Source organism: Dipodomys spectabilis, unplaced genomic scaffold (genome assembly GCF_019054845.1).
Source record: "Dipodomys spectabilis isolate Male_0828 unplaced genomic scaffold, ASM1905484v1 ptg000284l, whole genome shotgun sequence".
Taxonomy (NCBI): Eukaryota; Metazoa; Chordata; class Mammalia; order Rodentia; family Heteromyidae; genus Dipodomys; species Dipodomys spectabilis.
The window spans coordinates 939,668-1,228,025 of record NW_024870961.1 but is presented as its reverse complement, the minus strand read 5'-3'; positions in this window follow the sequence as shown (position 1 = coordinate 1,228,025).

Below are 288,358 nucleotides of genomic sequence, written 5' to 3'. Positions count from 1 at the left end.
CTATGCTGTGAAAGTCCTGGGTCTCAGCTAGAATGGAATATGCTATATAGGCAACTCTATACGCATGGGAATTGGTTGCCAGCAGTGTCAGGATAGTTATAACTGTTATCACACTTAGTAAAATACATATTGCATCCATGAATAAGACACGAAATCAAGAGAATGAGTGCACTGAACGCAAGATGCCACCGACCCATGTATGGAAATATAGCTCCTTTCTTTAAATTATGATTTCATGAGTATATTGACCCCCGTGGGGCATGAGCTCAGGTCCTGTGAACGGCCTAGCACCTTAGTGGCTCACAGACTGGTGTCCTCACCTTGACCCATTCCCCAATTCTGCCTGCTAAGCTCTGAGTTCAAACCCCAGCATAGCCAAAAGATTCATCCTGATGTGAGAAATCAATGGATCCATATGATTTCCTGTCCTGTGAAGGGCCTGGGCCTCATTGAGGATGGAGAATGCTATATAGGCTAATCTATAGCCATGGGAATAGGTTGTCATCCATGGCAGCACAGATATACCTGTCACCATACTCAATAAAATACACAATACATCCATGAATAAGACTCAAAATTTAAAAAATAACTACATTGAAAGCAAGATGCATACCACACCTGTATGTAAATAGAGATCCTATATTTTAAAAAGGTAAGCTTGTTATTTTGTCCACTGCTGGGGCTTCGAATCAGGCCCTGGACCAGGCCTGACATTCTAGTCTTCAGGGATGATAAGCTTCCCTTTCCCCCACAGTGCAACGGGGTTACCCAGACCTGAGTTCAAATCCCAGGCCTGACAAAAGATTCATCCTGATGTCAGAAGCCAGTCATTGTGCCTGATTTCCTCTAATGTGGAAGTCCTGGGTCTCAGCTAGGATGGAGAATGAATGCATAGGCAACCTTATAACCATGGGAACAGGTCATCATCCATGTCAGTACAGTTATATCTGTCACCATACTCAGTAAAGTTCACAATACCATCATGAATTAGACATAAATTAAGGAGAAGAAATGCACCGAACGCAACATGCTGCCCACACATATATGTCAATACAGATACTATGTTTCAAGTATGAATTTATTCCTATCCTGGCCCTCCCTGGGGCTGATTGTCAGGTCCTGGGAATGGCCTAGCTCCTCAGTTGTTCACATGCTGGTGTCCTCACCTTGACTCTTTCACCAATTGGGCCTGCTAGGATCTCAGTTCAAATCCCAACATTGCCAAAAGCAGAATCCTGATGTGAGAACCCATAGGTCGACCTGTTTGCCTGTCCTGTGAATGTCCTTGGTCTCAGCTAGAATGGAGAAGACATAGGCAACTCCATGGACATGGGAATAGGTTGTCATCCATGTCAGCACAGTTATATCTGTCATCATACTCAATAAAATACAAAATGCATCCCTGGCTAAGACACAGTAAAAAGAATAACTACACTGAAAGCATGATGCATTCCACATATGCATGTAAATAGAGAACATATGTGTAAAATAGTTGGGCATATGATTTTTGGCAGTGCTGGGGCTTCAATTCAGGCCCTGGGACCAGTCCTTACCTTGTAATCTTCAAAGATGGTTAGCTTACCCATCCCCAACAGTGCAATAGAATTACCCAGACCTGAGTTCAAATCTCAGCTCTGTCAGGATAATGGCACGATTTCTGCGCTAGGGTGCTTCCTTCCTTCATATATATACATATATATATATATATATATATATATATATTTTTTTTTTTTTTTTAACCAGACCCGGTGCTCGAACTCAAGTAGTGGCAACTCTGCCTCAGCTGTGATCATCCTATGCTGTGGCCTCTGGGCCTACAGCCCATCCTCGAATCCTAGGACCCCAGGGCTTGCAGGAAAAAGAGAAAGCTGCAAGGGAAAAAAAGCTGTGGGAAGTTCCACCTGGTGCTTTTACGTTCATTTTCCTTTGTACCATGACCATAGTGGGTCTGAACCCAATGACCTACAGAGTGAAGGTTACCTGGAATGGCTGAAGGCCTGCAGCTGTTGGGGAAGCCCCAGGCCATCCAGGCAAAGAGGCCCAGAGGTCGAATCCCAGTCAGCCCCCCTACATTGAAGGATTGGCATGAGATCCTGAGATACTTGTTTCCGGACCTAGGAAGAGTCGTGGAATGTGATCAATCTCATCCTTGAATGAGTAGTTCCTGCAGGATGTGAGTATTAAATGATAGTCAAGATTCCTGGGGTATCGATTATTTTTAATGTAGAATTGATGAAGCGTGACCATAATCATCACAGTCATGAAATGGAGGCATCAGGAAAGATCCAAGAATCAGTAGTCACAAGGTAGATTGGATTCCATCACAGGTCGCCATCTCTCCTACTCTAAACAAATATGCATACTATCTTCAGCTTATGAATGGATGACTATTGTCCTCTCCACCTGCCCTATCCTCAGGGTTCAATCTCAGGTCCTGGGAACAGCCTAGTTCCTTAGATACTCACATCATGGTGTCCTCACCTTGACCCTTTCTCCAATTGGGCCTGCTAGGCTCTGAGTTCAAATCCCAACACTGCCAAAAGAGGAATGCAGGTGTGAGAATCCACCTGTTTCCTGTCCTGTGAAAATTCTGGGTCTCAGCTAGGATGGAGAAGACTTAAGCAACTCTATAGACATGGGAATAGATTGTCATCCATGATAGCAGAGTTATATCTGTCATCATGCTCAATAAACAAAATGCATCCATGACTAAGACACACAATAAAAAGAATAATTGTACTGAATGAATGTATGTGAATAGAGATCCTATGTTTAAAATAGATGGGCATATGATTTTTGCCAGTGCTGGGGGTTCAATTTAGGCCCTGGGAGCAGACCTGGACTTTTAAGGATGGTAAGCTTCCCCTTCCCCCACAGTGCTATAGTGTTACCTAGACCTGAGTTGGAATCTGAGCTGTGGTAGAAAAATGGTGCAAATTCTGAACTAGAGTGCTTTATTAGTTTTTAGGGTTTTTTTTATTTATTTATTTTTTTTTTTTGCTAACCAAAGGATTTGAACTCACTTCATGGCAACCCTGCCTCAGCTTCGATCACTTTAGGCAGGTGGGCTGCCATAGGCCCATAGTAGACCCTGTGATCCTAGGCCCTGAAGCCTTGCAGGAGTAAAAAAAAAAAAAAAAATCCACACAGAAAAACAGCCACAGGATGGATTTTTTACATTTTCTTCCTTTTCATGGTGACCAACCTGGGTCCAAATTACACGGCTACAAAGGGTACCTCACTTTGCATTGGTCGTGGCTAGCAGACTATCGGGTAACCCAGACCTTGAGTACCAATCCTTGGCCTGGCAAAAAAAATGGCTCGAATTGCGAACCAGGGAGCTAAATATTTTTTTTTTAATTGTGGGCTTTTGAGGAATCCATAGTCCCGCATGGCAACATAGGCCTACAGTTCGAATGCTACTCATGCCACTTCTGGATGGTGGAGATCCTAAGAGACTCATTCCCATTCGCAGGAATAACGATGGAATGTTATCAATGTCATGGTTGAATAGGTTGTTCATGAATAATACTTGAATAAAATTAGACTTCATGATTTCAGTCAGCTGATTGATTATATTTAATTATCTTATGAAGCATTAAAAGAATACTATTTCTCACAGGGATGCAACAATTTCAGGACACTGATTTACTTAATAGTTTATTAAGAATGAAAACAATAACATTAATTACATAGAGGCATAATAAATACACAAGAATTGGTAGAAATGTAGTCTACATAACTGAATAATGTGTAGACATGTCTGGCACTCTCTTAAGATATATATTTATTAGCATACTACCTCTGGGTGTCACTCTGTTCTTATTTTGTAAAACCCTGGGGCTCGATCTAAGGTCCTTGGTACTGCCTATCAGCTCAATTTGCCCCAGGATGGCGTGTTGACACTCACCCATTCATGAATTGGGCCTTGTAGGCCGAAGTTCAGATGCCAGCACTTCCAAAAAATGAATCGTGGAGCAAGAAGCTGATGGTGACAAACGTTTTCCTTTTTTGTGAAAGTCCTAGGAGTCAGGTATGAAGTGGAACATATATGCAGATCTATATCTTATGGAATTAATGTTCTATGTGCCATAATAGTCAATAAAATAAATGGCCAATACATGAATAAAACAAAAAATAAAAATGAATACACTGAAAGCTATATGGAGTCAACCTATGTATATAAATATAAATCAAATATTTAAAATGTACATGAATAGGATGTTTTCTAGTGCTGGGGATTGATTTCAGGTCTAAGGAACAGACTTGAATTTCATGACTTCAAGGAGGTGAGCTTCCCCTTTCCACACAGTGCAAAAGAGTTACCCAGATCATGAGTTCCAATCCCAGTCCTGACAGAAAAAATGACAACTGTATTCTATGTGATGTCCAATTCTTAGGTATTTCATTCTGCCTCCATTTAATGAATGTGATTGTTTAAATGCTTCATAAAGTATTAATTAAAATTGATCAGTGTCCTATAATATAATTGTGTATAATTTTATCCTAGAATCATTCAAGAACTGCCCATTCAATCACATATATCACATGCCATTGGTATTTATATGGATAGGATTGAGTTTTTTAGGATCACCTGCCATTTGGAGGTGGCAGGACCAGGATGTGGGCTCCAGCTCTCACCACTTAAACCTGAGGATAAGGAAATCACTGGTCTGTCCAAGAACATCAGCAACATCAATGATTAGGCAGGCACCAATGGCTTTCAGCAGTCCTCCTTGATACTTACAAGGCTGTGATAGGAGGATCATGGTCAAAGTCACCCTAGGCAGGAAAGTCCTTGAGACCCCTGTCCAACTTCAGTGCCAACAAAGCCAGAAGTAGAGCCATGTGGCTTCACTAGTTGAGGGCTAGCCTTGAGCAAAAGCAGCTCAAGGGCTCTGCCCAGATCCTGAGTTCAAGGTCAGGGACTGGCAACAAACAGACATACACAACAATCTGTGCAGCCATCCAGCTAAAGCAGGTCACCCTCTTGTCCTCAACTGGACTGGACAGAGTTTCGCGTGAAACGGGTGCTGTCATCTTGACTCTGCCCATTCTGCCTGCATCACAGGATTCTGTCCACACCCCCATTCTTTCATGTTTCTTTCTGACCAATGGGAAACAAGAATGGTGGACACGCCCACATTCCATGCTGCCCAGTAGCACCTGGATTCCCTCAGTTGGTTGACACCACTACTAGCAGTTGAGGAAGGTAGAGGTGGCTGATTGGTGAACAAGATACTCTAGGCCACATTGGAGTAGATTAGGAAATTGAAGTCCTAGACAGTGAGTGGGTGAATAGAGGATTTCCCAGACCTTGGGAAAGTGGCCAGCCCATCTTTCCCAGTGCTCAGATGTCTGAAACAACAGGATTCCATGAGAGAGCTGCGGGCAAGAAATTGCCACAAGAACACTGGCAGAAGAATCCTCCTAAGAGATCTGCAACATTCAAGAAAACTAAGAACTTGAAAAAGCGAAGGATCCCCAAGACAAACACCACTGGGGAGTGTGACTCAAAGGATATTCCAGCCAAATGTGATGCTGACCATGGGCCTCCCCTGCCTTTGGACACAGCCACAGCCACCAGGGTCCAGAGTGTCAATGGTCCCGATAACACCAAGGATCTGCAGAGGTGTACTGATATGTGGTGCCCACCCTGGATCCCAGCAAAAGAAGAAAAGAGGCGCTCCGTGCCAAGATCCAACCATTGAAGCAGGAAAAGACAGACTTGCAGGATGAACGGGAGTAAGAGAGGAGAAGATAGCCCAACTGCACACAGCAATGAAAAGGGAGCTAGAGATCCACAAGGCACCCATACAGAGGTTGGTTTGAGAAGAAAGTAATTTACAATGTTCACCAGCCCGCGTGCAGCAGGTGACCAATGACAGAGAAAGGGACAATGAAGCTCTCATCAAGTGCCTGCAGACCGCAGAGTAGCACATGGCAGAGCTGGAGATGGCGGCTTCTGAGGTCACTGCTCACAGAATGAGACCGAAATGTTCTTTGAACAGCTGAATGATGTAACCCTTCAGCTCAAGGAAAAGATCAGAAGCTTCAATGACTTGGAGCAAGTGAACACTGAGTTGCAGGAGAAGCTGGAAGCACTCTGGACACAGTGGAGCAACATGAAGAGCAGAATCTGCAAGTTCCAACAAGTGCTGGCTGGGCGTGAGGTACTAAAGAGACTACTGGACAACCTGAGTTGGATAGTGACTGCAGCGAATCTAGAGAGAGACACCTTCACAGAAGACCTGAGCATTGAGAGGTCTGTGCATAAGGAGGAGGCCCGGCGGCTGACCCAGTGGGTGAAACAACTGACAGAGGAGAAGAATCGAGGGGCAAGGCAGGTGTTTGACCTAGAGAAGGAGCTGGGGGAACTGAGAAGGAAGCTGACAGAGACATGGCCCCCTTCGGGACCATTTCCGGTCGAGCAGCAGATGAAAGCCCAGGCCTATTGCACGCAGATGGAGTTGAAAAACCCAGAGGAACAACTGCACATCCAGGTCCAGGAAAACCAAAGGCTCCATTTCCAGAACACGGAGCAGGAGAAGCAACTGTGGAGACTGGAGAAGGCCAAGGATCAACAGGAGATCTGCAAGATCCCACGATGCGCATGTGTGCAATGGACAGATGGAAGAACAGCTGGCCCTGCTGAGGGCCAATCTCCACATGATGAGCAGTGAGAAGGAGAAGCTGGCCAGCATCTTGGACTCAGAGCAGCAGGTGAAGAAACATCTGTGAGAACAGCTGGACAACACAGTGAAGAAGATAGAGGAATGGAAAGAGGTGGCTGAGAGAGAGAGAGCCAAGCAACTTGGGAGCTGCAGGAGTGGCAGGAGCAGTCCCTGGCCCAGATGCAGGAGCTCAGAGCCACCTGTGAGCTGCACATCACCTCCAATGAGCAGCTGAGCTCTGAGAATGAGGCCATGCAGCAGCACCTAGAGAGGCAGACCAGCTGCTGGTGCAGCTGAAGCAAGTGCAGGCCCCACCAACTGTCAGGACCAGGTGGTGCCCCCAAAGTGGCAGGACACCCTCAAGTGCCTGAAAGTGACCAGACCACAAGAGGAGAGCCTGCAGGCCCAGCTGAGCTTCCTGGCTTTCCATGGGGAAGGGAAAGTTGAGAGCCCTGGAGAAGCAAAAGGTGAGGAGGCAACTCCCCCAGACATGACCATCGCAGAGGATGGAGACATCCCCCAAACCGAGAGGGACGTGGATCTGGGGGCGCTCTCCATGGCTGAAATCCACAGGGAGAAACTCCTGCACCAAGAGTGGCAGGCCCACTGCAGGTGCCCAGTCCACTTGGCAGCTCAGTGCCAGAGAAAGCTGGAGCCACTGGCCCCCCACCCTGTGAGCTGGCACCACAGCATATGTGAGGATGGGAAGCAGGATACGTGGGCATCTGAGAAGAAAATCTGCTTTGTCCACGACCTGCCTGTTGATGTGGACTTCTGGAATCCAGTGGATGAGCACCACCATTGATGCACCCAGCTGTTGGCACACATCCACACCATCGAGGACTCCCTCGTGGTGTGTAAAGAGCAGATGTTAATCCTGTGAGCTGTGCCCGGAGAAAGCTGAGCACATGTGCTGGCTGTCCCAGGAGAAGATGAAAAGGAGAGAGCTGTGGGAGCCCCTGTGAAGGGGAAGACATGGACAGCAGGCACCAGATGCCAGCACAGGCTGAGTCCCCCGCCACCACCACCGCTTCAGACACCTCAGACTTCGCGGTGGTCAAAATGAGGGAGGAGCAGAAAGGTTTGGAAGAATTGCCACTTCAAAGCAGTGTGGAAACTGCCAAAGGACAGGTCGGGGTACCCTACCCCATAGAGGACTCCCCGATGGAGCACATCCTGCCGCAGAAGCCACACATGCAGATCACCCACAGCTCACAGGCTCAGGCAAGGAGTATTCCCTCCCTTTATTCTGTAGACTGATGCAGATGATGACTCTCTATGTGACATACTGACTCTTAAAAGCCTCAGCAGCCACCACAAGTAGGTGGCAAGGTGGCCTTCTCTCAGGCCTCCATCTACAGGTGATGGGAAGGGAAACTGAGGGTCAGGTAGGGCAGAGGCTTCTGGGAGGTGGCCCATATTCAAGTGACATCTAATGGACTATTCGTGGCCAGGGAAGAGGCCCATGTTATGCTTATCACAAAGAATGAATAGTTTTCAAAGGGAAAACAAGCCTCCAACAAACATTTGTTCTTCCCGTCCTGGGGCTTGAACTCAGTGCCTGGCCACTGTCCTTGAGATCTTTTTCTCATGGCTAGCACCCCACCACTTGAGCCACAGTGCCACTTCTTGTTTTCTGATGGTTCATCGAGGATAAGAGTCTCACATACTTTCCTGCCCAAGATGGCTTTGAACAGAGGTCCTCTAGATCTCAACTTCCAGAGTAGCTAGGATGACAGGCATGTGCCACCAGTGCCCAGCATGTGATTCCTTTTGAAGGCATCTTGGCTATTCTGTAAAAGGAGCCCCAAAGGGTCTGGATAGACCTTGACCCAGTCAAGGAGCTGGGATAGGGGAAGGCTGATGTTCTAGCAATTCTGTTCCCCAAAATAAAAGATGCCAGCTGGTGTTTGATGCATCAAATACCTAGGTCAACAGCCACCAGGCTTAGTGGGGAAAAGGTAGAGAATACCCAAAGATTGCAGTGTAGAAATCTCTGATTTTGCATGCATGTGGTGTGTGTGTGTGTGTGTGAACTCAGGGCCTAGGGCCTAGGCTCTATTCCTGAGTTTTCTTGCTCAAGGCTAGTGCTCTTCTACTTGAGCCACAGCCCCACTTGTTTTTTGATGGTTAATTGTAGGTAAGACTCTCAAGTACATTCCTGTCCAGGGTGGCTTCGAAGCATGATAGGGGCCCAGGGAAGCAAGAGTAAACACAACTCTCAGGTACAATCCCTATGGTGGGTGACTCCTGCCCCCTTGTAGCCAGATGCGGGACATGTGGCCCCGTGCCATCGTGGGGGACTATCGTCATGTAGAGTTCAATTGGGGGAAGTGACCAGGGCCAAGCTGACTTTTGCCCACCCTGAATGCTGATTCCAGAGCAGATCTGTTCCATCCTATGCCAAGGGAGCTCCAGGAGGCCCGGCTTCCAGGGACACAAAGAAGGGACAGGTCAGCTCCAGGCCAAGCTAAGAGCCTTTGGCCATGGACACCACAACTTGGCCTTCCTGATCACTGTAAGGCCTGTCAAAGAACAACCCCCACCCCCCAAAAAAACAAAATTGGAGCCATGTCTCAGAGTGGTTGAGCTCTAACATTGAACCAAAGAGCTCAGAGACAGGGCCCCACACTGTGAGTTCAAGACCCCCAGCTGACCCTCCCCCATAAAACAGGTTAACTAAAGGTGAACTAGTAGGATTTGTGAAGTGTTTCTGAAGAATGGTGATACAGAAAAAAGCACCCTAATTCTAATGACAGCTGAACTTGTGACATACAGCTATGTGCTGAGTCCTTCACAGAGTGCTATTTTCTGGGTCCTTCCCACATGGGGGTTTTGTGCTGAGTCCTCCAAAAGCATTTGTGTGCTGAGTCATCCCAAAGGGTGCTATATTATGAGTCCTTGAGAAGAGTGGGCCTTGCTGGGTTTTTCAAAGGGTGCTGTGTGCTGAGTCCATTAAAGAATGTACTTTATGCTGAGTCCTTCAAAAGGTGCAGTGTGCTAATTCATCCCAAAGGGTGCTATGTGCTGAGCCCTTGAGAAGGGAGGGACAGGTGAATTTTTCAATGGGTGCTGTGGGCTGAGTCCTTTACACAGAGTACTTTTGCTGAGTCCTTTAAAGGGGGCTGTATGCTGAGTCATCCCAATGGGTGCAATGTGCCTTGAGAAGAGTCGAATGAGGTGAGTTTTTCAAGTGCTATGTGCCGAGTCCTTTATATGGGGTGCTCTGTACTGTCCTTCAAATGGTGCTGTGTGTTGAGCCCTTCCACAGGGTGGTATATGCTGAGTCCTTCAAAACTCTGCTATGTGCTGAATTTTGTAAAGGGTGCTGTGCACTGAATGCTTTACACAGGGTGCTACATACTCAGCCCTTCAAAGAGTGGTGTATGTGGAGCCTTAACACAGGGTGCTATGTGATGAGTCCTGGAAAAGAGTTCTACGTGCTGAGTTTTTCAAAGCATGCCATGAACTGAGTCCTATACACTGCATGCTATGGACTTCCTCCTTCAAAGGGAGCTGTATGTTGAGTTATCCCAAAGGTTACTATATGCTAAGTGCTTCAAAGGGCACACTGTGCTGAGTCCTTTACACAGGGTGCTTTGTGCTGTTTTTTGAAGTGTTCTGTGTGCTGAGTCATCCCAAAGGGTGCTTTGTTCTGAGGTAGTTATCCCCAACAATCTCTCTCTCTCTCTCTCTCTCTCGCTCACACACACACACACACACACACACACACACACACACACAAAGACACCTACATTTACACACACAGGGGTCACCGTGTACCTGCTTGATGTGTGGAGTGGAGAGGAATGGAGGAGAGTCCCCTCCAGTGGTGGGGCTGAGGGGAGATTTGATTCCTTGGGCAAGTGTTAAGGTTGGCGGGGAGTGCTGAGCTGAGGTGAGGCTGCAATTCCCATGGCCTGGAAGCCTTAGGGCCCAGGCGGGGCTGCACTTGTAGGCAAGGGTGGGGGGCGGGGCTGAGGGGAGTTGGGGGGGTTGAGGAGAGGAGGGGTTGGGGGAGAGGGGAGGAGGAGGCAGGGCCCAGAGGGCTCACTGTGGTGGTAGCAGTGGCCAGGGGCTCTCAGTGGCAGGCAGGCATGCGTGGAGGGGTTGAAGTGGCCCACAAGAGGAGTGGAAGCAGAGAGAGAGAGAGAGAGAGAGAGCAGAGAGGAGTAAGTACATGCATGAGAGGAAGTGGCTTCAGTGGCTGGCTGAGGCCTCAATTGAAGTGAAGGTCCTGAGTGGGAGCGCAGAGCATGAGGAACTAGCACAGCAGACACATCACCTCAAGCAGCCCCATGGTGGCGTGGTGGCCATGGGCTGTCCCAAGTCCAAGGTGCCAATTATCATGGTGGTGGCAGTGGCCACAGAGGAGGAGGCCACTGAGGAGGAGGTAGCTAAAGAGGCAGCCTTGGAGGCAGCAGTGGCAGGGGTGATGGCGGCATCGGCGGAAACAGGTCTGGCTGTGGATGAGGCAGGAGCTGAGTTGTCTGCAGCTGAGGGGGAGGAGAGGCCACGCTTGCCGTACCATGAGCCCTCAGATCCCGCCCCTCCCTCCCCGGCCCTCCCCAAGGTGCGGTGTTTCAAAAATGGCACTGCTAGTCTAGATGCGGCTTGCCTCTCTCAGTTTCCCAGCTGAGATAACGTGCCATTGGCTGGCTTGTTTCAGTGACCTGGTCCAGGTCCCTGGTCCTTGGATTCTGGGCCTGCCACACCTGGAGCCACTGCCTACAGCTTCTCCCAGCAGCACACGTGAGTGGCCACCCTGTGGGCCCACACCCTGGGACCCCATTGTCCAGTGAACCCCTCGACCCCTCCTCACAGTCTCCCCCATTCTGTGAACCCGGACCCGACCCGTGCCTCCCGCCTCCCCTCTCCTGTCCCACCTGTGCCTCCCCTGCATCCCATAGTACACCCTGGCTCTGCCGCAAATGCACCCCAGGTGTGGGGGGTGGGGGTGGGTGGCAACCCGAGGATCCCTCTCATGTCCCTAATGGCCAGCGTCCCAGGAAACGGGAAGATGCAGAGTTGGGTGAGGAGGGGGCGACAGAGAGATCCTGGCCTGGAGTAATGGAGCCACACAGCCACCCATCTGCACCCTTCCTCACCTTGGTGGGAACCTGGTGGCTTCAGTCAGAGGTGGGGAGCAGCATCTCCAAACCTGCCTTCTCAGGTCTTTTCCTTTATTTCTGGGGGTGGGGGTGTTGGATGTAGAAGATAGACCCCCTTGCTGTGTGAGCCCTTGTCCTCTATGCTTGGCACCCTTTCACCTGAGGAGGGTCCCAGAAGAGCCCACTAGGGAGGTGAGGACACTAGGGGGTCAGATAGAAGATGAATATCTGGGAGAAACACACCCCCTCTCACCCACCCCCAGCCTATTCTCCCCACCCCAGCTGTCATCAGTTCTCACAGGGTGATCACATTTCCCAGCTCTGCCAGAATCTGCTGGTGCTCCCGGTCCATCTGGTCTCCTCATCCTCCCCCAAAATGCACCAAGTCGCCCAGAAGCATCTAGGCTGGAAGTAGGAAGTCCATCCATGTATGTAACATTTAGGAGCCCATCCATTTCCCCAAAACCGCCCCCATCCCAGGTCAGACACCCCTCTGGGGGAACCATGAACCCCTGCTTGTTATCTGTCCTGGCTCTGAGGAGCCACCTGTCTCAGCACTCCTTTATCCAGCATCCTGGCCTAGGGTTTTGGTTTATGTGGAGTTAAGGTTTGTTGTTCTCAAGAGGAAGATTCTGACCCTGGAGAAAGGGAAAGGCAGGGTGGTTCTTTTTTATTAGAGTGGTTCTCCCCTTTGGTGGGATCCCTTGGTTCTGACAAGGGAACCCCATGCCCCAGCTTGTACATTGTCCCAGATGAGGAAGTGAAAAACTCAGGAGAGGCACTGTTCTGAGTCTGTGTGTGTGTATGTGTGTGTGTGTGTGTGTGTGTGTGTGTGTATGAGAGAGAGAAAGAAAGAGAGAGAGAGAGAAAGGGAGGGAGAGGGGGAGGGAGAGAGATCATCTTTCAACTTGTACAGCATGACTGTGCTCAGGTGAGCGATCAGTTGGCAAATTTCAGGTGCTGCATGGACCAGTCTTCTGTCACAGGTCTGGATTTTGTGTGTGTGTGTGTGTGTGTGTGTGTGTGTGCGTGCGTGCATGTTGGGAGAGCAGGGATATGAGGACAATGGAAACCTATTTAAGTCACCATGTCTAAAAAGAGCAAAAGCATTTTATTTTTGTGCATGTGTATTGCTCTTTTGTCATCAATGCCAAGTATGATCCCAGCCACAATTTTTATTTTCTCCTTCACTGTTACATGAATACTTTGGGGAAGGTTTCAGTAGATGTTCCTTTCCACCTCTTTCCACCTCTCTCTTCCCCTTTCCTGTAGCTCACAGTAGCTTCTGGGTCTGCGTGGGTCTCCACTTGGAGGTCTGTGTGAATCACAAACCAGAGTGGACACCTGTCCTTCTGTCTTCAGGCTGGTGAGGCAAGTGTGACCACAGCCAAACTCATACAGCCAGACAACCTGCTCTGGTGTGTAGAGTTGGAGCTAATTCAAGGGTTGGGAATGTGTCTGCAAAACATAATTAGGGAATGAGATGGGGGGAGTAGGGCAGAAGATGTGAAGCTAGGAGGGTCTGGTGGGTGGCGAATGGTGTGACATAGCAGATGGTTCACCACAAACAAGGATGAGAGGGGAACCTTACCCAGGGCTTTGTCGGTGTCCATGGGAATCTGGGCAGGGGGCTTCAGGCCCCCACTGGTGGCCTGGATTCCCTCCTAGGGCAGTGCACCGGTGGGCAGTCCTCCCTGGAGTCCTGTAGACTCCAATCTGTGTCCTGCCTCAGCTGTTTCCAGCTGGGCAGTGGTAGGCAAGTGCGTTCCCCCTGCTGAAGCCTGCACGGTATCAGGCCATGGCAATTAGCTAGGGCTGGCTGAATGCCACTTTCTGTTACCTGCTGTAGGCTGTCTGGAAGGAAAAGGGGACCACTGACTTTGGAAGCCTATAAGTTTGATTGGGACAACTGAAATGCCAGCTTTTCCAGGATTTTTTCTTTAAGCTGGCAATTACTACTAATGATTGGGATTATGGGTCAAATTAGATGGACCATTTCAGCTGCCAAACAATGATGTACAAGGCGGCATAGGCAGAGTTCCCAAGCCAGATCGTCTCCTGTCAGGAACATCCTGCTTTGACTCTCTTCCTCCAGAAGCTACTGATTCTCCTCTGGTTCTCTCTAGGGTGACCACCACAGACAGTCAAGGACATCATGGGGAGCAGAGATGGTGACCTCGCAATCCCCAGGTTGCCAGCTGTGAGCAGAGACGATTCCCAGCACTGCACTATAATCTTGGAGATTCAGAGAACTGGGAACCCTCAAGGATTCTTTCTCTGCAACATGAAACTTGGGGGCCGGATGTGGTAGACCATCCTGTCTGGCCCCAGGGGGAGGAGAGGAGGCTCCTTGAGCCAGGCTTTCACCTCATGTGCCTCATTCACACCTGAGGGCGGAATTGAGTGCCAAACTGTGAGTTAGCCCCTGGACAAAGATTTTTGAGAAGAGAGGCATCGAAGAGCCCCAGAATCCAGCAAGTACATCGTGGCTCACATCCTCAGAGCCAAAAGAGTTAAGTGCGGTGGCTCCAGGAGGGCAGGAAGTGGGGCGAGGGAGAACTGTGGAAGAGCTACTTCAGGCTTCAACAAATCCCCCACTAACCCCTCCACCACCAGGATGCTTATCTGAGTTGGATGGGAGTTTTCTGTAGTATTGTCATAGAGAGATGCTCATTTATTTACCCAACAAACCGTTAAAGTGTGTGCCAGGTCCAGGAATCATAGACGATGAAATGTTCTAGTGTTGGTTCCACAGCACATGAAGAAATCTTGGTTTGAGCTAGATGCCGGTGCTTCACACCTGTCATACTAGCTACTTAGGAGGCTGAGATGGGAGGACTGAGGCTTAAGTCCCAGGAAGAAAAACCTGTAAAACTCTTATCTCCAACAAACTACCAAAAAGAAAACGCCAGAAGTGGATGAGTGGCTCAAGCTGTAGACTGTTGGCCTTGAGTAAAAAGGCTTAGGGACAGCACTCAGGCTCTGAGTTCAAAGCCCAGGAGTGACACAAAGAAAGGAAAGAGAAAGAGGAGGGAAGGATGGAGGGAGAAAAGGAGGAAAGGAAAGAAGAACGGAATATGTAAGCCTTGGTTTGGAGTCCCTGGATCAAAGGAGCCAACCACTCACAATCTCTGTGGGGACAGTTTCAGAGCCTAAAGTCAGTATGTAGGACGAAGCCACGGACCCCTCAGGAACTTCATGACATCCAGGAGCTGTGTGGTCGCCGACTGCAGAGGGAAACAGCCTTGGGTGGACCCTAGGGCTCAGGGTGTGTCACCAAATTTCAGTCTCCCCTGGCCCACCGAGTTTATTTTCTAGTCAGATAAGAAGAAATTGTCCAAAGTATAGGGAGGTATAGGCTGAGGGAGTGTCAAGAGGAGGGTGGCAAGTGCTAAGCAAGAAGATGAAGAGGGAGGATGATCCCAGGTCAGGTGTGTCAGGCCATTGGAGCCATAACCTCATCTAACAAGTTAGACCATCAGTGATAGAGACTTTGACCCAGCCACATGTCTGTTAAAAGTCTTGGCACTTTGGGTTTACCATTGACCAGCTGGCTGTCATCCACTGCTGGATGCCTGTGTGGTACATCCTTGGGGACTGGGACTTTTGCTGGCTCAATCTGAAGATGACACCCCCAGTGTTCATTCCTCAACCAGAGACAGAGGTAAGCCTGCCACTAGCACAGGACATCCAGAGAATGAGGGGGGAAGTCAGACCCTTGTTGCCCCAAGACTTCCTCTAGGGTACTGTAGAGCCCCGTGACTGCCATTCTCAGAGATAGAGGTGGGTCCCTTTGCTGGCTCAAACTTTAGTCCAGATGGCAGATCTGGGATTCAGAGAGGGCCGACTGAAGATGGGGCAGGGCTGGGTAGGGGGTGGTGGGAAAACCAGAGACACTGAGCTCTGAGCAGGGTTGTTTCATTGAGGATAGTCACAACCCAGGAACATTCCTGGGATGGATAGGCCTTCCCAAGAGAGAGGGACCTACAGCCCTTCAGTCTCATCCCTTGACCAAGAAATCCTTTCAATCCCATATCTTGTGGCTGGATAAATAAACCTCAACTGAATGCCTGCCCAGTGTCGAGGGATCTTGCAGCCTTAATGAGGTCATGGGATCCTCAGTATGAGATTGTACTTGAACGTCCTGACTTGGTGCATGGTCTGTCCCATCTAAGACTGACATAATCTAGGACATAGAATGTAGAGAATCAGAGCAGGATGGGGTCTATTCTGTGAGTCTTGAGGATTACGTGTGAGCTTTGAGCTCCCGTGTGCCTACCTGCTTCCCTTTCTTGGGTAGGTCTATGCTAGAAAAAGTTTATAGCTAGGGCCTGGGTCCCATCCCTTGTGTTATGCTCAAAGCTAGCACACTGCCATTTGAGCCACAGCTCTACTTCCAATTTTTTGGGGTGTTTAATTAGAGATAAGAGTTCTCATGGACTTTGCTGAGAAGGGTGCATCCAACTGCAGTCCTCAGATCTCAGTCTCCTGAAGGGATAGGATGACAGGCTTGGAAAAGTATCTTTGGCCAGGTGCCGGTGTCTCATGGCTATCATCCTAAGTACTCAAGAGCAGAAATCTGAGGATCACGGTTCAACTCAAAGCCAGCTTGGGGGGGTAGGGTGCAGAGGAAAGACCCCAGACCTGACACCTCCCGGGGGACATTTGTTCTTGTGACAGAGCCAAGTCATTGCTGTGGACAAGGAGGAAGCTGCTATCAGACTGACCTGGAACAATGCTCAAAGATAGGTAGGCTGTTGAAGTATCAAATCCACTCATGTCTGCTTCCCACTCCCAACAAGGAGGTGCAGTGTGGGTGGCCCAGCCCTGGGCCTAATGGATTATAAATGGATGGTGGTGGTCAGGAGCTTGTGGCTCCCACCCATCATCCTGGCTATTCAGGAGTCTGAGGGCTGATGGTCGTGACTCAAACCAGCCCGGGCAGAAAAGTCCGTGAGATTCTTATCTCCCATAAACCACCTATCTCCACCAATCCCACACACACAAAAAAGCCAGATGTGGTGGTGTAGCTCAAGTGGTAGAGCCTCAGCCTTCAATAAAAGAAGCTCAGGGATAACACCCAGGCCCTGAATCCAAGCCCTAGGGCTCACACAATCATAATAAAATAAATGAACAGTGTCCACCTTTTATCTGACTACCAAGAAAGATGGATTCAGTCTTCGAGCTGGTTGGTACTTCTAGCCAAAGGTAAGGGGCTTCCCTTTGTTCCCATTAACCTCTTCTTCTCTCCATTATCTGTCCAGGCTTCCATTGCAGGACAGAATTCGGATCTTCCCCCTGGATATGACTTTAAGTACCCTTGCCCATCCACCTTCCTTGGGGTCAGGAACCTTTATGCACTCCCTGCTGGGAGGATGAGGCACCACAGAGATAAGGGTAGATATCCCTGACACTTACACACACACACACACACACACACACACACACACACACACACACACACACAAATACCCCTAGCCAACTCAGACTAGCCTTTTCCAAAGACACTTTATCTCTTTGGATTAACTGACATAGGAGAGGGTTTTGATCCCCAGTAACTGATTATTTTAACTTGGGCTTGCTAGTTGACTGGAGATAAACAAGAGCAAAAAAAAAAAAGCATTTGGTGCCTCTCACCTGGGGCTCAGGCTCATCCCTGTCATACTGGCTACTCAGGAGGCTGAGATCTGAGGATCACTATTTGAACCCAGCCATAAGCTGAAAAGCCCGTGAGACTCTACTCTCCATGGAATCACCAAAAAGCCAGAAGTGGAGCTGTGGCTCAAAAGGTAGAGCACCAGCCTTGAGCAATAAAACTAAGAGAGTCTGCTCCCAGATCTTCAGTTAAAGCCCACACAAAGAAATGGCCCTGTCTTATGACCACAGACTACCTGGGCTTCGAGTGCCCTCTCACGGAGTGTGATAAAACACCTGTCCCTGTGTGGTGTATCAGGGCCTTCAGAAATCCAGCAGTGGAACCCAGGCCTGGCCTCTTGGTGTACTCTCAACCCACACTGGCCAGAAGGCAGAGTGTGACAAAGCCGGCAGCCTGCAGAGCGGAGAGGCTCCAGCTCTGCCAAGGCGATTGAAATGGGCTTCTTGGAGGCAGCACTTGAAAAGGGGGTCCTGCTTAAGAAGGAGGATCTGACAGGAAACACAGAGAGCAAAGGTGCTGCAGATGATGGACAGCATAGCAGAGCATGTTCATTTCCAGCTAGGGCTGCAGGTGAGAAACTCGGTACATTTGTGTGAGTCTTGGTATAGATGTGCGAGATTGTCCCGATACAGTTCTCCAAGGGATCTTAGTGACATGTGGATGTCTATGCCCTGAAGCTCTTAGTAAATCCATCTATGCTTTGTGTCTCCTTCTTTGACAGAGGAGAGCTGGACAATCTTCTGCCTTGAACACCCCTGGACCCAGTTATCAGCAACCCTCCCAACGTCTTCCACCAGGACATGGAGCAGCTGGCCCCAGAAATCCACAGGTCCTGTTGGGTGGTGTGGGGGGATACAGGTCAGGCCCCAGAACTCCTAGTGGGTCTGATCTTCCCTGGACGACCAGTCCATCCAGAGGAGGCAGATGGGAACTTAGAGAGGGCTAGTGATGTGGAGGGGGCCCTTTAAAGCCTATGGCCCTACCCAAATTCTCAGCCTCCCTTTACTGTCCCTGAGGGAGGTAGAGGAGTGTCTAGGTGGTAGCATCTAGAGGAGAACTAATGGAAATTCTGAAGGACGAGACAACATAAGCTGTGCCAGTGGCTCATGCCTGTCATCCCATGCCTATCATCCTGGCCACTCGGGAGGCTGAGATCCAGAGGATCTCATTTCCCAGCCCAGGCAGTAAAGTACCACGAGAGCCTCATCTCCAATCCAACTGGAAATGGAGCTGTGGTTCAAGTGTTAGAGCACTGGCCTTGAGGAATAATAGACATCAGAGACAGTAGCCAAGCATTGAGTTCAAGCCCCTCAACAAGAAAGAAAGAAAGAAAGAAAGAAGGAAAGAAAGAAGGAAAGAAAGAAGGAAAGAAAGAAGGAAAGAAAGAAGGAAAGAAAGAAGGAAAGAAAGAAAGAAAGAGGGAAAGAAAGAAGGAAAGAAAGAAGGAAAGAAAGAAGGAAAGAAAGAAAGAAGGAAAGAAAGAAGGAAAGAAAGAAGGAAAGAAAGAAGGAAAGAAAGAAGGAAAGAAAGAAGGAAAGAAAGAAGGAAAGAAAGAAAGAAAGAAAGAAAGAAAGAAAGAAAGAAAGAAAGAAAGAAAGAAAGAAAGAAAGAAAGAAAGAAAGAAGGAAAGAAAGAAGGAAAGAAAGAAGGAAAGAAAGAAGGAAAGAAAGAAAGAAAGAAAGAAAGAAAGAAAGAAAGAAAGAAAGAAGGAAGGAAAGAAAGAAAGAAGGAAAGAAAGAAAGAAGGAAAGAAAGAAGGAAAGAAATCCACCCCTTCTTTGCTTATAAGAGATGGTGAAGTAGTAGGGGTGCTGTGGTTGGGAGAACAGGTGCTGGCCTCACTGTACAGACATTTCTAAGAACTCCCCAGGTTTGCCCCAGTGTGAAGCCACAGTACAGTGGGCAGTGCCTTACCAAGAACTCCAGAGGTCATGACCAGTGGCAGGCAGGGACTGGATGAATTGTAGAAGGTGTGGGATGGTAGAGGCTGAGATCTGAGGATCGCGGTTCAAAGCCAGCTTGGACAGGAAAATCTCTGAGACTTTATCTCCATTGAACCACCAGAAAGCCAGAAGTGGCACTGTGGCTCCAGTGGTAGAGCACTCACCTTTAGTTGAGGAGCTGAGGGACTGCGCACAGGCCCAGAGTTCAAACCCCATGACCGACAACCAAAAATAAGGTAGCTGAGATTTCTGCATAATGGTGTGTACATTTAGGAAATACCAAGCTATGTTATGAGCCATTCCAGACTTGTGAGAGGCCCTGAGTTTTGTCTACAGTTGGTCTGAGGATAGTAGTGCCATCTTCTTGAGGGTGGGATTGTAAGGGTGCTCAGGGACTGCTGAGGCCTTGGGCTACCTGTGTGCATGTTTGTGTGTGTGTGTGTGTGTGTGTGTGTGTGTGTGTGTGTGTGTGTGTGTGTGTGTGTATTTCCCTCATCTTCCTCTGCCCCCTTCCTGAGCTGCCTCTTTCTGACCTCGGATGGTGCCCCTCCTCCACACTGACCTTGCCCTTTAGCCTCCTATCAGTCAACAGTGAGTCCTAAATTGCCAGAGGCCTGGATTCCAGCTTTGGGGCTCAAATCCAGCCTGTCCAAATATTTGGGTGCCTCCAGGGGATTCTGGGTCAGCAGGGCCGGCTGGCATAAGTTCTCCCCTGCCTCTGGGGGGACCTTAGTCATGTGATGTCCTGTCCTTTTCCTCAGCTGGGTCTCTGGCTCACATCCCTCCCCGCATGCTGGCAGTGGAGTGGGAGAAGGAGGGTTTGTGGTGGCTCTGGCCAACTCGAGCTTGATAGCTGACTGAAGGCTGCCCAAGCAAGGAGGATCCGGTGTTACATGGGATTTGAGGTCAAGGTGGCTTGGAAGTATCCATCGGTGTCTAGGAAATGTCAACGTACCTTGTTGCAGCAAAGTCTATCTTCCCACCCCAGCTTGGCCTCTTATGTCCTTCTAGAAAATTCTGGATGCCCAGAATACAGATGCACACACTTTAAATTCTAGGTCCAGGAAACTGGGAGGATTAGAGACTAGTATGGCCAATACCTCAATGTTCTGGGACATTAGCCTTGACCTGGCTATGCCCCCCTTGTTGTACGTTCACTTCTTAATCCAGTGCTGGCCACACACTGGCCACTTGTGGCAGTGCTGTGAAAGTGGCAGGAATGGAAGTGAGATCCAGGGTGACCAAAATCTGGATTTATGGCCTGATTCGGGGTGGAGTGGGGGCAAAGGGTGTCTTAAAAAATCTTAGAGCTGGAACTCAGGGCCTAGGTGCAGTCTCTGAGCTTCTTTTGCTCAAAGCTGACACACTACCACTTGAACCACAGCCCAACTTTCATCTTTTTAAGTAATTTAATGGAGAGAAGAGTCACGGATTTCACTGCCTGGGATGGCTTCAAGCTGCTATCCTAAGAGCTCAGTTTCTTAAGTAGCTAGAATTTCTGGTATGAGCCATTGGGCCCTGCTAAGGATATTTGTGTGTGTGTGTGTGTTTTGTGTGTGTGTATGTGTGTTTGCGGGTGTGCGTGTGTTTGTGTGTGTGCGTGTGTTTGTGTGAGGTTGCCGGCTTGAACTCGGAGCCTAGGTGGTATCCTTTAGCTGGTTTGCACAATGTTGGCTCTCAACCACTTGAACTACAGTACACATCAGCTCCCTGCAGCCCCTGACTGTGTGGAGAACAAAAAGCTCAAACCTGATTCTATTTCTTTGTCCTCAGGGGAGGGTATAATTCCTGTGAAGCCTGGAGGATTAGGGGTGGGGTAGGAGGGGTAACTGTACATGGGTGCTAGGCAGGGAGAGAGGCACTTCGTCTTTACCAAGAAGGACAGTGTGGCCAGGTGCTAATAGGTCATGCTCTCATATTCCTAGCTACTCAGAAGGCTGAGATCTGAGGATTGCCATTCAGAGGCAGCCCAGCTAGAAAAGTGTGTGAGATTTTTCTCTCCCAATAACTACCCAAAAGCTGAAAGGAAAGCTGTGGCTCAAGTGGTAGAGTGCTAGCCTTGAATGAAAAAAACTGAGGGACAGAGCCCGGGCCCTGAGTTCAAGCCCTAATACCAAGATGCGTGCACACACAGAAAGGTGGTAATGATGAGCTGAGCCAGAATTGGGGGAGTCCTGAGGCAAAGTAGTAGTAAACTCTTAAGCCAGTTCACGTGGTTTCTCCCTAAGTCCTTCTTGGGCTGAAATGTCTGCGCCATGGCAGTAAGTTCAATGGAACTTGCCCCTCCATCCATGAATGGGGCCACAGGACCAAGGGAAAGGACACTAGGGATTCTCCTTTGTAGTAGGCCAACGATTGCAGACCTTCATCTGCCCCCAAGCAGTGGTGAGGAAAGCAGGGCTCTGAGCCCTGGGACTCCTGGGATAGCAACTGCTACAAGCAGCAGCCAGCTGGCTGTGGATTTGTGAGTCCACAGGTCTTTCATGAGCCCAACTCAACACCCTCTCGGGGTGTGCCTGACAGATTTGCACTCTTGTGATACCACATGAGCAGGCGTTACCTGCCATGCAGCTTATGGCCCTCCTTGCCCCAAACCATGGTCTGAGAAATTGATTTACTGCTCAGATCCACACTGCACCCATGACAGATGTCATTCTGATGACCCAGACGATGACCTCCATTCCCCAAGGCTGGACACTTCTCTGATAATGTGGCCCACACTGTAAGCAAAGGCCTCCAAATGGGCTGCTCTCAAGACTTGTAGGACACCTAGACATTGGGAGAAACTCAGGTGCCCACTGGAAAGTACTCTGGCTAGAGCCAAAAAGTGAGTTCCAAGCAGGCCAGGGGAGTTGGTCATGGGACTGGAACTCTGGGCCTGGGCGCTGTCCCCTCAGCTCTTCAGCTTATTGCTTAAGCTAGAGCATCACTTCCAGTTTTCTGGTGCTTCCTTGGAGATCAGAGTCTCCCGGACTTTCCTGTATGGGCTGGCTTTAATCCATGCTCCTCAGATCTCAGCCTCCTGAGGAGCTAGGGGGACAGGTGTGAGCTACCGACGCCCAGCTCATCTGGCCATTCACCACAGTAGACAAGGAGCTCCTGAAAGCGTTTTCTTAATGCAATTACTGGCCTTGAACTCAGGGTCTGGTCTCCAATCACTTAACTTTTCTCTTAAGGCTGGCACTCTACCACTTGAGCCACAGCACCATTTCTGGCTTTTGGAAGTTCACTGGCAAGAAGATTTTCACTAACTTTCCTTCCCTGAGCTGGTTTTGGTCCGCAGTCTCTGATCCCAGTCTCCTGAGTAGCTAGGATTTAAAGGGGTTGAGCCACTGATGGCATTGGGTTAGAAGCTTTTCTTTTCTTTCTTTTCTTTTTTTGAGGGGGTGGGTCCGGTCATGGGCCTGAACTCTGGGCCAGGGCAATGTCCCGCATATCTTCAGCTCAAAACTAGCACTCTAACACCTGAGCCACAACGCCCCTTCCATTTTTATTCTTTTTGCTTATGTGGTGCTGAGGAATCAAACCCAGAGCCTCATGCATGCAAGGCAAGTGCTCTACCACTGAGCTACCTTCCCAGCCCAGAAGCTTTTCTTAAGCAAGTGTTTGTCCCTGCATTTGCCCTGACTCCTCAATGCAAAGGAGAACTAAGGGTCAGGAGCTGTGAAAAATAGGCTTCCAGCCATGGTGAAAAGAAAAGCTAATCTTCCCCCTGGGCCCCATTCTGGGACTCCACCCTCTTTCATACCTGTGACGCAAGTACAAACCTTGACCCAGCCTTGAATGTCCTGCCAGACTTGTCTGAAGCCACAGAACCTTCATTCCACACACACCACCTGTTCTACACCACATCTCAGGACCTTTACCCATTCTGTACCTTCTGCCTGAGGCTCTCTGTCCTGTTCCAAGCCTTAGAACTCCTGTTGAATTTTGGCACTGGTTATATCACCTCCTGGAGCAAATCTTTCCTTCCTTTCTCTTTCTAGAGGTGGAACTTGTGCAGGCTTACTGGTAAATGCACTATCTTGGTGTGTGTGTGTGTGTGTGTGTGTGTGTGTGTGTGTGTGTGTGTGTGTGTGTGAGTGTGTGTCAGTTCTGGGGTTTGAATTCATGGCCTGGACACTATCCGTTAGCTTTTCTGCTCAAGGTTAGCAGTCTACTACTTGAACCACAGCTCTACTTCTGACTTTTTGGGTGTTTAATTGGAGAAAAGTGTCTCATAAAGACTTTCTTGCTTGTAATTGTGATCCTCAGATCTCAGCCTCCTGAATAGCTGAGATTACAGGGGTGAGCCACCAGCAGCTGCCCTCTACCTCTTACCTCTCACCTTGGCCCTCCTGAGTCCCTGAAGAATATGTATCACCAGGCTCACTTTTTTTTTGTCAGTCATCAGGCTTTAACTCAGGGTCTGGGCATGTTCCTTAGCTTCTTTTGCTCAAGGCTAGCCACAGTGCCACTTTTGGCTTTTTCTGTTTCTCTATTACTGAGGAATCGAACCCAGGGCTTCGTGCATGCTAGGTAACCACTCTACCGCTAATCCACATTTGTAGCCCAAGGCTGACTTGTAACAGGAGTTATGATGGTGAGATTTATTGGCTTACCCCTTTCAGCATAGAAATCGCTGACTATTTCATATCTTTGCCGAGATTTTGGACCAGTTTTTGACTCTGCAACGAGGAATGAGGAATGAGTGAGAGCCACCAGGCCCTAGAGGTCTAGGCTCACATACTACATAGGGATAGATAATATGGATCTAGAACCTTCAACCACTCCTACAGCCTAGGAATTCTGAGAGCTTGTCCTAGCTTGCCCAAGTTGAGTGGGCTGAGCATGGGCAACCTGCTGAATGCCCATCATCCATATATCATGCATCCATACACAGAGACATGGAGTGATTGCCTCCTTTTGGGGAGGGGAGCAGTTCCGTGTTTGTACTATGAGGCTAGGCCCTGTCCCTGAGCTCCTTTTGCTCAAGGGTAGCACTCTGCAACTTGAGCCACAATCCCACTCATGGTTTTTTTTTTTTTCTGGCGATCTGTTAGAAATAAGAGTGTCACCGACTTTCCTGCCCTGGCTGAATTCAAAATGTCATTCTCTACATTCTCAGCCTCCTGAGGAGCTAGGATTATAGGTAGGAGCCATTGACACCTGGGTTCTTTTCTTTTTGTTGTTCTTTTTTTAATTGTGATAGTCTGAAATCTACACAGTATCATTCCAATGGTTTGCATTCGAAGTAAACTACCCAGGCTTGGAGTTAGAATGCTAGGACTGCCACCCACAAATGGAGGGAGATCCTGACAAACTCATTCCTATTCATGTGCATGCTAATGGAATGCTATAAAAGTAATCATTAAATTTGCAGTTAATTCATGATTTTATTTTAGAATACCACACAAATATTATTGGATTTATATCTTCCATTTTAGCACCATGGTATGATTCCCCTAATGGATGGATATTAACTAATTTTTAATGAATGCTTTTATAAGTATTCAACCATGATACTTCATTAAATGGTGGCATAATGTAATATATATATATATATACATATATATATATAGACACATACACATATACATATTTATCAATGTATATATTGGGCACTACTGTAGCTTGATCAAAAGTCCTCAGTTTCCTGGAGGCTGGTATGTTAAGACTGTGACCCCATTTATGGATTGGGCATTGTAGGCAGTGAGTTGAAATCACAACATGGCCAAAAATTTATTCGTGGAGTAAGAAGACAATTTTGACACATTTTTTTCCTTCTCTGTGAAAGTCCTGGGTCTCAGTACAATGTATAATCCATATGCAAATATAGTCTAGGTGATATGATGTAATAAATGAAGTGTTATATGTGTAATAATAATACATAAATAAGGGTAATAAACATCATATGCAGTAAACCCATTTATGTAAACATCTCATATATGAATATTATTTTTTCCAGTGCTGAGGCTTGAAATCAGGCCCTGGGAACTGGTCTGAATTTCTTGTCTTCAAAGACTGTGAGCTTCCCCTTCACCCACAATGTCACAGAGTTAACCAGGTCCCAAGTTCAAATCCCAGGCCTGCTAGAAAAATGGTGCAAATTCCAAGCCAGGGCCTTATTATTTATTTTTTTTTTGGCCAAGCACGAGGCTTGAACTTAGGTCTTGGCACCTCTGCCACAATCAACCCTGGGATTCTAGGACCAAAGTTCAAATATCAGGGCGACAAAAAAAAAAAAAAAAAAAACAAAGAGAAGGATAAAACTGAGAAGTTCAAGAAGGTGATATTACTTTTTTTTTCTTTGTATTGTGACCATCTTGGGTCTAAATGACAAGGCCCAGAAAGTGCACATGACCTTGCATTGCTGATGTTTGTCGGGCTATATAGCCAAAACCAGCCTGGAATTCTAATCCCGGGACTTCCACTAATGAATGGTGGGAGGTTCTGAGAAACCCATTCTGATGATATATCCATACAAATGGAATGTTATAAAAGTAACAATTAAATTAGTAGTGTATTGTTTCCATATCATAAAATTTTACACAATTATACTACATTGAATAATTTTCAATTAATACTTTATTATGTATTCAATCATGATAATTAAAAAAGGAAAGAATAATTTAGTTGCCAATAATTAGTAGTAATATGGTATATACAATTTCATAATATAGACATCTCTCTTAGTTTACACATATACATCTATCTATCTATCTACCAATCTACACATTTATCTGTTTATACACTTGTCACTCCTGGGGCTCAGTGGTAGACTCCTCCCCTAATACATACAAAGCCCTGGGTTCAATTCCTCACTACCACATGCACAGAAAAATCCAGAAGTTTTGCTATTGCACAAGCAGTGAGCACTAGCTTTGAGCATAAAAGCTTAGGGACTGGGTCTAGACCTTTACTCAAGACCCAAGACTGGCACCAACAATAAAAAAATAAAGGAATGTTCTGACCTCAACAATATAAGGATAGGACTACAAATATCTCATCACAGAGCAAGCTGAGAATCTGGTGCTGACAGCTGCTATCTAACCTGATTTAGCTAGGCAACCCAGCTCCATGGAATCAGATGCTGCTGGCTCACTCAACCCTATCATCCAAGATAGCCCAGGGATGAGATCTGACACTGGTGGGTTTAATACCCAGCCCTGGCAGGAATCTGCAAAACTCTGAGATGTGGCTCAAAGAGTTAGAGCTCTAGCCTTGAGTTAAAGGTCTTAGGACAGTAGCCCCAAACTTTTAGTGCAATCCCCGTGGCTAACTCCCCCCTAAAACAACCCCATCCCTTTAAACCATTAGATGTGAACTTTGTGCAGTTTGTGAAGTGTTTCTGAAATAATGATGATACTGATGAAAACACCCTAATTCTAATGACAGCTTGTGGGATACAGCTATGTGATGAGTCCTTCATGAGGTGTTGTGTGCTGAGTCCTTCACGGGGTGCATTCTTTCATCTGGTCCTTATAAAAGCTCCACAAGTAAGATGATTGTGCACATGAGAAAGTTGAGGCTCAGATATATCCCCATGTCAGGGCCAAAATTATGTATGTACTGAACTCTAATGAGTTGTCTTCTGCAGACAATTGTTTTGGTTTATTTTTCTTGGTTGTAAATATTGAACTCAGGGCATTGAACTTTCCCTGTTGGGTTCATGGCTAGTGTGTATCATGTGGAGTCAAGGACCCTAGGCTGAGGTCTGTCATCCTGCCTACTCAGGAAGCTGAGATCTGACAATCTGGGTTCAAACTATCCCGGACACAAAAGGTCCCATGAGACTATTATCCCCTACTCACCATTTAGCAATTTGAAATGGAAGCCAGGTGCCACAGACTCATGCGTGTATTCCTAGCTGCTCAGGAGGCAGAGAGCGAGGATCAGGGTCCAAACCAGCCTGGGCAGGAAATTCCTTGAGATGGTTATCTCCAGGGAACCACCAAAAAGCCTGAAGGGGTGCTGTAGCTCAAGTGGTAGAGTGCTAGACTTGAGCTGAAGTGCTCAGAGACAGCACCCAGGCCCAGACTTCAACTGCTCCAACTTACAAGAAAAGAAAGCAAGAAACCTGAAGTGGAGTGTTGAGAATGTGTCTTATGGGTAGAGTGTTTTGCATATATGAAACCCTGGGTTTGAATCCTCAGTACCACATCTCTAGAAAAAAAGCCTGAAATGTCTCTGTGGCTCAAGTGGGAGAGTGCTATCTTCGTACAGGAGAAACTCAGGTATAGTGCACAGGTCCTGAGTTCAATCTCCAGGACTGGAGTATGCATACACACACACACACACACACACACACACACACACACACACACACACACACACACACGAAGATACCAGAAGTGAAACTGTGACACCAAATGGTAAAGCAAAGTTCTTCTGCTCTGAGCTCATGATCAGCACCCTGGTCCTGTGTTCAACCGCAAAACCTAGCCACCCAGGGCCCAACTAGGAGAGGTCAAAGGTTTCAAAACCTGATGAGCTTCACCAGCCATAGATGACCAGAAACATTGTGATATTACACATGTACTTAGATTTAGCAAGCTTCTGGAAACCTAGGGATGCACCTTTGCCAATAATGAATCATTTCATTAGGTACAGCTCCCTAGTTGTCTGCCATAAGGACTCTTGAATTAATTGTAGCAATTTGTTTCAACACTGGGACATAGTTTAACAAAGACAGGATAAGTGCAGGGAACTTGGCCTGCCATGGGAGGTGGCACAAATGAATGCTTCCTGTCAAAACAGAGCACTGGGAGAGAAAGAGCTTGGGTTACAAAGAGGCCTTTTTCTCCTGGACTTGAGAGCTCACACACATTCATCCTCACTAAATGCCCTCGGATGAATTGTTTGTTTCATACCTTTACAGGAGTGAGTCTTTTTGTCTGCCTGTTCCAACAATGAGGCAGACTTCCTCCAGCAGCCTGGGGTATGGAGAAACCCTCGGCTTCACTGGGAACAGTGAGGAAAGCCTCTGAACATACACTGTCTTGAAAGCACTCTCTGTGATATGAAATCATTCTATTCAAAGCAAATTTCCTAGCTGGGTGCCTTTCTTCATAGAGACTCGGGATGTTCACCAATAGAAATACATTCATACATACACATGGGGTTACTGGCTCTATTTTTGTGTGGCAGATCCTGAGGCTTGAACTGTTAGGCTAGACATTGTCCTTGAACTGATTTTGCTCAAGGAAGCATTTTATTGTGTGTTAAACCATGATTACCCTAGGATAGGGTGCAGCTTTTACACCCACAGATGATCCAGGGATCCTAGGGCCTGAGTTCAACTCCCAGCACTGGCAAAAAAACATCAAACCAACACAAATGGAGAAGGAAAAAACCAGGAAGTTTTAGACAACCGCTTTACCTTTGTTCCTTTGCACTTGACCATCCTGGATCTCAGTGACTCAGCTTAAAAATTGAAAATTGAACGTGACCTTGCATGGCTGAAGGCTGGTGGGCTGTCAGTGAAACCTGAGCTCAAACCAGAAACCTAGGCCCTGAGTTGGACCCTGGGACTGGCACCTATACACTGCTGAAGATCCTAGGATACTCATTCCTATGTATAGGAACAGTAATAGAATGTTTGAAATGTACTAATTGAATTACTAATTAGCTAGTCAATCTAGTATAAGATTGTACACAATAAATATAGGTCATTGATTAATTGAATTAATACTTTATTAAGTCTTCTACCGTGATTAATTAATGGAGGCATAATTTTAGACCAAATAATTGGTAGTAATAGGACATATAAAAATAAGATATAGACATCACTCTTTATATAGAGTTATACACTAGAATCTACATAAATACTTATCTGTCTCTGTATACATTTATAGATGCATATACATATGTAAATACACACACACACACTTCATTCTACACATCTATGTGTTTATATATTGGCCACTCCTAGGGCTTGATCTCAGGTCCTCAAATTAGCTCAACAACTTCACTTGCATCAGACTGGTGGGCTAACATTGACCATTCATGAAGTGGGCCTCCTAGGCCCTGAGTTCAAATCATAAAACTGCCAAAAAATCCTGGTGGAAGAAGCCAATTGTCTCACTTATTTTCCTTATTGGTGAAAATCCTGGGCCTCAGAAATGATGTATAATACATAGGCAAATCTATATCCTATGTAATAGGATGTAAAAAATATTATTATATGTGTAATCCTACTAAAATACATAATAAATAAATAAAACACAAAATAAAATGAATAACTATACTAACTGCAATATGCAGTAAACATGTGTATGTAAATATAAACCATGGATTTAAAATGTATATGAATGCTAGAACTTGAATTCAGGCCCTGGGAACAGGCCTGACTTTCTTGTCTTCCAGCATGGTGAGCTTCTCCTTCCCCCACTATGCTGCAGATTTACCCAGACCCTGAGTTCAAATCCCAGTTCTGACAGAAAAAAATGGCATGAATTCCAAGCCAAGAGCCTCAAAAATTTTTAAATATTTTCAACGTATGTATGTATGTATGTATGTATGTATGTATGTATGTATATTTTTTAATTTTTTCAAGGACAGGGCTTGAACTCAGGTGGTGGCAACTCTGCCTCAGCTTCGATCACTCTAGGCTAGGGTGCAGCCACTGGGCCCACAGCCGAACCTGGATCCTGGGCCCCAAAGGCTGACAGGAAAAAAAAAATAAAACGACACAGGAAAAAAAAACCCAGCAACTTGCAGATAGCTGCAGGTTTTACATTTGTTTTCTTTGCAAGGTGACCTTCCTCGGTTTGAATGACATGGCTGAAAAGTGTTGGTAACCTGGCATTGCTGAAGGCTGGTGGGCTCCCAGGGAAGCCACAGGCCAACATGGCAACATAGGCCCTGGGTTTGAAGCCGGGTCCTGATCTCTACCAATGGAGGGAGTTCCTAAGGGTCTCATTCCTATTCATAGGAATACCATTGGAAGGTTGTGAATGTCAAGGTTGAATTAGTCATTACTGAATGATACTACTATAAAATTAGAGTGATTTTAGGATACTGATGGATTTTAATGAATATTTTTTACATATTAAAAGAATACTATTAATTATATGGACACAATAATTCCAGGACAGTGATTGATTTAATTAATAATTCATTAAGGATGAAAACAATATTAATTACATGGAGGCATACTAAATACCTATGATTTGGTAGGAATGTAGCATATATCACTGAATAGTGTATAGAAATCTCTGGCACTCTATAAAGATCTATATTTATTTGTGTACTACCATCTGCATGTCAATCTGTTCTTATTTTGTCAACTCCTGGGGCTCCATCTCAGGTGCTGTGAACTACTTGTCAGCTCAATGTGCACCAGGCTGGCATGGTGACAATCACCCATTCATGCACTGAGCCTTGTAGACTGTGAGTTCAGAAGCCAGCACTCACAAAAATTGAATCGTGGAGTAAGAAGCCGATGGTGACACATTTTCCTTTCTTGTGAAAGTCCTGGGTGTCAGGTGTGAAGTTTCATACATAGGCAAATCTATATCCTTTGTAATAAATGTAATAAATATTCCATGTGTAATAACAGTCAATAAAATCAACGGTAAATAGATGAATAAAACAAAAAAATTAAATGAATAACTACACTAAGCACAATATGGAGTCAGCATATGGGGCTCGATCTCAGGGCCTGGAAACTGCCTAAGAGCTGAATTGGCTAGAGGCTGCTGCACTGAAAATCACCCATTTATGAAATTCTAGGCCCTGAGTTTAGATCCCAGCACTGCCAAAAATGTAATATTGGAGTTAGAAGCCGAGCATGACACATTTTCTTTCTCTTTGAAAGTGCTCGGTGTCAGGTAGGATGTATAATACAGGTGCAAATCTATATGCTATGTAATAGGATGTCAAAAGTGGAATAATTGTCACTACAATAAATGATGAAGGGTTGTATTAGTGTATCATTGTAAATAAATTAGATGCAATAATTATAGGATGTTTATTAAGTTTTATTAATATATTATTAAGAATTCACAGAATAAAAATTGCATGGAGTAATAATTAAATACCTATTATTTGGTTGTGACACATGATGCATAATTTAATTATATATAGACATCTGTCTCATTCTATAAAATATGTAAATATATGTATGTATATATGTACACATATGATAATGACAGGATATTGAGTAATTTTAATTAATGCTTTATTAATTGTTCAACTAGGACACATCATTAAGTGAAGACATAATTTAATATCTAGTAATTGGCAGTAATATCTATAAGTTAATAATATAGGGATATCTCTCTTTTTGTGTACATGATATTTATATACAGCAATCTCCAGCTGTTTATACCTTGTTCACTCCTGGCGCTCAGTGGTTGAGTGCTTCCCTAGTAAGCAGGAAGCCCTGGGTTCAATTCCTCAGTGACACATAAACAGAAAATCCAGAAGTTCTGCTGTCATTCAAACAATTGAGTGCTAGCCTGGAGCACAAATGCTTAGGGATAGTGTCTAAGCCCTTACTCAAGGCCCAGGACTGCTGCCAAAAAAAGGTAGAATGTTCTAACTGCAAGTATAGAAGGCCAGGACTTCAAATACATCACCACAGAGCAAGCTAGGAGTCTGGCGCTGACAGCTGCCGCCTAGACTGACTTAGCCAGATGTAAACCGCTGCAACACAGCTCCAAGAAATCAGACGCTGCTGGTTTACCGCCGTCACCCTGGCTTCTAGGGGGCTTTAAAACCCAGCCCTGACAGGAAGTCTGTGAGACTCCTGGAAATGTGGCTCAAAGTGGTAAATCTCTAACTTTGAACAAATGGTATTAGAACAGTATGCCCATGCATTGAGTTCAAACCCCATTGGTAATCCCCACAAAAAACTACCCCACTAAACCATTAGATTTGAACTTGTATGGTTTATGAAATCTTCCTCAAAGAATGGAGATACTGATGAAAGCACCCTAATTCTAATGACAGGTTGGTTAATAGAGCTATGTGCAGAGTTCTTCATAGGGTGCAGTGTGCTGAATCCTGCATTGGGTGCTGTGTGCTGAGTCTATCACATGATGCTGTGTGCTGAGTCCTTCAAAAAGTGCCATGTGCTGTGTCCTTCACAGGGTGCATTCTTTCATCTGGTCCTTGTAAGAGCTCTACAATTGAGATGATTATGCAGACAAGAATATTGAGACTCAGATATGTTCCCATAGCAGGGACAAAATTTTGTATTACTAAAGAGTGGGTGAGTTCTCTCCTGCAGACAATTGTTTTGTTTTGTTTTTTCTCAGACATGAACCTTGAAATTGCAGCCTCAGCACTGACCCTTACCTCTTGGGCTCATAGATAGCATTCCACCATGTGGAGCCAAGGACCCCCTTGCAGCAGAGTGCCACGGCCTAGGGGTGGATAGCTGAGGTCTGTCATCCTGCCTTCCCAGGAAGCTGAAATCTGAGGATCAGGTTTCCAAACTATTCCAAACACAAAAGGTCCCATGAGATTTTATCTCCAATTCACCACTATGAAAACTGAAGTTGAAGCTGGGTGTTTGTGGCTTATGCCTGTTATCCTAGCTACTCAGGAGGATGAGATCTGAAGATCATGGTTCAAAGCTAGCCTGGGCAAGAAAGTCCTTGAGACATTTAGCTCCAATGAACCACCAGAAAACCTGAAGTGGCCTCTGGCTCAAATGGTAAGGCACCAGACATTAGCTGAAGAACTCAGGGACAGCCCATAGGCCCAGACTTCAATTCTCACAACCAACAACAACAACAACAAAAAGACAAACACAAACTAACAAACCTGAAGTACAGGGCTGGGAATGTGCACTAGGGGTAGAGTGCTTTACATATATGAAACTCTGGGCTATCAGCACCACATTACCAGGAAAAAGCCTGAACTGGCTCTGTGGCTCAAGTGGGAAAGGGCTATCCTTATACAAGAGAAACTAGGTACAGTGCTCAAGTCCTGAGTTCAAGTTCAAGGACTAGTGTATTCACACACACACACATACACACACACACACACACACACACACACACACACAGAAAGCAGAAGTGAAGCTGGGACACAAAATGGTAAAGCACTAGTCTTTGCTCTGATCTCATTGTCAGCCCCCAGGCCCTGTGTTCACAACTAAACCTAGGCATCCACGGCCCAACTAGGAGATGTCAAAGGTTTCAAAAACAGATGAGCTTTGCCAGCCCCATATGACAGGAAGTATTGTGATATATGACATGTGCTTGTATTTCCCAAGCTTCCGGAAACTTAGGAGAGGGATCATAGGCTCATCATCATCTGCAATGAAACATTTCCTTAGCTTCAGTGCCCTAGTTGTGTTCCTGAAGGACTCCTGAATTCCATTTAACACTCTATATGAACACCAGAACATAGCCTCACAAAGGCAGAATAAGTGCAGGGAACTTGGCCTGCCAGGGGAGGTGGCACAGATGAAGGCTTCCTGTCAAATCAGAACACTGGGGAAAGAGAGAGCTTGGGGTACAAAGAGGCCTTTTTCTCCTTACCTTCAGAGCCCACCTACACTCATCCTCACTAATTGGCCCAGATGGAATTGTTTGTTACATAGCTGTACAGGAGTGATGCCTTTAGCCTGCCTGTTCAGACAATGTGAGAGACTTCTTCCAGCAGGCCTGGGGTGCAGAGAAACACTCAAGCTACACTGGGCCCAGTGAGGGGAGCCCCAGAACATACATTGTCATGAAAGCTATCTCTGTGCTATGAAATCATTGTATTGAAAACAAATTTCCTTGGTGCCATTCACAAAAGTTACTCTGGAGATTCCCCTATAGGAATGCATCCATACATACACAAAGACATGGAGGTACAGGCTCTTTTGGTGGGGCAGGTCCTGGGGTTGAACTATGAGCCTAGGGGTTGTCCCTGAGCTCCTTTTGCTCCAGGGTCGCTCATTACCCTTGAATCACAGTCCCACATCTGGGTTTTTCTGTGATTTCTTAGAAATAAGCATGTTAAGGACTTTCCTGCCTGGGCTGGATTCAAACTGATAATCTCTACATCTCCTCCGTCTGAGGAGCTGGGATTATAGTCAGCAGACACTGGCACCTGCCTTTCTTTTCTTCATCATTTTTTAATCTGGACAATCTGACTTCTTCACAGGGTCATTCCAATGGTTTGATTTTATAAGTAAACTACCCAATGTTCTTTATAGCTGCTTTCTCTGAGAAGGATTGGCTATCCTTATCTTCCCCTCTGGTAACAGATTAGAAGCCAAAAGTGAGAAATGAATGCCATAGGATTTGGGAGCTAAAGTCCACAGCTCATGCCAGCTCTGTCACTTAGCTTTGAGCTGCAGTGAATTTACTGTCTCCGGATAATAGGACCAAAAGCTGAAGTGATTCTCACACTGTCTTCGTTGGTCCTTTTGCCTATAAAATGATGTAATAGTTATGAGTGTTATGTGTCTCCAACCTTAAATATCTAGAACACACTAGAAACATCTTCATGTTTCTGTTTTTCTCTAGTACCTCCTGAGATTTAGACTAAGGTTTTGTGTGGAGCGGCTCCTTGGCGAATCCCTGAGGAAAGCTGCTTGAAGCCTCCTCAGGAGATCGCCATCCAAAGCCAGCCCAAGCAGAAAAGTCTGTGAGATTCTTATCACCAATAAACCACGAGAAAACCAGAAGTGGAGCAGTGGCCCAGACAGAAGAGCTCCAGCTTTGAGAGAGCTGAGCAGGAAATACAGGCCCAACCAGGCAAGCCTGGGTGGTCCTTATATCCAATTAATTTCCAGATGGCTGGAAGTGGAGCTGTGGTGGTGGTATAGCCTCAGCCTTGAGCAAAACATCTGAGGAATACATGAGGCTTGACTTTTGGCCCTGGGATGGCCATAAAAATTCAAAAAGAGAAGGTCATGTTATGTATCAGTGCTCTACCTACTAATGTGTGTATATTATCTCCCTGAGGGCAAACAGATCATATGCAATGCTTCTGCTTTTATTTACTGATTAATTTTTCAGATATGCTTCTTGCACATACCACATCATTCTCTTCATTTCACGCCCATCGATTTTCTCTTCTAGGGTTCCAGGCTTGGGTCCTTATATGATGCACTTAAATTCTCAACAGCCTTTATTTATATTTCATTATGAGGCCAAGGCTGGTACAGTCACAAATCAGGTAGGGGAAGAGAAGTTTAGATTTCATAGAAATAACCGGTATTCAGAAAATTGAACTTCGAGATGTAAGATGGTGGCATACTTATGTAAAAACTTCAACTAAGAAAAAGATGAGGGGGCTGGGAATGTGGATTAGTGAGAGAGTGCTTGCCTAGCATGCAAGAAGCCCTGGGTTTGATTCCTCAGTAGCACACACACAAAAAACATGAGAATTCATGCTGTGACTCAAGTAGCAGATTGCTAGAGACAGTGCCCAGGCCTTGAGTAAAACCCAAGAACTGGCAAAGCGACAGCTAGTTAGGTTGGTAGGTATGTAGGTAGAGACATGGATAGATAGATAGATAGATAGATAGATAGATAGATAGATAGATAGATAGATAGATAGATAGATAGATAGATAGATAGATAGATAGATAGATAGATAGATAGATAGATAGATAGATAGATAGATAGATGAATATGGTCTTGGACTTCAGGAGGAAAGAAGGAACAAGTCCCAGTCATGAGGTCTTCTGCAGTGTGCCAGGACTCCAGCAATGCCTTCACACAAACACAGAGCAGGAAGACCGTCTCTGACCCACTTCTCAGGCAGCAGAAGACACCAAAGCCAGGAGGGCAGAACCAGGTTCTAACTCAGGTGCTTGGAGTCAGTAGAGAAAGGGCCCTGCCTCTCCATGGACTGGGCATTTGTATTCATTATGTGGAGAATGAAGAAAGGAGAATGGACTGGCAAAGTAGAAGAAGTGACTTCAAATCTGACAGATAGAGAATCAAAAACCCACTTGCTAAGATCAGAGAGCAGGGTTTTTTTTGTTGTTTTTTTAATTTAATTTAATTTTTTTTTGTGAACATACTGTACAGAGGGGTTACAATTACATGGGCAAGATGAGTACATTTCTTATCAAGCATTGCAGCCTCCTCCTTTGTTTACCCTTCACATCCCTTCCCAGCTTCCCCCTTGCCCCCCCAACCAATCCTCCCAACCCCCCCGAACCAAAGTTGCAAAGTTCGTTTTCGACATGACAACTTGTACTTCTCATTGTTGCAACAGGTCCACCTGTATCCTTAAACGACTTGTTTTTCCCTATCTCCTCCACAAATTATACCGACATCAAATAGAGTGAAAGCAGAGGTTATACTGTGGGGGAGGGACATACAAAGCAAGAAAGAAATAATCTTATAAATGCGTTAGAAACAAATGCATGAGAGAAAAAAACATTAAAATACATACCTAAGGGTTCATTTTCCTCACATCACATTATCTGACCTTTTCTGCTTGACTCATACATATACTAGATATTGCAAAGAAGAGAAACGATGGAACCTATGTTTCTTTGTGCTTGGCTTACTTCACTTAATATAATTTTTCCAAGTCTTTCCAGTTCCTAACAATTGGGGCAATGCCATTCTTTCTGATGGAGGCATAGAATTCCATTGTGTATATATACCACATTTTCTTGATCCATTCATCTACTGAGGGGCATCTGGGTTGGTTCCATATCTTAGCTATGGTAAATAATGCTGCAATAAACATAGTTGTGCTGGTAGCTTTAGTGTGGTCTTGTTTGTAAACATTTGGGTAAATGCCCAAAAGTGGGATTGCTGGGTCATAGAGGAGCTCTATGTAAAGACTTTTGAGCAATCTCCATACTGCTTTCCAAAGTGGTTGAACAAGTTTACATTCCCATCAACAATGAAGTAAGGTTCCCTTCTGTCCACATCCCCTCGAGCATCTGTTGTTGCCAGAGTTCTTGATTATAACCATTCTAACTGGAGTGAGGTGGTATCTCAATGTTGTTTTTATTTGCATTTCTTTTATGGCTAGGGAGGTTTAGCATTTCTTCATGTGTCTATTGACCATCCTTCTTTCTTTTTCAGAGAAGTTTCTCTTTAAGACTTTAGCCTAATTATTTATTGGGCAGTTGTTTCTTTGAGGATTTGTTGTTGGAGGATTTAATTTTTTGTGTTCCAAGTATATTTTACATATGAGACTCTTGTCCCTTATATGGCTAGTGAAGATCTTCTCCCAATCTGTAGGATTTCTATTGATCTTGCTAGCTATGTCCTTTGCCATGCAGAAGCTCTGCAACTTCATGCAATCCCATTTGTCCATTTGTCCAACCTTTCTTTGAATTTTTGCGGTTCCAGGTCTCTATTAAGAAAATTTCGGCCTGTGCCAAGGAGACCTAGGGTTTCTCCTATGCCATCCTGTAATGTTTTCAGAGTGTCTGCTTTGACTCTGAGGTCTTTGATCAATTTGGAGTTGATTCTGGTGGAAGGTTATAGATAAGGATCTAGCTTTAGTTTACTACATGTAGTAAACCAATTTTGACAGCACCCTTTAATGAAGAGGCTGTCTTTCTTTCATTCTATTTTTTTTAGCTCCCTTATCGAAGATTAGATGGCTATAGGTCTGTAGGTTCATTTCTGGGTTTCAATTCTATTCCATTGGTCTTGAGGTCTGTTCTAATGCCAGTACCAAGCTGTTTTGTTTACTATGTCTTTATAGTAGAGTTTGAAATTTGATATTGATATTCCTCCAGCAGTGTTCTTTCCATTGAGGAGCGTTTTTGCTATTCGGGGTCTTTTATTGTTCCATATAAATTTTTGGATTGCCTCTACTATTTCCTTGAAGAATGAGGTTGGAATTTTGATAGGTATCGCATTGAATTTGTAGATAGCCTTGGGAAGTATTGCCATTTTCATGATGTTAATCTTTCCAATCCAGGATCATGGGAGGTTTTGCCATTTCCTTTTTCAAGTTTTTAAAGTTTTCATCAGGAAGTGGCGCTGTAGCTCAAGTGGTAGAGCGCTCGCCTTGAGCTGAAGAGCTGAGGGACAGCGCCCAGGCCCAGAGTTCAAGCCCCACGACCGACAAAAAAAAAAAAAAAGTTTTCATCATAGATGTCGTTCACTTCTTTGGTGAAGTTAATTCCTAGGTATTTTATTTTTTGTGGGGCTATTACAAATGGAGTTGCTTTCCTAATTTCAGCCACACTTTTCTCATTGTTGGCATTCAGAAAAGCCATTGCTTTGGGGGGGGGGCGTTAATTTTATATGCTCCTACTTTGCCAAAATTTTGAGTCAGCTTGAGTAATTTGGGAGTGTAGTCTATGGGATTCTTTAAATACAAGATCATGTCATCTGCAAAGAGGGAGAGTTTTATCTCTTCTGTCACTATTTGGATCCCCTTTATGTTTGCATCTTGTATTATTGCTGTAGGTAGGCATTCTAATACTAGATTGAAGAGAAGTGGAGAGAGTGGACATCCTTGTATTGTTCCTGAGTTAAGAGGAAATGACTTTAGTTTTTCACCGCTAAGTATAATGCTGGCTGTAGGTTGTCATAAATAGCCTTTATTGTATTGAGGAATGTCCCATGGATTCCTAATTTTTCCAAAACCTTCATCATAAAGGGGTGTTGGATCTTGTCGAATGCTTTTTCTGTATCTATTGAGATAACCATGTGGTTCTTATTCTTGCTCCTGTTGATGTGATGCATAATATTAATTGATTTTCATATATTGAACCAGCTTTGCATCCCTGAAATGAACCCTGTTTGATCGTAGTGTATGATTTTTTGGATGAATTGTTGAATTCGATTGGCCATAATTTTGTGGAGAAGTTTTGCATCAATGTTCATCAAATAAATGGGTCTATAGTTTTCTTTCTATGATGAGTCCCTGCCTGGTTTTGCGATGAGGGTTATGATGGCTTCATAGAATGTGTTCGGTAGTGAACTTTCTCTTTCGATTTCATTGAAGAGTTGGAGGAGTATTGGTGTGAGCTCTGCTTTGAAGGCCTTGTAGAATTCCGTGTAAAACCATCTGGTCCTGGACTTTTCTTAGCGTGGAGGTCTCTTATTGCTGTTTCTATTTCAATGCTTGATATCGTCCTGTTAACATGGTTTAACTCATCTTGGTTTAGTTTTGGCATGTCAATATTTGCTAGGAAAAGGTCCATTTCTGTCAAGTTCTTAAACTCATTAGCATAAAGTTTTGAGAAGTATTCCCTTATAATGTTCTGAATCTTGGTTGTTTCCCTGGTGATGTTTCCATTCTCATTTCTGAGTTTATTTATGTGGGTGTGTTCAGAGGGCAGGGTTTTTTTATTCTTTTCCTCCCCTCTCCCCCAATGAATTGGCTCTCTATTGTTAACCTAAAGATAGCCTGAAGCTCCCTTCACCTGAGGGAGGAATGTTAATTAATCATTGTTTGAAGAGGCTGAGAAAAGCCTAACCCTGGTGTAACTCTAACAAATGTTTCAGGTTTCCCCTCATTGCTGGCGTGCCTGGAATGAATGAAGTGCTTTTGCAACTCATTTTCCTGTTGAGTGTGTACAATCTGCCTCCTAATCCTGAGGCCTGGGTCTCTTCTCCCAGCCTGGCTTTCGAAACTGTTTCCTGTCCTTCAAATACAGTGTTACACTGGAATTCTTCCTGCTAACAGGGCTAAGGCTTGGATCCTGAGAATTTCTTTTGACCCCAGGATGGGTAAATAATGTTTTTTTTTTGTTTTTTTTTTAAATTTTTTTATTGTGAAAATAGTGTAGAGAGTGGTTACAAGTATCTGAGCAAGTTAGTGAGTACATTTCTTATCAAGCATTGTAGCCTCCTCCTTTGATTACCCTTCCCATCCCTTCTTCCAGGAAGATGGCAGAGGAGAAGCTGGAGGCTAACCAAGCTCTCAAAATGAAAGCAGTTTTAGAGTTCCAGTGAACAGTCCTAAGCCAGAGAATAATGTTTCTTTCATGCTTCTATAGCTCAAGAATTCTAAGAACATTTAGAGTACAAGTAACATCTCCAAGGAAAACCCAGGACGCTCTTGAACCTCTGACTTTTCAGCAGTGGAATTCATAGTGTCATAGACTTTCCCTCCCTGGTTGACTTCACCCTGTGATTCTCAGACCTCAGCTTCCTGATCTAGGGTGACACTCATGAGCTATTGGTTCTCTGCCAGGTTCAGAAATGTAATTACATTGACAATACAAGTCAAAATGCTTATCACAAAGGGCTTCTGGAGCATATTAAGCCTTTCAACATTGGACCTTTCAGAACCTTGTAGGACACAAGGATATAATGCTAGAGCCTGAAAGTCTGGTCATATGGATGAGCTACACTTGAACCTTGAGCTTTGAATCAAATTCTGGTGTACATCAGGATTCATTTTCCAGAGAATGTTCTCCTAATTATCAGATAGGAAAAGTACTTTGATTAACCCTCACTTTTTCCAGTTGTGTGTCTTGAACTCAAGCCTGCGCACTGTTGCTGAGCCCTTTAGCTCAAGTCGAACACTAGACTTGAGCCACAGCACCACATGAGGTCTTTTGGTGGTTCATTGAAGGTAAGAGGCTAACAGGCTTTCCTTGCCTAGGTTGTGTTTGAACTGTGGTCTTCAGATCTCAGCCTGCTGAGAAGCTAGTGTTCCAGTTGTGAGCCACTGGCATCTGGCTGATAGTTTTTGACAGTTCTGGGACTTTATCTTAGGGCCTTGGTACTGTCTCTGAGCATCTTTTTCTCAAGGGTAGCACTCTACCACTTGAGCCAATCCACAGCTTCTGGCTTTTTCTTTGTATGTGGAACTGAGGATTCAAACCCTGGCATTCATGCATGCTGAGCAAGTTCTCTTCCACTAAGCCACATTTCTAGCCCCACCCTTACAATTTTATGCCTCAACTTGCTTCTGAGTATAAATCATTTAAAGAAATCTCTATAGGAAGGTGTCCAAAGACACAGAAGACAAAGCTCATAATTGGGAGAGACTCTAAACATGTGAAGACCATGACAATGCTTCCATTTAATTATGTATCATGTTTCAACAAAAAAAAGTATTAATGAAAAATGAGTCAATGTCCTATATTATTAAACTTTTGCTGTATAATATTTTTTATTGTGAAAATACTGTGCAGAGGGGTTACAATTGCATGGGCAAAATAATGAGTACATTTCTTATCAAGCATTGTAGCCTCCTCCTTTGTTTCCCCTTCCCATCCTTTCCCATCCTCCCCCCGACCCTCCACCAAATCCTCCTCCCCAAAAGTTGTAAAGTTTGTTTTCAACATAACAACTTGTACATCTCATTGTTGCAGTGGGTCCACCTATATCCTTATTTAAATGATTTGTTTTTTCCTTTCCCCTCCACAAATTACACTGACATCAAATACAGTGAAAGCAGGGGTTATACCACGGGGAGGGACATACAAAGCAACAAAGAAATAATCTTATAAATGTGTTAGAAACAATAGCATGAAAGAAAAAAAACTTTTGAATACATATCTTAGGGTTCATTTCCCTAACATCAACTTATCTGACCTTTTCTGCTTGACTCAGATATATACTAATCATTGCAAATAAGGGAAACCATGGGACCTATGCTTCTTTGGGCCTGGATTACTTCACTTAATATAATTTTTCCAAGTCTTTCTATTTCCTCACAAATGGGGCAATGTCATTCTTTCTGATGGAGGCATAGAATCACATTGTGCATATGTACCACTTTTTATTGATCTATTCATCTACTGAGAGGCATCTGGATTGATTCCGTATCATAGCTATGGTAAATAATGCAGCAATAAACATAGTTGTGCTTGTAGCTTTAGTGTGTTCTTGTTTTGAACATTTGGGTAAATGCCCCAAAGTGGGATTTCTGGGTCATAGGTGAGTTCTATATGTCTTTTGAGGAAACTCCATACTGCTTTCCAAAGTGGTTGAACAAGTTCACAATCCTACCAACAACGCAGTAAGATTCCCTTCTGTCCACATCCCCTCCAGCATCTGTTGTTATTAGAGTTCTTGATTATTGCCATTTTAACTGGGGTAAGGTGGTATCTCAATGTTATTTTGATTTGTATTTCTTTTATGGCTAGGGAGGTTGAGCATTTCTTCATGTGTCTATTGGCCATTCTTCTTTCCTCTTCAGAGAAGTTTCTCTTTATGTCTTTAGCCCACTTATTTATTGGGCAGCTGTTTTTTTCAAGATTTGTTATTGGGGGATTTAATTTTTTGAGTTCCAGGTACATTTTAGATATGAGACCCTTGTCTGTTCTATGGCAAGTGAAGATCTTCTCCCAATCCATGGGATTCCTATTAATCTTGCTTGCTATGTCCTTTGCCATGCAGAAGCTCTGCAATTTCATGCGACCCTATTTGTCCAAACTTTCTTTGATTTGTTGTGTTTCTGGGTCTTTATTAAGAAAATTTAGCCCTGTGCCAAGGAGACCTATGGTTTCTCCTATTCCATCCTGTAATGTTTTCAGAGTGTCTGCTTTGACTCCAAGGTCTTTGATTTATTCGGAGTTGATTCTGGTGCAGGGTGATATATAAGGATCTAGCAATACTTTTCTACAAGTAGTTAACCAATTTTGCCAGCACCATTTACTGTAGAGGATGTCTTTCTTCCATTCTATTTTTTTAGCTTCCTTATCAAAGATTAGATGGCTATAAGTCTGTGCATTCATTTCTGGATTTTCAATTCTATTCTATTGGTCTTGAGGTCTGTTCTTGTGCCAGTACCATGCTGTTTTGATTACTATGTTTTTTTTAGTAGAGTTTGAAATTTGGTATTGATATGCCTCCAGCACTGTTCTTTCTGTTGAGAATTGTTTTTGCCATTCGGGGTCTTCAATTAATCCATATGAATTTTTGGATTGCATCTTCTATTCCCTTGAAGAATTAGGTTGGAATATTGATAGGTATTGCGTTGAATTTGTACATAGCCTTGGGAAGTATTGCCATTTTCACGATGTTTATCTTCCCAATCCAGGAGAATGGGAGTTTTTGCCACTTTGTAAATTCTGTTTTTATTTTCTTTTTCAGGTTTTTAAAATTTTCATCTTCCAGGTCCTTCATTTCTTTGGTTAAGTTAATTCCTAACTATTTTATTTTTTGAGTGGCTATTATAAATGGAGTTGCTTTCCTAATTTCAGCCACACTTTTCTCATTGTTGGCAAACAGAAAAGCCAATGATTTGTGAGGGTTAGTTTTGAATCAGCTTGAGTAATTTAGGAGTGGAGTCTGTGGGATTCTTTAAATACAAAATCATGTCATCTGCTACTAGGTAGAGTTTTACTTCTTCTTTCCCTATTTGGATCCCCTTTATGTTTGCATCTTGTCTTATTGCTGTAGCTAGGCATTCTAATACTACATTGAAGAGAAATGGAGAGAGTGGACATCCTTGTCTTGTTCCTGATTTAAGAGGAAATGGCTTTATTTTTTCACCATTAAGTATAATGCTGGCTGTAGGTTTGTAATAAACAGCCTTTATTGTATTGAGCAATGTTCCATGAATTACTAATTTTTCCAGAACTAATCATAAAGGGGTGATGAATCTTGTCAAATGCTTTTTCTGCATCTATTGAGATAACCATGTGGTTCTTATCCCTGCTCCTTTTGATGTGATGAATCATCCTTATTGATTTCCATATATTGAACCAGCTTTTCATCCATGAAATGAATCCTGTTTGATTGTGGTGTATGATTTTTTTTTGGATAAATTGTTGAAGATGATTGGTGAAAATTTTGTTAAGAAGTTTTTCATAAATGTTCATCCAAGAAATGGGTCTATACTTCTCTTTCTTTGATGAGCCCCTGCCTGGTTTTGGATGAAGGTTATGATAGCTTCATTGAATCAGTTCCGTAGTGAACTTTCTCTTTAAATTTCATTGAAGAGATGGAGGAGTATGGGTGTGACCTCTGCTTTGAAGGCGTTGTAGAATTCTGCTGTTAATCCATCTGGGCCTGGGCTTTTCTTAGGAGGGAGGTCTCTTATTTCTGTTTCTATTTCAATGCTTGATATGGGCCTGTTAAAATGGCTTAACTCATCTTGGTTTAGTTTCAGCATGTCAGTATTTGCTAGGAAAAGGTCCATTTCTGCCAAGTTATCAAACTTATTAGCATAAAGTTTGAGAAGTATTTGAGAAGTTTTGAGAAGTATTATAATGTTTTGAATATTGGTTGTCCTGTGATGATGTTTCCATTCTCATCTCTGAGTTTATTTATTTGGGTGTGTTCTCTTCTTTTTCTGATAAGAGTTGCTAAGGGTCTGTCATTTTTGTTAATTTTTTCCAAGAACCAACTCGGTTTTTTTGATTCCTTCTATGGTTTATTTGGATTCTAATTCATTGAGTTCTGATTTAATTTTAATTATTTCTTTCCATCAACTGGATTGTAGTTTTTCTTGCTGCTCTTTTTCAAGAAGGCTCAGATATCTCATTAAGTTGTTGGTTTCAGGCCTCTCCAATTTGTTGATGTAGGAACTCAGAGCTATAAACTTGCCTCTGGGTACTGCCTTTGCTGTGTCCCAGAGGAGCTGGTAATTTGTTTGTTCATTTTTGTTGAATATCATGAAATTTTGCATTTCCTTTCTAAACTCTTCCATGACCCACTCGTGACTCAGCAGTGTGTTTTCAACCTCCATGTGTTACAGGACTTTCTTTGGTGGCTTTTGCTGTTGAGTTCTAATTTTATTCCCTTGTGGTCAGAGAGAATGCAAGGTATAACTTCAATGTTTCTGAATTTGGACAAGTTTGCTTTGTGGCCTAAAATGTGGTCTATTTTGGAAAATGTTCCATATGCTGCTGAGAAAAACGTGTATTCTGATGCTGCTGGGTGAAATATTCGGTAGATGTCTATTAAATCTACTTGATCTATACAGGTGTTTAGATCTGCGGTTTCTCTGTTGAGTTTTTGCCAAGTTGATCTATCTAGTGTGGATAGTGGTGTGTTAAAGTCCCCAACAATTAATGTCTTTGGATCTATGTGGGATTTGAGGGAAAGTAGTGTTTCTTGGATAAATTTTTATGCTCAGTTATTTGGCAAATTGATATTTAGAATTGTAATATCCTCCTGAAGGAGAGATCCCTTAATAAGTATATAGCGACCTTCTTTATCTCTCCTCACTAATTTTACTTTGAAGTCTATTTTATCTGATATTAGGATTGGAAGTCCTGCCTTTTTATGGGGGCCGTTTGTTTGGTAGATTTTGTTCCAGCCTTTCACATTGAAAATGTGTTTGTTTTTTGGGGCAAATTGTGACTCCTGAAGGAAGGAGATAGAAGGATCTTGGTTTTTCATCGAACTAGGCAGTCTATGTCGCTTATTTGGAGAGTTAAATCCATTAATGTTGAGAGATAGAACTGAGAAGTATTTGGGATTTCCTGCTATTTTATCCACCTTCTTGGGAGCTGTGGCAACTGGGTTCTTTCTATGGTTCTTGGATTCTCAGTTTGGCTGCGGTATCTTTGCCTTTTTGTGGTCTTGTTGGTTTTCTATGTGTAGGACATCTTTGAGAATCATTTGTAGGGCTGGTTTGGTGGAGATAAATTGTTTCAATTTTTCCTTGATATGGAAAATTTTTATTTGACCTTCGGTTATGAAGGAGAGTTTATCTGGGTACAATATACATGGTTGATACTTGTTTGTCTTTATGGCATGGCATACATGATTCCAGGCTCTCCCTGCTTTAATCGTCTCTGCTGAGAAATCTGAGGTGATTCTAATTGGTTTCCCTTTATAAGTGATTGATCCTTTCTCCTTGACATCTTTAAGGGTGTTTTCCTTGGTCTGAATTGATCCTGGGAGGATTACAATGTGATGCTGGGTTGTCCTGTTCTGGTCTGGTCTATTTGGAGTTCTAAAAGCTTCTTGTATCTGACTAGGCTTATCTTTTTGCATGTTTGGGAAGTTCTCTGCTACGATCCTATTAAATTTCCCAGACCGTTAACTTGTGTCTCTACGTGCTCCTCTATACCCATTATCCTCAGATTAGGCCTTCTGATGGTGTCTTCCAAGTGTTGAATAGATCTATCCTATTTCTTGGATTTGTCTTAGATGGTTGTATGTTCTTTCTCTATAATATCTAGGCTGTCTTCAATCTCTGAAATTCGTTCTTCTGCATGGTCTAACCTACTATCAAGACTTTCTACTTTGTTTTTTATTTTTTTTTCCTTCCAGTAGGTTGGTTTTGATTGCTTCAAATTCTTTGTTGAAGCTTTGTTTTAGATCTTGTATGAACTTCTTTACTTCCTTAATTTGGTGTTCAGTGTTTATTCTCAAATCACTTAGTTGATTGCTTATGGTTTCCTTAGACTCCCATTCCTTCTGTTGGTTTCCATTCAGCATTCCCTTTGTGGTCTCCCTGACTTCTTTCAACTTTATGTTTATGGATTCCATGAATGCCTTTAGTGATCTTTGTGTATTCTCTTCCAGCTCTCTCAATTCCTGTATTACTCTTTGATTAGCTTCTTCATGCCCACGCAATTCCTGTAATTCTCTTTGAGTGTTCTCAGCCTTGCCCATTTGTGATGAAATTAATACCAGTTTTGTGCTAGAACACTATCTTAAGGGAAGCATCAACCAAACTCTGTAGTTGCACAGTCAAAAGTCTGCATATACAATCTAGTTCAACAGATATATCTATTCAACATCCAACAACTATGTATTAATGGGTTACGAACTACAAAGAAGAATTTGGCAAACCAGAAATTATTAGGTTTAGGGAGAGATGTGGGTAAAAATAGGAATAGAGGGATGTGGACAGGCTGAAAAGGTTCACTTAACTAAGTCCTAATCTCAAAGCAGGAAATAAGTTGGATAAAATATTAGTAGAGAGAGAAAAAAAAAGAAAGAGAAAGAGAAAAAAGAGACAAGAAAATAGAAAAAATTTAAAAGTTAAAAAGTGAAACACTTATAAAAAATTATGCAAATTTAAAAACATAATATTTAGAGAAGAACATGGATAGGATAAGAGAAGGGTAGGGATAGAAAGGAGACGTGAAAAACTTAAAAATAAAAATGCTTAAAATATATAAGTATAAAGATATAGTACTGCTATTAAGGAATTTAAGTCTAAGAGGTTTTGAATTGAGTAATAAATTTCTGGATTAAATGTGTACACAATGAGGGATAAGGTCTAATAATCGACTACGAGTATATCTCAGGATGAGCAGAACATCAATTAAGTCACGGAAAGAAGAATGAAAGAGAAGAAAAGGTGAAAAGAATGAGAAGGAAAGAACAAAAAAGGATCAAAAGGTCAATAAAGCTAAACAAAAAAATTTTAAAAAAAGAAAAAAAAGCACACACACATATACCCCTAAAATAAAAATTATAAGAGGAAGAAAAAAGTTAAAAGAAAACAAAATTTTTTAAGTTAATAATTAAAAATTAAAAACAGTTTTAGAAAAAAATTCTTTATAAACGGTACAAAAAAAAGAGTTCTTTGAGTTTTTTGGGTGGAATGGGAAGATCCTGTATCTCCCTTGTGTCTGTAACCAGTCTCTAGTTGGAGTCTCTTGTCTGCTTGTGGTGTTTGATTTTCCTGTGGCTTGGTTGGTTTCTTAAGTCAGTTTGTTCGAGCAAGCAGAAAAATGCTCTGCTTTACCCAGGATTTTGTGATCCTCCTCCCAGGCTAGTTCAATGGGAGGGAAATCTGCTTTGAGTATCACAGAAGAGGAAGATGGCTGTTTTCTCTAGTTTGGAGATGCTGTGATTAGGCTAGGTTCTGGGTAAAGTTGATGCCTTCCAGCAAACATTAGCTTTTCCCTGAGGGGCTAGCTTCTGAGATACTCACAGAGCCCTGCCTGGAGCCATTCTCAGGGTTTATGTTTAATGAATTTCAACTGATTGTCAAGGCTACTGTAGAGAGGGGAAGCCTCTGTCTCTGTTTACCCAGTGAAGAAAGACACTCCTGGGCTGGCGGCCCAGGCTTGGTGACTTTTCCCTAGGTTGAGCTGAGCCTGGCAGGTCAGGTTAGGTTCCTGTGACCTGCTTAATGACTCTTTTGTTTTCTTCCAAGGACTGAGTTGGAGCTAGCTGCTCAGCCTGGAGATCTCCCATAGTGGGGGGGAGGGGTGGCCTTCCCTCCTCTGCTCCCTGAGAGGATGTCAGGCTTCTACTCGAGCCAGAGTCTTGGTTCCTGGGTCGTCTCTGGTCTGTGAACTGCAGGATGATGATGTGTGCTCCTTGTAGGTGCTTGCTGGTGCTGAGTAGAATGCACTCACTTTATGCATCTGGCAAAATTTGTCCTGGACTCTCTGTGTTGCAGGTATGGGGTCTATGGCCACCGCCAATGCTGCTGCCACTGCCACTGCCGCTGCCACCGCAGCCACGGCTGTTGGCAAGTGCTCAGATCTGTCTCTTTGCCTGGATTTTCCCCTCTAGCCTAACACTCTTTACTGTGATGGCAAACTTTGTGATTCTCTGGCTTAGGACTGTTCATTGGAGCACTAAAACTGCTTTCTATGGGAGAGTTGTTTAGCCCCCAGCTTCTCCTCCACCATCTTCCCAGAACTCAGCCCTATATTATTGTGTATAATTTTATAATAGTTGTACAACATATATTAAATATTATGTGTGTAATAATACTAAATAGGGACTGGGAAGGTGGCTCACTGGTAGAGAGTTTGCCTTGCATGCATGAGGTCCTGGGTTCAATTCCTCACCACCACATAAGCAGAAAAAAAAGCCAGAAGCGGCACTGTGGGCTCAAGTGGAAGAGCGCTAGCCTTGAGCTGAAGATCTGAGGGACAGCGCCCAGGCCCAGAGTTTAGGTGCACGACTGGACTCCCCCACCAAAAATACTAAATACAATAGACAATAAGTAAATGAATCAAGTAAAAACTAAAATAAATGAATCAAGTAAAAAGTAAAATAAATACAAAATCAATAATAAAAATCATAATATGTTATAAACATACATAAGAAAATATATATAATATATTACACACATATAGAAATATTTTTCCATTGCAGGTCCTTCATTCAGACCCTGGTAACTCTAACCTGGATTTCTTTTACTCAGGGACAATAAGCTTTGCTTTCACCCAAGGTGCAAAAGAGTTATCTGGATGGTGAGATCAAATCCAAGCACTGAAGGAAATACTGGCACCATTTCCAAGACAGTGACTTAATTCTTTTTAATGGAAGCAGCTATGATTATTCAGTTCCATACTGAACATTAAAATAAAATCAGTGTGGAATTTTGTAAATCTATTCAAACCTCTTTCCCTTACCCCCAAACTGCTTCTCTGAGCACTACTTTTTTTTTCATTTTTTATTGTAAAAATTTTGTACAGAGAAGTAACAGTTAAATGAGCAAGGTAATGATTATATTTCCTATTGAGGATTGTAGCCTCCTCCTTTGTGTTCCACCTCCCATCCCCCCTCTCCCATCTCCACATCTACTCCCCCTGCCGAGCTCAGTGACTTAATTTTTATTTTTGGCTTTGCACCAGGCTTGAATTCAAGAAGTGGCAACTCTTCACTTTCGTGCACACTGCTACAGAGTTACTGAGACCTGAGTTCAAATCCTAGGCTAGGAAAAAAAACTGGCAGAAATTCAAAATCAGGGAGCTTTCTTTCTTTTTTAATTTAGTTAAATAATTAATTTTTAATTTATTCTTTATTTTGCCAACAGGGGGCATGAACTCAGGTCGTGGCAACTCTGCCTCAGCTTCGATCGCCCAAGGCTGGAGTGTAGCCTCTGGACCCATAGCCGATCCTGGGATCCTAGGCCCACAGGGCTTGCAGGACGAAAAAAAAAGTAGCATAGAAAAAAAGTGGTGAGCTGCAGAGGGCTGGGGATTTTACATTTTTTTTCTTTGCACAGTGACTATCCTGGGTCTGAAGGAAACGGTTGCAAAGTGGACCTGACCTCCCATTGCTGAAGGCTAGTGGGGTATCAGGGAAGACATAGGTCCCGGGTTCAAATCCCGGTCCTGACACCTACCAATGGCAGGAGATCACAAGAGACTCGTTCCTATGCATAGGAATACCAATTGAAAGAGCAGTTCATGCTTCGGTCTAGTCTAAAATTGGATGCAATAATCCTAGGAAGCTAATTGATACTAATTAATAGTTTATTAAGCATGAAAAGAATAATATTCCTTCAATGGTGGTATAATACATGCCTAAGAGTTGGTAGGAATGTAGTAGGTGTCATTCAATCGTAGATAGACAGCTCTGGTGCTCTTTACCAATATGTATTCATTTGTATAGCACCATCTGCCTATCCATGTATCACTGTTTTGGCCAAACCTGGGGCTGGATCTCAGCACCTGGGAACCACTTGCCAGCTTCCTTGGCTAGAGGCTGCCATGCTCACACTCATCCATTCATGAATTGGGCCTGCTAGGCCCTGAGTTCAGATCTTAGCACTGCCAAATATTTAATTTTGGAGTAAGAAGCCGAGTGTAACACATGATTTCCTTTTCTGGGAAAGTCTTGGGTGTCAGATATGATACAGAACATATGTACAAATCTAGATGCTATGTGATAGGATGTAAACAATGTAATAAATGGTAGAGGTGTCATCCGAGTCAATAAAATAATTGGTAAATAAATGAATAAAACAAGACATAAAATGAATAACCACACCAAACACAATATGGACTGAATATCTGTATGAAAATATAAATTCTATCTTTACTTTGAAGGCCTTGTAAAATTCCGCTGTAAAACCATCTGGTCCTGGACTTTTCTTAGCTGGGAGGTCTCTTATTGCTGTTTCTATTTCAATGCTTGATATGGGCCTGTTAAGATAGTTTAACTCATCTTGGTTTAGTTTTGGCATGTCAATATTTGCTAGGAAGAGGTCCATTTCTGTCAAGTTCTCAAACTTATTAGCATAAAGTTTTGAGAAGTATTCCCTTATAATGTTCTGAATCTTGCTTGTTTCCGTGGTGATGTTTCCATTCTCATCTCTGAGTTTATTAATTTGGGTGTGTTCTCTTCTTTTTCTGATAAGATTTGCTAAGGGTCTGTCAATTTTGTTAAGTTTTTCGAAGAACCAACTCTTTGTTTTGTTGATTCTTTCTATAGTTTTTTTGGATTCTAATTCATTTAATTCTGATTTAATTTTGATTATTTCTTTCCGTCTACTGGATTGGGGTTTATCTTGCTGCTCTTTTTCAAGGAGGTTTAGATGTGTCATTAAATTGTTAGTTTCAGATCTCTCCAATTTGTTGATGTAGGAGCTCAGAGCTATAAACTTGCCTCTGAGTACTGCCTTTGCTGTGTCCCAGAGGAGCTGGTATTTTGTGTGTTCATTTTTGTTGAATAGCATGAACATTTGAATTTCCTTTCTAATCTCTTCCATGACCCACTCATGATTCAGCAGTGTGTTGTTCAGCCTCCATGTGATACCGGACTTTCTTTGGTGGCTTTTGGTGTTGAGTTCTAACTTTATTCCCTTGTGGTCAGAGAGAATGCAAGGTATAACTTCAATGTTTCTGAATTTAGACAAGTTAGCTTTGTGGCCTAAAATGTGGTCTATTTTAGAAAACGTTCCATGTGCTGCTGAGAAAAACGTGTATTCTGATGCTGCTGGGTAAATTCTATCTTTAAAATGGTTATAAGGAGTATGTTTTCCAGGCCTGAGGCTTGAATTCAGGCCTAGGGAACAGGACTGACTTTCTTGTCTTCAAGCATGGTCAGATTCCCATCCCTCACAGTGCTGCATATTTACCCAGACCTTGAGTACAAATCCTTGGCCTGGCAGAAAAAATGGCACGAATTGCGAACCAGGGAGCTAAATTTTTTTTTTTAATTGTGGGCTTTTGAGGAAGCCATAGTTCCCGTATAGCAACATAGGCCTACAGTGCGAATCCCAGTCATGCCACTTCTGGATGGTGGGAGATCCTGAGAGATGCATTCCCATTCACAGGAATAACGCTTGAATGTTATCAATGTCACGGATGAATAGGTTGTTCATGAATGATACTTGAATAAAATTAGACTTCATGATTTCAGTCAGCTGATTGATTTTATTTAATTATCTTATGAAGCATTAAAAGAATACTATTTCTCACAGGGATGCAATAATTTCAGGACACTGATTTACTTAATAGTTTATTAAGGATGAAAATAATAACATTAATTACATGGAGGCATAATAAATATACAAGAATTGATAGGAATGTAGTCTTTATATCTGAATTATGAATAGACATCTCTGACACTCTATAAAGACATATATTTATTAGCATACTACCATCTGGGTGTCACTCTGTTCTTATTTTTTCAAAACCTGTGGCTTGTGTTAAGATCCTAGGAAATGCCTGTCAATACAATTTGCCACAGGATGGTGTGTTGACACTCACCCATTTATGAATTGGGCCTTGTAGGCCGTGAGTTCAGATGCCAGCCCTCCCACAAAATGAATCATGGAGTAAGAAGCTGATGGTGACACATGTTTTCCTTTCCTGTGAATGTCCTGGGTGTCAGGTATAAGTGTAATACGTATGCAGACCTATATCCTATGTAATAAATGTAATCAATGTTCTATGTGCCATAATAATCAATAAAATAAACAGTCACTACATAAATGAAACAAAACATAAAATGAATAACTGCACTGAAAGCAATATGGAGTCAACATATGTATGTAAATATAAATCACATATTTAAAATGTACATAAATAGGATGTTTTCTAGTGCTGGGGATCGATTTCAGACCTGAAGTGTACACATGAATTTCTTGACTTCAAGGAGGCCAGCTTCCCCATTCTACACTGTGCAACAGAGTTACCCAGACTAAGAGTTCCAATCTCAGTCCTGGCAGAAAAAAATGACACCTTTATACTATGTGAGGCCCAATTCTTAGGTATTTCATTATGCCTCCATTTAATGAATGTGATTGTTTAAATGCTTCATAAAGTATTGAATAAAATTCAGTCTTCTATAATAAAATTGTGTATAATTTTATCGTAGAATCATTCAAGAACTGCCCATTCAGTCATAACATACATCACATTCCATTGATATTCGTATAGATAGGAATGAATTTCTAAGGCTCTCCTGCCATTTGGAGGTGGCAGGACCAGGATTCAAACTGTGAGCTCCAGCTCCCACCACTTAAACCCAAGGATAGGGAACTCACTGGTCTGTCCAAGAACAGCAAGATCAATGATTCAGCAGGAACCAGTGGCTCTCAGCAGTCCTCCTTGATATTTACAAGGCTGTGATAGGAAGATCATGGTCAAATTCACCCTAGGCAGGAAGGTCCTTGAAACCCACGTCCAACATCAGTGTCAACAAAGCCAGAAGTAGAGCTGTGTGGCTCCAGTGGTAGAGTGGTAGTGCTTTTGCCTTCAGCAAAAACAGCTCATGGAATGTGCCCAGATCCTGTGTTCAAGGTCCAGGACTGGCAACAAACAGACATACACAACAATCTGTGCAACCATCCGGCTAAAGCAGGTCACCCTCTTGTACCCAACTGAATTGGACAGAGTTCCCTGGGAAAGGGGCTGGGGGCACCACTGTCATCTTGACTCCGCCCATGCTGCCTGCATCACAGAATTCTGGCCACACCCCCATTTTTTCATGGTTCTTTCTGACCAATGCGATACAAGAATTGTAGCCATGCCCACATTCCATGCTGCCCAGCACCAAGATTCCCTCAGTTGGTTGACACTACCACCAGCAGTTGAGGAAGGTAGAGGTTGCTGAGTGGTGAGCAGGAGACTCAAGGAGGAGACTTTGGAGTAGAATAGGAAATTGACGACCTAGTCAGTGAGTGGGAGAATAGAGGATTTCCCAGAGCCTGGTAATGTGGCCAGCCTATCTTTCCCATCCCAGTGCTCAGATGTCTGAAACAACAAGACTCCATGAGAGAGCTGCAGACAAGAAACTACTGCCAGAACACCGGCAGAAGAATCCTCCCATCAGACCTGCATCATTCAAAAAAACAAAGAACACAAAAAAGGGAGGGATCCCCAAGACAAACACCACTGAAGAGCGTGATTCAAGGGAGCACCTGGCCAAAGCTGATGCTGATTGCGGGCCTCCCTTGCCTTTGGACACAGTCACAGTCACCAGGGTCAGAGTGTCAATGTTCCCAATACTACCAAGGATCTGCAGAGGTGCTGGCCACATGTGATGCTCACCAGGATTGCAACAAAAGAAAGCAGGCGCTCTATGCCAAGGTACAACCACTGAAGCAGGAAAAGACAGACCTGAGGGACTGACTGGAGAAAGAGAGGGAGAAGATAGCTCAGGTGCAGGAAGCACCAAAAACAAAGCTAGAGATCCACAAGCCACCCATACAGAGGTTGGTTTCAGCAGAAAGCGATTTACAGTCTGCACCGGCCCAAGTCAAGCAGGCAGCCAATGGCAGAAAAATAGAGCAATGAGTTCTCACCAGCCACCTGTAGGTCAAAAGCGGTGCATGGCAGAGCTGGAGATGGCAGCTTCTGTGGTCACTACTGCACAGAAGGAGATAGAAATATTCTTCAAACTGCTGAAAGATGTGACACTTCAGCTCGAGGAAAAGACCAGTAGTTTTGATGACCTGGAGCAAGTGAACACAGAATTTCAGGAGAAGCTGGAAGTGCTCTGGACACAGAAGAGTAGCAGGAAGAACAGAATCTGCAAGTTCCAACAAGTGCAGGCGGGGCGTGGGTACTGAAGAGACTATTGGACAACCTGAGCTGGATGGTGAACTCAGCAAATCTGGAGAGAGACTCCTTCACAGAGGACCTGAGCATTGACAGGTCTGCATGGAAGGAGGAGGTTCCTTGGCTCACCAACCAGGTGAACCAACTGACAGAAGAGAAGGAGCAAAGGATGAGGCAGGTTCTGGACCTAGAGAATGAGCTGGGGGAACTGAGGAGGAAGCTGGCAGAACCATCTCAGGCTGAGCGGCAGTTGCAGGCCCAGGAATACCATAGACAGATGGAGTTGAAAAACCTGGAGAAACAACTTCACATCCAGGTCAAGGAAAACCAACGGCTCTGTCTCCAGAATGCTGAGCAGCAGGAGCAATTATAGAGCCTGGAGGAGAAGTCCAAGGATTGGCAGGAGATCCCCGAGACCCCAAGATGCACATGTGTGTGCAACCCATAGCAAGAGGAACAGCTGGCTCTGTTGTGGGATGCTCTCCACAGGGTAAGTGGTGAGAAGGAGGAGCTCATCAGCATCCTGGACTCAGAGCAGCAGGTGAAGAAACATCTGTGGGAACAGCTAGTCCACTCAGAGGATAAGATAGACAAATGTAAAGAGGTGGCTGAGGGAGAGAGAGAGCCAAGCATCTTGGGAGCTGCAAGAGTGGCAGGAGCAGTCCCAGGCCCATCTGCAGGAGCTCAGAGCCACCTGTGAGCAGCACATTGCCTCCAATGAGTGGCTGAACTCTGAGGAGGCCCTACAATAGATCCTGCAGAGGCAGACCCAGCTGCTGGAGCAGCTGAAGCAAGTGCATGGCCCAACCAACAGGGTGGACCAGGTGGTGCCCCCAAAGTGGCAGGACACTTTTAAGTGCCTGGAAGTGACCAGACTACAGGAGGAGAGGCTGCAGGCCCTGCTGAGCTTCCTGGCTTTTCTTGGGGAGGGGAAGCTGTGAGCCCTGGAGAAGCAAAAGGTGAGGAGGTGACTTCTCCCAATGTGACCATCGCAGAAGACGGAGACATGCCCCAGACCTAGAGTGACATGGCTCTACGAGCACTCTCAGAGGCTGAGTTCCACAGGGGGAAACTCCTGCAGGAGAGGCAGCCCTATCGCAGGCACCCTCCCAACACAGCAACTCAGTGCAAGGTAGAGCTGGAGCCACAAACACCCCGCCCCATGAGCTGCTACCACAGCAGGCATGAGGATGGGAAGTGGGACACGTGGGCATCCGAGAAGAAAATCTGCTTCGTCCATGACCTGCATGATGAGGTGGACTTCCATAGTCCAGCAGATTAACTCCACCATTGATGCAGCTAGCTGTCGGCAGACATTTGCAGCATAGAGGAGTCCCTAGTGGCGTGTAAAGAGCAGCTGTTCGTCCTGCATGAGCTGTGTTTAGAGAAAGCCAAGCATGTGTGCCAGCTCTCCCAGAAGATGGAGAAAGAAGAGAGAGCTGTAAGAGCTGCTGTTGGTCCTCGCAGGGGAAGGGGCTGACAGAATGCTCCAGAATGCAGGCAGCACAGGCTGAGCCCCCTGCCACCACGCTCCTTCAGACGCCTCACGCTCCGGAGTGGGTGAAATGAGGCTGGAGCAGAAAGGTTTTGAAGAATTGCAACTTCAAGACAGCTTGGAAACTGCCAAAGGAGAGGTCGGGGTTCCCGACCACATAGAGGACTCCCCCACGGAGCACGTCTTGCGGCAGATGCCCCACAACCAGAGCAGCCTACAGCTGTAGGCTGCTGGAGGGCTTGGGCAAGGAGCACTCCCTCCTTTTCTTCTGTAGATTCATGAGGATGATAACTCTCTATGTGACATAATGACTCTCAAAATCCTCAGCAGTCACCAGAAGTAGGTTGCCAGTTTGCCTTCTCTCAGGCCTCAATCTGCTGGGTCATGGGAAGGGTAAACTGCGGGTCGGGTAGGGCAGAGGCAGCCAGGAGGTGGCCCAAATTCAAGGGACATCTAATGGACCATTGGTGGCCAGGGAAGAGGCCCATATTATGGTTATCACAAAGAATAATTTGTTTTCAAAGGGTAAAAAGCTTCCAACAAAGATTTGTTCTTCCAGTCCTGGGGCTTGAACTCAGTGCCTGGCCACTGTCCCTGAGCTCTTTTTGATCAAGGCTGTTGCTCTACCAGTTGAGCGCCACCTCTCCTTCTGGCTTTTTCTGTGTGGAACCAAACCCAGGGCTTCAGGCATGCTAGGCACACACTCTACAGCTAAGACACATTCTCAGCTAGGATGATACCCTGTCCTCCCAAACCCATATGGCCATTCCTCAGATAAATAGGAAGTAGGGCTAGGATGACTATGAAGCACAAGTCTGGTTCACACAGAAATATTCCTCCGCCCTCGCTTCCTACACTCTTAGTTGAAGTTTCTCTTCTACCATTGAGGGATGAGAGAGGGAGAGGGGAGTCCTGAGAGAGGAGTACCAACAACAGTGCCCCCCTGAGCCCCACATCTTTCCCCAAACAAATGGTTCTCCAGATTCCGATCTTACCTGACTCTATGTGTAGTCTACACTGACTCCCCACCCCTGCAAGGCTCAGGATGAAATAAAGGTCAGTCCTGGCCTCAGCCCATACTTAGGGTGGAAGGTCTTAGTCCCAGACCCACTTCCACCTCTGACTGCCTGTGTTAGCATGGACCACCACCACTCACCACTATGTTGGTGGTGATGACCTCACAGATGGATTCCAGGAAGAAGGTCTACGGCAAAGAGCAGAAACAGCAGGGTGAGCAGGGCAGAAGGAGGCGGGGAGATTGTTCTGGGATCTTCCTCCTTGAAGTACTCCTGTCCAGCCAGGACCAAGCTGACCCAAAGCATGGCCAAGGTCAGGGGGTGAGATGAGATGGAGGAGTACTAAAGGAGGTACTGCTTTTTCTTGGGGCACTTGAAAATTCCAATTACATTTGGCCCATGCTAATCCCAAAGCCAACATGCAATACCTCTCCTTGTTGTTGGCTGTGAGAATTGTCCCTGAGCTCTTTTTCTCGAGGCTGGCACTCATCACGAGCCACAGGGCCACTTCTTGTTTTCTGAAGGTTCAGCGAGGATAAGAGTCTCACACACTTTCTTGCCCATGCTGGCTTGAAACCATAATGCTACATAACTCAGCTTCCTGAGTAGCTCGGATGACAGGAGTGAGCTACCAGTGTCCAGCATGTGATACCATTTCAAGGCTTCTTGGCATGTCTGTAAAAGGAGCCCCAAAGGGCCTGGAAAAACCTTGACACAACCAAGGAGCTGGGATGGGGGAAGTCTGACTTTCTATCCATTCTGTTCCCTAAAATCAAAGATGCCAGGTGGTGTTGTATGCATCAAACTCTTAGGCCAACAACCACCAGGCTTAGTGGGGAAAAGGTAGAGAATACCCAAAGATTGCAGTGTAGAAATCCTTGATTTTGCATGCATGTGGTGTGTGTGTGTGTGTGTGTGTGTGTGTGTGTGTGTGAACTCTGGACCTAAGCTCTACCCCTGAGTTTTCTTGGTCAAGCCTAGTGCTCTGCCACTTGAGTCACAGCCCCACTTGCTTTTCTATGGTTAAATGTAGGTAAGAGCCTCAAGGACTTTCCTGTCCAGGGTGGCTTTGAGGCATGATGGGGGCCCCAGGGAAGCAAGAGTAAACACAACACAGGTACAATCCCTATGGTGGGAGACTCCTGCTCCCTGGTGGCCAGACACGGGACATCGCCCCCCCACTCCCGCCATAGTCCTCTACAGTTCAATTTGGGAAAGTGACCAGGTCCAAGCTGATTTTTGATCACCATGAGTGCTGATGCCAGAGCAGGTCTGTTCCACCCTAGGCCAAGAGAGCTCCAGGAGACCCGGCTCCGAGGGGCACAAGGAAGGGAGATGTCAGCTCCAGGCCAAGCTAAGAGCCTTTGCCCACGGACACCCCTACTTAGCCTTTCTGATCACTGTAAGGCCTGTCAAGGAACATCCCCCACCCCCCAAAAAATCAAAATTGGAGCTGTGTCTAAAAATGGTAGAGCTTTAGCATTGAACCAAATAGCTCAGAGACAAGGCTCCCAAGCTTTGACTTCAAGACCCCCAGCTGACCCTCCTCCATAAAATACAGGTTAGCTAAATGTGAACTAGTAGGATTTATGAAGTATTTCTGAAGAATGGTGATACTGAAGAAAGCACACTAATTCTAATGACAGCTGAACTTGTGACATTACAGCTATGTGCTGATTCCTTCACAGGGTGCTGTTTGCTGGGTCCTTCCCCCATGGGGGTTTTGTGCTGAGTCCTCAAAAAGGTGCTGTTTGCTGAGTCATCACAAAAGGTGCTATGTGCTGAGTCCCTAAGAGGGTTGGGCTGTTCTGGTTTTTCCAAAGGTACTGTGTGCAGAGTCCATTACACAATGTACTGTATGCTGAGTCCTTCAAACAGTGTGGTGTGCTAATTCATTCCATTCAGCACATAGCAGCACCATTGGGAAGAGAGGGATGAGGTGAGTTTTTTGAGTGCTGTGTGCTGAGTCCTTTACACAGGGTGTTCTGTACTGTCCTTCAAATGGTGCTGTGTGCTAAGACCTTCCACAATTTGATTGTGCTGAGTCCTTAAAAATTGTGCTATGTGATGAGTTTTTCAAAGGGTGCTGTGCACTGAGTGTTTTACATAGTGTTCTACGTACTCAGCCCTTAGAGGGTGCTGTGTTTGGAGTCTTAACCCAGGGTGCTATGTAATGAGTACCTGGGAAAGAGTGCTACATGCTTAGTTTTTCAAAACATGTCATGCACTGAGTCCTTTACACTGTGGGCTATGGTCTCCCTCCTTCAAAAAGTGCTGTGTGCTGAGTACTCTACAAAGGATACTATCTGCTGAGTCCTTCAAAGTTAACTGTGTGCTGAATCCTTTACACAGGGTGCTTTGTGCTGTTTTTGGAATTGTGCTGTGTACTGAGTCATTCCAAAGGTTGCGATGTTCTGAGTTCTTGAGTGTTAGTTATCCCCAACAATCACACACACACAAACACAATCACAAACACATATACACACACGAGGGTCACCATGCACCTGCTTGGTGTGTAGAGTGGGCAGGCATGGAAGAGAGTCTCCTCAAGCCATGGGGCTGAGGGGAGATTAGTTCCCCCCAGGCAGGTACTGGGGTTGGTGGGGAGTGCTATGCTGAGGCTGCAATTGCCATGGCCAGGAAGCTTCCTTGGCCTGGAAGGTTCAGAGCCCAGTCAGAGCTGCGATTGCAGTCAGGGGTGAGGGGGAGAACCCAGGGGAAGGGGTCCCAGGGGCACAGTGCAGTGGCAGCCAAGGCCAGGGACCCGAGGGGGTGGGCGCAAATGCACGGGCGGGGGTGGGGCAGCCGAGGAGAGGAGTGGAGGGCAGAGAGTGAAGTCAGAGAGAAGAGCAATCACATGCAGGAGGGGAAGCGGCTTCAGCAGCTGGTGGCCACTTGGATCATAGTGCAGATCCTGGCCAGGAGCAGACAGCACGTGGAGCCAGCACGACAGGAACATTGCCGAGCAGCCCCATAGAGAAGAAGCGACCATGGCGCCCCTGAGTCTGAGATCCTGGCGGGGGGGAGCAAGGTGGTAGTGGCTGAGGAGCAGCAATGGAGATGGTGGCTGCTTAAGCTGTGGCGGTGGTGGAAGTACTGTCTCCTGGGGAGGAGGCCGCTGAGGTGGTGGCAGAGTCTGCTGAGGAACAGGCAGCAGCAGCATCTGAGCAGGAGGAGCAGAGGAAGCTCACAGCCTTGCCAGGCACCCTCACACGCCCCCGCCTCCTCCCAGCAGTGCCGCATTTCACACATGGTGCTGCCAGCTCGGATCCTTGGTGCCTCTCTCAGTTGCCTGGCAGAAATGGCCCGGCCCTAGCCTGCTTGCAGCCCCGACCTCAGACTCCAGGGCCCTCAAGCACCAGATGCCGCCACCTACAGCTTCTCCCCAGTAGCATACATAAGTGGCTGCCCCTTGGGGCCACACCCCGTGACCCCTGTACCTCATGACTCCCTGTCACCCCCCCCCCCCAGCGGATCCAGACCTGCGTCTCCTGCCTCCCCTCTCCTGTCCCACCCGCACCTGCCTCGTGTCCCACAGTCCACCCTGGCACTGCCACAAATGAGACCTTGTTGCTGGGGTGGGGTGTCGACCCTGGGATCCCACTCCCATCCCTAGCGGCCAGTGTCCCCAGGAAAAGGGGAGATGAAGAAATGGGTGAGGAGGAGACACCACAGAGCCCCTGGCCTGGAGCAGTGTGCACCCTTCTTCTCCCTGGTGGGAACCTGATGGCTTAAGTCAGAGGTGGTTAGCAGCACCTCTCGGGTCTTTTCCTTTTTTTCTGGGGGTGGAGGGTGTTGGATGCAGATGATAAGCCCCCTTATTGCTGTGGGAGCCCTTGTCTGTCTTCTGTGCTCAGTCACATCTTCATCTGAGGAGGTTCCAGAAGAGCCCAGAAGGGAGGTGAGAGCACTGGGGGTCAGATAGGAGGTGAATATTTGGGAGGCGTGTTCCTCCAACACACATACACCTGTCCTGCCCCCCCCCACCTCAGGTGTTAACAGTTTTCCCAGGGTGATCACATTTCCCAGCTCTGCCAGCTCTGCTAGTGCTCCTGGTTCATCTGGTCTCCTCGTCCTCCTCAAGAATCCACCAAGTCACCCAGAAGCATCTAGTCTGGAAATAGGGAGGTCCATCCATGTATATAGCCCTTAGGAACCCATCAAATTCCCCAACAATGCCCCCACCCCAGGTCAGACACCCCTCTGGAGGCGCCATGACCCCTTCTTTGTTTTCTCTCCTGGTTCTGAGGAGCCATCAGTCTCAGCATGCCTTCACCCAGAGTCTTAGCATAGGGTTTTAAGGAATGGGGACTCAATGCTGGTTGTTCTCAATGGGAAGGGTCTGTCTCTGGAGAAAGGGAGAGGCAGGGTGTTTCTGTGTTTTTAGAGCAATGTTCCCCTTGGTGGGATCCCCTGGTTCTGACCAGGGACCCCCATGCTAGAGCTTGTACATTTCCCATATGAGGAACCAACTAACTCGGGAGAGACAATGCTCTGAGTCTGTGTGTGTGAGAAAGAGAGAGAGAGAGAGAGAGAGAGAGAGAGAATCTTTCTCCTTGTACAGACTGAATGTGCTCAGGTGAATGATCAGGTGGTAAATTGCAAGTGCTGCATGGATTAGTCTTCTGTCACCGGTTTGGATTTGTGTGTGTGTGTGTGTGTGTGTGTGTGTGTGTGTGTGTTGGGAGAGTAAGGAGATGAGAACAATGAAAATATATTTAAGCCACCATATCTAAAAAGAGCAAAATCATTTTATTTGTGTGTATGTGTGTATTTGTTGTTCTTTTATCATGAATGCCCAGTACAAGCCCAGCCACAAATTCTGTTTTCTCCTTCATCATTTTGGAGAAGGTTTCAGTAGATTTCCTTTCCACTTCTTTCCACCTCCCTTTTCCCCTTTCCTGTAGCCAACTGTAGCTGCTGGGCCTGTGTAGGTCTCCACTAGGAGACCTGTGGGAAACGCAGACCAGAGTGGACACCTGTCCTTCTGTCTTCAGCCAGAAGGCTCATGAGTGTGACCACAGCCGCACTCTTCCATCCAGACACTCTGCTCTCGTGTGTATAGTTGGAGCTAATTCAAGGCTTGGGAATGTGTCTGCCAAACATAATTAGGGAATGAGATGTGGGGGAGGAGAGCAGGGGCTGTGAAGCTAGGAGGGCCTGGGAAGTGGTGAATGGTGTGATATGGCAGATGGCTCACCACGACAAAGGATGAGAGGGGAACCGTACCCAGGCCATTGATGGTGTCTGTGGGCATCTGGGCAGGGGGCTCCAGGCCCCCACTGGTGGTGTGGATTCCCTTCTGGGTCAGTGCACTGTTGTGCAGTCCTCCCTGGAGTCCTGCAGACTCCAGTCTGTGTCCTGCCTGAGCCATTTCCAGCTGAGCAGTGGTAGGCAAGTGTGTTCTCTCTGCTGGAGCCTGCTCAGTATCAGGACATGGCAGTTACCTAGGGCTCTCTGATTGCCAGTTTCTGTAACCTGCTGTAGGCTGTCTGGAAGGAAAAGGGTCCACTGACTTTAGAACCCTTTAAGTTTGATTGGGACAAGTGAAATGTCATCTTTTCCAAAGTTTTTTCTTGAATTTGGCAATTTCCACTAACACCTGGGATTATGGGTCAAATTAGACGGACCATTTCAGCTGCCAAACAATGATGTTCAAAGCAGCACAGGTAGAGTTCCCTAGCCAGATGGTCTCCTGCTATGAACGTCGTGCCCTGACTGCCTTTCTCCAGCAGTTACTGATTAGCTCCGGCACTCTCTAGGGTGGACACCACAGTCTAGGATGTTGTGGGGAGCAGAGATTGTGACCTCGCCATCCCCAGCCTGCCAGCTGTGAGCAGAGATGATTCCTAGCACCTGTACTGGACTCTGGGAGATTCAGAGACCTGGGATGTCTCAAGGATCCTTTCTCTGCAACATGAAACTTGGGGGCTGGATATGGTAGACCATCCTGTCTGGCCCCAGGTGGTGGAGAGTATGCCCCTTGAGCCAGGCGTTTAGCTCACGGGAACCTTGTTCACACCTGAGTGGGGAATTGAGTGCCACAAAGCTGGTTAGCAGCTGGACAGAGATCTTTGAGAAGCTAGGCATCCCAGAGGCCCCAGAATCCAGCGAGTACATCGTGGCTCACGTCTTCAGAGCCAAAAGAGTTAAATGCTTTGCACGAGAAGGACAGGAAGAGGGAGTAGGGAGAACTGTGGGAGAGCTACATCATATTTTGCCCACCCAAGATGCTTACCAGAATCAGATGGGACTTTTCTGTAGTATTGTCATAGACAGATGCTTATTTACTTATCCAACACAGAGTTAGAGTGTGCGCCAGGCTCTGGGGGGGGTGGGGTGGTTATAGATGATGAAAATTTCCAGTGCTGGTTCCACAACACATAAAGAAACCTTTGTTTGAGCTGGATGCCTGAGCTTCATGCCTGTCATCCTAGCTACTTAGGAGGCTGAGATGGGAAGATCGAGGCTTAAGTTCTGGGCAGGAAAGCCTGTAAGACTTTATGTCCAATTAACTACCAAAAAGAAAATGCCAGAAGTGGATGTGTGGGTCAAGCCTTAGTCCATTGGCCTTGAGTACAAAGACTCAGGGGCAGCACCCAGGCTCTGAGTTCAAGGCCCAGGAGTCAGAGAAAGGAAGGAAAGAGAGAGGAGGATGGTGGGAGAAAAAGAAGAAAGAAAGGGAAGAAGGGAGAATGTGAGCCTTGGTTTGGAGTCCCTGCATCAAGGCAGCCAACCATTCACAATCTCTGTGGGGACAGTTTCAGAGCTTAAAGACAGTATGTAGGGCCAAGCCAATGACCCCTCAGCTACTTTATGACATCCAGGAGCTTTGTGGTCACCGACTGCAAAGGGAAGCAGCCTCAGGTAGACCGTAGGGCTCAGGGTGTGTCACCAGGTTTCAAACATCCCCAGCCCCAACAAGTTTATTTTCTGGTCCAAGATCTAGGGAGGTTTTGGGGTGAGGGAGTGTCAAGGCGGGGGAGGTGGAACAAGGAGGATGAAGAGGGACGACGATCCCAGGTCAGGTGTGTCAGGACATTGGAGCCATGACCTCGCCTGACAACCTCAACCGTCAGTGATAGAGCCTTCGACCCAGCCACATGGCTATTAAAAGTCCTGGCACCTTGGGTTCACCACTGACCACCTGGCTGTCATCTGCCACAGGATGCCTGTGCAGTACATCCTTGGGGACTTGGACATTCCCGGGCTCAATCTGAAGATGATACTGAGAAGACTGAGGCCTGGGTGACTCCATCTTGAGCTAGTGAGCATCTTCTGAGGTATGAGTTATGCAGCTGACAATGAACCCGACCTGGGAATGAACATAAGAAGCAATTCCCAGGGGACTAGGAACATAAACAATCTTGGGAAAACCGCAGGCAGGCAGGTGCTGGAGTGCTTGGTGACCCTGCAGTCAGGCCACAGGTGGTGTTTGTTTGAAAATGGAACTCTGCAGTTTAGCATGTATCCTCTTGAGACTCTCCTGTGGTGCATGCCAACCAGTTTAAAGAACGTCGGCCCCCTTGATCTAACCAACAACTTGTTTCTGGTCCTTTCCCACTTTTTAGCGTGCCAATCATACTATAGAGTTATTTGGTGATTTTCCTGGGGTTTGTAGTGATTTTTTACAAGAAATTATGATGTACACAAAGCCCTACCTTCCCGAAAAAGTGTATGAAAAGTGTTGTAACTATGGGCTCGGGGCCTCTCAACATCATGGGCTGCTGCCATGGACACTGGGGGGACCAAGCTCAAGCTTCCAATAAAGACTCCTTTGCTTTTACATTGGTGATAGTCTCTGGTGGTCTTTTGGGTAAGGATTTCGGATTTAGGCTTTACAACACCCCCGGTGTTCATTCCTCCACCAGAGACAGAGGTAAGTGTGCCACTGGCACAGAACAGACAGGGAATGAGGATGGGAGTAGGGACCCATGTAGCCCGGAGACTTCCTCTAGGGGGCACTAGGACCTCTTGACTGCCATTCTCAGAGGCAGAGGTAGATTTCTCTTCTGGCTCAGCCTTTAGTCTAGATGGCAGATCTGGGATTCAGAGAGGGCCAGCTGAAGGTGGTGCAGGCTTGGGTAGAGGCTGGTGGGAAAACCAGAGGCCCTGCGCTCTGAGCAGTGTTGTTTTTGAGTATACTCACAACCCAGGAACATTACTGGGATGGATCAGGCCTTTTCTCCTTCCTGAGAGAGAGGGACATAGAGCCCTCCTGTCTGCTTCCCTTGGCTGTGAAATCCTTTTGTTGCCACATCCTGTGGTTGGATAACTAGACCTCACCTCACTGCCCAGTGTCAATGCAGGACAGTGAGAGATCCTGAGTCTCTTATAAGGTCAGGAATCCTCAGTATGAGATTGTACTTGAATGTCCTAACTTGGTGCATGGTCTGTTCCATCTAAGATTGCCATGATGTAAGAGATAGAATCTAGAGAATCAGACCAGGATTGGGTCTGTTCTGGGAGTCTTGAGTATTATGTGTGAGCTTTGAGCTCCAGTGTGCCCATCTGCTTCCTTTTCTTGGGTGGGTCTTTGCTAGAAAAAGCTTGAAACTAGATACTGTGTCCTATCCCTTGTCTTTGATGCTTAAAGCTAGCACTCTACCATTTGAGCCACAGCTCCACTTCCAACTTTTTTGGGTGTTTAATTGGAGATAAAGAGTTCTCATGTACTTTGCTGAGAAGGATGCATCCAAATGCAGTCCTCAGATCTCAGTCTCCTGAGGAGATAGGATGAACGGCATGGAAAAGTATCTTTGGCCGGCTGCCAGTAACTCATGGGTGTCATCCTAGTTGTTCAGGAACTGAGAACTGAGGATCACGGTTTAAAGCCAGCTTGGGCAGAAAAGTTCTGTGAGACTTGATGTCCGGTGGACCACCAGAGAATAGGAAGAGGCGCTGTGGCTCAAGTGGGAGAGTGCTCACCTTCAGCTGAAGAACTGAAGGACAGTGCCCTGGCCCAGAGTTCAAACCCCATGACCAACAACAACAAAAAAAAGAAGTGACTAAGTTTTCCACATAGCAGTGTGTACAGTAGGAAATGCCATGCTGGGCTATGAGACATTCCAGGTATGTGAGAAGCTCAATGTTTTGTCTACAGTGGGTCTGAAGTCGGGAGTGCCATCTTCTCGGGGGTGGGATGTGATCTTAATGGAGGGAGTTCATGGTTCTCTTCTCAGAGACTGCTGAAGCCTTGGGCTGTCCATCTGTGTGTGTGTGTGTGTGTGTGTGTGTGTGTGTGTGTGTGTCTGTGTCTGTGTGTGTCTGTGTGTGTGACTGTGTTTGTGTGTGTTTGGAGGTAGAAGAACTGGGCCTTGAACTCAGGGCCTAGGTGCTGTTCCTGAGCTATTGTGCTCAAAGCTAGTGCTCTGACACTTGAGCCACAGCTCCACCTCTGGCTATTTGGTGGTTCACTGTAGATAGGAGCCTCACAGACCTTCCTGCATAGACAGGCTTTGAATCGTGATCCTCAGGTGTCAGCCTCCTGCGTAGCTAGGATGACAGACATGAGCCACCCGTGCCGGCTTTGTGTGTATGTGTGTGTGTGTCTGTGTGTAGAAGTGGGCTGTAACACGGAGCACTGGACCCTTTGGTAACTTATAACTGCTATTTTTGGGGGATGCATGGGTTTTTTGGCAGAGGTTTAGGGGCCTGGAATGGTGGAACACTTGAAGGGGACTCAGCACCATTAAATTATAAGACCAAAGGATCTGTGTGCCCTGGAGATGTCTACTCCCTTAGGCCTGGTTGGTGGCAGAGAGAGTTCAGGAGGACCTTGGGGTGGGGCTCGCAGGGAGTGACTCCCCAGGGGGACAGACAGCATAGCCAGCCCTTAGTAAGGATGTGAGCCCTGTTAGTATGGAGTGCACTGGTATGGGTCAGAGACCGGTTCTTCTCATAATGACGTCTCATGTGTGAGGCCAACCCTATTTTAAATCTTGACCTGTGATCTTCAGATTTCAGTATCCTGAGTAGCTAGAATTACATGCTTGAGCCTCTGGCACAAAACCTCTGATTCTTTTTGGTATATTAGGTTTTGTACTCAAAGCCTTAGGCTTGCCAATCAGGTCTTCTACCATGTGAGCTAAGCCTTTCTGTCTTGGGCATCTCCGAAATAGATAATATATGCTCAGGCTGGGCTGGATCACAGGCCTCCTATCTGTGACAAGCATGCACCAGCAAGCCTGGTCTTCTTTAGTTGGAATGCTAGACATGTAGTGCCATGCTCAGTCATTGGTTTAGATGGATTGTCCCAAACTCTTAGTCCATGGCAGCCGATTCCTGACCTAAGGTGAAGCTCTGCGTTGGGCCTCGACCATTGGTCCTCAGTCTCCTCCGGCGACAGTTGTGAGGAAACAAGGAATCAATACAGGGGGATCTCTGGGGCAGAGCCAGGCATAGAGGGAGAGGCTGTCAGATATGGTTCTTGGAAATTCTATGAGCATATGACAGGAAGATACCCAGAAAGCCCTCAGATGGGGCCTGTTATTTATCGTGCAACAGGTACGGGATTATGAAACAAAACATGGCTCTCTTTCATCCTTACCCTATCCCCATGAGGAAAAGGATCTTTCACTGTGCTCAGTTTTGTAGCTGGGGAAAACGAGGCATGGAGATGCTAGGTGACCTACTCATGATCCCCAGCTGATAGCAAGCTCAGCCTGACTTATTTGCCATGTTCCCTAGGACAGTGAATGTTATTCAGTCCCCTTCTTGTGGTGGCAAGTCCACTTCTTGTCAGTTGTGAGGCTTGAACTCTGGACGTGGGCACTGTCCCCGAGCTCCTCAGATCAAGGCTAGCACTCTACCACTTGAGCCACAGCATCACATCCAATTTTCTGGTGGTTCTTTGGAGAACCAGCTTGGGCTGGCTATGAACCATGATCCTCATATCTCAGCCTCCTGTGTAGTTAGCATTATAGTCCTGTGCCACCGACACCCGGCTAAAGTGTAATTCAGATTTTCTTTCTTTCTTTCTTCCTTCCTTCCTTTCTTTCTTCCTTCCTTTCTTTCTTTCTTTCTTCCTTCCTTCCTTCCTTCCTTCCTTCCTTCCTTCCTTCCTTCCTTCCTTCCTTCCTTCCTTCCTTCCTTTCTTTCTTCCTTCCTTTCTTTCTTTCTTTCTTTCTTTCTTTCTTTCTTTCTTTCTTTCTTTCTTTCTTTCTTTCTTTCTTTCTTTCTTTCTTTCTTTCTTTCTTTCTCTCTCTCTCTCTCACATTCTCTGTCTCTCTCTGTCTCTGTCTCTCTCCCTACCTATCTCTCTCACACAGGAACTGGTTGAATGGGTGCTGGAGGAGGTGGCCCAGGGTCCCCATGTGGCTGGGAGTCAAGGTGGCCCTCCCATTCTGGAGGTGGACTGTGGGTCAGGAGCTGTCGCGCTCAGCCTATTGAACTAGCTCCCTGAGGTAAGCCCCTCTGTGCCTGGGTTAGACTGTGTCGGATATTCATCGTCTGTCCCTCCCGCGAGTCCTTCCCCACTACCTTCTGCTAAGACAGTTAAAGGAAAGTGGATATAAGGAGGTGTCACGTTGTCTTCCCACCCAGCACGATCCTGGGCCTCTGATCCTCACCACCACTTATCTCGCCAGACCCTGGTTATAAGAAAATGAATCCACTCTATTTCTACTTTGCTTTGCTGGAGTGTGTTGTTTCGGGGTGGATGGGCAGTATGTAGAGGAAAGACCCTAGGCCTGATACCTCTTGGGGAACATTTGTTCTTGTGACAGAGCCAAGTCACTGCTGTCAATAAGGAGGAAGCTGCCATCAGACTGATCCGGAACAATGCTCACAGGCTGTTGATGTATAAAACCCACCCATGTCGGCTTCCCACTCACCACAAGGGGGTGCAGTGTGGGTAGCCCAGAACTGGCCCTAGGAGATTATAAATGGAAGGTGGCAGTCAGGTGCTGGTGGCTCCTGCCTGTCATCATGGTTATTTGGGAGGCAGAGGTCTGAGGGTTGTGACTCAGAACCAACCCAGGCAGGAGAGTCTGTGAGATTCTTATCTCCCATAAACAACCTTTCCCCATACACAAAAAAGCCAGATGTGGTGGTGTGGCTCAAATGGTAGAGCCTTAGCCTTGAGAAAAAGAAGCTCAGGGATGACACCCGGGCCCTGAATCCGAGACCTAGGACTCACAAAAAATAAAATAAAATAAATGTTATCTTACCTGTTATCTTACTACCGAAAAGGATGAATTCAGTCTTCTCTCTGGTACTTGTAGCCAAAGATAAGGGGCTTCCTTTGATGTTCCTCTAAACCTCTCCTTCTCTTCATTATCTCTCCAGGCTTCAGTTGCAGGATAGAATTCAGATCATTCCACTCGATGTGACCTTACATACCCTCCCTACCCACCTTCCTTTGGGTGGGGATCCAGGATGGACTCACCACTGAGAGGATGAGGCACCACAGAGATGGGTGTAGGTATCCCTGAAACTCATTCTCTCTCTCTCTCTGTCTCTGTCTCTGTCTCTGTCTCTGTCTCTGTCTCTCTCTCTCTCTCTCTCTCTCTCTCTCTCCCCCAGCAAAGATGCTGTAGATAAAGGACAACATAGCTGGGCATGATCATTTCCAGCCATGGCTGCTGCTGAGAAACTTGGTACAGATGTGCAAGACTGTCCCGAGACAGGCCCAAGGAGTCACAGAAAAACAGCTATCCAAGGTTGGGATTGTGTCTTAGCAGTATTGGGCTCGCTAGCACACAGGAAACCCTTGATTCAATTCCTAGGTACCACATACACAGAAAAATTAGGAAGTGGCACCTTGGCTCTGGTGGAAGAGCACTCGCCTCCAGCAAAAGAAGCTCCTACACAGTGCTCAGGCCCCGAGGTCAAGCCCTAGGACTGTCAACATAAAATAGCACTCCAAGGGTCCTTGGTGACGGGTGGATGGCTATGCCCTGTAGTTTTTAGTAGATCCATCCATGCTTTGTGTCTCCTTCTTTGACAGTGGGGAACTGGACACTCCTTCTGCCCTGAAAACCTGGACCCGGTTATCAGCAACCCTCCCAACATCTTCCACCAGGACATGAAGCAGCTGGCCCTAGAAATACTCAGGTACCTGTTGGGTGGGGCAGGGGGATACAGGCAGGCCCCAGAAGTCCTAGTGGGTCTGATCTGCTCCGGATGACCAGACCATCCACAGGAGGCAGATGGGAACTTAGAGAGGGGTAGAGATGTGGAGGGGACCCTTTAATGCCCATGGCCCTACCCAGATTCCAAGCCTCCCTTTGCTGTCCCTGAGGGCGGTAGAGGAGTATCTAGTTGGTAGTGTCTAGAGGAGGACTAGGAGGAAATTCTAAAGAATGAGACACCATAAGCCCTGGGCTGGTGTCCAACACCTGTCATCCTGGCTACTTGGGAGGCTGAGATCCAGAGGATCCCGTTTCCCAGCTCAGGCAGGAAACTTCTCATCTCCAATCTTCAACTGGTTGTGGTTCCATGGCACAAATGGTAGAGCACTGGCCTTGAGCAAAAATAATCATCGGAGACAGTACCCAATCCCTGAGTTAAAGCCCCTCAACCAAAAAAAAAAAAAAAAACCCAACGGAAAGACACCCCTTGCCTGCAAGAGATAGTGAAGGAGTGGGGGTGCTGTGGTTGGGAGACCAGGTGCTGGCCTCAATGCATAGAAATTTCTAAGATATCCCCCGGTTTGCCCGAGTATGAAATCACAGCAGGGTGGGTGTTGCCTTACCAAGAACTCCAGAGGATGTTTCCTGTCTTAGGCAGGGAGTGGGGTGAATGTGAGCAGGGGTGGGAGGGTAGTATCAATTTTATTCTCTCCATCCATGGAAGTATGGTTTTGGACGCTGGTTCAAAGTCCGAAGCAAAGGACTGCATGTGATTTATAGCCTGACAAGTTGGGTTTCCCTGGGTATAAGAAGGTAACTGAAGCCGGGTGCTGCCAGTGGCTCACAACTGTAATCCTAGCTACTTAGGAGACTGAGATCTTAGGATCGCAGATCAAAGCTAACTTAGGCTGGCTTTGAACCACCAGATAACCGGAAGTGGTGCTATGGCTCCAGTGGTAGAGCGCGCACCTTCAGCTGAAGAGCTAAAGGACTGTGTGATGGCCCAAAGTTCAAACCCCATGACCAACAACCAAAAATAAGGTAGCTGAATTTTCTGCATAGGAGTGTATAAAGTAGGAAATGCCATGCTGTGTTATGAGCCATTCCAGACTTGTGAGATGCTCTGTGTTTTTTCTACAGTTGGTCTGAGGATGATAGTGCTACCTTCTCGGGGGTTGGGATGTTCAGGTGCTCAGGGACTGCTGAGGCCTTGGGCTACTCCTCTGTGTGTGTGTGTGTGTGTGTGTGTGTGTGTGTGTGTGTGTGTGTGTGTGTGTGTGTGTGTATTTTTCCCTCATCTTTCTCTGTCCCCTTCTTGGGCACCTGTCTGCCTCTTCCTGACTTCAGAGGGAGCCCCTCCTCCATGGCACCCTGCCTATAGCCCCCTATCTAGGTCTACAATGAGTCCTAAATTGCCAGAGACCTGTATATTTTAGCTTTTTGTTGGGGCTCAAGTCTGGCTGTCCATAACTTTGGCCACCTCCAGAGGCTTCTAGGTCAGCAGGGCCAGCTGACATAGGTTCTCCCCTGCCCATGGAGGAGAGGGGCTCCGTCATGCATGTCCTTTCCTTTTCCTCAGCTGGGCCTCTGGATGCATGTCCATCCTAGCAGGCTGGCAATGGAGTGGGGGAAGGGTGGTTGCCAAAGCCTCTGGCCAACATCAGCCTGATAGCTGACTGAAGGCCGCCCAAAAAAGAGGACCTGGGTCTACATGGAAGGTGAGGCCAAGTTGTCTTCGAAGTACCCATTGGTGTCTAGGAAACGTAAAAGTACCTTATCGCAGGAAAGTCTATCTCCCCTTCCCTCCCCCCCGCACCCAGCTGAGCCTCTCAGGTCCTTCTAAACAATTCCAGATACCCATAATACAGAGCACAGACTAGATTCCAGGGTCAGGGTAGAGGGGGTGAGAGACTGGTATGGCCAGCACCTCAATGTTCTGGGGCATGAGCCTTGACCTGGTTATGTCCCCCTTGTGTAAGTTCAATTCTTAACCCAGAGCTAGCCACACACAGGCTACTTGTGACAGTGCTGTGGAAGTAGCAGGAACGGAAGTGAGATCTAGGATGACCAAAATCTGGATTTATGGCCTGTGGGGTTGGGGATGGCAAAGGGTATTTATTTTTTAAAAAATCTCAGAGGGCTTGGAAGGTAGCTCAGTGGTAGAGCGCTTGCCTTGCATGCCTGAGGCCCTGGGTTTGATTCCTCAGCACCACATAAGCAAAAAGGAAAAAGTCGGAAGTGGCGCTGTGGTTCAAGTGGTAGAGTGCTAGCCTTGAGCTGAAGAGCTGAGGGACAGCGTCCAGACCCAGAGGTCAGGCCCCATGACCGGACCTCCCCCCACAAAAAAAATCTCAGAACTGGAACTCAGGGCCTAGGCACTGTCCCTGAGCTAACACTCTACCACTTGAATCACAGCTCACCTTTCATCTTTTTTAGTAGTTTAGTGGAGAGAAGAGTCTCATGGATTTACTTGCCTGGGCTGGCTTCAAGCTGCCATTCTAAGAGTTCAGCCTATTGAGTACTAGATAGCTGGTATGAGACATTGGCATCTGCTAAAGATGTTTGTGTGTGTGTTAACCGGGACTTGAACTCAGAGCCTAGGTGCTGTCCTTTAGCTTGTTTGCACAAGGTTGGTGCTGTACCGTGTGAACTAGTGTAACTTTCCTTCCCAGCTTTTTGATGATTCATTGGAGATAAGAGTCTACCCAGGCTAGCTTTGAATCTTGATTGATTCTCAGGTGTCAGCCATGAGTAGCTAGGATTGCAGGCATAAGCCAATGGCACCCAGCTGCAAGGATGTCTTTTCATACGCTCTTCTGTTCTACAGCTGTCTACTTGCCCTGGCCTAGACTTCTGATCTCTACATCAGCTCCTAGCAGCCCCTGACTGTGTGGAGAACATAAAGCTCAAACCTGATCCCATTTCTTTGACCTCAGTGGAGGGTATGTTTTGTCTGAAGCCTGGGTTGGAGAAGTAGCTGAACATGGGTGCTCGGCTGGGACAGAGAGGTACTCTGTTTTATCCAAGAAGGAAAGTGTGGCCAGTTAGATACTAATAGCTCATTCTTTCATATTCCTATCTCTTCAGAGGCTGAGATCTGCAGATTGCCATTCAGTGGCAGCCCAGCTAGAAAAGCCAGTGAGACTCTCTTTTGCAAATAACCACAGAAAGCTGGAAGAAAAGCTCTGGCCCAAGTGGTAAAGTACTAGCCCTCAATGAAAAAACTCAGGGACAGAGCCTGAGTCCTGAGTTCAAACCCCTGTACAAATATGTCCACGCACACATGCATGCACACACATGCACACACACACACACACACACACACACACACACACACACACACACACACACACACAGAGGTGTTAATGATGAGCTGAGGTAGAACTGTGGGCAGTCCTGAGGCATAATCATAGTAAACTCTCAAGGCAGATCAAGTTGTTTCTCCCTAAGTCCTTCTTGAGCTGAGGGGTCTGGGTCATGGCAGTAAGTTCCATGGAACCTGCCCCTCCATTCATGCACGGGGCCACAGGACCAAGAGAAGGACACTATGGATGCTCTTTGTAGTTGGCCCACGATTTCAGACCTTCATCTGCCCCTGAGCACTGGTGAGGAAAGCAAGGCTCCAAACCCTGGGACTCCAGGAGTAGTGACTGCTACAAGCAGCAACCAGCCACCCGTGGATTCCTAAGCCTACAAGACTTTCATGAGCCCAACTCAACACCCGTCAAAGGTGTGACTGACAGATTCACACTTTTGTGATACTTGTGTGAGTGGGCATTACCTGTTGTGTCATCTTGCAGCTCCTGCCCCTCCTGGCCCAGAACCCTGGTATGAGACGTAGATTTACTCCTCAGATCCATAATGCACCCATGGTAGATGCCATTCTGATGACTTGACTGATGACCTCCGTGCCCCAAGGTTTGACCCTTCTCTGATACTGTGGCCTACTCTGTAGGGAAAGATATCCAAAGAGGCTGCTCTGAAGACTGGTGGGACACCTAGACATTGCAAGTCCATCAGGGGCCCATTGGAAAATATTCTGCCACAGAGTGAGGTTCAAGCAGGCCAGTTGTTGGTCATGGGGCTTGAACTCTGGGCCTAGTTGCCGTTCCCCAGCTCTTCAGCTTACCACTTGAGCCACAGAGCCACTTCCAGTTTTCTGGAGGTTCTCTGGAGTTCAGAGTCTCCGAGACTTTCTGGCCTGGGCTGGCTTTGAACCGTGATCCTCAGGTCTCAGCCTCCTGGAGCTAGGAAGACAGGTGTGAGCTACCGGTGCCGGGCTGATCTGGAGTTTCACTACAGTGGACTAGGAGCTCCTGAAAGCTTTTTTTAAATTTTTTTAGGTGCCAGTACTGGGGCTAGAGCCACAGCTCCATTTCTGGCTTTTGGTAGTTCATCGATAAGAAGAGTCTCAGTAATTTCATCCCTCTGATCTCAGTTTCCTGAGTAGCTAGGATTTACAGGGGTTGAGCCACTGGTGGCATTAGGCTAGAAGCTTTTCTTTTTTTTGGGGGGGGGGGTGTCCAGTCCTGGGGGTTGAACTCTGGGCCTGGGCGCTGTCCCTCAGCTCTTCAGCTCAAGGCGAGTGCTTTACCAATTGATCCACAGCACCACTTCCAGCTTTTTTCTTTTTTGCTTATGTGGTCCTGAGGAATCGAACCTAGGGCCTCAGGCATGCAAGGCAAGCGCTCTACCACTGAGCCACCTTCCCAGCCCCTAGAAGCTTTTCTTAAGCAAGATTTCATCCCTGCATTTGCCCTGACTCCTCCATGCAAAGGAGGTCTGAGGGTCAGGAGCTGTGAAAAATAGGCTTCCAGCCACAGGAAATGGCTGGGGTCCATGGTGAAAAGACAAGATAATCTTCCCCCTGGGCTCCATTCTGGGACCCTAACCACTGCCCTACCTGTGACTCAAGTAGAAACCTTGACACAGCCTTGAATGTCCTGCCAGACTTGTTTGAAGCCACAGAACCTTCATTCCACCCACACCACTTGCTCTAAACCACACCTCAGGACCGTTGCCCATGCTGGACCTTCTGCCTGAGGCTCTCTGTCCTCGTTCACATCTTAGAACTCCTGTTGAATTTTGGCACTGGTTATATCACCTCATGGAGCAAGTCTTTCCTTCCAATCTCCCTCTATTTTTTTTAGTATTAAGTTTCTAGAGATGGAACTTGTGCAGGCTGAGTGGCAAATGCTCTATCTTGATGTGTGTGTGTGTGTGTGTGTGTGTGTGTGTGTGTGTGTGTATATGTGTGTGAGGTTGTGTGTGTGTATGTGTGTGTGTGTGTGTGTGTGTGTGTGTGTGTGTGTGTGTGTGTGCATGTGTGTGCCATTCCTGGGGTTTGAATTCATGGCCTGGATGCTATTCTATCCCTGAGCCTTTGTGCTCAAGGATAGCGCTCTACTACTTGAACCACAGCTCTACTTCTGGCTTTTTGGGTGTTTAACTGGAGAAAAGTGTCTCCTAAAGACTTTCCTGCTTGCAATTGTCATCCTCAGATCTCAGCCACCTAAGTAACTAAGATTACAGGGGTGAGCTACCAGCACCTGCCCTCTACCCTACCTCTAACCTATAACCTCGACACTCCTCTGAGTCCCAGAACAATATATCTCACCAGGCTAACTTTTTTTGCCAGTCTTGGGGCTTGAACTCAGGGTCTGGTCATGGTCCTGAGCTCCTTTTGCTCAAGGCTAGCACTCTACTACTTATGCCCCAGTGCCACTTTTGGCTTTTTCTGTTTCTGTGGTACTGAGGAATAGAACCAAAGGCTTCGTGCATGCATGCTATCTAAGCACTCTACCACTAAGCCACATACACAACACAAGGCTCACTTCTAATGGGAGTTATGAAGGTGGGGTTTATTAGCTTACTCCTTTTGTTGTAGAAATCACTGACTATTTCATATCTTTGCCAATATTTGGGACTAGCCTGTGACTTGGAAATGAGGAATGAGCCCCGGAGGTCTAGGCTCACATCATACAGAGGGATAGAGAATATGAAGCCAGAACCTTCGACAACTCCTATAGCCTAGAACTGTGGTCTCCCTGGAGGTAGTGTCTGGCTTCTAGGTGTCCCAATGGGACACCTCGGCCAGAACATAATGCTTCAGTTCTTTAAATGGCAGAGAAGGATGCTTTGTTCAAGTTGCCAGCTCAGACTTAGTACTCTCTGAGGGCTTGTCCCAGCTTGCCCAGATTGGGTGTCTGGGCATGGGCAACCTGCTGAATGTTCATCATCCATACAATGATACAAGGAGTTATTGCCTCCTCTTTTTTTTTGGCAGGTCTGTGGTTGTACTATGAGTTTAGGCTCTGTCCCTGAGCTCCTTTTGCTCAAGTGTAGCACTCTGCCCTTGAGCCATAGACCCATTCATGGTTTTTCTTCTTCATGTGACCTCTTAGAAAGAAGGGTATCATGGACTTTCCCACCCCGACTGAATTCAAATTGGCATTCTTTACATGTCAGGCTCCTAAGGAGCTAGGATTACAGGCAGGAGCCACTGACACCTTACTTTCTTTTCTTCTTGTTCTTTTTTTAAATCATAACAATCTGAAATCTTCATGGTGTCCTTCCAATGGTTTGCATTCAAGTTAAATTACACAGGCTTGGAGTTTGAATGCTATGTCTGCCACCCACAAATGGAGGGACATCCTGACAAACTCATTCTTGTTCATGTGAATGCTAATGGAATTCTATAAAAGTAATAATTAAATGTGCAGTTGCTTCATGATTCTATTTTAGAATGCCACAAAATAATTATTGGATTTATATCTTCCATTCTAGCATCATGGTATGATTGAGGATATTGAATTAATGCCTTCATAAGTATTCAACCAGGATACTTCATTAAATGGAAGCACAAATAACTAATAGTTGGAAATAATATATATAATTTAATATCCTCACAGTCCCTCTCTCTCTCTCTCTCTATATATATATATATGTATTATATTTATATATACATATATATATCTCAATCTACACATCTATCAACATATATGTATATTTGTATATAATATACATAAATCATGATTCCTATGATCAAGCCACACTAGTCCCTTATATATATATACTAGTCTCATTAAAAAAAAATATATATATATGTACTAGTCCCATATATATGGGACAAATGTGGCTTGATCATAGGTCCTCAGAACTTCCTGGCATCTCAGTTTGCCAGAGTCCGATCTGCTAAGACTGTGACCCCATTTATGGATTGGGCATTGTAGTCCATGAGTTGAAATCCCAGGATGGCTAAAAATTTATTCCTTGTAATAAGAAGCCAATTTTGACACATTGTTTTCCTTCTCTGCGAAAGTCCTTGGTCTCAGTATGATGTATAAAATATATCCTATGTGATATGATATAATAAAAAGAATGTTATATGTGTAATAATACTAAATAAATAAGGGTAATAAATGTCAACGCAGTAAACCCATGTATGTAAATAGATCTCATATATGAACATTATTTTTTCCAGTGCTGGGGCTTCAATTCAGGCCCTAGGAATTGGTCTGAATTTCTTGTCTTCAAGGACAGTGAGCCATTCCCCTTTACCCACAATGTCACAGAGTTACCCAGACCCTAAGTTCAAATCCCGTGCCTGCCAGAAAAATTGTGCAAATTCAAGCCAGGGTATTATTATTATTATTATTATTTTTATTGCCAAGTACGGGACTTGAAGTCAAGTCTTGGCATCTCTGCCACTGCCAGCACTGGGATCCTAGGACCTGAGTTCAAATCTCGGGACAGGCAAAACCTATAAAAAATAAAAAGGAGAATCATAATACTGAGATGTTCAAGAAGGTAGTTTTACATTTTTATTTCCTTTGTATTGTAACCATCCTGGGTCTAAATGCCAAAGCCCAGAAAGTGTACATGACCTTGCATTGCTGATGTTTGGCAGCTATTAAGGAAGCCATAGCTGAAACAGGCAAATTAGGTCTGGAGGTCAAATCCCAGGACTGCCACTAATGAATGGCGGGAGATTCTAAGAAACCCTTTCCTATATGCATCCATAGGAATGGAATGTTATAAAAGTAACAATTAAATTAGTAGTTAGTGTATGATTATATTATAAAATTATACACAACAATTATACTACATTGACTATTTTTCAATTAATATTTTATTATGTATTCAATCATGATACTTTAAAAAGGAAGGAATTTAATTGCCAATAATCAGTAGTAATATTCTATATGCAGTTACATAGTATACAGACATCTCTCTCTTGTTGTATACATATACATCCATTTATGTGTCAACCAATCTATACATTTATCTGTTCATACTCTTGTCACTACTGGGGCTCAGTGGTAGGGTGCTTGCCTAGTACGTACAAAGCCCTGGGTTTGATTCCTCACTACCGCGTGCACAGAAAAATCTGGAAGTCATGCTGTCCATCAAGCAGTCGAGCACTAGCTTTGAGCATAAAAGCTTAGGGACTGTGTCTAGACCCTTACTCAAGACCCAGGACTGGCACCCCAAAAAAGAAAATAGAATGTTCTAACTGCAACGATATAAGGATAGGACTGCAAATACCTCATCACAGAGCAAACAGGGAATCTGGTGCTGAAAGCTGACATCTAACTTGACTTAGCCAGAAGTAAACCACTGCAACCCAGCCCCATGGAGCCAGATGCTGCTGGCTCACTCAGCCCTGTCATCCAAGATACTCAGGGGCTGAAATCTGATACTGGTGGGTTTAAAACCCAGCCCTTGAAGGAATTCTGCAAAACTCTGAGCTGTGGCTCACAGTGGTAAAGCTCTAGCCTTGAGCAAATGATCTTACAACAGTACCCCCAACCTTCCAGTGCATTCCCTGTGGCTGACTCCCAGCCCTCCCAAAAAGACCCATCCCTCTAAATCATTAGATGTGAATTTTGTGTGGTTTGTGACGTGTTTCTGAAAGCATGGTGATACCGATGAAAGCACCCAACTTCTGATGACTGCGTGTGGGATACAGCTATGTGATGAGTCCTTCATGAGGTGTGTGCTGAGTCCTTCATGGGGTTCATTCTTTCATCTGATCCTTGTAAGAGCTCCACAAGTAAGATGATGGTGCAGATGAGAAACTTGAGGCTCACCAAAATTATGTATGTATTGAAATCTAGTGAGTTGTCTCCTGCAGACAATTATTTATTTTTCTCAGTCGTGAAACTTGAACTCAGGGCCTAGGCACTAACCCTTCCCTGTGGCTCATGGCTAACGCCCTACCATGTGCAGCCAAGGACCCTCTTGCAACAGAGAGTTAGATCTAGGCATCTGTAGCTGAGGTCTGTCACCCTGTCACTCAAGAAGCTGAGATCTGAGGATCTGGGTTCCAAACTATCCCAGACACAAAGCGTCCCATGAGAATATTATCTCCTATTCATCACTTAGACACTTGAAGTGGAAGCTGGGCACCACTAACACACGCCTGTCATCTTAGCTACTCAGGAGCCTGAGAGCTGAGGATTAGGGTCCAAAGCCAGCCTGGGCAGGAAATTCTTGAGATGGATGCTACTCTCCAGTGACCCAACAAAAACCTGAAGAAATGCTATAGCTCAAGTGGTAGCGCACTTGGCTTTAGCTGAAGAATCAAGGACAGCACCCAGGCCTAGACCTTCAACTCCTCCAACATACAAGAAGAGAAAGAAAGAAACCTGAAGAGGAAGCGTTAGACTGCTTTGCATGTATGAATCTTTGGGTTTTGATTCCTCAGTACCACATCTCTAAAACAAAAGCCTGAAGTGGCCCTGTGGCTCAAGTGGTAGAGTTCTATCCTTGTACAGGATAAACTCAGGTACAGTGCTCAGGTCCTCAAGTTCCAGGACAAGTGTATGCACACACACACACACACACACACACACACACACACACACACACACACAGATATCAGAAGTGAAGCTGTTACACCAAATTGTGGTAAAGCACTGAGCTTCGGTTCTGAGCTCATGGTTAGCACCTAGGCCCTGTGTTCAACTCCAAAAACTAGCCATCCAGGGCTCAACTAGGAGGGGTCAAAGGTTTCAAAACCTGATGAGCTTCACCAGCCCTAGCTGACAGGAAGCATTGTGATATTACCCATGTTCTTAGATTCAGTGAGCTTCTGGAAAACTAAGGAGGCAACTTTGCCAATTAGGAATCTTTTAATTCGGTTCAGCTCTCTAGTTGTCTGCCAGAAGGACCCTTGAATTAATTGTAGCAGTTTGTTTCAACACTGGGACATAGTCTAACAAAGACAGGATAAGTACAAGGAACTTGGCCTGCCAGAGGAGGTGGCACAAATGAAGGTTTCTTGTCCAAAAAGAGCACTGGGGAAAGAGATAGTTTTGGATACAAAGAGGTTTTTTTCTCCTGGCCTTCAGAGCCCGCCCACACTCATCCTCACTAATTGGCCTAGATGGAGTTGTTTATTACACAGCTGTACAGGAGTGAGGCCTTTTGTCTGCCTGTTTCAACAATGAGGCAGACTTCCTCCAGCAGCCTGAGGTTTGCAGAAACCCTCAGGTTACACTGGGGACAGTGAGGGGAGCCCCAGAATATGCACTGTCTTGAAAGCGCTCTCTGTGCTATGAAAAAATTTTATTCAAAGCAAATTTCCTAGCTGAGTGCCTTTCAACATAGGGACTCTGGATCTTCACCGATAGAAATACATGCATACATACATGGGTAGACATGGAGTTACTGTTTTTGGTTTTTGGCAAGTCTGAGGGTTATACGATGAGCCTAGGCACTGTCCCTGAGCTCCTTTTGCTCAAAGGTAGTGCTATGCCCTTGAGCCACAGCCCCACTCATGTTTATTTTTTGATTCCTGTGATTCCTTAGAAATAAGATTGTCCTGGGCTTTCCTGTCCCGACTGAATTTAAATTGTCATTCTCTACCTCTCAGACTCCTGCAGAGCTAGAATTACAGGCAGGATCCACTGACACTTGGCTTTCTTTTCTTCTTATTCTATTTTTCTCATGACAATCTGAAATCTTCACATTGTCATTCTAATGGTTTGCATTTCTGAGTAAACTACTCAGGCCTGGAGTTGAAATGCCAGGTCTGCCACCTACAAATGGTGGGAGATCTTGAGAAAATCATTCCTATCCATGGGAATGCTTAATGGAATTTATAAAAGTTACAAATAAATTGAGAGTTAATGATTCTCTTATAGAATACCACACAAAAATTATTGGATTATGTCTTCCATTCTAACACCCTGGTTTGGTTCTCCTAATTAAAGAATACTGACTTCTTTTACATTAATACTTTAGTAAGTATTCAACCATGAGACTGCATTAAATAGAGACCTAATTTAATAACTAATAATTTTTAATATATATAATTTAATATCTTCACATTGTCTCTCTCATATATATAGCAAACTACACATCTATCTATCTGTCTATCTACTGTCTTTCTATCTATCTATCTATCTATCTATCTATCTATCTATCTATCTATCTATCTATCTGTCTGTCTGTCTGTCTGTCTGTCTGTCTGTCTGTCTGTCTGTCTATCTATCTATCTATCTACTGTCTTTCTATCTATCTATCTATCTATCTATCTATCTATCTATCTATCTATATCTATCTATCTATCTTTCTATGTCTATATCTATGTCTATATCTAACAATGTATCTATTTATATATATATAGAGCCCACTACTATGGCTTAATCTCAGGTCCTCAGAACTGGCTGGCAGCTCAGTTTGCCAATGGCTTTTGTTCTACAACTGACCCATTCATAAATTATGCATTGTGGCCTGTGAGTTCAAATCCCAGCATTGCCAAAAGTTTATATGTGCAGTAAGAAGTCAATTTTGACACATTTTTTCCTTCTCTGTAAAAGTCCTGTGTCTCAGTATGATGTATAATCCATATGCAAATATATCCATGTGATAAGATATAATAAATGAAAAAAATTATATATGTAATAATGCTAAATAAAATAAGCAATGAATAAAGAGGGGTAATAAATGTCATATGGAGTAAACCCATGTATGTAAAAAGATCTCATATATGAGTATTATTTTTCCAATGATGTTGCTTGAATTCAGGCCCTTGAAACTGGTCTGAAATTTTTGTCTTCAAAGATGGTGAGCTTCCCCTCCCCAACAGTGCCACAGAGTTCCCCAGACCCTGAGTTGAAATCCCAGGCCTCCAGAAAAATGGTGCCAATTCCAAGCCAGGGCCTTAATTTTTTTGGCCAGGCCCGGGCCTTGAACTCAGCTTGTGGCAACTCTGCCTCAGCCTTGATCACTCTAGGCTGGAGTGCAGCCTCTAGACCCACAGCCCATCCTGAGATCCTAGGACCTGAGTTCAAATCTTTGGAGTGGCAAAAAAGGTGAAGTGTTGGGAAGGTGGCTCAGTAGTAGAGTGCTTGCCTTGCATGCATAAGGTCCTGAGTTCAATTCCTCAGCAACACATAATCAGAAAAAAGCCGGAAGTGTTGCTATGGCTCAAGTGGTAAAATGATAGCCTTGAGCTGAAGAGTTGAGGGACAGTGTACAGCCTCAGACTTCTGCCTGACAACTGACAAAAAAAGAGGGTGAAGGAAGGAGAAGGATAAAACTTGGAAGTTCCAGAAGGTGGTTTTACATAGTTTTTTTCCTTTGAATTGTGACCATCTTGGGTCTAAATAACAGGGCCCGGAAAGTGTACGTGATCTTGCACTGCTGAAGTTTGATGGGCTATCAGGGAAGCCATAGCCCAAACCAGCAAACTAGGTCCGGGGTTCAAATCCCCGCCACCTACAAATGTCAGGAGATCCTAAAAAATGCATTCCAATAGACAGCCATATGAATGGAATGTTGTAAAAGTAACAATTACATTAGTACTTAGTGTATGTTTATATTATAAAATTATACACAATAATCATAGTGCATTGCCTAATTTTCAATTAATACTTTATGAATTCAAACATGATACCTCAATAAAGGAAGAAATAATTTAATTATTGATAATTGGTAGTAATATAGTATATATAACTTAATAATATACAGACATCTCTCTCTTGTTTTATATATATATACATATATATGTATATATGTATATATATATATATATATATATAAAACAAACCATATCTATTTCTACACTTGTCACTACTGGGGCTCAGTGGTAGAGTGTTTGCCTAGGATGTATGAAGCTCTGGGTTCATTTCCACACTATCACATGCAAAGAAAAAGCCAGAAGTTGTGCGCTCACTGAAGCACCAAAAACAAGTTAGAATGTTATGACTGCAACTATAGAATGACAGGGCTTCAAATACCTCATGACAGAGCAAGCAAGGAGTCTGAAGCTGATGGCTGACGTCTAACCTGACTTAGCCAGAGGTCAACAGCTACAAACCAACTCCATGGAACCAGATGCTGCTGGCTCACCCTTAACTGCTCGGGGATGAGTTCTGAAACTGGTGGTTTGCATACTCAGCCCTGGCAGGAAGTCTGTGAGACTTTGAGCTGAGGCTCAAAGTGGTAGAGTCCTAGCCTTGAGGAAAAGGTCTTAGGCGAGCACCCTCAACCTATGAGTGCAATCCCCAAGGCTGAGGACCCTCCCCTCCATTAACCACATCTTTAAACCATTAGATGTGAACTTTTGTGGTTTGTGACGTTTTTCTGAAAGAATGGTGATACTGATGAAAGCACCCGAATTCTAATGACAGCTTGTGGGTTAGAGCTATGTGATGAGTCCCTCCTGGTGCGCAGGCTGCTGAGGTGTTATGTGCTGAGTTCTTCATGGGGTGTATTCTTTCATCTGGTCCTTGTTAGAGCTCCACAAGTAAGATGTTTGTGCAGATGAGAAAGTTGAGGCTCAGATATGTCCCCAAGGCAGGGCCAAATTTATGTATGTACTGAACTCTAGTGACTTGTCTCCTGCTGACAATTGGTTTGGTTTCGTTTTCTCCATCATGAACCTTCAACCTAGAGCCTAGGCGCTTGACTTTCCTCTTGGGCTCATGGCTTGCACTCTACCATGCAGAACCAAAGACCCCCTTGTAGAAAGTGTCACCGCTTAGTTGTTTTTAGCTGAGGTCTATCATCCTGCCTGCTAAGGAAGCTGGGATTTGGGTTCCAAACTATCCCAGAAACAAAAGGTCCCATGAGACTATTATCTCATATTCACCACTTAGAAACTTAAAGTGGAAGCTGGCACCAGTGAATCGCACCTCTCACCCTAGCTATTCAGGAGCCTGAGAGCTGAGTATCATGGTCCAAAGCCAGCGTCAGCAGGAGATTCCTTGAGATGGTTATCTCCAAAGAAACACCAGAAAGCATGGAGGAGCACTGTAGCTCACGTGGTAGAGTGCTAGACTTGAGCTGAATTGCTTAGAGACAGCACCCAGGCCCAGGCTTCAACTCCTCCAACTTACAAGAAAAGAAATCAAGAAACCTGAAGTGGAGTGATGGGAATGTGCCTTAGGGGTAGAATGCTTTGCATGTATGAAACCCTGGGTTTGAATCCTCAGTACCACATCCCTAGAAAAAAAGCCTGTGTGGCTCAAGTGGTAGAGTGCTGTCCTTGTACAGGAGAAACTAAGGTACAGTGGTCAGGTCCTGAATAAAAGCTCCAGGGCTGGTGTATGCACACGCACACACGCATGCACACACGCACGCACGCACACACGCACACACGCACACACACACACACACACACACACACACACACACACACAAAGATACAAGAAATGAATCAGTGACACCAAATGGTAAAGCAAAGAGCTTCTCCTCTGAGCTCAAGGTCAGCACCCTGTCCCTGTGTTTAACCCAAAATCTACCTACCCAGGGCCCAACTCCGAGAGGGGAAAGGTTTCAATACATGATGAGCTTCACCAGCCCTAGATGACAGGAAGCGTTATGATTTTGCACAAGTGCTTAGATTTAACAAGCTCCCAGAAACCTAGAGAGGCACCTTTGCCAATTAGGAATCTTATTAGGTTCAGCTCCCTAGTTGTCTGCCAGAAGGACTCTTGAATTAATTGTAGTAGTAGTAGTTCTTTTTCAACACCGGAACATAGTCTAACAAAGACAGGATGAGTGCAGGAAACTTGGCCTGCCATGGGAGATGGCACAAATGAAGGCTTCCAGTCAAAATGGAGCATTGGGAGAGGAAGAGCTTGGGGTGCAAAGAGACCTTTTTCTCCTGGCCTTCAGAGCCTGCCCACACTCATCCTCACTAATTGGCCCACATGAATTGTTTGTTACACAGCTGTACAGGAGTGAGGCTTTTTTTCCTGCCTGTTCTAACAATGAGGCAGATTTCCTCCAACAGTCTGGAGTGTGCAGAAAGCTTCAGGCTACACTGGAAACAGTGAAGGGATCCCAGGAACACGCACTGTCTTGAAAGCACTCTCTGTGCTATGAAATCATTCTATTCAAAGCAAATTTCCTAGCTGGGTGCCTTTCTTCATAGCGACTCTGGATGTTAACTGATAGAAATACATGCATACATACACAAACACACAGACTTAATGGCTCATTTTTTGTTTGACCGCTCCTGAAGCTTGAACTGTGAGCCTAAACATTGTCTCTGAGGTCCTTTTGCTGAAGGAAGCACTTTATTGTGTCTTAAACCATGAATACCCTAGGCAGGGGTGCAGCATTTACACCCACAGATGATCCAGGGATCCTAGGACCGGAGTTCAACTCCTAGCACTGGCAAAATTCCATCAAAGCCACAAAAATGGAGGAGGAAAAATCAAGGAAGTTTTATACAACCATTTTACCTTTGTTTCCTGTGGCCATCCTGGGTCTCAATGACTCAGCTTGAAAATTGTACATGACCTTGCTTGGCCGAAGGCTGGGGGCTTTCAGTGAAGCTTGAGCACAACCCAGACACCTAGGCCCTGAGTTTGATCCTGGGACTGCCAACTACACATGGCTGAAGATGCTAGGAAACTCATTCCTATCTATTCCTATCTATAGGAAGACAAATAGAATGTTTGGCATGTACTAATTGAATTACTAATTAGCTAGTCAATCTAGTATAAGATTGTACACAATAAATATAGGTCATTGATTAATTGAATTAATACTTTATTAAGTCTGTTTATATATTGCCACTCCTAGGGCTTGATCTCTGGTCCTCAAATTTGCGCGCCAACTTCACTTGCATCAGACTGGTGTGCTAACATTGAACCATTTATGAAGTGGGTCTTGTAGCCCCAGAGTTCAAATCACAGAACTGCCAAAAATCCTGGTGAAAGAAGCTAATTGTCCCACTTGTTTTCATTATCGGCAAGTCCTGGGTCTCAGGAATGATGGATAATACATAGGCAAATCTGTGTTCTATATAATAGGATGTAAAAAATATTATATGTGTAATCATACTCACTAAAATACACAAGAAATAAGTAAAACACAAAATAAAATCAATAACTATCTGAACCACAATATGCAGTAAACCTGTAAATATAAATCATGTATTTAAAATTTATACAAATATTATTGTTTTCAAGTGCTAGGACTTGAATTCAGGCCCTGGGAACAGGCTTGACTTTCTTGTCTTCCAGCATGGTAAGCTTCCCCTTCCCCCACAATGCTGCAGATTTCCCAGACCCTGAGTTCAAATCCCAGGCCTGGCAGAAAAAATGGCGTCAATTCCAAGCCACGGCGCCTCATAATTTTTTAAATATTTTAATGTATTTATTTATTTATTTTTATTTTGTCAAGCACAGGGCTTGAACTCAGATAATGGCAACTCTGCCTCAGCTTCGATCAATCCAGGCTGGGTTGAAGCCACTGGACTCACAGCCGAACCTGGGTTCCTGTGCTCCAAAGACTGACAGGAATAAAAATAAATAAAACGACACAGATAAAGTTTGCCTTATTTGCAATAACTCGTATATGTCTGAGTCAAGCAGAAAAGGTCAGATAAGTTGATGTTAGGGAAATGAACCCAAAGATAAGTATTCAAAAGGTTTTTTTTTTATTTCATTCAATTGTGTCTAACATATTTATAAGATGATTTCTATGTTGCTTTGTATGTCCCTTCCCCACAGTATAACCCGTGCTTTCACTGTATTTGATGGTGGTATAATTTGTGGAGGGGAAGGGAAAAAACAAATCGTTTAAATAGGGATACAGGTGGACCTATTACAACAATGATATGTACAAGTCATTATGTCGAAAAACGAACTTTTCAACATTGGTGGGGGGGAGGATCTGGTGGGGAGGCAGGGAGGGTATATGAAGGGATGGGAAGGGTAACGTAGGAGGAGGCAACAATGTTTGAAAAGAAATGTACTCATTATCTTGCCCATGTAATTGTAACCCCTTTGTACGGTATTTTTACAGAAAAATAAAAATAAAAACAAAAAACAAATCGGCAACTTTCAGATGGCTTCCGGTTTTACATTTGTTTTCTTTGCAAGGTGACCATACTGGGTCTGAATGACATGGCTGAAAAGTGTTTCTAACCTGGCATTGGTGCAAGCTGGCAGGCTACCAAGGAAGCCATAGGCCAACACGGCCACATAGGCCCTGTGTTCGAAGCCCGGTCTTAACCCCTACTAATGCAGGGAGATCCTAAGAGTCTGGTTCCTATATATAGGAATACCGATGGAAGGATATGAATGTCAAGGTTGAATTAGTTGTTCCTGAATGATACTACTATAAAATTAAACAGAGTGATTTTAGGAAGCGATGGATTTTAATGGATATTTTTTGACACATTAAAAGAATACTATTAATTATATGGATGCAATTGTTTCAAGGCAGTAGTTGATTTAATTAATATTTCATTAAGGATGAAAACGAAAATATTAATTACATGGAGGCATAATAAATACCCAAGACTTGCTAGGAATGTAGTTTATATAACTGAAGAATGTATAAACATCTCTGGCACTCTTTAAAGATCTATATTTATTTGTGTAGTACCACCTGCACGTCAATCTGTTCTTATTTTGTCAACCCCTGGGGCTCGATCTCAGGTGCTGGGAACTTCTTGTAAGCTCTATATGCCCCAGGCTGGTGTGCTGCAACTCACCCATTCATGAATTGGGCCTTGCAGGCTATCAGTTCAGATGCCAGCACTCACAAAATTGAATGGTGGAGTAAGAAGCCTAAGGTGACACGTTTTCCTTTTCTGTGAAAGGCCTGGGTGTCAGGTGTGAAGTTTCATACATAGGCAAAGCTATATCCTATGTAATACATGTAGTAAATGTTTCATGTGTAATAAGAGTCAATAAAATAAATGGTAAATAAATGAATAAAACAAAAAAATAAAATGAATAACTACACTAAGTGCAATATGGAATCAACATACAGGGCTCGATCTTAGGGCCTGGGAACTGCCTAGCAACTGAATTGGCTAGAGGCTGCTGTGCTGGCAGTCACCCATTCATGAACTGAGCCTCTAGGCCCTGAGTTTAGATCCCAGCACTGCCAAAAATGTAATCATGGAGTGAGAAGCCGAGTGTTACATGTTTTCCTCTTCTTTGAAAGTGTTCAGTGACAGGTAGGATGTATAAATTTTATTCAAATCTATATGCTATGCAATAGGATGTCATAAATGTAAGAAACGAAATAGGTGGAAGAAAAACAGATTGAATTAGTAGTGAATCATTCTGGGATAAAATTAGACGCAATAATTATAGGACTTGGATTAAGTTTAATTAATATTTTATTGAGCATTAAGAGAATAAAAATTATATGGAGACATAATTAAATACCTAATAATTAGTAGTAACACACGATACATAAGTTAATTTGTCTCATTTATGAAATATGTAATTATATGTATGGATGTATGCACATATATGATAAATAATAACAGGATATTGAGTAATTATTCATTAATGCTTTATTAATTGTTCAACTGGGACACATCATTAAATGGAGACATAATTTAAAACCAATAATTGGTAGTAATATTATCTATAATTCAATAATATACAGACATCTCTCATTTTGTGTATATAATACTTATATACAGGAAGCTCTATCTATTTATACCTCACTTACTCCTGCTGCTCAGTGGTTGAGTGCTCGCCTAGTAAGCAAGAAGCCCTGGGTTGGATTTATCAGTGCTACATAAACAGAAAATCCAGAAGTTCTGCTGTTTCTCAATCAATTGAATGCTAGCCTGGAGCACCAACACTTAGGAACATTTTCTAAGCCCTTACTCAAGCCCCAGGGCTGCCGCCAAAAACAAGGTAGAATGTTCTACCTGCAATGATATAAGGACAGGACTTCAAATACATCATCACAGAGCAAGCTAGGAGTCTGGCGCTGACAGCTGCCACCTAACCTGACTTAGACATATGTATACCGTTGGAACCCAGCTGCACAGAACCAAAAGCTGATGGCTGGCTTAGCCCCATCATCCTAGCTGTTTGGGGGCTTTAAAATCCAGCTGTGGCAGGAAGTCTGTGAGACTCTTTAAAATGTGGCTCCTAGTGGCAGAGCTCTAGCCTTGAGCAAATGTTATTAGAACAGTATGCACATGCTTTGAGTTCAAGCCCCATGGGTAACCCCCCTCACAAAAAACACCCCTCTAAACCATTAGATGTGATCTTTTGTGGTTTGTGAAATGTTCCTCAAAGAAGGGTGATACTGATGAAACCACCATAATTCTAATGACAATTTGTGGAATAGAGCTATGTGCTGAGCCCTTCATAGGGTGCTCTGTGCTGAGTCTTGCACAGGGTGCTATGTGCTGAGTCCTTTACAGGGTGCAGTGTGCTGAGTTCTTTACAGGGTGCTGTGTGCTGAGTCATGCAAAGAGTGTCACGTGCTGTCTCCTTCACAGGGTGCATTCATTCATCTGGTCCTTGTAAGAGCTCCACAACAGATGATTTTGCAGACAAAAAATGTGATATATATGTGTATATATACGTATATATATATAATTCCATATTATATATATATGTATATATATATACATATATATAAAATATGGAATTCTATGCCTCCATAAGAAAAAATGACATTGCCACATTTGTTAGTAAATGGAAAGACTTGGAAAATATTATATTAAGTGAAGTAAGACAGGCTCAAAGAAACATAGGTCCCATGGTTTTCCTTATTTGCAATAACTAGTATATGCCTGAGACAAGCAGAAAATGTCAGATATGTTGTTCTTAGGTGAAATGAAACACACCGTAAGGATTCAAATGATTTTTCTTTCATGCGGTTGTTTCTAACATATTTGTAAGATGATTTATTTGTTGCTTTGTAGGTCTCTCCCCCACAGCATAACCCCTGTTTTCACTGAATTTGATGTTGGTATAATTTGTGGAGGGGAAGAGAAAAAGAAAATCGTTTAAATAGAGATACAGGTGGACCCATTGTCAATATGAGATGTAGAATTCATTACGTCTAAAAACGAACTTTACAACTTTGGTGGGGGGGAGTGAGGGGGAAGGGATAGGAAGGGGAAACAAAGGAGGAGGCAACAATGCTTACTAAGAAATGTGTTCAATACTTTGCCAATGTAATTGTAACCCCTCTGTATGGTATTTTCACAATAAAGAAAAAAAAAGCCGGGCGCTGGTGGCTCACGCCTGTAATCCTAGCTACTCAGGAGGCTGAGATCTGAGGTTCGCGGTTCAAAGCCAGCCCGGGTAGGAAAGACTGTGAGACTCCTATCTCCAATAAACCACCAGAAAACCGGAAGTGACACTGTAGCTCAAGTGGTAGAGTGCTCGCTTTGAGCTGAAGAGCTGAGGGACAGCACCCAGGCCCAGAGTTCAAGCCCCACAACCGACCAAAAAAAAAAAAAAAGAAGTCTGATTAAAAAAAAATATTGTGCCTCAGATGTGTCCCCATGGCATGGACAAAATTATGTATTACTGAAGGCTAGTGAGTTGTCTCATGCAGACAATTGTTTTGTTCTTGTTTTTCTCAGTCATGAACCTTGAACTTGCGGCTTAGGCACTGACCCTTACCACTGGGCTCAGGGATAGCCCTCCACCATGTGGAGCCAAGGACCCCCTTGCAACAGAGTGCCACAGCCTAGGGGTCTATAGCTGAGGTCTGTCATCCTGCCATCTCAGGAAGCTGAGATCTGAGGATCTGGGTTCCAAACTATCTCAGATACAAAAGGCCCATGAGACTATTATCTGCAATTGATCACTAAGAAACCTGAAGTGGAAGTTTGGTGCTTGTGGCTCATGCCTGTCACACTAGCTACACAGGAGGATGAGATCTGAGGATCATGGTTCAAAGCTAGTCTGGGGCAGGAAAGTCCTTGAGACACTTAACTCCAATGAACCACAAGGAAACCTGAAGTGGTGCTGTGGCTCAAGTGGTAGAGCACAAGACTTGAGCTGAAGAACTCAAGGACAGCACCCAGGTCCATACTTTAACTGCTACAACAGAAAACAACAACAAGAAAAAGACAGAAACAAACTAACAAACCTGAAGTAGGGGGCTGGGAATGTGCCTTAGGGGTAGAGTGCTTTACATATATGAAACCCTGGGCATGATTTCTCAGGACCACATCACTAGAAAAAAGCCTGAAGTGTCTCTGTGGCTCAAGTGGGAGAGAGATATCCTTGTACAAGAGAAACTAGGTACACTGCTTTGATCCTATGTTCAATCTCCAGGACTGGTGTATGCATGCATGCACATGGACACACACACACACACACACACACACACACACACACAGAGACCAGAAGTGAAGCTGTGACACCAAATGGTAGAGCACTGGGCTTCTGCACTGAGCTCATGTTCAGCACCCAGGCCCTGTGTTCAACCGCAAAACCTAGCCACCCAGGGCCCAACTAAGAGAGGTCAAATGTTTCAAAACATGATGAGCTTCACCAACCCTAGATGACAGGAAGCTTTGTGATATCCGACATGTGCTTGCATTTCCCAAGGTTCCAGAAACCTAGGAGAGGCATCATAGGCCCATCATCGACTGAAATTAAACATTTCATTAGGTTCAGTGCCCTAGTTCTCTGCCAGAAGGACTCCTGAATTATATTGAACATGGTATCTGAACACTGGAATATAGTCTCACAAAGGCAAGATAAGTGCAGGGAACTTGGCCTGCCAAGGCTGGTGGCATAAATGAAGGCTTCCTGTCAAAACAGAGCACTGGTGAGAGAGATAGCTTGGGGTACAAAGAGGCCTTTTTCTCCTGACCTTCAGATCCTACCCACACTCATCCTCACTAATTGGCCCAGATGGAGTTGTTTGTTTCACCGCTGTACAGGAGTGAGGCCTTTTGTCTGCCTGTCCAGACAATGAGAGACTTCTTCCAACAGGCCTGGAATGCAGAGAAACCCTCAGGGTACACTGGGAACAGTGAGGGGAGCCCTGGAACATGCAATGTCTTGAAAGCCCTCTCTGTGCCATGAAATCATTGTATTGCAAACAAATTTCCTAGTTCAGTGTCATTCATCATAGCTACTCTGGAGATTCACCTATAGGAATACATCCATCCATGTACAATACATGGAGCTACACGGTATTTTTTTTGGTGGGGGGCAGGTCCTGGGGTTGGACATTAATCCCAGCTGTTGTCCCTGAACTCCTTTTGCTCAGAGGTAGCACATTAAAATTGAGTCACAGCCCCATTTCTGGGTTTTTCTCTGATCTCATAGATATAATATTGTCAACTTTCCTACACTGGCTGGATTCAAACTAAGGTTCTCTACATCTTAGCCTTCTGAGTAGCTGGGACAGTCAGCAGCCACTGGCACCTGCCTTTCTTTTCTTCTTCATTTTTTACTCTGGACATCTTACTTCTTAACAGGGTCATTCCAATGGTTTGAATTTATAAGTAAACTACCCAATGTTCTTTATAGGTGCAATCTCTGAGAAGGATTTTCTCTCCTCATCTTCCCCTCTGGCCACAGGTTTGAAGCCAAAAATGAGAAATGAGTGTCCCAGGATTTGGGAGCAAATGTCTACAGGACATGCCAGTTCGTTCACTTAGCATTGAGCTGCAGTGAATTTACTATCTCAGGACGAGAGGACTGAAACCTTGAGCTATTTTCAGACTGTCTGCATTGCTCCTTTTGTCTATAAAATAACCTAATAATTATGAATGTTTTTGTCTACACCCTTAAGTATCCAGAACACACTAGAAGCATCTTCCTGTTTCTGTTTTTCTCTAGTTCCTCTCGAGATTTAGACTACAGGTTTTGTGTAGTGGCATCTCAGCGAATCCCCAAGGAAAGGTGCTTAAATACTCCTCAGGAGATAACCATTCAAAGCCAGCCTGAGCAGGAAAGTATGTGAGCCTCTTATCTCTAATAAACTACCAGTAAACCAGAAGTGGAGCAATGGCCCAGAGGGTAGAGCTCCAGATTTGAGAGAGAAAGCCAAGCAGGAGATACTTTACAGAGCAGGCAGGAAAGCCTGGGAGGCGCTTATATCCGATTATCGACCAGATGGCTGGACGTGGAACTCTGGCGGTGGTAGAGCCTCAGCCTTGAGCAAAACAGCTCATTGCATTGGGCCCTGTGTTTAAGCCCTGGGATGCCCACAAAAAATTCAAAGAGAGAAGGCCAAGTTATGTATCAGTGTCCTACTTACTTACGTGTGTATATTACTTCCCTGAGTGCAAACAGATCATAGGCAATGCTTCTGCTTTTACTTACTGATTTATTTTTCAGATATGCTCGTTGCGCATACTGCACCATTCTCTTCATTTCAAGCCCATCGCTTTTCTCTTCCAGGGCTCCACACCTGCATCCTTATATGATGCACACTTAAGCTCTCAGCAGCCTTTATTTACATTTTATTATGAGGCCAACGCAGGAACAGTCACAAATCAGGCAGGGGAAGAGAAGATCAGGATTCATATTTATAACAGGTATTCAGAAAAATTAACTTGGGGATGAAAAATGGTAGGGTACTTATGTAAAAACTACCATTAAGAAAAAGATGAGGGGGCTGGGAATGTGGATTAGTGAGAGAGTGTTTGCCTAGCATGCAAGAAGCCCTGGGTTTGATTCCTCAATAGCACATACACAGAAAAAGCCAGAATTGGTGCTGTGACTCAAGTAGCAGAGTGCTAGAGACAGTGCCAAGGCCTTGAGTTCAGCCCAAGAACTGCCAAAGAGATACCAGGTAAGTAGACAGACAGACAGACAGACAGACAGACAGACAGACAGACAGACAGACAGACAGACAGACAGACAGACAGACAGACAGATAGATAGATAGATAGATAGATAGATAGATAGATAGATAGATAGATAGATAGATAGATAGATAGATAGATAGATAGATAGATAGATAGATAGATAGATAGAAATATGATAGGTGAATCTGGTCTTGGATCTCAGTAGGAAAGAAGGGAACACTTCCCAACCATGAGGTCTTCTGCAGTGTGCCAGGACACCAGCATCGCCTTCACATAACCACAGAACAGGAAGACTGTCTCTCTCCCACTTCTAAGGCAGTGGAGGGCCCCAGAGTCAAGAGGGCAGAGCCAGGTTCTAACTCAGGTGCTTGGAGGCAGAAGAGAAAGGGCCCTGCCTCTCCTTGGACTGGGGATTTACATTAATGATGTGAGGTAGAAGAAGGGCCTTCAAATCTGACAGATGGAGAGTCAAGAACCCACTCCCTAAGACCAAAAAGCAGGATTTTTCTACTTTGTTCCTCCCCTCTCCCCCAATAAACTGGCTCTCTATTGGTAACCTAAAGATAGCCTGAGGCTCCCTTAACCTGAGGGAGGAAGGATAATTAGTCATTGTTTGAAGAGGCTGAGAAAAGCCTGACCCTTGTGTGACTCTAACAAATTTTTCAGGTTTCTGACTCTAACAAATTTTTCAGGTTTCCCCCCATTGCTGGCGGTGCCTGGAATGAATGAAGTGGTTTTGCAGCTCACTTCCCTGTTGAGTGTGTACATTCTGCCTACTAATCTACAGATCTCTGCACCTAGTCCGTTTTTTTGAAACTGTTTCCTGTCCTTCAAATACAGTGTTACATTGGAGTTCTTCCTGCTAACAGGGCTAGGTCTTAGATCCTGAGAACTTCATTTATACCCAGCATGGGTCAATGATGTTTCTTTCATGCTTCTATAGCTTGAGAACTCTAAGAACATTTAGAGTGCAAGTAACTTCTCATCACAAAGGGAAATCCAGGAATTCTTGAACATGTGACCTTTCAGAAGACCACTAGAGGACACAAGATGATTACAATCTTCACATGAGTGGCTGGGCAGATGGATCTGCTACACTTGAACCTTGAACTCAGCCTGCTCTCCCAGTCCATGTCCTTCTTTGTTGCTTGTCCTGTTAGCTCCTCAGGAGCTTCCAAGATAGAAATAGATTGATCAAACCCAAAGGGAGTTGCTGTCTTTTTCCTTCTTTTTCTGTCCTTTGCTTTAAATGTTTTCAGGTCTTTGGGCTTGAATTGTGGATCTAGGCTCTTTCCCTGGGCTCCTTTGGCTCAAGGCTATCGCTCTGCCATATGAGTCCCTTTCTGCTTTGTCTGTGGTGAAGTGAAAGTCAGAGCCTCATAGACATTCCTGCCCTGGCTGTCCTCACCCTGTGATCCTCAGACCTCAGACTCCTAAGAAAGGGTGACAAGCATGAGCTTCTCTTGCTCTGTTAAGTTCAGAACTATTATGACATTGAAAATACAAGTAAACTGCTCATCATAAAGGGCTTGGGGAGTATATTAACCCTTTCAACATTGGACCTTTCAGAACCATGTCACACAAGGTTATACTCCTAGAGACAGAGAGCCTGATCATTTAGATCTTCTATAATTGAACATTCAGCTCTGACTCCAATTCTGGTGTACACCAGCATTCATTTTCCAGAAAATGTTCTCATAATTAACAAATAGGAAAAGTACTTTGATTAACTCTCATTTTTTTTCCAGGTATGTATCTCGAACTCAAGCCTGGGCACTATCCCTAAGCCCTTCAGCTCAAGGTGAACACTCTACCACTTGAGTCACAGCTCCACGTGGGGTCTTTTGGTGGTTCATTGGAGGTAAGAGTCTAACAGGCTTTCCTTGCCTAGGCTGTCTTGGAACTGTGGTCTTGAGGTCTCAGCTTCATGATTAGCTAGGGTTGTAGGTGTGAGCCACCGGCATCTGACCTATTATTTTGCCAGTTCTGGGGCATGAACGTAGGTCCGGGGTTCTGTCTCTGAGTTTCTTTTTCTCAAGGCTAGGATTCTACCACTTGAGCCATTCCACAGCTTCTGGCTTTTTCTGAGTATGTGGCACTGAGGATTTAAACCCTGGCATTCATGCATGCTGAGCAAGCTTTCTACCTATAAGCCACATTCCCAGCTTCACTCTTACTATTTTATCCCTCAACTTGCCTATCCTCAAGAAAAAGCCTCTGAGTATAAATCATTTAAAGAAATCCCTGTGAGAAGTTGTCCAAAGATGAATAAGACAAAGCTCATACTTGGGACAGACTCTAAACATGTGATGACTGTGACAAATGCCTCCATTTAATTATGTATCATGTTTCAATACTTAACAAGGTATTAATGAAAAATGACTCAATGTCCTAAATTATTGTGTATCATTTTATAATAAATTTATAAAATGTAATAAATATGTATGTAATAATACTAAATACATTAAACAATGAATAAATAAATCAAATAAAAATAAAATAAATAAAGATACAGGTGGACCTGTTGCAACAATGAGAAGTACAAGTTGTCATGTCGAAAACAAACTTTACAACTTGGGGGGGAGGATTGGGTAGGGGGGAGGGAGGATGGGAAAGGTAAACAAAGGAGGAGGCTACAATGCTTGATAAGAAATGTACTCACTATCTTGCCCATGTAATTGCAACCCCTCTGTACAGTATTTTCACACTAAAAAATAAAAATTAAAATTAAAAAAATGAATAAAAAACAATGACAATAATCATAATATGTAATAAACACACATATGTAAGTATATATCATAAGTATTTTTCCATTGCAAGGCCATACTGCAGGCCTTGGGAACACTAGCCTGAATCTGTTTTCCTCAAGGACAGTAAACTTTGCCTTTACCCATGGTGCAAAAGAGTTACCTGGAATGTGAGATCAAATCCCAGCAATAGCAGCAATACTGGCCCCATTTCCAAGACAGAGACAATATTTTTGATGAAAGCAGTTATGTTTATTCAGTTCCATACTGAACATTTCAAAAAAAAAAGCAGTGTAGAATTTTGTATAGCTATTCAGACATCTTTCCTTTACCCCCAAAGTGCTTCTCTTAGCACTACATTGTTTATTTTTTGTATGATGTTTATTGTAAAAATGATGTACAGGGGGTTACAGTTATATGAACAAAATAATGAGTACATTTCCTGTTGAGCATTGTTGCCTCTTCCTTTGTTTTCCCCTTACAATCCCTTCCCTCCCATCTCCACAACTACCTCCCCCTGCCAAGATCAGTGACTTAATTTTTTAATTTTGGCTTGGCATGGGGTTTGAACTAAAGTAGTGGCTACTCTGCACCTTCCCTCACATTGGTTTGGATTTACCAAGACCCTGAGTTCAAATCCCAGGATAGGAAATAAAACTAGCAGAAATTCCAAATCAGGGAGCTTTATTTTTTTAATTTAGTTAAATAAATAAATAATTTATTTATTTATTTGTTTGTTTGTTCTTTTTTTGCCAACCACAGGTCTTGAACTCAGATCATGGCAACACTGCCTAAGCTTTGATATCCCTAGGCTGGGCTGCAGCCTCTGGACCCATAGCCAATCCTGGGATCCCAAGCCAAGAGGGCTTTAAGGAAGAAAAAAAAAGTGAAACAGCACCAAAAGTAGTGAGCCGCAGAGGGTTGGGAGTGGTTATAATTTTTTTCTTTGCAGGGTGATCCTACTGGTTCTGAATGACACAGCTGCAAAGTGGACCTGACCTGCCATTGCTGAAGGCTGGCGGGCTATCAGGGAAACCATAGGCCCACCTGTCAACCTAGGCCCCAGGTTCAAATCCCTGTCCTGACAACTACCAGTGGTGGAGATCCCAAGAGACTTGTTCCTATGCATAGGATACTGATTGAAAGAGTAGTTCGTGTATTGTTAGTCTAAAATTGGATGCAAGAATCCCAGGATGCTGATTGGAATCCCAGGATGCTGATTGATCTTAATTAATAGTTTGTTAAGCATGAAAAGAATAATATTCCTTCAATGGAAGTATAATAAATACTTAAGAGTTGGTAGGAAAGTAGTTGATGTCGTTTAATAATACATAGTCGGCTCTGGCACTTTTTCCATGTATCACTGTTTTGGCCAAACCTGGGGCTCAATCTCAGCACCTGGGAACCACCTGACAGCTTCATTGGCCAGAGGCTGCCAGGCTCACACTCACCCATTCATAAATTGGGCCTGCTAAGCCCTGAGTTCATATCCTAGCACTGTGAAAATTTAATCTTGAATTAAGAAGCCGAGTGTGACACATGTTTCCCTTTCTTGGGAGAGCTCTGCATTTCAGGCATGATGAGAACACATCTAAAAATCTAGATGCTATGTGATAGGATATAAACAATATAATAAATGGTATAGGTGTCATCAGAGTCAATAAAATAAATGGTAAATAAATGAATAAAACAAGAAATAAAATGAATAATCACACAAAACACGGTATGGACTGAACATCTATATGGAAGTATAAACCCTATCACACTAAACACGATATGGACTGAACATCTGTATGGAAGTATAAGTGCTATTTTTAAAATGTATATAAGGAGTATGTTTTACAGGCCTGAGGCTTGAATTCAGCCACCATACTAAGATGGTATGGAGGGAGATCCCAAGATATTAGTTTATGGACCTAGGAAGAGTTATGGAATGCGATTGATTTCATCTTTGAATCAGTAGTTCATGTGTGATGGGAGTAGGAAATGATAGGCAAGAATCATGGGGTATTGCTTATTTGCAATGAAGATTTGATGAAGCATGACAATAATCATCAGTTGTGAAATGGAGGCATCAGGAAAGATCCAAGAATCGGTAGTCACATAGTAGATTCAATTCCATCACAGGTGGCCATCTCTCCTACTCTCTCTCTATATGTACTTATTTGCATACTACCTTCAGCTTATGAATGGATAACTGCTGTGCACCCTCCCCCTACCCCCACCTGGGGGCTCAATCTCAGGTCCTGAGAACGGCCGCTCCTTAGTGGCTCACAGGCTGTTGTGTTCACGTGGACCCATTCACCTCTTGGGCCTGCTAGGCTCTGAGTTCAGAACCCAGCACTGCCAAAAGAATCATCCTGATGTCAGAAGCCAATCATTGCGCCTGTTTTCCTTTCCTGTGCAAGTTCTGGGTCTCAGCTAGGATGGAGAATGCATGGGTTACCCTGTGGCCATGGGAATTGGTAGTCATCCATGTCAGCGCAGTTATACCTGTCATCATGTACTCAAGAAAATACACACTACATACATGAATAGCATACAAAATAGAGAATAACTACACTAAATGATCAATGCAGTCCACACACAGATGTGAATATACATCCCATGTTTCAATGATGCATTGATGTCTATTGTGGCCTCCCTGGGGCTTGATCTCAGTTCCTGGGAACGGCCCAGCTCCTTCATGGCTCACAGGCTGGAGTGTGCACGTGGACCCATTGGCCAGTTGGGCCTCCGAGGCCCCAAGTTCAAATCCCAGCACTGCCAAAAATTCACCCGGATGTGAGAAGCCAGTATTTGCACCTTTTTTTTTTTCTTTCCTGTGCTGTGCATGTTCTAGGTCTCAGCTAGGATGGAGAATGCATAGGCAACTCTCGACTTATGTGAATAGATTGTCATCCAGGTCAACACAGTTATATTTGTCATTCTATACTCAAGAAAATACACACCACATCAATGAATAAGGCAAAATAATGAGAATGACTACACAGAATGCAAGGTACTGCCCACCCATGTATGGAAATAGAGGTCCTCTGTTTAAATTGGGAATTTATGACTATATTGGCCCCCACCCTGGGGAGATCAATCTCAGGTCCTGGGAACGGCCCAGCTCTTTAGTGGTTCACAGGGTGGTGTGCTCACCATGTCCCATTCACCAATTGGGCCTGCTAAGCTTTGAGTTCAAATCCCAGCACTGCCAAAAGCTTCACCCTGATGTGAGAAGCCAATTGATCCATCTGCTTTCCTGTCCTGTTAAAGTCCTGGCTTTCAGCGCAGATTGAGAATACTATATAGGCAACTCTATAACCATGGGAATATGTTTACATCCATGTCAGCACAGTTATATCTGTCATCGTACTCAATTAAACATACAATACATCCATGAATAAGACACAAAATAAAAAGAATAACTACACTGAATGCAAGTTGCATAACATACCTGTAGGTAAAGAGAGATCCTATGTTTAAAAAAGGTGGGCTTGCTATTTTGTCCAGTGCTGGGGCTTCAAATCAGGCCCTGGACCTGGCCTGACATTCTAGTCTTCAAGGATGGTGAGCTTCCCCTTCCATCACAGTTCAACAGAGCTACCCAGACCTGAATTCACTTCCCAGCACTGACAAAATTTTCATCCTGATGTCAGAAGCCAGTCGTTGCAAATGTTTTCCTCTCCTGTGAAAGTTCTGGGTCTCATCTAGGATGGAGAATGAAAGCATATGCAACCCTATAACCATGGGAACAGGTTGTCATCCATGTCAGCACAGTTACTACCTGTCACCAATAAAATACACAATACCAGCATGAATTAGGAACAAAATAAGGAGAAGAAGTACACTGAATGCAAGATGCTGCCCACACATGTATGTAAATATAGATCCTATGTTTAAATTATGAATTTATGACTATCTGGCCCTCCCTGGCACTCGATGTCAGGTCCTGGGAATGGCCTATCTCCTTCATTGCTCACAGGCCTGTGTCCTCACCTTGACCCTCTCCTGAATTGGGCCTGCTAGGCTCTGAGTTGAAATCCCAACACAGCAAAAATATGAATCCTGATGTGAGAAGCCAATCGATTCACCTATTTTCCTGTGTTGCGAATGTCCTGTGTCTCAACTAGGATGGAGAAAGTATAAGAAACCCTATAGACATGACAATAGGTTGTCATCCATGTAAACACTGTTATATCTGTTACTACTCAGTAAAATACATAATACCTCCATGGATAAGTCACAAAATAAGAAGTACACCGAACACAAGATGCTATCCACACATATATGTACATATAGATCCTATGTTTAAACAATGAATTTATAACTATTGTGGCCCACCGTGGGGATCAATGTCATATCGGGGGAATGGGCTTCCTCCTTAGTTGCTCACAAGATGGTGTGTTCATATTGACCTATTTGCCACTTAGTCCTGCTAGGCCCTGAGTTCAGATTCCAGCACTACCAACAATTGGATCATGGAGTAAGAAGCTGAGTGTGAAACGTGTTTTCCTTTTCTCTGGGAGTCCTGGGTGTCAGGAATGATGGAAAACACTTCTACAAATCTAGATGCTATGTGATAGGATGTCATTAATGTAATAAATGGAATGGTTGTCATCATAGACAGTAAAATCAATGGTAAATAAATGAATACAACAATAAATACAAGGAACAACCACGCCAAACTTGTATGGACTGAACATCTATAGGTAAGTGCAAAGCCTATCTTTATATAAATAGTATGTTTTCAAAGGCTGGGGCTTGAATTCAGGCCTAGTGAACAGGCCTGAAATTCTTATCTTCAAGTGCGGTGAGCTTCCCCTTCATCCACTGCAGATTTACCTAGATCCTGAGTTCAAATCCAAAACCTGGCAGAATAAATGTTGGGAATTGCAAGCCAGGGAGCTAAATTTATTTTATTTTATTTTTTCCCAGAGCAGGGCTTGAACTCGGGTCGTGGCAACTCTGCTTCAGCTTCAATCACCCTAGGCTGAGGTGCAGCCACTGGACCCACAGCTGATCCTGGGATCCTAGATCCCTAGGCCTTGAAGGGAAAAAAAAATCACAGGAAAATATGGAGATGGCCTTTTTATGTTTTCTTCCTTTGTGAGGTGACCCTCCTGGATCCAAATGACACTGTTGCAAAGGGTATTTTACCTTGCACTGCTGAAGTCTGGTGGACTATCGGGGAAACCATAGGACCATGTGGCAACATAGGCCCTGATTTCAAATCCCAATCCTGACACCTACCAATGGCATGAGATACTAAGAGACTCGTTCCCATCCATAGGAATGTTATCAATGTCAGGTTGAATGAGTTGATCGTGAATGATTCTCCTATAAAATTAGACAAGATGATTTGAAGAAGCTGATTGATTTTATTTAATATTTATGAAGCATTAAAAGAATACTATTACTTACAGGAATGCAATAATTTCAGGACACTGATTTAATTAATAGTTTATTAAGGATGAAACAGTAACATTAATTACATGGAGGCATAATAAATACCACAGAATTTGTAGGAATGTATTCTATATAACTGAATAATGTATAGACATCTCTGGCACTATATAAACATATATATTTATTATTGTACTGTCATCTGCAAGTCAATCTGTTCATATTTTGTCAACCCCTGGGGCTTGATCTCAGTTCCTGGGAACTGCCTGTCAGCTCAATTTGCCCCAGGATGGCGTGTTGACACACACCCATTCATGAATTTGGCCTTGTAGGCCATGCGTTCAGATGCCAGGACTCCCAAACAATTAATCGTGGAGTAAGAAGCTGATGGTGAAACATTTTTTTTTCCTTTTCTGTGAAAGTCCTGGGTGTCTAGTATAAAGTGGAATACATATGCAGACTTATAATCCTACGTAATCAATGTAATCAATGTTCTATGTGTCATAATAGTCAATAAAATAAACGCTCAATACAAGAAAAAGACAAAAAAAATAACTATACTGAGTGTAATATGGAGTGAACATATGTACATGAATATAAATCATATATTTAAAATGTACATGAATAGGATGTTTTTTAGTGCTGGGGATCCAATTCAGGCCTAAGGAACAGACTTGAATTTCCTGATTTCAAGGAGGCAAGCTTCCCCTTAACACACAGTGCAACAGAGTTACCCAGACAATAAGTTCAAATCCCAATCCTGGCAGAAAAAATTGCACCTTTATACTATGTGAGGTCGAATTCTTAGGTATTTCATTCTGCCTCCATTTAATGTATGTGATTGTTTAAATACTTAATGAAGTATTAACTAAAATCGATCAGTGTCCTAGGATATGATTGTGTATAATTTGATCCTAGAATCATTCAAGAACTACTCATTCAATCTTGACATTGATCACATTCCATTGGTAATCTTATGGATAAGAATGAGTTTCTTAGGTTCTCCTGCCATTTGGAGGTGGCAGGACCAGGATTCCTACTGTGGGCTCCAGCTCCCACAACTTCAACCCGATGATAGGCAACTCACAGGTCTGTGCCACAACATAAGCAAGACCAATGATCAGGCAGGCACCAGTGGCTCTCAGCAGTCGCCTTGATACTTACAAGGCTATGATAAGAGGATCATGGTCAAACTCACCCTAGGCAGGAAAGTCCTTGAGACCCCTGTCCAACTTCAATGCCAACAAAGTCAGAAGTAGAGCTGTGTGGCTCCAGTGGTAGAGGGCTAGTCTTGAGCAAAAGCAGCTTACAGACTGCCCAGATACTGAGTTTAAGGTCCTGGACTGGCAACAAACAGACATACACAACAATCTAAAGCCGGTCACCCTCTTGTCCCCAACTGAATTGGACTGAGTTCCCTGGGAAAGGGGCTGGGGGAGCCACTGTCATCTTCACTCTGCCCATTCTGTCTGCATCACAGGATTCCGGCCACACTCCCATTCTTTCATGGTTCTTTCTGACCAATGGGATATAAGAATGGTGGTCACACCCACATTCTATGCTGCCTGATAGCACTGGGATTCCTCTGTTGGTTGACACCACTACCAACAGTTGAAGAAGGTAGAGATGGCTGAGTGGTGATCAAGAGACTCAAGCCGTAGGAGGAGAGGTCTTGCTCAGCCCTGCCACGCACATGCCCACGCCCTGGTCCCCTTCAGCATTCCATGTGTCACTGCATTTCAAACCAATCACTGCTTGCTTGGACCCATGGCACCTCTTGGAGTCCTCAAGTGATGGCACTCCACAGGCAGGCTTGTGGCCCCGACCTGGTCCAGGTCCCCCTGTCTCTGCTCCAGGCATGAGTATTTGCCCTGCTACTGCCTTCGCTGCTCGAATCCACCCGGAGCTGCCTCCAACAGCTTCTCCCAGTAGCACATGTGAGTGGCCTCCTACTGGGCCCATACCCTGTGACCCCCACACCATGAGATCCCCCCCCCGACTGGACCTCCAGCTCCCCCATACCCTACAGTCTGGCCTGGGCTCTGCCACAAATGTGCCCCAGGGGTGGGAGTGGGTGGTGACCAGAGTATCCCACCCCCATCCCTAGTTGCCAGTGTCCCAAGAAACAGGGAGATGCAGGGATGGGTGAGGAGGGGGCACCACAGAGCCCCTGGCCTGGAGCAGTGGGAGCCACACAGCCACTCATCTGCACCTTTCATCTTCCTGGTGGGAACCTGGTGGCTTCAGTCAGACGTGGGGAGCAGCACCTCCACACTTGCCTTCTTGGGTCTTTTCCTTTTTTCTGGGGTTTGGGGCATTGGATGCAGAAGATAGGTCTCTCTTGCTGTGTGAGCCCTTGTCCTCTGTGCTTGGTCACCCTTTCACTTGAAGAGAGGGTCCCAGAAGAGCCCATTAGGGAAGTGAGAGTGCTGGGGGTCAGAGCAGAATGTGAATATCTGGGAGGAACACCCCCCTAAACACACATACACATACACCCAGCCTGTCCCCTCCCCCAACTGTCAACAGTTCTCACAGAGTGATCACATTTCCCAGCTCTGCTAGTTTCTGCTGGTGTTCCCAGTCCATGTGATCCTGGATTCCCAAGAATCTGCCATGTGGCCCAGAAGCATGTAGGCTGGAAATAAGTCCAAGTATGTAGCCTTTAGGACCCCATCCATTTCCCCAATACCACCGGCACCTCAGGTCAGACACACCTCTGGGGTCACCATGACCCCCTGCTTGTCTCGGGACTCCTTTACCCAGCGTCCTGGCCTAGAGTTTTGGTGATTGGGGAGTCAAGGGACTGGCCCTGGAGAAAGGGATAGGCACGGTATGCTGCATCATTAGAGTGGTGCTCCCCTTGGGTGGGAGCTCCTGATTCCTCCAAGGGAACCCCCGTGCTCTAGCTTGTACATTGTCCAACAAACTCTGGAGAGGCACTGCTCGGAATCTGTGTGTGTGTGTGTGTGTGTGTGTGTGTGTGTGTGTGTGTGTGTGTGTGTGTGTGTGGTGCTGCATCATTAGAGTGGTGCTCCACTTGGGTGGGAACCCCTGATTCTTCTAAAGGAACTCCTGTGCTCCAGCTTGTACATTGTCTCAGATGAGGAACCAAAAAACTCCGGAGAGGCACTGCTCTGAGATTGTGTGTGTGTGTGTGTGTGTGTGTGTGTGTCTGTGTGTGTGTGTGTCTGTGTGTGTGCATGAGAGAGAGAGAGAAGGAGAGAGACAGATATATCATCTTCCTCCTTGTATAACCTGACTGTACTCAGGTGAGTGATCATTTGGAAAATTGCAGGTGCTGCATGGGCGAGTCTTCTGTCACTGGTCTGGATTTGTGCGTGTGTGTGTGTGTGTAGAAGTGGATTGTAATATGGAGGCTGGGTCCTTTGGTAACTTCTGCCTGCTACCTTTGGGGGATGCATGGGCTTTGTGGCTGAGGTCTTGGGGCCTGGAAGTGTGAGACGCTTGAAGGGGACTCAGCAACCTTAAATTATAAGACCAAGGGACATGTGTGCCTTGGAGCTTTCTACTCCTTTGGGCCTGGTTGGTGGCAGCTGGAGCTTGGGAGGACCTGAGTATGGGGCCCACAGGGGTTGGCTTCCCAGGGGGACAGAGAGCATGGCCAGCACTTAGTAAGGATGTGAGCCCTGCCGGTATGGAGTGCACCAGTATAAGTCAGACTCCGGGTTTTCTCATCATGACTTCTGATGGGTGAGGCCAAACCTATTTTAAATCTTTTGCTGTGATCTTCATATCTCAGCCTCCTGAGTAGCTAGGATTATACACATGAGCCTCTGCCACTGGGACTCTCGTTCTTTTTGGTATATTAGGGTTTGAACTCAAAGCCTTAGGCTTGCCAGTCAGGTCTTCTACCACGGTATCCAAGCCTTTCTGTCTTGGGCATTTCCGAGATAGAGACTCACTCAAAATGTGCTCAGGCTGGGCTGGATTGTGGTCCTCCTATCTGTGACAGGTGTGCGCCACGAGGCCCGGTCCTCCTTAGTTGGGATGGTAGACATATAGTGTCATGCTCAGTCATCAGTTTAGATGATTATCCCAAACTTAGTTTACAGCAGCCATAAAGCTCTGGGTTGGGCCTCCACCATTGTACCTCAGTCTCCTCCTTGGACAGATGTGAGGAAACAAGGGATCAATACAGGGGGATCTCTAGAGCAGGGCCAGGCACAGAAGGAGCGGCTGTCAGATACAGTTCTTGGCAATTCTGTGAGCATACGACAGTAAGATAACTGGGAAAGGGCTCAGATGGGGCCTGTTATTAGTCATGTGACACGTACGGGTTTATGAAACAAAACATGGTTCTCTTTCAGCCTTATCCTATTCCCATGAGGAAGGAGATCCTTCACTGTGTTCAGTTTTGTAGCTGGGGAAAATGAGTCACGGAGAAGGCGGGTGACCATCTCATGACCTCCAGTTGACAGAAAGCTCAGCCTGACTTCTCTGCCATGGTCCCTAGGAGAATGCGTGGTATTCAGCACACTTCTTGTGGTGGGAAGTCCACTTCTTGTCAGTCGTGGGGCTTGAACTCTGGGCCTGGGTGCTGTTATCGAGCTCCTCAGCTCAAGACTAGCACTCTACCACTTGAGCCACAGTGCCACTTCCAGTTTTCTGGTGGTTCTTTGGAGATAAGTGTCTCATGGACATTCCCGGCTGGGCTGGCTATGAACCATGTTCATCATATCTCATAGGACTTTAGTCCTGAACCACCAGCACCCAGCTTAATTGTAATTCTGACTTTCTTTCTCTCTCTCTCTTTCTCTCACAGGAAGTGGTTGTATGGGTGCTGAAGAAGTGGCCCAGTGTCCCCATGTGGCTGGAACCCAAGGTGGCCCTCTCATTCTGGAGGTGGGCTGTGGGTCAGGAACTGTCTCACTCAGCCTGTTGAACCAGCCCTATGAGGTAAGCCCCTCTGTGCCCTGGCTAGACCGTGACAGTTATTCATTGTCCATCCAGCCTTATTGGACTTAATATTGTTTTCTACGTCCTTTTCTAGCAACTGGCCAAAATTATGATGCATAGTTATGGAAAGAAAATATAATACCATCTTAAGAAAGTCATTTAGAGCTCTGGGAATGTGGCTTCATGGTACGGTGCTTGCCTAGCATGCATGAAAACTTGAGTTCAATTCCTCAGTACCACATAAACAGAAAAAGAAACACTGGAAGTGGTGCTGTGCCTCAAGTGGTAGAGTGCTAGCCATGAGAGAAAGGAAAAGCTCAGGAATAATTCCCTAGCCCTGAGTTTAAGTTCCAGGACTATAGGACTGGCAAAAAAAAAAAAAAGAAAACATAAAAACATTAGTCAGTAAATGCAAAATAAATAATCCATACTTGGAATATATATTGTTCCTCCCATACTAATACCTGACAATACTCCCTAATTCATGTACTTTACCTATATTAGGATACTGTGTTGAAAAAAAAGTTTTGTTCATTAGGTCCCAACAATTAATGCTAGGAATGTGCTTAGATGTCAGGTGAAGGTTAATTCTGGAAATTCAAAGATTCCAGGCTTTTGAGAGGTCACTGCTAATCACAATGAGAAGGATAGTCTAAGTGAGATTTGGAAATCTTTTTGGTCAGTCATGGAACCAAAAAGGCAGAGGCAAATTATCAGTTGGGACAAGAGAAGGAATAACTTTAGAAGGAAGGAACAAATGATAGTAACTAACGCATACCAGAAATCATTCTGGGGAACCATTCTTGGTTATTGAAGAACTAGTTATCAACCAGGTTTATTCTTCATTGCGTTTAGCATTTTAAATCTCTTAGGCTAGTTCTTAATCTCTGTGTGATAAATGTATCTTCTCTTATGTTGTTTTTCCAGACCTGATCCCTTTTGGTTTCTAAAAATCTAAGTCTCTCCTGATACTAAATACACCTACACAGATGGCAAGGGGTTGCTAATGTAAGGGTTGCATAGCTCAGGAGTCATTAATGTAACAAAACGGAATAGGAGGACTATTTATTGCTACCTCAATTTTTTCTGAAAAGCTGCCATGTCATCATTTGATTCAAATTTACATTCTTTGTCCACATAGTGTCATTAAGTGCAGTAAATGGAAATATGAGCTATGTGCTGTTGGCTTAAGCCTGTAATCCTAGCTAATCAGGAGGTTGAGACCACAGGATTGCGGTTCAAAGACAGCCTGCTCTGGAAAGTCAATGAGAACCATATCTTCAATTAACCACCAGAACCCCAGAAGTGGTGCCATAACTAAAGTGGTAGAACAGTGAACTTGAGATGAATAGCTGAAGGACAGCACCCAGGATCAGAATTCAAGCCCCACTACCAACAAAAAGTGCAAATATGACTTTAAGTTTTCCCCCAAAGGAAGGACAAGGTCAATAGTAATCTTCCAAAGCAGAAAAAAATAATACCAAAATGATTCAGTGCACTTACTTTTGCTGTTATTTAAGTTATGGCTTCTTTGCTGGACATATTCTCTTCTTTTAAAAATTGTCAAATATTAGCTTTATAATAAACATCATTTAGTATTTCTTGGTTCAAAAAATAAGTCTTGATACAGTTGATGTCACTTGGCGTTTTTTTGGCAGTCATGGTGCCTGAACTCTAGGCCTGGGCACTGTCCCTAAGCTCTTCAGCTCAGGGCTAGTGCTCTACCACTTGAGACACAGTACCACATCCAGCTTTTTCTGCTCTTGTGGTGCTGAGAAATCGAACCCAGGGCCTCATGCATTCAAGGCAAGCACTCTACTCCTCAGCCACCTTCTCAGCCCATCACTTGACTTTCTTACTATTTCAGTTCAAAACAAACCCAGGCAGGAGATTCTGTCAATCTCTTATCGCTAATTAACCACCAAAAAGTCCAGAAGTGAGGATTTTGCTCAAGCAGTAAAGTATTAGCTTTGGGGACAGGTGGGCAGGAAAAGCATCGATTCAGTGACATGTTCCAGCCTCCGAGAGCAAGCCTCAGAACCAGCACAAACTGAACAAACAAGCAAACAAAAAAAAAAACCCAGGTATTTCTTTGGGACCCTCCTTAAAGGAGTACTGGTATGAGAAGAGACTGCTTTTGCTGATTATACTCACTGGATCCTGCCTTTTTGGAATCCTTATTCCTATGGAGAACTCAGGACCAGAATAAAGGGATGGATAACTAAATCCTGCAACAAGCGAATCATCTCAGAAGTGAAATATCCATCCATAAAGCATTTTAAAATCTCCATGTCTTTTTTTATTTGCAGTAGAACACTTTTAAAACAACGTTATTTCCTTTTGTTCTATGCTGGCCCTCAAATGGCACATTATTTCCTTTTGTAATACTCTCAACCAGAAGTTTATAAGCCAGTTTTATATGAGTAAAAAGCACACTCGAAAAGTCAGGGACAGAGTTTCCCTCAAGCCTTGGATCCTTTTCTTGTACAGTAAAAAGGAAAGCACAAATTAACTTGAACTTTGTCATATCTCTATGTTCAATTCCTCCCCTGGGATCAGTTTCCGCCTCCAGTAATAGTTACTTCTAGCAACAATTTATGGTGCTGCTTGAGGTATAATGAATGTTTGCTGGCTTCATTGAAAACGCACAAGGACACCTTTGGACAGCATGTAGCAGTGTTTCAGAGACAACTTAGTAAAGATAAAATATGAAATTTATATTGCTTATAAATGCATTATCCATGAGTACATTGAGTTCAAACTTCATAAGTGCTCTGTAAATTAAGGTGAATTTTAAATGGGAAGAGGGTTCTCAGATCATTTTTTTGTGAGTGTATGTGCTGTGCATTATTTTCCAAGTGTACAAGAGTTAACAGTAAGAGAAACAATAGCAATAATAGGAGAAAGAGAAGTTGTGTGTTTTAGGGTTCAATACAATATAGAAGGATCTACAAATAAGACAACATTGAAACAATGAAGCCAAGTTCAGTATGTAGATTTACAGAAGTGATATAGAAAAAGCATTTCTCCTAAGTGGAAAATGAAGTATGAGGCCACTCCCTTTCTAAATCACACTTCCAATCGTGCAAATTTGTAAAAAGTAGAATAGAAGTATGATTCTGATTCCATGCAATTCAGATATAAGAGAATGGACTTAACTGGAAAAATGTCCATCTTGAAAGAGCAGGGATTATACTAGCAATGAACCTGGAGGCAAAGATCATATTTCTTTATATATATATATATATATATATATATATATATATATATATATATATATATATATACATTGTTGTTGTTGGTGGTGGTCGTGGCACTTGAACCCTGGGCGCTGTCCCTCTGCTATTCAGCTCCAGGCTAATGCTCTACCACTTGAGACACAGTGCCACTTCCAGTTTTCTTGTAGTTAGAGAAAAGAGTCTCTGGGACTTTCCTATGCGGGGTGGCTTTGAACCTCAATCCTCAGATCTCACCGCCACCCAGCTTAAGATCACATTTCTAACAGTGTACTTTCAGCATATGTAATGCGTATGTTCATCTATCTTTATATGAATTCTTGAGTTAAAAATCTGGGCTACAGGTTAGACAACACTCACAAAAATGTTTGTAGTTTAAAAGTTGATACTCCTGGAAAAAAAAAACTTAAGAATGTAAAGGAGTCTGGAAAATTCAGTTTGCATCCAGCCTGGGCAGAACAGTCTTTAGACACTATCTATAATTAACCAGCCAAAGCTGCATTGGAAGAACAGTTCAAGTGATGAAATACCACTCATGAGCAAGATTGTTGAATAAGAGCTTGAGGTTTAACATACATACATACAAACATATGCATACACACAGAGGCACTTATATGTGCACCCACGAATACACAAATGAAACAACTCTCAGAATATGTAGAAAAGCTAGAAAGCAATAGAAAATATGTTCTGAGTAAAACTATAATCAAGTGATAAATTTTAATATTAAAAAGTCCTCTAGTGAACTTTCTTCAAACAAGTTTGAGACTATTACATAGGTAGGGACCAGAGATAGTAAGAAAGGCAAGTAATCATTATTAAAGGGATCAGATCCATGGAGGAATGAATCAGAGACTCCTGCATGTGCATCTGAAAATGTTCATATACTGTGTCAAATGTTAGAACATCTTTCAAAACTGTACATAAACAATCTGAGCAGTCAATGGATAAGATCATCAGAGAAGTTCAGAATTGCTAGTGTGTTTCTAGATTAAATAAACCAACAAACTATGGCAGGGCAATCTGATACAAGCCTGGAATTCTAGCACTCAGACTAAGAAAGGAGATTAGAGAGTGGAATTACATAGTGATACCTTCAATGGACCAGGTAGTATAATTTTTGTCTCAATAAAACAAACCAAATTACAAGAAAGGAATTCACAGTTGGAAGTTTGGGCTAATTTTGTCATTATGATTTGAGAAGTCAAATTTCCTATTCAAATGCAACTGATATATAATCCTCAGTTGTGTTTTAATCTCTCTTCATTACAGAACATTCTTAGATGCAAAATAGCTCATGATTCCCATCCAAAATTTGAAAAAGTAAGTAAGCATCATTCTGTTGGATGCCAAAGAAATGATGAAGGTTTACAAAATTTAAGCCCGGAGAAATAGCACAGTTCGTCTAATGTAGGACTTTGTGGACCTTGCAAAATTAGAATTTAGATTCAAAATAAATAGTTTTTTTTGTAATTCCATATTCCATTGGATACTATAAAATTCTTTTTAAGTAGAGATTTTAACTGACAAATTCACAAATGATTCTGGCATTCTCTTTGCCTAGAATATTCTTTCAAGAGAGTAATAATCAGAACTTAGTTAATAGATCATTCCAACAGTTCATGTATAAAATGATAATGTGAATAATTTAGACAGAGTTGCCAACAAATGGATGATATTAATTTATAAATTTAGAAAAAGCATTTTTGAGGGTTTGGTATAACATGGTATGAAGAGAATAATTGTGTGACATCTTCTTTCTTTTACTTATATGTTACACAGGAAGAAATTTCCTTAGTTATGTGCCTCTGTATACAATGAGAAAAAATGCTAGGTTTGGGTTCATTTTTATTTTATTTTTTTGGGGGGGAGTCAGGTCGTGAGGCCTGAACTCTGGGCCTCGGTGCTGTCCCTCATCCCTCCAGCTCAAGGCTAGCGCTCTACCACTTGAGCCACAGCGCATCTTCCGGCTTTATTTCTTTTTGCTTATGTGGTGCTGAGGAATCGAACCCAGGGCCTCATGCATGCAAGGCAAGCGCTCTACCACTGAGCCAACTTCCCAGCCCAATTTTTGTTTTTGTTTTATTGGTTTGACCTAGGGCTTGAACTCTGGGCCTTGACACTGTCTCTGAGCTCAAGGCTCCTTCTCTTCCACTTCAACCTCAGTGCCACTTGTGTCTGGCTTTTTCTGAGACGTTTATTGGAGATAAGATTCTAAGGGATCTTCCTGCCTGGATGGGCTTTGAACCATAATCTTCTTAACTTAGTATCCTCAATATTTATGATAGTTAAAAAATATAAATATAAATAATATTTGCAAGAGTTCTGATGTCAAGAATACCACAGGGGGAAAATTGATTCAACTGAGTTTATTGTGGTGTTCTTTGCAGAACAAGGAGGGCATCACAATACCAGAGGTGCAGTATTTTTTCACAGTAAAGATAAGCTATTCATGATGTGAAATAACGGAATTTTAAGGTGCAACTTACAAGTTGGAAACTGTTGGGCTAGGATGACTTTATGGCATAAAGCTGGGGAATGCTTACCCTTGAAGAATTATTACAGATGCTCCATAGTTTTATCTTCTATAAGAATGTGGCTATTTTTCTGTTGACTTCTCAATCTCTAATACTCCATTGGAAACTGCATCTATTGCAGAATTATATAACATGAAAACAAGTACCGTTTTGAATCTCTCAGGTATGGAAAGTTCAGAATTTGAAAATGAGTAGTTATTAGTCATAGGAATTTTGAACAACACATATATTCTGTCCTAACAACTTATTTAATTTTAATAGTTATGGGTTTCCATAGAATTAAATTGTTTTCGGTTTTATGTGTGTGAAAGTGCTAAATTTATTTTTTCCAAAATATACAAGTATATTGTGAAAATATTGTCTAGTTGGATAACATTCAAGTTGACGACCTTCTGATAAAGAAAGGGTAATTAAATCAAATTAGATGCCAAATAGTATTGATTTTTAAAATTTTACTATATAAAGAATAATATTAACTAAACCAATATAGTGAAATTTTATTTTATGCAGCTTATTTTTTAAATTTAATTTTATTGTCAAAGTGATGTACAGTCGGGTTACAGTAATTGTAAGGTAGTGAATACATAACTTTTCCAACTTGTTACCCCCTCCCTCACTTTTCTCACAGTTTTCCTTCACCTATGTGCCCCTCACAAGTTGTAATGTATATTTCCAACGTATTGTCTTGTGAGTATTGCTAATGCATTGGTTTGGCCTTTGTCATTTGTGTCACCATTGTGATGTTCCTCTTCCCTTCCCTAATGAAGGTAAATATATACACAATACACAGGGTACCAAAATCAAATACAGCAAGGGATAAATCAAAGGGGAAAAATCAAAGAAAATAGAAATCACATAATACATAAAAACCAACAACCGCAAATAAAAATCTCTGATTCCATATCTTGGAGTTCATTTTGTTCAACATCAGCTTATGTGGTCATATATATGCATAACAAAGCCACTGGAAAATAATAGTTGCATGGACACTATATCGTGAAAACAACGTGTTAACTGTTTTTGATGGTAAAGGTGGAATTAGGATTGGTGAATTCACGGTTTTGATATAGGAATTTCAAAAGAGTTTTAAAAATATGACACGTAAATTTTAATTGTTCAAACTTTTAAACAACATAGCCTATTAAGAAAATTTAAAATTGCCTAGGAAATAGGCTTTCATGCAAAAAATCCATGGATAATTAGTGGAGAGGGAGCAATGTGAGTGAAGATGGCTCATTTTCACACTAAACAAACAAACCTCAGAAACCTTGCTGTAAATCCTGTAGCTTCCCTTGAAAACTGTCCTTACCCAGGAAATATTCTCTCACTGTGTGAAACAAGGTTATAGTGCAATTTAATTCAAATTTCTTTAAAAAGAGACATCAAAATTTGTGAATTGACCTTTAATTACCAAACAGTAATTCTCTGAAAAAGATAATTTGGGTCAAAATATTTAGGGAGAAAGTGCCCTCCACAATGAAAAAAGGTATTGGGTTTACACTTTTTGTTTGTAATACTTTCCACAATGTCTTTGCACTGAAGCACTGAAACACAGAAAAAAAATCTGATTGGATACTTCAAACCAGTGATTTCACATTTCTAAGTGGCTCACAAATATAAATCCTTATTAAAATGAGATAGTGAAGACATCTCTTATTACATAAGCCAAAAAGTTTTGGGTTCAGAAAAGAACTGAGCACATGGAAAAAGTAAGAAAACAGTGTTCTTAGAAGCCCTAGCTGAGCAAATTGGCTTCAGCAGAGGAGGGAGGCCAAAACTTTTTGATATAGATTGTAATATTTTTGCTACCTAAAGTGATTTTACAGAGCCGATTTGGCTCACTACAATGCAGAACTGATTTAATGAAGACATGAAAATAAATCCCACATCCAAAGAGGAAACTTAAAAGAGTTTTAAAGGAGAAACCATGAAGATGTAGCAGTGGGGGAGGCCTTAGAGTCCTTCAGCTTCACTACACTTGGAGCCAAGAAGCTGTGATTAATTGGAAATCAGGCAAGAGCTAAGAGGAGGACATAGAAGTAGGACATAGAAGCATTGTCCTTTGTAATAGACATTGTCTTCCAAAGTATGGGTGATTTAACTTTATTCTCTTCCATACATCTTATTGAGCAAATGCAAGATTAAGAGAAAAATAATCTATTGAAATAATTTTGCAAAGAATAACTTCACTGTTCCTGATGTGGTATCTAAGGAGAGTCTTAAGAAAGAAGATAAAAGTGGAGTATTATGCAGTTTCCTCTAAGCGTCTTGTTAGCAAAATATATCTTTGAGGTTAGAAGTGATTGAACCAAAAAATGGTGGAGTACTTATGTTTGTGGGCACTTTAGACACAAGAAGACTTTCTTTCTTTCTTTCTTTCTTTCTTTCTTTCTTTCTTTCTTTCTTTCTTTCTTTCTTTCTTTCTTTCTTTCTTTCTTTCTTTCTTTCTTTCTTTCTTTCTTTCTTCCTTTCTTCCTTTCTTCCTTTCTTCCTTTCTTTCTTTCTTCGTTTCTTTTTTTTTTTCGGGTCTGGTCGTGGGACCTGAACTCTGGGCTTGGGCGCTGTCCCTCAGCTCTTCAACTCAAGGCTAGCGCTCTACCACTTGAGCCACAATGCCACTTCCGGTTTTTTTCTTTTTGCTTATGTGGTGCTGAGGAATCGAACTCAGGGCCTCAAGCATGCAAGGCAAGCGCTCCACCACTGAGCCACTTCCCAGCCCGACACAAGAAGACTTTCAAGGTAAAAGAAAAAAGAAATACGGATATCCAAATATTTGTGATCACAGTTTCTTGGACTGGTTTTTTTGTAGACAAAGTTTTACATTACAGTTTGTCCTGATTAACATCAATGTTGGGTTTTTATGGCAACCAAATGCAGGGGTGAAGTTTAATGGACTCCCTTGAACAAGTAAACTGCATGATAAAAAAAAAATGGCAAATACTATTTAGTGAATTACTTTCACCAATTACTTTTCCAGAACAAAGAAGGAAATATATAACTCAAAATCAATTGACTTAAAAGTATGAAGAAAGAGTAGTGAAGAGAGATGAAAGAAAACATAGAAAATTGTTTTCTCTCCAGCCGAGTAATGGGTTCTTGATCTTTTCTCTTGCATTCTATCTTCACAAGCTATCAAGTGTGGCTCAGGACTGGAGTATTCAGTTCAGACAGAGGGAACTCGCAGAAGGAACATAACATTTGCAGCATATTTAGGTGATTTATAACCTGAGACAATCTATTTAAATCTGTTCAAATTTCTCCCCTACCCCAAACTGCCCTCTTTGAATAGTTTTGTTTGCTTTTCCCAAGACAGCCCTTCATTAACTGCTTAAAATTTTGAGAGGTTATATTCATACTCTCTAGAGATTGCTGTTTGGTTGTAATTTTTGTGTGTTTTTTCACTGAATTTCAAAAGGTTGTGCAAGTGTGTTAAAATTAAATATGTCCATCTAATTGTCCAATGCTCCTGGATCAGTTTCACTCCTTCTATCATTGTCAACCAACTCCCTCTCCAAGATATATTTCATTTTTACCACTTCCTTTATCACATGTGTATATTGAAATTCTAGCTGTATTTGCCCCTTGTTCCATTTTTCATTCATTCTATGTATTTACTATTATTCCTCTCTGGCTTCAACTTCCTGATAGTCATTCTGTTAAACTGTCTGTTAATAGTTTGAAAGGTTTATATACATTCCATGGAGTTTCAATCCTGCATATACTTGAACTTATGTCAGCTTATATTTCCATAGTTCATTCATCTGCAATAATAATTTGCAAGACTGGAGGCGTGAAGCACCTAGACATGATGTAATTCTCATCCATTTGGAAGATTAATCTTTAGTCAACAAGAAAGTTTAAAAATGGTTTAGAATGTATTCCAAATTACCAATTTTTACAAATGGCTTTGTACAATGGTGTGTGATTATTTTATTTTACATGGGATAATATTTTCTACTACATTTAAGTTTCGGAAAAAAAAGAAAATTAAAATTTATTATTATAGAGGAATATGATAGAAATAGAAGACAGATTTTATGTTTTTCACATCTCTGACGAGTACCCATATTCAAGACTTACTATGTTAGACAGATAGGGAAAACATAAAATAACATATGATAAGGCAACTATTTGTGACTTTTTAAAATGTACCTTATTAAATGATGAAATTTACTTTATTAGCTAACGTTTGGGTTTGAAATATGGGAGGCTGATATATTTAACTAATTTTGAAAGGCACCTAATGAATAACACAAATGATGGGTGGTACTATTTCTACAGTTTAATGAATGGTTGAACCTGTTTGGCATTAGTGCTGGGTAAGCAAATCAATTCTATTGTAACTCTACTGCCACTAAGTATCATCTATTTGTCAAATGTTATTTTGGCGAATGTGATTTTTTTTTGGGTAGGTCGTGGGGCTTTAATTCTGGGCTTGGGCACTGTCCCTGTGCTCTTCAGCTCAAGCCGAGCACTCTACCACTTGAGCCACAGTGCCACTTCTGATATTCGAGTGGTTTATTGCAGATAAGAGTCTAACGGACTTTCCTGCCCGGGCTGGCTTTGAACCGTGATCCTCAGATCTCAGCCTCCTGAGTATTTAGGATTACATGCTTGAGCCACTAGCGCCTGGTTTGCGAATTTGATTTTTCAAAGATTACTTGAAAAAGAATACACTTTCAGGAGATTAAATATTTTGAGAATGACATTTTTATACCACAGAACCAAGTTTTACTGAAGTACCTGTGTATTTTTTTATTGTGAAAATACTGTACAGAGGGGTTACAATTACATGGGCAAGATAGGGGTTACAATTACATGGGCAAGATAATGAGTACATTTCATATCAAGCATTGTAGCTTCCTCCTTTGTTTCCCCTTCCCATTCCTTTGCATCCTCCCCCTGCCCCCTACCCCGATCCTCCCCCCCCCCCCCGCACCAAAGTTGTAAACTTTGTTTTTGACATGGCAACTTGTATATCTCATAGTGTTATTAAGCACTAAGGATCTTCTCAATTAATGTTTTTTTTTAATTACATTTGACCTCTAAGTCAAGTTTTCCTGGCCTTTATAGACAAATTGTGGATCTATCCTTCCAGGAGCTATTTTTCTGGCCCATTTATGCTGGACTGAAATCGTTCATTAATCATTAGGGGAGGGGTATTAAAAATAATCTTGTAACACTTTGTGATCTTGTTCACTCATATGGGCTGCTCATCTGTAAATTGAAAGTTTGATTTGCAGTACTTTCTCTTAGATTTTGTGATCTGGTCCTTCATTTTAAGTTGACTTGCATTAGCTATTGCTTACTGCTAATTCCTGCTTCTTAAGGAATTCATTAATATATATATATATATATATATTATAAAACAATGTTGAATTCAAATATATCTAGGAAAGAATGAAATAGATTATGGATATTATGCAAACACAGAATATAGAATATTTTAAAATATACTTTTTTCAGACAAGAACCAGAAATATCTTTAGTTTCTATAACACTCATTTCAACAGATAAGATCAAATTATTTCTGATTAAAAAATCACAAAATCTGCAGAAATCATTATAGATGTACACAAACAACTCAAATACTTTTTGACATCAAAGTCAGGCAATTCACTTGTAAAAATTCCACGGAATTTTTACAGTAAGATATTGCTGTTATTTGGATTGTGAAAATATTTTATATGGACACAAAGAATGGACTGGCATTTTGATGTTTAAGAAACATAACTGATATCTTAGCTATGCTAAATAATGCTGCAATAAACATAGTTGTTCTGGTAGCTTTAGTATGGTCTTGTTTGATGCCCCTAAGTAGATGAATGGATTAAGAAAATAGAAGTCTATGGAATGGAATTTTATGCCTCCCTCAGAAAGAATGACATTGCCCCATTTGTTAGAAAATGGAAAGACTTGGAAAACAATATATTAAGTGAAGCGAGGCCCAAAGAAACATAGATCCCATGGTTTCCCATATTTGCAATAACTACTATATGTCTGAGACAAGCAGAAATGGTCAGATGAGTTTATGTTAGGCGAAATGAACCCCAAGATAAGGATTCAATTTTTTTTTCTTTCTTGCAATTGTTTCTAAGATATTTATAAGATGATTTCTTTGTTGCTTTGTATGTCCCTCCACCACCGTATAACCCCTGCTTTATTTGTATTTGATGTTGGTATGATTTGTGGAGGGGAAGGGAAAAAACAAATTATTTAAATAGGGATACAGTTTGACCCATTGCAACAATGAGATGTACAAGACGTCATGTAGAAAACCGAACTTTACAACTTTGGCTGGGGAGAAGGGGTAGGGAGGGTGGAGGGGAGTGGGGGGGATATGAGAAGGTATGGGAAGGGGAAATAAAGGAGGAGGCAACAATGCTTGATAAGAAATGTACTCATTACCTTGCCCATGTAATTTTAACCCCTCTGTATGATGTTTTCACAGTAAAATAATAAAATTCAACAAAAAAAAGATAAAAGAAAAGAAACTTAACCTAAACATTACAACTTAATAGAACAATTTGTACAGCCTTCCACAACTTCAAAGAGGTAGTGATACATACTTATCCTTTTGGTAATATCAAAGGCAGTTTCTTGCAAGATGTTCTTCAGACCTGGTTTGATATAATGGTTCAACAGAAGGAGATCCACTGTATCTTTGCTATCTATATTCCCAGCATCAAGATGCAAGGGAGTCAAGGGGCATTTAGTTTGGGCATTTGTATCTGCATCATGATGAAGTAAGATAGACGCCACACTGGTATTATTCCACGAGTAAGCACTGCGCAGGGGTGTTCAGCCATTAACAATTATTGCATGAATATCTGCTGCTTGAGCCACCAACTCATGGACAATGTCTAAGTGTCCACTGTAGGCTTCCCGATGAAGAGGGGTATATTCATTGTCATCCCAAGTATTCACATGAGTAGCTTTTATGGAAAGTAGTCACCACACTCTAGTAAGCCGATTATTTTCAGCAGCCCAAAGAAGAAATTTTCTTGGATCCTACTCCATTTTTTTTCTTGCAATTGATACGATTTCTCACTTTTTCATTTTGTTACTCATCTTCATCAGAATTGCCTAACTAGGGACTTTCAGTGCCAGTGGGAATAAGGTGTCCATGTATTTCCCCAATAGTTCATATTGGGAAAAATACAATGAATTTTCTGCATCTGTTTTTTTTTCATGATGATTTATTTTCTCTTTTTACATTTTTATTATTCTAAGTCATTCTAACTAGAAAGTAGGGAATTGATGGAGAGCAGAGGAAAGATGTTCCTCCTTATTCAAAGGTACAGACTGAAAATAAGGATCAGTGTTGTCTTCATGTGCAGCTTCTTCCAGGAATGAGAAAATAGAAGGTGGCTCAGTGGTAGAGTGCTTGCCTTGCATGTCTGAGCAACGGCAGGTCATGTCCACTTTGTAGCCTTGTCATGCAGACCCATGGTACAAAGAAAAAGACGTAATACCCCAGCCCTCTGAAGTTCGCCACTTTTTGTGGTATCCTACTTTTTTCTTCCTGCAAATCCTCAGGGCCTAGGATCCCAGGATCAGCTTTGGGTCCAGAGACTGCACCACAGTCTAGGGTGATGGAAGCTGAGTCAGAGTTGCCACAACCTAAGTTCAAGCCCCGTGGTTGGCAAAATAAAGAATAAATAAAACAATTAATTAATTATTTAACTAAATTAAAAAGAAATAAAGCTCTTTCATTTGGAATTTCTGCCAGTTTCCTTCCTAAGCCTGGGATTTGAACTCAGGGTCTTGGTAAATCTGTAGCAATGTGAGGGAAGGTGCAGAGTTACCACTACTTGAGTTCAAACCCCGTGCCAAGCCAAAAATTAAAAAAAAAAGTCACTGAACTCGGCAGGGGGAGTAGTTGTGGAGATGGGAGGGAAGGGATGGTAGGGGGAAAACAAAAAAAAGAGGAGGCAACAATGCTCAATAGGAAATGAACTCATTACCTTGCTCATGTAACTGTGAGCCCTCTGTACAACATTTTTGCAATAAAAATGTACAAAAAAAGAAACAATGTAGTGCTCAGAGAAGCACTTTGGGGGTAAGGTAAGGATGTCTGAAAAGCTGTACAAAATTCTACACTGCTTTTTTTTAAATGCTCTGTATGGAACTGAATGAACATAACTGCTTTCATTAAAAAAGTTAAGCCACTGTCTTGGAACTGGGGCCAGTATTTCTGTAATTGCTGTGATTTGATCTCACCCTCCAGGTAACTCTTTTGCACCATAGGTGAAGGCGAAGCTTACTGTCTTTGAGGAAAACAAATTCAGGCTAGAGTTCTGAGGGCCCAAATGAACACCTTGCAATGGAAAAAAATATTTCTATACATGTGTAATATATGATATATACTTACATATGTATGTTTATTACATATTATTTTTTATTATTTATTTTGTATTTTATTTTTTATTTTATTCATTTATTTATTGTTTATTGTATTTAGTATTATTATACACATAATATTTAGTACATGTTTTACATCTATTATAAAATGATTCACAATAATTTAGGACATTGACTCATTTTCATTTATACTTTATTAAGTGTTGAAACATGATACATAATTAAATGGAAGCATTTGTTACAGTCTTCACATGTTTAGAGTCTCTCCCACAGATGAGCTTTGTCTTCTTCATCTTTGGACACCTTCCTATAGGGATTTTTTAGATGATTTATAATCAGAGGCCTTTTCTTGAGAATAGGCAAGTTGAGGGATAAAACTGTAAGGGTGGGGCTAGAAATGTGACAGTGGTAAGGAGCTCGCTCAGCATGCATGAATGCCATGGTTTGAATCCTCAGTGCCACATATTCAGAAAAACCCAGAAGCTGTGGAGTGGCTCAAGTGGTAGAGCTCTAGTCTTGAGAAAAAGAAGCTCAGAGAGAGTGCTCAGGTCCTAAGATCAAGCCCCAGGACTTTCAAAAATAATAGGCCAGATTCTGGTGGCTCACATCTGGAAAACTAGCTTCTCAGGAGACTGGGAGCTGAAGACCACAGTTCAAAGAAAGGCTAAGCAAGGAAAGCCTGTTAGACCCTTATCTCCAATGAACCGCCAAAAGACACTGTGGCTCATGTGGTACTGTTTGCCTTCAGCTGAAGGGCTCAGGGACATTACCCTGGCTTGAGTTCGAGACACACAACTGGAAAAAACTGAGGGTTAATCAAAGTACTTTTCCTATTTGCCAATTAAGAGACCATTCTCTGGAAAATGAATGCTGATGTATACCAGAATTGGAGTCAGAGCTCAAGGTTCAAGTTTAGTAGATCTATATACCCAGCCTCTGAGACTCTAGCCTTATAACCTTGTGTGCTACAGGGTTCTGAATGGTCCAATGTTGAAAGGGTTAATATGCTCCCCAAACCCTTTGTGATAAGCAGTTGACTTGTACTGAAAATGTCATTACAGTTGTGAACCTAGCAGAGAATAAGTAGCTCACGCCCATCACCCTATCTTAGGAGGCTGAGGTCTCAGGATCACAGGGTAAAGTCAGCCAGAGTAGGAAAGTCTATGGCACTCTGACTTCCACTTCTGAAAGGTGAGATGTTCAAGAGCTTCCTGGGTTTCCCTTGGTGATGAGAAGTTACTTGCACTCTAAATGTTCTTAGAATTCTCAAGCTGTAGAAGCAGGAAAGAAACAATATTGACCCATCCTGGGTTCAAATGAAGTTCTCAGGGTCCAAGCCCTAGCCCTGTTAGCAGGAAGAACTCCATTGTATCACTGTATATGAAGGACAGAAAATAGTTGCAAAAGCCAGGCTAGGTGAAGAGACCAAGGCCTGCAGGATTAGGAGGCAGAATGTACACACTCAACAGGAAAGTGGGCTGCAAAACCACTTCATTCATTCCAGGCACAACCAGCAACGGGCAGGGGGGGGGAACTTCAAACATTTGTTAGAGTTACACCAGGGTCAGGCTTTTCTCAACCTCTTCAAACAATGACTGATTAACCTTCCTCCCTCAGGTTAAGGCAGCCTCAGGCTATCTTTAGGTTACCAATAGAGAGACAGTTTAGTGGGGGAGAGGGGAGGAACAGAGTAGAAAAATCTTGCTTTTTGGTCTTAGGAAGTGGGTTCTGACTCTCCATCTGTCAGATTTGAAGGCCCTTCTTCTACCTCGGTGAATCCATTCTCCTTCCTTTATTCTGCAAATCATTAATGCCAATCCCCAGTCCAAGGAGAAGCAGGGCCGTTTCTCTTCTCTCTCCAAGCCCCTGGCTCTCCCCTCTTGGCTCTGGGGCCCTCAGCTGCCTGAGAAGTGGGAGAGAGACAGTCTTCCTGCTCTGTGGTTATGTGAATGCGATACTGGTATACTGGCACACTGCCGAAGGCCTCATGACTGCTAATTGTTCCCTTCTTCCCTCTTGACGTCCAAGACCAGATTCATCTATCATCTTTGTATCTATCTATCTATCTATCTATCTATCTATCTATCTATCTATCTATCTATCTATCTACCCACTCACCTACCTACCTACCTAACTATGCCAGTTCTCGGTTGAACTCAAGGCCTGGGCACTATCTGTAGCACTCTATTACTTGAGCCACAGCACCAATTCTGTCTTTTTCTGTGTATGTGCTACTGAGGAATCGAACCCAGGGCTTCTTGCATGCTAGGCAAACAGTCTCTCACTAATCCACATTCCCAGCCCCCTCATCTTTTTATTAATGGTATTTTGTACATATGTAGGCTGCCATTTTTCATCCCCAAGTTAATTTTTGTGAATACCAGTTACTTCTAAGAAACCTGATCTTGTCTTCCCTTGCCTGATTTGTGATTGTTCCTGTGCTGGCCTCATAGTAAAATGTAAATAAACCCTGCTGAGAGCCTAAGTGTGCATCATATAAGGACACAGGCCTGGTACCCTGGAAGAGAAAAGCGATGGGCCTGAAATGAAGATTATGATGCAGTTTGTGCAACAGGCATCTCTGAAAAATAAATCAGTAAATAAAAGCAGAAGCATTGCATATGGTCTGTTTGCACTCAGGGAGGTAATACAAACATAAGTAGGTAAGGCACGGATACATAACTTGGCCTTCTCTCTTTGAATTTTTTGTGGTCATCCCAGGGCTTAAACGCAGGGCCTTATGCAATCCTGAGTTGTGTTACTCAATGCTGAGGCTCTACCACTGCCACAGCTCCACTTCCAGCCATCTGGTCGATAAAAATTGGACATAAGCACCTGTCAGGCTTTCCTGCCTGCTCTGGCCAGTATCTCCTGCTTAGCTTTCTCTCTCAAAGCTGGAGCTCTACCCTCTGGGCCACTGCTCCACTTCTGGTTTTCTGGTGGTTTATTGGAGAAAGAGGCTCACAACTTCCTGCTCAGGCTGGCTTTGGATGGCGATCTCCTGAGGAGGATACAAGCAACTTTCCTCAGGGATTCGCTGAGGAACCGCTCCTCACAAACCGTTAGTCTAAATCTCGAGAGGTACTAGAGAAAAACAGAAACAGGAAGATGTTTCTAGTGTGTTCTAGATACTTAAGTTCGGAAACACTCATAATTATTAGGTCATTTTATAGGCAAAAGGAGCAGTGCAGACTGCATGAGGATCGTTCCAGCTTTCGATCCACTCATCCTGAGACAGTAAATTTACTGCAGCTCAATACTAAGTGACTGAACTGGCATGTCCTGTGGACATTTGCTCCCAAATCCTGTAACACTCATTTCTCACTTTTGACTGCAAACCTGTGACCAAAGGAGAAGATGATGAGGGAAAATCGTTTTCAGAGAAAGCAGCTATAAAGAACTTGGGTAGTTTACTTATAAATTCAAACCAATGGAATGACCCTGTTAAGAAGTCAGCTTGTCCAGAGTAAAACATGAAGAAGGAAAGAAAGGGAAGTGCCAGTGGCTGCTGACGCTAATCTCAGCTCTGAGGTGGCTGAGATGTAGAGAACCTTAGTTTGAATCCAGCCAGTATTAGAAAGTCCATGACACTGATATTTCTAAGAGATCCGAGAAAAGCCCAGATGTGTGGCTGTGACTGAAGGTTAATGCATTACCTGAGCAAAAGCAGCTCAGGGACAATGCCTAGGCTCATAATCCAACCCCAGACCTGCCCCCCCGCACAAAGGGCCTGTACCTCCATGTCTTTGCGTGTGTATGGATGTTCCTTTAGGTGTAGTTCCAGAGTAGTTATAATGAACAGCACAAAACTAGGAAATTTGTTTTAATACAATGATTTCATAGCATAGAGAGTGCTTTTGAAACAGTGCATGTTCAGGGACTCCCCTTACTGTTCCCAGTGTAGCCTGAGGGTTTCTCCCCACCCCATGCTGTGGTAAGAAGTCTCAGTCATTGTCTGAACAGGCAAACAAAAAAGGCCTTACCCCTGTACAGCGGTGAAACAACTCTATCTGGGCCAATTAGTGAGGATGAGTGTGGGTAGGCTCTGAAGGCCAGGAGAAAAAGGCCTCTTTGTACCCCAAGCTATCTCTCTCCCTAGTTCTCTGTTTTGACAGGATGCCTTCAATTGTGTAACCTCCCTTGGCAGGCCAAGTTCCCTGCACTTATCCTGCCATTGTGAGACTATATTCCGGTGTTCAGATACAGTGCTCAATATAATTCAGGAGTTCTTCTGGCCAAAAACTAGTATATTGAACCTAATGAAATGTTTAATTGCAGGCGATGATGGGCCTATGATACCTTTCCTAGGTTTCTGGAAGCTTGGGATATCCAAGCACATATCGCATATCAGAAAGATTCGTGTCATCTAGGGCTGGTGAAGCTCATCATGTTTTGAAACATTTGACCTCTCCTTGTTGGGCCCTAGGTGGCTAGGTTTTGGGTTCAACACAGGGCCTGGGTGCTGAACATGAGCTCAATGCAGAAGCCCAGTGCTTTACCATTCTGTGTCTCAGTTTCACTTCTGGTCTCTGTGTGTGTGTGTGTGTGTGTGTGTGTGTGTGTGTGTGTGTGTGTGTGTGTTTGTCCCTGTGTGTGCGTGCATACACCAGTCCTGGATCTTGAACTCAGCACTGTACCTTGTTTTTCTTGAACAAGGATAACTCTCTCCCACTTGAACCACAGAGCTATTTCAGGCTTTTTTCTGGTGATGTGGTCCTGAGAAATCAAGCCCAAGGTTTCATATATGCAAAGCACTCTACCCCAAGGCACATTCCCAGTCCTCTACTTCAGATTTGTTAGTTTGTTTCTGCTCTTTTGTTGTTGTTGGTTGTAGGAGATGATGTATGGGCCTGCGTGCTGTCCCTGAGTTCTTCAGCTCAAGTCTGATGCTCTACCACTTGAGCCACAGAGCCACTTCAGTTTTTCTGGTGGCCCATTGGAGCTAAGTGTCTCAAGGACTTTCTTGCCCCAGACTAGCTTTGATCCATGATCCTCAGATCTCATCCTCCTGAGTAGCTAGTATGACAGGCATGAGCCAAAAGTACCAAGCTTCCACTTCAGGTTTCTTAGTGGTCAATTGGAAATAATAGTCTCATAGGACTTTTTGTGTCTGGGATAGTTTGGAACCCAGATCCTCAGATCTCAGCTTCCTGAGAAGGCAGCTATCGACCCCCTAGGTCATGGCACTCTGCTGTAAGGGGGTCTGTGGTTCCACATGTTGGAGTGGTAGCCATGTGCCCAAGAGGTAATGGTCAGAGCCTAGGCCCTGAGTTCAAGGTCTTCAGGAGACAAGTCTCTAGTCTTCAGTAATACATAATTTTGTCCCTGCCATGGAGACATATCTGAGCTCAAATCTCTTGTCTGCATAATCATCATCTCAGTATGTAGCTCTTACAAGGACCCAATGAAAGAATGCATCCTGAGAAGGACACAGCACATGGCACTTTTTGCATGGCTCAGCACACAGCATCCTGTGAAAGACTCAGAACACAGCACCCAATGCAGGACTCGGCATACTGCACCCTGTGAAAGACTCTGCACATAGCTCCCTGTGCAAGACTCAGCACAGCAACCTATGAAGGACTCAGTACTTAGCTCTATTCCACAAGCTGTCATTAGAATTAGGGAAATATTTGAAATGTACTGTGACATTATGAATATTGTGACATCACATTGTTAGATGTAATGACTGTTGTGTCACATTGTCACATCACAAATCTGTTCTGACTTCATCACATTTGTGCCAACAAATGCCTTTGGAATCCTCACAATCACATTCTAAAATGATATACTCATTGTGAGTTAATGACAATTGAGGTCTGGCATGCCATTGTCACATCAGCAATCTACTGCGACATCACAAAGGTATTTTGAACTCATCACTATTATGGCATCACCAACTAATTGTCACATAACACTCTTATGACATAAATTTGACATCATATTGCAATTGTGATATTATTGTACCATCATACTTTTACAAATTTATTATGCCCTCATCACATCTTAGAAAATGCATGGCCTTTGGGATATCAAGATCTTTCTATGAACGTGTTTCATTGTGAACTTGTAGCAATTGAAATTTGAAATAAGATGTGACATTACAAACTAGTTTTGACATCACTAACCCATTTTTATATCATTAACATTTTGAAAACTCAAACCTGTTAGGAATTTTAGCACTTTTAACAAAAACACATGGCCTTTGTGTCATCACAGTTCATTTGTGTATGTATTATGATTTCATTCTCATATCCTCACTATAAACTAATGACAATTAAGATCTGACATGCCATTTTGACATCACAAACCCTTTGTGACATCAACACCAATTTGACATCAGACTGTCGTTATGACACCATCAGCTCATGGTGACATCACCAAGCTACAGTGACATCATAGCATTGCCATTTTGCTGTCATAGACACATTGTGAAAGTATATCCTGTGGTTTCATAATATTTCAAATGTGGCATATCAGTTGATATCAGAAACACATTGTGACCTCATAGCCATTGTAACATTATAAACCCTGTGTGACATCAGAACCAGTGTCACATCACATTGTTATTATGACATCTTTAGCTTATGGTGACATCACAAAATGACAATGACATTATAGCATTTGCCATTATGTCATTGTGATATCATAGTCACATTATGAATGCCTGACCTGTGATTTCATTGTATTTGAAATGGGCATCTGGGTTGATATCAGAAACTCATTGTGATGTCATAACCATTGTCACATCAAAATCCCTTTGTGACATCAATTTGGCAATGTGACATAACAAAGGCAATGTGATGCTACTAAGGCACCCTGATATCACAATGGTCATGAACTCACAATTGGTTTCTGATATCAACCAACATGCCACATTAGAAATAGAATCAAATAACATAATAGGCAAACACAACGTGTATATGACATCAGAATGACAATGTGATGTTAAAATGCTATGATGTCATTGTAGTTTTACATGTCAAAATGAGCTGATGGTGTCATAATGGCAACTTGATGTCACAATTATGATGATGTCAGAAAAGATTTGTTATGTTTCAATGGTATGTCTGATGTCAGTTGTCATTAGTTCCCCATGAGGATATGGATACAAAAAAAGTTCTGTGATGTCACAGAGGTCACGTGTGTTTTCAAAGGTGGTAAGAGGTCATAATAGGTTTGTGATGGCACAATATGATCCATAATGTCACAATGGAAATGAGATGTCACAATGGAAATGAGATGTCTTATTGGGTTTTTGATGTCACAGTGGTGATGAGGTCACAATGGTTTTGTGATGTCAGTTTATTTGTAATATCAGAATGATATATCCAATTTCAATTACTCATAATTCAATGTGAGGATACAAGGTGATAAAAGAAGCTTCATAGTATGAGGTCATAGCATGTGAACACCCAATAGGACAGTGATTTTACAATGACAATGTGATGTCTCAACATCATGTTATAATAATGTTTTGAGGTCACAATTGGTGACGCCATACTGATGAGGCGTCACAATAGATTTGAGATGTCCCAAGGGGTTGGTGATATCACAATGGCCTGTAGGATCTCAATTGTCATTAACTCATCATGCGTATATGAGTTTGGGAAGATATTCTGATGTCACCAAAGTATATGTAGTCACAAAGGTGAAGAACTAACAGATCTGAGATGTCCAAAGTGACACAATGGTTATGATGTCCAGTGGTGTGATATCATGATGTTACACTGGATTTTAGATATCTCATGTCATATCTGAAATATGAGGTCGAACACAGTATTTCAACTCACAAAGGGCCTAAGATATCACAATGGCATGTCACAAAAATTATGAGGACAGGAGAGGAATTTGATGTCACAGTGGGTTAGTGATATAACAAAGGCAATGTGCTGTGACAAAGAGATTTGATGTCACAAAGGTTATGGGTTCACAATGGTTTCCTGATATCAACTCACATGGCACATTTGAAATTGAATGAAATCAAAGAATAGGCATTCACAATGGGTCGATGACATCCAAATGACAATATGATGTCAAGGCAGCAATGTTTGATAGGATATGTACTCATTACCTTGCTAATGTAACTGCAATCTCTTTGTACACTATAATTACAATAAATAACACACAGAAGAAAAAAAAGAAAAAATGGTATGGTGTCATTGTGGTTTGGTGATGTCACAATGAGATGATGATGTCATGATGACAATGTGATTTCACAGTCATAATTATTGCTCAAAGTATTTGCGATGATACAATGCTATGTGTGATCACAATTTCCATTAGTTCACTATGAGTATATGGATACACAAAGGGTCTGTGATGCCACAGAGGTCGTGTTTTTTTTAAAGGTGCTAAGATTTCACAATAGCTTTGTGATGTCACAATGTGATTGCGAAGGCCCAACAGCAATGTGATGTCACAATGGGTTTGTGTTGTCACAGTGGTGATGAGGCCAAATGAGTTTGTGATGTCACTATGAGTTTGTAGTATCAAAATGACATGTGTAATTTCAATTTCTACTAGTTCACAATGAGGATACAATTTCGAAGAAAGAAATTTAAGCTCCAAAGACCTTGAGTTTTTAATCATAACTTGTGTGATATGCTGCCTTTAGTAAGCTTATAATGTTTTCAAACTCATAATAATTCTGGTATGACATACCATATTCAAAATTGACTCTGACATCATGAACATTGTGACATCACATTGATAGATATCAAGACCATGGTATCATATTGTGAACTCACAAATCTGTTAGGACTTCATCACAGCCAATACATGACTTTGGAGACAACACAGTCCCTATTTGAACTCATATCTTCATTGTGAATTAATGACATTTGAGATCCGGTATGGCATGGTGACATTTCCAACCAATTGTGACAACATAAACCTATTATAGTAGAAACACATTGTGTTCTAATAGCCATTGGGGTAGCACAATACCTTTGTGATCCCACGTTTCCATTGTGATATCACTAGCCCACTGTGAAATTGCAATCCTCTCACACCCAATCCAGGAATGAAATGTGATATCTGAATTCAGTTGACATCTAGATCATGGTGACACTGATAGATGTTATGAGTATTTTGTCACATTCTGACAACACACACCTGTTAGGACTGCATCACTTTTGAGACAATGCATGCCTTTGGAGACATCACAGTCCCTTTGTGAGCTCATATACTCATTGAGAGTGAATGACAATTGAGATCACATGTATCATTTTGATAGCACCAACCTATTGTGACCTCACACACCTCCTGTAAATTCATCACCAATGTGTCCTTACCAATTGTGATATCAAAACATTATTAAGTCATCATATTGCAACATCCATTACCATTGTGATATCACTGTTCCATTGTTTTTTCAAAAGTCTAGTATGTCTTCATAGCATTTTAGAAAATTCATGGCCTTTTATATTTCATTCTTCTTCTGTGAACTCATATCCTCATTGTGAAATAGTTGCAACTGAAATTGGACATGTGATTATGAGATGTGACTTCACAAAACTATTTGATTTCATCACCAATGTGACATCACAAACCCATTGTGAGCTTTCATTGTCATTTGACATCACTATCACATTGTGACATCCCAAACCTATTAGGATCTCTTAGCACCTTTGAAAAAACACCTGGCCTTTGTGACATCACAATCCCTTTTTGTAACTATACCCTCATTATGAACTGACAATTGATATCAGACATGCCATTGTAACACAACAAACCCTTTGTGACATCACCAATGTGACATAACATTCTCATTGTGACAGCATCAACTACTTTTGACATCACAAAACTATAGTGATAAGATAGCACTATGAGGACATAATTTCATTGTGAGGTTATAGACAGATTGTGAATGTCTGTTTTTAATTTTTTTTTTGCGTGTGGGGGTCGTGGGTCGTGGAGCTTGAAATCTGAGCTTGGGTGCTCTCCCTGCTCTTCAGCTTTAGGCGAGCACTCTACCAGTTGAGCCACAGCGCCACTTCTGGTTTTCTAGTGGTTTTTATTGGATATAAGAGTCTCTTGGACTTCCCTGCCTGAGCTTGCTTTGAACTGTTATCCTCAGATCACAGCCTCCTGAGTAGCTAGGATTACAGGTGTGAGCCACCGGGGCCCAACTTTTTCATTGTATTTCAAATTTGACATGTGTGTTGATATCAGAAACATAATGTGACCTAATAACCATTGTAGCATCATAAATCAGCAATGACATCAAATTGTTATTATCACACCATCAACTCACTGTGACATCACCAAACGATAATGGCATCATAGCATTATAAATCACAGTGACATTGTTACAACATAGATGTAACAGTGTGAAGGCCTAATCTAGGAATTCATTCTATTTCTGAATCCCATTTTGACCATATAATCATTATGATATCACAATCCTTTGTGACATCGCATTGCCATTGTGATATCATTAACCTGCTGTGTCATCACAAACCAGTCCTGTCCTTATAAGTTTTGTGACATGTTGCCATTGTCATATATTAAGCCCTTTGTGAGCTCACAATCTGTTTTCAATCTCATGTTTCTGGTATGACATGTGATATCAGAAATCCCCTGTGACATCATACTGCCAGAGGTCATGACCATTGTGTCACATTGTGATATCACAAAACTGTTAGAATGGCATCACATTTGTGACAACACATGCTTTTGGGGACATTACAGTCCCTTTTTGAACTCATATATTCATTCCCAATTAATGACAATTGAGATCTGCCATGCCCCTCTGACATCATGAACCCCTTGTGACATCACAAACTTATTGTAACCTCATCATGAGAATGGCATCAACAACTAATTGTGGTCTTAAAGCATTGACATGACATTGTGGTATTGCCAGTGTGATATCACTGTCCCATTGTGTTTTACAAACCTATTATGGCCACATCACATCTTAGAATATTCATGGTCTTTGAGACTTCCATCTCTTTCTGTGAACTCCTGTACTTATGACCTCTAAGGCAAGGAGAAAAACCATCGAGTCACATTTAATATAATAAACCAATTTACACTAGAAAGGGGACTGTGATTACCTTATCCTGGACTTTATACCCAGGTCCAAGAGCAGCCTTAACCACAAAACCTCAGACCTCCAATGGGCACCCTTTCGTAATTGGTCTGCAAACCAACATCCAAAAAATTATCATCTCCAAAACTCCAAACTTCAATGGGCAAGGCATTTTACTTTTCCATTCCTCCCTCCTTCGCCACAGACCTGTCCTTTCTTCCTGGTCTTTCCCTTTTTCCCTTCCACCACTTTCTTCTTCTCTTCAGGCCACTCCACTCTCCACAGGCCTGCCCTACTCTGTGCCAGTGACCACTTGCCAACCTTCTGCTCTCCTTCAACTTCCTCTCTTCTCAGATTTTTTCCTTCCTGCTGTCCTACCACTTTCTTCCATCCGGGTAGTTCCCATTTTTATCTCCCCTTCCAGTGCTCTGAAAATGCAACCTAGATATAGGTTGTAACCCTCCTCACTCCAACGGGTCTCCTGCCTAACAGTTTTCAACCATCACTTCCCAAACTGCCCAATTTTCAATCAATTTTTGACAGCTCACCATGTGAGGTTTGACACCTCCACCTTTGGCAGCATTCCTCACACTCTCTGGGGGGCCAGGCCAAGAATTTAAAATGATAATCAGCTCCCACAGATAATTCTGTTCCCACTGGTTATTACAGTATCCTCATAGTGAATTAGAAGAAATTGAAGTTGTATATGTCACTGTTATATTACAATCTTGATGAGACATCACTATCACATTGTGACCTCATCACAACGGTGACATCACAAACTCATTGTGATATCACATTGCCATTGTGCCACCATGATCACATTGTGACTTTCCAAACTTATTGTGATCTTAAAAGCATTGAAAAAATCATGGCCTTTGTGACATCACAGGCCTTTATGTACCCATATCATTTTGAGCTAATGAAAATTGAGTTCAGACATGCCATTTTAACATCTCAAAAGCTTTGTGACATCATCACCAGTTCAACATCACATTGTCATTATTACAACATCAGCCCATCGTGACATCATAAAACAACAATGACATCGTAGCATTATGACATTACAATGTCATTGTGATGTCACAGATACCTTGGAATGCCTATTCTGTGATTTCATTCTATATCAAATGTGGCAGGTGAGTTGATATCAGAAATCCATTGTGACCACATAACCATTTTGACATTACAATACCTTGATGACACCATATTGGCATTATGATATCACTAACCCACTGTGACATCATAAAACTGTCCTATCCTCATAAATTTTTTGACATGCTGCCAGTGTGTTATCTTTGGCCTCTCTGAGTTCATAAATTGTTTAACTCATAATACTTCAGGTATGACATGTGATATCAGAAATCCACTGTGACATCATGACCACTGTGATATCACACAGCCATATGTCATGACCATTGAGTCACATTTTGACATCACAAACCTGTTATGACTCATTAAACTTGTGCCAATATATTCCTTTGGAGACATCATTAACCCTTGTGAACTTATATATTCATTGTCAATTAGAGATCTGGCATGAGACTGTGACATCACCCACCATCCCATTGTGAAATCACAAACCTATGTGACCTCCTCACCTGTATGGCATCACCAACTGTTTGTGACTTCAAAAAAATACTATCTCATGTAATGGTAATATCACATTTTCAATGGGATTTTCACCATTGCATTTTCACCAATCTATTATTTCCTCGTATTTTACAAAATTCATGGCTTTTCTGATTTCTAGCTCCTTATGTGAACTCGTATTTAATTGTGATCTAGTAGAATGAAATTGGACATGTAATGGTGATATTACAAATTCATTGTGACATCACTATCCATGTGTGACCTTATCACCACAGTGATATCACAAACCCATTGTGACATCACATTACCACAGTGATATCATGACCATCTTGTGACTTCCCAAACCTGTTGTGACCTCTTAGCACCTTTGAAAAAGCACATGGTGTTTGTGACATCACAGTCCCTTTGTGTAACCACGTCTTCATTGTGAACAAAGGACAACTGACATCAGGCATGCCATTGTACCATTACAAATGCTTTGTGACATCATCTCGAGTGAGATCACGTTATGATACCAACTGCCCATTGTGACATCCCCAAATGACAATTACATCATAGCATTATGACATCACATTTTCATTGTGAGATCATAGAGACAATGTGATTGCCTATTCTGTGATTTCATTCTATTTCAAATGCGGCATAAGTTGATTTCAGAAACTTATTGTGACCACATCACCATTGTGATGTTACAATCCCTTTGTGAACTCATATTGACCATGTGATATTATTAATGCAATGTAACATCACAAACCTGTCTTGATCTTACAAATTTTGTAATAAGCGACTACCTTGACCTGGGCTGGATGCCCAGAGCTAAATGCAGCCTCAACCATGAATCCTCACACCTCCCAAGATCAACCCAGGCATTTGTTAACTGGTCTGCAAACAACCAGCCCCCAACATAATGAACAACAAGCTCTACACTTCAAAGGACAAGGCTTTATCCTTTCTCTTCATCCTCCTTCTCTCCAGACCTGTCCTATCTTTCAGGTCTTTCCATTTTTTCCTTCAACCATTCCCTTCTTTTCTTCAGGCTGCTCTATTCTTGACAGACCTGCCCTGCCCTGTCCAGGTGGCCAGTTGCCGTCCTTCACCACCTGCTCTCCCTCAATTTCCTTTCCTCCCAGGTCTTTACCCTCCTGCAGTCTCACCACTTCTTTCCTTCCAGGACTTTCCCCCTTTTCTCTCCCCTTTTGTTGCTCTGAACATGCATCCTATATATAGGCTGTACCCTTCCCCCACTGGAATATATTTCCTGCATAAGAGTTTTCAAACATAACTTCCCAAATGTCCATGCCAAATCACTTCTTGGCAGCTCACCATGTGGGGCTTGATATCCTATCTCCTTCAGCAGCATGTCCTTCCCCCACCAGTGGCATGCACTCCCCTCTCCGGTGGTCTAGACCAGGAGGCCATGATGACTATCTGTTCCCGTGGATTATATGGGCACTGATAGTTATTACAATGTCCTCATGGTGAACTAGGAGCAATTGAAATTGGGCAAATAATTGTGATATTACAAACTCGTGACATAACTAACCAATTGTGACCTCATCACCACTGTGACATCACAAAACCACTGTGAAATCACATTGCTGTTTTGACACCAGGATCACATTGTGACATCCCAAATCTATTATGACCTCTTATAACCTTTGAAAAATACATAGCTCTGTGACTTCACAGTCCCTTTGTATACCCAAATCCCCACTGTGAAATATTAACAATTGAGAATCATACATGACATTTTAACATCAAAAACAATTTGTGAGATCATCACAATTGTGACATCACATTGAAGTTTTGACACCATCTGCTTATTGTGAAATCACAAAACAAAAATGATGTGATAGAATTAGAACTTCACATTGTCATTGTGACATCATAGACACAGTATGAATGCCTTTTCTGATTTTATTCTATTTCAAATGTGCCTGTAGGTTGATATCATAAGCAAATCGTGAACTCATAACCATTGTGACATCACAATCCCTTTGTACATCACGTTGCCATTGTGATATCACTAACCCACCATGACAACCCAAACCTATCCTGTCATCATAACTTTTGTGCGCTGCAATTCTGATACCTTAGGCCTTTTTGTCCTCATAATCTGTTGACCTCGTTAGATTTCACATATGACATTTGATATCACAAATTCCCCGTGACATCATGACCATGGTGAGATCACAATGCCAGATGTCATAACCATTGTGCCAAATTCTGACATCACAAACCTTTTAGGATTTCAATATATTTGTGACAACACATACTTTTGGAGAAGCTGCAGTACCTTTGTGAATTCATATACTCATTGTAAGTTAAAGACAATTGAGAACCATCATGTAATTGTGACATGCCCGACACATTGTGACATCACCAATCTTTTGTGCCTTCATCACCAATGTGGTATCATCAACTAATTGTGACACCAAAAGAATATTTTGACATGATGTAGTGAGTTGATATTGCCATGGTGATATCACTGTCCCATTGTATATTCACAAACCTAATATGACCTCATAACATTTTTAAAAATTCATGTCCATTAGGACTTCAAGCTCCTTCTGTGAAATTTATGCACATTGTGAAATACTAGCCATTGAAATGGGACATGTGTTTGAGATATTACAAAATCATCATGATATCAAAAACCCATGGTGACCTCATCACAACTGTATCATAAAGCTATCATGACCCCTAAGAACCTTTGAAAACACACATGGCATTTGTGACATCACAGTCCATATGTGTACCCATATCCTCATTGTGAACACATGACGATTGAATTCATATATGCCATTGTAACATCACAAAACCTTTGTGACCCCATTACCACATATTCATTATGACACCATTACTTCCTTGCAACATCACCAATTTACATTGACCTCATAGCATTATGACATTATATTGTCATTGTGATGTTACAGACACATTGTAAATGCCTATTCTCTTATTTCATTCTATTTGAAATGTGGCATGTGGGTTGATATCAGAAAACCACTATGATCTCATAAATTTATGGCATCATAATCACTTTGTGACATCATAGTGCCATGGTGATATCACTAACACACCGTGGCATCACAAATCTGCCCTGTCCTCATGTCTTGAGATGTGCTGCAATTGTGATGTCTTAGGCCCTTTATAAGCTTGTAATCTGCTTTCAACCTTATAATATTTCAGTTATGATATGTGACATCAGAAATCCACTGTGACATCATGATCATTATGACATCATACTGACAGACATCATGAACATTGTGTCACACTGTGACATCACAAGCCTTTTAGGACTTCATCACATTTGTGACATCACCTGCCTTTGGAGACACCAGTCTGTTTGTGAACTCTTATTCTCTGTGATTTCATGACAAATGGGATCCTTTATACCATTTTGATATCACCAACCAATTATGACATCATAGACCTACGATTACCCCTTATCTGTATGGCATCAGAAACTAACTGTGACAACAAAACTTTTTGTGAGGTCACAATATGACATGATGATCATGACATCTGTCAGTGTGATATCACAATGGTCATGATGTCACAGTGGATTTCTGCTATCTCATGTCATACATGAAATATGAGGTTGAAAACAAATTATGAGGGCAAAAGTTCTAAGATATCACAATGTCAGCATGTCACAAAAGTTATGAGGACAAGAGAAGTTTGTAATGTCACATTGTGTTAGTGATAGCACAATGGCACTGTGATGTCACAAAGTGATAATGATGTCAAAATGGTTATGTAGACACAAAAGTGAGTTTCTCATATCAACTCTCATACCACAGAATCACAGAATAGGCATTCACAATATGTCTATGATGTTAGAATGAGAATTGTTGTCATAATGCAATATGTCATTGAGTTTGATGATGTCACAATGAATTGAGTTTGATGATGTCACAATGAGGTGGTGTTTCCATAATGAAAAACTGATGTGACACTGTTGAGGATGTCACAAACACTTTTTGATGTTATAGTGGCATGTCTGATCTCAATTGTCATTACTTAACAACAAGGATATAGGTACACAAATGGACTGTGATGTTGAAAAGGGGATGTGATTTTTCAAAGGAGCTAAGAGGTCATAATAGATTTGAGATGTCACAATGGAATCATGATGTAACAATGACAATGTTGTCACAATGGCTTCGTGATGTCGTGGTGGTGATTGTGTCAAAATGGGTTTGTGATGTCACAACGACTTTGTAATATCACAATCAAATTTCCAATTTCAATTGCTACCAGTTCACAAGGAAGAGACTGTAATAATCAGCAGGGTTCCAGTAATATATAGGGTCCAATAATCAGTGTGGCCCCATCTCCTGGCAAGCTGGAGCGGACAAAATATGCCACCAAAGAAGGTGGGACATTCGGTGGGATGGGCTGGTGCATTAATCTCCACGTGTTGAGCTGTTAAGAATTTACTGGGCTGTGGGCAGTTTGGGATGTGACAGTTGAAAAATGTTAGGCAGTTGGAGTGGAGAAAGGGTACAGACTTCAATAGAAGGGAAAAGTCCTGGAAGGAAAAAAGTGGTATGATAGCATAAGGGGAAAACCTCGGAGGAGAGGATGTTGAGGGAGAGCAGGAGGTGAAGAATGGCAACTGACGACCCAGGCAAAGGAGTTCAGGCCTGTGGAGAGTGGAGAGGCCTGAAGAGAAGAAAGAACTGGTAGAAGAGAAAAAGGGAAAGACCTCGAAAGAAGTATAGGACTCTGAAGGAAAGACAAAGGAAGGGGAGAAAAAGGCTTGGCCTTTGATGTTTGGAGCTTTCGATATCATAATTTTGGGGGTTGATGGTTTGGAGAACATTTATTATATTAACTGTGTCTCGATGGATTCTCTTCAACTATAGAGGTCCTAATTTTTAGAGACCCCATTGACATAATCCATTTGGATTGCATCAGGCCTTGGACCCAGAGAAAAATCCCCATAGGAGAGAGTGTCAGCACTCAGGGTTGAGAGTCTACCTCGAGTGTTTGTCTGCAAAGAACCAACATGGACAAAAGTCATTTAGGTACCACTAAGGACAAGTCTGGGCAAGCTTGCCAGCCTGTTTTGAGGACCCCCTCTAGAGGGAACTCTTTGAGAGGCCGTGTAGGGTTTCCAAAGGAAGCCATCTGGAACCTCATCAAGAGTACATCTGCGATTTCCTTAAGAAGCCATCTGAGACCTACTCTGGAGTTCATCTGGGGCCTTCTCCAGGGGCCATCTTGGACTTTCTCCAGAGGTCATCTGGGGCTTCTTCAGGAGGCCACCTGAGACCTCTTCAAAAGTAGTCATTGGGGGCTCGTTATGAGGCAATCTAGGACCACCACCTGAGGTCATCTGGAGCTTCTTTGGGTGGTCATCTCGGGTTACCTTGATGAGAAATGTATGACTATCTTCGGACATCATCTAGGACTTCCTTGAGAAGCCATATAGGACCTTCTCTGGATGTAATCTGTGGCTTTCTCAAGAAGGTTATCTGGAACCTCCTCTGAAGTTCATATGTGGCCTTTGTGAGTGGCCATCTGGGAGCTACTCGAGAGGTAATCTCAGCCACATTGAGAGGACATCTGGGACATCCCTTGGAGGTCATCTAACACTTCCTTGGGAAGCCATTTGAAACCTCCATGAGAGGTCTTTTAGGGCCTCCTAGGAATGACATATGTGACATCCTCCAAAGATCATCTGTGGCCTCCTCAAGAGACAATCTGGGACATTCTCTCTGTCATCTGGGACCTCCTGTAGAGGTCAACATTGAGAGGTATGGGACATGTGGGTTGTCTGTGGCTATTGGTCTGTGTGTGTATGCTGATAGTTCTGTGTCCTGTATGCACCTCTGTTTACTCCTTTTCTCAGGATGGGAGAACAAGGCCTAAAGGTGTCATATCCAAAACATATTCTCCTCCAGGTTTACAGAATTCCTCAGAGGAAGATGCACTGATGTTCTCTCTCTCCTTTTCTTTACCATCAGCACCTCTAATGTTAAGTCCTCCCATACCAAAAGTGGTTACTTGTACCAGTCTGAGGTGCTACAATGTGGTATGTTACCCTTATTACCTTTGAGATAGGAACATGGAGGAGATGGTGGGCAAGCCCCATTTCTAATATATGTTCCCTTTACAACTAGTGACCTGTATAACTGGAAACAGCAAAATCCATCCTTTTCAGCAAAAAGGGGCTCATTACTTCATTAGAGACAGTAATTTTCAAACACAAGCACATCTGGGATGAGTGTCAGCAAATTTTACAGGCACTTTTCACCTGGTAGAAAAGGGAATGAATCCTGCTTGGTGATTTGAAGGTGGTCCTTCGACCAGAGAGTAGCCCCACTATTGAAATAGCAAGTCTTTGCGCATACTTACCCAAGCTGAGACTAACAACAATTGAGGTATGGAGCTGCTTACCTATTATTGCCAGGTTCTGTTAGCAGGGATACCGCAGTGGCTAAAAAGCCAAATCATCAATCTAAGGTGGGTGAGATTTTACAGTTCCCCAGTGAGTACCCTAATGCTTTTATGAAACTTCTCCCAGAAGCCTATAGGATATATAGGCCTATAGATCTTGAAGCCCTGGAGAAGGAAAGAGTCCTCCTAAATATGGCATTTGTTACCCAGACAGCCCCAAATATTAGAAGAAAGCTTCAAAAGTTAGAAGGTTTTGAGGGAAAAGTTTATTCTAATTTGGAATTAGTCACACAGAGGGTGTTTGTTAACAGAGATACCCGGGAAAAAGAGTCTAAGAAGAGGGTTTGAGTTTTGGTAGGAGCACCAGAATAGGGATCAAGAAACCCTTGGCAAAGACAGTACAATTCATTTGCAAATGGCAATAGGGAACCTCTAGGACTACATCAGTGTGCTTATTGCAAACAAAATAGACATTGGGAAAAGGAATGCCCAAGGAGGAGAAAGATAGAAAAGGACAGGTTAATTAATCACATTAACCACCTGGAAAATGTGTTCATATCTCTGGAGAAACATACAAAGGAGCTTGGGGCTCTGAATTCCAACTATGTTCAATTTAAAAAGCAGCCCTCTGAACTTAAGAAATGTGGCAAAGAAAAAATTCCACCCTTCTATCTCAAAACATAGTCTAATAAAAGACTGAGTCTCCAATATGTACCAGTCAAAACCCACCAAGAGATTAAAAGCACATAGAAGAGCACATTGGAGAAAACAGAGAAAATTATTTGACGTGAAGAAAAGATTTGAAGATATAAATTAGGAACATATGTGAGTCAAAAATGAGAAGAAAATCCTCAAAAGGAACCTCGAAAACACTCAAAATCAAATGAAATTCAAGTACATTAGCCTGGGTGAGCATGAGGCAAATTAGGGGACCACCGGTCAGAGGCAAACAAGCACAGGACAGCAATGCTGCCATCCTTGCTAACCACAAGTGAGGCCAAGAAGAGATCCTAATGCTGCATTAAGAAATCATCGCCATGACAAAGGAGCTGGACCTGATAAAAGAATGTATTAGGCTGAAGTACATGTTGATTATAAGCTTTGAAGAGTGTCACCAGAAATTCAAAGCAACAGAGAAAGAAGGAAAGAGTAATTAGCAGAGAAGACGGGGAAGTGCTGTGTCATAGAAGAGGAGGCCAGGAAAAGTGAACTGGAAAATATCAGGCTCAAGAAAGAGATTGGTACTATTCAGAAAGAGTTAAAGGACCACATGCTCTGACAGAGAGTGCCGGGGAAAGGAAAAGAACATTAGGAACAAAAACAGAAGAGCTAAACAAACAGTTGGAAGATCTGTCACAAAAATACACTAAAATGGAAAACTAGAAAGAGAGACTACTAGAAAAAAAAGCCAAAAAGACTGCTGAGATCTTCACCATAAATGTAATGCAGAAACTTCATGTCCCAATGGAACAGGTGGAGGTGGGAAAAATTACCTCTCAATAGCACCTTTGTGAACTTAAGGGAGGAGCTGAAGAGCAAGCAAAGGTGTTGTGAGAAGGAGCAGCAGTTGGATAGTCAAAGGAACTCTCCTGTGACCCTGCCAAAACACTTGCAGGTTAAGGAGCACATTGAGAACTAGAGTGGGATCACGAAAGCAAGTTTGAGAGAAAAGGAGGAGAATAAAATGGAAGAAGACTCCAAGGTTCAGAGTACAATACAGGAAGTAAAGAAACTAGAGACACTAAGATACAGGGAAACATCTGAGCTGATCACATAGCTTGGGAGACCACTCCAAAACCAGTTGGTTCTCTAAAACTACTAGTCGTTAAGATTAAAAGAAGAAGCAAACACAGTATTAATAAGTGTGCAAATGTTGATACTGAACTTGTGAAAATAACATACAGGTTCAATCTTTCTGTCAGTTTACATATAGATATTTGCACCCAAGTAAATTGAATGAGGCCACTGCCTAAAACTTCTGAAAACCAGTGGGCCCTCAGCCTGACAATTCTTTGTAATGTGTGTAGGTAATTTCCATCAGGTAAATGCTGAAAAGCTGGAACCTATGGAAAGAATTCATATATGAGGAACCTCAGATCATGAATTTGGGAAAGTGGACTGCACAGATGTAAAGCCTGGAAAGTACAGCTATTGGTATCTGTTAGTAATAGTGGACAATTTTTCAGGCTGAGCTGAGGTGTGTAATAATTCCTTGATTTGGCTTACCCTTAGCTTTGGGGTCCAGAGATGGCCCTGCATTCATGGTCCAAGTTCTTAATTATTAACTAACATCCTAGGAATAAATTGGAAGTTACAATCCATTTATAGACCTTAGAGTCCAAGACACTAGAAAGAATGAATATGACCTTAAAGGAAACTAACTAAATTAAATACAGATACTGGCCATGGCTATGTAAGCCTCCTCCACTTTGCTCTCCTTTGAGCAAGATGTAGCTTCTATGTTAAAGGATTTAATCCCTTTGAAATACTTTAGTGTAGACCACCCCCTTTGGTTCCTAAACTTGGGAAGGTTATATTAACAGAAATGTCTAACTACAGACTGCAGGCATTAAAACATATTCTTTTATGTACCTATCCTTTGGTAATCAAGGCCCACTGGCCACCTAAGAAAAACTCCACCTGAAAGGGAGGGGCCAAGATGGTGATGGAACAGCAGGGAAACACCTCAGCTCTCTCCAACCAAATAAAGAGTTTGGATTTCAATGCTCTGTTTCTCCAAATGACCCACAAAAAAGGCAATTACTCAGAGAGATACAGGAAGTGAAAAAAGAAAAGGGAAAACCCTACACAGACAGTAAAGTGGGAAGACCCTTCCCCCACCCGTAGTTGGTGATGGGGCTCCACTCTAAGCAGCTTAATTGGTGGGGTTTCATGCCAGGCTCCATAAGTGGCCAGGCACTGGACTGTCTGTGGACCTCACAAGCATCCCAAGGCTCTCAGAAGACTGCCAAGAGGTGGTGCCAACCTAGAGAATACAAGCAGAAATCTCAGAAGGCAGAGCCAGCACGAAAACTCGCCTCACCCTCCCTGGCATAGCTCTTCCTGACTGGTACAAGCAGCCCATTCCAATCAGGAGCAGCAGCAGCTGTCAGCAGTGGCGAATGACCCAAGACTGGCAGCGTGGCACCTCTGTCCTGGTGGTTTAAACAGCCTAGCCTAACCTGGAGAAGCAACGGCAGCTGGCAGTGGTGGCAAACAACCCAGACCCCGGGCACAATGCCTCTTGACACTAGCCCACAGGAAGAGCCCAGACCAGCCCGGGGCAGCAGCAGTGAATGGGGTGGGGACAGCTGCAGTGAACAACTCCACATCCGTGACGGTTTGTGCCTCTCCATACTGGTCCACATAAGGAGCCCAGCCTAACCTGAGGCAGCAGCAGTGGTTAACACCTGACTGGTGGTGGGGTGCCTGGCTTGCATAAGTGGCCCAGCTGATCCTGGGGCAGTGGCAGCAGCTGAGGCAGTGGCAAAAGCTGTGGCAGCAGCAGCGGCATCAACAGCAGCAGCGAACATCTCCGGACCCATAGTGGGGTGCAGCGCTCCTCCATACTGGTTTTCATAAGCAGCCCAGCCAGGCCAATGGTGGCAAAGGGGGTGAACAACCCCAGACTAGAGGCAGGGTGTGGTGCTGAACAACCCCAGAAAAGTCTCGTGAACTTTCCTGCCTGGACTGGCTTTGAACCTGAATACACATATCTGAGCCGCCTGAATAGTTAGAATTACAGGCATTCACACCAGCAAGGTCTTATTCTTGCCAACCCCCTATTTTTTTCTGAAATAGATCATTTCTTAGTTCATACTGGAATCAAACTAGTTCTCAATAATACGGCATGAAGTAGAAAAAACTTAAACACATGGAAATTAAACAGAACTCAGTTGACCAATACATGGGTCACAGAAGAAATTGAAGAAGAAATTAAAAACTTCCTACAATTCAATGAAAATGAAGAAACATCACAACGAAATCTATGGGACACAGCAAAAGCAGTCCTGAGGAGCAAATTTATTGCTCTCAGTGGACACATCAAGAAAACAAAGACCGGATTGGGAAAGTGGCTCAGTGGTAGAATACTTGCCTTGCATGCATGAGGCCCTGTGTTCAATTCCTCAGCACCACATAAGCAAAAAGAAAAAAAGCCAGAAGTAGCACTGTGGTTCAAGTGGTAGAGTGGTAGCCTTGAGCTGAAGAGCTGAGGGACAGCGCCCAGGCCCAGAGTTCAGGCCCCATGACCAGACCCCACCCTCCAAAAAAAGAAAAAAGAAAAAAAGAAAACAAAGATCAAGTAAACAATCTTATGATGCAACTAAAACTGCTAGAGAAACAATAAAAATTTGAACCTAAATTTGCTAGACAGAAAGAGATAACTGAAATAAGAGCTGAAATTAATGAGGTAGAGACTAAGAAAATTATAAATAAAATTAATAAAATGAAGTTTTTTTTTAAAGTCAATAAAACTGAGGGACCACTGGCAAAAGTAACTAACAAAATAAGAGAGGAGACCCAAATCAATAATACCAGAGATATCCCAGGAAAATTACAACAGACATCCAAGATATCCAAACAATCGTAAAGAAGTAATTCCAGACTCTAATCACAAAGGAAGGAAAAACTAGCAGAGAGGGATAAATTTCTACAGAAATTCAAATTTCTATTCCGCCCTTTCCTTTTCAGCCATGCTTCTCTACCATGTATTGTGGGGGCAGCAGTTCGGTAAACAAACATCTTTTCCTGCCTGAATAGCATGTGGTGTTCTCTTCATTGGCTCCCTAATGAAACCTACCTATTTCATATACCTTACATATGGTGTCATGATTCGGATGTGGTTTTTGAGTCAGAAATGTTAGAATTTCCTAACCACCACTTTTCTGTGAACCAAACTGCCTTGAGACTTTTAACCAATACCATTGTTGGCCTTCACATGCACATTCGCATTACATGTCCAGTCTGGTGAGTGAAACTACTCTCTATGGCTCTCTGTTGGTCAATCTCTCTGCAGATGTGGCACCATGACAGATAGCTCGTATGGTCTTTAGACGAAAGGCTGGTCACCTATGAAGCTGAGGATGCTAGGTTTGTGGGGCTTGGCCATTTCTCTTTAGAGGTCTCTGTGGAAAGTCGAGATGCTGCTTCTGCCTGGTCAGCTCTTCTTCATTCACCAGACTGAGTCTCCTACACATTTACTGGGTGCTGTGAGTCATGCCCGAGCCGTGAAACCCCTTTGATATGCCCCCTGTGCTCTCTGGATAGCTAGAGCACCTAATGTTTTAATGCTATTCTCAGATTTAGACAATTATTGCCTCTGCAATGGTACATGGTCAGAAGTCTGTTTACTTTCAGGTTCTCTATGCTCTCTGCTATTCATGTCCAACTTCTATATCACTGTCTTTCTTTTCTACAACTTTTTGGATTGTGTCCTGAAGAATGGAATATGGGCTGGGTTCCAGGGACCCCCTCTGGGCTCCCTCTCAAAGGCTTGCCAAACTAAGCTTGATTTTTTGTTTAGGCTTTCTTTGCTTTTTTTCCGAAATTCGCCATCTTGAGTTCACCATCTTGGCCACATGGTGGATTAAGGGTTTGGCCCCATCCAACACTTACCGCTCCACCAAGCTTACTACTCCTCCAACCACCTATTCTAATGTGCCTTGCTATCAAGTTGCTCTTTTCACAGACTCTGGTAACTGAGGCCCAACCATCTGATGTGCTTTGTTAGCAAAGATGTCTAAAAAATTCTGTCAATAAATTTAGGTTTAGCATTTTGCCTTTTTTGTTTTGTGTTGTGTTCTAGTACTGACAACATGATTCTAAAATATTGGGCATATGTGTCCTAAGATTCTCTCATCTAATGAGTTTTTTCATTGCAGAATATTTGGTCAATTCTTGATAAGGACCAGGTAAGCTCTACTTATTCTATTTGATATCCTTATTACTTTAGTTGGAAATAACAAAGGGTTTTTGTGGCAAAGATTGCAGTTTAAAGCCAGGCCGGGCTGAAAAGTCCCTCAGACTCCATTTCCCAAATAACCTACAATCAGCCAGGCAGGAAGCATTTGCTCAAACCTCTTATCTCTAACCAGCAAACACTGCAAGTGGTACTATAACTCAATGTGGTAGGAGCTAGCCTTGAGCAGAAGTGCTCAGGGACAGTGCCAGGTCTTGAGTTCAAACCTCCTTGAACACCAACTTGGACAAACCATCCCAGTAACAAGCACCTAGATTCAGCCAGTCTGGGGAACAAGGAAAAATGGAAAGGAGTAAGAGGAGATATTATCACATCATTCATTTTGTGCCTGCCCTTTGAAAATTAACCAGAGCCGGGAGATCAATAGAAGAAAGAAGACTGCCCATCTAATGTCAATACCTGTCTAACTTTCAACTGGAAAGGAATTTATATTCTTGTCTTTGTTACTTGACTTATCCTCTACCTAGTCACCAGATGTCAGAAATAGCTAGCGACATTTGTACCAACATTTTCAGCCCCAAGTCCTTCCTCTTGTTATTTATTTGCTCTATAGTATTTTTTCAGTCCCTCAATGCCTGAGTCTTCTCCAGACTTCATCCAAGAGACTTGCTTCCTCTCGACTTCATCTAAGCACTCACTGTCCAAGTGACAGCTTTTTCCTGTTGCCTTCTCCTAGAGGGGACCATATCTCAGCCTTTTACGCTTACTGTTGACACCCGTGAAAACAGGAAGTAGCCAGAGAGAATCTTCACCCTTTTTTCATAATTATCAAAAGGCTGGAATATAAGGTCGGAACAGGGACACCTTCCTCCCTCGTGGCTAAGTTTCAGCCCAGTATCTGTTACATAGGTAACTGGCAGACCTGGAAGCAGTCACTTTCCCCTCTTGCTAAGTCACATCCTGGGCCACCTGTGGTCACATGCCTCCCATCTGATCTTAAGAGGGTAGCAGACCCTGAGGTCACATCTGGATCCGGTGTGGCCACACATTTCCCCCACCTGGCCACACCTTCTCCTGTCCGTGGCCTAGATAAGTCCTGGTCCAAAGGTGGGTCACCCCTTCCTTTTCAGCCATGCTTTTAACCATGCATTGTGGGGGCAGCAGTTCGGTAAATAAATTCTTTTCCTGCCTGAAAAGAAATTGCCCAAACAGAACAAGAAGAAATAAATCAATTAATCATGTCAATAACCTACAAAGAGATAATAGAAGTAATCAGAAGTCTTCCAACTGTAAAAGCCCAGGACCTGATGGATTCACTACAGAATTCTATATGGCCTTTAAAGAGGAACTAATTCCCATACTCCTCAAGCTCTTCAGAGAAATAGAAACAGAGGGAGTAATCCCAAACTCATTCTATGAAACCAATATCACCTTCATACCCAAACCAGGCAAAGACTCAACAAAAAAAGAACTATACACCAATCTCTTTTATTAAGACAGATGCAAAGCTCCTCAATAAAATTGCAGACAACAGAATCCAGAAACCTCACAAAAAAAATCATACATTATAACCAAGTAGGCTCCATCCCAGAGATGCAGGGATGGTTTAACATATGTAAGTCAATAAATGTAATCCATTACATCAACAGATCCAAGGTCAAGAACCACATGAATATCAACATTGATGCAGAAAGGTTTTTGATGAAATTCAGCACTGATTCATGCTAAAAGTTCTGGAAAAAAATAGTAATATATGGAACATTTGAAAAGACCATAAAAGCCTTACACGGCAGATGAAAGGCCAATATTATAATGAGGAAAAACTACAACCAATTCCTCTAAAAACAGGAAAAAGGCAAGGATGCCCAATATCTCCACTCTTCTTCAATGTAATTCTGGAATTCTTAGCCAGAGCAATAAGGCAAGAAGAAGACATTAAAGGGATCCACACAGGAGAGGAAGAAGACAAACTATCTATTTTTTTTCAGATGGCATTATTTTATAAATTAATGATCCCTAAAGCTCAGCCCCAAACTCTTAGAGCTTATAAACCAATTTGGCAAAGTAGCAGGATACAAAATTAACCCACAAAAATCAGTCGTCTTTCTGCACACCAACAATATACAAGCAGAAATGGAAATCAAGGAAACAAACCTATTCACAATAAAAAAGTATCTAGGAATTAAACTCACCAAAGATGTAAAGGGTCTATTTCATGGAAAGTGTAAAAGCCTTAAAAAAATGAATCATAGAGTTTGAAGACTCAGTGTCTATGTTGAGGGGGCAGAATGATACAGGCTCCAGTCTCAGGATTATCTGAGGACTGTGTTTGGGATTAGGAAAGCTCTTGGCACGCCGGGCTAGAGAGGGAAATTGTTCTCTCTCCCTATCTCAAAACACATGTCACAGACTCCTGGGAGCGGAGGAAGTAGCTCTTCTGCTTTCTTAAGCATAGATGAACAGCTGGTCAAACATTTTCCTGAGATTGGTGAAGTGGTTTAAGCTTGCTCTAAAATAGTTTAGATAATATATACCAAGACATTTTCTCATAGGTCAAGTAAAAATGTATCTGTTGAAATTTTTGTGTGAATGTCTTCTGACCAAATCTTGGCAAAGATCATGCTTGCTTGTCTTTAAATACCTACTAACAATAAAGCACAGCATGCAGTGGCAATTGCTGTTTTCACTCTGCATCCCCTATGTCCTGGTGATTTCCTGACCCTTACCAAGGGACCCCAGTGAACTAGACGTTGACAATTGGCGCCCAAACAGGGACCATGCATTGTTGAATTCAGGAAGGGATATTCAGGTAAGTACTTTTAATTGCAGGGTGATTGGACAAGTTAAATCTACTCTGTACTTACATATGCTTAAACATTTACTTGCGGCCTATGGCTTAAATATTTCTTCTTTTGACATAGAAATGTATATTAATGTACTTAGGGAATGGAATCCTTGGTTCCCCGATAAAGGAACATTACATGTTGATAATTGGAAAGAGTGAAGAATAATGTAGAAAGAGCTGTTCGAGAAGGGGAAGAGATTAGATTTTGGTCCATTTGGGCTATTTTACATACACTTTTTAAAGCTTTGATTGAGGAAACATTAATAGCAGACTTAAAGAAAGAGGCCACCCCTTCTATTGTAGATTTACAATTGGACTCTGAGGTTAAGGACTCAATAGATAAGGATGCATTGCAATTAACAGAGAAAAAACTAGAGGTAAAAATGGGCTGAATGGGAACAAACTGAAAGTGTAAATAAAATGTCTGGGCAAATGGAATTGATTTTATCAAAATTACAACATATGGAGTTGGAAGTTAGCAGAGTGAAAGAAGAACCTGATAAAGTGAAAGTAAAGCAGCCTTCGGCTCCTCCACTGGCTGATACAATTTTTACAGCGTCACTCCCTCACAAAACAGAGGACACAGACAGTGAGTTTGATGATGAAATGCCTATTTTTTCTTATGCTGTAATTCAACCACCCACTATGAATGGTATAGCTCAACCAGCCAGATATGAAGGTGTTGCTGTTTATGATATTGGTGAACTTAAAAAGGCAGTGATTTGTATAGACCTCAGTATCATTATGTTAAGAAATTGCTTAATGGGCTTGCTCGACATTACAATAATTTTGCTCCCGAGGATTGGAAGATGCTTTGTAGAGCCTTGCTTAAGAAACCTAAATACCTACAATGGCAAATGTGGTTTACTTAGTTATGTACAGAAAGGTCTAGACAAAATGCGCAGAGCAGTAATCCACGCCTACAGGTCATAACCTTTGCCATGTTGAGTGTAACAGAACAAGTGTGGATGCTTGTATGCAAGTGAACTCTCCGAAAGAGATCCATGAGCAGTTACAAGACATAGCATGGGAAAGGATTCGGGCAGTAGAAGAGCATTATGGCTCTTGGCCTAAAGTAATTAAAAAAACTAATAAACCCTGTGTTAAATTTTTATCACAAATAAAATAGCACCTAAAAAATACAAAAAGATACAGTGGTTAAATATTTAGGATATGTTATTTCCAGACAAAATGTGACACCTCAAAAATATCTTTATGACATGATCAATTACATACGTTAAATGATATTCAAAAGCTATTAGGAGATATTAATTGGATGCGACCAGCCTTAGAAATTCCTAATTATCAATTACATAGTTTGTTTTAATTGTTACAAGGGGAGCCTGATTTACATAGCAAAAAACTTTAACTAAGGAGGCTAAAAATAAATTGCAATTTGTACAGCAAAAAATAAAAAAGAAATGTTTTTACATCGAGTAACACTGAATCAACCCATAAATTTATATATTTTGGATACATGGAAATACCCAACAGGAATTATAGGACAAAATGAGCTACGATTAGAATGGATTTATACACGGCATAGATTTACAAAGAATATTATGCCTTATGAACAACAGTTGACAATTATTATTCAACAGGCCAGGCAACGGGTATTTACCCTATCGGGGTATGATTTATTTAAAATTATTTTTCCTTTGCCAAAAGACCAAGTAAAATATTTGTTAAACATGTCTGAAATGCTACAAATAGCATTAGTAAAGTTTAGTGGGCAATTTTCCTATCATTTTCCCAAAGGTAGATTGTGGGATTGCTTGCATAAACAACAATTTGTCATTAATGATATAAGTACCAAGGCCCCTATTCCCACTGCTCTTACCGGTTTTACAGATGGCTCCAAAATAAAAAGTGCTTATTGTGCAACAAATAAATATTGGGTACAAACAACTACTTTAGCATCAGTTCAACAAAATGAACTTTTGCTATTATTAAGGTGTTGCAAGATTTTGTGGGACATATTAATATTGTTACTGATTCTGCCTATGCTGTAGTAGATGTGACTAATATAGTCACTGCTATTACATATTCATCTAAACCCCAGATAAATCAGTTATTTAAACAATTACAAGCATTACTGAGACAATGTAAAGCCAAAGTGTTTGTAACTCACATTAAGGGTCATTCTTCGTTACCTGGGTACCTTGTGTATGGCAATAATCAGGTTGATAAATTAGTTTTGCTTCTGCTGAACAGGATCATGCTCATTTACATACAAATGCTGGCCATTCACATATGCATCATAAAATACCTTATTCTCAAGCTAAACAAATTATTAAAAGGTGTCCTATCTGCAGACCAATGCATTTGAGAGTTGTACCTGCTAGAGTAAATACTCGAGGATTACCACCTAACAAGCTCTGACAAATGGATATAACCCATGTACAAGCCTTTGACCGTTTTTTGTTTGTACATGTTACAATAGATACTTATTCCAAATTTGTTTGGGCTTCTGCCCTTATTGGAGAAACTGTTAACCATGTAATAGAATACTTCTTGGAAGCTTTTGACATTATGGGATTGCTTGCCAAAATAAAGACTGATAATGGACCAGCCTAAAAATATCAAATTTAAAAGATTTTGAGAACTTTATGATGTGGTACATATTACAGGAATAGAGTATAACCCCCAAGGACAAACTATTATTAAACGAGTTCATGGCACACTAAAACAACAAATTAAAAAATTAAAAAGGAAGAAAAGGTTGGATGAAGGTATGAATAACTTGTGGTTTTCCATGCAAAAACCTAAAATAATTTTACATCAAGCTCTTTTTGTTCTTAACTTTTAAACTTACCACAAGGAGATATTTTAACTAGAGCTGAGTGCCATTTTGAACAAATATCAAAAAAACATTATTTAAATGCTCCCACATGGATTAAGATTACATTGAAAGCAGAATGGCAACTAGGAAAATTATTACATAACGGGCGAGGATAGAGTTTTGTGTCTTCACGGGATGGCAAACAATACTGGCTTCCTGCATGATGGAGACAGACGCAGCCCAGTGAGGACAGCCCCATATCCTGCAAGGAATCGGCCACCAGTTGAGGAAGAATAAATCGCCACTGCCCACCTGGGGGCAGGTTTAAAAGTTGACTGGAGAAGGACAAAAGATGTTACAACACACTGGTAAACCTGTCACAGCTGAGAACTTGTTCTGGCCATGTGTGCCCTGCTTACTGTAAATTCTGTCCATGATAATGCTAATGTAAGTTATTGGGCCTTTATTCCTAACCCTCCTTTATTGGAACCTGTTGTTTGGGGAGACATGGATATAACCGTCTATACTGTTCCTGCTGTTTTATCTCCTCCTTGGAATAATTTGACACTGTACAATAAGGATAATGATAGTTTTTAAATTTTACTTACTATACTCATTCCTTGCCTGTTTTTCTGGAGCCTCCTCCAAGTTTACTTATGAATTGGCAACATTGAGTTTTACCTGGGAAACACACTTCCAATTCTAAAACACAGCTGCACCGATTAACTACTTAGTCCATTAATAGTAGCTGGGAAAGCGAGTTATCCTTACCAATGTGCCCTGATTTTACTTATATTGATTTAAAATATTAGCCTTTTGTGTGGCAAGAGTGTAGAGGAACATTTGGAAAAATGTTCAATAATTGTATTAATTGGGCAACTTTTGGACAATTTATTAACACATGTTCAGAATGGAATATTACCAGATGTGATTTATCAAACGTTACTAGGATGCCGGATGCCATTAATGGATCGCTTACTGGAGCTCAATTGATGGCCTGGGGAGATGGGGGCATTATAGTTGCTCGATGGGCTTTCATGTCTATCCACTGCTGATCAAACTCATCTTTGGAAGGTCGCAGCTGCTCTGAAACCCGTGATGCTACCAAATGGATTGTTTTCGGGGATGGCGAACTCTGCATCCACTTATAATTTTACTTTGTACAAATCTTAAAATGTAACTGCTTGTGTACCTCTGCCTTATGTATTTTTAGTGGGAAATTTTACATGTTATCCTACTATTTTTTGTTTTAATTGTCGCCTATATTCTTGCATTAATTCCTCTCTTAATTTTAATGACAGTGGTAGTATTATGATTCTCCACAAAGAACTCATATTTGGCTACCTGTTAAATTAGGAAGAGAATGGTCCCAAAATCCTTTGGATAGTGTTGTTAATGAATTTTTTACCAAACTACTAAAACGTACAAAGCATATGATTGGTGCCATTATAGCTGTGATTTTAAGCCAAATTGCTATTACCACTGTTGCTGTGGTGTCTGGAATTGACCTACACACTTCCTTACAAACTAAACACTTTGTGAAAGAATGGCACCGGGATTCACATAAATTGTGGGTCTTACAGGCAAAAATTGATGCTCAATTACAAACACAGATTAATATTCTTAAACAGACAGTGGGATGGTTAGGAAAAAGTTATTGGTTTTGGAAAAATAGTTATTGTTAAAATGTGATTGGAATTCTACTACCTTTTGCATTACTAATGTAAAATATAATAAATCTATACATGATTGAAATGGACTACAGCAGTATTTATCTGGAAATTCTACTGCTGCTCAATTGATTGCTCAGTTACAATTTAATGTACATGATATTTTTGGAAAATAATTTGCCAATGATGATGCTTCTAATATTGCTGATACATTTATTAAACAGTTGGAAGGATTGGATCTGAAAGGAAAGCTACAAACCAAGTCACATACTGCTAGTAGTATGGGAATTATGATTGTGATTATTCTGTTTGCACTTGTGCTGTTATATTTGATTTTTATGAACCCAGTGCAAGTTTCTATGATAACCCTGTGGAAAGCTTTACTTTTAAAACAAAAGAAAAAAGAAGGAAGTTGTGAAGACTCAGGGTCTATGTTGAGGGGGCAGAATGATACAGGCCCCAGCCTCAGGATTATCTGAGGACTGTGTTTGGGATTAGGAAAGCTCTTGGCACGCCAGGCTAGAGAGGGAAAATTTTCTCTCTCCCTATCTCAAAACACATGTCACAGACTCCTGGAAGCTGAGGAAGTAGCTTTTCTGCTTGCTTAAGCATAGATAAACAGCTGGTCAAGCATTTTCCTGAGATTGGAGAAGTGGTTTGAGCTTGCTCTAAAATCGTTTAGATAATAATATACCAAGACATTGTCTCATATGTCAAGTAAAAATATATCTGTTGAAATTTTTGTGTGAAAGTTTTCTGACCAAATCTTGGCAAAGATCATGCTTGCTTGTCTTTAAATACCCAGTAACAATAAAGCACAGCATGCAGTGGCAATTGCTGTTTTCACTCTGCTTCCCCTGTGTCCTGGTGATCTCCTGACCCTTACCCAGGGATCCCAACACACTAGACCTTGACAATAGAGGATACCAGGAATCGAAAGATTTCCCGTATTCCTGGATAGGCAGAATTAATATGGTGAAAATGGCCATACTGCCAAAATTAATAAACACATTCAATGCTATTTCCAGGAAAATTCCAGTGACCTACTTTTCTGAAATAGAGAAAATAGTCCAAAAATTCATATGGAACAACAAAAGACCTAACAAAGCCAAAACAATTTTAGGCAAAAGAAAGAATGCAGGAGAGATCATGATACAGGACTTCAAGCTATACAATAGAGCCATATTAACAAAGACAGCTTGGTACTGGCACAAAAAGAGACCCAAAAATAAATGAGACAGGTAAGAGGAACCAGAAATATAGCCACATATGGACAGTCAGTTGATATTTGACAAAGGAGCCAAAGACATACAGTGGAAGAAGCACAATCTCTTCAACTACTGGTGTTGGGAAAACTGGCCACATGCAGAAAACTAAAAGTGGATCCTAGCTTATCACAATGCACTAACATCAACTCAAAATGAATTAAAGATCTTAACATCAAGCCTGAAACTCTGAAACTACTTCAGGACTGAGTATGAGAGACACTTGAGCTTATAGGCATAGGCAGGAACTTCCAGAACAGATTTCCAGGGTCACTACAAATTTGAGAATGACTTGATGGTACTACCTTGAAATAAATAGTTTCTGCACAGATAAAAAATATCAACCAAACTAGAAAGAAAGCCAAATAATTGGGGAAAAATATTTACCAGCAACTATCTTGCCCATGTAATTGTAACCCCTCTGTACAGTTTTTTTACAATAAAAATAAAATAAAATAAATATTTGCCAGGAATATATTAGACAAGGGTCTAATAGCCATTATATATGATGAACTTAAGAAATCAACTCTTCATAAATCTAACAAACCAATCTTAAAATGGTCAAGGGAGCTAAACAGATACTCCTCAGAAGAAGAGATAAAAAACAGCAAAGAAACACATGAGGAAATGTTCATAATCCCTGGTTGTAAAAGAAATGCAAATAAAAACAAATCTGAGATGCCACCTTACTCCATTCAGAATGACCCATATCCTAAATTTAGCCAATGACAAATGCTGGAAGGGATGCAAAGAAAGAGAAACATTACTGCATTGCTGGTGGTAATGTATATTAATACAACCACATTGGAAAGCAGTCTGGAGGTACCTCAGAAAGCTAAATATCGACCTTTCCTATGAACTGGTCATACCACTCCTAGGCATCTACTATGAACAACAGGAACCAGTATGCAAAGACACACACCTCATTGATTATTGCAGCACTGTTCACAATAGCCAAGATTTGGAAACAACCCAGATGAGCCACTACTGATAAGTGTTTCCAAAAATTGTGGTACCTATATACAATGGAATACTATACAGCCTTTAAAAAGGACAAAATGATGGCATTTGCAGGGAAATGAATGGAACTAGACCAAATTATTTGAGTGAGGTAAACCAAGAACAACAAGACAAACGGCACAGGGTCTACCTGATATGTAGATGCTAAAGCCAAAATGCAAGAAGGTATGACAAAGTAAACAGGACTCGAGAAACAAAGGACAGCCACTCATTTTGTTGTATCGCCATTAATGACTCCATGTTCTTGACCATGTAGATGGTAGAAACATGGACACAATGGAGGGAAGCCAGGAGGAGGAACACAATAAGTGGAAAATGGAACAACATACAACAAAGTGGCCCATCAGCTGCACTGGACATAGAAGAAAAATAACTAACCAACCCAAACACAGTGATGGGAAGGGAGGAATGAGTGGGAAAGAGGGAAAGAGGGAATAGCCTACACTAAGCAAAAGGAAAAAATGTAAACATCATCTGAGGTGGGAAAAATAATTTGGATTGTCAAAGCTCATAGAATTAACAAACTTTAGACCATGATAACAATAATTTGCCTTGTCAAGATTAAAAAGTGTTTGTGACTTTACTAAGTATCACAATTCCACAATACTGTGAAACATGTGAAATATATGTAATCACCTATCTCAATTTTCCAAAACGTGTGAGAAGCGAAGGGTTATGAGGGATGAGTGACAATGTTGTCAGACACCTTGTATTCATGTACTGTTTTGTAGGATGGGAACTTCTTTGTAAAACTAGTTAAAGATAATAATAATGAAAACTGTTTAAAATAAATAAACATTAGGATGACTATAAAAAAGTTCAAATATAAAATAAGAAATTAAATCCAGTTGGAAGGAAAATTTCTTTGGGGAGAGTAATGTAGTGTATTCTATAACAAGTCTCACTTCAGCATTAAATTCAAACGCTAGACCTCAAGTAAATGAAATAAACTAAGAAATTGAGTTGAAAAAAGAAAAGAAAGAAACTCCACCCACTCTTCCTTGCCTGGACAGTTGGTGTGTGTAAAACTGCATCATACTCCTGAATTGGAACCGAAGTAGCAAGGACCTTACTTGGTCGTGCTAACTTCACTGTTGCCTATTATATTAGCACGAAAAACAGCATTAGATCCATCAGTCTCTAGTGAAATAGGCAGTGGACCCATATACAGAGAAGGCTACAAGATGGACTGTGCAGACACTCAGAGGATCCCTTAAGGATAAGACTTACTAAGTGTTAATTAGTAATAACTAGTGTGGTTTCTATAATTTACTTGTTTACAATTAAATTTACATTTTAAGGCTGTTCATTGGGTGGAGAGATGGGAATTTTTAGGATTTGGTAAGAAGGAATCAAGGATTTGATTTGACATGAAAACCAGTAGAGGATGTATAAAGCAGCAAAGCCCTAATAATCAGCATGACCCACTAATCAATGTGGCCCCATGTCCTGGCCCACAGGAGTGCATGGGTCATGCCACAAACGGGGACAGGGCATGCTGCTGGAGGAGGTAGGATGTCATCCTCAAATGAGCTGTGAAGAAGTTATTGAGGAATGTGCAGTTCATGAAGTGATGGTTGAAAACTGTTAGGCAAGAGACCCACTGGGTCTGGGAGGGGTTCAACCTATATATAGGCTGCATGGTCAGCGCAATGGAATTGGAGAAAATCAAGTGAAGACCTTGAAGGAAGGAAGTGGTGAGATAGCAGGAGGGGAAAGACTTGGGAGAAGAGGAATTTGAGGGAGTGCAGGAGGAGAAGGATGCCAATTGGCCACCAGGCCAGAGAAGTATAGGCCTGTGGATAGTGGAGAGGCCTAAAGAGAAGAAGTAAGTGATGGAAGGGAAAAGGGAAATGAAGGACATGTCTATAAAGAAGGAGGGAGTAAGAGAAAAGGAAAAAGCTTTACCTATTGAAGTGTGGAGTTTCGAGATGATAATTTGGGGGGTTGGTGGTTTGCACACTAATTAACTATGTGCAGGGCTGCCCATTGGAGGTCTGAGATGTGGTGTTTGGGGCTGGCTTGTCAATGACTGTACAGCGCAGGACAAGGTAAATGCAGGCCCATTACTAGCGTAAATAAAGTTATCCTCAATGTGCCTTATTAGATTGTCTTGTGTTTTATGCAACGTAAGTATACGAGTTTACAAGTTAATAGTGTCAAAGGCCACGAATTTAGTAAAATGTTATGAGGTCATAATAGGTTTGCAAAACCCAACGGGACAATATTATCACAATGGCAATGATGTCACAATATCAAGTCATAATAATATTTTGATATCATAATTAGTTGGTGATGCCATAATGGTGGTGAGGTCACAATAGGTTTATGATGTCACAATGGATTGATGATGTCACAATGGCATGCTAGACTTCAATTTTCCTTAACTTCAAATGAGAATATGAATCCAGATAGGGATTGTGAGATCTACAAAGTTATGCATTAGCCCAAACGTTATGAACTCCCAACAAGTATGTAATGTCACAATGGATTACAATGTGCATGATATCTGACGAAGTGATGACATAATTTTCATGATATCAGAGTGCATTTCTAATATCACATGTCATACCTGAAATAAGTAAAAAAACAGATTATCAGATTAAAAAGGGTTTATGTATCACAAGGGCATCATGTCAAAGTTATGAGGAGAGGACTGGTTAATGATGTCACACTGGTGATTCTGCTTCGAAGGGTTTGTAGTATTACAATGGTATAACTGATCTCAATTGTTAGACCACAATGAATACATGGGTAAACAACTGAATTTTTTTGTCACAAAGGCCATATGCTGTTTCAGAGATGCTAAGAGGTCATAACTGATTAAAACGTCACAATGTGATGATGATGTCACAATGGCAATGTGATGATGCAATAGGTCTGGGATATCACTGTGGTCATGAGGTCACCCATGGAATAGTGATGTCATTATGAGTTTGTAATATTACAATCACATGTCTGATTTCAATTGCTACTAGTTTACAATGAGGGAAAGAATTCAAGGAAGGAGATAGAAGTCCTAAAACCCATGAGTTTTCTAACATGTGATGTCATAATAGGTGTGTGAAAACAGAATGGTAGAGTAATATCACAATGTCAATATCATGTCACAATATCATGTCATAATAAAGTGTTAAGGAAATTCTGAAGAAGATGGTGGAGGAGAAGCTGGAAGCTAAACAAGCTTTCTCATAGATAGCAGTTTTAGTGTTCCAGTGAACAGTCCTAGGGTAGAGAATCACACCAAATGTGCCATCACAGTACAGAGAGTGTGTCCAGAAAGGAAAAATCGAATCAAGGAGACAGATCTGAGCACTTGCTATCTGCTGTGTCTTCAGCAGCAGCAGCGGCGGCCATAGCCATCATCTCTACAACAGAGAGATCCCAGGACAAAGGTGCCAGACACAGGGGACAGGGGATTTTACTCAACACCAGCAAGAACTGAGAAGGAGCAGATACCTTCATCCTACAGATTGCAGACCAGAGAGTGCCCAGGAACTAAGATACTGACAGGAGTAGAACCCTGAAATCCTCACTCCTTCTCAGGGAGCAGAGGTGGGAATGCCAGCCCTCTCCCCTTCCAGCACTGGAAATCTCCATCTTTGATACTGACAAAGGCCCCACTGAGCAGGTAGCTCCAACTCAGGCCTTGGAAGAAAACAAAAGAGTCATTTTGCAAGTCACAGGAACTAGAAGGGACCTGCCAGGCTCAGTTCCACCCAGGGGAAAGTCACCCCGCCCAGGCAGCGAGAGCTCGGCCCTCAGAGAAGTGACTTTCTTCACCATGTAAACAGAGCCAGAGTCTGTCCCTCCCTACAGAAGCCTAGACAAACAATTGAAATTCAGTAAACATAAATCCTGAGAATGGCTCAAAGCTGGACTCTGTGTCTCAGGAGCTAGCCTCTCAGGGAAAAGCTACTGTTTGCTGAAAGGCCTCAAATCTACCCAGAACCTAGCCTCATCACAGCTTCTCCAAACTAGAGGAAATTGCCATTTCCCTCTTTTGGGATATTCAAAGCAGATCTCCCTCCCATTGAACTAGCCTGGGAGGAGGATCACAAAATCCTGCCTAACACAGAGCATTTTCTGCCCAAACAAACTGACTTAAGAAACCAATCAAGCTATAGGAAAACCAAACACCACAAACAGACCAGAGACTCGATGAAGAGACTGGTTATGGACACAGGGGAGATACAGGTTCTTGCCATTCCCCACCCCCCTAAAAAAACTCAAAAAACCAAAGAACTCTTTTATGATTTTTTTAAATTTGAATTTTTAAAGTGTTTTCTGTAAATATTTTTCTCATAATTTTTTTTGGTGTATGTGTGTATGTGTGTTTAATATCTTTTGACCTTTTGGTCCTTTTTAATATTTTCATATTTTCTCTTTCTTTTTGCATGGCTTAATTGCTGTTCTGCTCATCCCCAGATATATACCTGTTGTCAATTATTACACCTTATCCCCCATTTTGTACATAATTAATACAGAAATTTATTACTCAATTCACAACCTCTTAGGCTTAAATTCTTTACGAGCAGTCTTATCTCTTTATACCTACATAATTTTCTAGTAACTAATATAAAAAATTATTTTTTAATTTTTCATGTCTCCTTTCTCTCCTCCCCTCTTCTTGTCCTATTCTTTTGTTCTCTTAATATCATTTCTTTAAACTTACATAAATTGTGTTTCACTTCTTAAACTTGAATTTTTGTTTTCCCATTTTTTCTTTAAAATATCTCTCCTATAATTCTGCCCAATCCATTTCCCTCTCAGAGATTAGGACTTGGTTAAATTTACTCTCCTTTAATTTATCCACATCCCTCTAGTCTTATTTTTCCCCACATTTCTACCTAAAGCTAATAATTTCTGGTTTGCCAAATCCTTCTTTGCTGTTTGTAACCCATTAATCCATGGTTGTTTGATGTTGAATAGATTGTATCTGTTGAACTATACTGTATTTGAAGCCATTTTGATTGTGCGACTACAGGACTCTGGTTGATGCTTACCTTAAAATAGTATTCTAGCACAAAATTGGTGTTACTTTCATACCAAATTGGCAGAATATGCTGGAAGAACACAAGAAAAATGGCAAGTCCAGGTGTCTGAACTCCCACTCATGATAATCAGGTGACAGAACAGTTAATGAATAATTCAGAGGAGAGTTATCAAAAGCTCTACAAACACTGCTGGTAAACATGGTGAATGAAATAATTGAAAACTTGCAAAGGACTCAGTGTGAGCGAGAGGAGGCAAACAAAAATTAATACAAGAATCTTGTGAGCATTAGGGAGCTACTTAAAGATTAAAACAAGAATTGCATAAGCCGGTTGAGAACGGTTAAAGAGAAATACAGGGATAACATGAGAAGGCTAAAAACAGTCATAGAGAATTACAGGAATTGTGTGAATGTGAGGAAACTTATCAAAGTGTAATACAGGAATTGAGAGGGCAGGATGAGTATAGACGAAGATCAATACAGGTATTCATGGAATCCATAAACAGACAGCTGAAACAATTCAGAGAGACCACAAAAGGAATGATGAATGGAGCCCAACATAAGGAATGGGAGTCCAAGGAAACCATAACCAATCAACTAAGTGATTTGAGAATAAACACTGAACACCAAATTAAGCAAGTAAAGTTGAAACAATATCTAAAACAAATCTCCAACAAAGAATTTGAAGCCATCAAAGTAAACCAATTAGAAGGAAAAGAAATAAAAAACAAAGTAGATAGACTTGACAGTAAGTTAGAACATGCAGAATATCGAATCTCGGGGATTGAAGACAGTCTGGATATTATAGAGAAAGAACATACAATTATCCAAGACAAATCCTAGAAATATGATCTATTCAACACTTGGAAGACACCATTAGAAGGCGAATGTGAGGATACTGGGTGTAGAGGAGCACCTAGAGACAGAAGTTTATGGTCTAGGAAATTTATTTAAGAGAATCCTAGCAGAGAGCTTCCCAAACATGCAAAAATATAGGCCTATTCAGATACAAGAAGCTTTTAGAACCCCATGTAGACCAGCCCAGAACAGAACATCCCACCCTCACATTGTAATCTGCACAGGATCAATTCATACCAAGGAAAGGATCCTTAAAGCTGTCAAGGAGAACAGATCAGTCTCCTCTAAAAGGAAAACAATTAGAATAACCTCAGATTTCTCAGCAGAGATGAATAAAGCAAAAGCCTGGCATGATGTATGCCATGCCTAAAGATAAGTAAGTATCAGTCAAGAATACTGTTCCCAGCTAAACCCTCCTTCATAACCGAAGGTCAAATAAAAAGAGTCCATTGCAAAGAAAAATTGAAACAATAAATCTCTACCAAACCAGCTGTACAAAAGATACTTAAAGATGTCCTACACATAGAAAATGAACAAGACCACAGTAAAGGGTGAGAAACTGCATTCAAGTGAATAAAATTAGAACTCAACACCAAAAGCCACAAATGAAATCCTGTAACACATGGAGGTTGAACAACACTGTTGAATCACAAATGGGTCATGGAAGAAATTAGAAAGGAAATACAAATGTTCATGATAATCAACAAAAATAAACACACAAATTACCAGCTCCTCTGGGACACAGCAAAGGCAGTACAGAGATTCAAGTTTATAGCTGTGATTTCCTACATCAATAAATTAGAGAGATCTGAAACCAACAATTTAATAAGACATCTGAACCTCCTTAAAAAAGAGCAGCAAAGATAAACCCCAATCCAAGAAATGGAAAGAAATAATTAAAATTAAATCAGAATTAAATGAATTAGAATCCAAAAACACTATATAAAGAATCAACAAAGCAAAGAATTGGTTCTTCAAAAAATTTAACAAAATTGATAGACCCTTAGCAATTCTTACCAAAGAAGACAAAACACCCAAATAAGCTCAAAGATGAGAATGGAAACATCACCACAGAAACAACCAAGATTCAGAACATTATAAGGGAATACTTCTCAAACCATTATGCTAATAAGTTTGAGAATCTGGCAGAAATGGACATTTTCCTAGCTAATATAGACTTGCAGAAACTCAACCAAGATGAGATAAATCAAGCAACATGACCATAGCAAGCATAGAAATAGAAAGAGCAATAAGAAACCTCCCATCTAAGGAAAGCCCAGGACCAGATGGATTTAAAAAGGAATATTACAAGGCCTTCAAACCAGAGCTCACACGAATACACCAAAAACTCTTCAATGAAATTGACAGAGAAAGTTCGCTACAGAAATCTTTCTATTAAGCCATCATAATCCTCATCCCAAAGCGAGGCAGGGACTCATCAAAGAAAGAGAACTATAAACCCATTTCTTTGATGAACATTGATGTAAAACACCTCAACAAAATTTTGGCCAATCGACATCAACATTTCATCCAAAACTCACACACAACGATCAATCAGTATTTATTTCAGTGATGAAAAGCTGTTTCAATATATGCAAATCAATTAATGTAACTCATCACATCAACAAGAGCAAGGGTGAGAACCACATTGTTATCTCAATAGATGCAGTGAAAGCATTTGACAAGCTCCAACACCCCTTTATAATGAAGGCTCTGGGAAAACTATAAATCCAGGGAACATTCCTCAATACAATAATGGCTGTATATGACAAACTTACAGCCAGCATTATACTTAATGGTGAAAAACTAAAGCCATTTTCTCTTAACATAGGAAGGAGACAAGGATGTCCACTCCGTCTGCTTCTCTTAAATCTAGTATTAGAATGACTATCTACAGCAATAAGAAAAGATACAAATAAAAAAGGGATCCAAATAGGGAAAGATGAAGTAAAATTCTCCCTCTTTGAGATGACATGATCTTGTATTTAAAGAATCCCATGGACCCACTCAGAAATTACTCATGATGATTCAAAACTTTGGCAAAGTAGCAGGGTATAAAATTAACTCAGAAATCAATGACTTTTCTGTATGCCAACAATGAGAAAAGCGTGGCTGAAATTAGGAAAGCAACTCCATTCATAATACCCCACAAAAAATAAAATACCTAGGAATTAACTTAATCAAAGAAGTGAAGGATCTTTATGATGAAAACTTTAAAAGGAAATCAAATCAGAACTTAGAAAGTGGTTAAAAAAAAAAAAAAAACTCCCATGCTCCTGGATTACTGGATTAGAAAGATCAACCTCATGAAAATGGTAATACTTCCCAAGGCTATCTACAAATTCAATGGGATACCTATCAGTCTTCCAAACTCATTCTTCAAAGAAATAGAAGAAGCAATCCAAAAATTCATATGGAACAATAAAAGACCCCGAATAGCAAAAACAATCCTCCACAGAAACAACAGTGCTGAAGGAATATCAATACCAAATTTCAATCTGTACTACAAAACCATAGTAATCAAAACAGCTTGGTACCTGCACAAAAAAAGACCTCAGGATCAATGGAATAGAATTGAACACCCAGAAAATGAACACACAGAACTATAGCCACCTAATCTTGGAAAAAGGAGCTAAAAAATTGAATGGAAGAAAGACAGCCTCTTTAGTAAGTTGTGTTGGCAAAGTTGGTTAATCACTTGTAGAAAACTAAAGCTACATCCTTATATATCACCCCGCACCAGAATCAATTCCAAATGGATCAAAGACCTCGGAGTCAAAGCAAACACCCTAAAAACATTACAAGACAAAATAGGAGATACTCTAGATATCCTTGGAACAGGACTAAATTTTCTTAATAGATACCCATAAATACAACAAATCAAAGAAAGGTTGGACAAATGGGATTGCATGAAATTGCAGAGCTTCTGCATGGCAAAGGACAAATCTGGCAAAATCAATAGAAAGCCCATGGATTAGGAGAAGATCTTCACTAGCCATAAAAGGGTCAAGGGTCTCATATCTAAAATATACCTGAAACTCAAAAAATTAAATCCCACAACAACAAATACTCAAAGAAACCACTGCCCAATAAATAAGTTGGCTAAAGACTTACAGAGACTCTTCTCCGAAGAGGAAAGTAGGATCGCCAATAGACACATGAAGAAATGCTCAGCCTCCCTAGCCATAAAAGAAATGCAAATCTAAACAACACTGAAATACAACATCACTCTGGTTAGAATGGCTATAATCAAGAACTCTAATAATAACAGATCCTGGACGGGATGTTGGTGAGATTGTAAACTTGTTCAACCACTTTGGAAAGTAGTATGGAGGTTCCTCAAAAGACTCTACATAGAGCTCCTTGATGACCCAGCAATCCCACTTTTGACATTTACCCAAGTGATCACAAACAAGAACATACTAAAACTACCAGCAAACTATGTTCATTGCAGCATTATTTACCATAGCTAAGATATGAAACCAACCCAGATGCCCCTCAGTAGATGTGGTATATATACACAATGAAATTCTAAGCCTCCATCAGAAAGAATGACATTTCCCCATTTGTTAGGAAATGGAAAGACTTGGAAAAAATTAAGTGAAGTAAACCAGACCCAAAGAAATATAGGTCCCATGGTTTCACTTATTTGCAATAACTAATTTATGTCTGAGACAAGCAGAAATGGTCACATATGTTGATGTTAGGCGAAATGAACCCCTTGGTAAGGACTCAAATTGTTTTTCTTTTCTTTTTACTAGTGTATTTATAAGATGATTTCTCTGTTGCTTTGCTTGTTCCTACTCCACGGTTTAACCCCTGTTTTCAGTATATTTGATATTGGTATAATTTTGGGAGGGGAAGGGAAAAACAAATAGGGATACAGGGTGACCCATTGCAACAATGATATGTACAAGATATTATGTCGAAAAGCAAACTTTATAACTTTGGCGTGGGGTGGGGAGGTGCAGAGGGGGAGATGGGAAGGGATGTTAAGGGGAAACAAAGGAGGAGGCAACAATGATTGATAAGAAATATACTCATTACCTTATTCATGTAATTGTAAACCCTCTGTGTGTATTTTTACAATAAAAATCATGAAATTATAAAGTAAAAATCCATGTCACTTTTTATTTTGTCGGTCATGGGGCTTGAAATCTGAGCCTTGGCACTGTCCCTCAGCTCTTCAGTTCAAGGATACCACTATACCACTTGAGCCACGGAACCATTTCTAGTTTTCAAGAGTTATGTTGGAGATAAGAGTCTCACAGACTTTCTGCCCAGGCTGGCTTTGAACCACTATCCTCAGATCTCAGACTTTTGTGTAGCTAGGATTACAGGCATGAGTCAACAAAGCGCAGATCCAAGACAATTTTAAAAAAGCAAGCTTATTGAAACTTCTGGCTTTTTTCAAGAAACAATCTTACTTTATCAGCATTAGTTTATAACTATGAGTTACTTTTAGATGTAACTGTGAGTTTTTCAATAGAATCAAATATAAGTTTTATTATTACTAAGTATCTCACAAAAATCCACTGTAATTGATTTCCCCCAAAGTCAATTATTACATACTATATTACTCACTATTATTGTTAGAGTCTATATTACATATAGTGTGAAGTGAACCATTTCATATAAATTAGTAGATGCTATTTTAGCATTATAAATTCACATCTGTGATTTTAAAGAAGGAAAGAAAATTTTTCAAGTTAAAATGAAATATGAATGTCTAGTGTGTCCCAACTGAACCTAAAATTCTGAGTTCATACAGACAAAATTATTTTCTTTCCAATAAAGACTTTGAAGTAACACTATTAGAAATAGTGAGGCAAGAGGAGGAAGAATTAAAATCATGGCAAACAACGTCTCCGTTATTCTGCTAACCCCTCCTCTTTGATGACCTGCCAATTCCCAGTTGTCACAAAGCTTCAAGTGTCTCTCTTAGAATTCTATTTGGAAAAGTTCTCAATCACTGATTCTTCTTGTAACTTTCTGTTATATGAAACAAAATATAGACACAAAACAATTTATATATAATGCACACATATGTTGAAGTCACCACAACTGAAAAAACAACCAACAAAGTAGAACTCCCCCAGGAACAAAAACATGTTGTGTCCAGTTTTTTTTTGAAAGTACAAATAACTCAAATACATGTTAACTTGGAGTACAGCCATAAAGATAACTATGTCTCAAAAATACGGTTGTGTTAATTTGTAATTAAATTCATCTAGATGAACCTAATATAGCAAATCCCTTGAATGGATAAAATTGTTTAAAACAAATGTGACTGTATGAGAATTGAGATCGGCACAAAATTAAAAGAATAAAATAACAAAATCATGACATATTTAAAAAATTCAGAAATGCAATGAATAAGTCCAATAATATCCATATTGAAAACTGATTCCTACTGATTTAACAAGAAAAAAATATGCAACTATACAATCTGAGCAGTGTACATGAGTCTACATAAACTACTCCAAATTACACTTTGTAGAAGACTGAATGTGGGTTATCTAAAGGAAAACTTCAACACATGATATAAATGAAATAAAAATCTCATGAAAAGAGAGAAGTAGTTACTGGAAAATACTAGTTTAATAAATGGTGGTCAAAATCTTTCTAGTACTGAAAAAATTGCACTCCTATTTAGTTAGATCCTGAAAAAGACCCAAGTTACTCGAGCTGATTTGAAACTTTGGCAAAGTTGCAGGATACATCTGTAACATTTCTATGGATGTTGACTATGGCAAGGAATTCATTTCCTCTTTGATCTGACAAATAAATATATGAAAGAACATAACTTCTACAACTAAATATCAAGACCTAACTAAACATATAACCAGAAAAGTCATCATGTAAGCTGTATTGCAACTGGGGTAAAATTGAGATACCACTTCACCCCAATTAGAATGGCTATAATCAAAAACTCTAGTAAAAACAGATGCTGGACGGGATGTGGACACAAGGGAAACTTACTACATTGTTGGTGGGAGTGTAAACTTGTTCAACCACTTTGGAAAGCAGTATGGAGGGTCCTCAAAAGACTCCACATAGAGCTCCCCTATAACCCAGCAATTCCACTTTTGGGCATTTACCCAAATGTTCACAAACAAGACCACACTAAAGCTACCAGCAAAACTATGTTCATTGCAGCCTTATTTACCATAGCTAGGATATGGAACCAACCAAGATGTCCCTCAGTAGATGAATGGATCAAGGAAATGTGGTATATATACACAATGGAATTTTATGCCTCCATCAGAAAGAATGACATTGCCCCATTTGTTAGGAAATGGGAAAACTTGGAAAAAATGATAGCAAGTGAAGTAAGTCAGGTCCAAAGAAACATATGTCCTATAGTTTCCCTTATTTTTGATAACTAGTATATGTCTGAGTCAAGCAGAAAAGGTCAGATAAGTTGATGTTAGGGAAATGAACCCTAAGATATATATTCAAATATTTTTTTTTCTTTCATGCGATTGTTTTTTTAACACATTTATAAGATGATTTCTCTTGTTGCGTTTTATGTCCCTCCCCACTGTATAACCCCTGCTTTCACAGTATTTGATGTCGGTATAATTTTTTGAGGGGAAGGGAAAAAACAAATCGTTTAAATAGGTAAATAGGTGGACCCATTTCAACAGTCAGATGTAAAAGTCGTTATGTCGAAAATGAACTTTACAAATTTGGTGGGGGGAGGATGATCGGGGTGCGGGAGGAGGATGGGAAGGGATGGGAAGGGAAAACCTAGGAGGAGGCTACAATGTTTGATAAGAAATGCACTCATTATTTGCCCATGTAATTGTAACCACTCTGTATAGTATTTTCACAATAAAAAAGATAAATCAGTCATACTGATTCTGTATTTATTGTAAATGTTGATTTTTTCATTAATTATTTCCTTTAGTTTGCTATTTTTAAAACATTGTGTTAAATGATGTATAACTTGGTAACTAATTTTGGATGCCTCCTTAAATTTTGTTCTGAGTGTAATGTCTCACTTCAGTTCCTACCCCAGGAAATGATGTTGATTACAAAAAAAATTCTAATAGCCACTGTTTATAATACACAAAATCTCATAAGCATGACACCAAAAGCATTGGTTAACATTTGGATATCAGGGTCTCATGACTGATGAGGCCTATTTGCATGAGTATCAATCATTGTACCTAGATTCCTCAGCCTAAATTTAGCCACTGTTTAAAAATGTTTATATTTTTGTCACCCATCAGAGATTAAGTCTGAATATAAAGCCCAAGGAAAATGATAAAGTAAGAATTTAGCTTTTCTGGATATAAAATAACAATATGCATCATAGAGCAACTCACTGGTTTAAAGTCAACCTATTTCTGCAAAACATTCTAAGTATTTCCTTAAAATGTGTATTATTCTCTTGAAAGGAATGGGGAATGTGAGAAGAGGACTAACCAAGCATTGCCTTCAAATATACGTAATTTGGATGTACCTCTACAATTCGCTTTAAGCATTACTGATAAAAAAAAGTTTAAATAATTGATTTTCTGGTCAGATATAATATATACTAGTTTTATATACTAAACTACGTTCAGAAAATGGTACATACCGATTAACTAAAGAAATTGCAAACTCATTCTTCAAGGAAATAGAAGAGGCAATCCAAAAATTCATATGGAACAATAAAAGACCCCGAATAGCAAAAAACGCTCCTCAATGGAAAGAACACTGCTGGAGGAATATCAATACCAAATTTCTAACTCTACTATAAAGCAATAGTAATCAAAACAGCTTGGTGTTGGCATAAGAACAGACCTTAGGACCAATGGAATAGAATTGAAAACCCAGAAATGAACTTACAGACCTATAGCCATCTAATCGTCGATAAGGGAGCTAAAACAATAGAATGGAAGAAAGACAGCCTCTTCAGTAAATGGTGCTGGCAAAATTGGTTAACTACATGTAGAAAACTAAAGCTAGATCCTTATAATTCACCCTGCACCAGAATCAACTCCAAATGGATCAAAGAATTTGAAGTCAAAGCAGACACTCTGAAAACATTACAGGATGGAATAGGAGAAACCCTAGGTCTCCTTGGCTCAGGCCGAAATTTTCTGAATAGAGACCCAGAAACACAACAAATCAAAGAAAGGTTGGACAAAAGGGATTGCATAAAGTAGCAGAGCTTCTGCAGTGCAAATGACATAGCTAGCAAGATCAATAGAAAGCCCACGGATTGGGAGAAGATCTTTACTAGCCATACAACGGACAAGGGTCTCATATCTAAAATATACTTGGAACTCAAAAAATTAAACCCCCCAACAACAAATCCTCAAAGAAACAACTGCCCAATAAATAAGTGGGCGAAAGAATTAAAGAGAAATTTCTCTGAAGAAGAAAGAAGGATGGCCAATAGACACATGAAGAAATGTTCAACATCCCTAGCCATAAAAGAAATGCAAATCAAAACAACATTGAGGTATCACCTCACTCCAGTTAGAACGGCAAAAATCAAGAACTCTAACAACAACAGATGCTGGAGGGGATGTGGACAGAAAGGAACCGTACTTAATTGTTGGTGGGAATGTAAACTTGTTCAACCACTTTGGAAAGCAGTATGGAGGTTCCTCAAAAGACTTCACATAGAACTCCCCTATGACCCAGCAATCCCACTTTTGGGCATTTACCCAAATGTTTACAAACAAGACCACACTAAAGCTACCAGCACAACTATGTTTATTGCAGCATTATTTACCATAGCTAAGATATGGAACCAACCTAGATGCCCCTCAGTAGATGAATGCATCAAGAAAATGTGGTATATATACACAATGGAATTCTATGTCTCCATCAGAAAGAATGACATTGCCCCATTTGTTAGGAAATGGAAAAACTTGGAAAAAATTATATTAAGTGAAGTAAGCCGGGCCCAAAGAAACATAGGTCCCATGGTTTCACTTATTTGCAATATCTAGTATATGTACGAGTCAAGTGGAAAAGGTCAGATAATGTGATGTCAGGAAAATGAACCCTTAGATATGTATCTTAATGTTTTTTTTCTTTCATGCATGTGTTTCTAATGCATTTATAAGATTATTTCTTTGTTGCTTTGCATGTCCCTCCCCCACAGTATAACCCCTGCTTTCACTATATTTGCTGTCAGTATAACTTGTGGAGGAGATGGGGAAAAACCAGTTGTTTAAGGATACAGGTGGACCTGTTGCAACAATGAGAAATACAAGTTGTCATGTCCAAAACGAGCTTTACAATATCGGTGCGGGGGGGGGGGGGGAGGGGGGAGGAAGGGAGGGGCAAGGGAAGGATTGGGATTGGGGGGGGGGGAAGGGGGAAGCTGTGATGGGATGTGAAGGGTAAACAAAGGAGGAGGCCGCAATGCTTGGTAAGAAATGCACGCATTATCCTGCCCATGTAATTGTAACCCCTCTGTACAGTATGTTCTCAAATAAAATAAAATTAAACTAACAAAAAAAAAAAAAAAAAGAAAGTCCTGGAAGAAAAAATGGCATCTCTATACTATGTGATGCCCAATTTTTAGGTATTTCATCCTGCCTCCATTTAATGAATGTGATTGTTTAAATCCTTCATAATTTATTAATTGAAATCAATCAGTGTCCTATAATATAATTGTGTTTGATTTTATCCTAGAATGATTCAAGGAGTGCTCATTCAATTAGGACAAACATCACATTCCATTGGTATTCATATGGATAGGAATGAGTTTCTTAGGCTCTCCTGCCATTTGAATGTGGCAGGATCTGGATTGGAACTGTGGGCTCCAGCTCCCACCACTTAAACTTGAGGATAGGGAACTCAACTGTCTGTGCAAGAACATCAACAAGACCAGTGATAAGGCAGGCACAAGTGTCTCTCAGCATTCCTCCTTGATACTTATAAGGCTGTGATAGGAGGATCATGGTCAATGTCACCCTAAGCAGAAAAGTCCTGGAGCTCCCTTTCCTACTTCAGTGCCAACAAACCAGAAGTCAGGCCATATGGCTCCAGTTGTAGAAGGCTAGCCTTAAGCAAAAGCAGCTCATCGACTGTGCCCAGATCCTTAGTTCAATATCTGGAACTGGCAACAAACAGACATACAGAACAATCTGTGCAGCCATCCATCTAAAGCAGGTCACCCGCAGCAGCCTTTATTTACATTTTATACTGAGGCCAATGCAGGAACAAGCACAAACCAGGCAGGGAAAGAGAAGATGAGGTTTCTTAGAAGTAATCAGTATTCAGAAAATTAAACTTGGGAACATAAAATGGTAGCATACTTACGTAAAAACTACCATTAAAAAAAGATGAAGGGGATGGGAATGTGGATTACTGAGAGTCATTTCCTACCATGCAAGAAGACCTGGGTTCGATTCCTCAGTAGCACATACACAGGAAAAGCCAGAATTAATTCTGTGGCTCAAGTAGTAGAGAGCTACAGAGAGTGCCAAGGCCTTGTGTTTAACCCAAGAACTGGCAAAGAGATAGCTAGGTAGATAGGTACGTAGGTAGGTAAGTAGATACATAGATACATAGAAACATAGATACATAGATAGATACATAGAAAGATGATAGATGAATCTGGTTTGGATGTCAGGAGGAAAGAAGGGCTTTCGTAACTGTTTTCTACCTTCAAATACAATGTTACCCTGGAGTTCTTCCTGCTAACAAGGCTAGGGCTCAGATCCTGACAACTTCATTTGAACCCAGGATGGGTCAATAATGTTTCTTTCATGCTTCTATTGCTGGAGAACTCTAAGAACATTTAGAGTGCAAGTACTTATCACCAACGGAAACACAGGAAACTCTTGAACTTTTGACATTTCAACAGTGGAAGTCTGAGTGTCTTAGACTTTCCTGCCCTGGCTGGCTTCACCCTGTGATCCTGAGACCTCAGCTAGGATGACAGGTGTGAGGTACTGGTGCTCTGCTAGGTTCAGAACTGTAATGACATTGACAATACAAGTCAAGGCTCATCACAAAGGGTTTGGGGAGCATATTAAACCTTTCAACAATGGACCTTTCAGAACCCTGTAGGACACAATGTTGTAATTCTAGAGTCTGAGAGGCTGGGCATATGGATGTGCTACACTTGAACCTGGAGCTCTGACTCCAATTCTGGTGTACATCAGCGTTCATTTCCAGAGAATGTTCTCCTAATCAGCAAATAAGAAAAGTAATTTGATTGACCCTCACTTTTTTCCAGTTGTCTGTCTGGAACTCAAACCTGGGCACTGTCCCTGAGCCCTTCAGTTCAAGGTGAACACTCTACCACTTGAGTCATAGTGCCACATGTGGTCTTTTTGTGGTTCATTGGAGATAAGAGTCTAACAGGTTTTCCTTGCCTAGGCTGTATTTGAACTGTGGTCTTCAGATCTCAGCCTCCTGAGAAGCTAGGTATAAAGTTGTGAGCCACTGGCATCTGGCCTATTGTTTCTCACAGTCCTGGGGCTTGACCTTAGGGTATGGGCACTGTCTCTGAGCTTCTTTTTCTCAAGGCTAGCGCTCTACCACTTGAACCACTCCACAGCTTCTAGGTTTTTCTGAGTATGTGGCACTGAGGATTCAAACCCTGGCATTCATGGATGCTGAGCAAGCTCTATACCAATAAGCCACATTCCCAGCCCCACCCTTAAAATTTTATCCCGCAACTTGCCTATCCTCAAGAAAAGGCTTCTGAGTGTAAATCATCTAAAGAAATCCCTTAGGAAGTTGTCAAAAGATAAATAAGAAAAAGCTCACACTTGGGAGAGACTCTAAACGTGATGACTGTGACTAATGCCTCCATTTAATTATGTATCATGTTTCAACACTTAATAAAGTATTAATGAAAAACGAGTCAATGACCTAATTTATTTTGTATAATTTTGTAATAGATGTACAAAACATAATAAATATTATGTGTATAAATAATACTAAATACAATAAACTATAAAATGTATAAAATAAAATAAATACAAAATCAATTAAAATCATAATATGTAATAAACATACACATGTAAATATATAATATATTACACATATATAGAAATATTTTTTCTATTGCAGGTCCTTCATTCAGAACTCTAGTCTGAATTTCTTTTCCTCCAGGACAGTGAGTTTTTCATTCACCCATGGTGCAAAAGAGTTACCTGGAATGTGAGATCAAATCCCAGCAATGATGGAAATACTGCCCCCAGTTCCAAGACAGTGACTAAATTTTTTAAAATCAAGCAGTTATGCTTATTCAGTTCCATACTGAACATTAAGAAAAAGCAGTGTAGAATTTTGTACATCTATTCAGACATTTTTCCCCTACCCCCAAAAGGCTTCTCTGAGCATGACTTTTTTCATTTTTTTATTGTAAAAATATCATACAGATGGGTTACAGTTAAATGAGCAAGGCACATTTCCTATTGAACATTGTTGCCTCCTCCTTTGTTTTCCCCATACCATCCCTTCCCTCCCATCTCCATATCTACTCCCCCTGCCGATCTCAGTGACTTAACTTATTATTTTTGGCTTTGCACAGGGTTTGATCTCAAGTAGTGGCAACTCTGAACTTCCCCTCACATTGCGACACATTTACCAAGACCTTGAGTTCAAATTCCAGGCTAGGAAAGAAAAATGGCAGAAATTCCAAACCAGGGAGCTTTATTTTTTATTTAGTTAAATGATTGATTAATTTTTTAATTTAATCTTTATTTTGCCAACACAGGGGTTGAACTCAGGTCGTACAACACTGCCTCAGCTTCAATCGCCCTAGGCTGGAGTACAACCTCTGGACCCATAGCCGATCTTGGGATCCTAGGCCCAGAGGGCATGCACGAAGAAAAAAAAGTAGGATACCACAAAAAGTGCCGAGCTGCAGAGGGCTGGGGATTTACATTTTTTATCTTTACACGGTGACCATCTTGGTTCTGAATGAAACAGCTGCAATTGGACCTGACCAGCCATTGCTGAAGGCTGGTGGGCTATCAGGGAAACCATAGGCCTACCTGTCAACCATAGGCCCTGGGTTCAAATCCCGATCCTGACACCTACCAATGGCAGGAGATCACAAGAGACTAATTCCTGTGCATAGGAATACCTATTGAAAGAGAACTTCATGCTTCAGTGTAGTCTAAAATTGGAAGCAATAATACTATCATACGGATTGATCTTAATTAATAGTTTATTGAACATAAAAAGAATAATATTCCTTCAGTGGCAGTATAATAAATGCCTAAAAGTTGGTAGGAACATAGTAGGTTTCATTCAATCATAGACAAACAGATCTGGAGCTCCTTTCCAATATGTATTTATTTGTATACCACCATCTGCCTATCCATGTATCACTGTTTTGGCTAAAACTGGGGCTGGATCTCAGCACTTGGGAACCACCTGAGAGCTTCATTGGCTAGAGGCTGCTGTGCTCACACTCATCCATTCATGAATTGGGACTGCTAGGCCCTGACTTCAGATCCAAGCACTGCCAAAAATATAATCTTGCAGTAAGAAGCCGAGTATGACTCATGTTTTCCTTTTCTGGGAGAGTCCTGAGTGTCAGGCATGATGGATATAATATCTACAAATCTGGATGCTGTGATAGGATGTAAACAATGTAATAAATGGTAGCGGTGTCATCAGAGTCAATAAAATAATTGCTAAATAAATTAATAAAACCAGAAATACAATGAATAACTACACCAAACACAATATGTACTGAATATTTGTATAGAATTATAAATCCTATGTTTAAAATGGATATAAAGAGTATGTTTTCCCAGCCTGAAGCTTGAATTCAGACCTAGGGAACAGGCTTGACTTCCTTGTCTTCAAGCATGGTCAGATTCCCTGCTCTCACAGTGCTGCATATTTACCCAGACCTTGAGTTCAAATACCAGGCCTGGCAGAAAAAATGGCACGAATTGCAAACCAGGGGGGTAATTTTTTTAATGGCGGGTTATTGTGGAAGCCATTGTCCTGCATGACAACATAGGTTGTGAGCCCTGGAGAAGCAAAAGTTGAGGAGGTGACACCTCCACAAATTGAGCATCGCAGAGGATGGAGACATGCCCCAGACCTAGAGGGATGTGGCTCTGCGAGCACTCTCAGAGGCTGAAATCCACAGGGGGAAACTCCCACTGCAGGAGTGGTGACCCCTTTGCAGGGAGCACCACACAGCAGCTCAGTGGCAGACAGAGCTGGAACCACAGGCCTCCTGCCCCATGACCTGCCACCAGAGCAGGCGTGGGGATGGGAAGTGGGACAGGGGGCATCCGAGAACAAAATCTGCTTCATCCATGACCTACATGATGACGTGGACTTCCATAGTCCAGCGGATGAGCACCACCATTGATGCAGCCAGCTGTTGGCACACATCTGCACTGTCTTGGAGTCCCTCATGGCGTGTAAAGAGCAGATGTTCATCCTGGATGAACTGTGTCTGGAGAAAGCCAAGCGTGTGTGCTGGCTCTCCCAGGAGAAGATGGAGAAAAGAGAGCTGGGGGAGCTGCTGTTCCTTCTTGCAGGGGAAAGAGCGGATAGAAGGCTCCAGATGCCGGCACAGGATGAGCCCCCACCACTGCAGCTGCTTCAGATGCCTCAGGCTCTGGGGTGGGCAAAATGAGGGAGGAGCAGAAAGGTTTTGAAGAATTGCAACTTCAAGACAGCTTGGAAACTGCCAGAGGAGAGGTCTGGGTTCCCGACCCTGTAGATGACTCCCCTGTGGAGCACATCCTGCAGCAGATGCCCCACATCCAGAGCCACCTACAGCTGGTAGGCTTGGTCAAGGAGCGCTCCCTTTCTTTCTTCTGTAGACTGATGTGGATGATGACTTTCTATGTGACATACTGATTCTCAAAAGCCACGTCAGCCACCAGAAATAAGTGGCCAGTCAGCCTTCTCTCAGGCCTCCATCAGCAGTGTGATGGGAAGGGTAAACTGAAGGTCAGGTAGGGCAGAGGCTGCTGGGAAGGGGCCCGAATTCAAAGGACATCTAATAGCCCATTGGTGGCCAAGGAAGAGACTCATGTTATGCTTATCTCAAACAATAAATTGTTTTCAAAGGAAAGAAAAGCCTCCAACAAAGATTTGTTCTTCAAGTCCTCTGGCTTGAACTCAGGGCCTGGCCCCTGTCCCTGAGTTCTTATTGGTTAAGGCTGGCACTCTACCAGTTGAGTGTTTTCTGATAGTTCATCAAAGATAAGAGTCTCACACACTTTCCTGCCCAAGCTGGCTTGGCACCATGATCCTCCAGATCGCAGCTTCCTGAGTATCTAGGATGACAGGTATGAGCCCCCAGTGCCCAGCTTGTGATGACTTTTGAAGGCATTTTGTCAAGTCTGTAAAAGAAGTCTCAAATGGCCTGGATAGACCATGACCCAATCAAGGAGCTGGGATGGGGGAAGGCTCACCTTCTAGCCATTCTGTTCTCCAAAATTAAAGATGCCAGTTGGTGTTGTAGGCATCAAATACCTAGGCCAACAGCCATCAGGCTTAGTGGGGAATAGGTAGAGAATACCCAAAGATTGCAGTGTAGAAATCTCTGATTTTGCAAGCATGTGGTGTGTGTGTGTGTGTGTGTGTGTGTGTGTGTGTGTGTGTGTGTGTGAACTCAGGGCCTAGGCTCTATCCCTGAGTTTTCTTGATCAAGCCTAGTACTCTGCCACTTGAGCCACAGTTCCACTTGCTTTATGATGGTTAATTGTAGGTAGGAATCTCAAGCACTTTCCTGTCCAAGGTGGCTTGGATCAAGAGTAAACACAACTCAGAAAGAATGACATTGCCCCATTTGTTAGGAAATGGAAAAACTTGGAAAAAATTATATTAAGTGAAGTAAGCCAGGCCCACAGAAACATAGGTCCCATGGTTTCCCTTATTTGCAATATCTAGTATATGTATGAGTCAAGCGGAAAAGGTCAGATAATGTGATGTCAGGAAAATGAACCCTTAGATATGTATTTTAATGTTTTTTTCTTTCATGCATGTGTTTCTAACGCATTTATAAGATTATCTCTTTGTTGCTTTGCATGTCCCTCCCCCACAGTATAACCCCTGCTTTCACTATATTTGCTGTCAGTATAACTTATGGAGGAGATGGGGAAAAACCAGTTGTTTAAGGATACAGGTGGACCTGCTGCAACAATGAGAAGTAAAAGTTGTCATGTCCATAACGAGCTTTACAATGTCGGTGCGGGGGGGGGGGGGGGGGGGGACGGGAGGGGGGAAGGAGAAAGATTGGGATTGGGGGGGAGGGGGGAGGCTGGGAAGAGAGGTGAAGGGTAAACAAAGGAGGAGGCTGCAATGCTTGGTATGAAATGTACGCATTATCCTGCCCATGTAATTGTAACCTCTCTGTACAGTATGTTCACAAATAAAAAAAAAAATAAAAAAAAGAGTAAACACAACTCACAGGTACAATCCCCATGGTGGGCAACTCCTGCCCCCTGCTGGCCAGACGTGGAACATGAGAGGCCATGCCATTGTCCTCTAGATTTCAATTGGGGGAAGTGACCAGGGACAAACGGACTTTTGCTCACCATGGGTGCTGTTGCCAGAGCAGATCTGTTCCACCCTAGGCCAAGAGAGCGCCAGGAGTCCCAGATCCCAGGGGCACAAGGAAGGGAGAGGTCAGCTCCAGGCCGAGCTAAGAGGCTTTGACCACAGACACCCCAACATGGCCTTCCTGATCACCATAAGATCTGACAAAGAACAACCCCCCAAAAAACCAAAATTGGAGCTGTGGGTCAAAGTGCTACAGCTCTAGCATTGAACCAAAGAGATCTAGGACAGAGCCCCCAAGATTTGAGTTCAAGACCCCCAGCTGACCCTGCCCCATAAAACACAGGTTGGCTAAAGTAAACTTGTAGGATTTGTAAAGTGTTTCTGAAGAATGGTGATACTAAAGAAAGCACCCTAATTCTAATGACAGCTATGTGCTGAGTCCTTCACAGGGTGCTGTTTGCTGGGGCCTTCCCACATGGAGTTTTGTGCTGAGTCCTCAAAAAAGTGCTGTTTTATGAGTCATCCCAAAGGGTGCTATGTGCTGAGTCCCTGAGAAGAGTGGGCCATGCTGAGTTTTTTAAAGGGTGCTGTGTCCCTTACACAACGTACTATATGCTGAGTCCTTCAAAAGGTGCCGTGTGCTAATTCACCCCAAAGGGTGCTGCTATGTGCTGAACCTTTGAGAAGTGAGGGAGGAGGTGAATTTTTCAAGTGCTTTGTGCCAAGACCTTAAAATAGGGTGCTCTGTACTGTCCTGCAAATGGTGCTCTGGGCTGAGCCCTTTGACAGTGTGGTATGTACTGAGTCCTTCCACACTGTGGTATATTCTGAGTCTTTCAAAATTGTGCTATCTGCTCAGTTTTTTGAAGGGTGCTATGCACTGAGTGCTTTACACAGAGTGCAATGTACTCAGTCCTTCAAAGGGGGCTGTGTGTCTCTTAACACAGGATGCTATGTACTGAGTCCCTGGGAAACAGTGCTGTACGCTTGAGTTTTTCAAAGCATGCCATGTGCTGAGTCCTTTACACTGTGGGCTATGGACTCCCTCTTTCAAAGGATGCTGTGTGCTGAGTACTCTACACAGTGTACTATATACTGAGTCATTCAAAGGGAGCTGTGTACTGAGTCCTTTACACAGGGTGCTTTGGGCATTTTTTGAAGTGTGCTGTGTGCTGAGTCATCTCAAAGGGTGCTATGTTCTGAGTCCTTGACAGGCAGTTATCCCCAACAAGCACCCACACACAAACACACACAAACACACACACACACACACACACACACACACACACACACACACACACACAAGGGTCACTGTACACCTGCTTGGTGTGTAGAGTAGAGGGGGAAGGAGGAGAGTCTCCTCCCGTGGTGAGGCTGAGGGGAGATTCGATCCCCCGGGCAGGTACTGGGGTTAGGGGGGTGTGATGAGCTGAGGTGAGGCTACAATTGCGTGGGCTGGAAGACTTAGGGCCCAGTCAGGGCTGGGCTTTCAGCAGGGGTGGGGGTGGGGGCAAAGGAGAAGGGAGCATGGCAAGGGAAGGAGGGGTAGGACCCAGGGCACACTGTGTTTGCAGTGCGGGGCCGGTGAACTCCATGGGGGCAAGGCAGCCCAGGAGAGAAGTGAGGGCAGAGAGAGAGAGAGAGCAGATCGAAGAGTGAGCACACACACAAAGGCAAGCAGCTTTATAGGCTGGCAACCTCCAAAATCTTAGTGCAGATCCTGGCTAGGAGCACAGAGCATGTGTAGCCTGTGCAGCAGGACATTGCCACAGGCAGCTACTCGGAGGTGTGGTGGCCATGGCAGGCCTGAGTCTGAGGTCCCTGCCCAGGGAGTATGGCAGTGAAGGTGGCTAAGGCAGGGGCAGTGTTGGCTGATGAGGAGGAGCAGAGGCCATGTGCAGCCCCTACATGCCCCGCAGACGCCAGCCTGCCCACTTCCTGCAGCATCGCGTTTCAAATATGGTGTTTTTGGCTCAGACCCATGGTGCCTCTCGAAGTTGCCCAGCAGAGATGGCACGCCCCTGGCTTGCTTGCAGCCCCTAGCAGGTCTCGGATCCCTGTCCTCGTACTCTGGGCCTGCATGCCTCTGGAGCCTCTGCCTACAGCTTCTCCCAGTAGCACACATGAGTGGCTGCCCCATGGGCCTGCACCCTGGGAACCCTCCTGCCAAAAGACCCTCTCCTGCTGACATGGACCCGCCCCTCCTGCCTCCCCTCTCCTGTCCTGCTATTGTGTGTCCCATGCCCCACTGCCTGTCATGTCCCTGCCACAAATGTACCCCAGGGTTGGAGAGTGGGAGTGGATGTTGACCCCGGGATCCCACCCCCACACTAGTAACCGGTGTACCAGGAAATGGAGTGATGCAGGAATGGGTTAGGAGGGGTCGCCACAGAGCTTGTGGCCTGGAACAGTGGGAGCCACACAGCTGCTCATCTGCACCCTTCCTCTTCCTGTTGGGAACCTGGTGGCTTTAGTCAGAGGTGGGGAGCAGCACCTCCACACCTGCCTTCTTGGGTCTTTTGCTTTTTGCTGGGAGTGGTGGGTGTTGGATGCAAAAGATAGGCCCTCCTTGCTGTGTGAGCCGTTGTCTTCTGTGCTCGGTCACCCTTTCACCTGAGGAGGGTCCCAGAAAAGCCCACTAGTTATGGGAGGGCACTTGGAGTCAGGTAGAAGGTGAATACCTGGGAAGAACACACCCCATCCGACACACATATACCTGACCTGTGCCCACCACGTCAGCTGTCCACAGTTCTCACAGGGTGATCACATTTCCTAGCTCTCCCAGCATCTGCTGGCTCACAGTCCATCTGCTCTCCTAGTCCTTCACAAGAATCCCCGAAGTCACCCAGAAGCATCTAGGCTGGAAATAGGGAGTCTGTCCATGTATGTAGCCTTTAGGACCCCATGCATTTCCCAACACTGCCCCCACCCCAGGTCAGACACCCCTCTGGGACACTGTGACCCCCCTGCTTGTTTTTAGTCCTGGCTCTGAGGATCCACCTATCTCAGGACACCTTCACACAGAATCCTGGCCTGGGATTTTGTTGAATGGTGAGTAAATGTTGGTTGTTCCCAAGGGAAAGTGTCTGGCCCTTGAGAAAGGGAGAGGCAGAGTGGTTCTGCGTTATTAGAGCGGTGCTCCTTTGGGTGGGAGCCACTAGTTTGACAAGGGAATCCCTGTGCTCCAGCTTGTACCTTGTCCCAGAGGAGGAACCAACAAACTCAGGAGAGACACTGCTGGGTCTATTTGTGTGTGAGTCTCTCTGTGTGTGTGTGTGTGTATGCAAGAGAGAGAGAGAGAGGGAAGGAGGGAGAGAGACAGAGAGAGAGAGAGAGGGAGAGAGAGAGGAGAGAGAGAGGAAGAGAGACAGAGAGGGAGAGAGAGAAGGAGAGAGAGATCATCTTTCTCCTTATACTTGCCTGTATGTGCTCAGGTGAGTGATCAGTTGGCAAATTGCAGGTGCTGCATGGAGGAGTCTTCTGTCACAGGTCTGGATTTACGTGTGTATGCGTGTGTGTGTGTGTGTGTGTGTGTGTGTGTGTGTGTGTGTGTGTGTGTGTGTGTTCGGAGAACAGGGAGAACAATGAAAACATTTAAGTCATTGTGTCTAAAAATAGCAAAAACATTTTATATGTATGTGTGTGTGTGTGTATTCTTTTTTCATCAATGCCAAGTATGAGTCCAGCCATAATTTTTATTTTCTCCTTGAACGTTTCATGGCTCCTTTGGAGAAATTTTCAGTAGACCTACCTCTTCCCTATTTCCTCTAGCCCACAGTAGCTGCTGGGCCTGTGTGGGTCTCCGCTAGGAGGCCTGTGTGAATTGCAGACCAGTGTGGACACCTGTCCTTCTGTCTTCAGCCAGAAGGATCATGAGGCAAGTGTGAATGCAGCCGTACTCTTCTAGCCAGACAGTCTGCTCTCATGTGTATAGTTGGAGCTAATTCAAGGGTTGGGAATGTGTCTGCCAAACATAATCAAGGAATTAAATGCGGGGGGGGGGGGGGTGAGGAGGGCAGGGGATGTGATGCTAGGAGGGTCTGGAGAGTGGTGAACGGTGTGACATGGCACATGGTTCACCACGACCAAGGATGAGAAGGCAAACTTACCCAGGGCATTGACTGTGTCCGTGGGAATCTGGGCAGGGAGCTCTGGACCCCCACTGATGACATGGATTCCCTCCCGCAGCATTGTACCAGTGGTCAATCATCTCTGGGGTTCTGCAAACTCCAATCTGTGTCCCGCCTGGGCAGTTTCCAGCTGGGCAGTGGTAGGCACGTGCATTCCCCCTGCGGAGCCCGCCCGGTATCAGGCCGTGGCAGTTAGCAAGGGCTCTCTGAATGCCAGTTCCTTTTTTTAAAATTTTAATTGTTATTTTTTGTGAACATACTGAACAGAGGGGTTACAATTACATAGGCAAGATAATGAGTACATTTCTTACCAAGCATTGCAGCCTCCTCCTTTGTTTACCCTTCACATCCCTTCCCAATCTCCCGCCCCTCCACCCAACCCCCTCCACCCCTCCCGCACCAAAGTTGTAAAGTTCGTTTTTAACATGACAACTTCTACTTCTCAAAGTTGCAACGGGTCCACCTGTATCCTTAAACGACTTGTTTTTCCCCATCTCCTCCACAAATTACACCGACATCAAATATAGTGAAAGCAGGGGTTATACTCTGGAGGAGGGACACACAAAGCAACAAAGAAATAATCTTATAAATGAGTTAGAAACAAATGCATGAAAAAGAACATTGAAATACATATCTAAGGGTTCATTTTCCTAACATCACATTATCTGACCTTTTCTGCTTGACTCATACATGTAGTAGATATTGCAAATAAGGGAAACCATTAGACCTATGTTTCTTTGGGCTTGGCTTACTTCACTTAATACAATTTTTCCAAGCCTTTCCATTTCCTAAAAAATGGGGAAATGTCATTCTTTCTGATGGAGACATAGAATTCCATTTTGAATATATATACCACATTTTCTTGATCCATTAATCTACTGAGGGGCATCTGGGTTGGTTCCATATCTTAGCTATGGTAAATAATGCTGCAATAAACATAGTTGTGCTGATAGCTTTAGTGTGGTCTTGTTTGTAAACATTTGGGTAAATGCCCAAAAGTGGGATTGCTGGGTCATAGGGGAGCTCTATGTGGAGTCTTTTGAGGAACCTCCATACTGCTTTCCAAAGTGGTTGAACAAGTTTATACTCACACCAACAATGAAGTAAGGTTCCCTTCTGTCCACATCCCCTCCAGCATCTGTTGTTGTTAGAGTTCTTGATTCACCCCATTCTAACTGGGGTGAGGTGATATTTCAATGTTGTTTTGATTTGCATTTCATTTATGGCTAGGGTTGTTGAGCATTTCTTCATGTGTCTATTGGCCATCCTTCTTTCTTCTTCAGAGAAGTTTCTCTTCAAGTCTTTAGCCCACTTATTTATTGGGCAGTTGTTTCTTTGAGGATTTGTTGTTGGGGGATTTAATTTTTTGGGTTCCAAGTATATTTTAGAAATGAGACCCTTCTCCGTCGTATGGCTACTGAAGATCTTCTTCCAATCTGTGGGCTTTCTATTGATCTTGCAAGATATGTCCTTTGCCATGCAGAAGCTCTGCAAATTCATGCAATCCCATTTGTCAAACCTTTCTTTGATTTGTTGTGTGTCCGGGTCTCTAATAAGAAAATTTCACCCTGAGCCAAGGAGACCTAGGGTTTCTCCTATTCCATCCTATAACGTTTTCAGAGTGTCTGCTATGACTCCGAGGTCTTTGATCCATTTGAAGTTGATTTTGGTGCAGGGGTGATATATAAGGGTCTAGCTTTAGTTTTCTACAAGTAGTTAACCAATTTTGCCAGCATCATTTACTGAAGAGGCTGTCTTTGTTCTATTCTATTATTTTAGCTCCCTTATCGAAGATTAGATGCCTATAGGTCTGTAGGTTCATTTCTGGGTTTTGAATTCTATTCCATTGGTCCTGAGGTCTGTTCTTATGCCAGTACCAAGCTGTTTTGATTACTATGGCTTTATAGTAGAGTTTGAAATTTAGTATTGATATTCGACCAGCAGTGTTCTTTGCCTTGAGGAGCGTTTTTGCTATTCTGGGTCTTTTATTATTCCAAATGAATTTTTGGATTGCCTCTTCTATTTCCTTAAAGAATGAGTTTGGAATTTTGATAGGTATCTCATTGATTTGTAGATAGCCTTGGGAAGTACTGCCATTTTCACGATGTTAATCTTTCCAATCCAGGAGCATGGGAGGTTTTGCCATTTTCTAAGTTCTGTTTTGATTTCCTTGTTCAAGATTGTAAAGTTTTCATCATAGACGTCGTTCTCTTCTTTGGTTAAGTTAACTCCTAAGTATTTTATTTTTTGACGGGCTATTACAAATGGAGTTACTTTCCTAATTGCAGCCACACTTTTCTCATTGTTGGCATACAGAAAAGCCATTGATTTTGGGGGGTTAATTTTATACCCTGCTAATTTGCCAAAGTTTTGAATCAGCTTGAGTAATTTGGGATTGGAGTCTATGGGGTTCTTTAAATACAAGATCATATCACCTGCAAAAAAGGGAGAGTTTTTTTTTCTTCCTTCTCTCTTTGGATCCCTTTTATGTTTGCATCTTGTCTTATTGCTGTAGCTAGGCATTCTAATACTAGATTGAAGACGAGAAGTGGAGAGAGTGGTCATCCTTGTATTGTTCCTGAGTTAAAAGGAAATGGCTTTATTTTTTCACCATTAAGTATAATGCTGGCTGTAGGTTTGTCATATACAGCCTTTATTGTATTGAGGATTGTTCCATGGATTCCTAATTTTTCCAAAACCTTCATCATAAAGGGGCGTTGGATCTTGTCAAATGTATTTTCTGCATCTATTGAGATAACCATGTGGTTCTTATCCTTGCTCCTGTTGATGTGCTGAATAATATTAAGTGTTTTGCGTATATTGAACCAGCTGTGCATCCCTGAAATGAATCCTGTTTGATCATGGTGTACGATTTTTTGGATGAATTGTTCGAGTCGTTTGGCCAAAACTTTGTTGAGAAGTTTTGCATCAATGTTCATCAAAGAAATGGGTCTATCGTTCTCTTTCTTTGATGAGTCCCTGCCTGGTTTTTGGATGAGGGTTATGATGGCTTCATAGAATGTGTTCGGTAGTGAACTTTCTCTTTCAATTTCATTGAAGAGTTGGAGGGGTACTGGTGTGAGCTCTGCTTTGAAGGCCTTGTAGAAATCCGCTGTAAAACCATCTGGTCCTGGAATTTTCTTACCTGGGAGGTCTCTTATTGCTGTTTCTATTTCAATGCTTGATATGGGCCTGTTAAGATGGTTTAACTCATCTTGGTTTAGTTTTGGCATGTCATATTTGCTAGGAAAAGGTCCATTTCTGTCAAGTTCTCAAACTTATTAGCATAAAGTTTTGAGAAGTATTCCCTTATGATGTTCTGAATCTTGGTTGTTTCCGTGGTGATGTTTCCATTCTCGTCTCTGAGTTTATTTATTTGAGTGTGTTCTCTTCTTTTTCTGATAAGATTTGCTAAGAGTCTGTCAATTTTGTTAATTTTTTCGAAGAACCAACTCTTTGTTTTGTTGATTTTTTTCTGTAGTTTTTGTGGATTCTAATTCATTTAATTCTGATTTAATTTTGATTATTTCTTTCCATCTACTGGATTGGAGTTTATCTTGCTGCTCTTTTCCAAGGAGTTTCAGATGTGTCATTAAATTGTTGGTTTCAGATCTCTCCAATATGTTGATATAGGAGCTCAGAGCTATAAAATTGCCTCTGAGTACTTCCTTTGCTGTGTCCCAGAGGAGCTGGTAATTTGTGTGCTCATTTTTGTTGAATAGCATGAACATTTGAATTTCCTTTCTAATCTCTACCATGACCCACTCGTGATTCAGCAGTGTGTTGTTCAGCCTCCATGTGTTACCGGACTTTGTTTGGTGGCTTTTGCTGTTGAGTTCTAATTTTATTTCCTTGTAGTCAGAGAGAATGCAAGGTCTAACTTTAATGTTTCTGAATTTGGACAAGTTTGCTTTGTGGCCTAAAATGCGGTCTATTTTTGAAAATGTTCCATGTGATGCTGAGAAAAACATGTGTTATGATGTTACTGTGTGAAATATTCCGTAGATGTCTGTTAAATATAGTTGATTTTGCAGGTGTTTAAATCTGCGGTTTCTCTGTTGAGTTTTTGCCAAGTTGATCTATCTAGTGGGGAGAGCGGTGTGTTAAAATCCCCAACAATTGATGTCTTTGGATCTATGTGGGATTTGAGGGAAAGTAGTGTTTCTTGGATAAATTTTGGTGCTCCATTGTTTGGTGAATAGATATTTAGAATTGTAATATCCTCCTGAAGGAGAGATCCCTTAATTAGTATGTAGCGACCTTATTTATCTATTCTCACGAATTTTAATTTGAAGTCTATTTTATCTGATATTAGGATTGCAACTCCTGCCTGTTTATGGGGGCTGTTTGCTTGGTAGATTTTTCTCCAGTCTTTAAAATTGAAATTGTGTTTGTTTTTATGGGCAACATAAAAACTCCTGAAAGCAGCAGATAGATGGATCTTGTTTTTAATCAAACTAGACAGTCTATGTCGCTTAATTGGAGAGTTAAGTCTGTTAATGTTAAGAGATAGGACTGAGAGGTATTTGGGAGTTCCTGCCATGTTATCCACCTTCTTGGGCGTTGCAAAACCTGGGTTCTTCCTATGGTTCTTGGATTCTCATTTTGGGTGCAGTTTCTTGGCCTTTAATTTGGTCTTGTTGGTTTTCTATATGTAGGACATCTTTAAGAATCTTTTGTAGGGCTGGTTTGGTGGAGATATATTGTTTCAATTATTCTTTGCTATGGAAGGCTTTTATTTGGCCTTAGATTATGAAGGAGAGTTTGAATGGGTACAGTATTCTTGGTTGATAGTTGTTTGTTTTTAGGGCGTGGCATACATCATTCCAGGCTCTTCTTGCTTTGATTGTCTGCTGAGAAATCTGAGGTGATTCTAATTGGTTTCCCTTTATAGGTGATTAATCTTTTCTCCTTCCCAACTTTAAGGATCTTTTCCTTGGTCTGAGTTGATCCTGTGGGGATTATAATGTGACAGTGGATGTCCTATTCTGATCTGGTCTATTTGGAGTTCTAAAAGCTTCTTGTATCTGAATAGGCCTATCTTTTTGCATGTTTGGGAAGTTCTCTGCTAAGATCCTGTTAAACAAATTTCCTAGACCATTAACTTCTGTTTCTAGGTGCTCCTCTACACCCATTATCCTTAGATTAGGCCTTCTGATGGTGTCTTCCAAATGTTGGATAAATCTATCATATTTCTTGGACTTGTCTTGGATGGATGGATGTTCTTCCTCTATAATATCTAGGCTGTCTTCAATCCCTGAGATTCAATCTTCTGCATGCTCTAACCTGCTCTCAAGACTTTCTACTTTGTTTTTTATTTCTTTTCCTTCAAATTGGTCAGCTTTGATGGCTTCAAATTCTTTGTTGAAGCTTTGTTTTACATCTTGTATGAACTTCTTTACTTCCTTAATTTGGTGTTTAGTGTTTATTCTCAAATCACTTAGTTGATTGGTTATGGTTTCCTTGGACTCCCATTCCTTCTGTTGGGTTCCATTCAGCATTCCCTTTGTGGCCTCCCTGACTTCCTTCAGCTCTTTGTTAATGGATCCCATGAATGCCTTTAGTGATCTTTGTGTATTCTCATACTGCTCTCTCAATTCCTGTATTCCTCTTTGCTTAGCTTCCTCCCATTCATGCCATTCCTGTAGTTCTTTTTGAATGTTGTCAGCCTGTTCACGCCATTCCTGCCTTTCTCTTTGAGTATTCTCAAGCTGCTCACGCAAATCCTGTATCAGTTTTTGAGTAGCTTCCTCACGCTCATGATATTCCTGTATAAACCTTTGGATTGCCTCCTCTCTCTCCCTTTCACTCTCATACAGAGTCCTTTGCAGGATTTCAATCTTTTCCTGCATTGACCTATTGATTGCCTCCTCTCTCTCCCCATCACGCTCATACAGAGTCTTTTGTAGATTTTCAATCTTTTCCTGCATTGACCTTTTATTTGCCTCCTCTCTCTCCCTATCACGCTCATACAGGGTTCTTTGTATGTTTTCAATGTTTTCATTTATCATGTTTGTCAGCAGTGTTTGTAGAGCTATTTGGGAACTCTCCTCTGGATTATTCATTATCTGTTCTGTCCCCTGATTATAATGCCATTTTTCTTGTGGTTTTCCGGCTTACTCTGCCCATTTGCGATGAAAATAACACCAGTTTTGTGCTAGAACAGTAACTTAAGGCAAGCATCAACCACAGTCTGAATTTGCACAGTCAATAGTCTGCAGATACAATGTAGTTCAACTGATACCTCTATTCAACATAAAACATCTATATATTAATGGGCAATGAACCGCAACTAAGAATTTGATAAACCAGAAATTATTAGGGTTAGGGAGAGTTGTGGGTAAAAAATAGGAATAGTGTGATGTGGGAAGGTACAGGGAGAGTTAACTTAACTAAGTCCTAGACTCAAAGCAGGAAATAGGTTGGATAGGATGAAAGTAGAGAGATAGAAAGCAAGAAGAAAGAGAAAGGAATAAAAAAAGAGACCAGGAAAAAAATAGAAAAATAAAAATTAATAATATGCAGAAACGAGAACAAACTATTCAAAGAACGTGAATATAATGAGAGAAAAGGAGGGATATAAAGGAGATGTGAAAAACTTAAAAATAAAAATACTTAAAATATTATATAGTTATAAAGAGGTAGTACTGCTATTAAGGAATTTAAGTCTCAGAGGTTTTGAATTGAGTAATAAATTTGTGGCTTAAGTGTGTACACAATGGGGGATAGGGTTTTAGAGTCAACTACGGGTTTATGTGAGGATATACAGAACAACAATTAAGTCCCATAAAGAAGAACAAAAGAGAGAAAAAGGTCAGAAAGATAAGGAAGAAAGAAAAAAAGATCAGAAGTTCAGTCAAGCTAAGCAAAAAACAAAAAGAAAAAAAATTTTAAAGGGAAATAAAAAGAAAGAAAAACGCACACACACATGTATCACTAAAATAAAGATTATAAGGGGGAAAAAAGTTTCTAGAAAACAATTTTTTTCAAAAAGTTAAAAATTAAAATAAAGTTTGAGAAAAGAAAAAAAATGTTGTAAAACGTATAAAGAAGAAGAAGAAAAAAAAAACGTTCTTCGATTTTTTTTGGGAGGGTTGGGAAAAATCCTGTATCTCCCTTGTGTCTGTAATCAGCCTCTGGTTGCAGTCTATGGTCTGCTTGTGGTCCTGTGGCTTTGTTGATTTCTTAAGTCAGTTTGTTTGGACAGGCAGAAAAATGCTCTGCTTTACCCAGGATTTTGCGATCCTCCTCCCAAGTTAGTTCAATGGGAGGGGGGTCTTCTTCTATTATCACAAAAGAGGGAGATGGCTTTTTCCTCAAGTTTGGAGATGCTGTGATGAGGCTAGGTTCTGGGTAGAGTTGAGGCCTTTCAGCAAACAGTAGCTTTTCCCAGGGGCTAGTTTGTGAGAAACTCACAGAGCCCAGCCTGCAGACACTCTCCGGGTTTCTGTTTACTGATGTAGAGGCTGCTAAAGGTAGGGGAAGCCTCTGGTTCTGATTTCCCAGTGAAGAAAACCACCCCTAGGGCTGGCACCCGAACTGGGTGACTTTTCCCGGGGTGGAACTGAGTCTGGCAGTTCACGCCGTTAAGTTCTTGTGACCTGATAAGTGTCTCCTTTTATTCCAAGGCCTGAGTTGGAGCTAGCAGCTCCGCCAAGCTTTGTTGGTAGCCAAGATGGAGATCTCCGGTACTGGGGGGGGAGGGGTGGCCTTCCCTCCTCTGCTCCCTGCGAAGGAGTGAGGACGTCAGGCTTCTATTCACGCCGAGTCTTGGTTCCTGGGTCTTCTCTGGTCTGCGAACTGCAGGATGAAGATGGCTGCTCCTTGTCGGTTCTTGCTGGTGTTGAGTGGAATCTGCTCGCCGGCCACGTTTGGCTCTTTTGTCCCAGACTCTCTCTCTTTCAGCTATGGTGGTAAGGCCACCGCTGCAGCGGAAGCGGCGGCCGCTGCTGGCAAGAGCTCAGATCTGTCTCCTTGCCTGGATTTTCCCTCTCTGGCCTAACTCTCTGTCCTGTGATGGCACACTTGGTGTGATTCTCTGGCTTAGGACTGTTCACTGGAACTCTAAAACTGCTTTCTATGCGAGAGCTTGTTGAGCCTCGAGCTTCTCCTCCGCCATCTTCCAGGAACTCCTCTGAATGCCAGTTTCTGTAACCTGCTGTAGGCTGTCTAGAAGGAAAAGGGGACAGCTGACTTTGGAATCCTTTGATTGGGACAAATTAAATACCATGTTTTCCAGGGTTTTATCATGAAGCTGGCAATTTCCACTAACACCTGGGATTATGGGCCAAATTAGACCTACCATTTCAGCCACCAAACAATGACATTCAAAGCACCACAGGCAGAGTTCCCTAGCCAGATGGTCTCCTGCTATGAACATCATGCCTTGACTGCCTTTCTCTGCAGCTGTTGATTCTATTCCTGCTCTCTCTAGGGTGACCACCACAATCGAGGACATCGAGGGGGGGCAGAGATTGTGACCACACCATCCCCAGCTTGCCCGCTGTGAGCAGAGATGATTCCCAGCATCTGCACTGGACTCTTGGAGATTCAAAAACCCGGGATCCTTCGAGGATCCTTTCTCTGAAACATGAATCTTGGGGGCCGGATATGGTAGACCATCCTGGCTAGCCCCAGGGAGAGAAGAGGAGGCCCCTTCAGCCAGGCCTTCAGCTCAAGGCAACCTCGTTCACACCTGTATGGGGAATTGAGTGCCACAGAGATGGTCAGCCACTGGACAGAGATCTTTGAGAAGATAGGCATCCCAGAGGCCCCGGAATCCAGCGAGTACATCGTGGCTCACTTCCTTGGAGCCAAAACAGTTAAGTGCAGTGGCACCAGGAGGGCGGGAAGTGGGAGGACAGAGAACTGTGGGAGAGCTACATCAGGCTTCCCCCCCACCAGGATGCTTAGCTGTATCAGATGGGACTTTTCTGTAGTATTTTCGTAGGAAGATGCTCATTTATTTATCCAAAAAACAGTTAGAGTGTGAGCCAGGCTCTGGGGGGTCCATAGACAATGAAAGGTTCCAGTGCTGGTTCCACAGTACATGAAGAATCCTTGGTTTGAGCTGGATGCCGATGCTTCACACCTGTCATCCTAGCTACTAAGAGGCTGAGATGGGAGGATAGAGGCTTAAGGCCGGGGCAGGAAAGCCTGTAAGACTGTTATGTCCAACTAACTAACAAAAAGAAAACAACAGAAGTGGATGTGTGGCTGAAGCTGTAGTCTGTTGGCCTTGAGTAAAAAGGCTCAGTCACATAACCCAGGTTCTGAGTTCAAGGCCCAGGAGTGAGAGAAAGAAAGGAAAGAGAAAGAGGAGGGAATTACAGAGAGAGAAAAGGAAGAAAGGAAGGAAGAAGGAAGAACATGCAAGCCTTGGTTTGGAGTCCCTGGATCAAGGAGCCAACCATTCACATCTCTGTGGGGACAGTTTCAGATCATAAAGGCAGTATGTAGGACCAAGCCACAGACCCCTCAGCAACTTCATGACATCCAGAAGCCTGGTGGTCACCGACTGCAGAGGGAAGCAGCCTCGATTAGACCCTTGGGCTCAGGGTGGGTCACCAGGTTTCAATCATCTCCGGCCCCAAGGAGTTTATTTTCTGGTCAGATAAGAAGGAAATGTCTAAGGGCTAGGGAGGTGTTGGGGTGATGGAGTGTCAAGAGGGGGGAGCAAGGGATAAAAAGGAAGATGAAGAGGGAGGATGATCCCAGTTCAGGTGTGTCAGGACCTCGCCTGTCAACCTAGACCATCACTGATAGAGCTTTTGACCCAGCCACATTGCAATTAAATGTCTTGGTGCCCGTTGACCACCTGGCTATCATCCACCTCAGGATGCCTGTGCAGTATGACTTTGGGGACTGGGATTTCCAGGCTCAATCTGAAGGTCACATCCACGGTGTTCATTTCTCGACCAGAGAAAGAGGTAAGCATGCCACTGGCACAGGACAGACAGGGAATGAGGGCGGGAGTCGGGTTCAGTGGTGCCCCAAGTCTTCCTCGAGTGGGCGTTAAGACCCTGTGATTGCCATTCTCAGAGGCAGAGGTGGGTGTCTTTGCTGGCTCAGCCTTTAGTCTAGATGGCAGATCTGGGACTCAGAGAGGGCCAACTGAAGGTGGGGAAAGGTTGGGTAGAGGCTGGTGGGAAAACTAGAGGCACTGGGCTCTGAGCATTGTTGTTTCTTTGAGGATACTCACCACCTAGGAACATTCCTGGGATGGATGAGCCCTTTTCTCCTTTCCAAGAGAGAGGGACCATTGGCCCAGAAATCCTTTCGTTCCCACATCTTGTGGTTGGATAACTAGAACTCATCTCACTGCTCAGTATTGAGGCAGTACAGTGAGAGATCCTGAGTCTTTGATAAGGTCAGGGGATCCTCAGTACGAGATTGTACTTGAATGTCCTAACTAGGTGCATGGTCAGTCCCATCTAAGACTGTCATGATGTAGGACATAGAATCTAAAGAATCAGGGCATGATGGGGCCTGTTCTGGGGGTTTTGAATATTATATGTTAACTTTGAGCTCTCATGTGCCCAACTGCTTCTCTTTCTTGGGTGGGTCTCTGCTAGAAAAAGCATGAAACTAGGAACTGGGTCCTATCCCTTGGCTTTGATGCTGAAAGCTAGCACACTACCATTTGAGCCACAGCTCCACGTCCAACTTTTTTGGGGTGTTTAATTGAAGATAATGAGTTCTCATGGACTTTGCTGCCAAGGGTGGCATGCAACTACAGTCCTCAGATCTCAGTCTCCTGAGGGGATAGGATGACAAGCATGGAAAATATCTTTCACTGGATGCCAGTAGCTCATGGCTGTCGTCCTAGGTACTCAGGAGCTGAGATCTGAGGACCATATGTCAAAGCCAGCCGGGTCTGGATAGACCCTGAGACTCTTGTCAAAAGGAACTGACAGAAAACCGGAAGTGGTGCTGTGGCTCTAGTAGTTGAGTGCTTGCTTTGAGCTGAAGAGATGAGGGACAGCACCCAGACCCAGAGTTCAAGCCCCCACAACAGAAAAAAAGGAAGAAAGTAAGACATCTTTGCCTGTAAAGGGTGGGGGAAGTGGGGGGGCAGGCAGGCGGATGCTGTGTTTGGGAGACTAGGTGATGGCATCACTGTACAGACATTTCTATGAACTCCCCAATTTTGCCCCAGTTTGAAGCCACAGCTTCAGGAGGACGTGGCCTGTAGCAGGCAGGGATTGGGTGAATGGGTGCAGGGGTGGGATTGTTGTGTCTGTATTCTCTCCATTGAAGGTTGGATTTGGATGCTGGGTGTCAGAGTCTGAAGTGACGGTTTGCAAGAAGTTTGTGTCCTGACAAATTGGGTTTCCTCTGGGTATATAAAGGTGGCTGAAGCCGGGCGCCGCCGGTGCTCACAACTGTCATCCTAGCTACTCATAAAGCTGTAAAGATCATGGTTCAAAGCCAGCTTGGGCAGGAAAGTCTGTGAGATTCGATGGCCAATGGACCACCAGAGAACAGGAAGTAGTGCTGTGGTTCAATTGGAGAGTGCTCATCTTCAGCTAAAGAGCTGAGGGACACTACCCTGGCCTGGAGTTCAAACCCCATGACCAACAACAAAATAAGAGGTGACTAAGTTTTCTGTATAGCTGTGTGTATAGTAGGAAATTCTATGCTGGTTTGTGAGATATTTCAGATATGTGAGAGGCTCATTGTTTTGTCTACAGTGGGTCTGAAGTTGAGAGTGCCAGCTTCTTGGGGATGGGATGTGACCCTAATGGAGGGAGTTCATGGTTTCGTTCTCAAGTACTGCTGAAGCCTTGGGCTATACGTGTGTGTGTGTGTGTGTGTGTGTGTGTGTGTGTGTGTGTGTGTATCTGTGTCTGTGTCTGTGTCTATGTCTGTGTGTGTGTGTCCGTCTCTCTGTGTCTGCGTCTGTGTGTGTTTGGAGGTAGAAAATGTGGCCTTGAATTCAGGGCCTAGGTGCTGTGCCTGAGTTTTGTGCTCAAAGCTAGTGCTCTGACTCTTGAGCCACAGCTCCACCTCTGGCTATTTGGTGGTTCACTGTAGATAAGAACCTCACAGACTTTCCTGCATGAGCTGGCTTTGAACAGTGATCCTCAGATGTCAGCCTCCTAAGTAACTAGGATGACAGACAGGAGCCACTTGAGCTGGCTTTGTGTGTGTGTGTGTGTGTGTGTGTGTGTGTGTGTGTGTAGAAGTGGGTTGTAACAAGGAGCAACTGAATCTTAGATAACTTCTAACCACTGTCTTTGGGGGGGGGGGGGTGAATGGGCTTTATGGCTGAGGTCTGGGGGCCTAGAAGGGTGAGACTTGAAGGGGACTCAGGACCGCTAAATTATAAGATGAAGGGATTTTTGTGCCCTGGAACTGTTCACTCCCTTGGGCCTGGTTGGTGACAGAGGGAGATTGGGAGGACCTGGGGGTGGGGCCCACAGGGGGTGGCTCCCCAGGGCAACAGGGAACCTGGCCAGCACTTAGTATGGATGTGAGCCCTGTTAGTATGGAGCATATTTGCATGGGTCAGACTCTGGGTCTTCTCATCATGACGTCTGATGGGAGAGGCCAACCCTATTTTAAATATTGACCTGTGATCTTCAGATCTCAGCCTCCTAAGTATCTAGCATTATAGGCATGAGCCTCTGGCAGCGGGCCTCTGATTATTTTCGGTATATTAGGGTTTGAACTCAAGGCCTTAGGCTTTCCAGTCAGGTCTTCTACCACAGGCGCCAAGCCTTTCTGTCTTGGTCATTTCTGAGATAGAGACTCAATATATGCTCAGGCTGGGCTGGATTGCGGTCCTCCTGTGACAGGAATTGGTCACCATGCCTGGTCCTTCTCTAGTTGGGATGCTAGACATATAACGCCATGCTCAGTCATCGGTTGGTTAGATGGATTGTCCCAAACTCTTAATCCATGGCAGCTGATTCTTGACCACAGTTGAAGCTCTGCATTGGGCCTCAACCCTCTGACCTCAGTCTCCTCACAGGACAGTTGTGAGGAAAGAAGGGATCAATACAGGGGGATCTGTGGGGCAGAACCAGGCATTGAGGGAGTGGTCATCAGATATGGTTCTTGGCAATTATGTGAGCATATGACAGGAAGATACCTGGAAAGAGCTCAGATGGGGCCTATTATTTATCGTGATGCAGGTAAGGGATTATGAAACAAAACATGGCTCTCTTTCATCCTTACCCTATCCCCATGAGGAAAAGGATCTTTCACTGTGTTCAGTTTTGCAGCTGGGGAAAACGAGGCACGGAGAAGCTGGATGGCCTACTCATTTCCCCCAGCTTACAGGAAGCTCGGCCTGACTTCTCTGCCATGCTCCCTAGGACAATGAGTGCTATTCAGTCCACTTCTTGTGGTGGGAAGTCCACTTATTTTCAGTTGTGGGGCTTGAACTCTGGGCGTGGACGCTGTCTCCAAGCTCCTCAGATAAAGGCTAGCACTCTACCACTTGAGCCACAGCACCACTTCCGGTTTCCTGGTGGTTCTTTGGAGATAAGAGTCTCACAGACATTCCTGCCTGGGCTGCTATGAACCATGATCCTCATATCTCAGCCTCCTGTGTAGTTACCATTATAGGCCTGTGCCACAGACACGCGGCTAAAGTGTATTTCTGACTCTCTCTCTCTCTCACTCTCTCACAGGAACTGGTTGAATGGGTGTTGAAGGAGGTGGCCCAGGGTCTCCATGTGGCTGTGCCTCACGGTGTCCCTCTCATTCTGGAGGTGGGCTGTGGTTTAGGAGCTGTCTCGCTCAGCCTGTTGAACTAGCTCCTTGAGGTAAGCTCCTCAAGGAGGAGCCCGGGATAGACTGTGATGGTTATTTCTTGTCAGTCCATCTGGTGAGACCTTCCCCAATACCCTCTGCTAAGACATTTAAAGGAAAGTGGATGAGGAAGTGTTCCATTGTCCAACTGCACAGCACGATCCCAGGCCTCTGATCTTCACCGCCACCTATCTGGCCAGACCCTGATTATAAGAAAATGAATTCACTCTATGTCTACTTCGCTTTGCTGGGGTGTGTTGTTTCGGGGAGGGGGCGGTGTGCAGCGGAAAGACCTGAGAACTAATATCTCCTGGGGAACATTTGTTCTTGTGACAGAGCCAAGTCATTGCTGTGGATAAGGAAGAAGCAGCCATCAGACTGACCCAGAACAATGCTCAAAGGTAGGTAGGCTGTTGAAGTATCAAACCCATCCATGTCTGCTTCCCACTCACAACAAGGGGGGTGCAGTGAGAGTGGCCCGGCACTGGCCCTAGGGGATTATACATGGATGGTGGCGGTCAGGTGCCAGTGGCTCTCACCCGTCATCCTGGCTATTCGGAAGGCTGAGGACTGATGGTTATGACTAAGAGCCAGCCCAGGCAGGAGAGTCTGAGGGATTCTAATCTCCCATAAACCACCTCTTCCCCCACAAAAAGGCAGATGTGGTGCTGTCGCTCAAGGGTTAGAGCCTCAGCCTTGAATTAAAGAAGCTCAGGGCATGAATCCAAGACCTAGGACTCACAAAAAAAAAAAAATGAATAATGGGCACCTGTTATCTTACAACCAAAAAGGATGGATTCAGTCTTCTCGCCGGTACTTGTAGCCAAAGGTAAGGGGCTTCCCTTGATGTTCCACTAAACCTCTCCTTCTCTCTATTATCTCTCCCGGCTTCAGTTCTGGGATAGAATTCAGATCATCATACTTGGTGTGACCTTATGTACCCTATCCTACCCACCTTCCTTGGGGTGGAGATCCTGGATATATTCACCACTGGGAGAATGAAGCACCAGAGTGATGTGGGTAGGTATCCCCGAAACTCAAACACATACACACACTTACCTAGCCAACTCAGACTAACCTTTTCCAAAGGCACTTTATCTCCTTGGATTAACTGACCTAGGAGAGGAACTTGATCCCCTGTAAATGATTATTTTAACTAGGGCTTGCTAGTTGACATGAGATAAACAAAATCTCAAAAGAAAGGCCCTGGTGCCTGTCACCTCTGGCTCAGGATCACACCTAACAACCTGGCTACTCAAGAGGCAGAGATCTGAGGATCAAAAATTGAAGCCAGCCATAAGCTGCAAAGTCAGTGAGACTCTACTCTCCATGGAACCACCAAAAAGCCAGAAGTGGAGCTGTGGCTCAAGTGATAGAGTACCAGCCTTGAGCACAAAAACTCAGAGAGACAACTTCCAGACCCTCAGTTCAAGCCCACACAAAGAAATGGCCCCATTTGTTGCCCCCAGATTGCCTGGGCCTCGAGTGCCTTGTCACAGAGTTAAATACAGCACCGGTCCTTGGGTAGTATATCAGAGCCTTCAGAAAGAAATTGGATGGTGGAAGCCAGGCCTTCCCCTTTGTGTGCTCTCAACCCACATCAACTGGAAGGCAGAGCATGACAATACTGGCAGCTTGCAGAGTGGAAAAGATCCTCCTCTGCCAGGGTTTTTGGAGTGGGCTTCATAGAGACAGCACTTGAAATGGGGTATTGCTTAACAAGGAGGATCTGTCAAGAAGCACAGAGAGCAAAGATGCTGTAAATAAAGGACAACATAGCAGAGTGTGTTCATTTCCAGCCAGGGCTGCTGTTGAGAAACTCGGTAAATATGTGCAAGTCTGTGCTGAGACAAGTCCAAGGGGTCACAGAAGAACAGCTTTCCAAGGTTGGGATTGTGTCTTAGCAGTAGTGGGCTTGCATGGCACACAGGAAACCCTAGTTTTGATTACTAGGTTCCGCATACACAGAAAAAGCCAGAAGTCGCACCTTGGCTCAGGTGGAAGAGTGCTGGCCTCGAGCAAAAGCAACTCGGGGACAGTGCCTGGGCCACGAGGTCAAGCCCCAGGACTGTCAATATAAAACAGCATTCCACGGGACCTGGGTGACAGGTGGATGGCTATGCCCTGTAGCTCTTAGTAGATCAATCCATGCATTGTGTCTCCTTCTTTGACAGCGGGGATCTGGACACTCCTTCTGTCCTGAGCACTCCTGGACCCACGTATCAGCAACCTTCCCAACATTTTCCACTGGGACATGGAGCAGCTGGCCCCAGAAATTCTCAGGTACTGGTGGGGTTCGGCAGGGGGATACAGGGCAGGCTGCTGAACACCTAGTGGTCTGATCTGCCCCGGAAGACCAGGCCATCCAGAGGAGGCGGATGAGATGTTAGAGAGGGGTAGTGATGTGAAGGGGGCCCTTTAATACCCATGGCCCTACCCCAATTCTGAGCCTCCATTTGCCATGCCTGAGGGAGGTAGAGGAGTGTCTAGGTGGTAGTGTTTAGAGGAGAATGAGTTGGAAATTCTAAGGAATGAGAAACCATAAGTCCCGCTCTGGTGGCTCACACCTGTCATCCTGGTTACTTGGGAGGCTGAGATCCAGAAGATCTTGTTTCCCAGCCCAGGCAGGAAAGTCCCATGAGAGTCTCATCTCCAATCTCCAACCAAAAGTGGCGCCATGGCTCAAGTGGTAGAGCACTGTCCTTGAGCAAAAATCATCATTGGGGACAGTACCCAAGCCATGATTTCAATCCCCTCAACCAAAAAACAAAAAACAAAAAAGAATGCACCCCTTGCAAGAGATGGTGAAGGAGTGCGGTTGCTGTGGTTGGAAGAACAGGTGCTGGCCTCACTGTACAGACATTTCTAAGAACTCCCCAGGCTTGCCCCAGTGCGAAGTCACAGCAGGGTGTGCATTGCCTTACCAAGAACTCAAGAGGTTGTGTCCTATCTTACCTAAGGAGTGGACGAATGAGAACAGGGGTGGGAGGGTAGTGTCAATTTTATTCTCTCTATCCAAGGAAGAATGGTTTTGGATGCTGGTGCTAAAGTCTGAAGTGAAGGGTTGCATGTGCTTTGTGGCCTGACAAGTTGGGTTTCCCCTGGGTCTAAGAAGGTGGTTGAAGCCAGGCGCCGCTGGTGGCTCACAAATGACATCCTAGCTACTCAGGAGGCTGAGATCTGAGGATGACAGTTCAAAGCCAGGTTGGGCAGGAAAGTCTGAGAGACTTTATCTCCAGTGAACCACCAGAAAATCGGAAGTGATGCTATGGCTCCAGTGGTAGAGCGCACACCTTCAGCTGAAGAGCTGAGGGACTACACACAGGCCCAAAGTTCAAACCCCATGACCGACAACCAAAAATAAGGTGGCTGACTTTTCTTCATAGCAGTGAGTACAGTAGGAAGTGCCGTGCTGAGTTATGAGCCATTCCAGATGTGTGAGAGACTCTGAGTTTTGTCTACATTTGATATGAGGACTGTAGAGCCATCTTTCTGGGGGTTAGGATGTTCAGGTGATCAGGGACTGCTGAGGCCTTGCCTTACTCGTGTGTGTGTGTGTGTGTGTGTGTGTGTGTGTGTGTGTGTGTGTGTGTGTTTCCCTCATCTCTGTCCACTTCCAGGGTGCCTGTCTGCCTCTTCCTGAACTCGGATGGTGCCCCTCCTCCCTAGCAACCTTGCATTCAGCCCCCTATCAGAGTCTACAATGAGTCCTAAATTGCCAGAGACCTGCATATACCAGCTTTTCTTTGGGGCCCAAGTCCGGCTGTCCATATCTTTGGCTGCCTCCAGGGGATTCTGAATCAGCAGGGTCAGCTGGCATGTGTTCTCCCCTGCCTCTGGGGTGGCAGGGTCAGTCATGTGTTGTTCAGTCATTTTCCTCTGGCTCCATATCCCACTCCCAGCAGGCTGGCAGTGGAGTGGGGGAAGGGTGGTTTCCAGTGGCTCTGGCCAGATCGACCTTGATAGCTTACTGAAGGCTGCCCAAGCAAGGATGATCTGGGGCTACATGGGAGGTGAAGCCAAGGTTGCTTGGAAGTGTTAGTCAGTATCAAAGAAAAGTCAAGGTACCTTATCACAGGCAAGTCTATCTTCTGGGCCCAGCTGGGCCTCTCAGGTCCTTCTAGACAATTCCGGATGCCCAGAATACAGAGGCACAGACTTTAGATTCCAGGACCAGGTAACTGTGGGATAAGGGACTGGTATGTACCAGTACCTCAATGTACTGGGGCATTAGCCTTGACCTGGCTATGCCCCACTTGTGTAAGTTCACTTCTTAGCCCATGGCCACACACCAGCTACTTCTGCTGTGGAAGTGGCAGGATCAGAAATGAGATCTAAGATGACCAAAATCTGGATTTATGGCCGGAGTCGGGTGGGGGGGGGTGTCTTTAAAAAATCTTAGAGCTGGAACTCAGAGCTTAGCACTGTCCCTGAGCTTCCTTTGCTCAAAGCTAACACTCTAACACTTGAAACACAACTTACCTTTTATCTTTTTTAGTAGTTTAGTAGACAGAAGTTTCTCACATATTTTCCTACCTGGGATGGCTTTATGTTGCCACCCTAAGAGTTCAGCCCCTTGAGTAGCTAGGATTGCTGGTATGAGCCACGGGCACCTGCTAAGGTTGTGTGTGTGTGAGTGTGTGTGTGTGTGTGTGTGTGTGTGTGTGTGTGTGTGTGTGTTTCCCGGGGCTTAAACTCAGAGCCTAGGTGCTATCCTTTAGCTTGTTTGCACAAGGTTGGTGCTGTGCCACATGAACTACAGTAGCTCACTTCCCATCTTTTTGGTGATTTATTGGAGATAAGAATCTGCCCAGGCTAGCTTTTAATCTTGATTGATCCTCTGGTTTCAGCCTTGAGTAGCCAGGATTATAGCCACTGGCATCCAGCTGCAAGGGTATCTTTTCATACTCTCTTCTATTGTAACAGCTGTCTACTTGCCCTGGCCAAGATCTCTGACCTCCATAACAGCTCCCACCAGCCCCTGATTGTGTGGAAACCACAAAGGTCAAACTGATCCCATTTCTTTGTCCTCAGGGGAGAAGGTTATGTTTCGTCTGAAGCCTGGGATAGGAGTGGTGGCTGTAGACTGGTGCTTAGCTGGGAAAGAGGTAGTCTGATTTAGCCAAGAAGGTAAGTGTGGCCAAATGCTAATAGCTCATGTCTCATATTCCTAGCTCCTCAGGAGTCTGAAATCTGAGGATTGCTATTCAGAGGAAGCGCAGCAAGAAATGTCTGTGAGACTCTCCTCTCCCAAGAACCACCTGAAAGCTGGAAGAAAAGATGTGGCTCAAGTGGTAGAGAGCTAGCCCTGAATGAAAAAAGTGAGGGACAGAGCCTGGGCCCTGAGTTCAAGCCTTAGTACCAAGATGCATACTTGCTCATTCACACAAAAACACACACCACACACACACAAACACACACACATACACATACAGAGGAAGGTAGTAATGATGAGCTGAGCTAGAACTGGGGGCAGTCCTGAGGCATAGTCAAAGTAAACTCTCAAGCCAAATCAAGTGGTTTCTCCCTAAGTCTTTCTTGGGCTGAGGGGTCTCGGCCATGGCTGTAAGTTCCATAGAACCTACTCCTCCATCTGTGCATGGGGCCATAGGACCAAGGGAAGGACACTAGGGATGCTCGTTTGTAGTTGGCCCACGATTGCAGATCTTAATCTGCACCCAAGCACTGGTGAGGAAAGCAGGACTCCGAGCCCTGGGATTCCTGGGATAGTGACTGCTACAAGCAGCAGCCAGTTGGCTGTGGATTCCTGAGCCTACAAGGCTTTCATGAGCCCAACTCAACACCTGCCCAAGGTGTGCCTGACAAATTCACGCATTTGTGATACCCGAATGAGTGGACATTACTTGGTGTGACATCTTGCACCTCCTGCCCCTCCTGGCCCAGAATCCTGGTCTGAGATGGCGATTTACTGCTCAGATCCACATTGCACCCATGACAGATGCAATTCTGATGATCTCCATGCCCCAAGGCTCGATCTTTCTCTGTTACTGTGGCCCGCTCTGTAGGCAATGGCCTCCAAACAGGCTCCACTCAAGACTTGTAGAACACCTACACATTGGGAGAACCTCAGGGGGCCAACAGGAAACTACTTTGCCTAGAGCCACACAGTGAGGTCCAAGCAGACCAGGTGTTGGTCACAGGGCTCGAACTCTGGACCTGGGCTCTGTCCCAGCTCTTAAGCTTACCACTTGAGCTACAGAACTACGTCTGGTCCTCTGGAGGTTCCTTGAATATCAGAGTCTCCCGGACTATCCTGCCTGGGCTGGAATTGAACTGCGATCCTCAGATCTCAGTCTCCTGAGGAGGTAGGAGGACAGGTATGAGCCACAGGTGCCCAGCTGATCTGGCCTTTCACCAGAGTGGACTAGGAGCTCCTGAAAGCTATTCTTTATTTTTCTGTGCCAGTACTGGGCTTGAACTCAGGGTCTGGTCTCTGGTCTCTTAACTTTTTCCCTCAAGGTTAGCACTCTCCCACTTGAGCCTCAGCTCCATTTCTGGTTTTTGGTAGTTCATTTGCAAGAAGAGTCTCACTAACTTTCCTCTCCTGATCTGGCTTGACCGTCGATCTCTATCTCAGTCTCCTGAGTAACTAGGATTTACAGGGTTTGAGCCACTGGTGGCATTGGGCTAGAAGCTTTTCTTAAGCAAGAGTTCTTCCCTGCGTTTGCCCTGACTCCTCCATGCAATGGATGCCTGAGGGTTAGGAGCTGTGAAAAATAGGCTTCCAGCCACAGGAAATGGCTGGGGTCTCTGGTGTAAAGCCAAGCTAATCTTCCCCCTGGGCCCCATTCTAGGACCCCACCCTCTGCCCTGTGACTCAAGTACAAACCTTGACCCAGCCTTGAATGTCCTAACAGACTTTTCTGAAGCCACAGAGCTTTCATTCCAACAACACCACCTGCTCTACAGCACACCTTAGGACCTTTGTCCATGCTGTACCTACTGCCTGAGGCTCTCTTTCCTGTATCCACATCTTAGAACTCCTGTAGAATTTTGGCACTGGATATATCACCTCCTGGAACAAGTCTTTGCTTCCCTTCTACCTCTTTTGTTATATTGAGTTGGTAGAGATGGAATTTTTGCAGGCTGACTGGCAAATGCTCTATTTTGGTGTGTGTGTGTGTGTGTGTGTGTGTGTGTGTGTGTGTGTGTGTGTGTGTGTGTGTGTGTGTGTGTGTGGTGTGTGTGTGTGTGTGTGTGTGTGTGTGTGTGTGTGTGTGTGTGTGTGTGTGTGTGTGTGTGTGCCTCTCCTGGGTTTGAATTAATGGCCTGGATGCTATCCTATCCCTAAGCTTTTGTGTTCAAGGCTAGCACTTTACTACTTGAACTACAGTTCTATTTCCGACTTTGGGGGTGTTTAATTGGAGAAAAGGTTCTCATATAGACTTTCTGGCCTGCAATTCGGATCCTTAGATCTCAGCTTCCTGAGTAACTTCCAAGGGTGAGCCACCAGCACCTGCCTTCTACCCTACCTCTTACATATAACCTTGGCCTTCCTCTGAGTCCCAGAAAAAATATGTCTCACCAGGTTCACATCTTTCTGTGCCAGTCTTGTAGCTTGAAATCAGGGTCTGGGCAAGTTCCTGAGCTTCTTTTGCTAAAGGGTATCACTTAAGCCACAATGCGACTTTTGGCTTTTGCTGTTTCTGTGGTACTGAGGAATCGAACCGAGGATTTAGTGCATGCTAGGCAAGCACTCTACAACTAAGCCACATTCGCAGCCCAAGGCTCACTTCTAACGGGAGTTATGAGGGTGGGATTTATTGACATACCTCTTTCGGCATAGAAATCGCTGACTATTTCATATCTTTACCAAGGTTTGGGAGCTGCCTGTGACTAGGCAATGAGGAATGATAAGTGAGTGATAGTGACCAGGCACCAGAGGTCTAGGCTCACAGCCTACAGAGGGATAGAGAATATGGAGCCAGAAACTTTGACAACTCCTACAGTCTAGGAACTGTGTTCTCCCTGGAGGCAGTGGCCAGCTTCTAATTATCCCAATGGGACACCTCAGCCAGAACATCAAGCTTCAGTTATTAAATGGCATACAAGGATGCTTTGTTCAAGCTGCCGGCTCACACTTAGTACTCTTCAGGGCTTGTCTCAGCTTGCCCAGGTTGGGGGTCTGGGCATTGGCAACTTGCTGAATGCCCATCATCCATGCATCATCCATCCATACACAGAGACATGGAGTTATTGCCTCCTTTTGGGGGGGCAGTTCCGTGTTGTACTATCAGCCTAGGCCCTGTCCCTGAGCTCCTTTTGCTCAAGGGTATTGCCACTGCCCCATTCATTTTTTTTTTTTTTCTGTAATCTCTTAGAAATAAGAGGGTCGCGGACTTTCCTGCCCCGGTTGAATTCAAATTGGCATTCTCTACATCTCAGCCTCCTGAGGAGCTAGGATTACAGGCAGGAGCCCCTGGGTCCTAGTTTTCTTTTCTTCTTCTTCTTTTTGTAATCATAACAATCTGAAATCTTCACGGTGTTATTCCAATGGTTTGCATTCGAAGAAAACTACCCAGGCTTGGAGTTTGAATGCCAGGACTGCCACCCACAAATGGAAGGAGATCCTGACAAACTCATTCCTATTCATGTGAATGCTAATGGAATGTTATAAAAGTAATAATTAAATTTGCAGTTAATTCATGATTCTATTTTAGAATGCCATGCAAAAATTATTAGATTTATATCTGCCATTGTAGCACCATGGTGTGATTTCCCCTAATGGAAGGATATTGAATACTTTTTAATTAATGCTTCTATAAGTATAAAACCAGGATACTTTATTAAATGAAGGCATAATTTCATAACTAATAATCGGTAATAATGTATATAATTTAATATCCTCACATTCCCTCTCTCTTTATGCATATATATATATATATATATATATACACATCTATCTATGTATCTATCTATGTATCTCTCTATCTACCTATCTATCTATCTATCTACCAATCTACACAATTGATCTGTTTATACTTTTGTCACTACTGGCACTACTGGGGCTCAGTGGTATAGTGCTTGCCTAGTACATACAAAGCCTTGGGTTCAATCCTCACTACAATGTGCATAGAAAAATCCAGAAGTTGTGCTGTCACTCAAGCAACGGAGCACTAGCTTTGAGCATAAAAGCTTAGGAACTGTGTCTAGACTCTTACTCAACACCCAGGAATGGCACCAAAAAAAGATAGAATGTTCTGACTGCAACTATATAACGATTGCACTGCAAATACCTCATCACAGAGCAAGCCAGAAGTCTGATGCTGACAACTGCCATCTAACCTGACTTAGCCAGAGGTAAAGGGCTGAAACACAGCTCCACAGAACCAAATGGTGCTGGCTCCATCACCTTTGTCATGCAAGATATTCGGGGGCTGAGATCTGACACTGGTGGGTTTAAAACCCAGCCCTGATAGGAAGTCGGTGAAATTCTGAGCTGTGGCACACAGTGGTAGAGTTCTAGCCTTGAGCAAAAGATCATAGGACAGTACTCCCAAACTTTCAGTGAAATTCCCGTGGCTGACTCCACCTCCCCCCAAAAACCCATCCCTCTTAATCATTAGATGTGAACTTTATGTGGTTTGTTATGTGTTTCTGAAAGAATGGTGGTACTGAGGAAAGCACCCTAACACTGACAGCTTGTGGGATACAGCTATGTGATGAGTCCTTCATGAGGTGTTGTGTGCTGAGTCCTTCACGGGGTAAATTCTTTCACTTGGTCCTTGTAAGTGCTCCAGAAGTCAGATGATTGTGCAGATGAGAATCTTGAGGCTCAAATATGTCCCAATGTCAGTGCAAATTGTGTATGTACCTAACTCTACTGAGTTGTCTCCTGCAGAAAATTGTTTTGGTTTATTTTTCTTGGTCATGAACCTTGAACTCAGAACCTAGCCACTGAACCATGTGGAGCCAAGAACCCCCATGCAACAGAGTGTTACAGTCTAGGCATCTGTACCTGAGGTCTGTCATCCTACCTACTCAGGAAGCTGGTATTTGACAACCTCGGTTCCAAACTATCCCAGACACAAATGGTCCCATGAGACTATTATCTCCTATTCACCACTTAGAAACTTGAGGTGGCAGCTGGGTGCCAATAACTCACACCGTCATCCTAGCTACTCAGGAGCCTGAGATCTGAGGATCACTTTCCAAAGCCAGCCTGGGCATGGAATTCCTTGAGAGGCTTCTCTCCAGTGAATTAACAAAAACCTGCAGGGGTGCTGTAGCTCAAGTGGTAGAGCACTTGTATTTAGCTGAAGAGGGCAAGGACAGCACCCAGGCCTAGACTTCAATTCTTCTGACTTACAAGAAAATAAAGAAAGAAACCTGAAGTCCATTGCTGGGAATGTGTCTTAGGGTAGAGTGCTTTCATTGTATGAATACCTGGGCTTGATTATTTAGTACCACATCACTAGAATAAAGCCTGAAGTGGCTCTGTGGCTAAAGTGGTAGAGTGCTATCTTTGTACAGGAGAAACTCAGGTACAGTGTTCAGGTCCTGAGTTCAAGCTCCAGGACAAGTGTATGCACACACATTCGTGCACACACACACACACACACACACACACACACACACACAGATACCAGAAGTGATGTTGTGACACCAAATGGTAAAGCACTGAGCTTCTGTTCTGAGCTCATGGTCAGCACCCAGGCCCTGTGTTCAACCCCAAAACCTAGCCACCCAGGGCCCAACTAGGAGAGGTCAAAGGTTTTAAAACTTGATGAGCTTCACCAGCTCTAGATGACAGGAAGTATTGTGATATTACACATGTGCTTAGATTTAGCAAGCTTCCAGAAAATAGGAAGGCACCGTTGCCAATCATGAATCATTTTATAAGGTTCAGCTTCCTTGTTGTCTGCCAGAAAGACCCTTGAATTTATTGTAGCAAGTTATTTCAACACTGGAACATAGACTAACAAAGACAGGATAAGTGCAGGGAACTTGGCCTTCCACAGGAGGTGGCACAAATGGAGGCTTCCTGTCAAAATAGCACTGAGGAGAGAGATAGCTTGAGTTTCAAAGGGGCATTTTTTCTCCTAGGTTTCAGAGCCCACCCACACTCCTGCTCACTAATTGGCCTAGATGGAGTTGTTTGTTACACAGCTGTACAGGTGTGATGATTTTGTCTGCCTGTTCCAACAATGAGGCAGACTTCCTCCAGCAGTCCCTGGTGTCGAGAAAACCTCAGGCTACACTGGTATCGGGGAGCCCCGGAACATGCACTGTCTTGAAAGCACTGTCTGTGCTACCAAATCATTTTATTCAAAGCAATTTTCCTAGCTTGGTGCCTTTCATCATAGGGATTCTGGACCTTCACCGATAGAAATACATGCATACATATATGGGGAGACAAGGAGTTACTTTTCTTTTGGCAGGTTCAGGGGTTGTATTATGAGCCTAGGCACATTTCCTGAGCTCCTTTTGCTCAAAGGTATCGCTCTGTCCTTGAGCTACAGCCACACTCATGGCAATTTTTTTTTTATTTCTGGGATCCCACAGAAATAACAGTGCTGTGGACTTTCTTGTCCTGGCTGAATTCAAACTGGCATTCTCTACCTCTCAGACTTATGAAGAGCTAGGATTACAGGCAGGCACAAATGACACCTGGCTTTCTTTTCTTCTTGTTCTTTCTTCATTGTGACAAACTGAAATCTTCACAGTGTCATTATAATGGTTTGCATTTTGAAGTAAACTACCCAGGCCCTGGAGTTCGAATGCCAGGACTGCCTCCTACAAATGGAGGGAGATCTTGAGAAAATCTTCACTATTCATGTGAATGTTTAATGGAGTGTTATAAAAGTAATAATTATATTTGCAGTTAATTCATGATTCTCTTATACAATGCCACACAAAAAGTATTGGATTATGTCTTCCATTCTAGCACCACGGTGTGATAGTCCCAATTAAGGAATACTGACTACATTTACATTAATGCTTCAATAAGTATTCAACCATGATACTTCATTAAATGGAGGTATAATTTAATAATAATTCATAATATATATAATTTAATATCCGCACATAGTCTCTCTCTCATATATAGCCAACTACACATCTATCTATCTATCTCTATATCAATCTCAATCTCTATATCTATATCTATATCTATCAACCACTACTATGGCTTGTTCTCAGGTCCTCAGAACTGGCTGGCAGCTCAGTTTGCAAAGGGCTTTTTCTCTACACTGACCTTTTCATGAAAAAATAAAGGTAATAAATGTCATAGGGAATAAACCCATGTATGTAAATAGATCTCATATATGAATATTATTTATCAGTGCTGGGGCTTGAATTCAGGCCCTGGAGACTGGGCTGAAATTGTTGTATTCAATGATAGTGAGCTTCTTCTGCCCCACAGTGACACAGAATTGCCCAGGCCCTGAGTTCAAATTCCAGGTCTTCCAGAAAAATGGTGCAAATTCCAAGCCAGGGCCTTAATTTTTTTTGACCAGGCCTGGAGCTTGAACTCAGCTCGTGGCAACTCTGTCTCAACTTCTATCATCCTAGGCTGGGGTGCAGCCTCTGGACCCACAGCCCATCCTAAGACCCTATGACCCGAGTTCAAATCTTGGGACTCGGAAAAAAAAAAAAAAGGAGAAGTGCTGGGAAGGTGGGTCAGTAATAGAGTGATTAGCTTGCATGCACAAGGCCCTGGGTTTGATTCCTCAGCACCACATAAGCAGAAAAAAGGTGGAGGTAGTGCTATGGCTCAAGTGGTAGAGCGATAGTCTTGAGCTGAATAGTTGATGGACAGCACCCAGATTCAGAATTCTGGGCCCAATACTGAAAAAAAACGAAGAACAAAGAGTGGGGGTGAAAAAGGAGAAGGGTACAACTGAGAAGTTCCAGAAGGCGGTTTTACATAGTTTATTCCTTTGCATTGCAACCATCCTGCTTCTAAATGACAGGGCCCAGAAAGTGTACATGACCTTGTACTGCTGAAGTTTGGAAGTATGGAAGCCATAGCCAAAACCAGCAACCTAGGCCCGGGGTGCGAATCTCTGGACTGCCACCTACGAATGGTGGGAGATCCTAAGAAATACATTCCGATATACATCCATACGAATGGAATGTTGTAAAGTAACATTTACATTAGTAGTGTATGATTCTATTATAAAATTATGCACAATAATTATAATTTTCAATTAATACTTTGTTATGTATTCAACCACCATTCTTAAATAAAGGAAGGAATAATTTATCGATAAGTGGTAGTAATATAGTATATAAAATCAAATAATATACAGATATCCTTGTCTTGTTTTATACATACATGCATATATATATATATATATATATATATATATATCTGTTTCTACATTTGTCATTCCTGGGGCTCAGTGGTAGAGTGCTTGCCTAGTACATACAAAGCCCTGGGTTTTATTCCTCTCTACTGTGTGCACAGAAACATCCAGAAGTCATGCTGTTACTCAAACAGCCGAGCACTAGCTTAGCATAAAAGCTTAGGGACTGTGTCTAGACTCTTACTCAAGACCCAGGAATGGCATAAAAAAAAGATAGACTGTTCTGACTGCAACTATATAAGGATAACACTGCAAATACCTCATCACAGAGCAAGCTGGGAGTCTGAAGCTGATGGTTGGCATCTAACCTGACTTAGCCAGAGGTTAACAGCTGCAACCCAGCACCATGGAACCAGACACTGCTGGCTCACCCTTAGCTGCTCGGGGGATGAGATCAGACACTGGTAGGTTGAAAACTCAGCCCTGGCAGGAAGTCTGCCAGACTATAAGCTGTGCCTCAAAGTGGTAGAGATGTAGGCTTGAGGAAAAGATCTCAGGACAGTACCTCCAAACTATGAGTGCAATCCCCGAGGCTGATGACCCTATCCACAAAAAAGACCTTTCTAAACCGTTAGATGTGAACTTGTGTGGTTTGTGACATGTATCTGAAAGAATGGTGATACTGATGAAAGCACCCTAATTCTAATGACAGTTTGTGGGATACAGCTATGTGATGAGTCCTTCCAGGGGTGCTAGGTCGTTCATGGGGTACTGTGTGCTGAATCCTTCACAGGGTCCTATATACTGAGTCCTTCATGAGTTTTATTGGTTCATCTGGTCCTTATAAGAGCTACAGAAGTAAGATAATTGTGCAGAGGCTCATATATGTCCCCAAGGCAGGGCCTAATTTATGTGTACACCGAGCTCTAGTGACTTGTCTCCTGCAGACAATTGTTTTGGTTTAGTTTTCTCCATCATGAACCTTGAACTCAGAGCCTAGTTGCTGACTTTCTTCTTGGGCTCATGGCTAACGTTCTACCATGTGGAGCCTAGGACATCTTTGCAGGAAAGTGGCAAGGCTTAGGTGTCTTTAGCTGAGGTCTATCATCCTACCTGTTCAGGATGCTGAAGATCTTGGTTCAAAATTATCCCAGATCATGGTCCAAAGCCAGCCTGGGCAGGCAATTCCTTGAGATGGTTATTTCCAATAAACTACCAGAAAGCCTAAAGGGGTGCTGTAGCTCAAGTGGTAGAGCACTACACATGAGCTGAAGAGGTCAGAGGCAGCACCCAGGCCGAGACTTCAACTCCTCCAACTTACAAGAAAAGAAAGAAAGAAACCAGAAGTGGAGTACTGGGAAAAAATCTTAGAGGTAGACTGCTTTGCATGTGTTTCACCCTGGGTTTCACCCAGGGTTAAATTCACAGTACCACATCCCAAGGGGAAAAAAAGACTGAAGTGGCTGTGTGGCTCAATTGGTAGAGTGCTGTCCTTGTACAGGAGAAAAACTCAAGGTGGTTAGGAACTGAGTTCAAGCACCATGACTGGTGTATGCACACACACACACACACACACACACACACACACACACACACACACACACACGGAGGCACCGTTGCCAATAATGAAGGACTCTTGAATTAGTGGTAGCAGTTTGTTTCAACACAGAAACATAGGCTTACAAAGACAGGATGAGTGCAGAGAACATTGCCTGCCATGGGAGATGGCACAAATGAAGATTTCCTGTCAAAACAGAGCACTGGGAGGAAAGATAGCTTGTGGTGTAGAGCACATGGACAGCAAAGATGACGCTGAGAGGGGGTTGAGTGGACAGAGCCTAATTTACTGTAGAGCACATGGGCAGCAAAGATGGCACTGGGAAAGAGTAGAGTGAGCAGAGCCAAATTTACTGTAGAGCACGTGGGCAGCCAAGATGGCGCTGAGAGAGAGTAGATTGGGCAGAGCCCAATTGATCTTCCGATCAGTGCCTAACCAGCCCGTGAAGGCTCAGGTTAATGATAGGGGGTGACCTTGACAGTGATTGGTTCGTCTTCCACCCTTGCCATGCCACCCGCCCTTTTTGGCTTTAAAAAGGGCTGCTCTCTGTTAATAAAAGAGTTTTTTCTTTTTTGTTTAATTTAATTTAATTTTTTTGTGAACATACTGTACAGAGGGGTTACAATTACATCGGCAGCATAATGCGTACATTTCTTATCAAGCATTGCAGCCACCTCTTTGTTTACCCTTCACATCCCTTCCTAGCCTCCGCCCCAATTTCCCCCCTCCCCCCCCCCCACACCAACGTTATAAAGCTCGTTTTCGACATGACAACTTGTACTTCTCATTGTTGCAACAGGTCCACCTGTAACCTTAAACGACTTGTTTTTCCCCATCTCCTCCACAAGTTATACTGACATCAAATATAATGAAAACAGGGGTTATACTGTGGGGGAGGGACATACAAAGCAACAAAGAGATAATCTTATAAATGCATTAGAAACAAATGCATGAAAGAAAAAAAAACATTAAAATACATATCTAAAGGTTCATTTTTCTAACATCATATTATCTGACTTTTTCTGCTTGACTCATACATATACTAGATATTGCAAATAAGGGAAACCATGGGACCTATGTTTCTTTGGGCCTGGCTTACTTCACTTAATATAATTTTTTCCAAGCCTTTCCATTTCCTAACAAATGGGGAAATGTCATTCTTTCTGATGGAGGCATAGAATTCCATTGTGTATATATACCACATTTTCTTGATCCATTCATCTACTGAGGGGCATCTGGGTTGGTTCCATATCTTAGCTATGGTAAATAATGCTGCAATAAACATAGTTGTGCTGGTAGCTTTAGTGTGGTCTTGTTTGTAAACATTTGGGTAAATGCCCAAAAGTGGGATTGCTGGGTCATATGGGAGCTCTATATGAAGTCTTTTGAGGAACCTCCATACTGCTTTCCAAAGTGGTTGAACAAGTTTACATTCCCACCAACAATGAAGTAAGGTTCCCTTCTGTCCACATCCCCTCCAGCATCTGTTGTTGTTAGAGTTCTTGATTTTTCCCATTCTAACTGGAGTGAGGTTGTATCTCTATGTTGTTTTGACTTGCATTTCTTTTATGGCTACGGATGTTGAGCATTTCTTCATGTGTCTATTGGCCATCCTTCTTTCTTCTTCAGAGAAGTTTCTCTTCAAGTCTTTATCCCACTTATTTATTGGGCAGTTGTTTCTTTGAAGATTTGATGTTGGGGGATTTAATTTTTTGAGTTCCAAGTTTATTTTAGGTATGAGACCTTTTTCTGTTGTATGGCTAGTGAAGATCTTCTCCCAATCCGTGGGCTTTCTGTTGATCTTGCTAGCTATGTCCTTTGCCATGCAGAAGCTCTGCAACTTCATGCAATCCCATTTGTCCAAACTTTCTTTGATTTGTTGTGTTTCCGGTCTCTATTCAGAAAACCCTCTTTGCAGATGACATGATCTTGTATTTAAAGAATCCCATAGACTCCACTCCCAAATTACTCAAGCTGATTCAAAACTTTGGCAAAGTAGCAGGTTATAAAATTAACCGCCCAAAATCAATGGCTTTTCTGTATGTCAACAATTAGAAAAGTGTGGCTGAAATTAGGAAAGCAACTCCATTTGTAATAGCCCCACAAAAAATAAAATACCTAGGAATTAACTTAACCAAAAAGTGAAGGACCTCTATGATGAAAACTTTAAAATCTTGAAAAAGAACTTAGAAAATAGCCAAATCCTCCCATGCTCCTGGATTGGAAAGATTAACATCGTGAAAATGGCAATACTTCCCAAGGCTATCTACAAATTCATCGCAATACCTCTCAAAATTCCAACCTCATTCTTCAAGGAAATAGAAGAGGCAATCCAAAAATTTATATGGAACATAAAACACCCCAAATAGCAAAAACGCTCCTCAACAGAAAGAACACTCCTGGAGGAATATCAATACCAAATTTCTAACTCTACTATAAAGCCATAGTAATCAAAACAGCTTGGTACTGGCATAAGAACAGATATCAGGACCAATGGAATAGAATTGAAACCCATAAATGAACCTACAGACCTATAGCCAACTAATCTTCGATAAGGGAGCTAAAACAATAGAATGGAAGAAAGACAGCCTCTTCAGTAAATGGTGCTGGCAAAATTGGTTAACTACTTGTAGAAAACTAAAGCTAGATCCTTATATATCACCCTGCACCAGAATCAACTCCAAATGGATCAAAGACCTTGAACTCAAAGCAGACACTCTGAAAACATTACAGGATGGAATAAAAGAGTTTTTCTACCTGCTTGATTTGGCTCCCCGCTGTGTCTGATTGTCTCCTGGTCTGAGGGAGGCTGGGGAATGGGCAAGCGCCACTCTTACCTTTCCTAGGACCCCTTCCGTCTTTTGTGGGACGGACGAAGACCCAACATTGGGGTAATAAGAGGCCTTTTTCTCCTGACCTTCAGAGCCTGCCCATACATATCCTCACTAATTGCCCCACATGAATTGTTTGTTACAGAGCTGTACAGGAGTGTGGCTTTTTCTCTGCCTGTTCCAACAATGAGGCAGACTTTCTCCAGCAGCCTGGGGTATGAAGAACCCCTCAGGCTACACTGGGAACATTGAGGGGTGCCAAGGAACATGCACCATCTTGAAAGTACTCTCTGTGCTATGAAATCTTTCTATTCAAAGCAAATTTCTTATCTGGGTGCCTTTCTTCATAAAGAATCTGGATGTTCACCGATACAAATACAAGGATACATTCACAGACACATGGAGCTACTGGCTCTTTTTTTGTGGCAATTCCTGAGGCTTGAACTGTGAGCCTAGATATTTTCCCTGAGCATCTTTTGCTCAAGGAAGCATTTTATTGTGTCTTAAACCATGATTACCCTAGGCTGGGTGCAGCTTTTACACCCACAGATGATTCAGGTATCCTAGGACCCAAGTTCAACTCCCAGTTCTTGCAAAAAAACAAAAACAAAAAAAACCCCAAAAACCCCATCAAACCAACAAAAACGGAGGAGGAAAAGACCAGGAAGTTTTATACAACAGTTTTACCTTTGATTCCTTAGTACTGTGACCCTCCTGGGTCTCAATTACTTGTCTTGAAAATTGTACATGACCTTGCATGGTCGCAGGCTGGAGGCTGTCAGTGAAGCCTGAGTCCAACCCAGACACCTAGGCCCTGAGTTCAATCCCGGGACTGCACACGGCTGAAGGTCTAGGAAACTTGTTCCTATCTATAGGAATACAAATACAATGTTTGAAATGTACTAATTAAATTACAAATTAGCTAGTCATTCCAGTATATGATTGTAAGCAATAAATATAGGTCATTGATTAATTAATACTTTATTAAGTCTCCTACTGTGATTAATTAATGGAGGTATAATTTTATACCAAATAATTGGTAATAATATAATATATAAAAATAAGATACAGACATCACTCAATAACTGGCCCGTACTGCGACCACGTGAGGCAGGACAGACTTGCCGAGTGGTACTAATTGGATGAAGGACCCACTAAGTTCCCCATAGCAGGAGTGAGACAAAACCTGAGTGAGCTTCTACCTGATATTATAGACCGAGTCCAACAGAGTGTTCACCGCAAGTCACCAGCAGGGGACCTCCGAGATCAGTTTGTAAAGCTACTGGTTTCGGAAGGGATGAATGCAGACCACCACACAGCCTGCATGGGATTGAGAGAGTGTTCCCTGAGCACATGGGTGGTGGCCTCCCAGGATGTGGAACACAACAGCCTCAGGCCCAATCACTATCTTTACCTTTACAGGCTCAGACATCTGCAGGCTTTTACCCAGGCTCTGGCATCCCAGGGCCAAGGAACCCCAAGGCCATCAGTGAGAGGGACTTGTTTTAAATGCCGACAGGAGGTCTCCTTTAAGCGGGACTGTTCAAAACAATCCCCCCTGCCCTCCACCCATTGCCAACCAGCCCGGGGGGTCCAAACCACTCCCTACACCCTGCCAAAGGTGCAGGAAGGGATACCATTAGAAAAAGGATTGTTGATCCAAATTTGTTTTAGATAGGAAGCCTTTAAGCTAGGCGAGGGGCATCCTCCAGCCCCGTTAGCTCAAGGAGGATCCCCCTCTGCTGTAAGGCCCAGGCAGCCTCATGGCAGGACGACCCAGGCCCATTGGACCATCCCCCTGAGGGAAGGACTCCACCCTAAAATGAGTATTTTCATAGGTGTAAAGCAGTTTCACTGCCTAATTGACGTGAGGGCATATTGAACCATACTCAGGGAGGAGGAAGTTCCCTAGGACTGGAAGCTTGCACACGGGCCCCCGATATTGGGTGTAGGGGGCAAATCCCAGTCCAAAGAGTCGGTCACCCTTATGAAATGGACTAGCTTAGATGGAGAGCAGGGAAAGATATGCCCTTTAGTGACAAAAAACCTCACCGCCAATTTACTAGGGCAAGACATGCTAAGACAAATGGATGCTGTGGTCACTACAGACCATCGAGCATCCTATGATGATATCCTGGATGGAGTAAAATCACAAAGACTTAAACAGGATCTAGAGGGAGTTAAGAAAAAGAATTTTTTAAATTTCATAAGTACAGAGAAGAACATAAGGAACCCACTTGGGTGCACCCCCAATCCTAAAGGCAATTGTCCCCCAAGTACCTCCCATTAGGTGGAAACCTAGAAGCCCTATTTGGGTGAAGCAGTGGCCATTGACCTAACCTAAACTTGTAGCATGCCACTTTTTGGTGGAGGAACAGATAAAACTTGGGCACATACTTCCTTCTGTGAGTCCTTGGAACGCACCTGTATATTTGTTATTCGAAAAGCATCCGGGCTTAGTTCATGCTCCAAGATCTACATAAGGTAACTGAAAGGATAGAGCTAGTAGGAATTCCCTAAGAGGAATGCCCTGGATTCCCGCTTCAGAATATACCTTGGTTGTAATTGATATTAAAGATAGTTTTTTTTTTTTTTGATCCCCTTGCATCTGGATGACTGCAAGAAACTTGCCTTCTCCATCCCTTCTCTTAATTTTTTCCCATCCTGATCGGGGGTTTGAATGGACGTTGCTGCCACAGGGAATGGCCAATAGCGTGGCCTTTTGCTAACAATACTTGGCCACACTTTTAGGGCCTGTGCTGGATTCAGACACCTCCCTTGCTTATGCCTACATGGATGACATAATTCTGGGGCACCAATACCTGGGCCGCCTGGAGGGCCTTCTAGCCCAGGTTCTCACCATATTAAAAAAGGGAGTTTTTACCATAGCCCTAAATAAAATTCAAATGGTACCTCCTTTTAAGGTGTTCGGATCCCACCTTACCTTCACTCAGGCCTGCCCCCTTAAGCCTTTGCTGGATATTCCAGCATCTCTGTCCCTAACCCAACTTCAAAGTCTTTTAGGGGAAATAAATTGGTTGTTTCCATGGGTTCCCATCCCTAAAATAGTCTTGTGCCCTTATTCACCCGACTAAAAGACAGGACACCCCAAGAAGTTATTATAATTACAAGCAGCCATAGGGCAATATTTTTACAGTTCCAAAGAGCCCTAGATGAACTTTCCCTGAAAAGGTATTCTATTCTTAAGCCCATTTCCCTCTCGTTGTTTGCAGGTGTTACATTGATTTCTGCAGTTTTAAGTCAAAGGGGGGGCCATTAGAGTGGGTTCACACTCCCCTTGGGGACACACCTCAGGTGTACTCTCAGGCAGACCAACTTGCCGATGCTATTGTCAAGGGAAGGACCCAATCCCAAAGGCATTATGGCCTTGACCCTCACTCCATTGTTTTTCCTTTTCGGATGGCAGACGTTGAGTGTTCACTTGAGCCAATGCTCAACTTGCTCTCTCCCTGGAAGGGTTTCTAGGTCAAATTGACTGCCATTATGGGTCATCTAAATGGACCGTCATGTTATGGTGACTTCCCCTCATAATGCCTTCTCTATTTTCTCCTACACCTATTCCTGGCGCTTTCCATGTTTTTACTGATGGAGGTAAAACAGGCTCTGCGTATGCAGCCTTTGAGGAGGAGCAAAAGACCCCAAGCCAACAAAGATTTCAACCTTGTCAAGTGTCAGCACAATAAAAAGAAATGTTTGCTGTAATTATGGTCCTTCGGGACATTAAAAAACCCCTTGATTTGTATTCTGATAGTTTATATGATTAACTTGCTCCCTCATATTCCCCAGGCACATATTAAGCTGGATGGAAACCCTGTTTTCCCATTTTGGACACCCTTAATTGCCTATTAGATGGACGGGGAGCCCCTATTCATATTCAACATTTAAGAGGGCATTCAAAACTTCCTGGGTTTTTATCCATGGGCAATAATTGGACAGACCAGTTAGCTACTGGCCCACAAGCTTTAATGTTACAAGAGGCCACCCGTTTACATGATTTAACCCACAATAATTGGAGAGGTTTTCAACATAGATTTCCTCAGATTCCTGTAAAGGACCTCAAAAGGATAGTACATACCCGTAAAACATGCCAGCCCTTCTTAAAAGAACCCCCGCTACAACCACCAGGGGTAAATCCCAGAGGCCTCAAACCCAATGTCCTCTGGCAAACTGATGTGACTCATTTTCCAGCCTTTGGTAAGCTTAAATATATATTTGTTTCTATAGATACCTATTCAGGAGCATGTTGGGCTACAGCACATACAGGAGAAAGAACTAAACATTCAGAAGCACATTTTCTTCAATGCTTTGCTACCTTGGGTCTACTAGCACAAGTTAAAACTATAATGGACATTGTTTTGTTAGTAAAGCAATGTCATAGTTCTTTGACAGATGGCCTATTACTCATACAGAAATCCCTATAATCTCCAAGGCCAAGTAATTATAGAAATAAGTGGGAGTTAACCCCCATATATAGTTACAGATAGCTTTCTTTACCATTAACATTTTAAATTTTTCAAAAGGGGCAATTGAATCCAGGTTTTAGAAGCACTGGGGACAACTAAATCCTAAGCCCCAAGTGAAAGTCAGGTGGAAGGACCCCCTGACACAACAATGGAGCAGACCTGACCCCCTAGTTACCATGGGCAGGGGATTCAGATATGTTTTTCCCATAGGAGAGACAGCCCCCATTTGGATCCTAGCCAGGAACTTTAAGTTTTACCCATTTCTTCTGTACAGGAAGAAGCCCAAGGATAATCTAACCAACAAGGAAAGTAAAATGGCTATGCTGGTCGAGGCTTGTGTTTAAAAGAGGGAAAGCTAAAAAGATAATTACTGACCATCTCCAAGGGCAATCAGCCCTTGAGAAGCTCTTGCGTTCTTTAACAATTGCAGATGGTGATACTCCAGCTATTGGCTGTCCTGACTCTCCTAGTCCTGGCAATGGCGCTACGGAATCCACATCAACCTCAATGACTGACCTGGGCAGTGATCAAATGGAGAAATCATCAACAGCACCAATAGAGAAGCTGTCCCTTCGACCTGGTGGCCTGGGCTTCATTTTGACATCTTTGACCTGGCTAGAGGATCCTGGGATGTTGGAGATTGAGACCCCCTTTCCCAAGGATGGCCTGAGTGTGGGGGCCCACGAGGATGCACTGTGCCTCATGTGTGGTAACCCCAATATCCATGCTGCTCCCATGCTTTAAAGAGGTCAACCTTATAAGATAGTGACTTTATATATGTCCCAGAAGTAATCGAACTGCTTCGGACATTTCTAACTGTGGTGGGGCTGACGTTTATTAACTTTACTGAGGAGGGAAAAAGGATAACTAACTGGGAAATGAGCAGGATGTGGGGGTTGCGGTTATATCGAAAAGGGTGGAACCCAAGAGATCCAACGCATGGCTCTCCGTGTCTATTATGATAAGCTCAGTGCTGAAGATTACTCCATATTTTAGGTGAACCACGGAAAGAGGAGGTGCCAATTGGGCAAACCTCATAAGAGGTGCCCTGACCTGAACCTCAGCAAAGAGGTGGGTTTGCCATTATAAAAGGGGGAATCTGTAGGGCACATGGACAGCAAAGGTGGCAATGAGAGGCAGTTGAGTGGGCAGAGTCGGAGTTGTTTATGTTAAAATCTGACTGTGTACCACAACCAGGCAAAGTGACGTCTGTAGTTGAATAGCTAGAAAGACAGCAGAGAAAGTCGAGAAAGCTTAGGTGCATGATAGGGTGACCTCTACAGTGATTGGTTGGTTCCTTTTCTTCCCTTTCCATGCCACGCGGTTTTTTGCTTTAAAAATTGCTTGCTGCATGGTGATAAACGAGTTCCTGCTTGACTTGACTCCCTGCTGCATCTGACTGTGTCCGGGGATATGGGAGGCTGGCGAATGGGCTAGCAGCACACTTACCTTTCCATGGACCCCATTCATTTTCCGCGGGACAGATGAAGATCAAACAGGTAGGAGGAGAACAAAGGAGGAAGCAACAATGCTCAATAGGAAATGTACTCATTACTTTGTTAATGTAACTGTAACCCCTCTGTACAACATTTTTATAATAAAAAACATACATAAATAATGTAGTGCTCAAAGAAGCACTTTGGGGGTAAGGGAAGGATATCTGAATAACTGTACAAAATTCTACATTGCTTTTTTTTAATGTTCAGTATGGAACTGAATAAACATAAGTGCTTCCATTAAAAATTTTAAGTCATTGTCTTGGAATTGGAGCCAGTATTTCTGCCATTGAAGGGATTTGAGCTCATTTCCAGGTAACTCTTTTACTCTATTGGTGAAGGGGAAGCTCACTGTCCTTGAGGAAAAGAAATTCAAGCTAGAGTTCCCAGGGCCTGCATTGAGGCCCTGCAATGTAAAAAATATTTCTATACATGTGTAATATATGATATATATGTACATGTGCATGCATATTATATATTGATTATTATAATTATTGATTTTGTATTTATTTTATTTTATTCATTTTATAGTTTATTGTATTTAGTATTATTATACACATAATATTTATTATGTTTTGTACATCTAGTATAAAATTATACACAATAAATCAGATCATTGACTTGTTATTCATTAATACTATATTAAATGTTGAAACATTTAATGATACATAATTAAATGGAGGCATTAGTCACAGTCATCACATGTTTAGAGTCTCTCCCAAGTATGAGCTTTGTCTTAGTTATCTTTTGACAACTTACTATAGGGATTCCTTTAGATGATTTATACTCAGAAGCCTTTTCTTGAGGATAGGCAAGTTGCGGGATAAAATTTTAAGAGTGGGGCTGGAAATGTGGCTTAGTGGTATAGAGCTTGCTCAGCATGCATGAATGCCAGGGTTTGAATCCTCAGTGCCACATACTCAGAAAAACCCAGAAGCTGTGGAGTGGCTCAAGTGATAGAGTGATAGCCTTGAGAAAAAGAAGCTCAGAGACAGTACCCAGGCCCTTAGATCAAGCCCCAGGACTGGCAAAAACAATAGGCCAGTTGCTGGTGGGGAATTCTTGGAACCCTAGCTTCTCAGGAGACTGAGATCTGAAGACCACAGTTCCAAGACAGCCTACACAAGGAAAGCCTGTTAGACTCTTATCTCCAATGAATCACCAAAAGACCTCACATGGCACTGTGGCTCAAGTAGTAGAGTGTTCGCCTTGAGCTGAAGGGTGGAGGGAGAGCACCCAGGCTTCAGTATAAGAAAAACAACTGGAAAAAGAGTGAGGGATAATCAAAGTACTTTTCCTATTTGCTAATTATGAGAACATTTTCTGGAAAATGAACATTGATATACACCAGAGTTGGAGTCAGGGCTCAAGGTTCAAGTATAGCAGATCCATATGCCCAGCATCTCAGACTCTAACATTATAACCTTGTGTCCTACAGAGATCTGAAAGGTCCAATGTTGAAAGGCATAATATGCTCCCCAAGCCCTTTGTGATAAGCACTTGACTTATATTGTCAATGTCATTACAGTTCTGAACCTAGCACAGCACCAGTAGCTCAGGCCCATAACTCTAGCTCAGGAGACTGAGGTCTCAGGATCACAGGGTGAAGCCAGCCAAGGTAGGAAAGTCTACGACACTCTGACTTCCACTTCTGAAAGGTCAGAAGTTCAAGAGCTTCCTGTGTGTTTCCTTTGGTGATGAGAGGTTACTTGCACTCTAAATGTTCTTAGAGTTCTCAAGCTATAGAAACAGGAAAGAAACATTGTTGACCCATCCTGGGTTCAAATGAAGTTCTCAGGATCCAAGCCTTAGCCCTGTTAGCAGGAAGAACTCCAGTGTAACACTGAATTTGAAGGACAGAAAACAGTTTCAAAAGCCTGGCTAGGTGAAGAGACCTAGGCCTGCAGGATTAGGAGGCAGAATGTACACACTCAACAGGGAAGTGAGCTGTAAAACCACTTTACTCATTCCAGGCATAGCCTGCAAAGAGGAAACCTCAAACATTTGTTAGAGTTACACCAGGGTCAGGCTTTTCTCAGCCTCTTCAAACAATGACTAATTAAAATTTTTCCCTCAAGTGAAGGGAGCCTCAGTGTATCTTTAAGTTAATAATAGAGAGCCAGTTTCATGGGGGAGAGGGGAGGAACAGAGTAGAAAAACCCTTCTCTCTGATCTTAGGGAGTAGGTTTTTGACTCTGTCAGATTTGAAGGCCCTTCTTCTACCTCTTCCAGTCCATTCTCCTTCCTTCATTCTCCACATCATTAATGCAAATCCCCAGTCCAAGGAGAGGCAGGGCCCTTTCTCTACTATCTCCAAGCACCTGAGTTAGAACCTGGCTCTGCCCTCTTGGCTCTTCTGCTGCCTGAGAAGTGGGATAGGGACAGTCTTCCTGCTCTGTGGTGTGTGATGGCGATGTTGGTGGCCTAGAGCACTGCAGAAGGTCTCATGACTGGGAATTGTTTCCTTCTTTCCTCCTGATGTCTAAGACCAGATTCGCCTATTTATCTATCTATCTATCTATCTATCTATCTATCTATCTATCTATCTATCTATCTATCTATCTATCTATCTATCTATCTATCTATCTATCTATCTATCTATCTATCTATCTATCTATCTATCTATCTATCTATCTATCTATCTATCTATCTATCTATCTATCTATCTATCTATTTTATCTATCTATCTATCTATCATCTACCTACCTTCCTACCTACCTACCTAGTGAGCTAGCTATCTAATACTAAATCAATTCTTACTTTTATAACATTCCATTTGTACGGATGTAACATCGGAATGCATTTCTTAAACCATCCCGCCATTCATTAATGGCAGTCCCAGGATTCGACCTCCAGGTCTAAGTTGCCAGTTTCGGCTATGGCTTCCCTAATAGCCCACCAAACATCAGCAATGCAAGGTCATGTGTACTTTCTGGGCCTTGTCATTTAGACCCAGGATGGTCACAATTCAAAGGAAAAAAAAAAGTAATACCACCTTCTTGAACTTCTCAATTTTATCCTTTTCCTTATTATTTTTACCAGCCCCGAGATTTGAACTCGGGTCCTAGGAAACCAGGATTGGCTGTGGCAGAGGTGCCAAGACCTAAGATCAAGCCCCGTGCTTGGCAAATAAGTAAATAAGTAAATAAATAAATAATAAGGCTCTGGCGTGCAATTTGCATCATTGATCTGGCAGGCCTGGGATTGAACTTAGGGTCTGGGTAACTCTGTAGCATTGTGGGTGAAGGCGAAGCTCACTGACCTTAAATACAAGAAATTCAGACCAGTTCCCAGGGTCTGAATTAAAGCCTTAGCATAATATTCATATATGAGATCTATTTACATACATGGGTTTAATGCGTATAAGGTTTATTCCCCTTATTTATTTAGTATTATACATATAACACTTCATTTATTACATCATTTCATCTAGATTATATTTGCATATGGATTATATATCGTACTGATACCCAGGACTTTCACAGAAAAGACAAAAATTTGTCAAATTGGTTTCTTACTTCATGAATAAATTTTTGGCCTTGCTGGATTTTAACTCACAGCCTAGAATGCCCAATTCATAAATGGGGTCTCAGTCTTAGCACACCAGCCTCTAGCAAACTGAGCTGCCAGGAAATTCTGAGGACCTTAGATCAAGCCAGAGTAGTGCCCAATATACACATTGATAGATATGTATGTGTGTGTGTGTATATATACATACATAAATATATATATATGTGTGTGTGTGTAATATAGAGAAAAAGAGGGAATGTGAGGATATTCAATTATGTATATTATTACCAATAATTAGTTATTACATTATGCCACTATTTAATGAAGTATCATGGTAGAATACTTATAAAAGCATTAATTAAAAATTAGTCAATATCCTTCCATTTCGGGAATCATACTATGGTGCTAGAATGGAAGACATAAATCCAATGATATTTGTGTGGCATTCTAAAATAGAATCATGCATTAACTGCAAATTTAATTATTTCTTTTATAACATTCCATTAGCATTCACAAAAATAGGAATGAGTTTGTCAGGATCTCCCTCCATTTGTGGGTAGCAGTCCTAGCATTTGAACTCCAGGACTCGGTAGTTTACTTCGAATGCAAACCCTTGGAATGACACCGTGAAGATTTCAAATTGTCACGATTAAAAAAGAACAACAGGAAGAAAAGAAACCCAGGTGTCAGCGGTTTCTGCCTGTAATCCTAGCTCCTCAGGATGCTGAGATGTAGCGAATGCCAATTTGAATTGAGCCAGGGCAAGAAAGTCGGCAACAGTCTTATTTCTAAGAGATCACAGGAAAAAAAAATAACACCATGAGTGAGGCTGTAGCTCAAGTTGCAGAGTGCTTCCCCTGAGCAAAAGTAGCTAAGGGACAAGGCCTAGGCTCATAGTTAAACCCCACACCTGCACCCCCCCCCAAAAAAAGGGAGCAGTAACTCCATGTCTCTGTGTATGGATGGATGATGTATGGATGATGGGCATTCAGCAGGTTGCCCATGCCCAGCCGCCCCTGGGCCGGCTGGGACAAGCCCTCAGAGAATATTAAGCATGAGCCGGCAGCTTGAACAAAGCATCCCTCTGCCATTTAATAACTGAAGCCCCGAAGGCTTTGCCTGGGCTAGTGTGTGCAATGGATGCATTATGTTCTAGCTGAGGTGTCCCATTGGGACACCTAGCAGCCAGCCACTGCCTCCAGGAGTAGTCGAAGTTTCTGGATCTATATTCTCTATCCCTCTGTAGGATGTGAGCCTAGGCCTGTGGGGCCTGGTGGCTCTCACTCATTCATCATTCCTCATTGCCGAGTCATTGACTGGTCCCAAATCTTGGCAAAGTTATGAAATAGTCAGCGATTTCTATGCCAAAGGGTAAGCCAATAAATCCCACCCTCATAACTCCTGTTACAAGTCAGCCTTGGGCTTCAAATATGGCTTAGCGGTAGAGTGCTTACCTAATAGGCAGGAAGCCCTGGTTTCAATTCCTCAGTACCACAGAAACAGAAAAAGCCAAATGTGGCACTGTGACTAGCCTTGAGCAAAAGAAGCTAAGGAACATGCCCAGACCCTGAGTTCATGCCCCAACACTGGCAAAAAAATAAAAGGGAGCCTGGTGAGACATATTCTTCTGGGACTCAGGAGGGCTGAGGTTAGAGGAAAGAGGTAGAGGGGCAGGTGCTTGTGGTTCACCCCAGTAATCTCAAGCTACTCAGGAGGCTGAGTTCTGAGGATGACAATTACAAGCACAAAGTCTATATGAACAATTTTGTCCAATTAAACACCCAAAAAGCCAGAAGAAGAGTTGGGATTCAAGGAGTAGAGTGCTAGCTTTGAGCACAAACACTCAGGGATAGTGTCCAGGCCATGAATTCAAACCCCAGGACTGGCACAGACACACAGACACACACACACACACACACACACACACACACACACACACACACACACACACACACACACACCAAGATAGAGCATTTGCCAGTTAGCCTGCACAATTTCCATATCTCGAGGGAAAAAGGAAGGGAAGACTTGCTCCAGCAGGTGATATAACCAGTACCAAAATTCCACAGAAGTTTTAAGGCGTGAAACAGGATAGAGAGCCTAATGCAGAAGGTACAACATGGGCAAAGGTCCTGAGGTGTGGTGTAGAGCAGGTGGTGTGGGTGGAATGGAGGTTCTGTGGCTTCAGACAAATCTGGCAGGACATGCGAGTCTGGGTCAAGGTTTGTACTTGAGTCACTGGTAGGGAAGAGGATGGGGTCCCAGAATGAGGCCCAGGGGGAAGTTTAGCTTGACTTTTCTCCATGGACCTCAGCCATTTCTTGTGGCTGGAAGCCTATTTTTCACAGCTCCTGACACTCAGGCATCCTTTGCATTGAGGAGTCAAGGCAAACGCAGGGAAGAACTCTTGCTTAAGAAAAGCTTCTAGCCCAATGTTAACAGTGGTTCAACTCCTGTAAATCCTAGCTAATCAGGAGACTGGGTTCAGAGATCGTGGGTCAAAGCCAGCTCAGAGGAGGAAACTTAGTGAGACTCTTCTTGCCAGTGAACTACCCAAAGCCAGAAATTGCGCTATGGCTCAAGTGCCAACCTCAAGGGAAAAAGTTAGGAGACCAGAGCCTAGCCCTGAGTTCAAGGCCAGTTCTGGCAAAAAAATAAAGAAAAGCTTTCAGGAGCTCCTAGTCCACTGTTGTGAAAGGCCAGATCAGCCAGGCACTGGTGGCTCATGCCTATCCGCCTAGCTCCTCAGGAGGCTGAGATGTGAGGGTCGCGGTTCAAAGCCAGCCCAGGCAGGAAAGTCCGGGGACTCTGAAACTCCAGAAACCTGGAAGTGGCCCTCTGGCTCAAGTGGTAAGCTGAAGCTAGGTGACAGCAACCCATGACCAACACTTGGCCTGCTTGGATCTCACTTTGTGGCTCTAAGCAGAGTATTTTCCAGTGGGCCCCTGAGTTTCTCCCAATGTCTAGGTATCCTACAAGTCTTGAAAGCAGCCCATTTGGAGGCTTTTGCCTACAGATTGAGCCACATTATCAGAGAAGTGTCCAGCCTTGGGGCATGGAGGTCATTGTCTGGCTCATCAGAATGAAATCTGTCATGGGTGCAGTGTGGGTCTGAGCAGTAAATCAATGTCTCAGACCACAGTTCTGGGCCAGGAGGGGCAGAAGAAGGTGGCATGGCAGGTAAAGCCTACTCATGTAGATATCACAAGAGTGCAAATCTGTCAGGCACACCTCTGGTGGATGTTGAGTTGGGCTCATGAAAGAGTTGTGGATTCAGGAATCCACAGCCGGCTGGCTGGTGCTTGTAGCATTCGCTATCCCTGGAGTTCCAGGGCTCACCAGTGCATGAGGTCCAATGAAGGTCTTCAGTCGTGGGCCGACTACAAAAGAGCATCCATAGTGACATTTCCCTTGGTCCTGTGGCCCTGTGCACGGATGGAGGGGCAGGTCCCATGGAACTTACTGCCATGGCCCAGACACAGTCAGGGGCTGCTGGGAGCTGATGTGTACTGTAGTTCAAGTGGTAGAGCACCAACCTTGTGCAAACAAGCTAAAGGATACCACATAGACTCTGAGTTCAAGCCTCGGTAGACACACGAACACACACATACACACACACACACACGCAAATACACACACACACACACACACACACACACACACTCATGCACAAAAAAGCACACACAACAACATCCTTAGCAGGTCCCAATGGTTCATACCAGCAATCGTACCTACTTACGATGTTGAGCTCTTAGGATGGCAGCTTGAAGCCAGCCCAGGCAGGAAAGTATGTGAGACTCTTCTCTCCAGTAAACTACTAAAAAAGATGAAAGGTGAGCTGTGGTTCAAGTGACACAGTTTTAGCTTTGAACAAAGGAAGCTCAGGGAAAGTGCCTAGGCCCTGAGTTCCAGCTCTAAGATTTTTTTTACAGACACCCTTTGCCTCTACCTCACACCCAATCAGGCCATAAATCCAGATTTCGGTCACCCTTGATCTCACTTCCACTCCTGCCACTTTCATAGCACTACCACAAGTGGCCGGTGTGTGGCCAGCACTGGATTAAGAGAACTTTTAACAAGAGGGGCATAGCCAGGTCAAGGCTAATGCCCCAGAACATTGAGGTATTGGCCATACCAGTTTCTCATGCCCCAGTTCCCTGTACGTAGAATCTAAAGTCTGTGCCTCTGTATTCTGGGCATACAGAATTGTCTAGAACGACCTGAGAGGCCAAGCTGGGGCAGGAAGTTAGACTTTCCTGCGACAAGTTACTTTGACATTTCCTAGACACCAACGGAAACTTCCAAGCCACTTTGGCCTCACCTCCCATGTATCCCCGGACCCTCCTTGCATGGGCAGCCTTCATTCAGCTATCAAGCTCAAGTTGGCCAGAGCCACCAGAAACCCCCTTTCCTCCACTTCACTGCCAGCCTAAAAAGAGGGACATGCAGCCAGAGACCCAGCTGAGAAAAAGAACAGGACATCGCATGTCTAAGGACCCCAGAGGCAGGGGAGACACTATGCCAGCAGGCCCTGCTGGCCCAGAATCCCCTGGAGGTGCCCAAAGATTTGGACAGGCCAGACTTGGGTCTCAAAATAAAGCTGAAATGCAGGCCTCCAGCAATTTAGGACTCATTGTTGACCTTGATAGAGTGCTAAAGGACAAGGTCGTCATGGAGGAGGGGCACCATCTGAGGCAGAAAGAGTCAAACAGGCACCCAGGAAGTGGTCAGAGAAAGAAGAGGGAAAAATACACACACACACACACACACACACACACACACACACACACACACACACACAAAAGTAGCCCAAGGCCTCAGAAGTCCCTGAGCAATCTGAACATCCCACCCCCAAGAAGATGGTACTACTATCCTCAGACCACTGTAGACAAAACTCATGGCCTCTCACATATCTGGAATGGCTCATAACACAGCCTGGAATTTCCTAAATGTACACACGACTATGCAGAAATCTCAGCTACCTTATTTTTGGTTGTCTGTCATGGGGTTTGAACTCTGGGCCTGTGCACAATCCCTCAGCTCTTCAGCTGTAGGTGGGCCCTCTACCACTGGAGCCACAGTGCCACTTCTGGCTTTCTGGTGGTTCACTGGAGATAAAGTCTCACAGATTTTCCTTCCCAAGCTGGGTTTTAACCACGATCATCAATCAGATCTCAGCCTCTTGAGTATCTAGGATGACACAGTGTGAGACACCAGCGGCGCCTGGCTTCAGCCACCTTCTTAGACCCAGGGAAAACCCATCTGGTCAGGCCACAAACCACATGCAACCCTTCAGTTCAGACTTTGACACCAGCATCCAAAACCATTCTTCCATGGATGGAGAGCATATAATTGACCCTAATATCCCACCCCTGCTCCCATTCACCCACTCCCTGCCTGCGACAGGCCACGACCTATGGAGTTCTTGGTAAGGCACCACCCATCCTACTGTGGTTTCACACTGGGGCAAACCTGGGGAGTTCTTAGAAATGTCTGTACAGTGAGGCCAGCACCTGGTCTCCCAACCACAGCAACCTCACTACTTCAACATCTTTTGCAAGCAAGGAAGGGGTGTCTTTCTTCCTTCCTTTCCTTGATTTTTGGTTGCAGGGTTTGAACTCAGGGCTTCGGTACTATCCCTGAATTCTAATTTTCCTTAAGGCCAGTGCTCTACCACTTGAGCCATAGTACCACTGCCAGTTGCAGATTGGAGATGAGGCTCTCATGGGACTTTCCTGCCTGGGCTGGGAAATGAGATCCTCTGGATCTCAGCCTCCCGAGTGGCCAGCATGACAGGCGTGATATGACAGGTGTGAGCCACCTGCACACGGCTTAAGGTGTCTTGTCCTTCAGAATTTCCAGCTAGTCCTCCTCTAGATGCTACCACCTAGACACCCCTCTACCTCCCTCAGGGACAGCAAAGGGAGGCTCAGAATCTGGGTGGGGCCATGGGCATTAAAGGGCCCCCTCCACATCACTAGCCCTGTCTAAGCTACCATTTGCCTCCTATCTATGGCCTGGTCGTCCAGGACAGATCAGACCCACTAGGAGTTCTGGTGCCTTCCCTGTATCCCCCTGCCCCAATCAACCAGTACCTGAGAATTTCTGGGGCCAGCTGTTGCATGTCCCAGTGGAAGATGTGGGGAGGGTTGCTGATAATGTGTCCCGGGGTGTCCAGGGCAGAAGGAGTGTCTAGCTCACTTCTGTCAAAGAAGGAAACACAAAGCATGCATGATCTATTAAGAGCTACAGGGCATAGCCATCCACCGGTCACCAATGTCCCTTGCAGAGCTGTTTTATGTTGACAGCCCTTGGGCTTAGCCTTGGGGCCTGGGTGGTATCCTCAAGTTTCTTTGGCTCCAGCACTTCCACCTGAGCCACGATGCCACTTCTGAGATTTTCTTTGTATGCAGGACCTAGGAATCGAACCCGGGGTTTCCTGCATGCTAGGCAAGCCCTCTACCTCTAAGACACAATCCCAGCCCTGCATAGCTATTCTTCTGTGATCCATCAGGCCTGTCTCCAGACAGTCTTGCACATCTCTACCGTGTTTCTCACCAACAGTCCTGGCTGGAAATGAACACGCTCTGCTATGTTGTCCATGATCTGCTGCAATTTTGCTCTCTGTGCTTCCTGTCAGCTCCTCCTTGTTAAGCAAGACCCCCTTTTCAAGTGATGCCTCTAAGAAGCCCATTCTGATCACCTTGGCAGAGCTGGAACCTCTCTGCTCTGCAGGCTTCTGGCCTTATCATACCCTGCCTTCTGTCCAGTGTGGGTTGAGAATGCACAAAGGGGAAGGGCTGGCTTCCACCACCGGATTTCTGAAGGCACTGATACACCACCCAAGGACAGGTGTTGTACCACACTCCGAGATAGGGCCCTCGAAGCTCAGGCAGTCTGTGGGCAACAAGACGGGGCCAATTCTTTGTGTGGGGCTGAACTCAGGATCTGGGAGCTGTCTCTGAATTTCCATGCTCAAGGTTGGGGCTCTACCACTTGAGCCACAGTTCCACTTCAGGCTTTTTGGTGGTTCCATGGAAAGTAGAGTCTCACAGGCTTTCTAGCTTATGGTTGGCTTCAAACTGTGATCCTCAGATCTCAGCCTCCCGAGTAGCTAGGATGACAGTGTGAGCCTTAGCCCCGGGTGACGGGCACCAAAGGCTTTTTTTTTTTGCTCCCGTTTCAACTAGCAAGCCCAAGTTAAAATAATCAGTTTCAGGGGATCAAGATCCTCTCCCAGGTCAGTTAATCCAAGGAGATAAAGTGTCTTTGGAAAAGGCTAGTCTGAGTAGGCCTAGTGGTGTGTGTGGGTGTGTGGGTGTGGGTGTGTGGGAGTGTGTCAGGGATACCTACCCCTATCTCTCTGGTACCTCATCTTTCCAGCAGGGAGTGCATCCAGAATAGTCACCCCAAGGAAGACGAATGGGGGAGGGTACCTAAGGTCACATCCAGGGGGATGATCCGAATTATGCACTGCAACCGAACCTGGACAGATAAAGGAGAGAAAGAGAAGTTTTGGGGAACATCAAGGGAAGCCCCTTATCTTTGGCTAAAGGTACCAGCGAGAAGACTGAATCCATCTGTCTTGGTCGTCAGATAAGAGGTATACACATTTCATTTATTTTATTATTATTTTGTGAGTCCTAGGGCTTGGATTCAGGTTATCTTTGAGCTTCTTTTGTTCAAGGCTGAGGCTCTACCACTTGAGCCACAACACCAAATCTGGCTTTTTTGTGTGTGGGTTTTGAGGGGGAGGTTGTTCTTGGGAGATAAGAATCTCATGGACTCCCCTGCCCGGGCTGGCTCTGAGTCACGACCATCAGACCTCAGCTTCCCAAATAGCCAGGATCATGGGCAGGAGCCACCAGCTCCTGACCGCCACCATCCATTTATAATCCCTTAGGCCCAGGGCTGAGCCACCCACAGTGCACCCCATTGTTGGGAGTGGGAAGCAGACATGAGTGGGTTTGATACTTTAACAGCCTTCCTATCTTTGAGCATTGTTCTGGGTCAGTCTGATGGTGGCTTCCTCCTTATCCACAGCAATGACTTGGCTCTGTCACAAGAACAAACGTCTCCCGGGAGGTTTCAGGTCTAGGGTTTTTTTTTCTGCACTCCGCCCCCCTAACCGAAATGACACACCCTAGCAAAGGATAGTAGACACTGAGTGTTTTCATTGTCTTATAACCAGGGTCTGACTAGATAGGTGCGGGTGAGGGTCAGAGGCCCAGGATAGTGCTGGGTAGGGGGACAATGCCTCCTCATCCAATTTCCTTCAATGGTCTAGCAGAGGGATTTGGGGAAGCACTCATGGGATGGACAACGCATAACCATCATGGTCCAGCCAGTGCACAGAGGGGCTTACCTCATGAAGCTGGTTCAACAGGGTGACCGACACAGCTCCTGACCCACAGCCCACATCCAGAATGAGAGGTCCACTTTGGGTTCCAGCCAGATAGGGATGCTGGGCCACCTGCTCCAACACCCATGCAACCAGTTCCTGTGTGAGAGAGAGACAGAGAGAGAAATAAGGCCAAAATTACACTTATGCCCGGTGCCAGTTGCTCAGGCCTATAATCCTAACTACACAGGAGGCTGAGATCTGAAGATCATGGTTCAGAGCTGCCCCAGGCAGGAATGTCTGTGAGACTCTTATCCTCAAAGAACCACCAGAAAACCGGAAGTGATTCTGTGGCTCATGTGGCAGAGCACTAGCCTTGATCAGAGGAGCTTGGGTACAGTGCCCTGGCCCAGAGTTCAAGCCCCACGACTGACAAGCAGTGGACTTCCCACCATAAGAAGTGGACTGCATAGCACCTACTGTCCTAGGGAGCATGGCAGAGAAGTCAGGCCAAGCTTCCTGTGCACTGGGGGTCATGAGTAGATCACCTGGCTTCTCCATGCCTCATTTTCCCCAGCTGCAAAACTGAATAGAGTGAAGGATTTCCTTCATCATGGAAATTGGGTAATGATGAAAGAGAACCATCTTCTGTTTCATTATCCCACACCTATTGCATGATTAAGAGCAGACCCGATCTGCCACATTACCTCCCGCTGAATCTCCCTGAGAGATCATGCCAGGCAAAGCATAAGCTTCATGGAAGCATGCCTGCAAAAGGGGGTGTTGGTTCAAGGCTTCCTATACACTTGGCTGCACCTTTATTGCCTCTACCTTTATTCTTACTGTATTCTTCTTGGCTGTGCATTTGCTGCCTTTATTCTGGTTTTGGCTATTTTTCTATTGATCCGCGAACAGAGCATGTTGTTTCTTTCCAGTCCAATAGAGACGGCTTCTCTAAATAACAAAGACTAGGACCAAAGATTAGATGTGGACAATTCCCCATTCAATATATCATCTGATGGGACGCTGCCTCCAGAAACTCCTGCAACTTCAAAAGCAGTTTTGCGGCTCCCTCATAGTAAATATAGAAATATAAAATTTCCAGATATGTTACAATAGGCAGAATTAATGAATTAAACTAAACCAGAAGGACTTATCCCAAAAGCACAGAGAGTTATAGAAAAAGGGACCTCTGATAATAAAAGGAAAAGAAAGATTGCCACAACAGTTATGACTAAGTTTGGTCCAGCTTACGTTATTGGGAATAGATGGTGGTTTCCCACCTCTTTCATTTGGAAATATGATGGCTGACTTATTAACTAGAGAAACCATCATGCTTTATTTGTAATTAATCACCTTAATACTAATGAACAAAAACTTACACTTATGCAAAAATATTGGAGCGAAATTGGATTTAAAGTTCAGCCAAAAGTTAAAAGGAAAGATTTGCTCACAGGCACCTGGAAAGGGCCTGATGTATTAATCACCTCGGGAAGAGGGTATACATGTGTGTTTCCACAGGATGCCGAGTCACCCATCTGGAATCTCAACCGACTCGTGTACCCCTACAAAGATAAGAGAAACCCAGCAAAAAAAAAACAGAAGATGCAAATGAAGAAAACGATGCAGAAGCTCAAAAGTCTTCACTTTTCTCCTCAACAGGCAAAGACAACAAAAGAAGCTCAACCACCAACCTGGGAACAAATTAAGAAGCTCACCCATTCTGCGGAGGAGATTGTGGTTTCTACGGGAAAGACTATCACTGTTGAAAATATGTTTCTTCCTATGCTTGCCATTATTGCTATGCAGTCAGTGTCTGTTTCCGGAGAACAATTCTAGGCATATGTTCCTAATCCTCCTCTTCTATATCCCGTGGGATGGGAGGGACGAAGATATAATATAAGTAATGACAAATAATAGTGACCTGCTAGGGAGTTTGGAGGACTATTCTAATTCTCATATGACTTCTCAAACAATTAATTATGAAGGAATGACAGATACCACTCCAATTTGTATGACGCTATCAGGAGAAAATCTCCCTGGGTGTTTGCCTATAAACTATAGAACTTTTTTGACTGATGCCCTTGATCAATCCAATGATAAAAAGTTCAAAAAAAGATTGATGTGGGAAATTGGCATGATGACATTAGACTTTCATAATTATAATGAATCCTTTTTCATTCCCAAGAGGAATATACATTTAGGTAACTGCCTACAAAAATATCATGACAAGGATCAGTTTGGGGATGCATTAATTACCTCACCAAAATGGTCGGAATGTGGATTTCAAAAGGCTTCTTTTTTATAACCCTATTGGGCACCAGATAGTATTTTTGATTTTTCCATTGCTAACCCTGATTATGATTATGCCTCCTACTTAAAACATAATTCATCAAAGTTTAGTGGCTATGCTCCTGATATGCACGGGGAACCCCTGAAAAGATGGCTCACTCCAGGGTGGGTGGCTTCCATTTTGGTGAGTCACTCTCCCTTTCACAATAAAACGGGCATTCAGCTGGATTTGTTCAGACTTTTTGCAGCAAAAAACATGATTTTACTGAAAAAGTCCAAGGAAACTAAGAGTACTGCAATTGGGGTAAGAGCATGTGTGGGTTATCCTATGGGAATTTTAGCTGGAAAACTAGATAATTTAAAAATTATTAATCAAGGAAAATCTTATTATATTAGCTGTAAGGATTTTATTTTTACTAATTGTTTTACTTCTTCTCTGGGTAAAACATATTCTGTAATTTTTATTTTAAAAAGACCTTCGTATGTAATGTTACATGTAGATCTATAAAATGACCCTTGGTTTAAAAATTCTGCTTTACAAATGTTGAAAACTCTGGATATTATGTTGCAGCCAAAACTCTTTGTTGAGGCCTTGATTTTAGGAATAAGTGCTTTAATAACAATAATTAGCTCTTTAGCGATTTCTACAGCAGCCTTAGTAAATGAAGTAAACACTGCTCATTTTGTTACTGATTTAAGCAAAAATGTTTCATTAGCCCTAGTAAAACAATAAATTATAGATAAAAAGTTAGAAATGAAAATAAAAGCTCTGGAGGAAGTGGTTCTGTCTATAGGTCAGGAAGTTCAAAATTTAAAAACACAACTCTCAGTTAAATGTCAGGCTAGTTTTAAATATATCTGTGTTACGGCTCTAAAATATAACTTTTCTTTTAATTGGAATGCCACCAAAAATCATTTGTTAGAGTTTGGATAGATAAAGATATCTCTAATGTTATGGAGGATTTACAGGACAAAATTACAGCAGTTAGTAAAGCTCATTCAGATGTAAAAATTTTACAATCTTTGGCAGCGTTAAGCATAACGTGGAGGCCCTCAATCCTCTGGATTGGATTCATGTAATAATTATAATTGCCATTGTCAGATCAATTCACCCAATTCTTATTCTTATATTTCCAGTCATTTTCCGAATGATCTTTAGATTTGTCTCATCTGTGCACCAAGACATTCATGAGCTTCAATTAAAAAATAAAAAAGAAAGAAATTCCATGACACCTCCTGCTGAATCTACGTGAGAGATCACGCCAGACAAAGCATAAGCTTCATGGAAGCATGCCTGCAGGAAGGGGGTGTTGGTTCAAGGCTTCCTATACACTTGGCTGCACCTTTATTGCCTCTACCTTTATTCTAACTATATTCTTCTTGGCTGTACATTTGTTGCCTTTTTCTCGTTTTGGCTATTTTTCTATTGATCCACGAACAGAGCTTGTGAAGCCACTTCCCCTCGTGCCTGTCCTCGCTACTCTCTGCTCTCTCTCTCTACCTCCACTTCTCTCGCAGGCTGCCTCAAACCCTTTGTACATGAGCACCTGCCCCTGCGAGACCCTGGCCACGGCTGCCTCCACAGTGAGGCCCCTGAGCCCTGCCTCCTCCTCCCCTTGGCCCAGTCCCCTCTTCCCCTTGGCTCCGCCCCTTACCCTTGCCCACAAGAGCAGCCCTGACTGGGCCCTAAGGCTTCCAGGCCATGGGAATTACAGCCTCACCTCAGCTCAGCACTCCCCACCTACCCTAGCACTTGCTCAGGGGATCGAGTCTCCCCTCAGCCCCACGAGAAGAGGAGACTCTCCTCAAAGCCTCTCCACTCCACATATCAAGCACATGCACAGTGACCCAGTGAGAGAGAGAGAGAGAGACAGAGACAGAGACAGAGAGAGACTGAGAGACTGAGAGACTGAGAGAGATTGTTGGGGAAAACTACCTCTCAAGGAATCAGAACATAGCACCCTTTTGGATGACTCAGCACACAGCATACTTCAAAAAACATCACAAAGTACCCTGAGTAAAAGACAGCACAATGTGCCCTTTGAAGGACTTAGCCTTTGGGATGACTCAGCACACAACACCCTTTGAAGGAGGGAATCCATAGCATGCAGTGTATAGGACTCAGTGCATGGCACACTTTGAAAAACTCAGCACGTAGCACTCTTTCCCAGGACTCAGCATATAGCATCCTGTGTTAAGTCTCCATACACACCACCCTTTGAAGGGCTGAGTATGTAGCACCCTGTGTAAAACACTCAGTGCAGAGCACCCTTTGAAAAACTCAGCACATAGCACAGTTTTGAAGGACTCAGCACATACCACCTTGTGGAAGAACTCAACATACACCGCTATTTGAAAGACAGTACAGATCACTGTCTACAGGACTCGGCACAGCACTCACCTCATCCTCTCTTCTCAAGGATGCAGCACATTACACCCATTGAGATAACTCAGCACACAACCCTCTTTGAAGCACTCAGCAAAAGTACCCTGTGTAAAGGACTGGGCCCACAGCACCCATTGAAAAATTCACCTGTCCCTCCCTTCTCAAGGGGTCAGCACATAGCACCATTTGGGATGAATTAGCATACCACACTTTTGAAGGACTCAGAATAAAGTACATTGTGTAATGGACTCAGCACACGGCACCCTTTGAAAAATCCAGCACAGCCTACTCTTCTCAAGGACTCAGAACATAACATCCTTTGGGATGACTCAACACACAGAATGGTATTTGAAGACTCAGAAAAAACACCCTATGTGGGAAGGACTCAGAAAACAGCACCCTGTGAAGGACTCAGCACATACCTGTATGTCACAAGTTCAGCTGTCATTAGAATTAGGGTGCTTTCTGCAGTATCATCATTCTTCAGAAACACTTCACAAATCCTACTAGTTCACATGTGTGTTTTATATGGAGGAAGGTCAGCTGGGGGTCTTGAACTCAAAGCTTGGGGCCTCTGTCCCTGAGCTCTTTGGTTCAATGCTAGAGCTCTACCACTTTGATTCACAGATCGAATTTTGGTTTGGTTTTTTGCGGGGGTTGTTCTTTGACAGGCCTTATAGTAATCAGGAAGGCCAAGTTGGGGTTTCCATGGGCAAAGGCTCTTAGCTGGGTCTGGAGCTGACTTCTCACTTCCTTGTGCCCCTGGGAGCAGGGCCTCTTGGAGCTCTCTTGGCCTAGGGTGGAACAGATCTGCTCTGGAATCATCACTCAGGGTGAGCGAAAGTCAGGTTGGCCCTGGTCACTTCCCCAAATTGAACTCTAGAGGACGATAGTCCTCCATGATGGCAGAGGGACGCATGTTCCACCTCTAGCCACCAGGAGGCAGGATTTGTCCACCATAAGGATTGTATCAGTTGTATTTACTCTTGTTTCCCTGGGGCTCCCATCATGCTTTGAAGCCACCCTGGACAGGAAAGTCCTTGAGACTTACCTACAATTAACCATCGAAAAGCAAGTGGGGCTGCAGCACAAGTGGCAGAACACTAGCCTTGAGCAAGAAAACTCAGGGATAGAGCCTTGGCCCTGAGTTCACACACACACACACACACACACACCCACACCCACACACACACGCGCGCGCGCACGCGCACACACCACATGCATGCAAAATCAAAGATTTCTACACTGAAATCTTTGGGTATTCTCTACCTTTTCCCCACTGAGTCTGGTGGCTATTGGCCTAGGTGTTTGATGCATCCAACACCACCTGGCATCTTTAATTTTGGGGAAGAGAATGGCTAGAAGGTCAGCCTTCCCCCACCCAGCTCCTTGACTGGGTCAAGGTCTATCCAGGCCCTTTAGGTCTCCTTTTACAGACTCGCCAAGATGCCCTCAAAAGGTATCAAATGCTGGGCACTGGTGGCTCATGCCTGTCATCCTAGCTAATCTGGAAGCTGAGATCTGGAGGATCACGGTTCAAAGCCAGCCTGGGCAGGAAAGTGTGTGAGACTCTTATCATCGATGAACCATCAGAAAACAAGAAGTGGCCCTGTGTCTCAAGTGGTAGAATGCTAGCCATGAGAGAAAGAGCTCAGGGACAGTGACCAGGACCTGAGTTCAAGCTCCAGGACTGGAAAAACAAATCTTTATTGGAGGCTTGTTTTCCCTTTGAAAACAATTCCTTCTTTGTGATAAGCATAGAATGGGCCTCTTCCCTGGCCACCAATAGATGTCCCTTCAATATGGGCCACCTCCCAGCAGCCTTTGCCCTACCCAACCCACAGTTTACCCTTTCCATGACCCAGCAGATGGAGGCCTGAGAGAAGGCCACCTGGCCACCTACTTATGGTGGCTGCTGAGGCTTTGGAGAATCACCATGTCACATAGTAATCATCTACATCAGTCTACAGAAGAAAGGGAGGGACCGTTCCTCACCTGAGCCCATGAGCTGTGGGTGGCTCTGGATGTGGGGCAGCTGCGCCAGGATGTGCTTTGTGGGGGAGTCCTCTATGGGGTTGGGAATCTTGATCTCCCTTCTGCTAGTTTCCACACTGTGTTGAAGTGGCAATTCTTTAAAACCTTTCTGCTCCTCCCTCTTTTCACCAGCCCTGGAGCCTGGAGTCATCCAAAGCGGCGGCAGTGACAGGAGGCTCAGTCTGTGCTGGCATCTGGAGCCTGTTGTCCATGTCTTCCCCTGTGAGAAGTGACAACGGCTCCCACAGCTCTCTCCATTTCTCCATCTTCTCCTAGGACAGCTGGTACACACGCTCAGGTTTCTTCTGACACAGCTCAGCCACAATGAACATCTGCTCTTTACATGCCACGAGGGATTCCTCAACAGTGCGATGTGTGCCGACAGCTGGCTGCATCTATGTTGAAGATCACCCGTTGGACTATGAAAGTCCATCTTATCAGGCAGGTCGTGGACAAAGTATATTTTCTTCTTGGACTCCCACGCATCCTGTTTCCCATCCCCACACAGCTGTGGTGCCAGCACATGGATGGAGTGCCTGTGGCTCGATCTTTCTCTGGCACTGAGCTGCCAGGTGAACCTGGTGCCTGCAGCAGGCCTGCCACTCCTGCTGCAGGAGTTTCCCCCTGTGGATTTCAGCCACTAAGAGTGCTCACAAATCCATGTCCCTCTTGGTTTGGGGAATGTCTCCATCCTCTGCAATGGTCATGTGGGGGGGAGTCGACTCCTCACCTTTTGCTTCTCCAGGGTTTTAGACTTCCCCTTCCCCAGGGAACGCCAGGAAGCTCAGCTGGGCCTGCAGCCGCTCCTCCTGTGGTCTGATTACTTTCAGGCACTTGAGAGTGTCTTGCCACTTTGAGGGCACCACCTGGTCTCCCCAGTTGGTCGGGCTGTGCACTTTCTTCAGCTGCTCCAGGAGTTGGGTCTGCCTCTCTATGTGCTGCTGCATTGCCTCCTTCTCGGAGCTAAGCCACTAATTGGTGGTGATGTACTGCTCATAGATGGCTCTGAGCTCCTGCAGCGGGGCCAGGGACTGCTCCTGCTGGTCCTGAGATGCTTGGCTTTCTTTCTCTCTCAGCCACTTCTTTCCATTCCTCTCTCTTCTCCTCTGTGTGGACCAGCTGTTCCCGCAGGTGTTTCTTCACCCGCTGCTCTGTGTCCAGGATGCTGGCGAGCTCCTCCTCCTCACCACTCACCCTGTGGAGAGCCTCCCACAGCAGGGCCAGCTGTTCCTCCAGCTGTCTGTCACACACATATGCACATCATGGGGTCTCGGGGATCTCCTGCCAATCCTTGACCTTCTCCAGTCTGCACAATTGCTCCTGCTGCTCTGCGTTCTGGAGATGGAGCCTCTGGTTTTCCTGGATCTGGATGTGAAGTTATTCCTCCAGGTTTTTCAACTCCATCTGGGTGCAGTAGGCCTGGGCCTGCAACTGCCACTCAGCCTGAGATGGGCCATGGTTCTTCCAGTATTCTCTAGGCCGAACACCTGCCTCGACCCTCGCTCCTTCTCCTTGGTCAGTTGGTTCACCTGCTGGGTCAGCTGCCAGGCCTCCTCCTTCCACGTGGTCCTCTCAATGCTCAGGTCTTCTGTGAAGTTGTCTAGCTCTAGATTCGCTGTGCTCACCAGGCAGCTCACGTTGTCTAGTAGTCTCTTCAGTTCCTCATGCCCCACAAGTGCTTGTTGGAACTTGCAGATTCCTTTCTCCCTGTTGTCCAGAGCACGTCCAGCTTCTCCTGTAACTTTGAGTTCACTTGCTCCAGGTCATTGAAGCTTCTCGCCTTCCTTGAGCAGAAGGGTCACCTCATGCAGCTCTTCAAAGAACATTTCAGTCTCATTCTGTGATCAGTAAACACAGAAGCCGACATCTCCAGCTCTGCCACGCACTGCTCTGTGGCCTGCAGGCAGCTGGTGAGAGCTTCGTGCTCCCTTTCTGTGTCATTGGCCACCTGCTGCATGCAGGTGGATGCACATTGTAAATTGCTTTCTGAGGAAATCAACCTCTGTATGGGTGCCTTGTGGATCTCTAGCTCCATTTTAGGTGCTGCATGCACCTGGGCTATCTTCTCCCTCTCTTTCTTCCATTGATCCTGCAGGTCTGACTTTTCCTGCTTCAGTGGTTGGATCTTGGCATAGAGTGCCTGTTTTCTTCTTTTGCTGGGGTCCAGGGTGGGCACCACGTGTCGGTAGCACCTCTGCAGATCCTTGGTGGTATCAGGACCATTGACACTCTGGAACCTCGTGGCTGTGACTGTGTCCAAAGGCACGGGAGGCACGTGGTGGGCATCACCTTTGGCCGGACCCTTCCCTTTTTCATGTTCTTTGTTTTCTTGAATGTTGCAGGTCTGTCAGGGGGATTCTTCTACCGGTGTTCTGGTGGCAGTTTCATCCCCACAGCTTTCTCATGGAGTCTTGTTGTTTCAGACATCTGAGCGCTGGGATGGGAAAGATGGCCTGGCCACCATCCCAGGCTCTGGGAAATCCTCTCTTCTCCCACTCACGGATAAAGATGTCAATTTCGTACTGTACTCCAAAGTCGCCTGGAGTCTCTTGTTCACCACTTAGCCATCTCTACCTTCCTCACTGCTGGTAGTGGTGTCAACCAACAGAGGGAATCCTGGTGCTTCCGGGCAGCATGGAATTTGGGTGTGGCCACCATTCTTGTATCCCATTGTTCAGAAAGAACCATGAAAGAATGGGGGTGTGACCAGAATACTGTGATGCAGGCAGAATGGGCGGAGTCAAGCAGCTGCTTTCCAAGGAAACTCTGTCCAATCCTGCTGGGGACACAAAGGTGACCTGCTTTAGCTGGATGGCTGCACAGATTGTTCTGTATGTCTGTTTGTTGCCAGTCCTGGACCTTTAACTCTGGATCTGGGCACAGTCTGTGAGCTGCTTTTGCTCAAGGCTAGCCCTCAACCTCTGTAGCCACACGACTCTACTTCTGACTTTGTTGGCATTGAAGTTGGACAGGGGTGACTTTGACCATGATCCTCCTATCACAGACTTGTAAGTATTAAGGAGAACTACTGAGAGCCATGGGTGCCTGCCTAATCATTGGTATTGCTGATGTCCTTGGACAGACTTGTGAGTTCCCTATCCTGAGGATTAAATGGTAGAAGCTGGAGCCCACAGTTTGAATCCTGTTCCTGCCACCTGCAAATGGCAGGAGATCCTAAGAAACTCATTCCTATCCATATGAATACCAATGGAATGTGATATATGTCATGATTGAATGGGCAGTTCTTGAACGATTCTAGGATAAAATAATACACAATTATATCCTAGAACTCTGATCAATTTTAAACTAACACTTTATGAAGCATTTAAACAATCATATTCATTAAATGGAGGCATAATGAAATATCTAAGAATTGGGTGTCACATTGTATGAATGTGCCATTTTTTTTGCCAGGACTGGGATTGCAACTCATGGTCTGGGTAACTCTGTTGCACTGTGTGGGAAGGGGAAGCTCACCTCTGTGAAGTCAAGAAATTCAAGTCTGTTTCTTAGACCTGAAATCGATCCCCAGCACTAGAAAACATCTTTTTCATGTATATTTTACATACATTATTTATGTTTACATACATATGTTGACTCTTTATTGCATTCAGTGTAGTTATTCATTTTATTTTTTGTTTTATTCATGTATTGGCCATTTATTTTATTGAGTATTATGGCACATAGAACATTGATTACATTGATTACATAGGATATAGGTCTGCATATGTATTCCACTTCATACCTGACACCCAGGGAATTTCACAGAAAAAGAAAATGTGTCACCATCAGCTTCTTACTCCATGATTCATTGTTTGGGAGTATTGGTGTCTGAACACAAAGCCTATAAGGCCAAATTCCTTAATGGGTGCATGTCAGCACGCCATCCTAGGGCAAATTGAGCTGACAGGCAGTTCCCAGGGTATGAGATCAAGCCCCTAGGGTTGACAAAATAAGAACAGATTGACATGTAGATGGTATTATGCTAATAAATATATATCTTTATAGAGTGCCAGAGATGTCTACACATTATTCAGTTATATAGACTACATTTCTACCAATTCTTGGCTATTTATTATGCCTCTATGTAATTAATGGTATTGTTTTCATCCTTAATAAACTATTAAGTAAATCAAGGTCCTGAAATTATTATATCCCTGTAAGAAATTATATTCTTTTAATGCTTCATATTAAATAAAATCAGTCTACTGAAATTATGATGTCTAATTTTATATGAGTAGCATTCACAATTAGCTCATTCAACTGTGACACTGATAACATTCCATCGTTATTCCTATGGATGGGAATGAGTCTCTTAAGATCTTCCACTATTTGGAAGTGGCATGACTGGGATTTGAACTCTAGACCTATGTTCCTGTGCGGGACTATGGCTTCCTCAATAGCCTGCTAGCCTTCAGCAATGCAAGATGAAGTACCCTTTGGAGCCCTGTCATTCAGATCCAGATCGTCATGGTGCAAAAGAAGAAAATGTAAAAATGCAATCATGCAACATTTTTTTCTTTGATCGGTCATAGGGCTTGAACTCGGCCTGGGTACTGTCCCTGTGCTCTTCAGCTCAAGGCGAACACTCTACCGCTTGAGTCACTGTGTTACTTCCGGGTTTCTAGTGGTTTATTGGAGATAAGATTCTCACGGACTTTCTTTCCCAGGCTGGCTTTGAACTCTGATACTCAGATCTCAGCCTCCTGTGTAGCTTGGATTTCAGTTGTGAGCCACCGGCGCCCGGCTCTGCCACTTTTTTTCTGTGCATATTTTTTCCACTTGCAAGGCTTGGAGATCTAGGATCCCAGGATTGGCTGTGGCTCCAGTGGCTGCACCCCAGCTTAGGATGATGGAAGCTGAGGCAGAGTTGCCATGACCTGAGTTCAAGACCTTGCTTCGCAAAAAAAAAAAAAAAAAAAAAAAAAAATTAGCTCCTTGGCTTGCAATTCACGCTGTTTTTTCTACCAGGCTTTGGATTTGAACTCAGAGTCTGGGTAACTGTGTAGCACTGTGGACGAAGGGGAAGCTCACCATGCTTGAAGACAATAAAGTTGGGCCTGGTGCCTAGGCCTGAATTCAAGCCTCAGCCCTGGAAAACATACTATTTATATTTATTGTAAAGATAGTATTTGTATTTACTATAGATGTTCAGTCCATATCCTGTTAGTTGTGGTTATTGATTGTATTTTTGTTTTATTCAATTATTTACCATTTATTGACTGTGATGATATGCTATCCATTTATTATACTGATGGCATCCCATCACATAGTATCTAAATTTGTAGACGTGTTCTCCATCATGTCTGACACCCAGGACTCTCAGAGAAAAGGAAAATAGGTGTCACACTTGACTTCTTATTCCACAATTCAATTGTTTGAGGTGCTGGGATCTGAACTCAGGGCCTAGCAGACCTAATTCAACACGGCAACCTCTAGCCAAGGAAGCTGACAGACAGTTCCCAGGCCCTGAGATTGAGCCACAAGGGTGGACAAAATAGCCATACATGGATAGGCAGGTGGCAGTATACCAATAAATATATATTTGTATAGAATTCCAGAGACATCTACTTAGGATTCAATGACATCAACTACATTCCTACCAACTCTTATGTATTATTATGCTGCCATTGAAGGAGTAGTATTGTTTTCATGCTTAATAAACCATTCATTAAGATCAATCAGCATCCTAGGATCATTGCATCCCATTTTAGAATAGACCGATGCCCGCAGAAACTTATACATTCATGAGTTTGCAAACATTCCATCGTTATTCCCGTGCATAGGAACAAGTCTCTTGGGAAATCTCCCCACTGGTAGGTGTCAGGACCAGGATTCAATATCAGGGACTTCGATGACATATGGGCCTGTGGCTTCCGCAATAGCCCACTAGCCTTGGCCAATGCAAAGTGAAGTAAACTTGTAGCTTTGTCATTCAGACCCAGGTTGGTCACCATGCAAAGGAATAAAATGTAAAAAATCCATCCCGCAGCTATTTTCCAGTGCGGTTTTTTTTTCTTTCTCCTGCAAGGCTTCCAGGCCTAGGATCACAGGATCGGCTATGCGCTATGGCAGCCCACCAGCCTAAAGTGATCGAAGCTGAGGCAGAGTTGCTCTGAACTGAGTTCAAATTGCTTGGTTGGCAAAAAATAAAATAAAATAAAAATAATAAATAATAAACCACCCTAGCTCAGAATTAGCACCATTTTTTCTGCCATAGCTGGGATTCCAACTCAGATCTGGGTAACACTATAGCACAGTGGGTGAAGGGGAAGCTCACCATCCTTGAAGACTACAAGGTCAGGTCTGCTCCCAGGGCCTGAATTGAAGCCCAGGTCACCTTCACTCTGCAGACCCCCGAGTTCAGACCCAGCATGGTCAACATGCAAAGGAAAATGAACATAAAAGCGCCAGGTGGAACTTCCTGCCACTTTTTTTTCCCCTTCGTGGCTTTTTTTCTCTGCAAGCCCTGGGATCCTAGGATGCGATGATGAGTTGTAGGTCCAGAGGCTGCAGCCCAGGATGATTGGAACTGAAGCAGAGTTGCCACGACTTGTGTTTAAGCTCTGAGTCTGTTAAAAAATTTTGAAGGAAGCACCCTAGCTCCAAATTCGCCCCATTTTACTGCCAGAGCTGGGATTTGAACTCAGGCCTGGGTAACTGTTACACCATCAAGTTCAGGCCTGCTCTCAGTGCCTGAATTGAAGCCCCAACACTGGCAAAAATCATATGTCCACCTATTTTACACATAGGATCTATTTACATACATGTGTGAAATGCATCATGCTTTCAGTGTAGTTATTTATTTTATTGTGTGTCTTAGAGATGCATTTTGTATTTTATTGTGTATGATGACAGATATAAATGTGCTGACATGCATGACAACCTATTCCCTTGTCTATAGAGTTGCCTATGCCTTGTCCATCCTAGATGAGACCCAGGACTTTCACAGGGCCGGAAAGCAGGTGAACTGATGTACTGCTCACATCAGGATTCATGTTTTGACAGTGTTGTGATTTGAACTCAGAACCTAGCAGGCCCATTTGGCGAAAGGGTCAAGGTGAGGACACTGGCCTGTGAGCAACTGAGGAGCTAGACCGTTTCCAGAACCTGACATTGAGCACCAGGGAGGCCCCGGATAGGCATAAATTCATAATTTAAACATAGGACCTCTATTTATATACATGTTTGGACAGCATCTTGCGTTCAGTGCACTTCTCCTTAATTTGTGTCTAATTCATGGAGGTAATGTGTATTTTACTGAGTATGGTGACAGTTATAACTGTGCTAACATGGATGTCAACCTGTTCACATGGCTATAGAGTTGCCTATATAGCATGCTCCATTCCTAGCTGAGAAGCAGGACTTTCACAGCATAGGAAAAGAGGAGGATCACTTGGCTTCTCACATCAGTATTCATCTTTTGACAGTGCTGGGATTTGAACTCAAGGCCTAGAAAACCCAAGCGGTGAATGGGTCATGGTGAGTACACCAGCCTCTGAGCCAATAGAGGGTTAGGTCCATCCCGGGACCTGAGGTTGAGCCCTGGTGGGGGCCATTATTGTTATAAATTCATAATTTACAGAGATGATCTCTATTTACTTACATGTGTGGAATGCATCACGCATTCAGTGTAGTTATTCTCTTTATTTTGTGTCTTAATCAGGGATGCATTTTGTATTTTATTGCATATGATGACAGATATAACTGTGCTGATAAGGATGGCAACCTATTCCAATGTGTATAGAGTTGCCTATATAGCATACTGTGTCCTAGCTGAGACCCAGGACTTCACAGCACAGGAAAACAGGTGCAACAATGGGCTTCTGAAAGAAGCATTCATGTTTTGGCAGAGTTGGGATTTGAACTCAAAGCCTAGCAGCCCCAATTGGTAAAAGGGTCAAGGGGAGGACACTGGCCTGTGAGCAACTGAGGAGTTAGGCTGTTCCCAGGACCTGACATCGAGCCCCAGAGAGAGCCAGGATAGGAATAAATTCATAATAGAAACAGGATCTGTATTAACATATTGGTATAGACAGCATCTTGGTTCGGTGCACTTCTCCTTAACTTGTGTCTAATTCATGGAGGTATTGTGTATTTTACTGAGTATGGTGACAGATATAACTGTGCTGACATTGATGGCAACCTGTTCCCATGTTTATAGAGTTGCCTATGCATTCATTCTCCATCCTAGCTGAGACCAAGGACTTCCACATGAGAGAAAAACAGGTGCAAAGACTGGCTTCTGACATCAGGATGAAACTTTGTCAGTGCTGCTATTTGAACTCAAATCTGGGTAACCCCATTGCACTGTGGGGAAAGGGGAAGCTCACCATCCTTGAAGACTAGGATGTCAGGCCTGGTCCAGGGCCTGATTTGAAGCCCCAGCACTGGACAAAATAATAAGCCCACCTCTTTTAAACATAGGATCTCTACTTCCATACTGGGGTGGTATGCATCTTGCCTTCAAGGTAGTTTTTTTTTTTAAAATTTTGAGTCTTATTCATAGATGTATTCTGTATTTTATTGAGTATGGTGACAGGTATATCTGTGCTGCCCTGGATGACAACTGATTCCCATGAGTAGAGAGTTGCCTATGCATTCTCCATCGTAGCTGAGACCCAGAACTTGCACAGCACAGAAGAACAGGTGCAACAACTGGTTTCTCACATCAGGGTGAATTTTTGGCAGGGCTGGGATTCAAACTTGGGGCCTAGGAGGCCCAACTGACCAATAGATCCATGTGAGCACACCAGCCTGTGAACCACTAAGGAGCTGGGCCTTTCCCAGGAACTGAGATCTAGTCCTAGGGAGCCCACAATAATCCTCAATGCATCATTGAAACATGGGATGTCTATTCACATCCATGTGTGGACTTCCTCCTGCATTGAGGTTAGTTATCCTCTCCATTTTGTGTGTTATTCATGGATGTACTGTGTATGTTCTTGAGTATATGATGACAGGTATAACTGGGCTGGCATGGATGACAACCTATTCCTATGGCCACAGGGTGGCCCATGCATTCTCCATCTTAGAGGAGACCCAGGACTCGCACAGGAAAGGAAAACAGGTGCAATGATTGGCTTCAGACATCAGGATGAATCTTTTGGCACTGCTGGAATCTGAACTTGGCGCCTAGCAGGCCCAATAGGCGAATGGGTCCACGTGAGCACACCAGCCTGTGAGCCACTAAGGATCTAGGCCATTCCCAGGACCTGAGATCGAGGCCCGGAGTGAGGTGGAGCACAATCGTTGTCCATTTATAAGCTGAAGGTAGTATGCAAATAAGTACACATTTGAATAAAGTAGGAGACATGGCGATCTGTGATGGAATCCAATTTACCCTGTGACTACCAATTCTCAGATCTTCCCCAATGCCTCCATTTCTTGACTGTGATGATTATTGTCACACTTCATCAACCCTTCATAAAAAATAATGGATACCCCATGAGTCTTGCTTATCATTTCCTACTTGCATCCTGCAGGAACTACTCATTCAAGGATGAGATGATCATATTCCACACTTCCTAGGTCCGGAAACAAGTACTTCAGGATCTTCCACCATTCCCACAATGTAGGGGGGCTGACCTGGATTCCAACCCATGGCCTCCGTTGCACGGTTGGCTGTAACTTCCCCGATAGCCAGCAGGCCTTCAGCCATGCCAGGTCACCTTCACTCTGTAGGCCACCGGGTTCAGACCAACATGGTCACTATGCAAAGGAAAATAAACGTACAAGCACGAGGTGGAAATTCCTGCTGCTTTTTTCCCCTTCTGGCCGTTTTTTGTTTTTTGTTTTTTGTTTTCCTGCAAGCCCCGGGCTCCTAGGGTCCGAGGATGGGCTGTGGGTCCGGGGGCTACAGCCTAGGATGATTGCAGCCAAGGCAGTGTTACCTCGACTTGAGTTCAAGGCCTGGGTTTGGCGAAAAAAAACATAAATAAATAAAAAATTATGAATGAAGCACCCTCGCTCAGAATTCACGCCATTTTATTGCCAGAGCTGGGATTTAAATTCAGGTCTGGGTAACTTTGTTGCGCTGTGGGGGAAGGGGAAGATCACCATCCTTGAAGACTACACGGTCAGGCCTGCTCCCAGGGCCTGAACTGAAGCCCCAACACTGGCAAAAATCATATGCCCACTTATTTTACACATGGGATCTCTATTTACATATATGTGTGGAATGCTTCATGCTTTCAGCGTGTGTCTTAGTCAAGACTGCATTTTGTATTTTATTGAGTATGATGACAGATATAACTATACTGACATGGATGGCAACCGATTCCCATGTCCATGGAGTTGCCTATGCTTTCTCCATCTTAGCTGAGACCTAGGACTTTCACAGGACAGGAAAGCAGGTGGATCTATGGGCTTCTAATATCAGGATTCATGTTTCGGTACTGTTGTGATTTGAACTCAGCAGGCCAATTGGCGAAAGGGTCAAGGAGAGGACACTGGCCTGTGAGCAACTGAGGAGCTAGGCTGTTCCCAGGACCTGACATCGAGCCCCAGGGAGGGCCAGGATAGGCATAGATTCATGCTTGAAACATAGGATCTATATTGACATATATGTGTGAACAGCACCTTGCATTCAGTGCACTCCTTTTCCTTATTTTGGGTCTTATTTATGGAGGTATTGTGCATTTTGCTGAGTATGGTGTCAGATATAACTGTGCTGACATGGATGATGACCTGTTCCCATGGTTATAGGGTTGCCTATGCATTCATTCTCTATCCTAGCTGAGACCCAGGACTTCCACATGAGAGGAAAACAGGTGCAATGACTGGCTTCTGACATCAGGATGAAACTTTTGTCAGTGCTGTCATTTGAACTCAGGTCTGGTTAACTCCATTACACTTTGGGGGAAGGGGAGCTCACCATCCTTGAAGACTAGAATGTCAGGCCTGGTCCAGGGCTTGATTTGAAGCCCCAGCACTGGACAAAATATAAAGCTCATCTCTTTTAAACATAAGATCTCTATTTACATACAGTTGTGGTATGCATCTTCCATTCAATGTAGTTTTTTTTATTTTCAGTCTTATTCATGGATGTATTGTGTATTTTATTGAGTATGGTGACAGGTATATCTGTGCTGCCATGGATGCCAACCTATTCCCATGGTTATAGAATTGCCTATATAGCATTCTCCATCCTTGCGTAGGTGCAGGACTTTCACAGGTCAGGAAAACTGGTAGATTGATGGACTTCTCACATCAGGATGTATCCTTTGTCAGTACTGGTATTTGAACTCAGGGCCTAGCAGGCAAAATTGGTGAATGGGTCAAGGTGAGCACATCAGCCTGTGAGCCACTAAGGTGCTAGGGCGTTCCCATAACTTGAACTTGAGCCCCAGGGTGGGGCTGGTGCACCATATTCATCCATTTTTATGCTGAAACTTGTGTGCTAATAAATACCTATTTGTATACAGTAGGAGATGTGGCGAACTGTGTTGGAATCCTATCTACCATGTGAGTACTGATTCTTGGATCTTTCCCAATGCCTTGATTTCCTGAACGTAAGTATTATTGTCACACTTCATGAAGTCTTAATTTAAAATAATCATTGTGCCAAAGGTCTTGTCTATCATTTCCTATGTGAATCATGCATTAACTTCTCAACTCTTCCCTAGACGTGAATTCAAGCACCAGCCCGAAAAACGTAACATTTATAGACATCTTAAATATATGATTTATACTTACATCTATATATTCAGTCTATATCGTGTTTGTTGGAGTGATTCATTATATTTTATTATTGATAGATTGATTTAGCATTTATTTTATGGGCTGTGAGTGCACCTATAACATTTATTACATTTATTCCAATCTATTCCATAGCATGTAGCTTTGCAGATATATTATGTACATAATACCTGACACCCAGTACTTGTACAGAAAAGGAAAACAGGTGTCACACATGGAATCTTACACCAGGAAGAAACTTTTGGCAATGATGAAAACTAGACTAAGGGACAAGGAGGACCAATTCATGAATGGGTGAGTGTCATCATGGCAGCCGCTAGCCCATTCAACTGCCAAGTGGATCCCAGTGTCTGGGATCAAGTCCCAGGTTTGGCCAAAATAGCAATAACTCTCTATGCAGATGATGGTATATAAATACATATAAATTTAGATATTTAGATACTGTTAGAAATGTCTATCTGGTATTCAATGATATATACTACATTCCGATGGATTCTCAGGTCTTCAGTGAGGATTCCATTTAATCAATGGTATTCTTTTAATGCAAAATAAACTATGAATTTTAATCAATCTGTGTCCTGTGATTATTGGGTCTAATTTTATGCTAGACTGATTCATGAACTACTCATCCAACCATGACATTGATCACATTCCTTTGGTGCTCCTAGGGACAGGCAATAATTTTGTAGGCTCTCCAGCCCTTTGTAAGTGTCATAATCGGGATTCAAACTCAGGGCCTAGGTGTCCAGGTTGGCCTATGGCTTCGCTGACAGCCCGACAGCCTTCAGCAATGCCAGGTGAACTACAGGTTGCAGCCGTGTCACTTGGACACGGGAATGGTCACCATGAAAGGAAGGGAAACCCGAGAAACTACTGACCATCCGCAGTTCACAGCTTTTTTTCAATGCCATTTTCATTTTGATTTCGTCAGCCCCCAAGGCCTAGGATCGTAGGATGGGCTGTGGGTCCAGAGGTTGCACCATCCCAGCCTAGGGTGATGTTAGCTGAGGCAGAGTTTCCACGACCTGAGTTCAAGCCCTGTGATTGGCAAATAAATAAATAAATAAATAAAACCTAAAAATATTAAAAGGACTAATGAAGCTCCCTGGCTTGGAATTTGTGCCTTTTTTTTTCCCTGCTAGTCTTGAGGTTTGAACTCGGAGTCTGAGTTAATCTGGTGCACTGTGGGGAAAAGGGGAAGTTTACCTTCCTCGAAGATAAGAAATTCAGGACAGTTCCGTAGGCCTGAATTCTAGCCCCAATCCTGGAGAACATAACATTTATAGTAATTTTTAGTATATGATTTATACTAACATCCATATGTTCAGTCCATATCGTGTTTGCTGGAGTGTTGCATTATATTTTAGTATTTATTTATTTACCAATTATTTTATTGATCCTGAGTACACCTATAATATTTATTACATTTATTCCAATCTATTCCATAGCACGTAGCTTTGCAGACATACTAATACTATATACATCATACCTGACACCCAGCATTTGCACAGAAAAGGAAAACAGGTGTCACACTTGGAATCTTACTGCAAGATGAAATTTTTGGCAATGCTGGGACCTGAACTGAGGGCCAAAGAGGCTCAATTCATGAATGGCTGAGTGTCAGCATGGCAGCCTCTAGCCCATTCAGCTGCCAAGTGAATCCCAGGACCTGGGATGGAGCCACAGGTTTGGCCAAAAGAGCAATGCCTTTCTATGCAGACAGTGGTATACAGATAAATATATATTTAGGTATTTACATACTGCCAGTGGTGTCTAACTTGTATTAAATGACATATACTGTGTTCCTACGGATTCTCAGGTCTTTAGTGAGGACTCCATTTAATGAATAGTATTCTTTTAATGCATAATAAACTATGAATTAAAATCAATTTGTGTCCTGTGATTATTAGGTCTAATTTTATGCTAGACTGATTTATGAACTATTCAACCAATCATCCAAACATAACATTGATCACATTCCTCTGGTGTTCCTAGGGACAGACAAGAGTTTCTTAGGCTCTCCAGCCCTTTATACTGGCATGACCGGGATTCAAACTCAGGGCCTATGTGTCCAGGTTGGCCTATGACTTCGTTAACAGCCTGCCAGCCTTCAGCAATGCTAGGTGACATACAGGTTGCAGCCTTGTCATTTGGACCCAGGATGGTCACCATGCAAGTAAGGAAAACCAAGAAACCGCCATCCATCCACAGTTTGTGACTTTTTTTCACTGCCGTTTTCATTTTGTTTTCCTGTCAGCCCCCGAGGCCTGGGATCCCAAGATGGGCTATGGGTCCAGATATTGCACCATCCCAGCCTAGGGTGATATTAGTTGAGGCAGAGTTGCCACGACCTGAGTTCAATCCCTGTGCTTGGCAATAAATAATGAATGAATGAATGAGTGAATGAATAAATAAATGAAATAATTTTAAAATATTAAAAATAGTCGGGCACCAAAGGCTCACGCCTATAATCTTAGCTACTCAGGAGGCTGAGATCTGAAAATCGCGGTTCAAAGCCAACCCGAGCACGAAAGTCCTTGAGGCTCTTATCTCCATTAAACCACTATAAAACCCGAAGTAGCGAAGTAGCGCTGTAGTTCAAGTGGTAGAGTGCTCGCCTTGAGCTGAAGAGCCCAAGGACATCTTCCAAGGCCAGAGTTCAAGTCCCATGTTATATATATATATATATATATATATATATATATATATATATATATATATATATATATATATATTACTAATGAAGCTCCCTGGCTTGGAGTTCATGTCTTTTTTTTCTGCCAGTCCTGGGAATTGAACTCGGAGACTGGGTAACTCTAATGCACTGTTGGGGACAGAGAAACTTACCCGCTTTGAACACAAGCAATTCAAGCCTGTTCCCTAGGCCTGAATTCAATCCCCAGCCCTGTAAAAGTAATATTCATCCACATTTGAAATAATGATTAATATCTACATACTTATGCTTATTGCATATTGCTTTGAGTATATTTATTTTGCTTTTTGTATTATTCATTCCTTCATTATTTTTGTTGACTATTATTATACTTATATGTTAAATTGATTACCTCTTCTGAGAACTATACAGATTTACATATGCATTATATATCTTACTTCAGACCCAGGACATTCACAGAAATTCTATAGTAGATTATCCCATGCATAGAAAAACAGAATGAATACATCAACCAAAGTCTAATTTATCCATAGGTACCCCAGTGGCTCACATCTGTAATCCCAGCTACTCAGAGGTGAGAAGTGGAAGACTAAGTTTCAAAGCCAATCCAAGCAGAAAAGGCTAAGAGATGTCATCTCCAATTAACTGGCCAAAAACCAGGCAACAGGGATGGCTGAATTGGTAGAAAATCAGCTATGAAAAACAAAGCCAAGAAAGAGCAAGCTGAGTTCAAGTGCAGGGAGAGGGGGTTTGGGGCATAAAGGGGAGAGAACTCCTCCAAAAACAGAGAACAAACAACAGTACACAAATCCCACCTAATTTAGGGTACCAAACAAAGGGAAAAAAAGATCAAGCTTGTGCAGTTGTATAACTTTACATGATCACATATGTTCTTAGGTACATTTCAAAGCTATGTTTCTACTAATATATATGTATATGTTAATAATGTATATGTTGTGTATATATATTAATAATGTATATATATGTGAATAAACTAAGAAACCAGCCAATGAATAAATACTTCTGAATTAGTGCCTTAACCATGGCATTATAAATTATTTGTACTAAAAGTATATTCCAAGTTTCTTTCTTCAGAATCAATCTTTAAGACGTTTGTTCATGTGCCAGGCACATGAGGCCCATGCCTATGATCCTAGTTACTCAGGAGGCAGAGATCTGAGGATGGTGGTTCAAGGCCTGCTCTGGCAGGAAAGGCCATGAAACACTTATCTCCATTAAACCACTAGAAAACTGGAAGTGGTGCTGTAGCTCAAGCAGTAGATTGCACGCCTTTGGTCTGAAGAGCACAGGGATAAAGCCCAAGCCAAGAGTTCAAGCCCCACCACCGAAGAAAGAAGTTTGTTCATAAAAAATTCTAACGTTCTAAGCTTTAGGAAACTTTTCTTCCAGGGTCTTATGCTCTTTAGGCAACTACTCCACTGCTGGGCTACATCCCAGTCCCAATGTTTTTGTTTTTAATTTTACAATCCAGTTTATTCCCAAAATGCTTAAAAGTTCCTACTCTCCTCACACAAGTGAGTTTTTATCCACAAACCCAACTTTTTGTGGTATGAAGACACCCTAGTGTATTTCGTGGTAGGCACTGAGGAAAACTCACACAAATTGCAGACAGTTTATAATTACAAAAGTAACTCTGAATAGAAAAAACATCAGTTGCCAGGTGCCGATGACTCAAGCCTGTAATCCAACCTACTCAGGAGGCTAAGATCTGAGGGTCACAGTTAAAAGCCAGCCCAGGCAAGAAAGTCCATGAGACTCTTATCTCCAATAAACCACTAGAAAACCGGAAGTGGTGCTGAGGCTCAAGAGGTAGAGTGCTCGCCTTGATCTGAAGAGTGCAGGGACAGCGCCCAAGCCCAGAGTTCAAGCCCCAGGACCAACCAAAAAAAAAAAAAAGAAATAACATCAACTCTCCCAACCTTCTAGAGAGAAATAATATCCTCATTTTCATTCTCACCCTTCATGGCAGATGACCAAAATAGAAACACCAATGTGCTATGCTAAAATGTAAAAGTTTAAACCCCTTTTTTGAAAAACTCTCATGTTTTAAAATCAAAATGTATCAAATAAAGGAAAAGTGAACTTTAAAAAAATATTAAAAATGCTAATGAAGCTCCCTGGCTTGGAATGTGTGACATTTTTTGTCTGCAAGGCCTGGGATTTGAACTTGGCATCCAGGTACCTCTGTTGCACTGTGGGGGAAGGGGAAGCTCACTGTGCTTGAAGACCAGAAAGTCAGGCCTGTTCCCTAGGCCTGAATTCAGGCCCTAGCCCTGTAAAACATACTCCTTATATACATTTTAAAGATAGGATTCAACTTCTATACAGATGTTCATTCTATATTATGTTTGGTGTGGTTATTCATTGTATTTTTTGTTTTATTCATTTATTTGACATTAATTTTATTGACTGTGATGATACCTAACCATGTATTATATACCCAACCATGTATACCTAACATCCTATCACATACCATTTAGTTTTGTAGACTTGTTATCCATCATGCCTGACACCCAGCACTCTCACAGAAACGAAAAACAGATGTCACACTTGGCTTCTAACTCCAGGATGAAATTTTTGTCAGGAGGTGAGATCGAGCATCAGGGGTGACCAAAATAGCCATAGATGGATAGGCAGGTGGTAGTATATCAATAAATTTGTATTAGTACAGAGTGCCATAGCCATGTATCTAGTATTCAATGACATCTACTACATTCCTACCAAGTCTTTGGTATTTGTTATGCCTCATTGTAGGAATATTATTCTTTTTGTGCCTAATTAACCATTAATTAAATTCAATATGCATCCTAGGATTATTGTGTCTAATTTGAGACTAGACCGCTGCACGGACTACTCATTCAATCATGAGTTGGATACCACTCCATCTGAACTTCTATGAATGGGCAGGAGTCTCTTGGGATCTTCTGCCATTGGTAGGTGTCAGGACGGGGATTTGAACTCAGGCATTCTGTTGTGTGGTTGGCCTATGGCTTTTCTGACAGCCAGCCAGCCTTCAGCAATGACAGGTCACCTGTGTGTTGAAGCCATGTCATTCAGACCTATGATGGTCACTGTGCAAGGAACCAAAGCCAAGGAACCACCTACCATGTGCGGCTCGTGGCTTTTTTTTTTTTTTTTTGGTGCCATTTTCATTTTGTTTTCCTGTCAGACCTCGGGTCTTAGGATTCCAGGATCAGCTTTGGTTCCGGAGGGTAGTGTGATAGAAGCTTAGGCAGAGCTGCCACGATCTGAGTTCAAGCCACATGCATGGCCAAAAAAAAAAAAAAAAGAAGAAAAAGAAAAGAAAAAAGAAAAAAAAGACAACTAAAAAAAGTAAAAAAAAAAAAAATTACTTAACTCCCTGGTTTGCAATTAGTGGTATTTTTTTCTGCCAGGCCTGGAATTTGAACTCAAGGTCAGGGTAAATATGCAGCACTGTGGGGGAAGGAGAATCTCACCATGCTTGAAGAGAAAAAGTCAGGACTGTTCTCTAGGACTGAATTCAAGCCTCAGTCCTCGAAAACATACTCTTTATATACATTTTAAAGATAGGATTTATACTTCCATACAGATATTCAGTCCATATCATGTTTGATGTGGTTACTCATTTTATTTCTTGTTTTATTTATTTATTTACCATATATTTTATTGACTCTGATGACACCAATACCATTTATTACATTGTTTACATCCTATCACATAGCATCTAGATTGGCAGATGTGGTCTCCATTATGCCTGACACCCAGGACTCTCCCAGAAAAGGAAAACATGTGTCACACTCAGCTTCTTACTCCAAGATTAAATTTTTGGCAGTGCTGGGATCTGAAGTCAGTGTCTAGCAGGCCCAATTCATGAATGGGTGAGTGTGAGCGCGGCAGCAGCTAGACAATGAAACTGTCAGGTGGTTCCCACATACTGAGATCGAGTCCCAGGTTTGGCCAAAACAGCAATATATGAATAGCCAGATGGTGGTATACAAATAAATATATATTGGTAAAGAGTGCCAGAGCTGTCTATCTATGACTGAATGACCTCTACTACATTCCGACCAACTCTTAGGTATTTATTATACTGCCATTGAAGGAATATTATTCTTTCCATGCTTAATAAACTATTAATTAAGATCAATCAGGGGCTCGGAAGGTGGCTCAGTAGTAGAGCGCTCGTCTTGCATGCATGAGGCATGAATTTGATTCCTCAGCACCACATAAGCAGAAAAAAGAAAAACCTGGAAGTGGTGCTGTGGCTCAATGGATAGAGTGCTAGCCTTGAGAGAAGAGCTGAAGGACATTGCCCAGGCCCAGTTTTCAGGCTCCATGACTGGACGCCCCCCCTCCCCCAAAAAAAGATCCATCAGCATCCTTGGATTATTGCATCCAATTTTAGACTTGAGTGATGCACAAACTACTCTCTCAATCGAGTCTCTTGTGATCTCCTGCCATTGGTAGTTGTCAGGACTGGGATTTGAAAATGAGGCCTATGTTGACAGGTCGGCCTGTAGCTTTCCTGATAGTCCACCAGCCTTCAGCTATGGCAGGTCAGGTCCACTTTGCAACTGAGTCACCGTGCAAAGAAAAAAAAGGCAAAACCTCCATTCCTCTGCAGCTTGTGACTTTTTGTGCTATCCCACTTTTTATTTCGTCCTGCAAGCCCTCTGGGCCTAGGATCCCAGGACTGGCTGTGGGTCTGGAAGCTGCACCCCAGCCTAGGGTGATTAAAGCTGAGACAGAGTTTCCACGCCCCGAGTTCGATCCCCATGGCTGGCAAAAGCAAAAAGAATAAATACAAAATTAATTAATTATTTAACTAAATAAAAAAAATCTCCCTGGTTTGAAATATCTGCTAATTTTCTTTCCTAGCCTGGGATTTGAACTCAGGGTCTTGGTATATCTGTAGCAATGTCAGGGAAGGTTCAGAATTGCCAATACTTGAGTTCAAACCCCATGCCAAGCCAAAAATAAAAAATTAAGTCACTGACCTTGGCACGGGGAGCAATTGTGGAGATTGGAGGGAAGGGATGGTAGGAGGAAAACAAAGGAGGAAGCAACAATGCTCAGTAGGAAATGTACTCATTACCTTGTTCATGTAACTGTAACTCTCAGTACAACATTTTTACAATTAAAAATGTGCAAAAAAACCCGAAAAAATATAATGCTCAGAGAAGCATTTGGGGCGTAAGGGAAAGATGTCTAAATAGCTGTACAAAATTCTACACTGCTTTGCTTTTAATGCTCAGTATGGAACTGAATAAACATAACTCCTTCCATTAAAAAAAATCAAGTCACTGTCTTGGAACTGGGCCAGTATTTCTGCCATTGCTGGGATTTGATTGCATTGCCCAGTAACTCTTTTGCAACAAGGGTGAAGGTGAAGCTCACTCTACTTGAGGAAAAGAAATTCAGGCTAGAGTTCCCAGGAACTAAATGAAGGCCCTGCAATGGAAAAAATATTTCCATGCATGTGTAATATATGATATATACTTACATATGTATATTTATTACATAGTATTATTTTTATTATTGATTTTGTATTTATTTGATTCATTTATTGTTTATTGTATTTAGTGTTATTGTACACATATTTTACATGTTGTACATGTATTATAAAAATATACAAAATAAATTAGGACATTGACTCATTTTTCATTAATATTATATTACATGTTGAAACAAAATACATAATTAAATGGAGGTATTTGTCACAGTCTTAAGATGTTTAGAATCTGTCCCCAGTATGAGCCTTGTCTTACTTATCTATGGACATCTTCCTATAGGGATTTCTTTACATGATTTATACTCAGAAGCCTTTTCTTGAGGATAGGCAAATTGAGGGATAAAATTGCAAGGGTGGAGTTAAAATGTGGCTTAGTGGTAAAGAGCTCGCTCAGCATGCATGAATGCCAAGATTTGAATTCTCAGAGCCACATACTCAGAAAAAGCCAGAAGCTGTGGAGTGGCTCAAGTGGTACAGTGCTAGGCTTGAGAAAAAGAAGCTCAGAGACAGTACCCAGGCCCTAAGTTCAAGCCCCAGGACTGTCAAAAACAATAGGCTAGATGCCAGTGCCTCACTCCTGGAAACCTAGCTTCTCAGGAGGCTGAGATTTGAATACCACAGTTCAAAGACAGCCTACACAAGGAAAGCCTGTTAGACTCTTATCTCCAATGAACCACCAAAAGGCCTCATATGGTGCTGTGGCTCAAGTGGTAGAGTGTTCACCTTGAACTGAAGGGCTCAGGGACACTGCCCAGGCTTGATACAAGACACACAACTGGAAAAAAAGTGAGGATTAATGAAAGTACTTTTTCTATTTGCTAATTATGAGAACATCCTGTGGAAAATGAACACAGATGTAACCAGAATTGGAGTCAGAGCTCAAGGTTCAAGTGAACACATCCATATACCCAGCTTCTTCTCTGACTCTAGCATTATAACTTTGTCCTACAGGGTTCTGAAAGGTCCAATGTTGAAGAGATTAATATGATCCCCAAGCCCTTTGTGATAAGCAGTTGACTACTATTACAGTTCTGAAGCTAGCAGAGTACCAGTAGCTCAAGCCCATCACCCTAGCACATGAGGCTGAGGTCTCAGGCTGAAGCCAGCCAGGGCAGGAAAGTCTATGACACTCTGACTTCCACTTCTGAACGGTCAGATGTTCAAGAACTTCCTGTGTTTCGCTTGGTGATGAGAAGTTACTCGCACTCTAAATGTTCTTATGATGTGTCCTTCCTGCTTCTATAGCTCAAGAATTCTAAATGTTCTTAGAATTCTTGAGCTATAGAAGCAGGAAGGACACATCATTGACCCATCCTGGGTTCAAATGAAGTTCTCAGGATCCAAGTCTTAGCCCTGTTGGCAGGAAGAACTCCACTAAAATACTATATTTGGAGGACAGTAAACAGTTTCAAAAGCCGGGGTAGGTGAAGAGACCTAGGCCTGCAGGATTACAAGGCAGAATGTACACACTCAACAGTGAAGTGAGCTGCAAAACCACTTCATTCATTCCAGGCACAGCCAGATAGGTGGAAACCTGAAATATTTGTTAGACTTACACTAGGGTCAGGCTTTTCTCAGCCTCTTCAAACAATGACTAATTAACCTTCCTCCCTCAGGTGAACCGAGCTTCAAGCTATCATTAAGTTCATAATAGTGAGCCAGTTTAGTGGGGGAGAGGGCAGGAACAGAGTAGAAACACCATGCTCTCTGGTCTTTGGCAGTGGGTTTTTGACTCTCCATCTGTCAGATTTGAAGGCCCTCTTCTACCTCTTCCAGGCCATTCTCCTTCCTTCATTCTCCACATCATTAATGCAAATCCCCAGTCCAAGGAGAGGCAATGCCATTTCTCTTCTGCCTCCAAGCACCTGAGTTAGAACCTGGCTGTGCCCTCTTAGCTCTGGGGCCTTCGGATGCCTGAGAAGTGGGACAGAGATTGTCTTCTTGCTCTGTGATTGTGTGAAGGCGATGCTGGTGTCCTGGCACACTGTAAAAGGCCTCATGACAGGATTGTTCCTTTCTTTCCTTCTAACGACCAAGATCAGCTTCATTTATCATCTATCTATGTATCTCCGTAATTATGTATCTATGTATCTATCTATGTATCTATGTGTCTATCTATCTATCTATCTATCTATCTATCTATCTATCTATCTATCTATCTATCTATCTATCTATCTATCTATCTATCTATCTATCTATCATCAATCTACCTACCTAGCCAGCTAGGTATCTTTTTGCCAGTTCTTGGGTTGAACTCAAGGCCTGGGCACTGTCTATAGCACTCTACTACTTGAGCCACAGCATCAATTCTGGCTTTTTCTGTGTATGTGCTATTGAGAAATCAAACACAGGGCTTCTTGCATGTTAGGCACTCTCACTAATCCACATTCCCAGCCCCCTCATCCTTTCTTAATGGTAATTTTTACTTAAGCATGCTTTCATTTCACGTTTAATTTTACGTTTAATTTTCTGAATACTGGTTACTACTATGAAACCTGATCTTCTCTTTCCCTGCCTCATTTGTGGCATTGGCCTCTTAATAAAATGTAAATAAAGGCTGCTAAAAGCTTAAGTGTGCATCATATAAAGACAGAGGCCAGGAACCCTAGAAGAGAAAAGAGATGCGCCTTAAGTGAAGGGAATGATGTAGTATGCACAATGAATATATCTGAAGAATGAATCAGTAAATAAAAGCAGAAGCATTACATGTGCTCTGTTTACATTCAGGGAGGTAATTTACACACATAAGCAGGTAGGGCACTGATTCATAAACTTGGCCTTCCCTTTTTGAATTTTCTTTTTGGCCATCCCAGGGCTTAAACTCAGGGCCCGATGCGTTCCTGAGCTGTTTTGCTCAAGGCTGAGGCTCTACCACCACCACAGCTCCAGCCATCTGGTTGTTAATTGGACATAAGCACCTCCCAGGCTTTCCTGCCTGGTCTGGACTGAATCTCCCACTCAGCTTGTTCTCTTAAAGGTCGAGCTCTACCCTCTGGGCCACTGCTCCACTTCTGGTTTTCTGGTGGTTTATTGGAGATAAGAGTCTCACAGATTTTCCTGGTCGAGCTGGTTTTGGATGGCGATCTCCTGAGGAGGTTTCAAGCGGCTTTTCTCAGGGATTCGCCGAGGAGCCTCTCCACACAAACCCTTAGTCTAAATCTCGGGAGGTACTAGAGAAAACAGAAACATGCAGTTGCTTCTAGTATTCTCCAGATACTTAAGGTTGGACACACAAAACACTCATAATTATTAGATCATTTTATAGGCAAAAGGAGCAATGCAGACAGTATGAGGATCGCTCCAGCTTCGGTCCTCTCATCTTGAGACAGTAAATTCATTTCAGCTCAATACTAAGTGACAGAACTGGCATGTCCTGTGGAATATGCTCCCAAATCCTGTGACATTCATTTCTCACTTTTGGCTTCAAATCTGTGACCAGAGAAGATGAGGAGAGAAAATCCTTCTCAGAGAAAGCAGCTATAAAGAATATTGTGGTAGTTTACTTATAAATTCAAACTATTGGAATGATCCTGTTAAGAAGTCAGATTGTGCAGATTAAAAAAATGAAGAAGAAAAGTAAGGCAGGTGTCAGTGTAATCCCAGCTTCTTAAGAGGCTGAGATGTAGAGAATCTTAGTTTGAACCCAGCCAGCATAGGAAAGGACATGACATTTTTATTTCTAAGAGATCCCAGAAAAACCCAGAAGTGAGGCTGTGACTCAAGGTTAATGCACTACCCTTGAGTAAAAGGAATTCAGGTGCAACATCTAGGCTCAATGTTCAACCCCTGGACCTGCCCACCCCCAATAGAGCCTATACCTCAATGTCTTTGTGTATGTATGGATGTATTCCTATAGGCAAATCTCCAGAGTAGATATGATGAATGGCACCAAGCAAGGAATTTTTTTCAATACAATGATTTCATAACACAGAGACTACTTTTATGACAATGTATGTTCCAGGGCTCCCTTCACTGTTCCCAGTGTAGCCTGAGGGTTTCTCTGCATCCCAGGCCTGCTGGAATAAGTCTCCCTCATTGTCTGTACAGGCAGACAAAAGGCCTCAGTCCTGTACAGATTTGTAATAACAACTCCATCTAGGCCAATTAGATAGGATGAGTGTGGGTGGGCTCTGAAGGCCAGGAGAAAAAGGCCTCTTTGCACTACAAGCTATCTCTCTTCCCAGTGCTCTGTTTTTACAGGAAGTCTTCATTTGTGCCACCTCCTGTGGCAGTCCAAGTTCCCTGCACTTATCCTGCCTTTGTGAGACTATATTCCGGTGCTCAGATACAGTGCTCAATATAATATATAATGAAATATATATTGAAATATTACATTGCCGGCGATGATAGGCCTATGATACCTCTCCTTGGTTTTCTGGAAGCTTGAGAAATCTAAGCACATGTCTGATATAACAAAGCTTCCTGTCATCTAGGGCTGGTGAAGATCATCAGGTTCTGAAATTTTGACCTCTCCTAATTGGGCCTTGGGTGGGTAGGTTTGGGGGTTAAACACAGGGCCTGGGTGCTGACCATAAGTTCAGTGGAGAAGTCCAGTGCTTTACCATTTTGTGTCAGAGCTTCACTTCTGGTCTATGTGTATGTGTGTCTGTGTGTCTGTGTGTGTATGTCCATGTGTGTGCACACATACAGTCATGGAGCTTGAACTCAGCACTGTATCTAATTTCTCTTGTACAAGGATAGCCTTCTCTCACTTGAGCCACAGAACCACTTCATACTTTTTCTAGTGATGTGGTCCTGAGTAATCAAGCCCAGGGTTTCATATATGCAAAGCACTCTACCCCTAAGGCACATTCCCAGCCTTGTATTTCAGGTTTGTTAGATTGTTTCTGGTTTTTTTTTTTTTTTTATGTTGTCGGTTGTAGGAGTTGAAGTCTGGGCCTGGGTGCTGTCCCTGAGCTCTTCAGTTCAAGTCTTGTGCTCTATCACTTGAGTCACAGCTCCACTTCAGGTTTTCTGGTGGTCCATTGGAGCTAAGTGTCTCAAGGACATTCCTGCCCAGGCTAGCTTTGAACCATGATCCTTAGTTCTTTTTTTTTCTCCTTATTTAGAGAATACTTTATTAGTTTCTGTAATCAAACCCATGTAGATAAGACCTTACATATTTAATACAGTGCATTGACCCCTGTACAAATGGAAAAAAATTAAGTTTAACATTTCTAGACCAATATGGCTATTAATTTCTGTACAATGCCAACTCAACACGGTAAACTGGGATACTTTTTCCAAAGTTGACAGCACAGGTAAAGTTTCCAAAAATTCAAATTATATATATGTATATATATATATATATATATATATATATATATATATATATATATATATATACATATATATACCAATAATAGCAGTATGTTATGCATCAATAGCAGCAACAGCTTTTCCAGCTTTGAACCATGATCCTTAGTTCTCATCCTCCTGAGAACCTAGGATGATAGTCATGAGCCACAAGCACCAAGCTTCCACTTAATGTTTCTTAGTGGTGAATTGGAGATAATAGTCTCATGGGACTTTTTGTGTCTGGGATAGTTTAGAACCCAGATCCTCAGATCTCAGCTTGCTGAGAAGGCAGGATGACAGACCTCAGCTATCGACCCCTTGGCCATGGCACTCTGCTGCAAAGGGATCCTTGGCTCCACGTGTGGAGTGCTAGCCTTGAGCCCAAGAGGTAAGGGTCAGAATCTAGGTCCTGAGATCAAGGTTCATGACTGAGAAAAAAAAACAAAGCAAAACAATGGTCTGCAGGAGACAACTGACTAGTCTTCAGTAATACTTAATTTTGTCCCTTCCATTGGGATATATCTGAGCCTCAATATTCTTATCTGCGTAAGCATCTCAGTTATGGAGCTCTTATAAGAACCAGATGAACGAATGCACCTGTGAAGGACACAGCACATGACACTGTTTGAAGGACTCAGCACACAGCATCATGTGAAAGACTCAGCACCCAGAACCCAATGCAGGACTCAGCACACTGTAACCTGTGAAGGACTCAGCACATAGCACCCTGTGCATTACTCAGCACAGAGCACCCTATGAAGGACTCAGCACATAGCTCTATTCCACAAGCTGTCATTAAAATCAGCGTGCTTTCTTCAGTATCACCATTCTTTGAGGAACATTTCACAAACCACACAAGTTCACATCTAATAGTTTAGTGGGGTGTTTTTTTTTAGGGGGGGAGGTTACCCATGGGGCTTGAACTCAAATATAGGGATACTGTTCTAATAACATTTGCTCAAGGCTACAGCCCTACCACTTGGAACTACGTTTTGAAGAGTCTCACAGACTTCCTGCCAGGGCTGGGTTTTAAAGCCCATGAGCAGCTAGAATGACTGAGGTAGCCAGCAGCGTCTGGTTTGGTGGAACTGGGTTGCAGCAATTTACATCTGGATAAGTCAGGTTAGGTGGAAGCTGTCAGCACCAGACTCCTACCTTGCTCTGTGATGAGGTATTTGATGTCTTGACCTTCTATAGTTGCAGTTAGAACAGTCTACCTTTTTTGGCGGCAGTCCTGGGCCTTTAGTAAGGGCTTAGACACTCTCCCCAAGCATTTGTGCTCCAGGCTAGTACACAATTGATTGAAAGAAAGCAGAACTTCCGGTTTTTCTTTGTATGTGGTACTGAGGAATGGAAACCAGAGCTTCCTGCTTACTAGGCCAGCACTCAATCACCCAGTCCCAGGAGTGCATGAGGTATAAATAGAAATTGCTGTATATAAATATTATATATACAAAAAGAGATATGTGGTCTGGGAAGGTGACTCAGTGATAGAGCGCTTGCCTTGCAAGCATGAGGCCCTGAGTTCGATTCCTCAGCACCACATAAGCAGAAAAAAAGCCTGAAGTGGTGCTGTGGCTCAAGTGGTAGAGTGCTAGCCTTGAGCTGAAGGGCTGAGGGACAGCGCCCAGGCCTAGACTTCAGGCCCAAGACTGGACCCCCCCCCAAAAAATAAAGAGAGACAGAGGTATGCATATTATTAAATTATAGCTAATAGTACTACCAATTATTAGGTATTAAATGATGTCTCCATTTAATGATGGATCCCAGTTGAACAATTAATAAAACATTCATTATTACTCAATATACTGTTGTTGTTTATCATATATGTACATACATCCATACATAGGATTACATATTTTATAGAATTAGACGTCTGTTTATAATTAATTTATGCATCATGTGTTACTACCAATTATTAGGTATTTAACTATGTCTCCATTTACTTTTCATTCTGTTAATGCTTAATAATATAGTAACTAAACTTAATCCACATCCTATAATTATTTTGTCTAATATTATCCCAGAATGATTCACTACTAATTCAATCTGTTTTTCATTTATTATAGTGACAATTCTTCCACCTATGACATTTTTACCTTTATGATACCCTATTACATAGCATATTGATTTGCATATGAATTATACATTCTACCTGACACCGAGCAATTTCATAGAAAAGGAAAATATGTGTCACTCTCAGCTTCTTACACCAAGATTGCATTTTTGGCAGGGCTGGGATCTAAACTCAGGGCCTAGAAGGCTCAGTTCATGAATGTGTGACTGTCAGCACAGCAGCCTCTAGCCAATTCAGCTGCCAGGCAGTTCCCATGCCATGAGACTGAGCCTCATATGTTGACCCATATTGCGCTTAGTGTAGTTATGCATTTTATTTGTTGTTTTATTCATTTATTTACCATTTATTTTATTGACTGGTATTACTCATAGAACATTTATTACATTTATTACATGGGATATAGATTTGCCTATGTAAGAAACTTCACACCGGACACCAGACACTCACAGAAAAGGAAAACATGTGTCACCAGTGCTTCTTACTCCACAATTCAATTTTTGTGAGTGCTGGCATCTGAACTCAAAGCCTACAAGGCCCAATTCAAGAATGGGTAAGTGTCAGCACGGCTAGCCTGGGCCATATGGAGCTGACAAGCAGTTCCCAGCACCTGAGATCCGGCCCCAGGGGTTGACAAAATAAGATAGATTGACATGCGGATGGTAGTACACAAATAAATATAGATCTTTATAGAGTGCCAGAGATGTTTATACATTCTTCAGTTAAATAGACTACATTTTTAACAATACTTGGGTATTTATTATGCCCCCATGTAATTAATATTATTGTGTTCATCCTTAATGAATTATTAATTTAATTAACCACTATCACAAAACTATTGTGTCCATGTAATTAATAGTATTCTTTAATGTGTCAAAATATTCTTTAAAATCCATCGGCCTCCTAAAATCACTAATTTTATAGTAGTATCATTCAGGAACAATTGATTTAATCTTGACATTCATAATCTTCCATCAGTATTCCTATGAATAGGAATGAGACTCTTAGGATCTCCCACCATTGGTAGGGGTCAAGACCGGGTCTCGACCACAGGGCCTATGTTGCAGTGTTGACCTATGGCTTGCCTGGTAGCCCACCAGCCTTCAGCAAAGTCAGGTTAGAAAATTTTCAGCAATGTCATTCAGACCTAAGATGGTCACCTTGAAAAAAAAACAAATGTAAAACAGACAGCCATCTGCAAGTTGCTAGATTTTTATCTGTGTCATTTTATTTATATTTTTCCTGTAAATCTTTGGGGCCCAGGAACCCAGGTTCGGTTGTGGATCCAGTGGTTGCACCCCAGCCTAGAGTGATCAAAGATGAGGCAGAGTTGCCACAACCTGAGTTCAAGCCCTGTGCTTGACAAACTAAAAATATATAAATAAATTCATTAAAAATATTTTAAAAATTATGAGGCTCCTTGGCTTAGAATTCACACCATTTTTTCTGCCAGGCCTGGGATTTGAATTCAGAGTCTGAGTAAATCTGCAGGATTGTCAGGGAAGGGGAAGCTCACCGTGCTAGAAGACAAGAAAGTCAGGCCTGTTCCCAGGGCCTGAATTCAAGTCTTAGCCCTCAAAAAATAATATTCATATACATTTTAAATACATGATTTATATTTGCATACACATGTTTACTTATATTGCAGTTAGTGTAGTTATTCGTTTTATTTTATTTTTATGAATTTCTTGTGTATTTTAGTGAGTATGATTACATATATAACATTTTTTACATCCTATTACATAGGACATAAATTTGCCTATGTATTATACATCATTCCTGAGACCCAGGAATTTTGACACCCATAAGGAAAACTAGTGGGACAATTGACTTCTTCAACCAGGATTAAGTTTTTGGCAGTTCTGTGATTTGAACTCCGACCCTAGAAGGCCAACTTCATGAATGGCTCAATGTTAGCACACCAGTCTGATGCAAATGAAGTTGTCGGGCAAATTTGAGGACCTGAGATCAAGCCCTCGGAGTGGCCAATATATAAAAAGGTAGATATGTAGATTGCAGTGTGTGTATTTACATATGAATATGGATCTATAAATAATTGTATACAGAGACAGACATTTATGTAGATTCTAGTGTATAACTCTATATAAAGTGATGTCTATATCTTATTTTTGTATATTCTATTACTACCAATTATATATTCTATTACTACCAATTATTTGGTCTAAAATTATGCCTCCATTAATTAATCACGGTAGAAGACTTAATAAGTTATTAATTAAATTATTCAATGACATATATTTATGCATACAATATTATACTAGAAAGTCTAGCTAAATAGTAATTCAATTTGTACATGTCAAACATACTATTAATGTTCCTATAGATAGGAACGAGTTTCCTAGGATCTTCAGTTGTGTGTAGGTGGCAGTCCAAGGATCGAACTCACGGCCTAGGTATCTGGGTTGGGCTCAGGCTTCACGAACAATCCGTGAGCCTTCGGCCATGCAAGGTAACAAACAATTTTCAAGCCGAGACATTAAGACCCATGGTGGTCACAGTGCAAAGGAAACAAAGGTAAAACGGTTGTGTAAAACTTGCTGGATTTTTCCTCCTCCATTTTTGTTGGTTTGGTGTATTTTTGCCAGTGCTGGGAGTTGAACTGGGGTCCTAGGATGACTGGATCATCTGTGGGTGTAAATGCGGCAAACCAGCCTAGGGTAATCATGGGTTAAGACACAGTATGGTGCTTCCTTGAGAAAAAGAAATTCAGGGATAGTGCCTAGGGTCACAGTTCAAGCCTCAGGACCTGCTACAAGAATAGAGCCAGTAACTCCATGTGTCTGTGTATGAATGCATGTATTTCTAGCAGTGAACATCTAGAGTTGCTATGAAGAAAGGTATGAATGGAATGATTTCATAGCACAGAGAATGCTTTCAAGACAGTGCATGTTCCAGGGCTCCCCTCACTGTTCCCAGTGTACCCTGAGGGCTTCTGTGCACCCCAGACTGCTGGAGGAAGTCTGCCTCAATGTTGGAACAGGCAGACAAAAGGCCTCCCTCTTGAACATCTGTGTAACAAACAATTCATCTGTAGCAATTAGTGAGGATGAGCAAAGAGTGAGGATGAGGGCAGACTCTGAAGACCAGGAGGAAAAGGCTTCTTTGTACCCCAAGCTATCTCTCCTCCCAGTGCTCTGTTTTGACAGGAAGACTTCATTTGTGCTGCCTCTTGGGGCAGTCCATGTTTCCTGCACTCACCCTGTCTTTGTTAGACTATGTTCCAGTGTTGAAAAAAACGGCTACAATTAATTCAAGGGTCCTTCTGGCAGAAAACAAGTGAGCTGAACCTAATGAAAAGATTCCTAATTGGCAAAGGTGCCTCCCTAGTTTTCAGGATGCTTGCTAAATCTAAGCACTTGTGCAAAATCACAATGCTTCCTGTCATCTAGTGCTGGTGAAACTCATCAGATTTTGAAACCTTTGCCTTCTCCTAGTTGGGCTCTGGGTGTTTATATTATGGGGTTTAACACAGGGCCAGGGTGCTGACCAAGAGCTCAGAGCAGAAGCTCTTTTCTTTACCATTTAGTGTCACAGCTTCACTTATGGTATCTGTGTGTGTGTGTGTGTGTGTGTGTGTGTGTGTGTGTGTGTGTGTATGTCTGTGTGTGTGTAGGTGTGTGTATGTGTCTGTGTCTGTGTGTGTGTGTGCAAACACCAGTCCTGGAGCTTGAACTCAGTACCTCAGCTCTGTACCTGAGTTTCTCCTGTACAAGGATAGTGCATTACCACTTGAGCCATAAAACCACTTCAGGCTTTTTTTTTCTAGGGATGTAGTACTGAGGATTCAAACCCAGGGTTTCATACATGCAAAGCACTCTACCCCTAAGACACATTTCCAGCACTCCACTTCAGGTTTCTTTCTTTCTCTTCTTGTAGTTGGAGGAGTTGAAGTCTGGGACTGGGTGCTCAAGTCTAGCACTCTACCACTTGAGCTACAGCGCCCCTTCAGGCTTTCTGGTGGTTCACTGGAGATAAGCATCTCATCGAATCTCCTGCCCAGACTGGCTTTGGACTGTGATCCTCAGCTCTCAGGATCCTGAGTACCTAGGATGACAGGCATGAGTCACCAGTGCCCAGCTTCCACTTCAAGTTTCTAAGTGGTGAATAGGAGATAATATTCTCATGGGACATTTTGTGTCTGGGATAGTTTGGAACTCAGATCATCAGCTTCCTGAGAAGGCAGGAGGACAGACCTCAGCTAAAGACACACTTTGCTCCAAGGGGGTCCTTAGCTACGAGGTAGAGTGCTACCCATGAGCCTAAGAGGAAAGTCAGTGCCTAGGCTCTAAGTTGAATGTTCATGATGGAGAAAACTAAACCAAAATAAATTATTTCTTCCTTTATTTAAGTATCATGGTTAAATACATAATAAAGTATTTATTGAAAATTAGTCAATGTACTATGATTATTGTGTATAATTTTAATATAATCATACACTAAATACTAATACAATTGTTACTTTTACAACATTCCATTCATATGAATGTCTATCGGAATATGTTTCTTAGGATCTCCTGCCATTTGTAGGTAGCAGTCCTGGGATCTGAACCCTGGACCTAGGTTGCTGGTTCAGGCTGTGGCTTCCCTGATAGCCCACCAAACTTCAACAATGCAAGGCCATGTACAGTTTTCGGGTCCTGTCATTTAGACACAGGATGGTCACAATGCAAAGGAAAAAAAAATGTAAATCTGTCTTCCAGAACTTCCCAGTTTTATACTTCTCCTTTTTTCCCCCATCTATTTTTTTTTTTTTTGTCTGTTGTGGGGCCAGAAGTCTGGGTCTGGGCACTGTACCTCAAATCTTCAGCTCAAGGCTATCGTTCTACCATTTGAGCCATAGCACCACTTCCAGCTTGTTTCTGCTTATGTGGTGCTGAGGAATCGAACCCAGGGCCTTATCCATGCAAGGCAAGCACTCTACTATTGAGCCACGTTCCCAGCCCTTCACCTTTTTTTTTTTTTTGCCAGCCCGAGATTTAAACTTGGGTCCTGGGATCTCAGGATGGACTGTGGGTCCAGAGGTTGCACCACAGCCTAAGATAATCAAAGCTGAGGCAGAGTTGATACAAGCTGAGTTCAAGCCCCGGGCCTGGCCAAAGAAAAATAAGTTGGAATTTGTACCATTTTTCTGTCAGGCCTGGGATTTGAACTCAGGGTCTGGGTAACTCTGTGGCTCTGTGGGGGAGAGGAAACTCACAATCATTGAAAACAAGAAATTCAGACCAATTTCCAGGGCCGAATTCAAGCCACGGCACTGGAAAAAATAATATTCATGTATGAGATCTTTTTACATACATGGGTTTACCCCATATGACATTTATTACCCTTATTTATTTGTTCTTTATGTTATTATTATTACATATATAATATTTATTAGATTTATTAAATCGTATCACATGGATATATTTGCACGTGGATTTTACATCATCCTGAGACCCAGGACTTTTACAGAGAAGGAAAAAAATGTGTCAAAAGAGGCTTCTTACTCCACCTATAAACTTTTGGCCATTCTGAGATATGAACTCACAGCTCACAATGCCCAATTCATGAAAGTGTCAGTTGTAGACAAAGCCTTTGGCAAATTGAGCTGCCAGCCAGTTCTGAGGACGTGTGATCAAGCCATAGTAGTGGCCTAGATATAGATTTAAATATAGATATAGATAGATAGATAGATCGATCGATCGATAGATAGATAGATAGATAGATAGATGTGTAGTTTGCTCTCTCTCTATATATATGAGAGAGACAATATGAAGATATTGAATAACATATATTGTGAATTATTAGTTATTAAATTAAGCCTCCATTTAATGAAGTATCATGGTTGAATACTTATTAAAGCACTAATGTAAAAGTACTCAGTATTCTTTAATTAGGAGAATCATACCATGGTGCTAGAATTAAAGACATAATCCAACACTTTTTGGCATTCTTTAAGAGAATCATGAAAAATTGAGGATTTAATTGTTACTTTTATAACATTCCATTAAGCACTCCCATGAATAGGAATTATTTTCTCAAGATCTCCCTCCATTTGTAGTCCTGGCATTTGAACTCCAGGCCTGGGTAGTTTACTTCGAAATGCAAACCATTAGTATGACACTGTGAAGATTTCAGATTGTCATGATAAAACATAGAACAACAAGAATAAAAGAAAGCCAAGTCTCAGAGGCTCATACTTGTAATCGTAGCTCTTCAGGAGGCTAAGAGTTAGAGAATGGCAGCTTGAATTCAGTCAGGACAGGAAAGTTCAGGACACTCTTATTTCTAAGGGATCACAGGAATATAAAAACCCATGAGTGGGACTGAAACTCAAGGGCAGAGCACCACCCTTGAACAAAAGGAGCTCTGGGAGAGTGCCTAGGCTCATAGTACAAGCCCTGGACCTGCCAAAAAAGAAAAAGCCAGTAAATCCATGTCTCCCCATGTATGTATGCATGTATTTCTATTGGTGAAGATCCAGAGTCGCTATGTTGAAAGGCACCCAGCTAGGAAATTTGCTTTGAATAGAATGATTTCATAGCACAGAGAGTGCTTTCAAGACAGTGCCTGTTCCGGGGCTTCCCTCGCTGTTCCCAGTGTTGCCTGAGGGTTTCTGTGCACTCCAGGCTATTGGAGGAAGTCTGCCTCATGGTCTGGACAGACAGACAAAAAGGCCTCATTCCTGTACAGCTGTGTAACAAACAACTCCATCTGAGCCAATTAGTGAGGAAGAGTGTAGGCAGAATTTGAAGGCCAGGAGAAAAAGGCCTCTTTGTACTCTAAGCTATCTCTCTCCTCAGGAAGCTTTCATTTGTGCCACCTCCTGTGGCAGGCCATGTTCCATGCACTTATCCTGTCTTTGTTAGATTATGTTCCAGTATTGAAATAACCTGCTACAATTAATTCATGGGTCCTTCTTGCAGATAATAAGGGAGCTGAACCTAATGAAAAGATTCCTAATTGGCAATGGTGCATCCCTAGGTTTCCAGAAGCTTGCTAATCTAAGCACTTGTGCAAAATCCCAAAGTTTCCTGTCATCTAGGTCTGGTGAAGTGCATCAGATTTTGAAACCTTTGACCTATCCTAATTGAGCCCTGAATGGCTAGGTTTCGGGGTTGAACACAGGGCCAGGGTGCTGACCATGAGCTCAGAAGAGAAGCTCAGTGCTTTACCACCATTTGGTGTCACAGCTTCACTTCTGGTATCTTTGTGTGTGTGTGTGTGTGTGTGTGTGTGTGTGTGTGTGTGTGTGTGTGTGTGTGTGTGTGTGTGTGTGCACGCACGCATACACTTGTCCTGCAACTTGACCTCAGGACCTGAGCATGGTTCCTGAGTTTCTCCTGTACAAAGATAGCACTCTACACCTTGAGCCACAGGGCCACTTCAGGCTTTTTTCTAGTGATGTGGTAGTGAGGATTCAAATCCAGGGATTCATACATGCAAAGCAGTCTAAACCCTCCTCTTTAGGTTTCTTTCTTTCTTTTCTTTTCTTGTAAGTTGGAAGAGTTGAAGTCTAGGCCTGGGTGCCATCTATCCTAGAGCTCTTCAGCTAAAACCAAGCACTCTACCACTTAAGCTACAGCACCCCTTCAGGTTTTTGGTGGGTCACTGGTGAGAATTGTCCATCACAAGGAATTTCCTGCCCAGGCTGGCTTTGGACCATGATCCTCATCTCTCAGGCTCCTGAGTAGTTTGGATGACAGGCATTAATCACTGGTGCCCAGCTTCCATTTCAAGTTTCTAAGTGGTGAATAGGAGATAATAGTCTCATGGGAACTTTTGTGTCTGAGATACTTTGGAACCCAGATCCTCACATCTCAGATTCTTGAGTAGGCAGGGTGACAGACCTCAGCTACAGACGTCTAGATCATAACTCTCTGTTGCAAGGAGCCACGGGGAATGCACTGAAAATTTGGGGGTACTGTTCTAAGATCTCTTTCTCAAGGCTAGATCTCTATTACTGTGAAACACAGCTCAGAGTTTCACAGATCAGTCCCCTAGTAGCTTGGATGACAGTGGTGAGTGAACCAGCAGCTTCTGGTTCCGTGGAGCTGGGTTGCAGTGGTTTATCTCTGGCTAAGTCAGGTAAGATGGCAGCTGCAAGCACCAGACTCCATGCTTATTCTGTGATGAGGTATTTGCAGTACTATCCTTATATTGTTACAGTCAGAACATTCCATTTTTTTTTTTTTTGGTGCCAATCCTGGGTCTTGAGAAAGGGTCTAGACACAGTCCCGAAGCTTTTATGCTCAAAGCGAGTGCTCAACTGCTTAAGCAACAGCACGACTTCTAGATTTTTCGGTGCACAAGGTAGTGAGGAATCGAACCCAGGGCTTTGTACGTAGTAGGTGAGCAATCTACAAATGAGCCCCATGACTGACAAGTGTATGAACACATAAATATGTAGATTGGTAGATAGATAAATAGATGCATATGTATAAAACAAGAGAGAGATATCTGTATACTAGGAAATTGCATATAAAATTTTACTACCGATTATTGCTATTTAAATTGTTCCTTCCTTTTTAAGTAACATGATTGAATAACTAATAAAGTATTAATTGAAAATTAGTCAATGTAGTATAACTGTTGTGTATAATTTTATATAATCCAAAATTTAATTGTTCCTTTTTTCTTTTATTTTAAATTGTGAAAATAATGTACAGAGGGTTTACAATTACATGAGCAAGATAATGGGTACATTTCTTATCAAGCATCGTAGCCTCTTCCTTTTTTGTTTCCCCTCCCTGTCCTTTCCCATTCTCTCCCCGCCCCCACCCCCCCTACACAATCATCCCCCAATGCCCCCCACCCCCACCACAGTTGTAAAGATCGTATTTTGACATAACGACTTGTACATCTCATTGTTGCAATGGGTCCACCTGTATCCCTACTTAAATGATTTGATTTGATTTTTCCCTTCCCCTCCAAAAAATACACCAACATCAAATACAGTGAAAGCAGGGGTTATACCAGGGGGAAAAACAAAGAAATAATCTTATAAATGTGTTAGAAACAATCACATGAAAGAAAAAAAAAAACATTTGAATACATATCATAGGGTTCATTTTCCTAACATCAACTTGTCTGACCTTTTCTGCTTGACTCAGACATATGCTAGTTATTGCAAGTAAGGGGAACCATGGGACCTACGTTTCTTTGGGCATGGATTACTTCACTTAATATAATTTTTCCAAGTCTTTCCATTTTCTAACAAATGGGGCAATGTCATTCTTTCTGATAGAGGTATAGAATTCCATTGTGTATATATACCACATTTTGTTGATCCATTCATCTACTAAGGGGCATCTGGGCTGGTTCCATATCTTAGCTATGGTAAATAATGCTGCATAAACATAGTCGTGCAGGTAGCTTAGTGTGGTCTTGTTTGTGAAAATTTGGGTAAATGACCAAAAGTGGGATTGCTGGGTCATAGGGAGGCTCTATGTGGAGTCTTTTGAGGAAACTCCATACTGCTTTCCCAAGTGGTTGAAAAAGTTTACATTCCCACCAACAATGCAGTGAGGTTCCCTTCTGTACACATCCCCTCCAGCACCTGTTGTTATTATAGTTCTTGATTATAGCCTTTCTAACTGGGGTGAGGTGGTATCTCAATGTTGTTTCGATTTGCATTTCTTTGATGGCTAGGGAGGTTGAGCATTTCTTCATGTGTCTATTAGCCATCCTTCTTTCCTCTTCAGAAAAGTTTCTCTTAAAGTCTTTAGCCCACTTATTTATTGGGCAGTTGTTTCTTTGAAGATTTGTTCTTGGAGGAGTCAATTTTTTGAGTTCCAGGTACATTTTAGATATGAGAACCTTGTCCATTGTATGGCTACTGAAGATTTTCTCCCAATCCGTGGACTTTTGATTGATCTTACTAGCTATGTCCTGTCCTTTGCCATGCAGAAGCTCTGCAATTCCATCCAATCCCATTTGTCCAACCTTTCTTTGATTTGTTGCATTTCTGGGTCTCTATTAAGAAAATTTTGGTCTGTCCCAAGGAGAACTAGGGTTTCTCCTATTATACCTTCTAATGTTTTCAGAGTGTCTGCTTTGACTCAGAGGTCTTTGATCTTTTTGGAGTTGATTCTGGTTCAGTGTGATATGTAAGGATCTAGCTTTAGTTTTCTCCAAGTAGTTACCCAATTTTGTGAGCACAATTTACTGAAGAGGCTGTCTTTTTTCCATTCTATTTTTTAGCTCCCTCATTGGAGATTAGATGGCAATAAATCTGTAAGTTCATTTCTGGGTTTTCAATTCTATTCCATTGGTTCTGAGGTCTGTTCTTGTGCCAGTACCAAGCTGTTTTGATTACTATGGCTTTGTAGTAGAGTTTGAAATTTGGTATTGATATTCCTCCAGCAGTGTTCTTTCTGTTGAGGATCGTTTTTGCTATTTGGGTCATTTATTGTTCCATATAGATTTTTGGATTGCGTCTTCTATATCCTTGAAGAATGAGGTTGGAATATTGATGGGTATCGCATTGAATTTGTAGATAGCCTTGGGAAGTATTGCCATTTTCATGATATTGATCTTTCCAATCCAGGAGCATCAGAGTTTTTGCCACTTTCTAAATTCTGTTTTGATTTCCTTTTTCAGTTTTGCAAAGTTTTCATCATAGAGGTCCTTCACTTCTTTGGTTAATTCCTAGGTATTTTATTTTTTGTGGTGCTATTACGAATGGAGTTGCTTTTCTAATTTCAGCCACACTTTTCTCATTGTTGGCATACAGAAAAGCCAATGATTTTTGAGGGTTAATTTTATACCCTGCTACTTTGCCAAAGTTTTGAATCAGCTTGAGTAATCTGGGAGTGGAGTCTGTGGGATTTTTTAAATACAAGATCATGTCATCTGCAAAGAGGGAGAGTTTTACTTCTTCTTTTCCTATTTGGATTCCCTTATGTTTACATCTGGTCTTATTCCTGTAGATAGGTATTCTAATACTAGATTCAAAAGAAGACGAGAGAGTGGACCTCCTTGTCTCCTTCCTGAGTTAAGAGGAAATGGCGTTAGTTTTTCACCATTAAGTATAATGCTGGCTGTAGGTTTGTTATATACATGCTTTATTGTATTGAGGAATGTTCCATGTATTCCTAATTTTTCCAGAACCTTCATCATAAAGGGGTGTTAGATCTTGGCAAATGCTTTTTCTGCATCTATTGAGAGAATCATGTGGTTCTTATCCTTGCTCCTTTTGATGTGAAGAATTATATTAATTGATTTGCATATATTGAACCAGCTGTGCATCCCTGAAATGAATCCTGTTTGATCGTGGTGTATGATTTTTTGGATGAATTGTTGAAGGCGATTGACTAAAATTTTGTAGAAATATGACATTTATTACCCTTACTTATTTAGCATTATTACACATATAACATTTCTTTTATTATATCATATACCATAGGATATATGTAAATATGGATTATACATCATTCTGAGACCATGGACTTTCACAGAAAAGGAAAACTATGTGCTAATATTGGCTTCTTACTGCATGAATAAATTTTTGGCCATCCTGGGATTTCAACTCACAGCCTAGAATGCCCAAACCATAAATGGGGTCACAGTCTTAGCAGACCAGCCTCTGGCAAACTGAGCTGTCAGGAAGTTCTGAGGACCCGTGATCAAGCCACAGGAGTGCCTGATACTTAGATAGATAGATAAATAGATAGATAGATTGATTGATAGATAGATATAGATAGAGATATGCGTACATGGATATATATATATATATATACATATATATATATATATACACAAAGAGAGGGACTGTGAGGAAATTAAATTATATATATTATTACCAATTATTAGTTATTAAATTATGCCTCCATTTAATGAAATATCACTGTTGAATACTTATAAAAATATTAATTAAAAATTATTCAATATCCTTAATCATACCATGGTGCTAGAATGGAAGACATCAATCCATTATTTTTTTGTGTGGCATTCTAAAATAAAATCATGAATCAATGGCACATTTATTACTTTTTTTTTTTGGTCCAGTCGTGGGGCCTGAACTCTGGGCCTGGACGCTGTCCCTCAGCTCTTCAGCTCAAGGCTAGCGCTCTACCACTTGAGCCACAGCACCACTTCTGGCTTTTTTTTTCTTTTTGCTTATGTGGTGCTGAGGAATTGAACCCAGGGCCTCAGGCATGCAAGGCAAGCGCTATACCACTGAGCCATCTTCCCAGCCCCACATTTATTACTTTTATAACATTCCATTAGCATTCACAGGAACAGGAATGAGTTTGTCAGGATCTCGCTCCATTTGTGGGTGGCAGTCCTAGCATTCGAACTCCAGGCCTGGGTAGTTTACTTTGAATGCAAACCATTGGAATGACCCATTGAAAATTTCAGACTGTTAAGATTGAAAAAAGAACAACAAGAAGAAAGTAAGGTGCCAGTGGCTCCTGCCTATAACCCTAGCTCCTCAGGATACTGAGATGTAGAAAATGCCAATTTAAATTCAGCTGGGGTGGGAAAGTCTAGGACACTCTTCTTTCTAAGAGATCACCGGAAAAATCAACATGAATGGGGCTGTGACTCAAGGGCAGAGCGCTACCCTTGAGAAAAAAGAACTCAAGAACAGGGGCTAGGATCATAGTACAGCAGTGTACATGCCCTCACCCCAAAAGGCTGCAATAACTCCATGCATGGATCTCTGTATGGATGATGGGCATTCAGCAGGTTGCCCATGCCCAGCCGCCCCAACCTGGGCAAACTGGGACAAGCCTTCATAGAGTACTAAGTGTGAGCTGGCAGCTTGAACAAAGCACCCTCTTCCATTTAATAACTGAAGCCCTGAAGGCTTTGCCTGGGCTAGTGTGTGGAACGCGTGCATAATGTTCTGGCTGAAGCATCCCATTGGGACACTTTGCAGCCAGCCACTGCTTCCAGAGAGTCCACAGTCCCTAAACTGTAGGAGTTGTCCAAGGTTCTCTCTCCATAGTCTCTATCCCTCTGCAGGATGTGAGCCTAGAGCTCTGGGGCCTGGTGGCTATCACTCATCTATCATTCCTCATTGCCAAGTCAAAGGCTAGTTCCAAATCTTGTCATACACATGAAATAATCAGCGATTTCTTTGCCAAAAGGGGTAAGTCAATAAATCTCACCGTCATAACTCCTGTTAGAAGTGAACCTTGGTCTGCGAATGTGGCTTAGTGGTAGAATGCTTACATAGCATGCACGAAGCCCTGAGTTCCATTCCTTACTACCACAGAAACAGAAAAAGCCAAAAGTGGCACTATGGCTTAAGTGAGAGAGTGTTAGTCTTGAGCAAAAGAAGCTCAGGAACATACCAAGACCCTAAGTTTAAGCCCCAAGACTGGCAAAAAGAAAAAAAAAGTGAGTCTGGTGAGACATATTCTTCTGGGACACAGAGGAGGGCCGAAGTTATAGGTAAGCGGTAAGGTAGAAGGCAGGTGCTGCTGGCTCACCCCTGTAATCTTAGCTACTCAGGAAGTTGATATCTGAGGATCCCAATTACAAACAGAAAAGTCTATATGAGACATTTTTCTCCAATTAAACAGCCAAAAACCGAGAAGTAGAGCAGTGGTTCTAGTAGAAGAGTGCTAGCCTTGAGCACAAAAGCTTAGGGATAGGACAATGTCCAGGCCATAAATTCAAACATCAGGACTGGCACACACACACGCACATGCTCGCACCTGTGCACGCGTGTGTGCGCACACGCACACACACACACACACACACACACACACACACACACTCAACAGACCAAGATAGAGCATTTGCCAGTCACCCTGCACAAAGTTCCATCTATAGCAACTCAATAATAAAAAAAAAAGAGGTAGAAGGGAAGGAACGACTTGCTCCAGGAGGTGATATAACCAATGCCAAAATTCCACAAGAGTTCTAAGGCGTGGAATGGGACAGAGAGCCTCAGGCAGAAGGTCCATCATGGCTGGACAACGGTCCTTAGGTGTCGTATGGAGCAAGTGGTGTAGGTGGAATGAAGGTTCTGTGGCTTCAGACACTCTGGCAGAACATTCAAGGCTGGGTCAAGGTTTGTTGAGACACAGGTAGGGCAAATGGTGGGGTACCAGAATGGGGCCCGGGGGAAGATTAGCTTGGTTTTTCACCATGGACCCCAGCCATTTCCTGTGGCTGGAAGCTTATTTTTCACACCTCCTGACCCTCAGGCCTCCTTTGCATGGAGGATTCAAAGTAAACACAGTGAAGAATGCTTGCTTAAGAAAAGCTTCTAACACAATGCCAGAAGTGGCTCAACCCCTGTAAATCCTAGCTACTCAGAAGACTGAGATCAGAGATCATGGGTCAAGCCAGCTCAGGTGAGAAAAGTTAGTGAGACTCTTCTTGCCGATGAACTACCAAGAGCCAGAAATGGAGCTGTGGCTCAAATTGTAGAGTGCCAGCTTTGAGGGAAAATGTTAAGAGACCAGAGGCCAGACCCTGAGTTCAAGCCCAGCATTGACACCTAAAAAATAAAACTTTCAGGAGCTCCTGAAAGGTCAGATCAGCCAGGTGCTAGTGACTCACACCTCTCCTCCTAGCTTCTCAGGAAGCTGAGATATGAGGATCACGGTTCAAAACCAGCCCCAGGCCGGAATTCTGGGAGACTATGATTTAAAAGGAATGTCCTGAATACCGGAATTGGCCCTGTAACTCAAATGGTAAGCTGAAGAGCTGGGGGACAGCACTCAGGACCAGCGTTCAAGCCCCATGACCAACACCTGGCCTTCTTGGACCTCACTCTGTGACTCTAGGCAGAGTATTTTCCAGTGGGCCCCTGAGGATCTCCCAATGTCTTGGTGTCTTACAAGTCTTGAGTGCAGCCTCTTCTGAAGCCTTTTCCTATAGAGCAGGCCACAGCATCAGGGAAGGATCGAGCCCTGGGGTACGGAGGTCATCAGTCGGGTCATCAGAACGGCATCTGTCATGGGTGCAGTGTGCATCAGACCATGCAATTGACATCTCAGATCATAGTTCTGGGCCAGGAGGGGCAAGGGCTGCAAAATGGCACCGCAGATAACATCCACTCACATGAGTATCATAACAGTGTGAATCATCAAGCACACCTTGAGCGGGTGTTGAGTTGGGCTCATGATAGACTTTTAGGCTCAGGAATCTAAAGCCAGCTGGCTGCTGCTTGTAGCAGTGGCTATCTCTGGAGTCCCAGGGCTCAGAGCCCTGCTTTCCTCACCAGTGCTTGGGGGTATATGAAGGTCTGCAATGGTGGGCCGACTACAAAGAGCATCCATAGTGTCCTTCCCTTGGTCCTGTGGCCCATGCATGGATTGAGGGGCAGGTTCCATGGCACTAACTGCCATGGCCCAGAACCCTCAGCCCAAAAAGGATAGGGAGAAACTACTTGATTTGCCTTGAGAGTTTACTATGTCTATGCCTCAGGACTGCCCACAGATCTAGCTCAGCTCATCATTACTACCTTCCTCTGTGTGTGTGTGTGTGTGTGTGTGTGCTTGTGCACACATCTTAGTACTAGGGCTTAAACTCAGGGCCTGAGCTCTGTCCCATAGTTTTTTGTTCAAGGCTAGCACTCTACCACTTGAGCCACAGCTTTTCTTCCAGCTTTCAGGTGGTTATTTGCAAAATGGAGTCTCACAGACTTTTCTAGCTGGGCTGCCTCTGAATGGCAATCCTCACATCTCAGCCTCTTGAGGAGCTAGGAATATGAGAATATGAGCTATTAATATCTTGCCATGTTTTCCTTCTTGGCTAAAACAAACTACCTTTCTCCCAGCCGAGCACCCATCTAAAGCTACCCCTCCTATCCCAGGCTTCAGATGAAACATACCCATCCTTGATCTAGGCCAGGGCAAGTAGACAGCTGTTATAACAGAAGAGAGGATGAAAAGACATCCTTGAAGCTGGGTGCCAGTGGCTCATGCCTATCATCCTAGCTATCCAAGGCTTACACCTGAGGATCAATCAAGATTCAAAGCTAGCCTGGGCAGACTCTTATCTCCAATAAATCTTCAAAAAGGTGGGAAGCAGAGCTACTGTAGTTCAAGTGGTACAGCAACATCCTTGTGCAAACAAGCTAAAGGATACCCACCTACGTTCTGAGTTCAAGCCTCACTGAACACACACGCACACACACACACACACACACACACACACACACACACACACACACACACGGACATCCTTAGTAAGTGCCAAGTGGTCAAAAAAGCAATCCTAGCTACTCAAGAAACTATGCTCTTAGGATGGCAACTTGAAGCCAGCTTAGGCAGGAAAGTATGTGAGACTCTTCTCTCTACTAAACTACTAAAAAAGATGAAAGGTGAGCTGTGATTCAAGTGGTAGATTGCTAGCTTTGAGCAAAGGAAGCTCAGGGACAGTGCCTCAACCCTGAGTTCCAGCTCTAAGATTATTTTTAAGACACCCTTTGCCTCCACCCCACCCCCAATCAGGCCATAAATCCAGACTTCAGTCACCCTAGATCTCACTTCCATAGCACTGCCAGAAGTGGCTGGTGTGTGGCCAGCACTGGGTTAAGAAGTGAGCATACACAAGGGGAGCATAGCCAGGTCAAGGCTAATGCCCCAGAAAATTAAGGCATTGTCCATACCACTCTCTCATTCCCCAGATCAATGGCCCTGGGATCTAAAGTCTGTGCCTCTGTATTCTGGGCATCTGGAAATGTCTAGAAGGACCTGAGAGGCCCAGCTGGGGCCAGGAGATAGACTTGCCTGTGATAAGGTATGCTGACATTTCCTAGACACCTACGGATACACTTCCAAGCCACCTTGGCCTCACCTCCCATGTAGCACTGGATCCTATTTGCTTGGGTGGCCTTCAGTCAGCTATTAAGATCGAGTTAACTAGAGCCCCTGGCACTCCCCCTGCCTTCCCCCACTCCACTGCCAGCCTGCTGGGAGGGCTGCGCAGCCAAAAATCCAGCTGAGGAAAGGACAGGACATCCCATGACTAAGCCCCACGCCAAGACCCAGGGATACCCTAATTCCAGCTGGCCTTGCTGACCCAGAATCTCCAGGAGGCGGCCAATGATTTGGACAGGCCAGACTTGGACCCCAATGAATATCTGGAATGCGGGTCTCTGGCAATTTAGGATTCATTGTAGACCCTGATAGGGGGCTAAAGGCAAGGTCGGCATGGAGGTGGGGCCCCATCAGAGGTCAGAAAGAGACAGACAGGCACCCAGAGAGGGGACAGAGAAAGACGAGGGAAAAATACACACACACAAACACACACACACACGCACACACACACACACACACACACACACACCATGACACATACTGAACTAGACAGAACAGAGGCCCAGGAGCAAGATGGATGGGACACAATTAGAGGAGAACAGACAAAAAACATTCATTGATAGATGGATAGGCATTCAGACAGGGAGACAAAGACAAAGACAGCCAGAGCAGTGAGAGAAAAAGCACTGGCCGACCAATCAGAAACAATCAGGTGGAGAGACAAACAGAGCAAGAGATGGCAGAGGTGCATGTCATGAAAGACTCAGAGAGCCAAAGAAAATTCAAGAAGGAGAGAGGGAAGTAAGGTGACTTTTCTTGGTGACAGTGGGCCAAGTGGGCTCTGGGAAGACAACCAGGCAGAACCCCCAGAAGCCATTTGAAGGCCACTACCTCCTCTCTATGTCTCCCTAGGGTGGGGCTATGCTTCCCCCAGGTACACTGCCAGTCAGTGCCAACCTTGTTCGTGTAAGACCAAGCTCAGCTAGGAAGCTTAAGGAACCTGCAGCTAACACCTAAGGCTCATGTACCTGAACAGTCAAAAAGACATGACTAAGGCTCATGTACCTGAACAGTCAAAAAGATGTGACAGTCAACCAGAGTGACTACCATGATCAGCAGTTACACAGATGGGCAGACACGTTGGCTGAGAAGCTGTATTGGGGATGTGGCTCACAAGGCGGAAATTCAAAAGCAAGCACCTTTAGGCCCCTGGCAGAAAAGTTCATCCTGCCCTAGTGGCTGGACCTTTTTCCTTTTGGTCCCCCCAGAAGCCTTGCCTGGTACTCTAGAGCTCCACCCTACCCTCTTGTGTTTCCTACATCAGGGCTTTCATTCCAAAGCCTCCCTCTTCAGTATTCTTGCATTCACCAGATTGCTGGTGTGTAGTGCATGGTCCATGCCCTTTGAGCCAACCCTAAGCTCCTCTCAAGTGTTCTAAGAGGGCCTGTTCTCTATCTGTGCTGGGTGTCTAGATTAGAACATTCTCCCATGCACTCTAATAGGCTGCACATCTCATTTCAGCTTTCTGTCCCTGAACCGCATCTTTTCAGTGGGCCACCAGCTTCTCCCTTATAACATATGTACGTGGCCTGGCACCGATGATTCGTGTCTGTAATACCCAGCTAGTGAGCAGGCTGAGATCTGAGCATCGTGGTTCAAATCCAGCCAGGGAATGAAGTTCACAAGTATTTCTTATATATACAAGTATATATATATATATACATATATATGCCAAAGGTGGAGGGAGGTATCATTCAAGTGTTAGACTGCCAGCCTTGAGCAAAAGAGCTCAGGGACAGCATCCAGACCCTCAGTTCAAGTCCAAGTACTAGCACATGTGCACACGTGCACATGAACTCATGAGAACATATGTGTTCATATCCAGACTTCCTTGTTGGGTTTACTCAGCTTAAAATCCTTTCTTGGCTCAGAAACCATGAACCACCTCCTGGTCTCATGATGCCTCAGGTTTCTCCAGTTAAGGCTATTGATATGGGATTGGTATATGCACTGAAGCAGTCGGCAAGCACGGCGTCGCCATGTGGAAGAGTTTGAGAGGCCAGTGAAGAACTATCCATGGGGGTCTGTGCAGAATGAGGTGCTAAGACACACACACCCTGCCCAGAAATTAGAGATATACCATTCCTGATTTCAGACATTCATGGCCTCTCAGAGATGTGTCAGGCTTGGCTTCATACAATCCCATTCCATCCTAACACTAGGGACTCTTAGAGAAAGAGAGAAGACCTCTAACATCTCTGGTGTGTAAACTCTCCCTTCCTTTCAAATGAGAACTGGTGCCTGGATCTCTCTATCATTTGCCTTTCCAGTTGGAGTGTTCCAACGGGCTGGTCTTTCTCTTCCAGAAGGAACTAAGCCCCTATCCTAGACTGTCTTCTAAGGGGTTTCTTCCAGAAGTGATTCAGTTGGCTTGCTAGCATGGAAGGAAACAGGTCTGTTTGGCTGAAGGAAGGACTCAAGGAGCAAGACCCTTTGTGTTAGCCCTTCTCAGTCCTGTTCGGGAGCCCATAGCTGGCCACAGGGCTCAGGTCACTGGAGGGGAAAGGCACATTCCTCATAGATCCCCACCCCTGACCTTCTTCCTCCGGTGTAAAGGAATGCACCCACTTGACATGGCCACTGAAAGGGGCCAATGTGAGGGGTGAGGGGAAGGGGGAGCTCATGCAAATCAGGTCTGAGTGCCTTCTCTCCTCTGAACTGGGATTAGTGGCTAGTGCAGGTGCAGGCAACCTCCTCAGAATGCCATCTGAATCCCTAATTATGGAACCAAGAGAAGATCTAGGTCCACAGTCATCTTGGACTCTCTCCCTGTCAATATTTAGATCTCAGGAGAAACCTGAGTCCCCTACAGAGTTTCTATGGGAGAAAAGCCCTACCCAAGTCGGGTCCTAGCTTACTAATGTTGGGCAACCTCACTTTTCTATCATTCATCGGAGACAAAATGCATGAATGTGTGTATGTATATATACTCGTGTGTATTTATAGTCTGCATGACCAAAGTCAAAAAAGTCCAGTACAGAAAAAGGGCATGTATAAATACATACACATATGGCAAATATATTGATGCGAATATACATAGAGAGAGGAGAGAGGTGCATAGTCCCAGGACCCAGGCCCTGGTGTCATGCACATTAGGGGAGTTGCAGCAGCAGAGTGGAGTTCAAAGAAGTGGTAGTATGGAAAGACATTTGAACCTGCTCAGGCCTGCTACCCAAACTGTTACTCAGGAAGCTGACATGGAGAGGATCGCAGTTTGAATCCAGTCGGGGCTTCAAAGTCCCTGTTCCATGAACCTTTCAAGTTTATATTGTTTTCTAATTTTCTGACAGAACTGCAGGGAGGCTCCACCACTTGGTTTGCCCACCAGTCCCCAGGCCTTTGGCAAGACCAACCCCGGACTCCCCGCATTAGGTCACAACCACCCCTGCTCCCTGCATTAGGTCACGACCCTCACTGGGGCTTGACCCTTGGGCAAGACCTGCAGCACCCCTCCTTTCGATGGCCAGTACTGGCGCATTGGGTGGGACTAACACAGGAGCTCCGCCCCTCTGTTTGGCTGCAGGCAGAGGTGCTTTGGGTGACACCTTCATCGGAGCTCCGCCACTTGGCTCAGCCCCCAGTACTGGCAACCTGGAGAGATGGCCAGTGGGCTCCGCCCCTTAATCAGTTGATGGTGGTGGTGCCTTGGGCGACATCAGCACTGGGGCTCTGCCCCTCAGACTGCCCACCAGCAACGGCCCTTTTGACAACATCCACGCCTTGGCTCTGCCCATTTGTTCACATTCCTGCACTGCCCAGTAAGCGAGACCTGCACAAGGGTTCCGCCCCTTAGTTCGCCTGCCAGCACCAGCACCAGCGCTTTTTTTATTTTTTTAATTTTATTTTATTTTATTTGAGAACATACTGTACAGAGGGGTTACAATTACATGGGCAGGATAATGCATACATTTCTTACCAAGCATTGCAGCCTCCTCCTTTGTTTACCCTTCACCTCCCTTCCCAGCCTCCCCACTCCCCCCCACCCAATCATACACCCCCTCCCCCCCACACACCGACATTGTAAAGCTGGTTTTGACATGACATTTTGTACTTCTCATTGTTACAACAGGTCCACCTGAATCCTTAAACGACTTGCTTGTCCCCGTCTCTTCCACATGTTATACTGACATCCAATATAGTGAAAGCGGGGGTTACACTGTGGGGGAGGGACATACAAAGCAACAAAGAAATAATCTTATAAATGCGTTAGAAACACATGCATGAAATAAACAAAAACATTAAAATACATATTTGAGGGTTCGTTTTCCTAACATCACATTCTCTGACTTTTTCCGCTTGACTCATACCTATACTAGATATTGCAAATAAGGGAAACCATGGGACCTATGTTTCTTTGGGCCTGGATTACTTCACTTAATATAATTTTTTCCAAGCCTTTCCATTTCCTAACAAATGGGGAAATGTCATTCTTTCTGATGGAGGCATAGAATTCCATTGTGTATATATACCACATTTTCTTGATCCATTCATCTACTGAGGGGCATCTGGGTTGGTTCCATATCTTAGCTATGGTAAATAGTGCTGCAATAAACATAGTTGTGCTGGTAGCTTTAGTGTGGTCTTGTTTGTAAACATTAGGGTAAATGCCCAAAAGTGGGATTGCTGGGTCATAGGGGAGTTCTATGTGAAGTCTTTTGAGGAACCTCCATACTGCTTTCCAAAGTGCTTGAACAAGTTTACATTCCCACCAACAATGAAGTAAGGTTCCTTTCTGTCCACATCCTCTCCAGCATCTGTTGTTGTTAGAGTTCTTGATTTTTGCTGTTCTAACTGGAGTGAGGTGATATCTCAATGTTGTTTTGATTTGCATTTCTTTTATGGCTAGGGATGTTGAACATTTCTTCATGTGTCTATTGGCCATCCTTCTTTCTTCTTCAGAGAAGCTTCTCTTTAAGTCTTTCGCCCACTTATTTATTGGGTAGTTGTTTCTTTGAGGATTTGTTGTTGGGTGGTTTAATTTTTTGAGTTCCAAGTATATTTTAGATATGAGACCCTTGTCCGTTGTATGGCTAGTAAAGATCTTCTCCCAATCCGTGGGCTTTCTATTGATCTTGCTAGCTATGTCATTTGCCCTGCAGAAGCTGTGCAACCTTATGCAATCCCATTTGTCCAACCTTTCTTTGATTTGTTGTGTTTCCGGGTCTCTATTCAGAAAATTTCGGCCTGAGCCAAGGAGACCCAGGGTTTCTCCTATTCCATCCTGTAATGTTTTCAGAGTGTCTGCTTTGATTTGGAGGTCTTTGATCCATTTGGAGTTGATTCTGGTGCAGGGTGATATATAAGGATCTAGCTTTAGTTTTCTACATGTAGTTAACCAGTTTTGCCAGCACCATTTACTGAAGAGGCTGTCTGTCTTCCATTCTATTGTTTTAGCTCCCTTATCGAAGATTAGATGGCTATAGGTCTGTGGGTTCATTTCTGGGTTTTCAATTCTATTCCATTGGTCCTGAGGTCTGTTCTTATGCCAATACCAAGCTGTTTTGATTACTATTGCTTTATAGTAGAGTTTGAAATTTGGTATTGATATTCCTCCAGCAGTGTTCTTTACGTTGAGGAGCGTTTTTGCTATTCGGGGTCTTTTATTGTTCCATATGAATTTTTGGATTGCCTCTTCTATTTCCTTGAAGAATGAGGGTGGAATTTTGATAGGTATTG